Genomic DNA, 288,358 nt, shown 5'->3' with positions numbered 1-288,358 from the left:
TTTTATATTTCTTTGACTACAGAGGTTAACTGTTTCTCAAGGGGATGTGCCTAATGGAGTTCCTGTGCTATAGGTATGCAAATTTTCATTCTCAGTAGATATTTTGGGTTGTTCTCCAAAATAGTGCCAGCTTCACTTCTGTCATCTCAGAATATTATTGGACTTCTTAATATTTATCATTCAGGTGGTTGTAAATATTATACCACTGTAATTTTTGTCTTTCCACATTTGCAGGGACTGTTTACTTTTTTGTAAAGTTCATGCTCATAACCTTTGTTCATGTTTTTCTATGTGAGATTTTTATTTTTCTTATAGATTTATAAGCCTCAAAAATATATATTATAAATACTAATTTTTTACCAAATATTTTCCTAATATTATCTCTAAGTAGATGACAACATTTTACTTACCTTTTGTCATAGTGATATCACATTTATTAATCCTGTCCTTTGTGTTTGCATCTTTGCATTCTTGATTAAGAAATGTTTTCCTACATCAGTGTTATAAAAAATCTCCTTTTTCTTCTAAATGTTTTAAGCTTTTATTTTTCATATTTAAACCTTTATTATACCTATAATTAACTTTTGTGAAAGGGGAATATAATTTTCTTTTATATAATTTTTATTTCTTTTACTTATCAACTGCAAGTTAATTGCTGTGATATTCTAAATTGTCACATTATACATATATGGCTTCTTTATTTGGTTCCATTGACCTATTTGTGTGCCTAGTGGCAATGTCACTCCTCAACATTACTTCTTATCTATAATTATTTTGTATATTCTTGATTTTACTCTAGTATATGATTTAAAATAAATTCTTTTTAAGCTTTTTATAAACTTGGGGATAATTGATATTATTATGATATCCTATCTTTTCATGGTATATCTATTGATTTTAGTCTTCTTTGGTAACTTCAATAAAATTTATGCATCAAATATGTTTTGAACCTCTCGTATGCCAGGTATTGTTCTAGGAGGTTTGTCATCACTGACAAAATAAAGTTTAGATTCTAACTAGATCAAATAATATATATAATATATAAATAATTTACATACAGTGATAAAAGATAGCAAGTACTAAAGGAGAATGAGAAATACTAAGGCAGATTAATGAAGATCAGCATTGCAGGAGTCACAGAACAAAGGCAGTAGATTTTCATTTAAATAGGGTAAGCAGTCAGAATAGACCTAATTGAGAAAATACTTGCAGGACTTGATGGAAGAGTATTCCAGACAGCGTGAACAGCCAGGCAAACACCCTGTGGTGGGATCCTTCCTGAAGTATTCCAGAATGGCAAGGAAGTTTTGAGAGGAATGGATGAGTTGGAAAGTAAGTCAGAGAAGTAATGGTGGCCACATCACATAGGGTCTTCTGAGATCCCAAGGAACTTTGCTTTTATCTTGGGAGATGAAGAGCTTTGTAAGTTTTGTAATAGAGGAATATAATAATATTTGGCTGATGTATTGAGAAAGGACTAAAGAAAGTAAAAGTAGGAGCAGCAAGGCTTGTTTTGAGTCTATTTTAGGAATCCAGGTATAGCTCAAACCAGGAAGAGGGCAGAAGGGATGAGTGGATTCTATGTATAATTTGAAGGCAGAAGCATGAGGATTGCCTGTGGGTTATAAATGAAAGAAAAAAGCCAAGAGAACACCAAGGCTTTTTGCCTAAAAGAAGAAGTCACTACTTACTGAGATGTGGCAGGCTGCAGGTAAGATGATCAGAAGCTGCTTTTGGACTTACTGACTTCTAAATAAATATTAGAGACCTTTGTGGATATATTTACTAGGAAGGTAGATATACAAATATAGAATATAAAGTAGAGGCTTGGTCTAGGGATACAAACTGTGAGGCTATTGGCATATATATGATATGTAAGCCATGAGACTGGGTATAGTAAATAAGAGACTGAAAATATATGTAAGAAAAGAAGAAGAAAAAGCCTAAGGACTAGGGAGAAGAGAAATAGCTAGCAAAAGGTATCAGGAAGGAAGAACCAGTGGGGAGGAAAAACAAGATGATGAATAAAAATATTAAGAAAGAGAGTGATCATTTGTGTCAGATGCTTCTACTAGGTTAATTAAGATGAAAATTGAAACCTGGTCTTTAGATCTAGTTGGGAGATTCGTCACTTTGAAAAGAGAAGTTTTGGTAGACTGGTGATGGTAAAGGTATGTTAGGGATGTGTTTAAGAGAGAAACACATTGCCCTGCCCCTAGGTCAGCACAGCACCACATAGAGAGGTTTCTACTCACCCTCTAGTTCCTCCAGTGGGGAAAGAGAAACCAAAGGATACAACCAGCACTGCCCCACCCCCAGCGTTGTGGGTTGCTTTGTGGTAGCCCCTACCCTGATCTCACCCCATAGGTATTTCAAGGAAATCTGTGGGACTCAATTAATGAGAATCTGACTGTGAAGAAGGTGGGGAGGGACTTGTAACAACCAGCACACAATCTGGGCAGACCAAGTTTATACCTGTAGTGCCCAAGTAGTATTCCAAACCAGCAGCTTAGCTTATCTGCAGAAACAAATCAGGGGTGCACTCTGACCAGGGAACTCGGTGGGCAGATCTTTCTGGTTCAGATCCTCAAACAAGGAGTTTTGCCAGCACTACAGCCTGGTATGCCCATGCCTCACTATGGAGTCAAGTCATAGTCCCACCCACTGTGGAGAATCTCTCTCAGCCACATTTAACCAGAAGGGCTGGTGAACTCCTGGAAGCTGTGCGGCCTGGCAATGCTAAAGCCAAGAAATGAGTTGGCAGTGCTGATAGCCCCCAGAGTAAAACTAGCAGGAGAGTTCTCCTGCTACACATATGCAGGGCAATTGGTTCAAAATCAAGGCTGAGGGTACCGCCAGGTCCTTTCCAACTAGACAACCTGTTTGGGAAATTGAGAGTTGCCAGGAGTGGCCCCTCCCCTTCCTGTACAGGCAAGGGAATTTAGCTATAGCCCTACCTGCTGTGGCTTCCAGCCCCATCTGATGGGATGGCAAGAGCACCTGGAAGCTCTGCAGCCCAGTGGTGCTTAAGCTGAAGGAAGGGCAGACAGAGCCAGTAGTTTGTAAAGCAAAGCCAGTGGACCTGTTTAACCAGGGAACTGGGGGCATAGGTCAGCTTGAGTTAAGACAACAACCAAAGAGCATTACCTGCTTTAGAACTGCTTTTCCCACTGGTCCTGGGAAGGAAAACTAATTCATAGTACTCCTCAATGCTGAATACAGCCATTAGCCTGCTTGAGAAGGGAACCTAACCAGAACACAGAAAAGCTATGTAGCCCATCCCACATCCCTACTTATAGTGGCACTTAAACAGAGAGCATGGTCCATGGCTTTCCCCATCTGCAGAGCAAAACCAGTAGCCTCATCTGAACAGGGAAATCAGTGTGCACTCTTATCTGATATGAGTCCCCCAAGGGCTGTATAGGCCCTTGGTCCCATCCCAATTCCCTGCCAGACCAAGGAAGCTAATTAATAGCCCCATCTATTACTGAATATAGTACCCAGCCCCAACCATCTAATAAGCCTGACCAGAGAATCAAGGTAAATGTAGAGGCCATCCCAAAGCCTCACTTGGGTAGGAAACCAAGTCAACAGTCTTGTTCAACTGTTTTCAGCCAGTGGCACAATCCTGCATCCTTAACTTCAGAGTTGCCTTACCTCAAAATAGACCATAATAGCAGACCCCACCTGCCCAAGACATTCTAAGCAGACATGCTCAGAGACCAAAACTGAGCAGACTGGTGAAGATCTATCTCTGCCAAAGCAAATCTGTAAGTCTGGAAAAGAAGCCTGATTACTCAAATGTGCAGATACCAATATAAGGAATTAAGGATAATAAAAAAACAGATAAATGTGACACCATCAAAGAAAATTAATAAAGCTCTAATAATTGATCTTAAAGAATTGGAGTTCTGGGGGCACCTTGGTGTCTCAGTTGGTTGAGCATCCAACTTTGGTTCAGGTCATGATCTCAGAGGTTGTGACTTTGAACACTACATTGGGCTGAGCTCCATGTTGGCGGTCCCCTCCACCTCTCTGCCCCTTCCCCATGTGTGCTCTCTTTCTCTCTCAAAATAAATAAATAAATAAAACTTAAGAAAAATAAAAAGAAATGGATATGTATGAACTGACAAAAAAATTCAGAATCATCTTCTTGAAGAAATTTAGTGAACTATAAGAATATACAGACAACTAATCACAATTAGATAAACAATGCACTAACAAACAAAAAGTTTAATAAAGCAAAAAAAAAAAGAATTAAGAAAAAAAAACCCAGAAATACTAGAATTGAAAAGTACAATAACTGAATTGAGGAATTTAATAGAGTTTCAAAAGCAGACTCAACCCTGCAAAAGAAAGAACCAGTGACCCACAGGATAGAACATTAGCAATTATCCAGTCAGAGGAGCAAAAAGAAAAAAAAAGAATGAAAAGGAGCAAAGAAAGGCTATGAGACTTATAGGACACAATAAAATTAAGCAATTTTTACATTCTGCAAATTCCAGGAGGAGAAGAGAAAGGGAAAATAATAGAGAAATATATTTAAAACAATAATGGATAAAAACTTCCTGAAGCTCAAGAGAAAAATGGATATCCAGATCCATGAGGCCCAAAGGACCCCAAATTAGTTGAACTTGCATAAGGCTGTACCAACATACAGTATAATTAAATTTTGAAACATCAAAGACAAAGGAAGAATTTTAAAAGCAACAAGAGAGAAAAGTTACATACAAGGGAAACCCCCCCTCCCTATAAGACTATCAGTGGATTTACAGGGCACCTGGGTGGCGCAGTCGGTTAAGCGTCCGACTTCAGCCAGGTCACGATCTCGCGGTCTGGGAGTTCAAGCCCTGCGTCAGGCTCTGGGCTGATGGCTCAGAGCCTGGAGCCTGTTTCTGATTCTGTGTCTCCCTCTCTCTCTGCCCCTCCCCCGTTCATGCTTTGTCTCTCTCTGTCCCAAAAATAAATAAACGTTGAAAAAAAAATTAAAAAAAAAAGACTATCAGTGGATTTATCAATACAAATCAATCAATATCAAATTCAGGCCAGAAGAGAATGAGATAACATATTCAAAATATTGAAAGAAGAACAACTATCAACCAAGAATACTATACCTAATGAAGCTGTCCTTCAGAAATGAAAGGAGGGGTAAAGACTTTCCCAAACAAACAAAAGCTGGAGGGAATTCATTACCACTAGACTTGCCTTACAAGAAACGATAAAAGGAGTTCCTTGAGTGAAAATAAAAAGATAATCATTAACATCGTAAGACATATAAAAGGTAGCATAAAACTTACTGGTAATACTAAATATATAGTCAAAGTTAGATTCTGTAGTTTTGTAATGGTGGTGCATAATTCACTAATGGCTCTAACTTAAAAGTTTAAAAAATGAACTAAATAAAAATCAACATAGTAAAAAAGCAATAACTGCAATAATCTGTTATTAGTTACACAAGATAAAAAATATGTAAACTGGAACAACAATAACCTAAAATGTGAAGAGTAGAAGTAAAAGTGTAAAGTTTAGGAATTCTATTAATATGAAGTTATTATAAACTTATAAACTAGGGTTATAATTTTAAGCTATTTTATGTAAGTCTCATGGTAACCACAAAGGAAAACCTATAGCAATTATGCAAAAGAACATGATAAAGAAGCCATAGCATACTAATATCAAAAAACATAAAAACATAAAAAAAGACAGCAAGATAAGGAACAAGGAACAGTAGAGCTACAAAACAACCAGAAACCAATTAACAAAATGGCAATAGTAAGTTGTTACCTATCAATATTTTTTTAATGTAAATAGATTAACTTTTCCACGCAAAAGACACAGATTGGCTCAATAGATAAAAAAGAAACAAACAAAAAACCAAACAACAACAACAATAACAACAAAAAACCAAGATCTAACAATATGCTGCTACAAGAGATTCAATTTAGCCTTCAAGGCACACACAGGCTGAGAGCCAAGGGAAAGAAAAAGTCATTCAAGCAAATGGTGATAATAACAAAAAGAGCAGAGTAGCTATACTTACATCAGACAAAATAGATTTAAACTAAAAATGGTAAAAAGAGACAAAGACAAAGGTGGTCATTATATAATGATAAAGGGTCAATCCATCAAGAAGATACAACAATTATAAGTATTTATGCACCTAACATTAAGCACTTAAATATATAAAGCATAATCTAACAGAGTTAAAAGGAGAAATAAATCATCCAGACAGAGAATCAATAAGGAAGCAGTGAGAATGAACAATGCTTTAGACCAAATGGACCTAACAGACGTTTACTGAACATTCTATCTAACAACAGCAGAACATATATTCTTCTCAAACATACATGGAAAATTTTCTGGATAGACTATATGTTAGGCCACACACACACACACAAAAGTTCTAGCAAATTCAAGAAGATTGAAATCATACCAAGTATCTTCTCTAAACACAATGGTTAGAAATCAATAACAAGAAGAAAACTGGAAAATTCACAAACACATGGAAATCAAATAACACTCCCCTGAACAACCAATGGATAAAATAAGAAATTGAAGGGGAAATTAAAAATTTATTGAGAGGAATGATATTGGAAATATATCAACGTTTGGGATGCAGCAAAAGCAGTTCTTAGAGGGAATTTCATAGCAATAAACCCATTAAGAAGCAAGAGAGTTAATCCTGAGTTCTCATCACAGAGAATTTTTTTTCTTTCTCTATTATTTCTTTTCTTCTTATTGTATCTATATGAGATAATGAATGTTTGCCGAACTTCTTGTGGTAATCATTTCACAATATATGTAGATCGAACCATCATGCTGTATGACTTAAACTTATATGGTGATGTCAATTACTTGATATCAGTGTCAATTACCTACTATTACCATTATTTATATATTTTGGTAAGTGGGTAGATACATTGGTAGGAGTCTGCTGTGCCAAAGGTAATATTTTTGCTAAAGCAGATTAATCTGACCTCAGGTACATAGTAGGCTTTCATTCACTGGGTAAATGTGTTCTTTTCTATCTTAATTAGCAAAAAAGGATCCGAAACAATTCACTCCCATATGGAATAGACAACAATATACATTCACAGTGTTTTTTCTGTTCTCTGTCCTGGTATAGTCTAAATAGATCTAGACAATCTAGATGTCTCACAGAATATCTCCTTGATTCACTAAATCAATGACATCATGCTGATCCAGCAAGAGGAGTAAGAGGTGACTGGGTAAGATACAACAAGCTTAAAAGTGGAAAATAAACCCTATGAAAATCCTGGGGTTTGCCATAACAGTAAGTTTTTTTAGGGCTTCAGTGTTTGGAGTGTGTTGGAATGTCCCTCCAAAGTAAAAGGCAAATTGTTAAATCTTGCATTCCATATCGCAGAAAAAGAAATATAATGTCTGGTAGGCCTCTTTTTGGTATATGAGACAACATGTTCTGTACATAGGAATATTGATCTGGTCCTAGTGACTTGAGGAATGGGGATTTAAGTGGTGCCTGGGAGCTTAGTCGGTTGAAGTACTGACCAAGGCTCAGGTCATGATCTCACGGTCCATGAGTTCAAGTCCCATGTTGGCCTCTGTGCTGACAGCTTGGAGCCTGGAGCCTGCTTCAGATTCTGTCTTTGACTCTCTCTGCCCCTCCTTGACTTGTGCTCTCTCTCCCTCTCTCAAAAATAAATAAACATTAAAATAATAATAATAAAAAAAAGACTGAGGATTTGGCCCACACCGCCAAGGAAACCACTAAGAACAATAGAGGGTATAGCTGAGGCAGGGGGAAATTAGAGTGGATAATGGCAGAGAGGAAGATAAATGATACCAATTGTGTCCGAACTGCCCTGACTATATGTCAGTGATTCTACCTTGAAATGGTAACTCTCTTATTTATGAGCCCACTTGAAAAAATCTATAAAGTGCTACACACATGTAAGATCAGCCATTGGGTCTGTGCTAACATTTCTATTGGTAAATCAGTCGCAGATTGAAACATTTTCCTGTTAGGTAATACTATACTGGATGTTAAAACTGCATATATCTGGGGCCAAAAGTAACTGACAAAATTCCTTAGATGAAAGTTATAAAAAGAAAGCCATATAGAAATCCTCCCATAGGAAGCAGCAGTTGACGGAAATGTACAACTAAGTACTTAGCTAATTCCTCTGAGATCAAATAAGAATTCCCCAATCAACTGTTCAAATTTGAAACTGAATATGTCTCCCCTTGCAAGCAGCTCTCATCCTTTCTGTAGGAGTGTGCTTAGGGGAGTTACTGCAGTGTTCATGTTGCAAGTCATGAGAAAGTAAGGCCTCATGGTTATTACTTAACTGGGACTCTGGAGCATTACTGTAAAGTAGCTGTCCCCCACGTGCAGACCTCCATGTCTCTAGAACTACTTGGTAGAAAGGTTAGACTGGAGAATGTTTCTGAACCACAGGGAAAACCAAGTGATGGATACGGGTGCCTGAAATTCAACTACTGTTCATTCATTTTATTTAACCAACATTTATTGCTTGCCTCTTTTATACCAGCCACTCTGCTCAGCATTTTGAGAGCTTAAAAATGAACAGGACATAGACCCTGCTGTTCTTTTCTGAAACTTCAAATCTTTTAAGTTTTTTTTTTTTTTTTTAAGTCCGTAGTTCTCAAATTGTAGAGGGAGCTTAATTAGATTCAGGGCCCAAGAATCTGCTTGTTTAGCCAGTTCCCATGGTGATTCTGATGTTACTGATTATTGAATCCCACCTTGAGAAACATTTCTTTAACAGGTATGAATGGTTATTTGTAGCTGAAAACAAGACCTTGTGGAAGGAAAGAAATTACAAAGGGAAAAATAGAAGAATGTTATAAAAGCTGTGTTTATGTTATCATTTTAAATTAGGTAGTTTTTTTTTAGCACATTTAATGAAATGTGAATGAAGGCTCAAGTCTAGATTCAAAGATGAAATTTCAGACAAATAATGTGAGCTGCAGTCAGCATCAGCTTCACCAACTTGCAGAGCAAGTAGTATCTTAGGGAAAGTTCTTCCTTGAGAACTGTTGCCTCTTAGTCCTGGCTGAGCCTCAGCTAGCACTCCCCACACTTCTGTGAGTACCAAAATAGTCTGTCAGTCCCTTCCCCCTCCTATCTTTAAAAGGATCAAGGAAATGTATTCAGTTAGTATATACTCCTCCCTCCCTCCCTTCCTTCCTTCTTTCCTTCCCTCCCTCCCTCTCTCCTTCTCTCTTTCTCTCCCTCTCTCCTTCTCTTTCTTTCTCTCCCTCCCTTTCTCTCTTTCTTCCTTCCCTCCCTTCCTCCCTCTGTTCCTTCCTCCCTTCCCCCTCCTTCCTTCTTCCTTCTTTCTCTCCCTCCCTCTTTCCCTTTTTCTCTCTCTCCCTTCCTTTCTCTCTTTCTTCCTTTCTTCCTTCCCTTCCTTCCCTTCCTTCCTTCCTTTTTTTTCCTTTTCTTTCTTTCTTTCTTTCTTTCTTTCTTTCTTTCTTTCTTTCTTTCTTCCTTTCTTTGCTGAACCCCTGAGAGAATCCTGTGTAGCATTACCAAGTGGTAAGTGCTCCAAGGAAGTCATCAAAAAAAGTATTTTTGGTTTTGGTTGTGTTTTTGTTTTTGTTTTTGCTTTTGCCTTTTGGAGTGCTGGCACCTTTTTACTTGCTTACCTTGAATCCCCTCCCATCTTTTTCAATGCACTAGAATTCTGCCATCTGCTTTCTGGAGGCCATTTGCCATTCTCTCAGGCTGGAAGCCTATAGGCACACTGCTTATCTCAGCCTCTGAACAGTTAACCCTGTCTCTCTTCATTATAAAAAACAACCATCCAAAATGAGAAAGACAAAAATATTTTTATCCTTTTAAACCTTTTTATCCTTTTATACTTTTAAAATAAAAATGATTGCTTATCTATGTATTTCTTGGAGCTTTTTAAAAATGAGCCTGCTATTATTAGAGCTGCATGTTTAACACAACCCACATAGTTTAAAAAATTTTATGGCAAGTTAATAACGTCTCTGTTTGTTTCTAGTATCAGTCCTATGGTCAAAACACTTGTCACAGTAATAAACAATGGCATAATTAGAACCTACTTCAATGAATTTGGGTCAATGTATCACCCTCTCAGAGCACATTTTAAATTTATCACAGTGATAGCCTGGGGAAAATTTGGCTTTTTGGCATTCGCTAGTTTAAGTCATTATTTTGAGAGCAAATTGTACTCAACCCGGAGTTCAAGTGTAAAAGACAATAAAACACAATGACTAAATAAATGGGTTTTGATTGCCTTGGAAAGGTTTAGTCTTCATTCCTCCCATTCCAAATAGTAATGATTTCAGGCTTTCTTGTGATTATACACAATATTACTTTTTTTCTTCTAAAGTTGCCTGTTGAACCATATTACAATTATAAGTTATATTTATTTAGTGCTCACTCTGTGCCAGGAACTGTGCAGAGCACATTATGTGCATTATGCCACCAAGTAGCTGCTTCATTTTATCAGTGAGAGAATTGAGTCTTCGAGATTTTAAGGAACTTTCTCAAGGTCATATATTTAATAAGTGACAGAACTCGAAATAAAACCCAGCAGCTCTGGCAGCATAATTCGTATCATGGTAACTTACTTCTGATATCAATAGCCATCAAGTTCCCTCAAAACTCATAGAAATAATTCTGAAGGATGGACGTATACGAGAACATCCATTGCTTCAGCAAGGCCAAAGGATGATGAAAACTGAAAAAAGGACATTAAATATGATGAAAATGCAAGCACTAGTGACATTAGAGAGAGCAATGCCTAAGAACAGTGTGCTCAGAAGATAGCCAAAAAAAAAAAAAAAAAAGATCATGGTAGCCCACAAATTCTGATTGGTCTCTTTGTCTGATTGTTTTTAGTTCCTGGAAGAGCATAGGATCTAAGGAAGCAACACATTTGGCACTGTTATAGGAATGGAAGACCATTGTGGCTATGACGAATGAGCAAGAGGGAGAAGAGTAAGGAATGAAGTTGAAGAGGTAAGTTTAGAGGCATTTCATGTAGAGTCTTGCAGGCGATAGTGGAGGGGCTGGATTATCCCAAGAGCAGTGGGTAGACATTGAGGGGTTTTAAGCAAAGGGAGAAAAGGAGGTAATTATATAGTACATATTTTTATGTAATCACTCTGAATGCTGTATAATGAATAAGTTGTAGAGAGGCAAGAGAGGAAGCAGAGAGACCAGGAAGGAGGCTACTACTGTTGTCTATGATGATGGGTTTAACTAAAGTGGTAGCCGTAGAGATGGGTGAACTCAAGATATATTCTGGAGTAGAGCCAATAAGAATTGGTGAAGAATTGGATGTAAGGCCTGAGAGAAGATAAAAAATCAAGGGTGACTTCTTGAAATGACAGCAGAGGGCTGGTAGTTTGTTGAGATGAGAAAGATTAGGATCAGAAGCAACTCAGAGGAAGAAAATCAAAAACTCTGTTTTGGATATTTTGAGGTGATTTTTAAAACATCCAAGGAAGATTTAAGATAAATATTACCTGTTCAAAACATGGAAGCTGGAATTCTGAGTCTTCCTGAAAGAAGTCACAGAAACAGTGGGTGGGGTATGAATTTCAGTCAGCAGAAATGAAAGGCAGGGAAGGTGAGAATGTCCATGAAGATTGGGCATAGAATTCAGAATGGAGGATAGACCTCTTTGACAGCAGTTTTTCTGGGAAAAGCGAATCTCTAGCGTCTGGTTCAATACATAGTTGAACGAAATTTTTTCAGCTGCATGTAGCAATCAGCTATTTCGGTTTAGATACAGCTATTGCTCTTATTGGAAACAAGAAGCAGTGGGGCGCCTGGATGGCTCACTCGGTTAAGCGTCTGATTTCGGTTCAGGTCATGATCTCATGGTTTCCTGTGTGAATTCAAGGCCTGCATTGAGCTCTGTGCTGACAGCTCAGAGGCTGGAGCCTGCTTCAGATTCTGTGTCTCCCCCTCTTTCTCTCTGCCCCTCCCCCACTTGTGCTCTGTCTCTCTCTGCCTCTCAAAAATAAATAAATGTAAAAAAAATTTGAAAAAAAGAAACAAGAAGCAGTGATACAGATGAGTCTGTTAACAGGTACCTCCTAAATTCAGGCCACCCCTTTAAATTCACTAGTAACCTCCAGATTCTCGGGTGTTGTTTTTGTTTTTCTGGACAGAGCTTCTAGTACTGTATTTACTTTATTACCAAAGCCCCTTCAGTCGCCTCCCGGTGGCCTTTCCTCCCAAGGAAAACTTCCCTAGGTGATTCTAAGGTGATGTCCTTTCCTTTTATTGTGTCATGCTGCTGCAACATCTCTTGACTATTACAATTTGTTTCTGTCAGGGTCCTCCCTCTGGTAGAGCATCCACCACAACAGGAACTGAATAAATGATTCTAACAATGTTGTCTTTAAAATGAGCCTGTAACTTTAGTTACATGAATTATTCTAGTAGCAATGGAATCATCCTGTTTCTGTGAAGACTTTTCTTTCTTTCTTTTTTTTCTTTCCATTTTACACATAAGGGGTAGCATCAGCTGTTTGTGAATCCAGAACATTCTATTTGGACCATTCTCAAAGAAACACGTCACTCAAAGCTGTGTCAATAGAGAATTAAAACTTCCACATGACTAGGTATTCAAAATGTAAATACAGCCAGCTATGGCATTTTAGAAACCCCAAAGTAAAAACTTTACCACCAAAGGAAAAAAATAGCTTGAAAAGAGGACAGCAGGACAAATGAGGACAGCTAGTCTTTTTTCAGCTTATTTTTGTTGGATTCATTTTGAGTTTTGTAAACCAAGCTCCAGTTAGATCTTGAGGAAAAAAATCTAACTGACATAATTCACTGAGTCAACCTTTTCACAAAAAGGTTTTGAACATCAAGGCAGCATTAGCAGTTTTCTAGCCTCGTGTCTTGATTGATCAGTTTAAACAGGGCTAAATATATAACCTTATAAATAGATCAAGTAAGAGTAGAGAAAATAACATTTTAAGTGTTCTTTACTGCTAAAATGAAAACAACAATAAAAATCTATCCAAGTAACATCTAAAAAAAAAACCAAAACATAAAATTTTATTCACTTTATTTTTCCTCTACCAAATGTATATTATGTCTGTCTACAGAGGGGTATTTTTTTTAATGCTAGATTATACAATAAATATGCTATATAATAACATAAAGCAGATGATGCTAGAAAGAAACTCTGCTTCCTGGGTAAAAATATATAAAATATCATTTTTCTTTAGTAAAAGGCGAAAGATTTATGCGATCTGAAGAGAAACCAGAGTATTAAAATATCATTTTTCTTAATGTCACAGTCGTTACTCATCTTTGATCCTACTTTTCTAACCTCAACTGTATATTATATGCTCAAGAAAAAGACATGGAATTCTTTTTTTTTTTTTTTTAAGACAGATGGAATTCTTTTGGGGACTGAAATTATTCCTTCTGAGTAAGAATGCCTAAGTTTTGGACTAATATTATACATTTGCCAGCTGGACTTCCCAAGTCTGACTATTTGCGGGCATCTATGCCATAAAAGAGCATCCTGCCCTTTATCCATTCGCTCGAAGATGTTGCTTTATGGTTAACAACTTTGTGCCAGTATGTAACTAATGAGAAGTTGAAGGACTAATTGTGAGTGTTCACATTTATCCTTATATTATTTAAACAATCTCCACCACATCATTAAGTCCTCAATGTTAAACTCACAAATAATTCTGAAATATAATAAGAGAGCAACTCAATTGGTAATAAGAGGCTCCCAAAAATCGTATGTGATTTCATTATAAAGTATTATTTTGTATGATTTTCAAAAAGGAACACATCACTCTTCTAAAAGAAGAAAGTGGCCAATTAAAATCAGTATCTTCAAATAAATAGATTGTTTTGGCTGAATATATTTCTATAAATTCATCAAGCTGTAATACAAATTTCAAAGGTGGCAAATAAATTTAAAGTAGTGGGGTGCTGCTCCATGCATTAAGTGAATAAATATAATCACTAGGATATTTTTGACTTATAGTTTCACATAGAATGACCTTGATGAATGGGACAAAGAAAACTTTTTAGACAAAAGAGCAAAAGTAAAGCCACCAGTAGATTTTATACTCCAAAAGAAATTTGGGAGTTTGCTCTTTCTTCCTTTTTTTTTTTTCCTTGAAAATATTACCCTCAGTTTCTTTTATTTCTAAATAAATACTAGGCCTGGATTTTAAGTAAAGAGGCAATTATAAGCACATTAACATTTCTACCAGACAGCAAAGATAGTGCTGGCCAGCCAACCCCAAACAGAATGCAGCTTGGCACTGAGCCCCGGGCCACTGCAATGAGGCGCTCTCCTCCCCATCACCCAGTGCAGAGAATAAGCTCCCCATTCTGCCGTGAACTTTCATTTAGGACAACACTGTCGTGCTGCAAACCCAGAGGTGTGCTTTTATTTTGGGGTTTTCTCAGGCCCAAATTTCAAAGCCAAAGCCAAAGCAAAGGCGTGGTCTACACCCGGACTTTAAATAAAGTCAAATAGAATAAAATTCCCTTACTAGCGTTTATTCTAAACTGACTTGTCCAGATGGCTTCTTACAGGGAAAGGGAAAAAGGGGATACTCACGCTCTGCTTCCTTTCATGCTGGCGGGCTGTGATTATTGTTAATGACCCACAGCTGTACTAGTTCCCCCACCACCTCTACCCTCTGCCCACCCCCACCTTCCAGCTTCCTTCTTAGTTAAGCTTTTCTCCAGTAAGCTTTTCTCGGAGGGAGGGAGGTGGGAGTAAATTTTGTAATGGATCAACCTTCAGGACTCACCCCAAATCTGGCTGGTTTCTCATAAAACCTGAACACAGCAGTGGGATCCACTCCAAAGCGTATAGCTCTGCAAAACCAGCCAAACCCTACAGTTCCTAATTTTTCTAAATGTCCCAACAACATTTGTGAATTGATTTAAGGAAAGCAGTGTAAACATTAATCTTTTGGATATATCATTAGCTGCATACATGGCTAAAAAATGAGTTGTAAATTTATTGTTGTAAGTAGCACTCATCCATTCTATCATTCAGCATGTGTAGAAAGAGGGACAAGCAAACAGAGAACTTTGGCTATTTATTCATAAGAATAAATCCCTGTGCCTGCTGCCCCTGCTACCTTCACCACTTCACTGGGTTTATACAAGTTGAATTGGGAAAGGCTTCCATTTAGTGAGCCTTTAGATAAGTAAAGGACTCAAAATGTTTTTGAGATGCTGTCTGTTCTAGACTGGTTCTTGTATTATAAGATATATCTGTCTTGCCAGATGCCCCTGCCTCCCATATCACGTGCCCATTCTACATGCTCTAGCTGTATATCCTCAGAAGACAAGATATGACTATTACCAGGCAAAGCTTTAAGTTTGTTACTATTAGTATTAATGTTACTGACACTTATGTTGCCATTATTAATACAAATGCTATCAATTTTAATATTAAAATAGTATTAATATTTACTATTACTATCAATGTTAATGCCTACAGCTTCTATTGCTGTGATTTTTGAAGTCTCTGATAGAACTTTTCTCAATTTGAGGAGCTTATGGTGTTTTGATGGTATTGTTGCTCATGTTTTCCACTGCTTTCCAAAGGTGTGAAAGAGGAGAATAAAACAAATGTGACAGTATTTGCACTATTTACACATTGGCCAGTGGCCTATTTGTTCTTATTTAGTGTAGTCCTTTTTTTTAATGTGCAAGTGGCTCCCACTAAAATACCCTTTTGTGGAAATGTAAAATATGAAAATACGTGTTCTCAGAATTCTTCAGTTTTCTGCCTCTATAGCCTTTCTATATCCTGTGTTCTTTGAATGTTTCAAATACATATTTGTGAGTATATATGTTTAAACCACCTATTCAAATGATAAATATAAATATAAACCAGGACCTGTGTGTGTATATATACATGTACGTGTGTGTGTGTGTGTGTGTGTGTGTGTATGGAAAGGCAAATGTTTTATTATACTTTACAAGACAATTTTGTCAACCATTCATTTCATACATATATTCCATGTATTGATAGTGTCTTCTATTTAAAAACTGAACAAAACTCTCTGTCTACCATGTTCCTTCAGCTGTCACTCTATTCCTCCTCTTTCAAACTAGAACTTTTGAAAGAATTGTCTATAATGCCTAACTCTCCTTCTTCCCTTTTTTTCATTCACTTACTGCAGTTGGTTTTATACTGCTATTTCCAAGATCAACAAAAAACCTTCTTTTCTCTAAATATAGGCAGCAATTTCCATTGCTTATCTTTCTTGACTTCTTAGCCACATTCAATACCATGGACTCATTTCCTTTTGGAAACACCTTTCCCTTGGGTTCCATGATTGTGTATTATGTGTGCATACACGTGTGTGTGTGTGTGTGTGTGTGTGTGTGTGTGTGTATGCTCCCACCTCTCTAGCCCTCTAGCCACTTATCTTCAGTTTCTTTTGCAGGCTTCTTTTCCACACCACTTCCTCTTTTACCAGTCTTTTAAATATTTGTTTCCTTGGGAAGTTGTCTTAATAATAATGGAAGACAACAACATTTAATAAATGCTTTTTTTAAATTTAAATTTTAGTTAACATACAGTGCAATATTGGTTTCAGAAGTAGAATTCAGTACATACAACACCCAGTGCTCATCACAACAAGTGATTATTTTGTGTCAAGAACTACCCTAAACACTTTTATGTGTATGAAATCATTCAGTTGTAACAACAACCCTGTGAATAGGTACAATAGTAACTGTGAACTGTCTAATGTCTAAAAGAGGCTATTGAAGGAAAGAAAATGTAGGAACAGAATGAGTAAATGATAGATCTGGGACATAGAGCAGGTACTCTAAATCCAGAAACCACATGTGTACCACTGTGCTTCCCTACCCTCCCTCTTCTTTTCTCATATCCCTATGTGATCTTACCCCCTTGCATAGCAAGAGACCGAATTCAGATTGAATTAAAAAATTTGTTCAGCTCACACACAGTGCCAGATACTGTGCTAAATGTTGAAAAAATAAACATGAACAAAGCATGGGTTTTCCCCTAATACTATAGAGTCATAATTGTCCTGTCCCTATGGAGATGTATTCTTGGCATTAAGAATTGTCAGTCATTTTTATAAGTCTCTCAATATTCTGAAGTCTAAACATATGTCTACCCATCATTTTTCTGACTACCATTCACATAATTATTTTGTATCCTTTCAGAATGGAGTTATATTTATAATACTCTGCATAATATCAAAGACTCTCACTGCTCCTTAGATGCTGCTGTTACTTACTCTATATTTCTTTGACTGTATCTTTGAGGAAAACACAACTTGTGTAAAAATCTCATTTTAATATACAACATGACCCTTTTCCTTTGTTTCTTTTTGGCAGGACCAGCATTATTATCTGTACAGCTTTTTTAAACCATAGTGAATCAAAACTCTCCATAAGAACAGAAAACAATCGGCATAAAGAGAGGTCTCAGTGTAACAAAACATGCCAGGTACAGAACACACTTAGCCGTTGTGGGACAGAGTACTGCATTTACCCTGGGGTCCAGTAATGTTCACTGGCTCAGAATATACTAAAAAGTCTACTCTGAATTCTTCTTGGCATATATTCATTGCTCCTTAATAGGTGTATTAATTAAAAAAACACATAGTGTCATTATACTATATAGAGGTGGCATGAAACAGACTAGTATGTGCACGAAACAAACTAGAATATGTTAATTAATAAAGTTTTGAGAAATGTGAAGAAAATCTGGGGGAGATCTTCCCAGAGGAATCAATATGTGAGCAAAGACACATAATTAGGAGATAGGTTGGGAAAAAAGGGGAAGGTCACCAGTGAATAAAGTATAGATGAAAGTTCAGAAAGGAGACTGATACAAGTGATTATTGGGTATGTTGGCAGGGGGAGGAGTGACAACAAAATAGGGAGTTAAACTGGGCAAGTTTTGATGGTATTAGAATGTCATTCTATCCTGAGAGCAAGGAAGAGACATTAAAACAAGTTTTAAACAAGGGTGGAATATGATAAGGTTTATCTTCAGAAAAATAACTTGTGAGAATCAGGAGGTATTATTAAAAAGGTCCGTGTGAGGGTATCTGGGTGGTTCTGTCAGTTGTGTCTAACTCTTGATTTCAGTTCAGGTCATGATTCCACAGTTGTGTGATCAAGCCCTACGTGGAACCTGCTTGGGATTCTCTCTCTCTCTCTCTCTCTCTCTCTCTCTCTCTGCCCCTCCCCTGCTCACATATACACTCTTGCTGTCTCTCAAAAAAACAAAATAAAATGTTTTTTAAAAAGGACTGTGTGGAGCTGGAGAACTACTTATGAAGCTATTTCAAGAATCAAGTCACAAAGTGTGGGTAATATTCATAGTTGCTAACAGCCCAAACTCCCTGTGTTCAAACCCAACTGTTCTGTTTTTCAATTATTCAGCCTCAGTAGATTACTTCACCTTTGTTAATCTTAATTTTCCCATCTCTAAAGTAAGGATGAAACCATTTATTTCATTGGTTTGTTATGAGAATTAAATGAGGTTTTAATTGTAGTGTTTACAACTCTACAAGCATTCAGTAAAGGTAAACCACTTTTTTTTCTTATCTCTGAAGAAAGTAGGAAAGGAAATTAGGATATGACTTTGAAAGTTAAAATTGAGATTTAAGTAGTGTGCAAAAACAGGTACTGACAGGAAAAAATAAAGAAAAGGGAGAGGTTAAAAATGAACCCACACTGGGGGACTTCCTGTTTTATATCATGAAATGAGATACAGGACATTTCATGTATGGTAAATATGAATTGTTTGATGGAAGGAACAGAGGAAAGATTGTTCTTTTGGGGACATTTTAAGATGAAGTAGTTAATGATAAAACTGAAATTTGCACGAATTAGTTCGAAACTGAGAGTTGTAAGACAGAAGAAAGAATTGAAGAGCAGATAAAAAATTATTCATTTAAAAGTTATATGTGATAATGTAGCCATTTAGTGAAGAAGGATATAGGAAGAAGTAAAGGTGACTGAAGGAGGAACCATAATAAAACCAAATTTTAGAGATAAGCATAGGAAGAGGAGTTTACAAAGGGTATTTAGAGATGTAAGAAGAGAAATAAGAACAAACAGAGTCTCAGAACCAAGAGGTAAATGGGTTTAACCAATAAGAAATAAATCAATAGCATCAAATCATGCAAGTAAGTCCACTTGATTATAGACTGAAGCAAAGCCATTGGCTCAGCAATTATGACAAAATGTAGATTTTGATGAGGTAGGACTTTTAGAATATTTTACCTATCAGATAAATGCCATAGTAGAAGATGCCTGAGTAGATAATGAAGTATAGGAAAAAAATGTCAGAATCATGAATGAATGAGAAGAATAGATGGCAGGGTTAATTTTGGAAGAAATTCACAGTACTTCCTGTAATGGTGATCTAGGAGTTTAGAACAAACTTCCTGCCAAAAACAACTGGGCAAGCTGCGTGAGTGATAACATGATGCTCTTTGTATTCATACTATTAGGGGTCATAGCACTTTCTACATCTGTGGCTTGATATCTGTCATCAGTTTTGGAAAACCACAACTTCATCATACAGTTGTTGAAATCTAAAGAAAAAGAAAAAGAGGTAAAAGCTGACAGAGAAGCAATGGCATATGATCTTCGAAATAGTTGACTTCTCAACAGATTCAATGGAAACCAGTGAATAATGGAATTATTTTTAAAGGGCTGAAAAGGACGTAACTATCAACATAGAATTCTTAATTCTATGTAAAGATATATCTCAAAAATGAACATAAAAGAGGAGTGCCTGGGTGGCTCAATTTGTTCATGTCCAACTCTTGAGTTCGGCTCAGGTCATGATCTCATGGTTTGTGAGTTTGAACCCTGTGTTAGGCTCTGTGCTCATAGCACCAAGCCTGCTTGGGATTCTCTGTTGTTCTCTCTGTGCCTCCACTGCTCATGCTCTCTCCCTCCCCCCCTCAAAAATAAATATAAATTTTTTTAAAAGAACATAAAAGAAAAGCATTTTCAGACAATAAATAAAAAGAAAAAAAAATTGTTGCCACCAGACATGCAATGTAGAAATACTGAAAAGTATATAAAGGCAGAAGAAAACAATCTCACATGAAGATACAGAGATATAGGAAGGCTTAAAGACACTGAAAGAAGTGTGAGTACATCTACTCAACAAGTGAGTACATCTAAATCAATATAAAAATGTCTGAAGAGTTTTAAGAAAACAACAGTATGAAAGTTGGAAGAGAGTTAAATGATTATTCTCAGATCTTTGCATTGTCTGAGAAGTGGAAATGTACTAACTTATAGTGGACTTTAGTGAGTAAAGAATGCATAATTAAATCTCCATGATAATAAAAAAATATTTTAAAAATGTGTAATAAGAGAAGAAAATTAGAATAATAAATATATACTCCTAAAGAAGGCAAGAAAGAGGAAAGACATAAAAACAGATGGGACAAACAAAAAGTAAGTGGCAGATTTAAGCCTAAATGTTCTAAAAATTCTGTGAATACTTCAGTTGAAGGCAGAGCTTGAGACTGTCAAAAATTTAAAACTCAACTATAGTACTGAGAAAGCACATACATTAGTGTGAGTGTGTGTGTGTGTGTGTGTGTGTGTGTGTGCGCGCGCGCATCAATTTACCAGGAAGATACCATAATTCTAAATTTGGAAGAAGTTCATGTGTTCCTCACACTGAAGAGAAGCAGGTTGAACAGTGTGAAGATACAGGTCAATTCTGTATAACCTTTTTTGGATCACAGACTCCTTTGGAGAATCTAATAAATATTATTGTCCTTTTCTCAAAGAAAAAAGCTGCTCATGAACCCAAATTTCTGCTTAAAATTAAGTTGAAGAAGTCCCTGAGGCAGGGATTAAGAATTCTTGATGTCCTCTCTTTTGAAATTTAGAGAAAGAAAGGTTTATAGACTTTTTAATTTAATTATGTTCTTTTCCTTTCCTTTCTTTCTCTTTCTTTCTTTCTTTCTTTCTTTCTTTCTTTCTTTCTTTCTTTCTTTCTTTCTTTCTTTCTTTCTTTCTCTTTCTCTTTCTTTCTTTCTTTCTTCCTTTCTTTCTTTCTTTCTTTCGCAACCCAAGTTCTTCAAAGGGTACAAAATTTGGGGCAGAATTGGAGGTCTCAAATACTTGTATGGAATCTGGGCAGCTTGAGTGAAGTGTGAGAAAAGGAAGTAAGTTAAAAAATGCTGAAAATGTGGGCACCTGGGTGGCTCAGTTGGTTAAGTGTCTGACTTTGACTCAGGTCACGATCTCATGGTTTGTGTATTCAAGCCCCACACTAGGCTCTCTGCTGTCAGTGCAGAGCCCACTTCAGATCCTCTGTCTCCCTCTCTCTCTTCCCCTCCCCTGCTTGCTTGCTGTCTCTCAAAAGTAAATAAACATTTTTTTTTAAATAGTGAAAATGTTGTGTACATTTAAGGCTCTAATTGCAGTTTGAAATAATGTTTTTATAATATAGCCTTTGAGAACTAGAACTTAATTTTCTTTAACATTTCTCAAGCTGAGAGCAAAAGCAGAGAAAACAAATGAGTTGCTCTAGGACTTGAAAGTAGGATTTGAAAGGAATATTGGGGCTTCCAAAAAGGAGAAAGAAATCAGAAAATATTATAGACTGTATTGATAACCTGATTTTACATGGGTATGGATAAGGATGAAAGTAAAGAAGACAGAGAGCATATTTTGTGGTGATTAAGAACATGAGCTTTGTAGTTAGGTGGACTATTGCATAGGGAGAACATCACTGATCAATTTTGCCTCTCTAAGCAGTAGTCTTTCATTTGCCAAATGGGGGAAATTAAAATACCTATGCTCGAATATTAAATGAGAAAGTATATATAAAATTCATCCTAAAAATCATCATTCTACAAGCAAGGTCAAACAGTAAGAGATAATGATAAGATTAAACAACAATTTTTATGTGAGAGAGACATGGGAAAAGTGGACAGGAAGGAGTTGAAATCATAAGGGGGATTTCAGGAGTCAGGTTATTTTGAATAAAATTCTCAGAATGTGGCCCTAGGGGTAAAATTCTAAATTGGAATGAAAGCCATTAAAATCATCCAGTCCAAAATGAACAGTCGCACAGTGAGTATGCCTCAATACACCCAACTACCCCAGGGGGTGGAGAAGCATATCAGCTATTTTGAGAATTCCTGGCCTCTTTTAGTTAGGTTATATAAACTCATGTTTTCCCTAAAATTTTAACATTGTTTTAAGTTCTTAACCTTTAGTATCTTATTGTTGTTATTTATAGTGATCAATCCTATTTTGTATCAATTAATTGCTTATAGACACTAAAAATGAGGAAAATGATGGAGGTCAAAAGGCAAGAAACATGAAGTATTGCGTTGAACTGTGCTAGTCTGACACATGACTGCTTAATATAGAATGATGACAGTGAACTATTTCTGATAGTCATTATGATTAAAAACAGCATCTTTTTTCAAGGTTCCAAGAAGAGGTGTACTGAATTTCTATGAACCCCAAAAGGTTCAGTTCAGTTCAGGAAAAGGTTAAGTTTAATGTTATTCTCTAAATTAGCTTTCCAAGCCCTAATTACAGTAATAGACATTATTTTGAAATTTGGAAAAGATTCATTTACATGACAGATCCAAGAAATCAGATGATCTTATTATCTTTCTTTTCATTTTGTCTTTCAAATACTGACTTCAAAAAAGAAATAAGAAGTAATTATGAAGAAAAATTTAAGGAGGGGAAACATTATATCCCTTTACTAAGTAATATTATTAATTGCATGACTCTGTATTGATTAAGGCAAAGCAAATTACTTTCCAAAACTCAACTCTTGACAAAGTAGAGAATATAATCTTATCTAAGAATATAATTTACCTTACCAAAAACATTCTGATTACATGACAATACAAAACTCACTCAGTTAATGGATGAATAACCTGTTCCTAGAAGGAAATATCCTACATTTTAATTTGGAGACTTTTTTTGTTTTTGTTTTTGTTTTACATTTGTTTACTAAATGTGAGAACCATTGTCATCATTGTTCTTCACTGTTACACAAATGTGGCAGGGAGGCTGAAGATGTGCAGAAAAGCTTTGACACAACTCTTTCTCACCTATCTTTGCTAACTCCTGTCCATGATTCATTCCAGAAAGGAAAGAAATCAATTCTGCAACTTCTCTGCTTGACCTTTTTTCTTCTTTGTTAGAGCTTAATATATAGCAAAAGGATTTCCCTTATATTATGCGTGAAATCACAGAACATATCATGTTTACTTTCATAATTTTATTCACTCTAAAATAGAGATTAATTTATAAAGAAGGAGAGGTGGAAAATGTGTGCAAACATGTTGGTTTTAATATGTGGTTATGCTCTGACAACCTTCATTAATCTTTATGTGACCTCATGTAATAGGTCTTGTGGAGTTGTCATGCTGTTATTTAAAGACCAATCTGAACATTCCCATTCATCCCAAACCACATCATATCAAACTGAAACCACAAATCTGATGTTAAGCCCTTGAAAAGTGACATTGATCTTTACAATAGGTTTCTTGGAGTGATGATAAGGGTGTTTACCTGACAAATCATAAAGATTTCAAAATTTCTCTGTAAATACCTGTCTCTTTCCTTTAAAGTTATAGTTTTCAGCACTCCCTTATCAACATGCCTTTTTTTGCTTTATTTTGAACTTGACTGTTGAAATCCTGGTTCTATCCTGTACAAGAGGTCTAACCTTGGCAAGTTCATTAATTTCCTCAGTTTCCATATCTGTAAGACAGAGATATTAAGAATACAAACTTCATAGTTTTATGGTGAGAATTAGGTGAGGTAAATGAATGTGAATTTAGAATACTGCCTGTCATATAGTAAGAACTTAATAAACATTAGCTGCCGTGATGATGATGGTGATGATGATGATGGAAGGATTTTCAAGCATATAAAGTCAAATCACTTATTTAAAAGAGGGACTGCAAGCTGCTTGAGACATCCCAGCTTAAAGAGTTCTGGAGAAAGGTTTGAAATGTTGAAAGAGTACTTTTGCTTATTTTAATCTGCTTTTAGCTTAATGCAGTTTTAATCTTACATTTTTGCATTTTAAAAGGGTTTTTCCATAAAATTACCTTGTCTTCATATCTTTTAGTTTGTCTCTTAATTTTTTCTTAGCTTCTTTCATTTTTGCTTTCATGTTATTATTTATTTTTTATATATTTTTAAAACCTATTTTCTTTCTCTAGCTTTATTTGCTTATTTGTTTATCTGCCTTTTTATTATATTTCAGTTTTTCTTCACATCTTGTGGTATTTTTAAAAACATACTGAAACTACCAAATAGTGGCAGTGCATGTGAACATTTACTGATTGTTTTCTATCTGCAAAACACTAGTCTAAGGGCTTCATGTAGATTATGTCAATCCTTACAACAGCCTTTTGAAGTAGGTATTATTATTATTATTATTATTTTCATGATACAGATGAGGAAACTGAGATAAAGAGACAATTTTCCCAAGTTTACACAGCTAGTAAGAGGAGGAAGCAGGATTTATAGTATTTTGACTATTCATTTAATTTAATCTATCATCTTATTTTCTTGTATTATTTTTGTCTTGGCTATTATTTTCTGGCTAACAGTAAGTAACAAGTGGTATTGTGGTAGCAATGTTGTGCTATGGACTCTATGGAGTATATAAGGTTTTCACAAAATGTTATATCATATATCCTGATGAAATCATGAAATATGTATACTTAATTTATCTGATTGGTTAACATTATGCATCATTTAGCCTTTTTAAAAAGTTTTCACTTATTTATTTTGAGAGAGAGCTTGTGAGGGAGAGAGTGAATGGAGGAGGGGCAGAGATAGATGGAGAGAGGGAGAATCCCAAGCAGGCTCCATGCTCCACTCTGACCATCGTGGGGCTCAATCTCATGACCGTGAGATCATGACCTGAGACGAAATCAAGAGTTGGCGCTTAACTCACTGAACCACCCAACCGCCCAGATTTTTAAAGAGATCTCTTTCAATGTACAAAGTTTATTAAGTCAATCAGAAAATAAATGTATTCAACAATTTAAAAAATTAAATTTCTTCATATTCAGAAGAATTTGGCATGATAGTTTCAACAATAGCCAAATTATGGAAAGAGCCTAAGTGTCCATCAACTCATGAATGGATAAAGAAATTGTGGTTTATATCACAATGGAATACTACGTGGCAATGAGAAAGAATGAAATATGGCCTTTTGTAGCAACATGGATGGAATTGGAGAGTGTTACACTAAGTGAAATAAGTCATACAGAGAAAGACAGATACCATATGTTTTCACTTTTATGTGGCTCCTGAGAAACTTAACAGAAGATGGGGGAGGGGAAGGAAAAAAAAAAAGAGAGGGAGGGAGCCAGAACATAAGAGACTCTTAAAAACTGAGGGTTGATGGGGGGTGGGAGGGAGGTGGGGGTGGGTGATGGGTATTGAGGAGGGCACCTGTTGGGATGAGCACTGGGTGTTGTATGGAAACTAATTTGACAATAAATTTCATATTAAAAAAATAATAAAATGAAATCCTGGAGCCAGGCAGATGGGCAGATGGCTGCAAAGAAAAAAAAAAAAAGAAAGTCTGCCAAATTGAATTTATGTTTTTAATGTTTATTTATTCTGAGAAAGAGAGTGGGAGAGGGGGAGAGAGAGAGGGACAGAGACAGGGAGAGAGACAGAGAATCCCAAGCAGTCTCCACGCAGTGTGGAGCCTGATGCAGGGTCCCACAACCCTGCGATCATGACCTGAGCTGAAATCGAGAGTCCGATGCTTAATCGACTGAGTCACCTAGGCATGCTGCATCATTGAGGCTTTAAAGCCAGACTGATTAGATTCAAATCTTGATTCTATCACTTATAAGCCATGTGGACTTATATGAACTTCTAATTTTTTTTTAACAGTTTTCTCATCTGTAATGCAGGAAAAAGTCATTACTCAGCCTTATAAAATTATAAAATTAAATAAAGTGACTGACATAGAGTAAGAAGGTAAAATACGTACAGTAGGAAGGAAGCTTTTGGAAAATGGTAATAACTCAATAAATAGTAATAGGAAAGACTACTATTTTACTCAAAAAAAAAATCAGACGCGTATACTCTAATAAGTACAATACATAGTCATTCTTGTGTTATTTTTATATAGTGTTCCAGACCTTAAGCTTTTATACCTGAATATGATTTTGATGCCTAAGAACAGTAATGGAAGTGTTAGATTTTACAGTTAATATTATTCCATGTACTATATAATGAGAAATATTCTTCCATTGCACAAATTTCCTTTGGTAGTCAGTAAGACTATTTGGAAGTATAGCCATGAAACTCAGGTTGTTTGCCAAAATTCTTCACTCACTTTCAAGTAACACCTTCCATAATTAAGATTGGGCTTAATAAGGTTAACTGGGAAACTATGTAGTCCTGTGAGTTAAACATTTTCAAATGAAAAAGATGAGATATAAACCTTAGCAGACATTGAAAGATGTTAAGCATTACTGCTTAGATATATGGAATTATTTTTAAGATAATTAAACTTTCTAGAAATCCCAGCAGCTTTGGAGAAACACATGAAGGGTGAAAAACTATATATATATATGGTGTTTTGTTTTTTGTTTTTGTTTTTTTTTTTTTTTGGCTTGGATGATGCAACAAGCACACTGGAGTCAGGCCAAATCTTGTCCCTTTTCTACTCTAGGAGCCAAAGATGAATGGGTGTTGAAAAAACTGGATTTTCTCCTTTATAGTAGGATGATTTTTCTTTCCATGATTTTTCTTTTTTTTTTTCTTCTTTATGTTTGACAACATTAGGAGAGATCTCTTTTGTGGGCCATATGAACCCCAGAGTTGGAGATAAGACTAGGGTTCATGTCATTTCAAAACTGCAGCAGTGTATAATCAATTATTTTCCTTTCAAATCATGCTTATCATTGGTTTCCAAAAAGTCAGTGTGAGAATAATATGAGAATTATGTAGGTTAAGCAACTTGAAAAATGTCTGACATGTGGTTAATATTCAAATGTTAGCTATTTATGTCATAAATGTATTTGCATATACATAGATAATTTTATATGTATACAAAGATATGCATTGGTAAAGATTTTTAATCATTAAAAACAAAAATTTGGATTCTCAGGAAACATTCCCTGTCTTATTTTTATGTACATTTTGGAATCTATATAGCCCACATTTGAAAACTTCAAGGATAAGATCCCATCTACTTTTGTTTTGGCACATTGTGAAAAGTTTGTCTCAGCCGCCATTATGTGGTAATAACAAAGGGGAACTCTGTCAACAGTGAGGAATGTGGGGTCCAAAATCAAATTTTGCCAGTAACTATGGACAATTCTCTTAATAATTCTGTGCCTAAGCTTTTGCAACTACAGATGGATATGTTGGGTTTACTTTCAGCAACCTGCAAGATGAAGTTTATGCATAAGGAATTCTCTACTTCCAAATATACAGATATGGTGGAATATCTAGGTAGTTAGCTATATGTATACGTATACCTCTGTATCTATTACAAACAGAAAAATTCCTAGTTGAATTAAAAGTAACTAAAAAAAAAAGTAACTGAAAGCCAGAATTTTGGTAAACAGAAGCTGATATCACAGTAGCCCATGAATATTTAGTGGGAGATTTAGACCTTCTGGGCTGAGAGCTGGGTTTGGGAAACCTGACTTTGAGTTTAGGCTTGTGGGAATCTGTAACTTATGCCCCTCTTTAAAGTTGGAATCAAGTGCTGCCCAAATTCTCAAAAAAGGGTGAGGGAAGTTTTATCTTCTGCCTGGGGAAGGAGTATAGGAGAATATGTTTAGTTTATAGAAATTGGGGCATTGGAACAACAAAAAACATCACCTGTGAAAAAAATAGCCTTAGAACTGCATGAATGTGGGTTCTAAATGCACACTCCCTTTGTGGCATCCTGTTACTAAAGTATAGGAATTTTAAGTGGAACCTGAAAATAAAAACTCATTTAGGGCTTTCGAAACCCCTTGGTAAGAGCAAAGACATAGGAGAAATGTATGACACAAGACACTCCAGCAGAAAAAGCAAAAGAAGATGAAACAAAAAACAAACTAAAGATGTGTTGAATATGAGTGCACATGAAACAATTTACAAGCCTTCTATGTAGAAATAAGCAACCTATAAGGAAAAGTCAGCATATTTATTAGGGTCCCAAGAATTTTAAATAATGGAGCAAACTTAGATTATAAAATGCAATTATAATGCTTAAAGTAATTAAAGAGATCAAATAAAGCTCTGAAAATATAACTACAAAATTGAATAGAATGAAAATAAGAAAAATAGTTTATAGAAAAGAAAAATATAGTTACTAACATGAAAACATGCTGGTTCTATTTAAGAACATAAAGATTAACCATACCTTAAATATTACTGAATTAGAGAGTAAGTCTGCAAAAGAATCTCCCAGATTTAAGTACAGTGAGATGAAGGTCAGAAAAAACTGAATGAAACACTAACAGAGATAACAGAGTAAATAATGTATTTTTAAAAGGTATTTCAGAAGAAGATAATGAAAATATTTTTGAGGAGGTAATATTTGAAGGAAAAATGGCTGAGAGTTGTTCAGACTTGAAGAAAGATAATGGGTCTTCAGATTGAAGTACAATGCATTCTGAGAGGTTAGAAAAAAAATCTTTGGGGCGCCTGGGTGGCTCAGTCAGTTAAGCATCCGACGTCGGCTCAGGTCATGATCTCACGGTCCGTGAGTTCGAGCCCCGCGTTGGGCTCTGTGCTGACAGCTCAGAGCCTGGAGCCTGCTTCAGATTCTGTGTCTCCCTCTCTCTCTGACCCTCTCCCATTCATGCTCTGTCTCTCTCTGTCTCAAAAATAAATAAACATTAAAAAAAAATTAAAAAAAATCTTTACCTAGATTCATTATAGTGAACACTCCTTGAGATAAAAGAATTATTATGGATTTTGTATTGTTATCAAAAACATGCAACATAAAATTTACCATCCTAACCATTTTTAAATATACTGTACTGAAATGTTAGCTATATGCACACTGTTATGCAACAGACTTCTAGAACTTTTTCATCTTACAAAATTGAAACTTTATATTCATTGAACACCTCCCCCTTTTCCCCAACCACCATTTTAAGTTTGAATAATATTGTATTATATTGTAAATAGAACATTTTCTTTATTCATTCATCTGTTGATGAACATTTAGACTGCTCCACTTCTTGGCTATTGAGAGTAGTGCAATAAACATGGGTGTGCAAATATGGGAAGCTGCCTGTGGAGGGGTACTGTTAAATTTGCTGGGAGGGAAGTCAACTGGGGTAATAGCTATCTTTTAAGGAAAGGTGCCAAGAAGCTGCCAACAGTGGGGGTAGTGGGTGCTATTAAGCTCAGTGGGAAGCTATCACTATAAAACTTATCTAGGTACCCACAGAACTCTCTAGAAACTGTTGTCTATGCCAGTTGCTGCTGGGAACCCCCATGTGGTGGTGAGACAGGACTCACCAGAGTTGGGGAGTAAGCTTCACCAAGTATCCTGCACACCAGCCCCATGCCACAGGAGCAAAAAGAAGCAAAGCACAGGGGACCAAGAAAAAAAAATCTTCTCTGATATTCCTCCAGTGCCCTCTACTAATAAAGCTCCACATCATGTCACCTGGCAAGGGAGAAAATTCTAGAATCACAAGTAAACAGTGAAGGGTAGGTTTGGAGTTGAGCGTCAATAAATTGATAGCCAGCACAGCACCTAACCAGAAAGCTTCAAAAATTTAAAAGAAATGTTGACAGACAAGAAGATATTTGTACATTAATAAATCATGAAGAATTATTTTATGCAGCTTTTTCAGAAATTGATAGAGCAGACAAAAATCAATTACAATATAGAATATTGACTGATAAAGTTAACAAGTTTAAAGTAACAAGTGTTTAGAAACATGAACATGAGAGGCATCTGGGTGTCCCTCAGTACAGTCAGTTAAGTGTCCGACTCTTGGTTTCAGCTCAGGTCATGATCTTGCAGTTTCGTGAGTTTGAGCCCCACGTTGGGCTCTGTGCTGGTAGTATGAAGCCTGCTTAGGATTCTCTCTTTCCCTCTCTCTCTGCCCCAACCCCACTTGCACTGTCTCTGTCTCTCTTAAAATAAAACTTTAAAAAATTAAAAAAAAAGAAACATCAACATGAATTCTTTCCAGCTTGTGGAATATTTTAGAAAATTGGACATAGACCACAAAAAAGTTCCAACAATTATAAAACTAATCAATATAGATAAACTATTTTATGTGACAAAAGCAATAAAATTGGAAGCCGGTGATGAAAATATAGCCCAAAATGAATATTTGAAAAATAAAGAATGGAAAACTAAATAATGTAAGTATTATGAATATATGTTAAATTTAAAAGCTAAAGAAATACACATTCAAATTTGTAGAATGTAGCTAAAGTGATATTGAAAAGGAAACATTAACTTAAATGTGTGTATCAGATACAAGAAAAGTGTGTTTGACCAGGTAACCTACTGCAATTTAAAGTTTTTATGCTCATTTTACCTCATGTCCCAGAGATTTTAGTTGTTAATGTTATCATCATCCTGTAGTCTATTCAAGACTTGACAGAGGGAAATGTCCCTCCCTACCCAGGAGAATCCATCAGAATGTATTGAGGGGCATGTGTGGTTTGGAAATTAAGCAGTTTCTTGTGTTTTCTATACAGCTTGTTTTCTATAAGGGTATTTATTTTCTGTATAATTATGTATACTGGTCAAATTGTGCAATGTGTTAATAAACAATATTTTTCTGCTGAAATATAGAAATCTAATGGGATTTAGAAGAGAAGTGTTAACAGGCGGATAAGTACTATTGGGAGAAATAAGCAATAAGGAAGATCTAAAAACTTAGTTAGAATCACTATATTAGATGAGTTGGCCAGGGAAATATTCATTGAGAAGGTGACTTTGAAACAAAATCTGAGGAAATGAGTAGTTAGCCATTTGGATCTGTGAAGGAAGAACATACTTGGCAACTCCAAGAGGCCAAGTGTAGTTATTACTGTCAAGGGATAAAGCAGTGGACAAAGTCAGAGAGGTAGTGAAAGTCCAGATTCTATAGAGCCATATCATTTTTGTCTGGACTAGTCCAAATTTAAACTCATTGTCCTGGTATAATTAATAGTAGTGAGTCTTTAACATTCAGTAGGTCTCTGGTTTGGGTAATAAAATATATACTCACTCTACTTTTTGTAAAGACTTGAGCTTTTGCTTGGATAAATGGAAAGCCATCAGAGGGCTTTCAACATTGTGGTAATGATCTGATTTAATTTTAACGAAATCACTTAGACTACTGTGTTGAGAAGAGACTGTATGGGGCAGAAATAAAAGCAAAATCTATCCAGACTGATCAATCCTTCTCACCATTACTATCAACCTGATCTAAGCCACTACCATTTCTTACCTAGATGGCTTCAATAGCTTTCAAACAAGTCTTCCTTACTATATTTTGATATACATACAAGCAAGATTGAAAGAAAAACACATTGAAAAAAACACATTGTCTTCCTATGCTTCAAATATTCATAACTTTCCATGACTCAACAGTTATAAAGAGAAAAATCATTAATACTTTTTCTATTCAATGCAGTATCAAAAAATTTCCTTTTATTCAAGATTCATCTTTGGATTCATTTGGAATGAAAGCCCCTGTGTGGTTTCCTTTATAGAAATAATGATGAATTGTATCTCAGTTCTCTTTTTTTCTCAAGTAGAAAGACAAGATCCAGAAACAGAGCAGAGAAATCGTATCTCAGCTCTGCTCTATAAATGACAGTTCTAATTCTTATAGAAGCAACACTAAGATATTCTGGTCATGTAACTCTATCAGGACTAGTAAATATCTGTAATTTCTGCTTCTTGATCATAAGTCTCCCTGGCAGTGAATGTTTTTGAGATAAAAACTGGAAAATAGCTTTTTGTCATTACCTTTTAAACATTTGTCATTACTTTTTAAATTTCCCTTGCTAGGTCCTGTGGGAGCTAGAAGTTTGTAGTCAGTGGTTCCCTTGTGTACCAGCAACATCTCTAATAGAAAGCTTAAGTTATATGAATCATTACATTCAGAAACCTGACCTGAAGATGTCTATATATTTCTCTAGGAAAAACTCCTTATGGTGAATGTTGAAGCAGAAAACTAAAAAGATATTTGGGTAGATATGCAAAATAATTTTATCTCATATCATTAGGCTATAAGAAACATGTATTGATATGTGAGAAAAAATATCCAGCACAATGTCTGAGTGGCCTAGCATAACCTAACCTTCATGCAACCTTCCCTAATTCTTCTCCCCGAGCAGCCCTCAATTCACCCTTCTTCTATCTTCTATAATAAGTCTCTACCATAAACTTTTGTGCTTTAACATATTACCTTCTGATTTTTTGTAAATGTTACTTTAAATATTTGACTGAACTGTTATCTTATGTTTGACTGAAGGTACTCTATGTTGTGAGCTTTCTATATGATGCTAATAACTGAGCCATTAACTTTTCTAAGCTGTCACTAAGCTGTTGCTGCTGCAACAAACATCTGGATAGTTCTCTTGTCATTTGCACTGACAGAGGATCCTTTGGATATCTTCCTGTGTAGTAAAGTACAGGGTTAGTGCTTGCCACTGAAAAATTGATTATAATCTTCATGATGGTTTCCAACAACTTTCTATAGGTACTGTGACCACAGATATACTTTATCAGCCTTAAAATCAATGAGTTTTGCCATTTTGAATCTTTAAAATGTAGTGTTTGAAGTGCAGCTTTTCCAAACTTAAAACCTAAACTCTTTTAATAATGAACAATTTGGAATTATACCATATTAATCTAATCTCATATATTCAGTGAAAGGGAAGTATGGTGTTTTAGTTTCAGGATGAAAGTATTAAAATTATTTAAAAGTTTTATTTGCCTTTAATTATCTTACAAACATACCAAGAACCTCTATCATGTCTTGAATTAATTTAAACTCTGGAAAGAGCAACAGTATTTACCTTTTATAACCAAAATCTTAAAATGGTGATTAATTTAATTCATATGTATTTCTCTTTCTATCCACTTGGATGTTATATCAATAAATGAAAGCAGTCATTGATCAGAAACAATTAGCCTCTAGGTGAAAAAAATTAACCCATAACTAAATATTAGAAATAATATCAGAGAGAGAACTTCATTACATCATAAATTTTAGTTCTAAAAAACTTTGAATGAATGTTGGATATGGAAACCAGGGTAGAAAAGATAGAGAAAGTCCAAACCCAGGAGCCTGCAAAAACACCCACCCTGTCATATGGCTCCTGTGGACCTGCTCCCATGTCACTGTATAACTAAGGCTTGATTACCCAGCGTGGTAGAATACTCATTACATTTCTACTTGGGAGGAGAAAGCTAAAGCAGTCAGCCTGTGATCCACATACTCCTTTTCCCAGAGTATACCCTCAGGGAAAATGAAAGAACCATTTCTCCTTTTCCCCTGGAGTCTGGGTGAGTGGACTAATAATATTTGCTAGGAGAAAGACTCTGTCTCTGAAAATGACCTTGGCTAAGAATTACAGAGAATAAGTAAAATCCAGACATGGCTTCTGGAGAAAGTCATGTCGTCTCTACAGCTCTATGAAGATAGAGTGGAGATGCTTTATAGTTGATGTGCTCCCATTGTGTAAGCAACCCTCTGGACCTTACTTGAAGCCTTCATTTGTTCAAGGCCATAGAGACATGTCTGGTGTGGGAAAGGATCTTCGGAGGTATGCTTCATGCCCAGGCCTTTCTCTGCTCTAAGTTTTTGAATGCCTGTGTCTTTGTAATAATTCAGTAAAACTGAAACTAGGCAAAATCTTTGCCTCATATAAGTTTGATTTGATAATCCAATCTTTGTGTTAAGCCCCGTTATCAGTTACTACTATTATCTAAATCAGTAGTTCTTAACACCATGCATAAGCATTAACTGGGAAGCTTATAAAATACAGATTTCTGGACACCTCTCATAGAGATTTTGATTCAGTTGATTTGGAGACGGGATCCATACATAAGATAATGGTCTTAAATGTGTAAGTAACAAAATGATTTGGAAATATCTCTAAATAAGTCTTATGTTGGCTTAATACGTCTTTCTGTTGCATTAAAAATATCTTCCATGTTGTATGATTTATTCCTTGAGTTTGTTGTTTTTGCTTATTTTAGTGCTTTTGCCTAACACACAGAAGGTTGTTTAGTGATGGGAGTAGAAAGAGAGAAATGATCCCATTGTCTATCATGTAGAAATAGTGCCTCTCTCTTCATAAAAGTGTTAATTGAAAGTTAAGTTATTGAAGTTTTTTACTTTCTCCAAACTATTTCTGTTTTTATGGTATGTCTAAAAGTTTAAAATTTACATTTAGAGTTAATGTTGTACAATTCATTCCATTCAAAAAATCAAGCATCTTTTAAAGATGCATGTATGATTTTTATTGTTTCTTTCATACAATTATATTTAGTACTTCTTGATGAAGCCTGTTGTTTATTCTTGGTGATGATGATGGGGCTATGTTCAAAGAAAAGAAAGGGTGCTGCAAAGCTAGAAGGTTGTCAGAGGGTAGGAATTGGGGGAGAAGGACAAGGGGCTTCTAGCAAGGCTCCTAAATATACAGTATTATCCCAAACAGAGAAATACTTGGCAATTACAACCCCACCTTCTAAAAGAGGTATGTAATTCCTGTATTACTAAGTATAACCTAGTGCAAGTCAGATTACAGAAGCAAAGTATTCTGCAAACATACAATTTTCTGGCCACATCCTTGTTCTTATGTTCCAGTTTTTAAAGTCTCTCTCTTAGTAAAGTAGTAAAATGCTTTTTTTTTTTTGCTCTCTTGCTTCTTCTACCATAAAACATTTTACATCAAAAAAGTAGACTCCAAATTAATGATTAGTAAAGAAGGAACATTACATTTAACCAACTATAGAAAAACTTAAGGGGTTTTAAATTCTATTTAGCACAACCAAAGCCCTACTTCCTGGTTCAAGTTAAAAAAACATGCATACGGCTCCTTGGTTGTCAACTGGCTTTTACAAAACACCATCTTGATGAATTAAGAGTAAATGAATGAGAACCATATGGATAAATTTCCTTTGAAATACACCCAGGATTAAAAAGTTTAAGAAAAATAGCTCTTGGCAAATATAGTTTTGTAGTTTTTGCTGGAATGGGAATGTTTGAAAAATAGTCTGAAGTGTTTTGTTGAACCCAAATCTCAAAGTTACAAATTTTCCAATCTATAGGGCTAAGGTGATAATGTTGAACTTTTAGGAAGGTGAAGGTAATGGTCTCATTCTAGGATGGAGTCCAAGAGAGTATCTGTTTGATCATTTGGGAGGAGTCATTCAAATAAGCATTCATCTCAAAATTTCAGACTTGCCATGTGATCTGTTACTGTACAGAGATTAACAGTCAAGCACTAGTAGTCCATTGTTTCTCAACCTACTTCTCATTATTTCTCTCCTAAGGAGACTTTTTAGACTTTTTTTCTCCTCATCTGCTTATGTATTACACAAAAGTGTGTATATATATATGTGTGTATATGTATATATATATATATATATATATATACATATACACACATATATGTGTATATGTATATATATATATATATATATATGTTTCATAATTAGAGTAGGGTTTTTTTGCACCCCCAGAGCCAAATTTTGCCCTCTTGAGGGCGATATTGCCCCCTTTTGAGAATGTATACTCCAGAGCAGTGATTCTCAACTGGGGCATTTTTATCCCCCAGGGGAAATTTTGCAAAGTCTGAAAACATTTTTAATTGTCATAACTACAGGGAGGGGTGCAAAGAGGAACACTATGGGCAGTGAGTGTGTAGAGACCAGGAATGCTGCTCAACACCTTACATTGTACGGGATAGATCCCTGACATAAAAAAATATCTGGTTCAAAGTGTTAACAGTGCTGAGGGTGAGAAACCCACTCATGAGGCAGACTTTATTTTATTTTATTTTTTGAGTATAGTTGACACACAATGTTCCATTAGTTTCAGGTGTACAATATTGTGATTCATCAACTCTATGCATTATGCATTGCTCACCACAATTGTAGCTACCATCTGAAGAGACAGCTTGAATTTGAATGTTAGGTGTGCCACTTACTGGGTAATCTACAGGTTGTGTCTATGAAATGGGGATGACAATAGTACTGATTAAATAGGATAAATATGAAGATTAAATGAATTAATACATATAAAACACTTAGAACAGTACCTGGCACGTGGTGAATGCTCGGTAAAAGTTAGCTGTGGTTATTATTTTAAAGTAGATTATCCTGGAGAGGGTCTTGCATTAAATTACAAAAACATATAAACACCACAAAGTCTTTCTTGAAACTTACACACACATCTATCCATCCTTCTGAAACGTGAATAGCCGACTTATCCCTATTCCAACTTAAAGTCAGAATACATTTTTGTAGTGACTAGCAAACTATTAAACTTGGCAGATTAGTGATTATATGAACAAATATAATGGGAAAGAATCAAGGCTGCTACTGCAGACTAATGTATTTTCATTATACTGTGAAAAAATAATGTAAAAGCATAATAAATACTTTTCTTGGGCCTCAGTAGACAATCAGGAAGTGCCACTTTGACAGTCAATATATCCTGGTGACACTTTAGGAAATGCTATTTGTAATGAGAATTTTCAGGTTCATAGCATAGTGAAATATGAATTAGTGACTCCGATGTACTTGTATTACAAATATCTTTGCAAAATAATGGCTATAGTCTGAGAGTTCCTTACTATTTTTTTTTTCTATGAGGATTGCAATTCGTACAACACAGAGGGTGTGAGTTATTGGCCTTGCTGGATGTACAACATCCAGCATTTCTGTTTGTTACAGAAAAGTAGATATCATCCCCTTTCCTTTTATTTCCTTTTATAAAATTAAAAAAAATTAAATGAAAGGGGTGGGAGAGAATCCCATTTGCTTTCATCTCCACACCTTCAACAAGTCCCACTGATTTGACATTTCCTAATCTGAGCTGGTTTTTAGGTCATCAGTCTGATTCCTCAGTGCTTTCTTGGCCTTTAGTGAAAATAGCAGAAATAGACTGAAATCGTCCATGGGAGATTGCTATTGGTAGGTCTTCTATTTTTTCCTCATCTCCTTCTGTCTCCTACTATCTCAACAAAATCTTCAGAGAGAGAAAGTGGTACTATAAAAGTCTAACTGATGAAAAAAAATGGTCAAGGTTAGAGAGCATTGTCTCTGGAGAAAACACTGCCTGAATTGGAATTGGAAAGTGACCGGGGCCACTTTCTAGTTCTTTTCTTGTTGCCTGGTGGGGATAAATGCACTAACACCTGAGAAGGATTTGCCTAGAGCTGTGCCTGGTACCTACATGTGCTTATGATGCAATGTTAGCTATTGATCACTTGCTTACCGTGGCCACAACTGAATCTCCATTGCAGAGAACCCAGTGGTTCAAGGGTTTAACAGGCTGAAGACAGAATTCACAAATACTTTCTTTAAAATATTACCTTCCAGTTGTTATGCTGATTTGGCAAGTCCTGTTTCCTGTTACAGAAGGATGTCTTAAGAGTGTTTTTTTTTTAATGGTGAGCTTCTAAATTTCACCAGCAGTGAAAATCAATTCCAACTAGAAACAGAAGCCAGCAACCTAATTCTTGGATGCTACTAAAAAGCATCCACATAAACCTTCCATTGGTTGACTTAGGTTTATAAAGTCCCTGAAGGCTAACTTCCCTTCAAATGTCCTCCCCCTCTTATGAATAAAAAGTTTCTTTATTTGCACTGTTGGCTCCCAGCAACCTTCTGTGCTGCTCCTGTATGTTGGCATGAGAAAGGGGAGGAGGGGGAGGATGTTCTTCTCTGTCTGGAGGCTAGATCTGTAACAGGACTTTTCTAATCTCTTGAACATATAAATTCTGCCCTTTCTTTATTTATATTTTCTGTTCTAGAATCATAACTTTGTTGCATAAAACTTGTAGAAGTGTCTAGATGCAAACATAGCATTTTATAGAATTCTTATGAAGTTTGTTTTTCTCCCCACTTCTGGGAATTTCAAGGTAGAAAGGCTAGAGAATCACATCTGCCCTTCATGTATATACCACGCCTCTTGTCAATAGTAAACTTGGAGGAGGCACAGTGATGGAAGCAAGGGCTTTCTTTAGAGGGGGCAGTATTTGCTTTTTAGTCAGTCTGAATTGATAGCAATGTCTTGAGAAAGACTTGAGTCATGGAAAGCACATGGATCACCATTCATGAGCTGGCATCCTGCCTCAGCTACAAATAATGCTACGATTCTAGAAAAACCATCTAACTTCTCTGTTACCACAATTTTCCTTGGATGCTTTAAAAAAAACTGGGAGTAGGGGGTAGGTGGGAAAATATGGATATAGCCAAAGCTTACTTGACAAGGTCTTTATGAGGATCAAAATGATATAAATAAAAGTACTCTGTAGATCACATAGTTTATGCAAATATTACATGAGATTCATATTAAGAGAGTTTTGGTCCACACCAGCTTGCTTTTTCTTTCTTTTTTACCCAACGTATTGCTTAATCTCATTTAATTTGTGCCCATGTTGGACCAATAGCTCTTTGAAAGCCCACATTTTACATTGTGTCAAAAATATGAAAGAACTGTACAGAAACTTAGTAAACATTGACTATAAATCTAATTTTCTGCAAAGTTAAAAAAAAGCCCCACGATGATCTCCTCCAGAATTCACCTAATAGAAGTAGGAAAAAACAGATTTAAGATTATGATTGCTGCCATTTCATATGTGAGGAGGTGGGAGAAGATACTGATCAACCAAGGCCTATGTTAGGAACTAAGAATTTCTATTTTGGCAATTTTACCATAAATCATGCTTTCTGCAAAAGATCTTAAATTTGCCTTTTGCTCTCATTAATAAAAAGATAGCCTGTTTGCCTTGCTTCTAATGTGTTGCTATTTTATTCTTAGGTTAAATGTGTGGGAGACAACATTTCATTCAAGGAAAACTTGAGCTGAAAGGCAAAGAGGGGAATTTCACAGCTAGGAATTTTAGGTTAACAGACCTTTTCTTGTACTAGAGAAAGTAGGATATGTACTGAAATTTTAGAAATGTCAGATCATTTGCTTATTTAGCTACCCCAAAATAAGAGTTGACAGCTGAATCTTAAAGCATAGTGTCTGTTGTTCAGACACTTATTTAGAATACTTCAGTTAATTTTAGTGTGGGTGGAGAGAGAATTCTATTTATTTGAAAATGTAATGTAGTTGGAATGTAAACAATGCAAAGGCTGTTTTCTAAAGCTTGTATATTTCCACTAATGTATTTTGAATACATATTATGTGCCAGCAGAGAGGATTTTTTACATTTAATAAATGATTACTGTCTCTAGCTGGAGAGATTAAGCAAAAATATTTACTTTTAAAAGAAGAAAGGAAATATATGACATAGTGCCAGATGAAAGGGAAATAATAAATGCTAAAGGAATCAGAGGATGGCAAAATCATGAAGGGACTGGTGTGGTCAGGGAAACATTTGATAAAAAGATGGAACCTGAGCAAAGTTTTAAAAGATTAAGTGGTGTTTGAATAAATGAGACAAATGGGTAAGGCTGCCAAGGAATGCTAACGGCAGGCTGGGATAACCCAGCTGAAGCAGGGGTTCACGTAGCATAAAAGCAGGAGGCAGGGTTATGAAGATGGGTTCAGATGTGGCTGCAGCAGCTTTGACTATGGGACACATGACAGAACCCCCTCATTTTCCTAGGATGTCTCATGATTTAAAATATTAATATAATCATTCATAAGATCAATGAGAGGGGAGAGAACCAGGGAAATAATACAATAATCTTTTATTTGAAATTGGGCGGTGGCAGGGAAAATTGCTAAGAAGTGTAATACACAAATTATCTTTTAAAATTCATATATAACTATCAGCAATGCCATCATGTTGCAACTGTTGCTCTTGAAGACCATGCCGCTAGTCTTTTCCAACCTACCAAATAAAAGGGGAAAACCACCGCTTCAAGACTTTAGCTACCACTTGAAGAACTTTCACCTTTTATGACTCCTACTCAGACTCAAATTTATCTCTCAAATGAACCAACTTATTTCTCATTGCCTTTACAAGATGCACCGTTGCTCTTTCCAGTAGCACAGAGCTATTTCAAACCTATGTGGGTGGAAAGACTAATGCATTTTTGTGTTTCTAATAGTAATAGATACATTAGTCATTGCTAATGTCTTTACATATGTTATCTCATTAAACCCTCTCAACACTCATGTGAAGTAGCTGTATACATTATTATACCCATTTTATGGGTGAGATCATTGAGGCACAGAGAAAAACTTGCCTTAGGCTATCTAGTCAAGGAGTAGATGAATCAGGGTTATGACACAGGTCTGTCCGACCCCTGCACGCACGCTCAATCACTATACCACTCTCTTTTTCATGTACCCCCTATCATAACTGCCTTTTGTCTCCTATGATTTATGAAACACTATCACATTATGCTATCTCACTTGATTTCCTCCATTACCTGGATGAAATACTCATTTTTTTTTCAGATATAAAAGGAGGCTTAAACACATAAAGGGATACTTAATGTTGTCTCAAGAACTTGAGTTCAGGATGTCTATAGAGTTGTTTCACTCTGTGTTGCTTCCCTTATTGAGTCTGTATATATCTAGTCTTTGTATACATACATCAGTTAGTTAAGAAGAAAAGATAGTAGGGGAACAGTGTGCTATAATTTTATACATTGATAGAAAATCAAATAGTCATAATGCTTTCCATTTAAGATAAAAGATTTAGATCTTTTTTTTTATGTTTAATTCTTGTCACCTTTTTCTAATACATGCTAAGAATGCTCTGAAAAAAATAATTAAATATAAAATGAGTATTTTTACCTGTAACCACATTAGTTGTGTCTCCTATTTACAATTAAATGGGGAAAGCATGTTTTACTGATTTCTTAGGTAACATTAATAAAGATACTAATATCACCATCTATGGATCAAAGAAAAACGTGCATGGGGGTAGTAAATGATTAAATATTTCCTCCCCAAGATGTTGGAAGATCCCTTTGGTTTTTCATTGGTTGGAGGTGCAGTTTCCTTGACAACAGGTTTTCTGAACAGACTGCCTATACCTCAACATTCTACAGCTCGCTGTAAAAGTCAAAGTGTGATATCCTTACAAGATGCACATAAATTTACTAAGGAGTGACTTTACAATTTGTATATAATTTCTACTAGACAGTACAGAGAAGATGTTCACTAAGAAAAAGGAGGTTGTAAATCCTTAGTGTTCAGGACCATAAATGGCTCTTAAATTTATAGTTGTTACTTAAATAAAAATCGTCATCTATTTGTGACTATCTATGTATGCCTGCTTGTTCATTAACCCAGAAACAGGTCACTCTGGGTTTATAATAACATTTATCTAAAGATAGAAAGATTAGGAAAATAACAACAAGTTATAACAATTCTTGAGTCAGTCACAGGAAAGATAAAAAGATTAGGAAAATAACAACAAGTTATAACAATTCTTGAGTCAGTCACCAGGAGCAATGCCAAATTGTGCAAGTGGACCATGAGCAGCCATGCGAAGTCTTTCTACTAAGCTTGTGTTTCCAGAGGACTCTTACTACCTCAGGGAACTTTTGTAAAGAAGGAGAAGAAGTAAATGGGATTGGGTTTGGCAGAGCTTTTCAAATAACTTGTTCAGTTTCTAGGAATGGGAAACCTGTCTAGCCTTTAGGCACTTGTCCAGAAGCATCACATTCAGGTTTATTTTTCTTTAGGGGAGTAAGACTGTGTATTTTTCACCACCTTTTACCCTTGGGTTGAAAAAAACCCTCAGTTTTATCTCTGCATCCTTGAATATGCCCTTTAAAACACTACTGTGTTTCCTATATGTTTTGGCCCAAGCTTTGTCTTTAAAAGGTATACCTTATGGCTGTGTCCTAGATATGGCATTCCCAACTTCCAGTTATGAGTCAATATGCAAAATTTTATGTAGAGATGATTATACATTTTTATTCTGAAAGGGATTTCATTTTTTTATCAGACTCCAAGGTGTCCACAATTCATACAAACGTTAATAGCTGCTACCTGCTACAGTTGGCTACCTGACTTCCCAGCCTTCCTGCTTTCTCCCTGACCATGCAGGTGTCTTTCAATTCTGCTCAACATTTTTCTTTCCTGGGAAAACTTCCCTAATTCTAGTCTATTCCAGTTGCTCCTTTACTAGATCAGATTTTTTTTTTGGTGTATAGGTTAACTAACTTATTTAATCAACTAAACCCATAACTTAGTTAATATACCAAGATAATGTACATTAGTTCGTCACATAATAAGCCAAAGCCAAATATCAAAGAAATTACACAAATCCTAGACTTGAAGAATACATTTTAGAGCTTTCCTTTGAGGTCAATAGACACCTATAAATGTTTAGCTAAGGTAGCTCTAATGAGTTCTTGAATAATGTGAAGTCAGTTAAATGCAGAGTTTCCTTCTTTTATTGAAGATGACATTCACATGACACAGCTCATAAGATAATGAGTGCAGTCATTTCTAGAGAACTGAAGGACCCACGTGCTGAGCAAAGCAGGACATCTTTCAGTTTTGTCTAGCCTCCATGAGGCTCTAAACAGCTGAGAGTAGGAGACAGTGTGACTCCCCGAGTTTAATGGAGGCCTTGAGCACACTGAGAGGGGAGACAATCGTGTGACACGTTTTAGGAACTAAATTATTCCTTAACATGTGACTATTGTTAAGACTGATTTTTCTGTATGAAGAGCTTTCTTGACTGGTTCATGTGGAAGAATTAGATACAGAAGATGTGCCCAGAGGCATACTCACTCACAAAGGAAATATTAAATGGTTTCTTCAATGTGTGTGTTATTTTCATTGTGTCTTACGATCATTTTTTTTTGGTAAAAATATGTCACCGCCATTTTTATTTCATGCAAAAATTAATTGAAATACATCTTGTTTCCATTGTTTCATACATACATATCCTCTCTAAGACCTTTCTCTTCCAGCCCCACCAAAACTTCTCCACCAAAACAGCAGAGATTACTTTCCCTTTGCTGGAGAGAAACCTAAGAACGTCTTGTAGAAGCTTCTGATAGGGCTTCCTCTCTGCACTTTATTATCCATTTGTCTATCCTTTCTCCAAACTGTAGGAAGATAAGCATCTCTTCTCTCTGAGCAATGCTTGTAATAGTATACTGTATGACATTACCTTGAGATCTTCTAGGATCCTCTAGGATCAGATTCTGATTCCTTCTCTTCACCTTAACCTCTTTGAGGTCAAATTTCCTTCAGATTTTCTTAGGATTTCCTTATATAGGGAGATCCACTTGTTCTTTCCTTTCTTTCAAGAATGTTCTGCTCTTCTCTCTGATGCTTTGGTTAAGCTTGGGAAAAGGAAATGGTGATGTGTGCCTTTCTTTTTTCTGAGTTTTCTATTATCTGCCTGCCTACAGAATGGGTATGCTTGAGTTCTTATCTAATAGGTTCCAAATGGGAAGCAAGCAAGAGTCAGGGCAAAGCATACCTTATAAAGTCAGGTTGAGAGGCCAATCTCTTTCAGTATCCTCCATTAGAGCTTAACAGATATAGGGCAATGGATGGTTTCTGTCAGCATTTAGACATGAGTACAGTGTTAATAGAGGATTAAGTATGGTCAAAACACATTTTATAATCCAGCTTTAACCAATGATAAAGTGGACAGTTTAAACTTTATCACTCTGATTGCTTGTCTATTCTAAACTTACTTTGTGTCCATTTTAAATTCAGAAGAGCATGGCCAATAGAAAACCCTATCTTAAAACTCTAAGACTTTATATTTAATGCAAACAAGTATGGTATGTTCATCCTAGCTTTTTTTCTTTAAGAAAAGTTTTAGAGCAGTTTTAGTTTTACAGCAAAATTGAGAGAGAGAGAGGTACAGAGATTTCCCATATACCCCTGCCCCACACATGCGTAGCCTTCCCCATTATCTACATCACTCACTAGAATGCTACAGTTTTTTGTTGTTGTTGTTGTTTTGTTTTTTACCAATCATGAATCTATGTTCACACATCATAATCACCCAAAGCTCATAGTTTACTTTAAGGTTCACTCTTGGTGCTGTACATTTTATGGGTTTGGAAAAAATATATCTATCAATCATTGTAAAATCAAATCAAATAAAATCAAAGTGGGGCACCTGGGTGGCTTAGTCTGTTAAACATCTGACTTGATTTTGGCTCAGGTCGTGATCTCATGGTCATGGGATTGAGGTCCACATTGGGCTCGATCCTGCTTAAGGTCCTGTGGAGGTTGCTTAAGATTCTCTCTCTCCTTCTGCCAGTCCCCTGCTCACATGCACATACATGTGTGTGTGTGCATAGGCACATTTGTGTGTGTATGCACATGTTCTCTTTGTCGAAAAAATACAATAATATCAAACAGTATTTTCAGTGCTCTAAAAAATCCTCTGTGATCTGTCTGTTCATCCCTGCCTCTTCCATCCTAGCAGCTAATCTTTTTACTGTCTCCATAGTTTTGCATTTTTTCAGAAAGTCATATAGTTGGAATCATATAGGATGTAGCCTTTTCAGACTGGCTTCTTTCACTTAGTAGTACACATTTAAGATTCCTCCTTGTCTTTTAATGGCTTGCTAGCTCATTTCTTTTTAGTGCTGAATAATATTCCCTGGTCTGGATGCACCACAGTTTATCCATTTACTAACTGAAGAGCATCTTGGCTGTATCTATGTTTTGGCAATTATGCATAAACATGCTGTAAAGTTCAGGTGTTTGTGTGGATATAAGCTTTCAACTTGTTTGAGTAAATACTGAGAAACATAACTGCTGGATTGTACAATAAAACCACCACACTGTCTTGCAAAGTGGCTGTACCATTTTGCATTCTCAGCAGCAGTGTATGTTCCACATCCTTGCCAGCGTTTGGTGTTTCCTGTGTTCTGAATTTTGGCCATAGGTGTGTAGTAGTAACTCATTTTTGCTTTCATTTGCATTCCCTGATGACAAATGATGTGGAACATCTTTTCATATGCTTTTTTGCCATCTATGTACTTTCTTTGAGAGGTTTCTGTTAAGATCCTTTGTCCATTTTTTTAACAAGGTTGTTTATTTTCTATTATTGAGTTTTAAGAGTTCTTCATGTCTTTTAAATAATGATCCTTTATCAGATGTATCTTATGCAAGTATTTTCTCTTAGTTGGTGACTTGTCTTCTAATTTTCTTGATATTGTACTTCAAAGAGCAGAAAATTTTACTTTTAATGAAGTTCAGATAATCTATTATTTATTTATAGACTGTGTCTTTGTTACTGTATCTAAAAAGGCATCATGCCTGGGTGCCTGGGTGGCTCAGTGGGTTAAGTGTCCAGCTCTTGATTTAAGCTTGTGTCATGATCTCAGCTTCATGAGATCAAGCCTTGCATCAGGCTCTGTGCTGACAGTGCAGAGCCTCCTTGGGATTCTCTCTCTCTCCCTCTCTCTCTCTGCCTCTCCCCTGCTTGTGCTCTCTCTCTCTCTTTCCCAATCTCTCTTTCAAAATAAATAAAAAACTTTAAAAATATAAATTAAAAGGCATCATCATCCAAATTTTCTCCTATGTTATCTTCTAAGAGTTTTATAGTTTTGTGTTTTATGTTTATGTCTATGATCCATTTTGAGTTAATTTTTGTGAAGGGTATAGGTTCTGTCCAGATTCATTTTTTTTTTCTTCTTTCTTTCTTTCTTTCTTTCTTTCTTTCTTTCTTTCTTTCTTTCTTTTTTTCTTATCTTTCCTTTCTTTCTTTGCATCTGGATGGCCAGTTGCTCCAGCATTATATGTTGAAGAGAATATATTTGCTCCTTTTTCAAAGACCAGTTGACTATTTTTATAGAAGTCTATTTCTGGGCTCTCTATTTTGTTCTATTGATCTGTTCTTTCACCAACATCACACTGTCTTGATGACTGTAGCTCTATAGTAAGTCTTGAAGTTGGGTAATGTGAGTCCTCCAACTTTGTTCTTCTTCAGTAGTGTGTTGAATATTCTGGGTCCACCAAACTTCTTTATATTGTTGTCATCCAATCTTTCCCCTCATCTCTATAAAACTTCTTAAAACATGTAGTCTATACTTGCTGCTTCCATTGATCATTTATTAATTTAATATCAATACAAATATAGACTGTGTCATTATATGTGCATATATAATCATTTATTTTCCTAAATGAATACATACTCATGAATTTTTAAAACCATCTAACATTAAAAGATTCATAAATCTATAAAGTTTTATACCTCTATTTATAAAGACTTTACCTCTATTCCCCCTGCCATCTTTATATATTCCCACTTGACAGAGACAATTTTTTTTTATGTTTTATTTATTTTTGAGAGAAAGAGAGACAGAGCACAAGTGCAGGAGGGGCAGAGAGAGAGAAGGAGACACAGAATCTGAAGCAGGCTCCAGGCTCTGAGCTGTCAGCACAGAGCCTGACACGGAGCTCGAACTCACAAAGCATGAGATCATGACCTGAGCCGAAGTCGGATGTTTAAATGACTGAGCCACCTAGGTGCCCCACAAATATTTTAATTTTTTTCCAGCTGTTTCTTCTGGGAATTATTTCCATTATTAAAAAATACTTGTACTCCCCTTATTTGATTTATCAACTATTAGTCATTATCTATGTCTGCTATGATAGAGAATTACTTCATTTATATCATAGCCCATATCCTTTCCTCTAGGCTCCGACTGAGTCATATAATTTTAAAAATCTAAATTAATAAACTCTATTCATATCTTTCTTAACTCTCTCTTGTACTGGACAACCAACTCATAACCAGTCTTTTCTTCCTCACAATATATCTTGATCCCAGCTTCTTCTTGCTAATTACACCTGCTACCATCCAAGTTCAGAACATTTTATCTCTTGTATAGATTGCTATAATAGATTCCTAACTACTTTTCTTGTTTCTTCTCATGGCTATCTGCAGTCTATTCTGCACATAACAGCAAGAGTGATGTAATTAATATCAGTTTTCTTGAACCCTTATCTCCAAAGATATCTTATCTTCTTGGCAAGTTTAAAGTCTTCCCCACATCTCCTAAAGACTTACATGGTATGGATTTGGGCCAGCATCTTCATGGCATCCTCCCCACTGATTGCTGAATTCTCATTCCACTGACTTCTTGATATTTCCCAAACACAGCATGAATGTCCTCCACTCAGAGATGTTACCCTTGCTGTTCCTTCAGCCTGGAATGGTCTTGCTCCATGTATTTGAGTGCTTCATTTAGGTCTCTCTCACTTTATTTAGGTCTCATTTGAAAGGTCTTTCCTTTCGGGCACCTGGGTTGCTCAGTCATTTAAGTGCCCAACTCTTAATTTCAGCTCAGGTCATGATTCCATGGTTTGTGGGATCTAGCCCCATGTTGGGCTCATGCTAACAGTGGATCCTGCTTGGGATGATCTCTCTCCCTCTCTCTCTCTGCCCCTCCCTTGCTCATTCTCTGTTTCTGTCTCTCTCTTCCTCCCAAAAATAAATAAATAAACTTAAAAAAATAAAAGTCTTTCATTTGAAAGTCATCTCATTACAAAGACCATCCTTGACAGCCTTCTCTACAAAAGCTATCTCCTCCTTCTCAAAAATCTGCACCCTTTCTTTATACTCTTTCCTAGAACACAAACTACATGAGGTCAGGGGTTAGTGTAGGGTTTTATCACTGCCAATCTCTAGCACTGAAAACAGTGCCTGGCTCTAAAGGGCTCTCAATAAATATCTGGTCTAAATAATGGTCTATTTATGGTCTATACATAATTCTACAGAGGGAGCTTAGGTGTCTCAGTAATGTTCTAGATACAGTATTTTTGAAGTCTTGAACCACAGAGGGACTTCATTTCATAGAAATATGAAAACAAGAAAATGGTTGCCCTTGGTAAGCATCCTTAATCCTTAAGAATTATAAACCTCTTAAAGTTTGTTCCTTCCAAGGGATCATGAATAGTTTCCACCTAGTTAGAAACTCAGTTAGGATTAGTGTGACTTACTTTAATCAGGGACTTCTTTTTCATTTTAGATATTGCAGAAACCTCTCCTTTGTCTATGATCTTCAATTTTGGGATGCACTGTGTAGAAATGTTTCTTTTCTTACTGTGAAATAGTCCACCATGTTGATATATTGTAATCTTACCCACAATCATCCATGTTTAGCCCTCAATTTATCTCATTTTATATTCTCTCCTATCCAAAGCCATGGTGTTAACTATCACTGACTCCCAAATCTTTAGTATGCTTCACATTTACCTAGCTCATTAGTAATCTCTATCTGGATATGGCACAGAAATATTAAATGGAACAGAAGATGTGTAATTCTTTTCCCAAAGCTATTCTTGTTTCTATATTTCTCATCTAAGAAGATGAAGAGTAATACCATATCTCCTCTTCTCATGTAATCCACAGAAGCAATTAGTCACCAGGTTTTATAGATTATAGCTCAGGAGATCTATCTGGTCTAGTCTTCTCTGTTCCCTGTAACACCTCTGTTCTTCATTACTACTCTGTTGCTCATAGATATAACCACCCTGACTTCAGCTAAAATTCCTCTAAGCCATCCTTTGTATCCTAGGAAAATTCCTATCTGGGCATGCCTCATGTCCTTCCTTGAATCCCAGAGTCTCCAGGAGAAAGGTCAGTTAAATAGTATCATATCACGTCCTTCACTGTCAGACACTGTGTATGTATACCTCCCACCCAGTCTCCTTCCACCGTCCTATGTGCATTCTTTGCATCTGCTGTTCTGAATACTGTTTGCCAAATACACCATGGTGTTTCTTTCACATATTGTTCCCTCTGCTTTGAATGTCCTGGCTACAGTCTCTGTTCAGTTAATGTCCGCTTGTCCTGTGAGACTCAGCATAAGCATTTTTTTTTTTTCTGCTAGGAATCCTTTTATGAACTTCCTGTGTGATTTAGGTGCCTCTCCTTAGTGCTCCTATGATGCTGTGTGCAGATCTCTTTCCTAGTTTCATCATGCTGTACTATCTTGCTGCACTATCATTCTTATTAGTTATCTCTGTATACTGTTTTATTTGTGTATATTGCCAATTAAATTCTAAAGGTCAATGATGGTGTTTGATCATCTTTATATCCTTACTGTCTAGCTTGGCAATGTTCATGAAGTATGAGTGGAAAGAAGAAAGAATGAATAAATGAAAGAAAGAAAGAAAGAAAGAAAGAAAGAAAGAAAGAAAGAAAGAATAAATGAATGAAAACTTTTCTACTTGGGCCTAGAAGAAATTTGCAGAAACAAATGAAACTAAGCTGCACCATCAGTGTGCTGTGGGTAAACATTACATGCTATTACATGTAGTGTAGACTTGCCTATGCAGAAGTGTGGGGATTAAAACTTTCTATTTTCATTTTTAAACAAAAGTAAACATTATTTAGGCTGTATAATGAAGTCTTGCTGTGTGTATGTGTGTGTATGTGTGTTGGGGTGAGGGATGGGGACATTGCATAGCAAATATGACCTCTGGGGACTTGTTACAACTCTATTGTCTCATTAATTCCTTTTCCGCCGGCATTTGAGTAGTTTGTCGTGGCTGTTGTTAATTCGTATGTATATATACATATATGTGTATATGTGTATATTATATGTGTGTATATGTATATATATATATATACATATATATATACGTATATATATATATAATTCAATAAATACGGAGATAGATAGATCTTAGTGTCAAGACACTTAGCAAATTACCAAGACCTAAAAATTGTATTGTATTCAAAATCGAAGGATGAAAAGTCAATACACTTGTAATTCCTCTAATGGTACTTAAAATTAATGAATTAGTATATTTTCTTCCTAATAACTGAGATTTGAAGAGCATAGATTTGACTTGAGGTGTGCATTGACTGTTCCTTTTATTTCCTGACATTTCACGCCACATACTTTTTTGTGAACATCGTTTGTGTAGATGTGGTTCTAATTAGGGACTGAAAATTGTTGTTCAATTGGACATACTAATCTAACATAAGGAATAAGAAAAAACTATTTAGCAGATTAGAATTTACTATAGCAAGGCAACAATTGTTGAATAACCCCAGTGTCCTTTACCTCAAAGACCTTTTGCGGAAGGCCATTCCAAACATTTATTACTTGCAGAATGAAAAACTGCTTCCTTATGCCTGTGCTGAATTTATTTTCCTTTAACTTTCATTAAAGTCTCTTTGTGCTATATAAGTTGAAAGAAAGAAATAACCTACATTATCTACACTTAGGATTCTGTGCACTTTAATTATATCCTATGTGTCATTTCCATAGCAGGAAGCGTCTGTTCCACCAATCCTTGCAATTCATTCCTTTCTAGCCATTGTTTTATCCAGCTTTCAGCTTCTTTCCTTTCTTTTCTTTTCTTTTAAATTTCATTTCATTTTGAGAAAAAATGACTCTTGGGATGTAGATATGCACCCTCAAAATCATTTACTACCGATTTTGTAGCATTTAACTAGAATTACCCTTGTAGGTTGGATGCATCTTGACAAAAGAAAACAAAAGCAACAGTCCTGACGGGTGATGATAAAAATGTTTCCTCTCTGGCCAGCATGTGATTAAGCACAATAGCATATAACAGCTTTTTAAGATTTTTGACATTAGGGACCACCTCTTTTATGTACTCTGAATTGTTACTGGCACCCCATAGGTGTTTAATAAATATTAATACTGCTAAGTTTAATAATAAATGAAAAAGGAAAAACTGATTTTGAGAAAATCTTGTGGTTGGATACATGTTGGAAGATATGATTCATTGTTTCCAAAGATAATCTTCTTTTATTTCATATATAATCTTAAAGATTTAAAATTTTATCTGTTTCATTTCAAAATAATATGAAGACTCCTCGTAGCCCACTTCTTTATTTAGTGCAGAGTAAAATTTCATTTTCAGATCAAACAGAAACAGAGGGACATAAACCGAAATTGTAGACCGATTCATGATGTACAATTGTTTATGCAGAATGAAGGCCAGATGGAGCTATAAAACTAGCCCTTAAATCTCAACATATAATTCCATATGTTCCAGGAGAATACAATGGAATACCGATCAGGAAACAGGTAGGCATTGAAATTGTTCTGCAGTTTCTCACCACTCTTTCTCCCCATCCTGTCAACCACACGTACCTGCCTGGAAATTGACCATCCTGGATTGAGGACTGGAAAGTGAATGTGACTGGAATGTACCAGAGGCAGTGGAGGCGGGGGGGGGGGGGGGGGGGGGGGGGGGTGGGGGGGGGGTGGTAGGGTGGGGATGGAAGTTGTTCAGAGGCCGTTTTTACTCACTCAGGTGTTGAATTATGGAAATTAGAAGCAGTTTCCCCCCGGGGCGCCTGGTTGGCTCCGTAGGTTAAGCATCCGACTTCGGCTCAGGTCATGATCCCACGGTCCGTGGGTTCGAGCCCCGCATCAGGCTTTGTGCTGATCCAGCTCAGAGCCTGGAGCCTGTTTCGGATTCTGTGTCTCCCTTTCTCTGTGACCCTCCCCCGTTCATGCTCTGTCTCTCTCTGTCTCAAAAATGAATAAACGTTAAAAAAAAAAAAGAAGCAGTTTCCCCCAAATAGAGTCCAGTTCCTTCTTGTTGAATTTAGTGGATTCAAGAAATATTCGTTAAATCTTAGAATTACTTATTCATAAAGGTGGAAAGGACGTTAGGCCATAAGATTTATCTTCTTGCATTTGGGGTGGAGTTGGGCTTTAGTACAATAAATAGTTGGCTTATTTAGGCTGCTTTTAGGTTGTGTGAGTCAAGTGGACTTTTTTCATAAAAAATAGGGGGTATAGGGGCAATTGGGTGGCTCAGTCATTTAAGCAACTGACTTCAGCTCAGGTCATGATCTCACAGTTCATGAGTTCGAGCTCCTTATCGGGCTGACAACTCAGAGCCTGGAGCCTGCTTCAGATTCTGTGTCTCCCTCTCTCTCTGCCCCTCCCCTACTCTCTCTCTCTCAAAAATATACAAATATTAAAAAATATATTTAAAAATACAGGGGATATATAAATCAGTCAAATAACAGATCTGACTGTTTTACTCATACTCTATCCCACATACCCCCACCCCTCACCTAAAATTGTCTTACGGAAAGAAAAGCTTTATTTTTCGATTGTTTTATCAAGTCAATTATTTTATCAAGTTTCTCATCACCTGTATAAGGGGTGTTCTTAGAATCAGTAACCGTTTCATTGAGAAAACACATATCCTCACAGAGACTAATAACTCATATTTTTAAAATAAGAGCAGAGCAGAATAAGGTTTCCATGAATCTCTTCACCCTCAGATTTATTAAAAAAATGGGGTAAATGAATATAAGAAAAATATATAGAAAAGAAATAAAAAGGAGAATATGTATTTATTTATATCCCACTTTATTATAAGCAAGAATGTGGGATAATTTACTAAGTGGATACAATGGAATAAACAACCCAAAATCTTTTTTTAAAAATCAGCTCCTCCCCACAAAATTTGGGTTTGAAAATATTTCAGCTGTAGATTTTCTTCATAGTACTGATTGTAGCATATATAGGACCGAAGTATGGGTCAAGTAGACTCAAGATTATAATTGAACTTTTCAATTTCTAAGGTATTCTTGGATGCTTCATTTTTGACTTGAGAGAGGTCAGATTACCTAGTGGAAAATCCCAAATAGTGTCAAAGTGTATTATGGCAACTGATGTTAACATTAAGCAGGCTTGAAAGTTCTTGCCAGAAATGACACTACAGTTCAGACCACACTGACTGGCTAGAACTAGGCATCATTCTGGAAAGCATTGCTTGTCAAAGATGAAATATTTTGACATGCTTGCATGCCTCAAGTGTAACTTCCATGTGGATCACAAATTGAGAGACTATCCATGGCTGCTAAAAAATGCTCAGCTTGCTCCCTTCTCAACTGATTTTGAGACTAAAGTGACAATTCAGGTTATGTGCTTATAGTCCAGAGAAAGCCCGTGTGATTGGCTCTCAGCAAAAGAGAAGAGTCTGACCTTGGTACAGGTGCCAGGGTACTGTCCTTGAAGTATAGCCTGAAGATCAAGCTTTCTCTTTAATTAATAAGCCCCAAAGTTCTCAAATTCTACATTTTTAAAGTCAAAACTTTGTCTTAAAATTTAGAGTTTTTTCTTTTAAGTAAATATACCACTAGGAAACATGATAAATTATGGGTTTAGTATTACCAGAATGCAGACCTTTAGTAAGAGCAGGGAAAAATATCTCTTGCATAGCATCAAGGAAAGGGGGGTTATGAATGGGAAAAAGAAGGAAAGAGGGTAAAGAAGCTTACCCTGATTCACAGTTTTGCCAAGGGCCATCCTGGATGTTAGGCACAGATAGCCTGAGGCATCCAAACCAAAGAACACAGAAGGAAAGAAATAAGAAGAAAAACTTGAATGTGAAGCTTTAGTATGGGCATTTTATTCTTCTTTGTCATTATGTAATAGCATTATATAATGATTTTCTAAAAGTATTGAAACAAAATCCTATAACAATATGAAAAAGGAAGTTTAGGAAATAGACAATGGGAATCACTTCTATTCTTCCAAAAATTTTCTTTTTGCATTTTTATGTATATTGATTTGTGCAAGCATAAGATGTTCAAATTACTTGCAATATGATCCCAGTAATTTTAAATGTTTTCAAATAAAGTGATACAAGTATTATACATGTTTTCGCTTCATCTTCAAACTTCCTAATGGTTGCAAAATATTCTGTCATCTGGTTAAACCAATCATTCATTTATTCAACAATATTTATTTAATACTCACTACATTCCAGGCACTACTCTAGAAACTGGACATACAGCAGGGAATGCAAGTTCCAAAATTCTGTTCTCATACAGCTTACATTTTTATACTGGACCAAGACAATAAATAAATACATATGTAATAAAAGGATAGATAGTGATGAGTGTTTTGTAGAGAAAAAAATATGAATCAGGAAAAGGGACAGAAAATTATAAAGTGTTTTTTTCTATAATTGCAATATATTATTCCAATTAGTATTTTTTAAAATCTAGCCCAGGGGTGGGGGGCACCTGGATGGCTCAGTCAATTGAGCATCCAGCTTCAGCTGAGGTCATGATCTTATGGTTTAGTGAGTTCCAGCCGGACATTGGGATCACTGCTGTCAGCGTGGAGCCTGCTTTGGATCCTCTGTCCTCTTCTCTCTGCCCCTCCCCTGCTTGTGCTCTCTCAAAAATAAACATTAAAAAAAAAAAGGCTTGGGGCGCCTGGGTGGCGCAGTCGGTTAAGTGTCTGACTTCAGCCAGGTCACGATCTTGCGGTCCGTGAGTTCGAGCCCCGTGTCGGGCTCTGGGCTGATGGCTCGGAGCCTGGAGCCTGTTTCCGGTTCTGTGTCTCCCTCTCTCTCTGACCCTTCCCCGTTCATGCTCTGTCTCTCTCTGTCCCAAAAATAAATAAAAAACGTTGAAAAAAAAAAAGTCTAGCTCAGGGAATTCACTTATTACATGTTTGTGGTATGTTTTTTAGTACCATCATAATTTTCTTACCTTGTTACCTCATTTTCCAGATTTGATATGTCTATAAAAGTTGTTGATTATAGTTTCTGTGTATTAGGGTGGGGTGGGGTGAGATCAATAGATCAGCAAAACTACTTGAAATCAAAAGACTTACTTAAGGGGCGCCTGGGTGGCTCATTCGGTTGTTTCACTTCAGCTCAGGTCATGATCTCCCAGTTAGTGAGTTTGCGCTCTGTGTTGGGCTCTGTACTGGCAGTTTAGAGCCTGTTTCAGATTTTGTGCCTCCCTCTCTCTTTGCCCCTATCCCGCTCTCTCTCTCAAAAATAAACATTAAAAATAATTTTTAAAAAAGACTTACTTAAAACTTTTAAGCCACTGTATTTGACCCAGAGCTAAAAAGCAGTTTTTATAATAATATCATTATTAAATGTGTTCGGTTTTAATCACTAAGAGAATTGAAAGGGATTACAAGATATAGTTACTGACTTTGAAGAAGCTACAATTTGCTTTAATGACTTGTGAATGTAATTTGTCATATTAATAGGATTTGACAGAAGCATAGTGTCCGATAGGAATAAGAACATGGACATTGGAGATAGTTTTAATATGTACTAGATGTGTGTCTCTATCTCTGATTCTTAGTTTTATTGTCTATAAAATGGAGACGATTTTATTGTAAGGATATTGTAAGAGTTAAGTATACATTCACTATCGATCAATATCCACTCCATCTGTCAACATTCTAACTTATACCACAAAGAATTTTAGGCCACTGAATAATGTTGATAATATAATTATAACAGAGCCTGACACATAGTAAACAAATAGAATCACCGTTGCTGTTTGTATTTCCTCACACATGTTATGCTGAATCAGATATCTGGGTTTTTACACTTGTTCCTGGTGACTAGATTTCCCTTCACCTTCTCCACTTCCATCTCCCTCAAACCTCCCATTTTTCATGATTCAGTTCAGTTATCTTCTCTATGAAACCCTCCTGAATTCACCAAGGTGAGATCCATGCAAGGATCTCATTACATCCCTGTTCTGCTGCTGCCCCAGCACCTGACACACACTTGACTTAATGATGAGTATCAATCGTAGCTCCATTGATTCTACAGTTAGAAGAATACTTATAAATATGCACAAAGGATTTGGAAACCACATCATAAGAGCCAGCTTGCAGGAGAATAGATACCAGTGAACATTAACTGGCCATCTAACTGATGTTCTACAAAATACTGTTTGGACCTGCCATGGAAAACACTCAATGCTTCTTAAGTAGTTTTCTGAATATAATCTTAATGTCATGTTCAACAGCCAATGACAAGACAGGACCACCCACAACAAAGCTGTGGAATGCAACCAGTCCACCAACCTTGCTGTAATACTGTCAACAATTCAATGTTGCTGGAACGCACATGTAAATATGGCTTAAAAAGCAAACAGGTGTGTCTCAAAATGGGAAAAACAAAGACCAAATCAAGGCTAAAAAGACACACCAAAGACCTCTGAGCAGTATTATTTTGAATAGCAAGGAAACAGTAATTACTGTCTAAGCAAAGAAACATCTATTTGTAAACCAGAGATAAGCGGGATTTTTTTCAGGTGGGGGTTGGTCACCTGCAAGCAAAAAGACAAAACCACCCGATCCCCAGAGGGGAAGAATACCATAATTTTCATAGAAGAAAGACAACCCTCTATGCTAGTAATAACTTGGGTGGTCTATCTGTGTACCAAGGATTTGTGTACTGCACATGTCCTGACAAGCTTGGATAATTCTAGTGGCAATTGTGCACCTGCCCCAGGATGTCCAGTAAAAATGGTTTCTTGGATTTTCTAGAGAGGAACCTCCCGGACAATGTCATGATTATATGTCTACAAAAAAAAAGTCTGCATCTACTGAGGTACGGAATCTGGCTAGGCAGAGACTTAAAAATGTGAATCACCAGATAACACTGGTAGTAGGCAAACAAAATACTGTACTGAAGTTACTGGAAAGATTAATAGGGGAACAATCCATATGGTGGTAAGCTTGAAAAATAAGATTCCAGGGCACAAGTGAGGAAAATTAAGAAGACCATGTGAGATACTAAGGTAACAAAGTACTCAGAAATTAAGAAATTTGTAGATAGAATAGGTTTTAGATTTGACCTGAGGAGGAAAACAAAATGAATAACTAGAAAGAAAGGGCAAGAAAAGGTTGTGATAAACAGAAAAAAAATGGATTCAGCTTTGTGCCAATGGGAGGAAAAGGGCAGGTATGCAATCTAGAGCAAATATACAGTTTGGGGTTTTCCATTAGTGACATAAACCAGTAAGATCTCTGATTAGAAAGGATCATAGGATATATCCTTAGAATGAATCTAATAAGTGAAATTGTAAAAATAGTTTCATGATTGCCAGCTGGCTGGATATAGAAGAGTATGTACGTACTATCTACCCAAATCCCAGGAATAGGAACTGGACCTCAATAGCTGGTTTTGTTTGCTAAATGTCTGTTATACTTTTAAACATTATTGTCTACATCCACAACCTAGAAATAGCTGCAAGTATGATGTCCCTTACCATTGTCTGGGAGGTTGGAAAATTATCCAAAGTTGTTTCCCATAATTTCCAGCCTAACATAGAATTTGTTTCACCCTAAGCTTCTTTGGGTCAAGTTAACCAAATAGAAGGAACTAAGATTGAAAAGGGAAAGAAGGAGCAGTGATATTCCTAGCCAGAGAGCAATAATAGGAAGAAGCAAGAATATAAGAATAAAATGAGTTCAACAGAGGGTATATCAGTTGTTATTGGTAGCCTTTTGAATGAGGAGGAGTTTGGGCTACCTAATGTCACTGTCACCTTCACATATTCCTAAAGTATTAACATTAGTGGCAGGGAAAGCACAGGAGTTAATACTGAACCTAGTTCTATTCCACTTAGATGGTAAACATCTCCAGCTGATTCCAGCCATACCTGTCTCTGGTTATATCAAGAGTTATCTAAAAGAGGTGCACAAAATGCAACTTTTAAAAGGGTATCTGTGGAGGCCAAGCCCATCAGAAAAGCATTAGAGCACAAACAAAAGCTCAGATTAATGTATCTACTAAATAATTTAGTTGAAGAATGGAAGGGAAAATTTAATAGGTGATTAAAATAAGAATATTTATGCACACAACCAAAAAAAAGGATTATCTTGGTAAAAGGAACACCTTTTTGAATGTTAAGGATATTCTGTGTAGATGCTTTCACATTATAGGCAAATTGTTTAAATTTGACAGAAATGGAAGGTACTCTTGGAGGTGTAGAAGGAAGGGTTCGTGGTTCTGATTAATCCACCTGTCCCTAGGCACTGCTATTGATCCTGGCTTGGCTGAGCTCATGATATTTTTATGACAGAGATTTATTTCTGCTAAAAAGTTCCAAAGCACTTATGTCTTTCAGATATTTCAGGGAGAAATCTCATGTCCTAGCAGGAAGAGTGCACACTCAGGATTGGGGGTTGTTTAGTGGAAAGCACAGAATTTCTTTCCAAACTTGAGGAATAAAAGGCACTTGTGGTGGTGCTGCTTTCTTTAAAACAAACCAAGACTTTTGAAAACTGTTGGATTAAGGAAAATCTGTAATATCCTGACACCTCTGCAGTCTTTAGCCCTTTTTTTTCCCTGGAGTTCAGAATAAACCACCAACCTGGGGATATGCTTTACTTATATTCTGGATCTCTAATACACCAAGAACTAATTCTTCATAAATGTTCTAAATTGACACATCACTTTACTAATATATATCACGTAACTCGAGTTCTTAATACCAATTTCTTCCTCAATTTGTGGCAAAAAAACCTTTCAAAATATATTTTAAGAAGTACTTTTTAAAATCAAATTCAGTAAGTTCATCTGAAGTGATATTTGAATAATATTAATAACTGGTTTCAAACACAGCAAGGATAATGATCACGAGACCCGGGCACAGGTATTACAACGCATGAGGAGGGCAAGGTTACTTTGCCTTCACAGCTGTCCATTCTTTACAGGCTTCTAATAGGATTAAAGTCAAGAGAAGGTACCTTTATATTGCATCAATAAAACATTTAAAGTACAAATGAAAACTTCTGCATCTATGATTCATTATTTTTCGTACAAAGCTTTCCAATTATTTGATTACAGAAGTAGGAGTTTGTTATACATAAGACCAGTGCACATTTGCAAGCTACCTGCCACCTGAAATTGTGGAATTCTGAGAGCCTTTAGTTCCAGAGACTCCTGATGGCTCTCTGCTGAGTTACAGCAGCAGAGCCACATTTCCCATCCCTTAGATATAATTTAGCTCCCACTCCCATGAACGCAGTATCCAGAGGAGTGTTTCTGAGAGTTCCACTGCCTCATTTAACTAATTTCCTGTGCCATTCCTAGAACCAGCACTTGGAGATGAAGTGCCCTTAGACATCTCACCAACCCCAATGCCAAAGGTTGTTGGACTGGTTCAGAGTTAAGGTCTGAAAGCATTTTACATAAGCACGAACCTACTGATTTTCTCCTGCTCCAAGGTAGCTGCAGTGCTAACTGTAAGTGAAGTGCATATGTTTCCCCTTTGGACCACTGCTGGACAGATTCCCAAGGCCTGTTTGATAATTACACAAAACCAACCAGCAGACTCAGCCAAGAGGGGGTTTGCCTTTTACCTTCAAGGGACCTAGGTTAAGCCTTAAACCCCTGGAGATTTGTAGGCAATGATCTCATCCAAGTTCCTTGAAATCATTAGTGATTGGCGAAATTCACAGCTTTGATTTGATGTGGTTAGTCAACAAAATGCTTGAATGCTTATCAAAACCTTATCTAAGCCTACATATCTGGAGTTATAAATTTAGTATCCATAGGGTCCCTTGCATTCTTTCCTGTGGGATTGGAGACTGACAAAACAGGCTTTTATAGCATGTCAGGGCTTTTAGTGCTGACAGATAGGAGAAAAACCACTGGAAAGCAAAAAAAAAAAAAAAAAAAAAAAAAAAAAAGTCAAATATTTTCACACTTAATGTATTTCTTTAAGAAATTGGTTTAGATATTTGGAGTCCATGATTACTTTTTATGTCTAATTTGCCCATCTTTAACAGACATTTGTCTATAACCACAATTATTATTCCTTTTAGTGGTCTTAGATCAAAGATAACCAAATACAGAATTCTGTTTTTATATCAAAATCTGCTCCTCATTAGGCATTCAGGATTCAGTTCTAATCTCATTTTCAGCACCCATCAGCAAAGAGCCCAAGCAGGAAAAAAAATTTCCATTTAGCTTACATATGCATTGCTCAACCACGAAATTTAAAATAAAAGTCCTCTCCTCTTGAAGCAGAACATATAAAACAATATCTCACTGGATTAGAGAAAAAAGTATGAAAATAGTATGTCCTTTAGAATTTTAGAAAGGAGAGCAACTCATTCTTTTTTTTTTAAGAATAGCATAATAATTCCAACTTAATTATTATTCAGCCTTAATAATTAATTCATAACTAGTCTCATTTTATGTATTACCATCTCTTAACCTCCCCCAATTTTTTTTCTTGTTATCTTTTTACCCTTCATCCTTTTCTTGCATACCCTCCCTGACGACCAATCTGCTCTCTGTATCTATAGCCTTGCTTTGTTTTTTGTGTTTTTTTTTTTTGATTCCACATGTAAGAAATATCATATGGTATTTGTCTTTCCCTGTCTGACTTATTTCACTTAGCACAAGGCCTTGGCAGTCTATCCATCCATGTTGTTGCAAATTGCAAGATTTCATTCTTTTTTATGGTTGAAGAATATTCCATTGTACATATATACTGCAATGTCTTATCCATTCACCCATTGAGGGACACTTAGGTTGTTTCCATGTCTTGGCCATTATAAATAATTCTCAATGAACATGGGTTTACAGACATCTATAAGAGCAAGTGTTTTTGTTTTCTTTGGATAAAAAACACAAAAGTGGAATAATAGCAAGACCATATGGTAGTTCTATTTTTAATGTTCTGAGGAGTCTCCATACTGTTTTCCATAGTGGTTGCACCAATGTATATCCCCACCAACAGTGCACAGGAGTTCCCTTTCCTCCACATCCTCACCAACACTAGTTATTTCTAGTCTTTTGATAATAGTAATTCCAACAAGTAGGAGTGTTATCTCCAAATTTTGATTTGCATTTCCCTGATAAGTAATGAAATTGAGCATCTTTTCATGTACTTGTTGGCCATCATTTGACTTTTGAAAGAATTTCTTTGTAAAAATCAGTGAATATCATTAGAAAACTTCCTGCTTATTTTGTTAATGGTGGATAGTTTATGCTAAAGGAATGATATTATTTAATAAGTATTTGTCTCCTGATAGTATAAAGGTGTGATATCTTAGTTTGTGCTGCTATAACAAAGTACTATAGACTGGGTGGCTTATAAACAAGAGAAATTTTGTTTCTAATAGTTCTAGAAGTCTGAGATCAGAGTGCCAGCCTGTCAGGTTCTGATGAGAGCACACTTCCACCTTAAAGATTGCCCATTTCTTATTCCATCTTCCCATGGTGGAGAGCAGCAATGGGAACCAAGCTTTCTTGTAACTTACATAATGGCATTAAACCTATTCATGAGGGCCCTGCTCTCCTGACTTCATCTAATTGTATTAATTGCCCCAAAGTCCCACTTCCTAGCACTATTACAATGGGGGGGAGGTAGGTTTCAACATGTAAGTTCTGAGGACCACAAAAATTCAGTCCATTCCATGGCAAATTGAATTAAACAGTAAGATATCTAGAACAGCTCAAATATCAGGAAGTACAAATATCTACATTTGGTACATGAAAGACTATCTTGTTCCTCAACAAAGTAGGTTTAGAGGGAACATTCCTCAATATAATAAAGGCCATCTTAAAAAACCCACAGCTAATATCATCCTCAATGGGGAAAAACTGAGAACTTTTACTCTATGGTCCAGAACAAGACAGAGATGTCCACTCTCACCACTGTTACTTAACATAGTACTAGAAGTCCTAGCCGCAGCAATCAGACAACAAAAAGAAATAAAAAGCATCCAAATCAGTAAGGAAGAAGTAAAACTTTCACCATGATATAATATCCTATATAGAAAACCCAGAATACTCCACCCAAAAACTGCTAGAAGTGTTAAATAAATTCAGTAAAGTCTCAGGTGCAAAATCAACATACAGGTATCTGTTGCATTTCTACACACCAATAAAGAAGCAGCAGAAAGAGAAATTAAGGGATCAGTCTCATTTACAACTGCACCCAAAGCAAAAAGATAACTAGGAATAAACCTAAACAACTGGTTTAAAGATTTCTACTCTGAAAACTATAAAACACTGATGAAAGAAATTGAAGACCACACAAAGAACTGGAAAGACATTTCATGCTCCTCGATAAGAACAAATATTGTTACAATGTCTATACTACCCACAATCCCTTTCAAAATAACACCAGAATTCTTCACAGAGCTAGAACAAACAATCCTAAAATTTGTATAGAACCAAAAAAGACCCCAATAGCCAAAACAATCTTGAAAAAGAAAACCAAAGCTGGAGGCATCACAGTCTTGGATTTCAAGATGTATTATAAAGCTGTAATCATCAAGACAGCATGGTACTGGCACAAAAACAGACACTCAGATCAATAGAACAGAATAGAGAACTCAGAAATGAACCCACAAGAGTATGGTCAACTAATTTTTGACAAAGCAGGAAAGAATAGCCAATGGAATAAAGACAGTCTCTTCAGCAAATGGTACTGGAAAATTGGACAGCAACATGCAGAAAAATGAACCTGGACCACTTTCTTACACCATACACAAAAATAAACTCAAAATCGATGAAAGACCTAAATGTAAGATAGGAAACTGTCAAAATCCTGGAGGAGAAAGCAGACAAAAATCTTTTTGACTTGGCCGCAGCAACTTCTTTCTTACTCAACATATGTCTGGAGGTAAGGGAAGCTAAAGCAAAAATGAACTATTGGGACCTCATCAAAATAAAAATCTTCTGCACAGTGAAGGAAACTATCAGCAAAACTAAAAGGCAGCTGACAGAATGGGAGAAGATATTTGCAAGTGACATATCAGATAAAGGGTTAGTATCCAAAATGTGTAAAGAACTTATCAAACTCAACACCCAAAAAACAAATAGTCCAGTGAAATGGGCAAAAGACATGAAATGGACACTTCTCCAAAGAAGACATCCAGATGGCCAACCGACACATGAAAAAAATGCTCAGCATCACTCATCATCAGGGAAATACAAATCAAAACCACAATGAGATGACCACCTCACACCTGTCAGAATGGCTAACATTAACAACTCAGGTGACAACAGATATTGGCAAAGATGTGGAGAAAGAGGATCTCTTTTGCACTGCTGGTGGGAATGCAAACTGGTGTAGCCACTCTGGAAAACAGTATGGAGGTTCCTCAGAAAGTTAAAAATAGAACTACCCTATGACCCAGCAATGTCACTACTAGGTTTTTCTCCAAGGGATACGGGTGTGCTGTTCGAAGGGGCACGTACACCCCAATGTTCATAGCAGCGCTATCAAAAATAGCCAAAGTATCGAAAGAGCCCAAACGTCCATCGACGAATGAATGGAATGGATAAAGAAGATGTCATATATATACAATGGATTATTAGTCGGCAATCAAAACGAATGAAATCTTGCCATTTGCAACTATGTGGATGGAACTAGAGGGTATTGTGCTAAGTGAAATGAGTTGGTAAGAGAAAGACAAATATCATATGATTTCACTTATATGAGGAATTGAAGATGCAAAATAGATGAACATAGGGAAGGGAAGCAAAAATAATACAAAAACAGGGAGGGGGACAAAACATAAGACTCTTAAAGATAGAGAACAAACAGGGTTGCTGGAGGGGTTGTGGGAGGGGGGATAGTCTAAATGTGTATGGGGCATTAAGGAATCTACTCCTGAAATCATTGTTGCACTATATGCTAACTAATTTGGATATAAATTAAAAAATTAATTAATATGAAAAAAAACTTTGTTGGAAAAAAAGTCTATATTACCCAAAGCAATCTACACATTCAATGCAATCTCTATCAAAATACCAACAACATTTTCACAGAGCTAGAGCAAACAATCCTAAAATTTGTATGGAACCGCAAAAGACCCCAAATGGCCAAAGAAACCTTTGAAAAAGGAAAGCAAACCTGGAGACATCATAATTCTGGACTTCAAGTTATATTACAAAGCTGTAGTGATGAAAACAGTATGGTACTGACACAAAAATAGACACATAAATCTATAGAACAGAATAGAAAGCCCAGAAATAAATCCATAACTATATGGTCAATTAACCTTCCACAAAGCAGGAAAGAATATGCAGTGGGAAAAAGAATGTCTCTTCAATAAATGGTGTTAGGAAAATTGGACAGCAACATACCGAAGAATGAAATAGACCACTTTCTTTTTTTTTTTTTTTTTTAATTTTTTTTTTCAACGTTTATTTTTATTTTTGGGACAGAGAGAGACAGAGCATGAATGGGGGAGGGGCAGAGAGAGAGGGAGACACAGAATCGGAAACAGGCTCCAGGCTCCGAGCCATCAGCCCAGAGCCTGACGCGGGGCTCGAACTCACGGACCGCGAGATCGTGACCTGGCTGAAGTCGGACGCTTAACCGACTGCGCCACCCAGGCGCCCCTAGACCACTTTCTTAAACCATACACAAAAGTAAATTCGAAATGGGTTAAAGACCTAAATGTGAGGCCTGAAACCATAAAAATCTGAGAGAAGAACCCAGGCAGTAACCTCTTTGACATCAGCCATAGCAACTTCTTACTAGATATGTCTCCTGAGGCAAGGGAAACAAAAGCAAAAATAAACTATTGAGACTTCATCAAAATTAAAAGCCTCTGCATAGCAAAGGAAATAAATACTCAACAAATCTAAAAGGCAACCTTCGGGATGGGAGAAGACATTTACAAATGACATATCCAGTTAAGGGTTAATATGCAAAATATACAAAGTGCTTATAAAACTTAGCACTCAAAAACAATCCAATTAAAAGATGGGCAGAAGACATTAATAGACATTTTTTCCAAAGAAGACATAGATATGACCAATAGACACATGAAAAAATGTTCAACATGACTCCTCATCAGGGAAATATAAATTAAAACTACAATGAGAGGGACCGGGTGGCTCAGTCGGTTAAGTGTCTGACTTCGGCTCAGGTCATGATCTCACAGTTTGTGAGTTCAAGCCCTGCGTCGGGCTTTGTGCTGACAGCTCAGAGCCTGGAGCCTGTTTCGGATTCCGTGTCTCCTTCTCTCTCTTCCCCTCCCCCACTTGTGCTCTGTCTCTATCAAAAATAAATAAATGTAAAAAAAATTATAAAAAAAACTACAATGATATATCACCTTATATCTGTCAGAGTGGGTAAAATAAAAAACACAAGAAATAACAGGTGTTGGTGAGGATGTGGAGAAAAGAAACCCTTTTGCACAGTTGGTGGGAATGCAAAGTGGTACAGCCACTGTGGAAAACAGTATGGAGGTTTCTCAAAAAGTTAAAAATAGAAGTACACTATGATCCAGCAATTGTGCCACTAGGTATTTACCCAAAGAATACAAAAATACTAATTCAAAGGGATACGTGCACCCCAGTGTTTATAGCAGCATTTTCTGTAATAGCCAAATTATGGAAACAGCCCAAGTGTCCATTGACTGATGAATGGATAAAGAAGAGACACACGGGCACACACACACACACACACACACACACACACACATTGGAATATTGGCCATAAAAAAGAATGAAATCTTGCCATTTGCAATGACATGGATGGAGCTAGAGAGTGTTATGCTAAGTGAAATAAGTCAGTCAGAAAAAGACAAATACCATATGTAGAATTTTAGAAAGAAAACAAGTGAAGGAGAAAAAAAATTAGGGATAGAGGCAAACGAAGAAACTGACTCTTAACTATAGAGAACAAGCTGATGATTTCCAGAGGGGAGATAGGTGAGGGAATGGGTAAAATAGGTAATGGAGATTAAGGAATACACCTCTTGTGATGAGTACTGGGTGTTGTATCACTATATTGTACACCTGAAAATAATATTACACTGTATGTTAACTAATTGGAATTTAAATAAGAACTTAAAACAAAAAAAGCAATTTTTTAGTTATAATAGGCAAAATTACGGATTTCTCAAAATAAAATAAACACATATGCGCACATAAACTGTCACGTGAACATATGCACACATACAAACCAAACTTCAATGTTTGTCTTCCAGTTGCAAAAGGAATTCAAGTTATTTTTTTACTTTATAACATAAGCATGACAGTAATAACTAATGTTTATAGAGCGCTTCTGTTTGCTAGTGGTGCTTTAAGAATCATAGGTAATATTATCATCTCCATTTTTCAGATGAGAAAGCTGAGGCACAGAGCTGGTAAAGATTGTAGAACAAAGAGACCAACTCAGGGATTATGGGTCCAGCTCTTCACTACAATGCATATACCTCTGTTGAGTTTCAGGACTGTAGTTTATAATCAGTGTTCCTAAACGTGACCAGCTGGCACTGTGAAGTCACAAAGGGCATCCTGAATCAGAGGATAAGTTATGTTTAATATGCTTTCAACATCATAGTTGATGTGCTTTAGGTTTTAAGTTATCTACCAGTGAACCAGATTGTTAGTCACGTTTTATTAGGGTTATAATAGAAAATGTCCACATTCAGCATCTGTTCTGATGCTTCACATGTTCATTATCAAGTACAAAAGTACATGTGCCCTTGGACACTTAAAGAATAGAAACTGAATTAAAAATGTATCTCAATACTTCACATATAGATTAGGTGATCAATATATGTTCCTATTGCTCATCTCAGCTATCAATTTTACCTTAGGAAAATACATTTAATCTGACAATCTAGTAGAGATGTTAATGTGACACTAGTTTTATCTTGGCAGGTTCAATCTGGTTGCAGTTCAGCATATATTGGTATCCAACTTCCATTGAGGACAGAGATATGTGTTTTTCTATCAAGAAATAAAGATATGTCTTGGTTAGGGAGGCAAATAGTTAGCCCTTCCTTTTTCTATGTTGATAGGTGCCTTTTCCTCAGACATTCTACATAACCTCAAAGTTCTTGTAAATAAAATTTTATAAGCATCTTTTGCTATCTAGTACATTTGGCAAAAAAAATGTACTTGCCATACTTTCTTTAAATCATTTACTTCTGGATTAATGTTAATCATGAGAACCAGTAGACAAAGCAAATAGGGTAGGGTTTGTGCAGGACTCAAGAGAAGTGTGCTAAATAATTAAAGATGATCTCTGAGAAAAATGTATAATGATTAGAACACAGGATCAGGATCAGGCTACTTAGGTTTATGACCAAGTTCTGCCACCTTGGTAAATTGCTTATCTACTCTAAAATTCAGTTTCTATATCTAAGATGTGAGAACAATATTACCTATTCCAAAATCAAGTACTACTGTAAGGACCTTGTAAAGGTTCCATGAAAAACACTTTGCAAAGTGTAAAACACGTATTAGGTATTTTAAGAGTTAGATACTATCATTATTATCATTATTGCTATTTTCTTGCAAACTTAAAATGTGACAGGTAGTGCATGAGGTATTAGATTATCAAGATAAATAAAATATATCTTCTTCCATTCTAGAGCTCAAAATCTAGTAAATTTTGAAATAAATTTGGGTTCTTCTAATAAGTTTTCACATTATTAGGAACATTACGTAAGAAGTGAATGAAGAATAAACCTGGCATGAGCAGTAGAAAATTAATTTCAGGAATTTAGACAGGTCAAGGAGATGGGAGATGAGGACACAAAATTGTGTCTTTCTGAGCAATAGTATCTTGGAAGGAGGAGGACATGCCCCTGATGTAGGAAGTGATGTGTTATAGAAGAGCCTTAAACTGGGCAGGTATTTTAATATATTATGAGAGAGAGAGAGAGACAGAGAGAGAAATGGAGAGCCAGGGAAAAAACTACTTTAAGGCTTTATATTTAAGAATACTAGAAAGAAAAGAAAGCACAGAAGAAAAATCAAAATACTATTTTTCACAATGTTGAGGTTGAGTTAAAATGATTAAATATTTCCGGAGCGCCTGGGTGGCTCAGTTGGTTAAGCGTCCGACTTCAGCTCAGGTCATGATCTCACAGCTCATGGTTTCGAGCTCCGCATCGGGCTCTGTACTGACAGTGCAGAGCCTGGAGCCTGTTTCGGATTCTGTGTCTCCCTCTCTCTCTGCCCCACCCCTGTTCACACTCTGTCTCTGTCTCAAGAATAAATAAACATTAAAAAAAATTTTTTTAAATGATTAAATATTTCCACCTGTCAGTCATCTTAAGTTAAATTTCTAAGTTGTGCCATTTATGAAATAAAAGGGTTTAAATTATAAATAGTAGTAATACTTGTAGTGATAACAAATATACAGCAAATATTACTACTGCTATAGATCATGTACTGGAAACTGATAACATGCTAGGTGTTTCATAACATGTACCAATATCGGTGGACATTTTTGTTAGGAAAAAGAAAGTTTTTGAAAGGCTGTTAAGCGTACAAATAGATATTATTCACTACTGCCCTAGGAAATTAGATTTTAGATGGTCTTTTTACAACAGAGCATAAAGCATTACATTTGTTTCACAGCTGCATTATACATAAGTACTGTGTTTCCCTCCCACAAGAATATAGTATTTTCTTGCAGAAAAAAATGAACTCCAAAGCAATGTGAATTGTTAGGAAGTGAAATAAGTAAGTAAATACAATCTTAGACAGAGGAATTAGGTAAGAATGATCAAGAAAATTATTTCAACACAACAATTAGCTGCAACAGTTGGAAGATGTTAAAGGTCTGTGAAGGATTGTTTTTTAACATATGGGAGTTATTAATAAATCAATATCACATTTAACAGCCATTCACATAGTCCAAGAGCAGCTTCAAAGTCAGAATTTTTAGAAATCTGTATTTATTTTAGTATATCAAAATACAAAGGGGAAATGTGGTATTTGTACATAGAAATGTGTACATATATTGATATGAGAGCAATTAGTAACCTATGGGATAAAGCTAAACCAATTGTTTTTGTCTAATGGTTTCCATTTTGTACATTTATAAAGGCAGGTGAAAAAAAGCAGTCCATATTAGTATATAATGTAAGTCCATTAAATTATCCTCATGAGGTAACCAAGTGTATAGTCTTCAATTCATATGTTAGCACTGATAGAGATGGAGGTTTAGCTACATAATATTTCTCCTAACTAAATTGCATATAGTAGATAAAAATAATCTTCCCAAAGGTAATCTTTGAAACTCTAACTCAGCACTCTTACTGTATTTAAATTGGTTATTTGTTGTACCTTGTGCTTATAGGAAAGAGGCATTAAAAAAGTGGTATGTTTCATTTTAGTCTCTTAACAAATCAAACTATATTAGATTCATATCTGAGGTAATATACCAAATCAACATGGCATTACATAATGAAATGCAGTGGAGAGCCTCATCTCGAAGCTTTACTTTAAACAGAAAAATATTTAATAATGCTTATACTGTACAGTTTTACATCATCACTGATTCATGCACAAATTTGGTTATTATTCTATAATAAATTTGGTTGATTTTTTGGACAACCTCATTGGGAAAAAGGGTTTTTGTAAAGTTTCCACTTTCTAATATCTTCTTAGAAGTTAAAATTTTCCTCTTCTCTAGTAATTTCCAGCTTTTTCCATTTGGTTGCTATTACCATTTATTTTTCTTATGTTTCAACTGGAAGAGCCGCCAAGCAAAGATGTCTTTTCAGGACATGGAGGTGGAGTGCCAGTGCATGGTTCCAACATCGCCACTTGGTGTTTCCCTGCCAGTTGTCAAAAAGGGGAGTTCATTCTCTTTTCTTGGCACTTACCACCAGTTGTATGACTCATCTTTTCTAAGATGCTTAGCAGTGTTGTGAAGAGTTCATTTTAACTTATAGGTTTTAAAATCAGAGTATGTGGCTGAGCAATATGGATGTAAGGAGACTTTTAGAGGAAGTAGTGGCACTAAGAAACCAAACAAATTTTCTTCAAAGTATAATAAGCTTGATATATGATGTATATCAGTAGCATTGAAAGAATGATTTGACTATTTGAGACATACACCAATACCTTGGTTTTGTTGTCGTTGTTGATGTTTTTGTTTTTGTTTTTACCTACCTTTCCTTTTTAAATTTTAGAAACAGCATACATTAATGAGTAGAAGAGATCTTTTAAGGAAGTTTCCTTCATGAAAAGCATGATACAAGACCAACACAGTGAAAAAGGTCATAAGGCATTTAAGGAAGCATCAGGGAGGGGGGTGGTGTAGCCTTCTGTGTATGTGATTTTATGTAACTTTGAATGTGTTCTTAACCTTCCATGCCTCATTTTTTCCCATTCATAAAAATGACAATAATTACACTTGCCACCTGTGTACCTCAAAGGAGAGAGGGAGGGCTAATGAAATGTCTGTCAAGGGCTTTGAACTTTCCAGAATAAAGCTTTTATGGCTCCATAAAGTACAAAGTAGTATCCTGCACTTGTATTTTTCCTGGCATTTACCTCCATCTCTCAAGTTCTTTGCACGCCATTGGCTCCCGTTGCATATAACACCCTCTCTCTTCTGGTCATGGTCAGAGTTATTCTAGACAAGTATCAGGCTGCTGCTGTTTTTACCCAAGTTTAGTGTGGTTTTTTCATTTTGGTCATGGTATCTGAAACTTCTTTTGCTGTTTTCTCTTTCCCTGTGCACATTAGATTATTTCGTAGGCATGGAAGCATGGGTAAATGACATGAGAACCAATGTGAGAAACATCAACTCAGACATTCCCAAATGACATATTAATATTGAGAATATATTGTTACAGAGTCAACTTGGAATACTACAAAACATCTCATGCTGTTGTAAAAGAAAAGTTCTGCCAAAATGCAATGTTATAGCTTATAAATATATTTTAAAATGTTTATATTCTAACACTCTCTTTCTTTTTAACTTCTTGGTTTTCCTTGAAAATGGAGCCAGAAATAATTTTTTGGTTATTGACATCAAAACCTGAATTTTTAAAGTAGTCAATCCTATTTGTGTTTGATTGAGGGGACTTTAAATGTACTTGATCCTGTGCACTGCAAATCGGCAGGCACTGCTTTTGAGGATCCTGAGATGAGCCAATACTGAGGGTCATGGTCAAATCACAGCAGTGGGGTACTCCAATCTATAGTGCTGAAAAACTGAGAAGAAACCTTGAAATTTCATGTGATTCAATCTTTAGATTTTAAGTCTTTCCTCAGTAAGAGAAAAAAAATGGAGCTCATAATTTGGGGAAACAACTTTGCAGCATTAGCATATAACCTTTTTGTTTACCAGTGCTGTTGCAGTAGGCAGGAATAATTAATAAATTAGCTCATTCAATAATTTTATTAGATGTTTATGTGCCAAGCAATAATGGAGAATTCAAGGGAATCCGGAGACTTCGTCTAGGTCCTCAAAGAGATTCAATTATAGTTTATCAAAAGAGAAGCCTCACATATCCATAATTACACATAGGTAAAATTTTAAATTTACTTAAATCATTGTAGACTGAGAATGGTGTGTGTGGGCTTGCACACTCACACACACACACACACACACACACACATACACACATTTCCTTCTTGATTCTTTAATGCTTAAAATGCTACCCTTTAGTCCTGGATTCCTCAGTTTAGCTTAGGACTTTGAGCACTATTGAAATGTGAACTCCTTCAGGAGAGGAGTAAACAGTTTACACTGGCATCATTCCATTACTTGCCCCTGGAATGAATTTCTGATCTCCAGAAATAGCTTCTGGTGTAGATGGACTTTACTACAGTTGAACAAGTCCCCCAAACCTGTCTATGAATCAGGTTTGGGAAAATAAGATGGGTCAGCAAGGTTCTTATAATTTCACTTGTGAATAATCATCATTCTATCCTATTACTGTTTATCTAATTTGATTTTTCTCCTTAGCCACCAAATCATTTTAGTGAATACCTGTAGCAAAAAGTATATTGGTTATGGCTTAAATATGGTAAAAGGTGAACAATTTGATTGTTGAAATCCCAAATATTTTTTCATATTATTTGATTAGATTGTTATTTTTTTCTGGAACATAAGACTCCTGTACTAATCACAAACACCTAAAATTATATGAAGTATGTGATGTGTAAAGTCAGGCTTCAGATGCCTTCAGTTCTTTTCAGAATGTGCATAATAAAAGGAAATGAGATTTACTTTTTAATTTTCATTTTGTTTATTTTTGAGAGAAAAAGAAAGATATAGAGAGTGGGGGAGGGGCAGAGAGAGAGGGAGGCAGAGAATCCAAAGCAGGTTCCTTGCTGTCAGCACGAGATCGTGACCTAAGCCAAAGTCAGACATTTAATCTTAACTGAGCCACCCAGGTCCCCCAGAAATGAGATTTAATTTTAAACATAGCATTTAAACTATGAACCCCTCCATTTTTTTTTCTAATAAAAAGGTAGTTGGCCTGGGGGAAGGCTGAGAAAATTGGAGTGGAAGTTTATTTCATGAATTTATGCCATAACTATGCCCTATACTACACACCTTCCAAATCCCTTTTATCCCAAAGGTATGTTGGGGCTAGTAGGAGTCAAGTACATTCATGGGGTATCTCAAGATTACAGTAAATCATTAACAGACATTTACTCATCATCTCCATTCATGGGAAACAATATTCTCATAGGGCTAGAGAAATTGAAGACAACGTGTCTCCTTAAGGAGTTTACAGTATAGTGTGAAGACAAGCAAGTGGCTGGTCATCACCATTCAGAATGATAAGTATAATGATATTTGTATCCACGGTGTTTTTAGATCACTTTGGAGGACAGATACACACGTCCATGCTAAGGATAGTGTGTCAAGGAAGGCGTCCTCTAGTCCCGATGTCTTGAACCTCCAATAGAAGGCAATATCTGATGAAGAAAATTCTAGGAAAAGAAAACAACTTTTTCAAAAACATATGTATGAGAGAATGAGACGTTCAAAAAAACTACAGAAGGTGCTTGTTAGTGTCAGGCGTTGTGCGGGGTAAAGATAGGAGTTTGAGTCAAAAAGAATTTTTGCAGTTTAAGGCTTTATTGGGAACTAAGGTTCCAGGCGAGGTTCCGTGACTCAAGGAGAGAGTCAGGGAAGTCGCGCCCGGGGATGGTGGGGTAGGGTTTTTAAGCTGTAGCAGTTCCGGGTTTAGGCTCTGGTGGGACTTTCTCTCGTGCCGTGTTGGGCTGTTGCTCGGGAACTGGTTGACCTTCAGTTCGTTCTGGAGAGCCGCTTGGGGCTTTCCGTTGGATGGTGCTGGCGCTGGGTGATTGGTTGACCTTCAGTTTGTTCCGGGGTGCTGGCAATGTTTCTTCGGTGCGCCGGCGAGAGGGTCATCCCCTTCCAGGGACATCCTAACAGTGTTTATATTGATTGAGTACTAGGGTATAAAATGGAGAATGTCAAACACATTTCTATTAGGCTGATTGTGTCACAACAGGGATGGATCTAACATGGAGAAAAGACTAGATTCAGGCAGTACAATTACAAATTAGCAACCCAGGTGAAGACAAAGGAGTCAGCGGAGGTAAGGCCAAAACTGAGGTCCAAGTGGCGTAGCCACTTGCCCAAGTCACATTCACAAAGAGCCTACATTTTTAGACTTTAAGTGTTATTTTTAATTTTTTAAATGTTTATTTATTTCTGAGTGAGAGAAAGAGACAGAATGTGAGCAGGAACAGGCAGAGAGACAGAATCTGAAACAGGCTCCAGGCTCTGAGCTATCAGCACAGAGCCTGATGTGGGGCTGGAACCCACGAGCTATGAGATCATGACCTGAGCCAAAGTCAGACGCTTAACCAACTGAGCCATCTAGAGCCCCTTAATGTTATTTTTAAATGATGTCATACAAAGAGTCAGTACATTGTTTTAGGTGTGTTAGGTTTATTTATTTAAGTATAAACATTAAACTTTTAAAATGTTTATAACTCTTTGGATGTGTCTTCACTTTTTTATGTGGGAAGCTTCAAAAACAGAAGAGGACTATACTTCTCTCTGCCTGTTGTCAGGGACAATGAAGGAAAGTGGTTAGATCTGAGAGATCTTTAACCCTATACAGATGAAATATCTTGCCCAAGTGTGTACAGTTGGCTCATGGCAAGACAGCAACATAAGTCGACTCCTAGTCCAGTGCTCATCTCAAGCCCCAACCCGTTTCTATATCCCTTATGTCAGAACAGCAAATAAGCTACTGTAAGCTTTAGATACACAACTAAACACTAGCATTATTATTTGATGCTTACAACTCTGAAAGACTAGAAAGAGGCAATGTTAGATTTTCTCGAGGCAGGAAGGGTAAGTGTTAGATAGGAATGCAGCAAAACATTTTCGGTTAGTTTTGATTGGATAAAGAGATTGAATACCCTGTGAAATAGATTAATATTTCCATCCAGGAACTATAAGCAAATGGAACCATCCAGGCCTGGGGCAGGAGTAAACAAGGTACTTTTCCCTTGTTCTCCAAATTTGGCCTTGCCCTTATCTTCTGAGGGACTCTTAGAATACCCATATTTCTTATACACATTTAAAACAGCTTGATCTAAATAAGCACCCTATTATGGATCTTTAGTTTGCAGGTTAACTTGCAATTGCAGTTATTTAAATGAGTAGAGCAGACAGTGGAACAAATCTAAATTTAGCCACTCTGAGTGGGTAGTAAAGGATTAAAAAAAAAACCTGGCAAATCTCATTGATAGATGCAAATCTTAAGAGTTTATGCAATGGTGACACAGATTTTCAAATAGCTAATATTTGGGCACCTGCAGATTAACATTCAGTAAACTTACAACTTTAAAAGATCTGCCCAGGTTGGACAAATTATTTTCCCATCAACAGTATTAACCACTGCCACAGCTGAAAAGACAAACAAACCACAAACATCTGAGAAAGAGATGAATTAAGAACACAAGGAGAACTTCTGCAGACAGCAACCAACACAACTTTCCCTTTCTTTCTACTGGATTATCTCCAATCCACCCTAAATTGCTGAACTGACATGTGGTAAACTTGGACGACCCAGAAGAGGCGAAACATATCCAGCTGTGCGTATCTGGCAGTCTGCTATTTCACCTGGTATTTTTGGATAGCAGGACCCTTGCCACACTTTTGGATCAATCAGTTGTAGTAAGTTAAACGTTTTCCCAGTTTCCTGGCACAGGCAATGAAAAAATATCTCAAGAAAGATAGAGTTCATAGAGCAGACTTGCAAGAAACTACTCACCCACTAGCTTCAGATGAATTTAAGTTGCAGAAATGTAGAATTTCTTTGACTTCTTTGATTACTTTTTGCTCCTCCTTCCAGGAGGAGCTAGCTGATAGCTTCAGGATTCTTTTATAAAGTTCTTATGTTTCCATAGTGCAGCTTTTAATTTCCCTAGAAGGTTTAAAACATGGCACAGAGCTTTCCTTGTACCCTTATTGAGTCTGCCAACCATGTGAGTGGTTGAGACATTTGTTCTCCTCCCTGGTGCTCATAGTCTCTGTGCTGTTCATTTCATATTAGCTATAGACCAATATATTTTTTTTTATTCTCTGGTGTTTAATCATTAGCCATTGGTGCAATTTCATTGAAACTCAGTGACAGCATGACAAATCTCTTCCTGTTTGCATTTTTAAGGATTTATAATCATAGAGAAGTTAGAAATATATTCATATTGCAGGATTTCACAAATGCTGTTGGAAAAATGATTGAGAATACAAAGAAGATAAGGTTTATTTCTAGTTGGGGGATCTAGAATGAACTATGAACTATGAGGAAAAGAGCATGTTAACACACAGGATGGACAGGAAGCAACAAATGGAGTAAACTGTGTGAGCAAACACACAGAACTAGAGATCTCAAGCTACGTGTGTAGAAAGCTAAGTAACACAGCATCTGGAGAGAACGTGGGAATGCACAGTTGGGGATTTACTTTCAATGTAAATCAGTAGACATCAATTGAGCAACTATATAAGCACTGTTGGAAAAGTTGGTCAAGACTAAGTCTTGTAGGACACTCAAAGCCAAAGGTAGGAGCTTGTGTCTGGTGTGGCTAGTCATAAAAGTCCAGATACCTTAGACAGGCATGAAGGACCCTGAACCATCCATTCCAAACTTTCCAGGTGTACTTTCCATGCCTCTTCTTCATGAACCACAGCCAAATGAATGGCTTTTTATTTTCTCCATGTGACACAAGTTTCCTCTCTTTTTGATGTTGCTCATGTCTTTCCTGAACTGTTTTCTTATCGCTACTTCCGCCTGTACAGATCGGAAGTCTCACTTCAGATACTACCTCCTCTGCCAAGCCTTTCTTCATTTCATTCTGAGCCTCGACCTTTGGAGCTCATCTAAATTCATACAGAACCTTACTGATACCAGTTACTATCTAATTTGTATTATGATTAGGTATGAACACATCTTTCCTGCCAAGTTACAAGAACATTGACCAAGATCATCAACTTTTTTTTCTGTGGATACTTCCAAAAATTAGTAGAGTTGTGTATATAATGGAAACTGGGCAAATAATAGTTGGATGAATAAATGAAAAAGTGGATAGAAAGACTGGAGCATAGGAACTACATGATATTTTCGGAAGGTTAACTTTAAGACAAAATTCTACAGCTCAGAGTTCACTATATTATGAAAGCGAATGTCTTTGGTGTATAACTCTAATAAAATCACACTGATTTAGAAGATTGACAGTGGACTATGCAGATAAGGATGGATAAGGGAATATATTTAATGAAATGTATTTTATAATTTCCAAGAATATTATTTAGCTTAAACTACAAAATATGTACTAACAAATTTAAATCAGTTATTGAACATCTGTTTCATAGATATACATTATATAAGATATTATTTTCTTCAAATTTTCAAGAAGCAACACAAATCACAGGAACAACATTTAGGAAATAATTACTATATTGAATCTTTGATTGCAAACATCACATTCAACTATAGGCTGTGGTTTTTACAATTGAGTTTTGAAAAAATATTTCAAAATTTTATTTGGTAAGATATATGTACTTAGTTTTAATGAACAAAATTCTGAGTTAATGATGCCTTTTGTAATATATGAAAAAAACCAAGATACAGTAATTGCATCTTACTTTTGATAATTAATTAGACCATGAGTAGATAGATATAGAGAGATGGAATAGAGCTATATATAGTTTTATAACTCAACTTGGGAGATAACACATTTCCCGTTTCCCCTTATTCTTCTGTAAGCATTTTAATTTATATGTGATACTAGTAATCAATCAAAAATAGTGTAGTCTAAATTAGTTTGAAATCAAAACATGCCAGTAAATAAATAAAGAAATAACTGGTTTAATTCCTAATTGGAATGCAAAGCCTCTAATTTTGCAAATTGAGAAGTTAAGCTCACTGTTTCTGAAAGGGGATTAAGTAATTAAAAAATGTTATCAGGCAGCATATGGTGGATGTATCCTAAATGGAAGTGATGTCTTCTACTTTTTCAAATGGTCTGAGACATATGATCAACTTCCCCCCTCACCCACACCCCCCGCCAATGCGCCTTCCAACAAGGCAGGATTAGGGAGTACCAGACTAAATATTGAATTTAAAAGAATACACAATTATTTAGAGTCTGCCTAAGAAGAAATATGAAACCTGGTAACTAGAAAATAATGAATTGCAACCCATTCATACTTCTGATTCCAGTGTAATGTGATCACAGTTCTTCAGAGTCTAGCAGAAGTACTACTAAATTATGACAAAGTGGAGACTTGAACACATATTTAAATATATAAAGACACAAGTGTGACTTACACGAAGTAGAATCTAGTATGTCCAACCATCAGAGTGCTGGCCTGTGGATTAAAAATATTTGGTTAAAAAAATAAAAATCTCTCATAATAGTAGCTTTTGCATTATGGGAAAACAAGAGCTTTTGCTAATTGTCAATACTGTGATATTTGTTGCCAGTTACTCTTTTTGGTTCCTATTGTGGAGGGGCCACCAAACCCTGGATCCCTCTTTCTAGAGACTTACTGTCTGATAACAATCCAAAAATTATGGGCAGGACATAGCCAGGCAGGTTTGGGGGTTCGGGATGGAGGAAGTAGAGGTCCTTAGCCTTCCCTTTAAGTCACTGAAGTTTGTTGTGAACGCTCCACGGGTAAACTGGTGTAACTCTTGGGGAAAAGCATGGAGTTTACCCCAAAATGCAGAATTCTCCAGAGGCAGCTCTGTTTATTGGTTGGGTTTCTTGGCCAGGTAATAGAAGACTACAATTATGGGTGAGAAAAATATGGACAAAATGTATAAAAGAAGAGGAACAGAGCTAAGAAGAGAAATGGCAATATGTGTAATTGATCTGGATGTGAATGCCTGGCAGAAAGGAGGCAAGAATTTATCCCTTCCTTTACACTTATATGCTTGTATCCCATGTGATGGATGGTGGTTATAAATGTTAAATAGTTGGGGCGCCTGAGTGGCTCAGTCGTTTGAGTGTCCGACTTTGGCTCAGGTCGTGATCTCATGGTTCGGTTGGTGGGTTTGAGCCCCGCGTGGGCTCCGTGCTGACAGCTCAGAGCCTGGAGGCTGCTTCGGATTCTGTGTCTCCTTCCCTCTCTCTATGCCCCTCCGCTGCTCATGCTCTGTCTCACTCTATCTCTCAAAAATAAATAAACGTAAAGTAAAATAAAGTGTTAAATAGTAATTTTGCTGATCCGGGCTGCAGAGGGGGATGTCAACAGTGCTACAGAGGAAGTGCCCTGTCACCCACCTTTCCATGTGCAACAGGGGATACTTTTCCAACTCACACTCATCAGCAAGTAGTGTATCTCCACACACAAAAAAATGAATTTTGATTTATTCTAGGATTGTCAGATGTTTGACATTTTGAAAGATTAGAAAAGAAATTAAAAGAAAATATATGTGCACGTTAATTATTAAAAACATCTCTTGTGTGCTTAATAGGATACTCTGTATTTGCATCTTGGCAATATTTGATGGTGAGAATCACAGCCAAAACAGCAACTTTAAAACCTCTAAAAATCAGCTTTTTTCGATAGTGATTTGTTTTAAGGAAGATTTTTTCAAGGAGAGATCTTTATGTTGAATCATCACTTGAATCTATGTAGTCATTATTCTTTGGAGAATTGTTCTTTACACAAATAGACTCATACATCAAAACAATTCAGATTGAGATGTTGAATAACCTTATGGATTATTTCTACACAGTACTATTTTTATCCCTCCTCACTTTCCTTTCCATGTCTCACTGCTTCCAGCCTCACCCCAGGATAAAGTGTTTTTCTGTTCCTTCACTTATCTGGCCTACCTAACCTCCCCATCCTCACCCCATTACCAGCTTTGTGAAACAAAGTGGTTCCTCAAAACCAGTCCTCACCCCATAGCTGAGCTTCTTGATAAATGGGTTAAAAAAAAGACAAAGCATCCCTAGACACATCTAAACTTTACTGAGTGAGATTCAAAAGGCCACTAGCAACATTTATTAGATTTTATGACTATTAACAGCTTTAGGAAATTGATGAGAATCTTGGAGAAGGGGGCAAACTTTTGCATTTTGCTTGAAAGCCATGAAATCCAGAAAACAACGGAGTAAACAATTTTCCTAAATGTAAAGTGCTCCTATAAGGCCTGCCTTGCCTACATTATTTTTTGCATCTGACAAAAAGTAGGCAGTCCTGCAGATATATCTTGAATTAGTCATGAGGGTGAGAAGGCCTGCTATAAAATTTAATTTCCACTTATTGGCAAATTATAAAATACCTATTGCCCAACTCAGAAATAAAGTCCTGAGTGGATATAAAGGGCTCAAGTAACTAAAGTAATGACTTTATACAGCCCTATCATAGATTCACAAAGTATATATTGTATGTTTCAGAATATATTACTGGCAATTACCATATGACAATGAAATGAGAGTAGATGGTTGGCACATGGAACTGTAGAATTTGGCTGTGGTCTTAAGGATCTTTTCATTCAGTGGCTTTCAGAAATGTCTTAAGTAATTTAAGTCATCTTTTTCAAGTGAAGTCTTACATAAGATCATGATATAAAATATTAATAAAAGTAGGGTTGTTCTGATTGAAGCTGGAAAGGGAGACAAAATCTAGTCAAACTGTGATTTTGCAGAAGACGTGATTTACACCCAGAGAAGTTTTTAGTTTACCAAAGGTAATTAATAAAATGATAAGTAAAAGCACATGCTATTTGATTCCCACTCTAGACATTTCATTAGTAAACTGTGTTAGATCTAGAGCAGGAATCTGAAAATAGGAAAATTAAGTCAATTAAATTCAATAACTATATTTGTGGGCTAGGGCTGCCATAACAAAGCACCACAGACTGCGTAGCTTAAACAACAGAATTTTTTTTTCCCTCACAGTTCTGTAGGCTGGAAGTTCAAGATCAAAGTGTCAGCCCGGTTGCTCTCCTCTGAGGCCTCTCTTCTTGACTTGTCGACGGTCATCTTCTCCCTGTGTCTTCACATAGCTTTCCCTCTGTGTCTGTGTTCTAACCTTCTCTTCTCATAAGAACACTTCATTCAGTCATCCTGAACTAGGGGCCCCCTCCGCATATGACCTATTTATCTTAATTACATCTTTAATAAAGGCCCTAGATACAGCCGCATTCTGAGGTACTGGGGCATTAGGATTTTAACATTCATTTTTGGGAGAGGTGCAATGTAGCCTAAAACAATTACCAACCCCAAACTGATTAATTCTGGATTACTTTACACTTTCTGAGATAGAGAAGTTATCCACATTGGATTTGGTGCTGGTCTTTAAAATTGTTGGCGCAGTGATTTAAAATGATGGGGCATAATATGCTGTTGAGTCACAATCACTTGCGAAGGGTATATTTCTATATTTTCCTAATTTGCTACTTCTTAATACAGTATTAAAATGACTAGCATAATATAAAAATATGTCGTATCGACTTGAAAAAATATAACAGAGTGAGTTTGAAGTTGATCCTATAACCTACCCACATGTGGTGAGTATTTTCTTCTTAAAAGAATGATGTCACAGTAGTGTTGTCAAGGAGCTCCCCACAGCCTGCAGTCAGCTTCTCTCTGCTCTGCCACAGCACAGACTTATCAATGCCAGTGTACCAATAACTGTTGTAGAGTCATTACATTTTACCTCTAATATAAAAGTGTTTGCTCAGTTTATTTTTAAGTCCAGTATGCCCACAGGCCAGTGATGTGCATGTGAGCCTCATCCATTAGGTATGTGGTTGCAGAGGAAAGGTTAAGAACCAGCAAGTAGTAGCCCTATAGCTAAAACATTATTAATGTCAGGAGACTGGTCCTTCTTTGTGCTACACCATACCAGTAAACACAGAGACCCGAATGTATTTGCATTATACCCTATGCCCCATACCCTATTTAGGTTAAAAAAAAAATCCCTGTGCCATACGTGTAGAATTCTCTGAGTCAAGGTAAGACTGTTTTGAAAATTTTTTATGCAATAAAATGCACCCCAGACACAGAGAAAGGTCAACATAGTTCCTTAGATACTGAACTCAAATGCCAACTATTATGGACCTGAAAGCAGCTCAGCTGAGAACACCTGACAGGTGGTAGCAGGTGGCAGGTGGCAGAGGGCACTGTGGAGGGGCCTGGAGAGAATGCGGACCTGGGCTTTGGCTCTACTCCAGCAGTGCCAGGCCAAGTCGTAGGAGACCTTTTCAGTCCAGTGACACTGCTGTCGCCTGTTTCCCAATGCTTAGAGTCTGGAGTATGTTTAAACCCTTGCTTTTAAATGTATTTGGAAGTCACAATGCTGCAGATATGAAAAAAAAAAAAAAAACCTTCCCTCTAATCTCCAGGTTTTGATTTGTATCTATTTTCTAATTCCTGCTTGACGCTCTGCTGGGATGGGGTACCTACAACTCGAGTTCAAAGCCTCTACAACTCAAATTCTCAGGTTCCAATATGACTGAGCTCCCCACTCCCCATTCCAATTACCATTTACAACTCAAATTACCCCGGGCTAGACATTAAGCTAGATATTAAGAGAAAGCTCATTGAAATAATTTTTACCTTGGTGTGAGTAACTAATGAGGAGACTATCTTGACTCTCTAGGGACACTTGCATTTCAATAATGGAAATTTGGTAACTCAAGTGAATTTCCAATTAGTGGACAGTATTGCAGTAAGAAGGTTAAAGAAGGTTTCCAGACAGTAAGGGATATGTTTCTGGAAATAAAAACTTCCTTTACACCTCCTAATATAATTTCTCTTTATTCTTTCTTAGAAATTTTAATTGTATGTTTCTGGAAAAATTAATATAGCAAAATGACAGTTTTCTTCTTAAATAAAAAAGTGTTTATTTTGTCTCATTTGTTGGGTGATATATAAGTTAAATGAATTACATTTTCATCACTTCCAGATATTTTCCTATTGAAAAATTTGAGGCCATCTTATATGTAAATAATATAGTGCATTCAAGATTTTTGGTTTTTCACAATTTGTTAATAATGGCTTAAGTGTTTTTGTTTTGTTTTGCTATTGTTGGAGTTGTAATAATATAAAATAGCAGTTAGCATCAAGAGATCTGGATTGGACCTCATTGCCTTAAATCCAAACTTTACTGTTTACTACTTATGGATTTGGAATAAGTTGCCTTCTTCTCTCTGTGCCTCAGTTTCTTCTTTTGCAATAATAGTACCTACTTTGTAGAGCCACTCTAAGGATTCAATCAATTAATGCATAAAAAGTGCTTATCATAGACTTTGGCACCTTGAAATGCTCAGTGCGTGCTAGCTATATTGTTGTTGTTGGTATCTCCTTTAAATCTCCTGTATACTTCCCAAAGTGTACTTAATTTAATGTTCAAAGTCCTAAAAATTGACTATATATCATATTATTCATGCAGAGGGAGAAAAATGTGTCCTAAGAATGTGCCATATACCCACAGATACTTTCAACTTACAGCACCTAAACATTACTTCATTTTCCATTTCTTGTTACCATACTAACAGTTTATAAATAAATACACAGTAACCTCAGAGGGAGGCCTGGCATGTCCGGTTTAGGTAGTAGCCAGCTGGGTTGAGGGCTGCTGGCTTTGTGTCAAGAGCAAGCTCCTCCATGCTGATCATTAGCTGCCAGGAAATGCCTTCCTTATTAGTCATTATTGCCTGGGGATTTTCTAGTGATAGAGTGTTAATACTATATGAAACACTATAATTGCAAGGCTGGATTAGGAGATTTGTACTGTACTTCATTATTCTACTTTGAAGTCAATCAACCACTGAAGTGATCACTCTGTCAAAAAAAGAATGTTATATATTTCAAAGAATTTCCAATGTGACTATGGATTTAGTTCTACAATTAAGAGTAGAAACAAGTGAGTGAACGTTAGAGATTCATTCTATCAATAGATGCATTTTTGAGGGCCTACTAAGTGCCTATCATTGCTCAAATAAGAATAAGACATTTGGCATTTGCAGTCTTGTTAGAAAAAAATTATGTGGGACAAAACAGTGAAAGAAATATCACATCCACGATTTTGTGTTGACAATTTCGTACTTTAAAAATTACTTACCAAAGTCTTTTGAACTTAGAGCAGATATTTCAATACGATCAAGTAATCAGCAATGATATTTGAGAACATCTAACCCTGATATCAGTGTTCCACTCGAGAGCTAGGATGGCAGGTGTTTCTTCGCAAAACAATAAAATGCTAAAACAGAAACTATTGGTGATGTGAAACTTTTCTGCTAAGAAAACTTAGGATATGGCACAGAAACTACCATACAATGACACCTGGAGGGACAGCTGAGGGCACCAATTTCAGATATTCTTTGTGGAAAATGTTTTACTAGATGTCACCAGGAATAAAATTTGCCCAATAAATGTTAGATGAATGAAGAAAGGGAGAAGGAATTGGGGAAAGAGTGTGCTAACAATTACCAACCACCCAGACCTGCCCTTTATCAGGTTCTAGACAGGAAGTTAACCATGTAAACAGCAGAAAGGAAGTCCGCCCTGAAAGGCTATTCTGCTATCATCTTGATGCTTTATGCTTTATCTTCCAAAAGCAAAGAACAGTTCTAAAATAGGCCTTACCTTGGGCTTTTAAACAAATGTTAAAAGTTAAGCTAACTCCTTCTTCTTTTTTTTGTAATCTTTATTTATTTTTGAGAGAGAGAAAGAGAGAGAGAGAGAGAAGGAGATCAAGTGGGGAAGCAACAGAGAGAGAGGGACACAGAATCCAAAGCAGGCTCCAGGCTCTCAGCTGTCAGCACAGAGCCTGATGCAGGGCTTGAACCCACTATCGGTGAGTTCATGACCTGAGCCAAAGTTGGCCGCTCAACCTACTGAGCCACCCAGGCACTCCAAAAGTTAAGCTAACTCCTAAATTATCATTGATGTTCAAGAACTGAAATTCAATTTCTTGGTTTCTAATGGGCATTTTATTTTGGGTAGTACCTTTGAGAAACATAATTGGACTCCAAACATATTTGATTCTTTATAGTCATTAGTTGTGCTTTAACAGTATATCTATTTCTACCCAGATAATTTTTATGATAAACATAGGAAACTGAATCCTTAGCCAATAAAGCTGCTTTCTCTTCTTTATGGAGGATATATATGCAATGTCCTAATGATACCTTGAACGGTGTGACTCACAACCTGTACTGATTATGATGTCTTTTAGTCAACTTCTTGAAACTGAATGTAGTTGACTCTGCTGCCTGTGGTGATGGGACATACGGACAACACAGAGAGCTATGATACTTCAGACAATAAACATATTTTTCTTGTAGTTTTAACTTTATCCCTAGAGATTTCAAGGAAGAAAAAGGGGATTCCAATTTCAATTCCCTTCTTTATGCCTTCTGCTAGAGACTGAATGTTTGTGTTTCTCCAAATTTCATATGTTGCAATCCTAACCCCAATATGATGATATTAGGAGGTAGAACTTTTGGGAGGTGATTAGATGACTAGGATAGAGACCTTATGAAAGGAATGAGTGCCCTTCTAAAAGAGACCCCAGAGACCTCCTCCTTCCTGCCATGTCAGGACATAGCAAGAAGACAGCTGTGAACCAGGAAGCAGTTTCTCATTACAACCCAACCATGCTGGCATCCTGATCTTGGACTTACAGCATCCAGAATTGTGAGAAATACACTTCTTTTGTTTATGAGTTACTCAGTCTATGGTAAACTGTTACAGTACCTTGAATGGACTGAGATAACTTTTTTACTTATGCAAAGTACTTGCTCCCTAGTAACAGGGTACCAACAATGACGGTAAAAGAATGAAGGAGAAGTGTGCCATGACAGACCCAGAGGGGTCCCTACCCTTGAGTGTTGAGAGGACCTGTGACTTGCTTCTAATCAAGAGAATCAGAAAGTGGTGATGCGTTATGATTCCTGTGATCACATTATGTTATAGAAGATTCTGTCTTAGCTGACCAGAGCAAGAGATTCCTCTTAGGTTGATGAAGTAAGCAGCTATGTTGAGGAAGCTCATGTGGCATGGGACTGCAAATAGTCCCTGCAGTAGCAAATGTCTTCAAACCTGATGGTGGCCTGCAGCTGACAGTCTGTCTCTCTGTCATATGGCAGCAAGGAGGTAGATTCTACTAACAACCTGAATGAGTTTGGAAGTGGATTCTTTTCCAGTGGAGCCTTCAGATAAAATAAAGCCCAGCTGACACATTGATTGCAACCTGTGAGACTGAGCAGGGGACCCAGTTAAGTGGTTGGTTCATGGACACTGTGAAATAATAAATGTGTGGGTGTTTTAAGCTGCTCTATTTGTTGTAATTTGTCACACAGCGATAGAAAACAAATACAGATTTGGACTTCTGGAAGTGGAGTGTTATTATGACAAATACCTATATATAGGTAGAATCCTGAGGAGCATGATAGAGAACTCTAATTCACCTTGAAGAGATTGTTTACAGAAACTTAGACTTTAGAATGCTGACAGTGTGGGGCTCAGAAGGCAGTGGGGAACATGTTATTGCAAGAATGGAGATCCTTGTTATATAGTAGAAAACTTAGTGAAATTGTCTCCTGCTGTTGCAGGGATGGCAGACCTTGAAAATACTAAAATTAGATTTACAAGCAAAGGGATGAGGGATGGTCTCTCTTTGCTGCTTATAGTAAAATGCAAGAGGAGAAAAAGAAATTGAGGGAAGAACTGTTAAACAAAAAGGAACCAAGATTTGATGACTTGAAAATTCCTACAACCAGGGATCTTATTCCGCCTGCACGTGATTTAGAAGATAAGATTTAGGGCTTTATGCTGATGCATAAGAGACTCTTGGATCTTAGGAGTAGTGTATGTATTTTGCCTGTGGGAAGGATATAAATAGTTGCTGCCATAGAGCCTATGGCAGATTACCCCTAGGGCGGCCCCCATGTTCATACCCTGTATAACCCCTTACCGTTGAGTGTAGGCAGGACTTGTGACTTTCTTCTAACTAACAGAATATGGCAAAGGTGATGAGATGCTATTCCTGTGATTATATTCTGTTATATAAGACTCTGTTTTAGCAGACTGGGATAAAAGACTCTCCTTGCTGGCATGTTGAAAGTAGCAGCCATACTGAGGAATAAAAGGCTGTCCAAAGGAACTGAGGGCAGTCTCCAGCTGACAGCCAACTCAAAGCTAGGATCTTCAGTCATACAATCTCTAGGAAATGAATTCTGGCAACAGCCAGATGATCTTGGAAGCGGGTTTTCTCTCATCAACCTTCTGGATGAGAATGCAGCATAGCAAACTGCCATAAATGTAGCAACTTAAACAACACTGGTTTATTTTCCTATGGTTTCTGCAAATCAGAGGTTGGACACCCCATGGCTGGATTCTCTACTCAAGGTCTCTCAAGACAGTAATCCAAGTCTGGGTGGGACTGGTCTCTTACCTGTAGGGTATAGGGAAGATCCTACTTTCAACCTTCTTCAATCATTGGCCAAATGGAGTTCCTTGCCATCTACTACTGAGCTCCATGTGCCCTTACTTGTTGTTAGCCTGGGTCCAATTTGAGCTCCTAAAGACTGCTCATATTTCTTGTCATGTGGCCTCTTCCATCTTCGAACCTCTTATATGCTCTGACTTCTTTTGCCATCAGTGGGAGAAGGCTCTCTGCTTTCAAGGGTTCATGTGATTATATCAAGCCCACCCAGTTTTCTCCATGTTTAAGGTCACTGTACCATTATTGCATAGCATCATCATGGGAGAGCTGTCTCATCATATTCACAGATTCCTGGAGTTAAGATGGTGCATCTTTAGGAGTTCATTTTAGAAATTCTGCCTACCTCTGCATCTTTGGGAAACAGGAAAAAATGTTTTCTTTACAGAAAAAAAGAGTTGGGGTGCCTTTGGCAATGCTGTTTCACAGGGGAATTAACATAAGCAATGCATATCTTATGCATCATTTTAATTTTAGCATTTCTATTAAGAAAACAGTATAATTCAGAAAGACTTTCTTTTCTGAGTTCAAAATAGTTACAGTTTGCAACACTAGCAATATTTCTGGTTCATTAGGTCCATCAACAATAGAAGAATTGCTCTTACCCTTATTTTCTTTACTCTAACCTTCTGTTCAAATTAAAAGATAACACCTTCTAAGGGGATTCAATTAGATGAGAGAATTGTATACAATAACTGCTTTCTCCTTCTAAATTTTAAGACAAAGTGTTCCAAATAGCAAAGAGTCTTTTTTCAGTCTGGTCTCCAGAGAAATGCACGTTCAGGGTCTCCTCTCCAAATATTCCTCCTTACACAGAAGCTTCAGCTCTCTGGAGCCTGTCTGCTTCATCACTACCCCTCATGATCGGGATCCCCCACTAGACTGTATGGAGAGGGATGCCCATTTCTTGGCACAAAGGTGCCATCCTCTGGCTAACCTATACTCTGGAGACTAAACCTGCTTAACAGTGGAAACTTCTTCTTTTTTTCCAAGTCATCTACCCAGAGGGATATCTCTGTTAATATTGGTAAAAACCAATATTTAAGTGTTTTACTTTATGTCAGGCACTAGATTATGTGTACTACTTAACAAACATGAGTTAAGTTAGGTCTGTATCCACATTCTACAGTTGATAGAAACAAGGCTTAGGCAGTTTAAGTAATTGTACCAAGGTCACACACTTGTTCTTGGCAAAGGTAGGATTTGAACTTCCTGCATTTGATTCCAAAAACACATGCTCTTAAATACTCTGCTCTACTGACTCTGTGATCATTTGCCCATTATGGACATACTCAAAATTAATAAAAAAAATTATGGTTTGGAAAGACCTTATATTCAGTAGATGAGGAAACCAAGGTCCAGAAATTTAAAATAACTGGTCACATTTGCATAACTATTTAGTAGAAAAGCCACAAAGGAAACCAAGATTTCTTTACACTAACTTGAGCAGGGATGGTAAAAGGGGAAGGAGGTAAAAAGAAAGAAAGGGAAACCTAATGAGTGTTAGGAAACCAGAATCAAGACTACTTAAGTAATTTTGTGCACTTCACTGCCGTAACCGTTCACAAGATAATAAAATGCACGTAAACAAAAGTCAGAAGTTTGAAGTATACACAACTTTCTGCTTATTATGTAGAACAACTATTGATGGAATTACCTCCTGAAGTATTTTGCTTTTTACTTGATATTAAAGACAAGTTATTTATCATGCATCTTTGGCTAAACAGTTGTCTCCCTAGTAACAACACTGGACTAGGATAAAAGAAGAAGGTGAAAGAGGGTAAACATTTAAATTCTAGGCTCCGCAAAATAATCCACAAAAAAGCAAAATCCTTTACCTGCAGCTCAGAATTGTTAGAAAGCCTCCTTGTGCACCTGACAGGCCTCCGAACAATGCAAGGAACTGAATGATCATTGCATGGATGAAGCATTTACACAGATTACTACATAGCAGAAAAGGACAGAATGCTTCCTTTACAAGTTTTACATTGAAATCTTTCTATTAAGACCTAAATTCACGTAGCTCTGAGGTCAACTGAGTGACTCACCATGTGAGGTCAGGACGAAATGCAGTTAGTAATTCTCCAGAATCATATATATATATATATATATATATATATATATATGCATATATGTATATATATGTATATGTATATATATGTATGTACATATATATACATATATATTTACTTTTTTAGATTATATATAATTAATATATATAATCTAAAAATGTATATATTTATATTTTATAATATAATATAAATTATATAATTATTTTATATTTATATTTCATATAATATAATATTTTAATTATAAATATACTTAAACATATAAGTATAATATATAATAAATATATTAATATAATATAATTCTATATATATATACACATATACATGTGTATATATATACATATATATGTGTGTATATATATATATATATATATATATATAAATCAAAAAAAGTAAAGTGAAAGAAGAATCCCTGGCATATTTAAAGTATTTTGAAAATTCTGGATTTTTAAGAAATGATTAGATATTTTGAGATTGACCCATTAAGTCACAGCAGTCAATTCACAATTTATGACTTGTGTTTTCATCATGGCTAGACACAGAGGCCACTGATGTACATATAATATAAATGATGTGCAGAGGCTAAGGAAGTGGCTCACCAGTCTTCAGCCAGTAAGTAGCAGAACCAGGACTGCAAGACAGGAACACCTACTAATAAAGATAAGGTCAAAGTAATTTTCAGTATACCACACTGCAATTCTTCTGTAGTGGGAATGCTTCCTAACTATGCATTTTATCCACTGCCATTTTCTTCCTTTAATTTTTCTCTTCTGTTGGGAATTGGTAGGTTTCTTTTTTTTTTTTTAATTTTTTTTTTTTCAACGTTTATTTATTTTTGGGACAGAGAGAGACAGAGCATGAACGGGGGAGGGGCAGAGAGAGAGGGAGTCACAGAATCGGAAACAGGCTCCAGGCTCTGAGCCATCAGCCCAGAGCCCGACGCGGGGCTCGAACTCACGGACCGCGAGATCGTGACCTGGCTGAAGTCGGACGCTTAACCGACTGCGCCACCCAGGCGCCCCGGGAATTGGTAGGTTTCAATAACTTTGTATTCATGGTGAAGAGGGAGTACAGAGGGGAAGCTAGTGGGAGTTAGGAAAAATGATGAGTTCAGTTATTATGTGAGTTTGAGGTTTTTTTTTTTTAATTAACTTATTTATTTAGAGAGAGAGAGAGAGAGAAAGTGAGTGAGAGCGAGCAGGTAGGGGCAGAGACAGAGAGGGAGAGAGAGAATCCCAAGCAAGCGCCGCACTGTCAGCACAGAGCCTGACGTGGGACTTGATCTCATGAATCGTGAGTTCATGACCTGACCCGAGATCAAGAGTCAGACACTTAACCAACTGAGCCACCAGGCACCCCGAGTTTGAGGGTTTTTTTTATAGGATGCTATCTGCAGAGAAATTTGAAAATACAACTCTAAATTTCTTGCCATTGTTTTTTGTAAAGTCTCACATAATCTGGTCCTTCTCCGATCTCATTTTATTCTATGCACTCCATGTACTGCTTAAGGTACAGCTGGCTTCTATAACAAGCAAATCTTAACACTTCAGTGACTTGCTAAAACATAAGCTAATTTCCTACTTACTTAGTCTAAGGTAGGATAATAGGGTGGGTGGGTGGGAGAGGACTATGTTCTACCCATTTAGGCACCCAGCCAGACAAACCTTTTCCATCTTTAACAAGAAGCTTCCAAGGTTGCCCTGGGGACAACTACCCAGCTGACAAATGGAACTAGTCACATGACCCCATCAAGCTGCAAGAAGAAAGTGAGGTGACTGGCTGGACAGTGACTTCCTAACGACCCTGCACCATAGAAGGGAAAGTGCAAATCGTTATTTGTCACTACCACACCCTCTCCCTCACTTACTTCCAGCCATAATGGAAGAACACTTTGCTCCTTGAATACGCTGAACACTTTACTATTTTAGGGCCTACATACTTGCTGTTCTCTGCCTGGCTTTATCCTTTTTTTCTCCCTGTGTGGCTGGTTCTTGTTCTTTCTTCTGGTGTTAGCTCAAATGTTATATTCTCAGAGAATCTTTTCTTGACTGCTCAATACAAAAAGTCCCAATCCCCTGTGACTCCATCATATCATCCTCTTTAATTACACAATCCAAAACAATCTTAAAGTATGAGCACATTGTTTACTGCCTGCCTCCCATTACTACAGTACAAATTTCTGAACAGAAAGGACCAGATCTCATTTATTAATCATTGTATCCTCACTACTTGAAATAAAAGACACTCAGGAAATATTTATTGAATACTGAATCAACATGCCTTTATTTCTCTTTTCAAACACATTCAATGGCCCCTATTACCGATAAATAAAACCTGCACTCCCTAGGCTGTCGTACATCATACACTCTACCTGCTATCTGCTTCTCAACATAATTTCCTGCTCTCCTTCCCCTTTCACTGAACTTTCTGTGTTGCAAAGACTTTGGATTATTTGCTACTGCTTTACACTGTATTATTTAAATTCTGCCTTTGCTTATACACTGTCTTCCACCTACAATGCATTCTATCCTCTTCTAAATCTGCCCCTGTCCATTTCCTAATTATTCTTCAAGGCCTTTCTGAAACCTCTTTCAGAAGTTCTTACTTAACTGCCTGTAATTACTAAATTGTATTTGTCCTCTGTGTAGCCTTAGCTTTCATCCATCATAATGCCAACAAACACTTCTATAACACATTTTAATGTGCCAGGATTGTACTTCGTGTTTTACATAAATTCACTTGTTTGTATCTCTATTCACTTAAATAGCTCTTTGATTTGGTGCTCTTATCATCTCCTATTTTATAAGTGAGGGAACCAAAGTATAGAGAAGTTAAATAAGCTCCCGAAGATCACACAGTCAGTAGCAAAAGGGCTGAGATTCAAGCCCAGTGAGTGTGGTCCCAGAGTTCAAGCTTTCAACCACTGTACTGTCCTGCCACTCATTTTCCTACAAACATACGTCTATTAGTCTACATCTGTGATAGTACTTGACTTTTGGTTTGTAACTATATGTGCAAAAAATAGTTACAAACAAATGTGTTAAGTGCAAAGTGCAAAGTGTAAAGGCTGGGCTGGTGATTAATTGATGACAGTTACTAATTGATTTTGGATCCCTAAAGTGCAGCACAGTGCTGACACGATGAGAGTTTAGCAAATGTTGAATAAATAAGTTGACTGATATATTTCAGTGTTTCCTATGTTCCAGGCAGTGTGCTAATCATTATATACCATACTATCCTCACATTGCAGATGTTAAGCGACTTGAGTTAGCTCATGCAAGTAGTATATTGGCACATACATGACTCTAATCCCAGGCCTTGAAGTCCTGCCTCCTCAACCAACACACACAGCCAGCTGAGTGGCCTCTTTTTCTTTTTTTAAGATTTTATTTTATTCTTTTAAGTTTACTTATTTATTTTAAGGGAGACAGGGAGAACAAGTGGAGGAAGAGCAAAGAGAGAGAGGTAGAGAGGGAATCCCGAGCCCCAGCATGGGGCTCGATCCCAAGAACCATGAGATCATGACCTAAGCGAAATCAAGGGTCAGACACTTAACTGACTGAGCTACCCAGGCGCCCTTAATGAGTGAGTGGCCTCTTTAATGCAGAGGGTCAGCTGGGGATAAGACAGTGGGATTGTCACTATTGGGCTTTATGCTTATGCCCCAGACCCTCAGTGCATGAGAAGATCAGAGAGAGAGAGAGCCAGGATATGCACTGAACTGAATAAACACACCCATTTTGCTTTTTAAAAATCTGTTACTATAGTCTGGTAGTTAGACTGTGGCCTCCAGTGATTTAATTTTTTTTTTTAACATTTATTTTCAGAGACAGAGCATGAATGGGGGAGGAGCAGAGAGAGAGAGACACACAGAATTTGAAACAGGCTCCAGACTCTGAGCTGTAAGTACAGAGCCCGATGTGGGGCTTGGGGCTTGAACCCATGAACTGTGAGATCATGACCTGAGCTGAAGTCTGGTGCTTAACCGACTGAGCCACCCAGGCACCCCTTCCTCAGTGATTTTAAAGGAGAAACTCAGATTTGGGTAGAAATCCCTTCTGTACTAAATGTAATTAAAGATCACAGGATTTCTTCTCTCTGAAACCATCTTTAATTATGTAATCATTTATTTATATTGCTTTATATGGTTTTGAATGAAACCTGCAAAGCAATCTATATTCTGTGGAGTAAAAAGAAAAACAAACAAACAAACAAACAAACAAAAACAGAATCAATGGAATTAAAAGTAGAGAACGGGGGCGCCTGGGTGGCTCAGTTAGTTGATCGACTGACTTTGGCTCAGGTCATGATCTCGTGGTTTGTGAGTTCAAGCCCCGCGTCGGGCTCTGTGCTGACAGCTCAGAGCCTGGAGTCTGCTTCTGATTCTGTGTCTTCCTCTCTCCTTCCCCTCCCCCACTCATGCTCTGTCTCTCTCTGTCTCAGAAAGAAATAAACATTAGAAAAAAATTTTTTTCAGTAGAGAACAAAAAACAATGAAGCTTTAAACACCAAAACTATAACCAATAGATTTTTTTTCTGCAAGGCTTTCCAGAATACTTTTATTTAAAAGAGAATTTCTTCAGTAGTATCTAGATAATCTGGATAATATAAATATGTTTATATAAATATGTATTTAATATAATCCATTGCTTGTCTAACAGTTTTAATAGGACCAGGCATTTTGAAAAATCATAGCTAAATGCATTGGCTCCTATAACATCAAATATGTTGTGCATGGTAGACTTTTACCAATACAATTCCAATTTTTGTATTACTATATATATATATATATGTATATAATATATAATATATATATTATTTTTGCCACAGTGACTTCTACAAATAATGCTATCAAAGAGTCTTAGGACAAGTTTTCTGTGTTTGTTGACATTACAGTATTTTCAAATCTCAGTATAAGAGATTGAGGAACATCTGGTCTCTGAAGGAAAAAAATGTAAGAATTCAAAGCAAGAGTAAATAAAGTTGGGTGGGGCTGGACAGTCTTCAAAAAACCAACTCGAGGCAAATTAAATCTGAATGTACCAGGCCTAGTGTTTTAAGAGAGAAAGCCATTTGTAATGCTATCTTAGTTTCCTAGGGCTGTTGTAACAGAAGACCACAATAATGAATTAAATAACAGAAATTTATGGTCTCACAATTCTAAAGGCTGGAAGTGCCCAATCAAGGTGGTAGCAAGGTTGGTGCCTTCTGAAGGCTGTGAGGGAGAATCTGTTCCATGTCTGTCTTCTAGCTTCTGGTAGTTTTCTGGCAGTCTTTGGCATCCCTTGTCTTATAAATGCATTATCCCAGTCTCTGCTTTCATGTTCACATGGTGTTGTTCTCTCTGTGTGCACGTCTATCTCTCATCCCCAAATTCTACTTTTTACAAGGACACCAGTCATATTGCCCTTGATCATTGGCAAACACTTTGTTTCCAAGTAAGGTCATGTTTATAGGCTGGGTCCTAAGCCACCAACCCTCTTTTTGGGAGACACAATTCAACCCATAACAAGTGCACAGAGAACGGAACTCCTAAAATGTAAGACATGAATTGGATTGAGGTGGGCAGGGTCGCTCTCCCTCAGGTTCAGGGAGATAAGGGCTACAGCCTGAGGCTGTACAAGGACACACAGAGGTGAGATAAGACAGCCTTCTGAGAAATGATATGGCACCATTTCTTTAAGGAGAAGAAGAAAATATTCTATGATAATGACATTCCCCTCCTGAGGTGATAGACTCCTAAGCAACAGCTGTGATATATCCCCAGCCCATAAGACTTAGGTTAATACTTACATAACAGTACAAATAAATTATTTGTGTCCGTGTGAAGCAGTCTCTGCAGTCTCCTGTACATTGTCCTAGGCCACATGACTAAGCATGCAGCTGAATTTTGAGTATTGTATCTTGACTCTCTTGTGTTAAGGCTGAGAAGGAGATTGAACCTCAGTATATGGTTTGTGCCAGCCCTAATCCATAGGAAAGAGAAGGATTGTTTTATGAATTTGGTGACTAGAGGAGACTTATTTTCCACTGGTATCATCAGCAAAACAGTAAACATCCAGCACGATGCAGATTTGAGGGGCACTCACAAGAAAGAGTGAGGTGATGGTGCAGGATCAGGAATGCTCTGGAGCTGCATCCTGCCAGAACCCTCCTCTTGAGAAATGTGGTCTCTGTTGTCTTGGGAACCACAGCTCAACCAGTATAACAGAGCTGTCATATCTGTGATGAGAGTAAGTTGCAAGAAAGACTCTGAGCCCAAGAGAAGTAGGAGGAGATAGAGATCAAGGGCAGCTACTGAAAATTATTGAGCACTGACATGGCTCAGCTCTGATTAGATTCTGTCATTAGTATTTCATCTAGTCATTTAATAAATAGTTGTTAAGCACCAGGTACTGTTTTATGAGCTGTTCACATGTACGTTTGTTTTCATGGAGTTTGTAATCTAGTAAAAAGCTAATGAGTAAACAATTAAAAATACAATATGCCATGTATAGGCAAATGATCCGGATGAGAGAAGTTAAGGCATGGAAATAGTGCCAGGGAAGGTTACTATTTTATTTAAGGTTTTTAGGAAGACTCCCTTACTGACAATCTAAGCAGAGACTTGGAGGGCATGAAGGACTGTGCCATGAAGCTGAGAAAGAGCACTCTTGGCAAAGAGAACCAGGAGAACCAAGTCCCTGAGGTGGAAACCACTTGGTGTGATTGAATGGCAGAATGGCAAACACTGGAATGGAGAGATAAGTGATGAAAGGCATTCTGTAGAACTTTAGGGGGAGGCTAGATTAAGAACCATTGTATGGGTTTTAGATTTTACAGTAAGATGAGAAGGTCTTAAGTAGGAGAATAACAGTGCTCTGAATTAGAATATAAATAGGATCTCTGTGACTACAATATTGAGAATAGATGAGAGTGGGTTAAAGGGAGAGGAAAGGAAAGTAATTATAAGGCAACAACAATAATCCTGGCATAACAGGTTGAACCAAGGTAATAGCTTTGATAGGGGTGATAGGTTTAATTCCACATAAAATTGGAAAATAGAGCTATCAGAATTTTATGATGTACCACATGTAGGTTTTGAGAGAAAACGAGGAGTCATTGATGACTCCATAGTTTTTGTCATGAGGAATTCATAGGATAGGGAGTCTTTAGGAGAACTAGGTTTGGTGGCAATCAGAAGTTTGGTTTCGAACATGTTAAATTTGAGATTCTTATTTAGATAGTCAATAGAAGATGTCAGGTAGGTAGTAAGAACTGTAAGTCCAGAGTTTAAAGGAGAAATTTAAGTGTGAGATATAAATAGATGATATTGAAGTCCACAGGACTTGATGAGATCACTGGGGAGTGAGTGTAGCTAGAGAAGGTATCAGAGGACTGAAACTTAGGACTCTCCAAGGTTTAAAAGTCAAGGGGATTAGGGGCACTGGGTAGCTCAGTCGGTTAAGCATCTGACTCTTGATTTCCACACAGGTCATGATCTCATGGTTCATGGGTTCAAGTCCTGTGTTGTCGGTGTGGAGCCTGCTTGGGATTCTCTTTCTTCTCTCTCTCTCCCCCTTCCCCTGCTTGCAGTCTCTCCCTCTCTCTCTCAAAATAAATGAATAAACATCTTTTAAAAAGTCAGGGGGATGAGAAAAAAATAGCAAAGAAGGCTGAGAAGGAGTGCCAGTGAACTAAGAAAAGAGGTAAGCAAGTAGTGTCCTGAAAGCCAGGGATAGAAAGTATTTTACAAAGTAAAGAGAGATTAACTGTCAAATGCTGCTCGCCAATCAAATTAGATGAGGATTGAGGATTGCTCACCAGATTTACAGTGTAGGGCAGGCATTATTGTGTGCAGATGGAAACCAGCTTAGATTTGTATCAAGGAAAATTAGGACAAGAGAACTTGGAGACAGGAAATATAGGATTTTTGCTGTAATGAGGAGTTGAAAAAATGGGGCAGTAGAAGGAAGGAGACATGGAACCAGGAGAGGTTTTTGGTTTGGATTTTAGTTTTTTAAGATGTGAGAAATAATGGCATGTTTGATGCCAAAGGGCATAACAGAAGAGGGAGAAAAACTTCAAGAGAGAGAAAGAAGAATTGGAAAATATCATGTGGAGCTCCTCAATAATTTTGAAATGAGGAAAGTAGGACTGAATCCTGAGATAAAATTTAGAGTCAAGTATATGGCTTAGAGCAGGAAAAAAAGTGCAATAATTTTAGAAAGGCATAATGACTCCCAGATGTGCAACACTAGATTATAAACCAAATGAATAAGCTATTATATCTAAGAAATGCATTGATCTGGAATTATTTTGGCCAGACATTGGATATGTAGAAGAAAGAGAACCACAAAAGCTAAGCTTGGAAGTCCCAATTATGAAGTATCCAGGGGAGACAGTGCCAAATCTCATTTATCCGTATTGAATATTTATATTTTCTCTTGAATCATTTTTCAGTCATAGGTCTTTTGCTTTGTATCTTGTTTGGTTTCATCACTGTATATGGCTTACTATGTTTTCAGCTAGATTTATACCTCGTTGTGTTGCTTTCAACAATGGTGTTCAATTCTGCAATATATTGATTTTTTCTATTTCACATTTCTTTCTTGAGCCCCACCAGATCCTTCTGCTGTATCTACTTTGAATCTTGTATCTCTTTCTTGTTTTCCAAAAGTGGCAATTCCTTCAACAAAGTGTTTTTCTATTTATTTATTTGCTATCATTTCTATATTGTATCATGGCATCTTCCTTCCTTTATTTTTTAGTCACTGTGCATAGATCTTCATAGATTAATAGTTATTTTGAAAGCGGTTTACCTTGCAACAGCAAGTTCTCTTAGGCTTTCTGGTCTCGGCCAACAGAGACTGGAGCTACTCGCACTGCGGATTCCCTCATTTTCATCCTGCTTGCTTCCTGATTGCTTCTACACATAGGACTTCTATGTATTATTCTTACTTACCCCTCCCTATCAGCTTCCTTGTCATTTCAACTAGATCCAGACACTGCATGCATTCTCTTCCTTTAAAAAAGAAAGTATTGGACCTCAGTATGTGCCACTTGAGAGATCTGTGTCTTACCAGCTGTGTCAGAGATATGTAACATCTGCATCCTCTAAGAATCTTCCTACACTTCTGTTTGCCTATTACTAAGTTTGGCAGCCTATTTTTTCCCATCTAGGAACATGTTTTTATATATTTCATATACTGTGATTTGAGATTAAGGTATCTGCTAATTTGATCAAAGATGGAGGGCTTTTAAATTTTTTAAAAATTTTTAACAAAATTTAAAAATTAAAGTTTTTTTACCCCAAATTGATTTCAGGCGTTTTCTACAAGAAGAAGAGGAAAAGTCAATATGTGATCCACTGTCTTTAAACCAGATGTTTTCTGATAAATTCTTAAAGCTTCCTACCACAATTTTTGTGTCCATTCTGTGGTCTATACTAAAAAAACATTATCCGTACCTTTGATTCTACCTGGCAGGATAGGGAAGTGGGGGGTGGGGAGGTATAGTTCACTTCCTTAAACTACAGAGTAACTACAGTTACTCTGTATTTTTGTCTGTAAACAAATGATTTTCACCATATTCTCATGTTCAGTTTTATGAATATTTACTTACATAAACAAAATTCTTTTCTCTATAATGAAACCTGTTTTTACTTTTAAACACTGCATATTTCCTTATTGATGAATTCCAGTTCTGAATCTATTTTAATCAAATCTAAATTGCACCTCTCCGGTGGCATCTAATGAGATTCATTTCCTTTCCTCTTCTGTTTACTCAGTTATCTGACCTGGCTATATTTGTCTATAGACCTGCAATAACATTTTTCTTTTTCCCAAATTTCATCCGTTTAATTCTCATCAGAATTCCTGAATCTCTCCTTCGCCAAATGACCTTTTCAATAACTATTCTTATTGTTCCTATTTGAATTTTTATCTGGGTATTGCAAAGCTCCACACCTAAATTCACTTTAGCTCTCCATCAAGCCAGCACATGAGAGAATTTGTCAAATCCATTTTTTGCAGGCTTCCTGAGATGCACTAATGCACCTTTTGCCAGTGGTCTATGCTAACAGTGGTCTATGCTAACTATGCTAACAGTATTTTTATGGTTTGTGTAAAACATTACATCCAGCTCTGCCCCACTATGTATGTAGGCAGCCTTTCACTTCAATTCTCTAACAAAAATGTAAAATTTTTAAGATACATATTTAGATTTGTACTTTAGTAGTAGATCTACTATTCATTCCCTATGTGGAATGGCAGAAGTGGATAGTAATTTGTTAGATGCATGTAGGCAGGCCAGCCACCACATTTTAGACATCCTCCTCAAGAATAATGCCTACGTAATTGTGATTGCTTTCATATTTGACACTAAATTATCCTGACTTTTCTTCATTTTCAGGAAATAGCAAGATTCTTCCCTCTTATAAGTAGGTTTTGTGAATCTGGTATATTATTATAAACGATTGGAATTCAACCAGAATGTCATAATGCTCCAGTGTGTTTAGTAAAGCTATGAAAAAAGGAGTCTTGGAGGTAGATAGCCAGGTGATAACTGTGTATCACATGTTGTCTTTGCTCAAGATTTGAGAGTGATTTTATATAATGTGCAGGAACAGGTTAGAAGCTGACTGACTGCCTTAGAGGGCAAGATGAAAGTCCTTCAGAAAGCCCCAAATGACAGTTCATAGGTAAATTTCCAGATCTATTTTATTATCCCAGTATCTGCCTATTATTCTCTGCCACATCATGTTCTTTCATGTGTTCTTCAGTCATTGATAATGTTTGCTTTCTGAGCTTCCTCTTAGATTTTTTTTTTCATTTGGTCTCAGTGTATTACTTTATCCTCCTTAATGAACCAGAACAAAGGGATATCAATCAGAGCTTTTCCGTTCTAAATACACTCTTGCATTTGTAGTGGATATAATTAGTGATTAATTCAGTTAGAGACATAAACAAAGCACATCTCTTACAGCGTGCTATGAACTTAAAATTGGCATTTCTTGGATACATAAGCTGGTACACTTTGCACAACACTTCCTCCTACGCTTTAGCTCCGCAAAATGCCTAAAGGTACAATTGAAATAGATTTTTTTAATATGGTAATTTGATGTTCTACTCACAAAAAGTACATTTAAATAAATATTTTAATCTATTTCCAACTCTGCTCACCTCTGGTCTGTAAGTTATGAGACTTAAATGAGCACCAGGAGATCAGTGTCCTGACATAGGCAAAATCTTACTGAACCAAGAAATACCTGGGATTAAAAAAAAAAAAATAGAGCACTGGAAAGGAATATCATTTAAGGTAGAATAGATAAAATCAGGATGGATATTATTGGATTTGAGGGTACAAATACATTACAGAAAATAGCAATGTTAAAAGTAAAATATTAAAAGTCATAGAAAATAACATGCTTTATCAAAGCTTACTTGTTGAAAATCTTTTAAGATAATTTTATAAAAGTCTAATTTTTGTGTAAATTTTCATATCACTTAACAAGGAATCATCATTTTCTTATTAAATATTGATTAGAGTGGAAAACCTAAATGAAATTCTTACACTAATGCCCTCCCATCCCAATTTCCATGGAAAATTAAATTCATTTTCCTTTCAAATTATTTTACCATCTATGTCTGCCCTCTTAGATAATGAAACACTGACTTCTAGATTGGCTGAAATTTCAAATAAAAACAGGCTTCAAATAAAAACAGAATTGACCAAAATTCTCCTAGAAATAATAAAAAAAAAAAAAGAGTAAATTTGAGTGCATTTTCCCCCGCATTCTTCTCCAGGTGGAGTAATTGAATTGATGTGCTGGGTAGCTTCAAGGCAGTGGAGTCCCAGGATGTCAGATGTTGCTATGGTGCTAAGAGTCACATTCACATCCTTTTCAACATAGCTTCATCTCTGATCTTAGTTATACCACACTCATTACTAATTCACTCGTGGCTATACACAAACATCTGCATATTCTCATATTTTTCTCTCCCCCTCCCTTTCAGAATGCCCATCATTCTTCCTCTTCAGTTATTAATGTAGCTCATTATAGGCTTCTCCAGCTGTCCTTAAAATGTATGTTGAATAAGACATGAGGAGGAAAGCTTTAAAACAAACAACAACAACAACAAAGAATAGCTTTTCCAGTCTACACAAGTCTTTAGATGAATTTAAGTCAGACAGCAGAAGAAAATTTTCCATACCGTATAGTTGGCTTTGTTATTTAGTCATCTGCACTATGAAGTGGATAAAAGGATACTTCTATATCCCCTGTTATTATTAATGATCACATACATGTAGTTTCAGAAAATGTTTCTACATTCAGAATTTTTTTTCTTACTGATGGAATTAAGTAAAGGAGATTTTCCCCCCTTGAATTCTAATGACTTCTAATAATGACTTTCAACTGTTGCAAAATGTCTAGTTCCCTTATTAAATTCAACCATTTGCTTCCTATTGTATTTATGTATGATACATAGATGGTATATGTACATAAATACAACAGCATCAATGATACTGCCATCTAATTTCAGGTGATGATTTGTTTTACAGTATCATGCAGAAAGTTACCTTACACACCAAAAAAAAAAAAAAAAAATGAAACAGCCAAAACCATGGGACTACTCATTGCATACCTTATTATAAAGTAGTATATTATTCTTATGCATGACTTAACCATCAACACTATCAGTGGTCATGCATATGGTATAATTTCACTAGATATTTGAGGACATCAATATCGACCCCCATGACTTGCTTCACTCAATGGTTAATGCCAGCAAGCTCAATGTTAGACTCTCCCTTTATTTTCCCCCTTACTTTGTCTTTCTTTCTATTCATTTTCTTTGTTTCTTTTTCCTCTATGCCTGTCTTCCAGTCATTTATTTTTCACTTATACTTTTATTCCTCCATTTGCTCATTCAATGAAAACCAGGAACTTTGCTGGGAATACAAATATATTCACCTACAAATTCTAATGGAAAGATGTCCATTAATTTGAGCTGATGCCAGTAACTGATCCTGGATGCCAAAGCACATACGAATAGGATTTTACAGGGGGTTATAAAAAATATGAAGATTTAGCATGGTTGAGTTGAGGAAGTAATAAATAGAGAAGTTCCAGGCACTTAAAGCAAATCTCATCAATTCACTATTTGTCCAGAATGGGACCAGTTAGAAACTCTAGATTATATCACTGTAACTATTTTCTAGTTAACTTTAAAAAGGTACATGTATATACATATATATGTATAACTATATGTAAGGGAAGGCCAGGCTGTCACTTCCTCTCCTTTCTGCTGCTGCATTGTCCTCCACTTTCTGAAGCAATCTCCAGAGCCTTCTCCCAGTTCCGGTACCCGGCTCCTGTTTGCAGCGGTGTCATTTCTGGGGACCTTGGGGCTGGGAGCAGAAGACCCTGCTCCCAGCCAGTGGGCTGTGCTGTCTCCAGTACTGCCCCTCTGGGCCCCACACAGCCCTTGGGCAACCCCAGGGAGAACGGGCTTCCTGGGCGAGCATGAGGAAAGCCTCCCCGACCCCGCAGATGGTGGCTGCTCAGCTGCTCCTACTGGGTGGCCTACTTTACTGCCCGCCTCCCCATGGAGTTCCGCCCAGTGCCCGCGGGTATGACCCCCCCCCCCCGCCCCTTTCCTGGCCCTAGCCAGATGTGGCAGCCACGACCTTCCTCGAGAAGGAGCTGGAGCGGGTGGAAGACTGCTTCCAGGGTGTCCCATTCCTTCCACTACCCCTTCCCCCACTATCACCGCCACCTGCAATCCCCTTCTGCCTCTTCACTTTTAACCGAGCCCGGCCCCCTGCAGGCCTTGGAGACCCTCGACTAGCTGAGGCAGCGATGCCAGGCAGGAGCAGGGGATACAAGGTTGATGCCCCTGTTCCCACCCTTGTCTCCACCTCTGCCCTCTCATCTCGCCCCTTACCCTAATCCTGCCACAGCCCGGAGGGTTCCACAAGCAAAAGAAGAGAGACCAGGACAGAGGAAGCAGGCAGAGAGTGCCAGTGCCGTGGACTGGAGTCAGGAGCTGAGGGACAGGGCTGAGTTGGTGAAGTGGAACGTACAGTAAGTCAAGGATCGAGTGTGCAAGGCTTGACTCCAGAGGACATGTAACAGCTTAGAGGGGCAGGGCTTTGGGTTGTAGGAGGAGCTGACTTCAGATCTGGCTCACTTGTTTTGGAGACGAGGTGGGAGGGATCCCTCCATCAGGCCCCTGCCACTAGCTTTGTTTCAAATTCTCTTTCTCTGTCCTCTCTCTCTGGTTTATCCTTGCCCCTTCTCCTGGACATTTCTGAATTTGGTTCTGCTTCCCTTTTTCAGAATCTAAAATTGTTTGGCCTTAGTCAACATCTACACCCCTCAAGTAATAGCTGAGGAATGAGCCACAGAGAATTCAGGGAGCAGGGCTGGGCTTGGAAAGCTGGTCTCTTGAATTTCAAAGCAGTGGTTTCTTGCAAGTTGTTATTGGTAGGTTCTAGAGTGGCCATGGGATAGAGCCAGGAAGTAGGCACAGGAAGCTAGGCAGAATTGCTGTGAAATTAGGACAGGTATTCTGGCTGCATATGTAAGTCAGGAAGGGTCCTACAGATGGGACCCATAGAAAATAAATAACTAAAAAAAAGTAAGCCAAATGACCTTGGGGAACTGCCTTTTGCCAAAGGTGGTGAAGTTCACAGAAGAGATGGATATACAGGCAGATGGAGAGGAAGGGTCAAGGCTGAGGATGTACATAGTTGGGAACAAGGTGTTCATTTCAGTTCTAGGAGGAAATCGATGTTTTGTGCTTGTATTGGGGGAAGGGACTGTATCTTAATAAGAGTATGTGAGGACTGATCTTTTGAGGGTTTATAAACAGAAATAAAATGAAGTTTCTTTTGGAGAAAAGAAGTGCAAATTAGAGCAGAGGGGATGTATATTGGGGACTTGGGAGTGATGAACTCCAGAGGTTAAGAGGTTATGTTCAGCTATTAATTTCAAAGCCAGGTTGTGAGTCCATTCTTAGTATAAAAAAAGTCACAACTACTTTGGAAAATCATCATCACTATCATTGTTTTTAGTGACTTTCTACTTTTTAGACTTTGATTTTCAAATTCATATTTAATATTCATAATAGGTATTATCATTGTCAATATTAAATTATTAGTACGTCCCCTTTAATGATCAGGAAAATTAAGTTTTAGGGCTGATAAGCTATTTTTCTAAAGTTACAATCTACTAAGTGGTAGAACTTGGTTTTGGGAAATGAGATTTTGTATCTGAATGACATTTTGTTGTTTTTAGATTTTCTTTAAAAATTAAGAAGCTACATATATTGTATGTGCTAAGATCTACGTGTCTTAGTAGCTTGCTGGTTGACATTGATTTTGTGAAAGTATTTGAAAAAATAAGTTGGTACTTGATAATATATCATTATCGTTAAATAAGAATGCAAACATCTGAAAGTAATCTACATTCATTTTTTTTTAGATATTAGACTCTTAACTCTTGATATATTGTAACTTTTCATTTAAATCATTAGTTCTATCAAATTCAATTCTGAGTTGAATGCCACAGTGTTATGTTTTCCATACCAAGGTTCTTGGTTGCAAATGGCAAAAACCAATGCTGCTTATGGGAAGTCGTAAAAGAAAATACATTGATATGATTTATATTAGCTCACAGAACCAATGGAAAGGCAAGAAAACACATTATAGAAATTTGTATTAGAAATAATTGAGGCTAGGCAGCCAAGAAATCAGCAGATGTCACCACTGGACTATTACTGCCTTATTTCTTCCAATTCACCATTGTCCCACAAATACAATTTGGGTGTCTCTTCATCTACAGCCTTCCCTTAAGATTCAGAGGTATGTCTGATCAAGATCCTAAGCCACATACCTGTCCTTTAATTGACAGAGAATAGAGAGAATCATCTGATTCCATTTTGTTTCCAGTGTGGAAACCTGCCTGAACACAATTTGGAAGTTCCTATCAAAGTAGGAAGTGCTTGAATGTTGGTTAACCATTTCATAACAACTTGGGGATGTAGTTGTATGTTGAAGCAAATATCTTTCTAAGAATAACTGAGTCATTTAGCAATTTCAATGAATAGCTTGGAGCAACACAACTTAGTAGCACAGCAAAGCCCAACAACTAGGTCTCTGGACCTCTCTTCCTTTTTCTCATGTTACCAAGTTTATCCACATCTACATGAAATATAGTAAATATAATTAATACCTATTACAGTGTCTGGAGTTGTACGTGTACTTTAAATGCTGCTCAATTTTTCTTCCTTTTTTGTTCTGAGTGCTGACTTAAGAACTGGGAGTTTTCTCAGTTTATTTATTTTGAGAGAGAGAGAGAGAGAGTGAGAGCAAGCATGAGCTGGGGAGGTGAAGAGAGAAAGAGAGATAGAGAATCCCAAGTGGGCTCTGCACTGTCAGCACAGAGCCCAACTTGGGGCTTGAACTCATGAACTGTGAGATCATAACCTGAGCCAAGATCAAAAGTTGGACACTTAACTGACTGAACCAACCGGGGGCCCAAAGAACTGAGAGTTTTCTAATACAGCTACATTGAATATTATTTTTTATTATACATTCAACATAAATATTTTTAAATGGTGTATGTGAAATAGTCACCTTGCATTCATTATCAGCATAAGCTTATGTGTCAGTGAATAAAACAGGATCCCAAGGAGAAGTTGGACTAAATTAGCTGTTTTAGGTATTAGAGTAGACAACTTATTTTCTGTTTCACTTGTGAACAAAAAGGCTAAATTTCTCAATTTGAAAAATATGGTACACCCAATAATTCAAGAAAGTTGAGATTTAGGTAAATTCTACCATTTTTTCCTATTCTGTTCAACTCAAAATAATAATTTTATCATAGTTTTCCTCTGTATTGCACAAAAAGGAACTTTAAAAATCTTCACGTTGGAATAATTAAAATTGAGTATGCATAACAGACAGCCACACCATTATTATCAATAACAGGAAACATTTATATACCTTTATTCTTTGTAGGCATTATGCTTATGGGGTGTACAAACATGAGACAGGGTGATTTCCCTCAAGTAGTTTATGTATACAAAAAGACACTCAAAGTATAAAAGCAGTGCAAAGAGGGAAAAAAGAGAAAAGAGAAAGAGAGAGAGAGAGTGAGCGAGGAAGGTGCGGAGAGGGAAGGAGACACAGAATCTGAAGCAGGCTCCAGGCTCCGAACTGTCAGCACAGAACCTGATGAGGGGCTCGAACTCATGAACTGAACCCCAGGGTCATGACCTGAACCAGAAGTTGGATGCTTAACCAACTGAGCCACCCAGGTGCCCCATCCTGTATTTTATAATACAACTAAGAAAAGAAGAAAGGACCGTGGAATACAATACCTCCACAACATAACAGCTCTTTCAAAGCTTTCTAAATGCTGTTTTTGTATATCTTTCATTGACCTATATAAATGACAAAAAGTTAAAATGTTTCTTTAAAAACTAATTTGCAGATTAGAGCAAGATGGCAAGAGCAGTGTTTATGTATCCTTTGAAATATCCCCATTAAAATAAACAGAGCTACTAAAATAGGATAGCAAAACAAAAGCACTTGGAAAACGTACCACAAATCTGAAACAAAAATACGGTATCCTACAAACCTTAAAATACAAATGTAGGGGATAAACCATTGACAGCAAAAAGACCCACATATTAACAACCGGGTGCAGAGTGAAGCAGCGATAAGGCAAAGAGGGACTTCAGATGGCCTTGATTGTTAGAGAGCACCAAATGAGTCAATGAGTACTTATTGGAATTCTAAAGGAGCCACTAAGAGAAGAGCAGTTAAAATTGGGACGGAGTTTTGCAGGCTCAAATTAGCAGGTGACTGCAAGGGATTGTGGTTAAGTTTGGATGGTGCTGGAAGGGGCTGGGTTATATGAGCTCTTGAAATTAATTTGGTAAGATCTGTCGCTTCAAGGTGAAAGCCCTGTGTGGAGGTGAAACTACTAGAACCAGGAGACACATCTATCAGGATAAGGACAATATAGGCAAAGGAGAGTTGGCCCTGATATAAGGGAAGAGGGGAAGAGAGCCAGCAGACTGCAGAAAGTATGCAATTATATTTTTAACATCTCTGAGAAATATAAGCATTAGAAGGAAGGTTCAGTAGCACCATGCAGTTGTTTGAGCTGAAATTGTCAACTCTCCCTTCCTACAAATACAGGAAAGCTCATCCCAGTTATCTATGAATAGTGGAAAATTTCTGTGGTCAAATCTTCTATATAATTATATATATTATATATAATATATATAAATATAATATATATAAAATAATTATATATAATAGAGAGAAATATATAGATAAACGTATATAGAGAAAAAGATGGCCATAATGTTTAAAAAGTTTAACTAATATTATGAAATGTACTAAAAATTAAGAAACTGATAGAAATATAAAATAATAGCATCAATGGAAATTATAAAACTCATAGATGATTGGAGAAAAAGGAGATTTAAAAAGAAAGCTAACGGGATGTTGGAAATAATTGGAAATAAAGAAAAAGATCATTTTGGTAATGGATACTAAATAAAAAGGAGCATCAGAGAAAGTAAACACCATTGAGTATGCCTGAAAATAAAAAAGAGATGTGTTAGAGCATAACTTGTTTTAATTACTAAAAACTGGAAGGAAGTGGTAGATTTAAAAATGGGCAAAAAAGACTCACCAAATATATGGTAAGAGTCACAAGGAACACAAGGCACCTGCATGGCTCATTCAGTTAAGCGTCCGACTCTTGATTTGGGTGCAGGTCATGATTTCACTGTTTGTGAATTTGAACCCCATGTCAGGCTGTGTGCTGACAGTGTGGGACCTGCTTGGGATTTCTCTCTCTGTCTCTCTCTGACCCTTACCCCTCTTGCACTCTCTCTAAAAATAAATAAATAAATATTTAAAAAGAAAAGAGTCACAAAGAACAATACCCACAATTCCCACACAATGGAATAGCATCAGTACTAAAATTATAACTCAGTATTTTGTTGAAAATAAAGAAGAATCAAAACTACCAATAAATGTAACCAAATGTAATATATATGGCAAAAGACTTGCACACAGAAAAATAAAAAACATTGCAGAATGAAATTAAAGAAGACATAAATAAATGGAAAGGCATCTCATGTTCATGGACTGAGACTTAATGTTGTTAAGATAACAGTGCTACCCAAAGTGATCAGTAGATTCTGTGCAATCTGTATCAAAGTCCCAATGACAGGTTGGTTTCTTTTTTTTTTTTTTTTTTTTTTTTAGAAATAGAAAAACCTAGCCTAAAATTCATATGGAACCTTAATGGACCCAAATCACCAAAACAATTTTGAAGAATAAATTTGGGGAACTTATCTTCCTTATATCAAAACTCATTACAAAGCTGCAGGAATCAAAACAGTGTGGTACTGACATAAAGACAGACATATTGATCAATGCAATAGAATTCAGAACCCAGAATTAAACCCTTTCATATATGGTCAGTTGATTTTCAGCAAGGATCCTAGGTCTATTCCATGGGGAAAGGACAGTCTTTTCAACAAATGGTGCTGAGAAACTGGGTATCTACATGCAAAGAATTAAGTTAGATCCTTATTTTGCACCATATGCAAAATTTAACTCAGAATGGACAAAAGATCTACACATAAGACCTAACATTACAAAACTCTTAGAACAAAACATAGTGGAAAATCTTTATGATATTGGATTCAGTGTTGAATTCTTGATGATACCAAAAGCACAGATAATGATATAAAAAATAGATAAGTTGGAATTCATCAAAATAAAATACTTTTGTACATCAAGGGACATGATCAACTGAACAGACAACTGACAGAATGGGCAGAAAATATTTTCAAGTCACATATCAGATGAGGATTATCCAGAATATATAAAGAATGTCTGTAACTCAATAACAAGAAAAAATAAACAACACAATTTAAAAATGTACTCAGGCTCTCAACAATAGCCAAATTATGGAAAGAGCCTAAATGTCCATCAACTGATGAATGGATAAAGAAATTATGGTTTATATACACAATGGAGTACTACGTGGCAATGAGAAAGAATGAAATATGGCCTTTTGTAGCAACATGGATGGAACTGGAGAGTGTTATGCTAAGTGAAATAAGCCATACAGAAAAGGACAGATACCATATGGTTTCACTCTTATGTGGATCCTGAGAAACTTAACAGAAACCCATGGGGGAGAGGAAGGAAAAAAAGAAAAAGAGGTTAGAGTGGAAGAGAGCCAAAGCATAAGAGACTCTTAAAAACTGAGAACAAACTGAGGGTTGATGGGGGGTGGGAGGGAGGAGAGGGTGGGTGATGGGTATTGAGGAGGGCACCTTTTGGGATGAGCACTAGGTGTTGTATGGAAACCAATTTGACAATAAACTTCATATATTGAAAATAAATAAATAAAATACATCAGTGTATATCCAGAATAAAAAAAATGTGCTCAGGGATTGAGTAGAAGATATATTGATATATATATAAATTGTTATATCAATATATATATTGATATATAGATAGATAGATTGAGAGAAGATATGTGAATGGCTAATAAGCACATGAAAATATGCTTATTTTCATAGTAAGCGTATTTTCATTTTTCAATATGCATGAAAAATGAGTAGTCATTAGAAAAATTCAAATTAAAACCATGATGAGATACCACTTCACAATGATTAGGATGGCTATTTTTTAGAAAATGGAAAATAACATGTATTGATGAGAATGTGGAGAAATTAGAACCCTTGTACATTATTGATGGGAATGTAAAATGGTGCAGTTGCTATGGAAAATGGTTTGGCTAATTCCTCAAAAAGGTTAAGCATAGAATTACTATATGATCCAGCAATTCTGCTTTTGAATACATACTCCTGAGAATTAAAACCAGGGACTTATACAGATGTTTATACACTAATATTCACAACAGCATTATTCACAATAGACAAAAAATGGAAGCGACCCAACTGTTTAACAGATGAATGGTTAAAAATTGATTCAAATTGTGGTATAGGCATATATTAGAATATTATTCAGCCTTAAGAAAGAATGGATATCTGATACATGATATGACATGGATAAACTTTGAAGACACTTTTTTAAGTGAAAAAAGCTGAACAAGTATTGTAAAATTTCACTTAGATGAGGCAACTGAACTTGGCAAATTCATAGAGGCAGAAGGTAGATTAAAGCAGAACAGAGGCTGGGGAGTAGAGAAGGAATGGGGAGTTATTGGGTTAAGAGTTTCTGTTTGCAATGATGAAAAAGTCCTGGAGATGAAGAGTGATGATAGTTGTACAAAAATGTGAATGTACTTGGTGCTACTCAATTATATAGTTAGAAATGATTAAAATGGAAGACTGTATGTTATGTATTTTTACTACATTAAAATAAACAATATATATGACATATATATGTGTGTGGATATATATGATATATTGGATATAAATATATATATGATTTATATATATAAACATATACATAAGATTTATATATGTAAATATATAAATATATTTTTGTATATATATAAAAGATTTTATTTCCATCTTAACTGAACTTAAAGTATAAAGGCTCCTGGAAAACTATTTTGAGCATGCAAGAACTCAGAGAATATTGCTTCCATAAAAACCCTTTCTGGGATATAAATTTTAAACAACTAAATGGTTAGAGCAACTTAGGCATGAGGACTGGTGGATGGCAGCAGCAAGATTGATTTAATCTCCAGTAAAATACAAGAGAAGTGAGCTCCTCATGACAGCAGAGAATTAAGATTAGCCCCTAAAAAGTACTTGCTGACATTAAAGTCTGTGAGTGCCAGAGTTAATTATAGGATTTACCAGACTGGAGAGATTTATAATTTATTTTTATACTTATTTTAGATATAGTCCTTTTAGAAACCATTGAATTAGGCTACATGACATCTAAAGGTTCATCCTACATTCCAAGAATTCCATGATACTTAAAAAAAAAAGTCCATTTGTTTATTTTGAGGGGGGTGAGCAGAGAGAGAGGGAGAGAGAGAATTCCAATGCAGATCCTGTGTAGAATCCCAGTGCAGAGCCTGACATGAGGCTGCATCTCACAACTGGGAGATCACGACTGGAGCCAATATCAAGTCGAAAGCTTAACTAACTGAGCCTCTCCAATGATACTTTAATTATAGTCAATATTCCAACAAGGGAAAGAAATTATATCTCTTAGGGACATGGTATTTTCATATGTTAATAATAATGAAACTTCAGATTAACATAAGTCTTCTCATTCCTCTTTATCTTACTTTTCTCTAGAAACTCAAGCACTACCATATAATTCGATGAATTCATTCACATCCCCATATTACCCTGAGTCTCTCTGAAATTGATCCAAACTTTTACCCTTCCCTGCCCTCCCAGCACTTTGTGTTCTCTTGAGTGCATTACCTTCCTCTTTTAATTATCCCTTTGTTGACCTTGCTCTTATCTTTTTGTCATAATCACCTGATAAAACCCCAAACCTACTTAAATCTACCTTCTCTGCCTATCCTGTTTCTGCACCAGAGCAGTTGAACATTGAAATGGAAAACATGTAAACAGGCCAGTTAGTCTCACTAACTCACTAACTCTCATATTTTCCCACCTTCTAATCACCTACCAACTAATCTGCTTATACACCTACACTGTCTTCTCTTTTCTCCTGTTACTGAGCAGCAAGGGTCTTGCTTTAGTTACAAGTCAGCACGCCTAATTGTGTTCCATATCCAGTTCCTTCATGTATTCCCAAGACTTTCTTCCTGAAATTTTCCCTCTCTAGGAAATTTCAGTCACAAATAGAGTTACTGATTTAACTTCTCTACTTTCACATCTAAAATCTAACATATTCAAAGAAAAGTATTTATTTCTCTCAACTTCACATTGTAAATGTGCTTCTGCCCAACTTCCCCTATCCTGGTAAATGACACCACCATCTACTCAAGTTTTTCAGTGAAAAACCTAGGATTTTTTCCAGTTAAAAATCTTGATTCCTTCTTTTCCCTCAACTCTCTCTCTGTATTCAATCCTTTAGATCTCAATCCACTAGTTCTGTTGATGTACCATCAAAATATTTTCTGAATTGTTTCATTTTCTATCACCTCTTGTCCTACTATACATCATTTCTTGTTTATCGTTTGTTGTATTTTTGTTAACAGTTTCTTCCCTAGTCTTCTTACTTTCACTCATATTTTTATGATCTATTCTCTAATAGGTTGAATAAGATTTTCAAAATATAAACACATTCATGTCGTAAAACCCTTCAATAGCTTCTATCCCATTCAGAAACATTCCTGACTTCCGCTACCCAGCCCTAGATGAACTTGTCCTTCATCTCTTGTATTGTACGACATAGTAGCATTGTTTTCATTTCTTAAACACCTCAATATAATCTTTATATTTGGCACGTCTAGCCCACTCTCACCTTGAGCCTTTTGTATTGATGCATTCTGTCTGCTTGAAATGTTTTTTTTTTTTCCTCCTCCTAATTTTGGCATGACTGACTTTTTCTTGTCATTCAGGGATCGGCTTTAAGGTCACCTTCCCAGAGGTACCTCTCTACCCACCTAATCTAAAGTAGCCCCGATGATCTATTACATCATCATGTTTTAATTTTCTGCATATTTCTTATTGTCATCTGACTTTTTTAAAAGCATTGTTTACTTTTGTCTCCTTGCTCAGAGTGTGGGATTCATGAAAATAGGAACTCATCATCTTAATATGCTGATGTATCCCTACGTTATAGAACTGTGTGGGCACATAGTAGTAAATAATTATTGAATGGAAATATCCAAGCTCAGGAGATTTTACGTATGAAGCAGAACAATTTTCTGCTTTAAAATAAGAACTAATATGATTAAAGAAAACAGAATATTTGAAATGACGTGGTTAATGTTTTCATTCCCATTAATCATGTTAACTTGGGAGTCAGGTTAGAATCAGAATTCTAGTTTTATAAATCTGAAATGAGAAGTCATCACAGTGAATGGACTTTCATGGTATATCTCCTCTAATGACATTCTCTACTATTGGATCTGAGAAACTAAAAACCAGAAACCTGTTTCGTGAGCTTGGAATTAGGATAAAGAAAATTAGAAGAATCTAATGCATCATACCATCAAAATAAGATATAATAGTAACATTTTTACAATAGATATAATGGTAATATTCTCACAATAATTTTACAATACCACACTTTCAAGTTCTTCCCAAATTTCTGATCAGCAACTGTGAGACAAAATAAAATGAATGTGGTTGTTTTATGCCACTATGTTATAGAGTGATTTGTTATGCAGCAGTAGATAACCAGAATAAAGTTTACTAAGATGCTTTCTTTGTCCTATACTTTTTTATGGTAATTTCCATTTTCTGCTTTGAAATAGCTTTTCTTCTTAATAGAGGGACAATATGTTGTCCTCCATGAAGTCTTGACTTCTTAATTTCCCTCTACCTACATCATTCTTAGACTTCCTCACATACACTAAAATGGATCAATCTCTGGAACTTGCAAGATAACTGACTAATCTAGTAAACTAATTTACCCTAAAGACTTCATGGTTATTGGAAATGTAAATTATTTTATTTTTATTAAAAAATTTTTTTTAATCTTTATTTTTGAGAGAGAGATCGAGTGTGAATGTGGGAGGGGCAGAGAGAGGGAGACACAGAATCTGAAGCAGGCTCCAGGCTCTGAGCTGTCAGCTCAGAACCCAACACGGGGGGAGGGGGGGGGGGGCTCAGGAGCTGCGAGATCATGACCGGAGCCGAAGTCTGACGTTTAACCGACTGAGCCACCCAGTCGCCCCAAAAATGTAAAGCTTCTAAAAGGAAAAAGTAAGCAGTTCAGCCAGCAAAATCAAGTTTATTTGGGAACAGCAGAGGAATTGCATGAAGGACAAGCAAAGGATGGTGAATGATAGGCAAGTCCAGAACAAAAGAGGGAGAGTATGGTTTTGTAGAGGAAGATAGGAATTGGGAGGGGCTGTTTAAACAAAAGTTCATTGGAGGAAAATGAGAGCTGGAAGTGTTGGTGGCTCCTCATTGGCTGTAGATGATTGGAGGGTAGTGATCTCTCATTGGCTGCAGGCGAGGGTAGCTTGTTGTTGCCCGGTTCCCGAAGTTTGCTGTTGCCAGGCAGAGGAAATCTTCCTTCTTGCTGGACTATACAAGCTGTGATGGTATGTGCGTAAGAGCCCTCCCTGCATGACTTCCCAACTCCAATTTGAATTAGATTTCCTTAACACATTTTCACAATATCTTAATATGTTTCTCTTTCTAGACAGGCATTTTAATATCTTTTAAACTGCTCTAAATTGATATTCAAAATAGGTTGACTAAATTGTTTGGATTGTGGGTAAAGTGACGATCCTTTGAAGAAAATATTTTTGAGAGCTGAAGAAAGAGATGTAGAATGTTGCAAAATGTTCAGTGCTTGAAAAAAATCACACTATGTTGTCTCTTCCCATGGCCCATTCTTTCTTTTATCCCTGAGTGGCTAAAATAAGTAGCATGATGGCATTTCATTTTGTTGTTGTTTCTTCATTGGAAAATGTAATTGATGGAGTAAATGTTTGCAAAGAATTACAAATTTCTTTTATTAAAATCAACCTAATTATTTCAAGATATTATTGTCATTGTATAGGCTTCCATGTGATGAAGTTTAAATCAACTCTCTAGGCTTAGTTATATTAGGAAAGCTAATGTATATAAGCTAATGCTAATGTTAATCTGATTGTCAAAACTAATTGAGCTGAAATTCTAAATTGTGAACTTCCACTAAACCACTGAACCAATGGTAGCTAAATTGGAAGTGGTTTTTGTTTCTTTTTTCTTGACACAGCATATAATAGACTCATGAATTATTCATGTTACTTATAGTCATCTCTGCACCAGAGCTAGGTATTCCAACCTGACTGCAAACTGTGTTGACAAAATGTTAATAAAATTTCTTCTTTATACCTAAGCAAAATGCAATATATATGTGACCTCCCAAAGCAAGGATACACAGGCCAAGTAATTTGTATCACACAAATATTTTATAGGGTATGGCAAGATAATATTCCAGTAGGTCCATGGACCATCCAAGCAGTTTTTCATAGTGAGGATTTTCAAACAGATGCCAGACATTTTCCTGCCTGTTCTTGGAAACTTTTGCCCAACAGTTGAAAGGGAAATGCTGAACTAGGAATCAAAACATCACCTGAGACTGTGATTTGACTATTGTTGTCTGTAAAGAATCCAAGAAAATGTTCTCTGGATTTTTGGTTGGCCTCACTCAGTCTTTATTTGTGTCCACTGCCTTATTTTCTTGGTTTTCAGCTGTATCTCTAACTCTCCATCTTAAAAGGAAATGAAATATAAATACACACACATACATAACACTTTGCTTATATTGTTATAGCGCAGGCCTCACTTGTAGTTCATTCTTTTGGTTTAATATCAACCATCTATCTATGAAATTTTTTGATTAAATATTGACTTCTTCATTTATTTCTCACAGGTGTTCACTTCATATCAAAGACCTGTATTTCTGCCTTCCAAATGTTCCTTTAGCCTATCTTTTTCCTCTTTATAATCACTTACTGTTTTTATCTATGCCCAGCATATAAATATAAGAACAGGTATGCATTTTACAGAAAGGGGAGCATTACTACATTGGCTAATTTTTATGTTGTGTCAACTGTATTTACAAATAACTCTGTCACGTGTGGAAAAAAAAATGAGAGTCTGTGTTAGCTCATTGAGTTGTGAGCTCTTTCTGTGTTGTTAACTGAACCACATGATGAGGAAATGATATCTTGGCCCTTCACACCAACACATTTGTTGAAGACTATCACATAGTGAGTGAGGTTTAACTTTTGGTAGGTTTAACTAAAATTGTAGTTCAGCTCAGACAAATGAAGAAATAAAAGAACCAATTTCTTTTAATAAGTATTCAGAGCTTGAATATGAAAAGAAATAATGAAACCAGAGAAATAAACCTTTAAATTTTTTTTGTCCATTTCTTGAAAATATTTGCAGTGGCATTATGTATAAAGATGCATATGGGTAGTAGGATATGTTATTTCTTCAACAGTTTTATTTTGAGTATTTTCTAAAAAAAGTCTATTTCCTCTATTATTTTACTCAGTGATAATATGATAATGAAGATAATACTGTCTTCATTTACTAAAAAATAATTAGCATAATAGGAATTTCACAATAAAGGGACAAAACATTTCTTGAATTCACATGTATTAAATATGCCTCAAAGGCATGAGAAAGATTCTGTGGCATGAAATTCTCAAATTTCAAAATGGGAGTGCATACATCTTATGTTAGAATATTTACTATATATCAATTATGCACAATTTTTATTTATAATGTACACAAGAGCTTCTTTTTTGCGAATAATGTGGCTTGCAACCAAACTCTCTAAATGTACACAAGTCAAATTCCTGCAAACACAGGGGGATTTTGTTTGGTCAGAGACTGGTCTGTCAGGTTTGCCATAAAGTCTGTTCAAGACACACAGCTAACAAAGGAATTTTTCTCTTGTAAATAATGGGCCAAATACAACCCCCCATGAGCCTCTTCCATTATGTTTCTTCTTGAGGCTGTTCATTCTGTTTTCTTTTTTCCATGGTTGGATTTGTTGGCATATAAAATAGCAGAGTTTCAAGCATTCTTTGTGATGGGTAATTCTATTAGCTTGGAAAAATGATTTTCCTGATATTTGGAAAACAGGGTAATTTGCTTCATGCCACTTTTCACATTTGCCATTATTTGATCACAATGTACTTTTTAATTGCCATAAAATAAGAAAGGCTTTATGTCCTTTTTTTTTTAACGTGTCCTTTTATTCTAACTTGGAAGCCTAATTAGTCCAGATTGTATTAAAATGCTTTGTTTTTGCTGCCTTTGTCAGAGAAGAGTTAGAACATGATGCCTCTCTTGGTAGGTCACAGACTGAAGAGGCCTGACCCAGGGAATCAAATGTCTGACCTGGCCTGACCCTAACCTCTACTTAAAATCAAGTCTTTACTTTTATTTTAAAACAGAAGTATACTTTCCATGTATCTTTTTTTCCCCTTGTCCCAGCTGCTAAGAAGCACCCATGACCATTCATTTGAGAGCTCAGGGTGGGAAAGGACATTTTCCAATCTTCTCAGTTTGGGGAATGGGGTCTGGGTTTGATTTACTCTTGTTTACTTAGACAAAACTCCACTATGTCGTCTACAAATTCCATATAAAAGGAAAACAACCAAAAAAAATTACAGAATTTGATGAATTGTGGTGGGCTTTTCCTCTACTGTGCATGAAATTTAAACACGTATTTATTTTAAATAAATCCTTATATTGAATTAAGTCTTATTTCTGGTTATGCTTTAGCAATGAGATGAGCCAAAACATTTGGAAGATATATTAAAAATTGTTGTTGGTAGAACATTTAAACCAATGTTAATTTTCTGCTGGGAATATAGGAGACTGAGTGAGCTCCTCTAATAATAATACTATTAATCACTTTATGGTTTTGTGCTCTCACTTCTGAGGCACATGATCAATACTCTTAATTTTAGTCTTGCTTTTATTCTTTGGCTCTGTGATTCTTTTCTCTCTGTTTGTATGGTTGTTACAGTAAATTTAATTTATGACTGTGTAGGGCGATGTATCGTACAGGTCATATCCTGTAATCTTTCATGTGGAGAATTCCCATGGAGTTATTCTGTGAGATTTGATGGCAGACTCTTTTGCTTTTACTTGAAACATCTTTACTTTTTAGGGGGTGGAGGGAGTGAGAGGTTGGCTAATTTAGTGCATTCCAAATTACAATGTACAGAGCTTTTATTCACTCATTTAGGCATGGGGTATAACCCTGCAGACTTGATAAGTAACCTCAGGGGCTCCTTTTTACCCTAAATTCAACAATTTTTACTTTTAAAAATAAAAGCTTGTCTAGTGCCACACATTTTGAATTTTCCTATTCTCCATCTCTAGTTATCATAGCTAGTTCAATTTAAGAACAAGGCTCAGCTTTTTTGTTCCTGTCAAATCTTGCCAGTTGTGATATTTAGTGCAACAGCCAAATGTTAGCCTTAATGGTAACATGGCTTTAATTTTTTTGAACAAGTCACATTGTTATATTAACATTTTCGTATTCAAGTGTAGCAAACATAGTCAAGGTTAAGTTGTTTGGGGAGCAAACATACCTCTTCAAACTGTGATACTTTTGCTATGTTGATTCAATCACAAACAGAAAAGAGAAACACAACTAAAAACATCCTTCAGAATCAAAATGAATTACTAAAAATGTCTCGGAATGAAGATTGTCTTTATTTTTCAGTTGGCCTATGTGAAGTAGCTCTAAGTCAAAATTCAAATACAAAATTAAATCGAGATACACATGCTTTGATTTAAAATTATTGAAATGCTTCAAAATTGAGAGGGTTCTCCAGTTTGTGAAGTATATAAGCTCTGAGTCATGTACAGGGCAATTTGAAATTATTCAACCTCTTCAAATTTTCCAGAGTACTTCAATTTGGAAGTTATTAGGGTTCCAGAATGTATAATGCATAGAAATTTGAAGCTGCTGAAAATGCTCTTTAAAAAAAAAAAAGAGCCTTTTACTTGTGTTCAGACATCTGGGCATGTGCAGACACTGAGAAATAGATTGATGTAAAATTGTTTGAGTGCTTCAATTTGTAAGTGATTCCAAGAGCCACCTAGATCATTCAGCACATGTTCAAATGGTTAGAACTGCCTCATTCAAAAAGTGGGAAAGATGAAACCAAATCTTCACTGAGGGAAAAAGGGTAATGGTCCAAGAATTCAAATATTCCTCAAAAATATGTTAGGAGATTTTAGGAGAGATGACTTATAATAAGGGAAAGACATTATCAAAGAATAAAAGTTCAATTAAGCCTTTTGTCAAAGCCTCCCTCCTGTTAAGTCCATACTATGCTAATTGTGGTCTATCCTCAGGAACCCTGGTTGACATTCTCCCATTGAATGGCCCATGTATTCCCAAGCTGATGTCTTTTTGGCCCATTTTCTCTCATGGGTAGCCCAGTGATGAAAATAGATTTCATCTTACATGCCAAGTCACTTCACTTATTACTGGATACCTGGAGTGCTGTCTGTGCTAAAGAGGGCACAAAAACCATATGAGATCTCAACAGAAAAAGAGGGTCGAAATTAATGCTGTCACCATGGATGGAGGGGGGATATTTGGCACCATGCAGATATTTTTTCTTCTTCTTCTACACATGTCCTATACTTCTTTAAGATCCTGTTCAAGTAACACTCTTAGTTTTCTAAATGCATTTAATTAATTTTCTTCAGTATTACAGCTTTTCATCTTTGTCAACACTCAGCGTATTTACCACTTTAAACTTTCAAATAATAAAATGATTAGAAAACTTTAACATACACTTATGTTCTACATAATACAAGGCAATCTGGTGGTCATTCATTGTCTCTGTTTCAGGAAAGTTTCATATTGACATGGTCTTAGGTCAGCTCTTAGCTGTGCGACCTTACGAAATTTACTTCACCTCACCAGATCCCATTGGCTTCATTTGTTTAGAGAAGGGTTAAATAAGTGGCTGTTAGGTGCTTTCACACTCTAGGCTGTGAGCTTCCAGCAATTGAAAATGCGATTGGTGAGGCTCCTTTCATCTGGTACCAAAATGTCACATTAAAACAATATGAGAAATGGTAACAGATCTCTGTGTCTTGCGAAGATTCCCCAGTCAAGTATTAGAATTTCTGAGCTGCTGCCCCCAACAGTGGCAGATGAATAGCCAATTATTTGCTGTGATTTTAGAGGCTGCAGGGAAACTTTCAGTTCCTTTTCTAAGTGGTCCCTGTTCACCAACTGGTGCTAGTAATTACTTCAGGCTGGAACAAAGTTTTATTTCCTAAATTAAAAGAACAGTGTACTGAATAGTGGAAAGAGCAGAAGTTTGAGGGGCAGACAGACTTGAATCTCAGCTCCAACTACTCATTATTTTTAAAACTTTCACATATTCTGGAAAGTCTCTGAGCCCCAGATTCCTCATCTGCTAGCAAAATGGTAGTAATAGCCATATCATGGATTTCTGGTGAGGAATAAATGTTTCAATGTGTATAAACTGGTCTAGCACCTAGTAGACATTCAACAAATATTATTTTCTTTTCCACTCTTCTTTCAATGAACATACACACACACACACACACACACACATATGAGAGAGAGACAGAGACAGAGACAGAGAGACAGAAAGAAGTTTTAGTTGGAGGTGGAGGTTCAGAAACGTGTGTAGACTGGGGAGGGCTTTAAATGATAGGCAATGGAGATTAAATGTCATCTGGGCAGCAATGGAGAGTCCTTAAAGTCTCTGAAGAGGAGGGACACACGTTTACAGATATCTAAAAGAAAGTTGGAGGAAGGATATACAGACTACATAGACATGGCTGGTGGCAAATAGGAGAGAGACAGTACACAGTGTGAGGCCCCGAGGGTGAAGGTGCCAGTGTGAGTATTGACGGTGGAGTAGAGTAAGATAGGTAAGCAAGGGGGAACATTTGAGAAGATCGGTTACCAGGGCTTTATACGTGATTGGATGGAAGAAAGAAAACAATCACGATAACCAGGCTTTTAATTTTCCAGTAATTAGACTTCAAACCCCAGACAAATTGTTTAAATCTCTTTGAATCTCAGGTAAAATGTACAGCTACTGGCATCAACAGCTCAGAGACTGTAAAATGGGGTAATTTAATATCATCTCCTATTTTACTTTTAATTTGCTGATCCTGCATATATTACATTCTCCTTATAATAAATCTCATTGGTCATTTTTCTAATTTAGATGTTTACTATATAGAGTATAAACACAGTCCCTGACTACAAGAATTGGAAATAAACCTACAGGAAGTAAATTAGAAGGACAAAAGATGTGCTTATATTCTGAAAACCCAGGAGAGCCAAAAGGTGTAATCACATTTGTGGACAGGACTTAGTGTGTCAGTGCTCAGGAATAGTAAATATCTACTGCGTCAGCTGGATACAACAGATAAGTTCCCAGAGTTTATGTAAGCCTTGGGGCCTGACCTTGATGTATAAATCAGTACTTCCCAGACTAAGAGTTCATGCTCCACACAATTATAAAAAAACAACAGAAAATGCCATTCAACAGAAAGTATCAACTTTTATTTTGTCAAGTACAAGTATTTATAAATAAAGAAAACAATGGAAAAAAATGCTACTATCTCTTGTCACCATTATTTAATAAATGAAATAAATTTAATGTTCCAAAAGAGAAACAATGGACCTAATAATCTCGAAATAAAGGACAATCTTTTAAATTTAATGTATTTAGCCTTATGAAAATCTCATTACTTTTCACTATGACCCATTGAAAGTTTGTTACAAATGACCCACATCCAAAGATGGTGAATCGAGATCCACTGATGTTACTAATGTCTACTCAGGCCAACACTTAACAAGGACTGCATTTTGATATCTTATTTTTGTGTGACTTATGTTACAAAATGTTTTGTGACACATTTATCTTTGTGTCCTGAAATAGCATATTGTCTGACACATATAGTAGGTGCTCAGTAAATACTTGTCATGAGTGAATGAATGCGCAAATCTATGAATGAACCAATCAATCATTGGAAACTTGGACAACAGCAACAGTAGAGGTTCTGTAGTTTTTGGCAGAAGCTCTTCTTGGACAAGGAGCAAAATAGCCTGTTCAAATCAGTAGGTTTAGGGAGCCAGGCTTCAAATCGATACTATGAAAATTAGCCTCCAGTCAGCCATAGCTTACAGTGGGAAGGAAGATTTTTATACTTTGAATGCCTAGGACTGAAAGATGGTCTTAGAACTAGAAAAATATTATGAAAATGGGAAAGCTCACAAGTCTTATTAGTACTTAAGTCACCATTCATAGTAATCCAGAAAATAAAACAGTAATTCAGAAAAGGAAAACAGTTTAAGTGAATAAAAGAGCAATACTATTTATACTAATAATCAAATTGATTTTTTTTCCAATTTGGGATTTCCCTCTCCTTATATAATTAAACCATCCACACCCACTTTGGTGATGATTGATATCTACCTTTTTTTTTTTTTTGTAACATGATTTTCTTATGCTTTTATCACACATTTCAAGTCTAGTATACAGCCACACATTCTCTCTTTTCCCATTTGCCATTTCCCAGTTCTTATTTCATCTTTTCTCTTTCTTTCAGAGCCCATGAGGGTTTGGGTAGGAAGAATATTAACTAATGACATTTCGATATTATCTCCAAGTGATATACACACATTCCAGAGACATATTGTCAGGTTTGAAAGAAGAATTTTTTCATTGTACAACTTTAACAGTGGGTCTCATTGTCTCATTATTAGGGGACATAATTAGTGGGTCTCATTATTATTAAGTCATACTATTTGAGATAGACTATTAATTAATATTTTCATAAATCTAATTTTCCTGTGAACAATATTGTATTATTTTAGCAAAAAGCAGCAATTTGTTAAATTATTAAATTAAAAGACAAATATTTTTTAGTAGTCATGTCTTGGCATTTGTTATTTCATTTCATTTCATTTCATTTCATTTCATTTCATTTCATTAATATAGCAGAGGTTTCAGAAAAATGGAAGGGACCTGGGACTTTCCTGACCTATGAGAAACACAACCTCTACTAACCGAGATCTTTCTTAATTTCTTTCTTGTACTTTATCTAGGAAATTTTTGTGGGAGGGTGGAAAGAGAAGATACAAGGGCAAACGAGAGATCTATGAGTGGGACTGACTTTGGAGAAATAAATAAACCTTTGGTCCAGTGCATCATTTTGTCTCACGTTGCACCAAAAACCTGTGTAATGCCATCAATATGCTTATTCTTTCCTTAGCTATCAAGGCTCTTGGGTAATGTTTAAGGTGGAATTGCTAAAGGCATTTGATTTGGTGTTAAAAATAGAGGATGGATCAGTTCCTACAGAACAAACATAGCTGAGATTTCCTCTTCTTTATGCCTTTTCCCTACATAATGTCATTGAGATGTTTTAGTATGAGAAGTGACCATCATAAGATGACCAGAAAAGTCATTCTTTCTTTATGTCACTCAGTAATTCCTTATTTAAAAAGCACTCTCCTTCTATTAGAATTTATTATGAAATGTTTACCTATTAAGCAAGATAATTTTATGCTTCTATTGAAGTATGAACTTCTTAAGAAGGAAAAGTACACAGCAAATAGAGTCAGTTCAAAGGACAGCAATGTAAACCATCTCACTCTAAGTCAGGGTTTCTCTACCTCAACACTCTTGACATTCTGGGCCAGAAAATAATTTGATGTTGGGCAGGTGGGGGCGGCGGGGACTGTACTGTGCATTATAGGATGTTTAGCAGCATCTCTGGCCTCTACCCACTAGATGCCAGTAGTGGACTCTGAGATGTGACAAACCCAAATTTTTCCAGATATTGCCAGTTGTCCTTGCTTGAGAACCACTAAGGCAATAGTACTTTGCATTTCAGAAGGTTAACATTTAGAGAAGTAATTTTATCTGTAGGTCTCACAAACCTGTACCCTTGCCCCAGAACTCACTTTGGAGAGGCCCCATCATTTCTTATACCCAGTCTAGTATTTCCACTCTAACTTAAATTTCCTGTTTCTTCCATTTTGACAATCCTTCACACTGTTACCAAAATAAACTTCCTACTCTATTACTTTGATAATTTTAGTCCGACTTAGATTCATTTAATATCTCCTAGTTTATAGAGGGTGAAGTCAAAAGTTCTCCTCATATTGAAAAGACTCTTTATTCTGGCCTCATTCCACCTTTCTTGTCCTCTTTGCCTATCAAAATTTTATCCACACCTTCAAATTTTTCTTAAAATTTTGAGACCAGTTTATTCCAATGATTTCTCTCTCTTTCACTCTATACTCATTCCTTTCCTTTGAACTGTCTCTGCTCGCCACTCGTGTCCATCCCACCCATATCTGAACACTAGTTTCTTTATTCTTATTTTGATTGCTATTTATTTAGCAAAATGTTAATTTGTTTATGTCTTATCTGTACAATGAGATTTTAATATTTTAGGTTTGAAAAATAAAATCAATAGAGGTAATTCCTACACTGTCCACACACGAAGCTATGTCACATTCCTGGGATCAAGCTATAGATGACTCTAACAATTAGCTTGCAAGTTAATGCAATACTTTTCATTTAAAGAAATAGTCATGGAGGAGTACTATTTTTATAAGACCTATTTTCCCAAGTTGACTTATTATTTCAAAAATATTTTATCTTTTCTATGGCAGGAAAAGCCATATATGGCTATGAACTGAGTACTCAGGATATCCAAGAACATAAGTTTCTTTAACAACTCTACTTTGGATGATGTGTTCCCTAAGGCAAAATATCATATCAAATTCAGTTAATCATCTCCAAGATGTGAGTGAGGATCCCAATGTACTATATATGCACATATAAATATACATTAAATGTACTATTACTTATATATATAAGTATATATATATATATACACACACACACACACACACACACACACATATATATATAATCTGGTGCAACTTTTAGCATATAGTGAAAGTTCAAAAATAGTAGTACAAAAATTAGTAGTACTAATATTTTTAGTTTACTTAGGATATATGAATAAATAGAACTAAGGTCAAACATACCTTTCTTCCTAGAACGAACCGATGCAATTAAACTATCAAGTATAGAGACCACATTTACAGGGAGCTGGATGTTCCAAAGAGATAGACTGGTAAGTGGCCAAGACAATCAATTCAGTTACTGTTATGTTTGTCCAAGTCATTGTCAAGCACTTTGGCCATGGCAATTTATGGTAGTAGTCAAGATGGTTGAAAATACGACATAATGCTCTTCAGTATATTTGTTTGGATATATTCATAGTAAATTAAGAGGGTTGATTTAATAATGCATTTAACTGCTGTATTGTACACATTGAATAAGTCTTTGTGTATGTTTAAGTATATTTGTTCTATTACAGCAAATAACTTGATATGAAGATAAATTATGGCTTTGATTTAAACTGCGTATTGTAAGGAATTTTTTGAAGATAATGTCGAATAGAGTGAATTTGATTATATTTCAATTTAAGGTATTTTAGTTTAGTAGTGTTTTAGACTCTGGAAGGAATTAGTTCCGGTAACAATGGATTAAGAGTCAAAACACAAAAACTTCTGGTAATAATTTAGATAGTTATTAGTTTTGAGACCTTGGGTAAATTTGCATGATTTTTATTTCTGGCATCTATAAATAAAGAGGTTGATCTCCAGGTTTTTCCGATGCACTCTTGAAATAGGCAAAAAGAAGAGTGAATAAATGAATTATTTAAAAAATAAATAAATAAGGGAGTTATTGCATAAATGAATAAGAAACAAATAGGAAGACTGCTTCCCTTAGACATACTTAAGAGTCAAGAGAACTCTAGGTTAAGGTTGACAGCCCATTGTGCTCCTGCAGCAAAATTATTGGATATATGTAGAAGCTGCAAGCTTTAAGGATGTGCAGGAGAGATCATGGTCCTTCGGATCCTGCCATTGAATGAGTTACTTATACTATTTAACTGGCTGTGCAGAAGAGTTCTTCATTAGGGAATGATCACTGGATCCACTTGTGGAGACAAGCTTGGAGACACATTCTTTATTTGAAATTATTTGCATGTAAGTCTAGATTTAGACCCAGTTTCTCTTAGATGTTGTGGAAGACACAGAAATGTACCATTCAGATTTCCCTTCAAGGAAGGACTGTGCTGCCTAGCTGCTGCCAGCACACAGCCTCCATTTTTTTTTTTAGCTTTTTTCCTCCCCAGGGCTGTCAGAATCTAGCGACTGGGTAAGAGGGCCATGAATATAAAGGCATAGCCATTCCAGTCCAACATGGAAATTCTAACACACAATTCTTACAACAGAGGGTGGGTGCACTGGGTAGGTTTGGAAGAGGCTTTGTTGAGCCCACATTATAGTTAGAATAGTTTGATTTCTCTCCCTGCTGGATCCTGGTTTTCTACCTTCTTGTCACAGATGTTTGTAATAAACACTGTGCATCCCAAACTCAGCATCTGCTTCCAGAGAACCCAACCTGAGACAGCTGTACCACAGTAAGAACTGATCACACAAGAGTGATGAACATGTGACACTCTTCCCATCCATTCTTCCTCTGGCACATCTTCAATCCAAAATCTAGGCACTTCTGTCACAGCTGCTTTTGTTTACTTAGAGGCCGGCCTTAGAAAAATTGCAGGCCTGCAGTGTTGTCTACCTCTGCAGTGCAGAGGTAAGTGGCACATGTATAGGTCTCCAAAGGCCATTTACCTTTCCATCCATCTGTAATAGAATGTTTAAGCAACTTGCAAGGTGCTAACGTTTACATATGCACGCGCACGTGCACACACACACACATGCAACCCAGACTCACTCCTTCCATTACTAGCCAGCCAATTATGGATTCCCCTACATTCCTTTCACTAACTGTTATGGAATCTTTTATTTTGACTGGAACAAGTCTTTAATTATACTTTCTAAAGGAAGTGTGATAGTTTCCTAGCAAATACAAAGGCAGATAGATCAAAGCATTTATTTATCGCTGTCAAGTAGTTGAGAAGTGGGGGTAATTGGTTAGGCAGACATCCTTGAGGTTGGAGAAGACTAGTGGGGAAGATACTTGTAAAGAAGGCAAATTAGACCCTCTAGGGGGGTTAAAGAGAAGAGTTTGGAAAGATAGGGAGAGATTCCTTTACAAGAAAAAAAGTGAAAGCTTTGGATTGATCTCAAGATATAATTCTAAATAACTGAACAGCTTATGTAATTAGTAGATTGAAGAAATCACTGTCAGATGTGGGGAAAATAAACTTCATTATCTTTCTGTGGAATTAGATTTTCACATATTTTCAAAAATAAAAAATATGTTCGATCTAATGTAAGTGATCCAGTGGTTGATCATAATAGGCTGCTGCAGAGATTCACAGAGGAGTCAGAATTGTTAGTTTTATTGACATTATTTTCTATGTTGATAGAGAACAGTTCAGTATAAAGATGAAACAGCTTGGACATGTGTGGAAAGATAACTGAGATGGGAAATAAAGGATCCTTACTGTCTCTTCCAGCTCTAAAATTACGAATCTAAATCTACAAGTTGTTAAAGTCTCCTTTAACACAGTTTCTGTTGTGAGGTAGCAAGGTTCAGAGCCAATACTAGAGGGATTTATCTGAGGCAAAATTATACCGTATGAACTCCTAATCTCCTGTGTATTTTTATACATGAGTAATCAGTTAAAGCAAGCATCGGAAATAGTTTTGAATGAAAGTGTCAGAAAGGGTCATCTTTTGTGGAATATTTGGATGGCTGGGAGACTGGGTATAAGCTATATTTATTTTAGTGATCATGCTCGGATATATGAGTTTACTATATATACAGGCTAACTTTAAGCCATTGTAAGTGAAGTGAACTCATTTTATTTCCCCCCGTTAAGTCATCACCTGAGTCTTTGCTAATTTGCATGGAATTTAGCATTAATATTTTTCTCATTCCAGAGTTGAATTTATTCAAAGCAAACAGAAAATTGAAGAATTTTATGGGAGAACAGTAACAAAAAGTTGGATAGGGATACTTAGGTCTAGAGGAGGAAGAGAAGAGGAAGCATATTTTACTGAGCTAAAAGGGTAGGATGTAAGTTTCCTCAGAGAAGAGATTGGATCAGTTTGGTTCATTGTTGTATCTCGAGTGCCTTCAGTAGTGCCAGGCACAGGATAGGCCCTCAGTAAATAGTTATTGAATAAATCAATGAACCCAAATCCAATAATTTTTGCTAAGTAACTATGGATGAAATATGTTGGTTTCACATGTCCTCCCCTCACATTCACCAAATATAATAAAGTTATATTATTTTGTTGCAACATTTATTCCCCACGGATACCATTTGCCAGGAAATGCAGAGAACAAAGGCCATGACAGCAGGTCAACAACTTAGAAGTTTAGCCTCCAGGTGGGGAATTGAAATATCCCAAGGTCAGGTATTCTTGTCAACAAGCTGCCTTTGTGTGAAATAGTCATACTTGGCTTAATCTTTCTAGTTAGAAATATACATTTAAGAAGTAATAAAATATTACATTTCTATAAACAACAACAAAAAGAAATACGCATTTAATTTGTAGTAGAGTGAGAAATACAAAACGGTTCAATAAGATGGTTTGGTTTTCCTTATTTAAAAGGCATTTTAATTACAGGGTTAATGGCTAGCTTAAAAGTCTAAGAAAAACCAACAGTGAGACAAGAAGTAATGTAAAACTGGGCCTGGAGAAACACTAAGCACAGCATAGCTCTAAGTGACCCTTGGTTGGCAATTGGTTAAGAGGATTTTTCCACCAAAAGAAGTCTGTCTATAGCAAGGTGACGGCTCCTACAAATAGCCCAGATTATAGGGCTTCAAAAATCTGTTTCATGTGATTTTTATATGAAGGTTTTAATTAAATATATTCAGGGAACTTAGAGAGATCGTGAGCCAGAAACCAAAAGTCAGAAAATATGTCTATTTTTTCCAGTGACTTTGAAAGAATTAGTTATGGTAGACAGTTTAGGGTAAGGAGACTTTTTTTTCCCCCCCAAGGAAATGGTTTGCTCTATATAAGAACTACCGCTAAACCAAAATGAAAGGCTTATTCATTATGGCCAAAAATACTGACTATATCTCAGACGAAATGACACAGACTAGGTCTTTTTACCCATACCAAAGCAAGCTGTTATTTTTTTTATAATGGCTTCACTCAATAATCATATGTCTTCACTGCGAGTTGTACTTCAACAGAGTAGAGTGCTTCTAAACTATTCCCAAACAGCATTAAGGTGATTATTACCTGCTTCAAACATAGGGAAATAAGGATGTAGACAGGTTATATGATTTGCCATATATCCCATTTCCCAGAAAAGGCAGAAATAGTAATTTTCTAAGTGAATAGGTTAACCACTGAGCCATTTTATTTCCATAGAGAAATCTGAACTCTATGATAAAGTAGATGGCTTATATGTAAAAATAATTGTTCATTTATTTAACAAACATGATTGGAGTATCTGCCATGTGCTAAGAAGACTACAAAATATGTTCTATAGGAAAAAATATCTTCTACATAGGATTCCATAACCACATAACTGTGATATTCAGTATATTATGCTACCAAGTACACTAGGGATAGACTAATTTAAGTTAGCATGTTAGGGATTCTAAAAAGTCCTGTAGTAAATAAACCTGCTTAACATTGTTTAATAGAATGTTTTCAAACATATTTTGTGTTATTTTTATATGCAATTTAATGATACCTTTCAGAGCACTTTGATAAATACTTGGCCACATTTGAAGGATTCGAAGATGATTAATATAATATCCTTGCCCTCTACAGAAAAGGCTAGAAAAAATATAAATATAGAAAAGGGTAACGAGTGCTATATTAAATACTACACAAAAAAACTAAATGATTAATATTACTTAAATTTCAAGGAAACTTTCATCAAGTGGTAAAATTTGATCTTGGCTTGTAAGAGTGTAGAGTAGGTGGCAGAGATGTCTGGGTGGGAACAACATTTCAGGAAGAGGCCAGCGAATGGGAAAAAAATCTCACAGGTGTGTGAACTGACATACTGCGTCCCACCACATCCAAAAGTTGAGAAGTGGGGAGGGGGTCTAAAGAGAGGAGTGATGAGGAATAAGTATGTACAGTTAGCTTGACATGACAATTCTGAAGTGCTTTGAATACCATGCCAAGGAGCTGGAGCTTCCTAACATAGGCAATGCAGGGTCTTGACAGATCCTTTGAATTAATGAATAAACTTTCCTGGGTGTTGATAAGACTCAAGGAGTTAACGTATTTGCTTTATGGTTTCCTTCATGTCTAACTTCCTTTTACCTTGCCAAACAGTTTTTTTTGTTTGTTTTTGTTTTGTTTTGTTTTGTTTCGTTTTGTTTTTGCCAATATCCTCACTCCTCTGAGGAGCTCCTTGTGGGGGGAAGCAACTGGGGGTAACAGCAGCCTACTTAGGGCAGTTGACTGTGTCACACAACTTTACCAGGATTGAATGGATTCTTTGATATGTCACATTATTTAGATTTAGCCACAGGTTGGCCCTTGGTCCAATTCTATACACACACACACACACACACACACACACATACACACACATATATATAAATGGATGGGATATTATTAACTTGGAATCTAGGAACTTTCTAGAAGTAAATAATGTGTAAGTGCTCCTAAAAATGTTTAATGTTCTTATATAAAACCATTCATGGGTCAGAGAAGCAGTAAAGAGGCATTTATACTTTCAGGGAATTTTAACTTCTCAGCCTTTAAAGTTTCCCCTCTTTAATTAAACATACCATGAAGTGCAGACCCGGTCTATAACAAAGTCTGCACATGTTCAAATTTTGCATTACATTAGTGCCTAAATCTCCTTTATTTTAAATTTCCTCCCCTTTTTCTGAATACAAAGTGATGTCTTTTGCTGCCTAAAACTTGGCATTTTTGAAACTCATTCAGTGTATGAATACATATCTGCTCCAGGAATATGTACCCATGTTTGGCTGTTTCTAGAAATGTGCTCACAACTGAGCAATCTGCTCAGGCTATTACTCTGCTGTGGAAGATTCTCTTTGAATGAGAAGCAGAAAGGCATCTCACATCATGGAAAAGGTTATCAGCATTTGTGTCTATAGTTCCTGGAAGTTTTACAGGGTGCATATGTGTTAATATATTTGAAGCTAATTTAAATAACATCATTATCATAATTAAAAATCAAAACTTCTGTTTGAGGTTAAATCAAAGAGTTTTCTTTCCTGGCTTAGTTGAAAATACTAAGCCACAAATGCTTCTACACAAACCTCATCTACTCCTTCTGTCAGTAACTCTTAGTTACTAATGCACATTGTTAGTCCTCCCTGACCCCCTTCAAAAACATTAAGTACTTTTCATGTAGGCAATTCTGAAGAGACCCAAAAGGATCTAATTATACTGAAAATTTAAATTAACCGTATTTTCAGTGTGTTCTATGTTCTTGGCAGAGTGTTAGCTACCATTGCTAATATAAATCAAATCTAAAATATCTTTTTTCACTTTATTCTAATATTTGTAATAAAATGAAATGTAGATGTGTCTGGGGAATTGCAAATGTGACCTTTTAAACAATAATATGTTGCACTCGATTCTTTAGTGACATTTTGAAATTTGTGATTATTGATTTGCTATTTTAAAAAATACTTTTTAAAATTTCAATATCCCTAAATGTCCTGCACTTACCACTCAGTAAGCACCGGCCAAAGGAATCAGATAGAGATAACTGTCCTAGTGCACACCTTCCCTAAGTAATAGAAGTACATATAATATGTTTTCTATATTTCTATAGGTAAGTGATGAGGGAGAATTTTACCCTAATTTCTATTCTATGTTTACAAATGTTTTTATTAGGTAAGTGATCAGGGAGAATTTTACCCTAATTTCTATTCTATGTTTACAAATGTTTTTATTAGAGGCAGAATTCTAGTATTAAAGAAAATCATCTCAAACTCAAGTAAGTGATGAGGGAGAATTTTACCCTAATTTCTATTCTATGTTTACAAATGTTTTTATAGGTAAGTGATCAGGGAGAATTTTACCCTAATTTCTATTCTATGTTTACAAATGTTTTTATTAGAGGCAGAATTCTAGTATTAAAGAAAATCATCTCAAACTCAAGATGATTAGAGACTCTGAATTCAGAGGATTTTGCAAATCCAGGAATAATCACACATAGCTTTATGCATACTGTGCACCAAAAGTCTTAAGACTCATTTACCTCCTGTGGGTTTAGGGCTTGAGATATAAGAAATGAAAATAAGCAGAAAATGGTTTATTACTGAGGTTCACATAGGTATGAAAGAAAACCAAATTAGTGATCCAGTAACGGGCCGATCTTTAAGAGAATTTTAAAAAAGATTATCTATTAATTGTGATAATTTCCAAGAATTTTGTGGATAGACTGATTGACTATGGATAGTTATCAAGTAAAATAAAAAATAATATTGAATTGATATTTATGGTAACTAATAGTTTTGTTAAAATTACATACAAAATGGAGACCAGATTTGAGAACTCCTGAGCAGACAAGACCACTTAAGCCACATAAGCAAAACTAAATCTAGCTTATTTCATGAACATAAGCAAAATTTAACTTCGATTAGTTCTCACAAATGCCTCTGATAATCATAAAAAAAAACTTAAGTCATTTCCCAAAATGATATAAGATAATCACTTTTAAGCAATCCCCTGCCGTCTGAAAAGCCCATTGTAATAACCAGTTATTGTAAAGGCTAAATAACCTCCTCGTTTTCGCTTCATAAGCCATCCTGTAGCCTCTGAGCTTCGTATCAGTTCTGGGTTTGAAAGTTCCCAGTTTGTGACCTGTTCTTATATGCACAATAAACTCTTAGTAAATTCTATTTATTGATCTGGTTCTATTTCTTACTGTTTCTAGACTTACGGTAGAACATTTTTCCAGATTCTTAAAAAAATTCATTCTTACTATATTTGCTACTTTTTAATCAATGACAATAAGAATAACAGTAAATGACATTTTTGAATATGTAATGTGTCAGACATGACATTTTTTTAAAATGTTTATTTATTTTTGACACAGAGAGAGACACAGAGCATGAGCGGGGGGGGGGGGGGGGGGAGCAGAGAGAGAGGGAGACACAGAATCTGAAGCAGGCTCCAGGTTCTGAGCTGTCAGCACAGAGCCCGACGCGGGGCTGGAAACCATGAGCTGTGAGATCATGACCTGAGCCGAAGTCAGCCGCTCAACTGACTGAGCCACCCAGGCGCCCCCAGACATGACATTTTCTTGTATTAGTATTAATAAAACTATAAAAGTACTCCCAGGATTATAAGTAAATGGTCAGACAAAAAAATAAAACAATTTTTGAGTTTCACTTCTTGAATGTTGGGATATACATCATGATCTTTAGCAAAATATAAATTCTTAACCCATTTTGCCTTCTGTCCTTAACTGTACGTTTCTTAGTGCTTATGTTGCAGCAGTACCAGTACCTATTGTCCCCTAAGTTTTTGAAGCTAAAGAAAAGAACAAAATTTTCTGAAGTGAAGTCTGCTTCACATACATACCCTCCCCAAGTGATTATTATGTTCTGCAACACAACGCCATGAAAAGGAAAGAGGTTTTCAGCAGGTCTGGATTTTCATACCTTTCTTCCACTTACAAGGTGTATGTGTGAGCCTGAATAATTTCCCTAACTTTTCTAAAACTCAATTTTCTCACCTGTAAAGTGAGGGTTAATCCATTTATGTAGTGTTTTATGAGAATTAACCAATATAAGGCATATTTGTGCTTGGGTTGGTGTTAGTGCTTAACAAATGGTAGCTGATGTCATTAGAGGTGATCTTGTCAAAGGGGTCCTCTCACCAGTGGTAGGCTCAGGTCAAAATTAGAAAGTTGATATCTGTCTCCTTAATTTATATTTCTTGATCTAGTTTTAGCTATGATCTTTATGTGTTTTTTTTCCCCACAAACAACAAAGTAATGCATTTACATAAAGCATTTAAGGAGTATTAAATTTGGTTAAAATCTTGGAAATCATCCATTATTTCACCCTAGCTGTGCCACCCTGTGTCACTGCACAAACAAACTTTATAGTTTGGGGTACATTTTTACAGAATATTTTTCTATTAATTTAAATATGTGTTTTACACATTTTGTAATTTAACATTTAATTATAAATGAAATGAAATCTTATTACATGGATTTTCTTTACAGACTTTATGTTAGGTCATATAATCCTACATATTTAAGTACATTAACTTTTTTGCCTTTTTAAAAATTCAGTTTTTTTTAATGTTTATTTTATTTTTGAGACAGAGAGAGACAGCATGAGCAGGGGAAGAGCAGAGAGAGAAAGATACAGAACAGGCTTCAGGCTCTGAGCTGTCAGCACAGAGCCTGATGTAGGTCTCAAACTCGTCAACTGCCTGACCTGAGCCAAAGTCGGATGCTCAAACTGACTGAGCCCCCCAGGCACCCCTAAAAATTCAGTTTATTTAGACAATGCAAAACAAAATAGCTTTCCCATTTTTTCCCATTTCCCCATCCCCCACCTCTGGCAATCACCATTCAGTTCATTGTATATTTGAGCTTGGCTTTAAAAATTGTTATTTATTTATTTATTTATTTATTTATTTATTTATATTTTAAAGAGAGAGAACATGAGCAGGTGAAAGTGGTAAAGAGGGAGAGAGAATCTTAAGCAGGCTCCACCCTGAGCGTGGAGCCCAACATGGGACTTGATCCCACAACCCTGGGATCATGACTTGAGGCGAAATCAAGAGTTGGACGTTCAACTAAGCCACCCAGGCTCCCCTGAGATTAGTTTTTAAAATCTATTTATTTATTTAGATTCCACAAATGAGATAGATCATATGGTATTTGTCTTTCTCCATCTGACTTATTTTACTTAACATTATGTCCCCTAAGTATATTCATCATGTTGTCACAAATGGCAAGATTTTATTCTTTTCAATGGCTGAATAATATTCCATTGTGTATGTCTTTATAACCACACTTTATCCACTCATCCATTGGTGGACACTTCGGTTGTGTCCATTGCTTGACTATTGTAAATAACGCTGCAATGAACGTGGGGTTGCATATATCTTTTTAAGTTAGTGTTTGAATTTTCTTTGGACACATACCCAGTAGAATTGCTGGAGCATATGGTAGTTCTGTTTTTAATTTTTTTAGAAACCTTCATAGTGCTTTGTATAGTGGCTGTACCAATTTACATTTCTAGCAGTAGTGCTGAAGAGTTCTCTTTTCTCCATTCCCTTGCCAGTACTTATTTAGAAATTTCTAGTCTTTTTCGTAATAGTCATTCTAACAAATGTGAGGTGATAATCTCATTGTGGTTTAGATTTGCATTTTCCTTATGGTTAATGATGTAGAGCATCTTTTCATGTACCCATTGGATATCTGTATTTTTTCTTTAGAAAAATGTCTATTCAGATCCTCTATTTTTTAATGGATTTTTTGTTATTGCATTGTATGTGCTCTTTATATATTTTGGATAGTAGCCTCTTATCAAATATAGGATTTCCAGATATCTTCTCCCATTCAGTACACTGCCTTTTCATTTTGTTGATAGTTTCCTTTATTGTGTAGAAGCTTTTATTGATATAATCCTACATGTTTATTTTTGCTTCTGTTGCATTTGCTTTTGCTATCAGATTCAAAATATTGTCAAGACCTATGTCAAGAAACTTACCACTTATGTTTTCTTCTAGGAGTTTATGGTTTTAAGTCTTACATTTAAATTATTAATCCTTTTTGAGTTAATTTTTGTGTATGGTGTAGGATAGGGGTCCAGTTTCATTCTTTTGCATGTGGCTGTGTAACTTTCCCAGCATCATTCATTAAAAAGATTGTCTTTCCCCTTTATATACTGGCTCCTGTGTCATAAATTAATTGACCACATATTTGTAGGCTTATTTTTGGGCTTTCTATTCTGTTTCATTGATATGTATTTCTGTTTTCATTCCAATATCATATTGTTTTAATTGCTATAGTTTTGTAATACAGTTTGAAAGCAGGAAGCATAATGCCTCTAGCTCTGTTTTTCTTTGTCAAGATTGCTTTGGCTATTTGGATATTTTGTGGTTCCATAAAAATGTTAGGATTGTTTGTTTTATTTCCATGAAGATTGGCATTAGGAGTTTGATAGAGATTGCATGAAATTCAATATTGCTTTGGTTGGTAGTATGGACATTTTACCAATGTTAAATCTTCCAGTCCATGAGCATGGGATATTTTTTCATCTATCTGTGTCTTCTTCAATTTATTTCATTAATGTCTTATAGTTTTCAATATACAGGTCTTTCACCTCCTTGGTTAAATTTATTCTTAAATATTTTTTTGATACAATTGTAAATGGGATTGTTTTCTTGAATTTTTTTCCTAATAATTCATTATTAGGCTATAGAAATGCAATAGATCTTTGTGTATTGATTTTTTGTATGGTAACTTTGCTGTTTGTTTATTCTAAAAGTTTTTGATGGAGTATTTAGGGTTTTCATATATCATATCATGTCATCAGCAAATAGTGACAATGTTACGTCTTCCTTTTCAATTTGGATGCCTTTTATTTAGTTTCCTTGTCTAATTGCTCCGGCTAGGACTTCAAATATTATGTCGAATAAAAGTGATGAGAATGGGCATCCTTGTCTTTTTCCTGATCTCAGAGGAAAAGCTTTTAGCTTTTCAATGCTGAGTTGACATTAGCTGAGGGCTTGTTGGTTAATCTTGGGGAATATACAGGTTTCATTGAAGTTACTTATTCCCTCCTAATTTTCAAAGCTATTAATAATAAAGTTTATACATGGTATTATCTTATTTAAAATATTTTACATAACGATCATTATGGAACCTTTCTCACTTTCAATGTTGTTTGGTGTGTACATGTGTGTACACATGTGTGTATCTTATTTTCTTGATTTCATTGACATTTAGGTCTGATTTGTATCAAAGTACGAGTTTCTCTACCTATATTTGTTTTCTCTGGTTGCTGTAACAAACTAGCACAAACTTTGTGCATTAAAACAACAGAAAATTGTTCTCTCATAGTTTGGAGGCTAGAACTCTGAAATCAAAGTATCAACAAAGCTGAACTCCCTCTGAAAGTTCCACTGGAGAATCCATGTCTTGCTTTCTAGTGGCTCTGAGTGTCCCTTAGCTGTGGTGCATCAGTCCTATCTTTGTCTCCATGGTCAGATTCTCCTTTATTCTGTCTCTTAACTTTCTTTGTCTCCCTCTTATAAGGATACATGTGATGGCATGTAGGGCCCATTCACATAATCTAGGATATTCTTCCCCTCTCAGAATCCTTAATGTAATCACATCTTTTTCTATATAAGGTAATGTTCAGAGGTTCCAGGAAATATGACATGGACATATCATTTTAGAGGCCACCATTCAGCCCACTACACCTCCCTACATTTCACTTCCCATTTTCAGGCAGCTATATTTTTTTCCACATTTTTAAGGAAGTTAAAACTTTCATTCTGTCTGATACTACACTTGAGTTTACCATCTCTTGGCTGTGTGCTGACTCTAGAAGTTAAATGCTGAAAATAAAAATAGTGTTTACATTTTTATGACTAGATATATATTGCCTAGACATAATATTATGTCTAGATAAATACTGTTCACTGCAAAGTCAGGTAGCGTGCCAGGAACACAACACCTTCTCTGTCTAATGCCACCACCCCTGTGCCAACTGAAAGATTCTTTATAGTGTTCAGTGCAAAGGAATTCTCTTCTTCTCGCAGTTAATTCCATATTTTAGCTCTTTTATAAGACTTTAAATTTTCTTTCCTTTCTAGTTTTTTTTTAACTTTTTTCCTGTTGGTTGATATAAGACATTATACTTTTTTCACTGTGCTTCTAACATTATTTAGAACCTTGATTATTTTCTTTTTTTCCTAAAATTTACTCAGTTCTTCTTCCTTAAAATCTTACGACTCACTAACTTATTGCCCAAGTACTTTCTCCTATTTTTATATCTCAAATATTTTTCTTTCCACATTTAAAATTTTTTTTTTCAACGTTTTATTTTTATTTTTGGGACAGAGAGAGACAGCATGAACGGGGGAGGGGCAGAGAGAGAGGGAGACACAGAATCGGAAACAGGCTCCAGGCTCTGAGCCATCAGCCCAGAGCCTGACGCGGGGCTCGAACTCACGGACCGTGAGATCGTGACCTGGCTGAAGTCGGACGCTTAACCGACTGCGCCACCCAGGCGCCCCTCTTTCCACATTTTATAATTTTCCTGAATATATTTGTAAGTAATTTCTTAAAACATAATGTGTGGGATGTAACTTTACAGAGCCCTTGATTGTTTTAAAATGTCTTCTTATGGCCCTCAGAAATTGATTCATACATTGCCAAGGAATAGAATTCTGTGCCCATGATCATTTACCTTTTGCAACTTGAAGACTATTTTGTTGCTGTTGGTAGTCGTGTTTTTTGCATTCTCATGGTGGTTCTCATAGTGCTGATGAAAAGGCTAATGTCAGTCTGATTCTTGTCCCTTTAAAGGTGACCTTTCTCTGTTCTTGCTTCCTCTGGAGGCTTTAGGACCTTCTCTTTTTTATTCCCATTATAAAATTTTATAATGACATTCCACTTAGCACCCAGAGAGCTATTTCCATTGAAAAATTTGTGTCTTTATCTCTGTGTTGATCTGATATTTTCAAGTGACTTCAGTTTCCTATTATTGTTATCAAGAAATGAATTCATTTCTTGGGTAGATACTACAGTCTTCATTTCTACAATTGTCAAAAGGCTATAGCTCATCTTTATACTTCCTTTCTTCACTGGCTTCATGATCCATTTGCCTTCAAAATAACTCTCAAGTTGTAAGTATTCTTTTTTTTTAATGTTTATTTATTTTTGAGAGAGAGACAGACAGACAGAGAACAAGCAGAGAAGGGGCAGAGAGAGATACACAGAATTTGAACCAGGCTCCAAGCTCCAAGCTGACAGCACAGAGCCTGACTTGGAGCTAGAACTCACAAACTGCAAGATCATGACCTGAGCCAAAGTCAGACGCTTAACCGACTGAGCCACCCAGGTGCCCCACAAGTTGTAGGTATTCTTTATCTGGAGAGATGATCCAATTCTTCCTCTCCTTCTTCTCCTTCTTTTCCTTCTTCTTCTCCTCCCCCCCCCCCCGCCTCCTCCTTTTTTTCTTCTTTTGTTTTGAGAGAGAGAGAACAGGCACACACACACACACACACACACACACACACACACACACACAAATGAATGGGGGAGGAGTAGAGGGAGACAGAGAATCCCAAGTAGGCTCCATGCTGGATGCCTGACATGGGGCTCAATCTCATGACCGTGAGATCACGAGCTGAGCTGAAATTAAGAGTCCTACATTCAACCCACTGAGCCACACAGGCACCCTCAATCCTTCATTTTTTAAAATATCTGAGCCCTTAATGCTCCCACTTGTGTGGGTTTGCCATACTTTTTTCACTAACTGTTACCACTGTTCAACAAATTTAGTAGACTCTTTTATGCAGAGGGGCCATTTTGATTGTTTTACAGAGTGTTTTAGAGTTCAGATAAAATTGCTGAAATAATAATTCTTAAATATTGCTTTCAGCTTCTCTCCAGGCTTTCAGTTAACCAAACAACAGACTTCAATCCTTCCATCTTTTTATCAGTATAAAAAAAAATTACTCAAGCACATGTGTTCTTTATATATCTTAATTTACTCAAACCATCTACATAGTGATGGTATTCTAGGTTTTCATCCTGTAGTTTTGATCATATTCTTTTCTCTTCCTGGCTTTTGTTCTTTTTCTTTCCTTCAATTATCTTTCATTTTCTTTAAGCTCTGGAGTGTGGGGTTAGGACATGGCAGGACTCCCTTTAGAAAATCATGCATTATTATCTACCAGACACTCTTTCTTTTCATGGCATATACCTCAGCATTTGATTTACAGTATTTATTATCTTCCTTCACCATATTATTTATGCTGTTTGTTATGAGTATCAACTCTTGGACTATGAAGCTTCTTGAGAACAAGCACCATATTCCATTGCTACAGGATCTCCTTATAGGACCATGTTCTGACCACACACAGGAAAAGTTAGGTAAATATTATTCACACATTTAATGACATTCATACAAAAAAAAACAAAAAACAAAACAAATAAACAGAAAACCAAAGCCACTTATAGAATTCCTCCTATAGGCCAGACATAGCTTTAAGAATTGGGGATACAGAATTGGATAAGGCACAGAAGTCCATCCTCAAGGGGCTTGTATTAAATACTTGATTATGTGACATTCTATTATATCTAAATTTGGGCTAAATTTATTTAATGTCATCAGACCAAAACTTACTGCGCATCTATTCTATGCACATTGATATATTAGACTCTCTGTGAGGAGAAAATGATTAAAACATGAAGACATAGGCCCAGGGCATAGAGGCATTGACAGTTTAATGAAGTATGCTATATAGAGATAGAAGCATATTGAAGGATTGTAAGGAAAATAGTGAAGTTTCCATGAGTGAAGTAACATCTAAGTTAGCCTTGACATAGAAAGAATTTGAGTGTGTAGAGTTGAGGCACTGAATCAAGAATGAGCAAAGCTCTGGTACTGTACCCAGCTCATGCGGTCGTCTTCATCTCAGAGCAACCATGGAATCCCTTTGTTTTCATTACTTGGAACAGGATGTTGACCTCAAGGAATGGTCAGTGCTAATGACTCCTGTCAAGAACTAACTGGGTCTGTCCCAATTCTGGTTCTCCAGATCTATATGCAACTCTTGTATAGTTCTGGTCATACAGAGTCTTGGGGAATTTATTTTTAATTCACTGACTGGAAAAAGCATTTTTTAAATTTCAGGATAGTTTATTTATGTCAAATTTAAATTCTCTTTCCATACTCTTGCTGAATTCTCTCTTTCAAAGTATGCTACCTGTCTTTCTAGGGGTATTTTCAAAACCATGTATCCTTCTTGCCTTAGCTTTTGTTTTAAAATAATTCACAAATCTATTAGAGTCATAACCTAGAAAGGAATTTTTCTTTCTTTATAAAAGTCTGCCTGAGCCCCTTACAAGCCTAATGAGCAAATAAAGTCCTAGATCTGAGTTGTTTTAAGAGAGCTTAAAGGCATTTTTTTGGCTAATGTTCAAGGTTCTTTTTAAATATTTCACCATAAAGTGTCCTGACTGCTTCTTTTTGTGGAGCTGAAATGGCATGTTGGGAAAATATGTATTTTCATTTAAAATAAAAAATGGTCACAGAGTGCAAACTTTTTGTCCCAAGAAGCTTGAGTTACAAGCTCCCAGATCAAGCTTCTTTTGAAGTTTTAATTCCTTTTCTTATAAAGAACACAGCACTAAGCTATATAAATATCCATAATACAGAAATATGGCTGATTCAAGCATCAATCGCTTTTACTTGAGCACTTGAGAAAACAATAAGTAATTATCTAAGTATATCCTATTCTTTATACTGAGATTAGGTCTTTATAATTTTTAAACCTTTTGTAATGTAAACACAAAATAAAATGCAATAAAATAAAACAATAAATAAAGATGATACGTTCTAAATTATTCAGGGGCTAATTGTTCGGTTTCAGAAATATTTGAGCACTAGTATTTTACCCCTTCACTTGATTCTTACATTGCCTCTTAGCATCCTTGCATAAAAAGAGAATGAAAGGAAACAAACCTCAATTTAATCTCAGTTTTTACTTGTGTACAAGTCTGATAAGGGGCTTGGTGGGAAGGAGATTGAAAATAATTCAGCAACTTAATATTACCTACAGATGTGAAATAATTCATGCTCTTCTCCTCATTACCTTAGAAAACAGGAAAACTGCATAAATTGATCTGAGAAGGAAAACATCAGCCTATTAGTTATATGGAATCTAACATATTTTCTATAACCTCAAGAAAAGCATAAGTCAGGATATATAGGGAAAAATGTCTGTGCATTCCAAATGAATTTCATTTCAAACAAAAATAGTCATTTAGGTGGAATTAAAGGAAAGATCTTTGGAGAAATAAAACAAGTATAACCCAGTATTTACCTGGAGTCTTTTCTCATATTTCTCTTTAAAGAGTCACTCTCTATTTTGTCAATTGCTATTCCTTCAGTTTAATACTTGTGACTTAAATTTCGGGGCAGTGAGTGTACATTGAGTGTGAGATAATGGCATGTGTAGTAGGTCACTTGAAATTTTCGATACATCATCTCATTTGATTATCTCAATAACTCTAGTTTGTATAAAATGCTTCTATTTTACAAAGGCAAAAACTAAGAAAAAGAGAAGATCATAGATTTGTGTATGGTGCCCAGCTAGTAAGAGAAGTGACTATAATGTATTCAGTAAAGAAAACCCATCACTTCTCTTCTGTTTTCCATAATAATAAAAACAACACTTACTAATTACTTGTTATATGCCAGGCACTATACTCAGCTTATGATGGTAATTATCTTATTCAATCCTTCCAAGAGTCTACAGTAGGATTACTAGTATCTTCATTTAGTGGATAAGGACACTGCACACTAAGAAGTTAAGTAACTTGTCCAAGTTATTAAATTGGTTGATCTAGAACTCACATTGGTAGGATACAAAGTCAGCCTTCATATCCTCTTCGTTATAATTCCTCTGGGATTTTATTTTGAGTAATGGGAAATCCCTTAAACACTGAGGTAAATGTGTGTTGTTCTCTTTAGAAAGTGTATTCTCTTTCAGTAAATTTTTATAACTGTTTTTGTCCCAGTATGCTCCCAATACAGTAAACACCTCTCGTTTTTCATTTTTAAGTGCATATTTTGGAAAGGGGAAAGGGTGCTGACAAATGACTTACAGGAGAGTTTTCGAAGCACATTAGTTTAACATAAACTAATTCTTATTGTATCTTACTTTACCAGGCTTTCCTTGTTTTGAGGCTTTACCCTTTCTTTTTTTCATTCTCTACAGACAGCTATAATGTGACAAAGATGAATTAATTCATATTTTTCTGGGTTGTTACTATTCTGTGCAAAAGTTGTATTATTTTAAAAAAATGTCACACAAAGAAAAATAATTTCTTGGTTTCAGTGGAAGCCTGTTGCTGTTGAGTTATTTGCATGTGGCTGAGGCAGTTTATTCCTGCTAAAAAATTCTTTGGTTCTGGCCTACCCCCCCACAACTGTTCCATGCTCTTTCTTTATTAAATATCTCATGCTTACCCCCATTAAAAATATATCTCAGCACTCAGGGGTTGCTGTGATTTAACTTACAGTTGACTCTTACAAAAAAAAAAAAAATTTCCAAGTCTGATTCTAATCCCATTATAAGGTCCAGGTGGAGCAGATGCAGTAGTGATAAATTAGAATCATTTAACATTTTTGGAATGTTTAACACTCTAACATAATCTATTAGTGGAAAGTTATACAGACTCATTCCCAGCCTAAGCCAATATACTGATCAGAATTTTATTATGTGTGTGGAACTGCTAAATTTTTTTTAAATTTTTGAGCGTTTAAGAAGAACATTCCCTTTCCATCAGCTTACATATTGTCTTCCTGGTTCAAAAGGACCTACTCTGAGGTCTTAGATAGAAAGGATCTTTTATATATATGTGTGTATATATGTATGTGTACACACACACATAGGGATGTAGATACACTCATACTTATACATACTTATACCTACATGTAAATACACACACACATACATATACACATATATACACACTAAAGAGAGATACTTCATTTTAGAAATCCAGGATTAGGAAGAAAGATACATAATGAATCAAAATAGAAAAAATGAAAATATTACATTTATGGTGATAATTATTTCATTTAATCTATTTGTGGCTTCCTACATATATTCTTTTCTGTGGATTCTCTCTCATAGAAACAGAGAATAAAGTAGATATTAATCATTCATTTAAATCACCAAACCAAAAACAAAACTTGAAATTAAAAAATATCTGTGTCATTTTCATTATAGACCAATTTAAAGCCAGTTTGTGCTGTTAAGTTTTTTTTAAGTAAATAATTCCATAAGGAATTCCATGTTTTTTACTTGGTCATATGACTGTAAACTTACATTATGTTTGTCAGATGCATATTTTGCTTATAACAGTGAAATATAGCTTTTAAGCTATTCAAAATATGAATAAAATAATAAATCAACTTTATACTTTAATGCACAGTTAAGGGAAGATAGTTGGTCACTGAATAATTTTTATCTAGTTAGGGAAAACATATATTTAATATTAATTACTTTATTTATTCACTCTCACTCCAAAGGCGTTTCATGAGAACATACTGGTGTCAGGAACTATGGCAGGTGCTATGGTAGCAGTGAATGAACAGAATCGTTCTCAAGATAATACAGAAGAGATTTAATTCGTTTTAAAATACAAATGGGCATGTTCAGTCAGATCACATTGCAATTCATAATGTAATTTCCCAAATTCAACTGAGGCTTCATGTTTTGTTTTGTTTTTGCTTAAGACAATATTTTGCTTTTAATTTATGTACTTAATTTGAAACTAGATCATACTGACAATGTAGGTAATGATAATGCAGAAATATCCTAAAGGTTTATTCCAGATGCGGGCTCGGAACCCTGAAGCATGATTATACTCATGAAACTCTGAATCTATTCTGAAACTCTGACCTCATTTCCACCAAAATAGATTGACATTCTACAAAATCCGTGATTCAGTGACATCTGTTTAATCTACCATGTCATTTGAATATGAATACGTGCACTTTCTTATACAGGTCAACAATGCCCTTTTCTTGTTTTCCTTGCAGGTTCAGGTCGCCTGTGTTGGTGAGTTATGCCAGATCACTAAGAATGCTTTATCTTGAAAGCTGCTAAATGGCTGACATTTTAGGTCTCTAAGCAAAATTTTACTCAAAAAGAGTCCTTGATCAGGAGTTAATTCAGTTAATTCCTTCAAAAAGCTTTCCCGACTTAAGTATCCGTAGCATTAAAAAAGAAAAAAAAATTCTTCATACTTTATATTGACTTCTTCTAAATAGTTCTTCAACCAGTGATGGATTTTAGACAGGACAAAGAAATTTGCTTTCTGGTTTACCTATTCTTATCCATCTCATTGTAAATTTAACTTGCAAAGTTCACAGCATAAAGTCACTTGGTAACTTTTTCTTTGGACTTAACCTCTTATAACTTACTGTTTCCTCTTTTCATTGCAGGCACTTCACTTATAGTCATTGAAATTTACTTTTTTGACTTACCTTCAAAGCTTCTTCTTTACATTTTAGGTAGAGAATAAGGTCCCCCAGGTTGAATATCATTTCATAGCAAACCATAAAAAACTAGTTGTGCTAAAAGTGTCAGTTAAATCCATACCCTAGATTTAGTGGTTTAAACAATATTTTGAGTATTTGGAGCTTTAACATCAAGTGTATTATTTATTTGGTAAAGCATAATATTGCTTTTCTTTTTTATGTTGAATTCAATTCATTCACTTGAAGGACCTGAGTTTATTATGCTTTGTTATATGATAGTTTGCCCAATAGAGTACTTTTATATGACATCATATGTGTTGTAGAACAGTACATTTCAAATCTGATTGCACAGTATATACTTACTTGCATAAAATTACTTGCATTCAAAGTACATATGCTAATATTCTTTGAATTATGTTTGTGAAAATATTATTAAGATTTATTAGGTTTATCCCTTGTTTAGTAGAAAAATAAGAAATGAAAGCTTAATGTGATTTGATATAATAGCCATGATCTTTAAGAGTGACACACATACCCAGAAATATTAATAACTGGCTCTAGAAAATGAACAGGATTTATAGAATTAAATATGCTATAAATGTTATTATTTTTAATAAAGTTCAAACACCTTTAAAACTTCACTTCGTTGAGGTCATAGGCTCCACTCCAATATGGCGGCATAGGAGGCTCCCAAATATACCTCCTCCCTTGGACACACCACACCCACAACTACACATGGAACAATTATCTCTGAAATAAATCAGAAGCTAAGTGTCTCCTACACATTGGGTGGATGAGAAAATGTCCACATTGAAATGGATGGGAAAGACTGAGATATACTCTCACCATGAACCCCACCCCTGGCACAGTGACATACAATAAGGAATGAACGTCCAACTCCTGGCTTCTCTCTGAGGAGCAAAATGTTTGGACCCGAAATCTAACCCCCAATTTTTAAGACTTTCACCTGATGGGAAGGCCTCCAAAACATTTAGCTTTGAAAGCCAATGGGGTTTGCATCCATGACACCCACAAAACTATAACAAAGAAATAGTTCTTAAGGAGCTCACAGAAACTTGCTGTGGTTATCCCCCAGGGCTCAAAATGGAACAGACAGAAACACCCAGCTCCCAGTCTTTTCCTAAAAGAGATCTATTTGCATATTTTAAAAGCTGCTGCCTGAGGGTTTGGCTATTAATCAGTCTGCATCTAGGTGCTGACTGAGATTCTCTTCTCTGGGACACTGACAGGTCTTGGCACACCCTCAACTACTGGAAACCACTGAGAACAAAGAAGGCAGCTTGGATAATCACACAGTTCTGAAACACAACCAAGAACTTAGGCTAGGCTGACTAATATTTATATTCTACAGGGGACCATTCTGTGAAAAATGGGAGAGGTGACTGTTTTACCTAATGCATAGAAACCAACAGAGAGTCAAGGAAAATAATAATAATAAAAAAAAAAACAGAGGAATATGTTCCAAACAAAAGAACAAGATAAAAATTCAGAAGTGGAACACAATGAAATAGAGATAAGTGATACAGCTGATAAAGAAATCAAAATAACAGTGAAAAAAGATGCTTGCTGAAGTCAGGAGAACAATGCATGAACAAAGTAAGAATTTCAACAAAGTACTTTATAAGAAAGTAGCAAACAAAAAGCACAGATCAGAAAAATATAATAACTGAGCTGGAAAATGCAGAAAGAAGCTCAGCAGATGACTGGATCAAGCAGAAGACAGGTAGTGGAATTCAACCAATCAGAGCAATAACAAGAAAGATAAATAAATGAAAAAGAGTGATGATAACTTAGGGTCTTATACCATCAAGCAGACCAATGTACACATGATAGGATTTGCAGAAGGGAAAGAGGGAGAGAAAGGAGCAGAATGCTTATGCAAAGAAATAATGGCTGAAAAATTTCATTACCTGAAGAAAGAAACAGATCCAAGAAGCCCAGAGAGTTCCAATTAAATAAATCCAAAAGGCCCACATTAAGGCACATTATAACTGAATTGTCAAAAGTTAAAGGAAAGATTCTTAAAGGCAGAAAGGGGAAAACAACTTATTACTTAAAGGGAACCCACATAACTATCAGCTAATTTTTCAGCAGAAACTTTGCAAGCCAGAAGCTAGTGGCGTATTATATTCAACGTGCTGAAAGAAAAAAAAAAATCTGCCAAGCAAGAATATTCCACCTAGCAAAGTTGTTGTTCAGAACTGAAGGAGAAATGAAGGATTTTGCACAAGCAAAAGCTAAAGGAGTTCATCATCACTAGATTGACCTTATAGGAAATGTTAAAGAGGAGACATAATAGATACCATACAAACACAAAGGATCATAAGAGACTACTATGAACAATTGTACAACAACAAATTGGACAACCATGAAGAAATGGATAAATTACTAGAAACATTCAATCTTCTAAGACTGAACAATGAAGAAATAGAAGATTTGAACAAACCTTTACTAGTAAGGAGATTAAATCAGTAATCAAAAGCCTCACACACACACACACAAAGAATATAGGACCAGATGACTTCACTTGTGAATTACACCAAACATTGTATGAAGAATTAATATTCCAAGAAATAGAAGAGGAGGGAACCCTTTCAGATTCATTTTACAAGGTCAGTGTGACCTGCTACCAAACCAGACAAGGGTACTGCAAGAGAAGAAAATTATGGACGAATATCTCTGATGAACATGGATAAAAAGATTAGCAAACTAATTCAACAATACATTAGAAGGATCATACACCATAATCAAGTGGGATTTATTCCAGGGATGCAAGGGTGATTCAAAATAAAAAAAATCAATCAATGTGATACATAATGTTAACAAGATGAAGAATAAAAATGTGATCATCTCTATAGATTCAGAATAAGCATTTGACAAAACTGAACATTCATTTGTGATAAAAAGTGTAAACAAAATGGGTAAAAATGGAATATAACTCAACATAATAAAAACCATATGTGACAGCCCACAGCTTACATCATACTTAATTGTAAGAAGTAGAAAGCTTTTCTCTAAGATGAGGAAGAGACAAGAATGCCCACTCTGGTTTCATAGAAAAAAATCCTAAAATTTGTAGAAAACCATAAGAAACCTCAAGTAGCCAAAGCAATCTTGAGAAAGAAGAACAAGGATGGAGGCATCACACTTTCTGATTTCAAACTATAACACAAAGTTATACTAATTAAAACCATATGGTATTGACATAACAGACACCAAGATCAATGGAACAGAATAGAGAGCATACAAATAACTCTAGCACATATAGCCAATTAATGTATTGCAAGGAATCCATGAATATACAGTGTGGAAAGATCATCTCTTTAATAAATGATATTGCAAATAGTGGACAGCCACATGTAAAACAATGAAACTGGATCTCTTTTTTATATGATATGTAAATATCAACTCACAATTGATTAAAGACTTGAACATATGAGTTGAAATCATAAAACTCCTAGAAGAAATGTGGGGGGGGGGGAGGCTAAGCTCTTTGATATTAGTCTTGACAATTATGTATTTATCTTTTTACTTTTTATTTTGTGTTTTGGGGTTTTTTTGGCACCAAATGCAAAGATAACAAAAGAAAAAGTGAGTAAGTGGGACTGTATCAAACTAAAAGGCTTCTGTACAGGAAAGGAAACCATCAATACAATAAAAGGGCAACCTACAGAACAGGAGAAAATATTTGCAAATCACTTATCTCATGTGGGGTTAATATTCATAATACACAAATAACTTCTACAACTCAATACCAAACAAAACAAAACAACAATAGTGGCAGCAACAACAGCAACAACAACAACAACAAAAACAATCAATCCAATTTAAAAACATGAGCAGGGGAACTGAAAAACACTTTTCCAATGCAAAAAGCCAATAGGTACATGGAAAGATGCTCAACATCGCTGATCTTCAGGGAAATGAGAATTTAAGCCACAATGATATACCACCTCACATCTCTTAGGATCGTTATTTAAAAAAAAAAAAAAAGAGATAAGTTTTGGTGAGGATGTGGAAAAACGGTAATCCATGTGCATTCTTAGTGGGAATGGAAATTAATGAAACTACTATGAGAAATAATATGGACATTCTTCAAAAATTTAAATATAGAACTATCATAGAATTCAGCAATCCTGCTTCTGGGTATATATGCAAAGGAAATAAAAACACTATAGTTTGTACATATATATATGTGTGTGTGTGTATATATATACACACATATATATAGTTATATATATGTTATATATATGTACAACTGTATCTATAGTTTAAATATATATATAGTTTAAATAAATATATATATTTTTATCTGTATATATATAAATATATATGTATATACACACACAACTGTATCTATAGTTTAAATATATATATGTAAAAATACCAAAATCTGAATACAAAATACAAAAATACCAAATACAAAATACCAAAAATACAATGGCAGTCATGAGAGAAAAGGAAATCCTGACATCTGCAACAACATGAATGGATCTTGAAGGCATTATACTTAGCAAAATAAGCTAGACAGAAAAAGACAGATACTGTATGGTATCACTTATATGTGGAATCTAAAAGGAAAAAAAAATAGTTACCAGAAGAAAGAGTAGAAAAGTGTTTTCCAGGGGCTAAGGAGTAGAGAAAATAGAGAGGTTGGTAAAAGGGTACAAACTTTCAAGTATAAGATGAACAACTTCTGAAGATCTAATGTGAACACAGTGACTCTAGCTGATAACACCGTATCATATAATTGAAATTGCCAAGAGAGTAGAACTTAAAAGTCTTCACAAAAAAAAACCCAAAAAAGGATAAATATGTGAGGTAACAGTTATTAATTAACTCAGTGGGAGGAATTATTTTACAGTGTACACATATATGAAATCAACATGATACACACTTTAAATAGCTTGCAATTTTATATGTCAGTTCTGTCTGTTTTAAAGCTGAAATTAAAGGGGCGCCTGGGTGGCGCAGTCGGTTAAGTGTCCGACTTCAGCCAGGTCACGATCTCGCGGTCCGTGAGTTCGAGCCCCGCGTCGGGCTCTGGGCTGATGGCTCGGAGCCTGAAGCCAGTTTCCGATTCTGTGTCTCCCTCTCTCTCTGCCCCTCCCCCGTTCATGCTCTGTCTCTCTCTGTCCCAAAAATAAATAAAAACGTGGAAAAAAATTTAAAAAGAAAAATAAAGCTGAAATTAAAAAAAAAGACTTTGGGAACTTAAGGAAATATCTTAGGTCATGATTGGATCTTGACTTGAATAGCCATCCATAAAATTCATATTTGATATAACTGGCATATTTCAATATGGATTATACATACAAAATCATTTTCAGAATTACTATTTTGTCAAATTTGAAAATGATATTGTCATTATGGAAGAAAAAGTCCTTATTTTGGGGGGATATGTGCATAAAATTCTAAACTCAGGCTTGTCATGTTTCCCTGTCATCTGAAACATGTAAAATTAGAATAAAACAAATGTGCAGATGTTTGTACTGAGAAAAAGTCAAATAATTAAACACAGAGAGATGTGATGACATACATATGGTAAAAGTGAAGGAAATAAAACTCTTTAGTTCTGATTCTGATGTTCATTTCACCTATCTGTGACTTACCCAGAAATATTTGGTGTTTGGTGGGGTAGGGGAGATAGTGTCAAAATTTCATGTAATTTGCTTTAAGTAGTTAATTAAATATACACACACATAAGAAAATTATCTTTCAAATTGTTATCAAATGTTGAATCTAGGTGGTGAACATATGGGTGTTTATTTTACTTTACTTTCTACTTTACTATATGTTTGAAAATTTTCATAATAAAAAGTTTCAAAAAAGTAAAGAACCCTACCTATCCACAGCTGATGGTCATTGGAAATACGTTTTGCACAGAAATAAAATGAGGTGTTTTTTTCATTCATTTATTCATTGCATTTACTTATCAAATATTTATTGACTATTTACTATGTTTCAAGAGTTATGGATGGTTTAGGCATGGATTAAGTAATAAACTACATTCTTACCATTCAGAAGTACCTGTCCAGTGATGCATGAACTTTTTTCCATATCATGCCATATAGAAAATAGTAATTTTTCTGTGGCATACCGGGAGTAAATTGTAGTAGATTGGAAGTATATGAAGCTTGGGGAAAGTATTATATTTTATTTAAATAACAATTTTTAAAAATGAACCTAATATTCAAATATTTATACATTAAATATTGAATTTGTATAGCAAATCTAAATGAAACCCTTCAAAAAATTTATATGAGAAACTTATACTTACTGCACTATTAACTGAGCATCCTCCATTCTGTTCCTTTGTTTTATTTGTCCCATATCACAGTGTTGACTGTTTCCTAGCAGGCTTGTAAAATAACCATTCTGCAATTGAGTGAGGCATTTTGACTTCAGATACTAACTGAGTGAACTGTATCTAATTTCTTGAGTTCATTCCAAAAGCGTTATAAATAACTAAGCTCAGAAAATAACTTTGTTTCATATTTTGCATTTTCCAGCTTTCAAAAAATCTTGTCATCATTTTCTATGTAATGTGGATATAACTTTTGGTCCCATTAACTAAGAAAATAAGATATTTTGTCTAAGGAAGATAACATTTACCAGGCACATAAATCCAAACTTTATCAAATCTATTAGGTTGTTGATTTAGTGAGTTTAACTTTTTCCATTTAGATTACCATGCCTGTCTTGTGAATCTGATGACTCTCCACCTTTAATCAAAAATTTGTTATTATTGTTGGAAAATAAATATCTTTCTGAGATATATAGATTTAAATGTAAACTACTTTTTCTTCATGCATGGTCAAACATTTAAAGAGTCTGTAATCTGAGAATGTAAAGGACTATAGTTCTCTTTAACGACTTCATGAGATCACATGTATTTATATTTTTAGAAGTAACCTATTTTGTCATTATAAAATATTTGTAACCTTAACATTTGACTGACACACTGGCGTGCTGCCACGCACTGGTTCGTTCATAGCCTAGCGAGGGAGATAAACTAAAAGGAGAGCAATGCAGTGTGTTAAGGACTAAAATACACCCAACAAATGATTGATGCAGAAGCACTGACTAGCAAGGGTTTAAATGTGCCGTAGGTGAAATGAACACTCAAGAGTCCGGACGAAAGATTCTGTGTTCTTTACTTTTACCGTGTGTCATCTCTTTCTATCTCTTTTTAATTTTATTATTATTATTATTATTATTATTATTTAGTTTTGTTAGTACAAACATCTGTGAATTTGTTTTATTCTAATTTTACATGTTTCAAGTAATAAGGAAGTATGGCAAACCTGAGACTGAGCTTCAGGACTGGTTTCACAGGCCAGATTCATAAACAAAGGTGTAAAGATTTCAGGGGTCAAGAGTCTTTGTGTCTGACACACACCTCAGAGAACTCTGCTTCATCTTGTTCTTTCCATTCTCGAGAATAGTTCTTAGGAATATGTTGAGGCTATATTCTTTGAAATATGTGTTTTTACCCGACCTCACATCTAAGAAATACGTTCAGTATTGTCAATAAAAAGCTTCTAAATACTTTTTGCTTTTTCACCGTTGTTTTACATGAGAAGACTCTCACCTAGGAGCAATCGTTTTAAAATAATTCTGTGATTTTGTTATAATCATCCGTTGCTGAGGAGGTAATTAAACCCAAGGTACAGGAGGAGCATATCAACAATATAGAATGCCCTTTGACCTTTCTGGTTTTTGTTCTTTTTGTAAGCACTTTTATAATACATTTTGCATAGTAAAATCTTAACGTCTAAAGAATTGTGGTGCCAGTTCTTCAAGGTGTAAGGTGAACAGGATTTGTTGTTAACAAGCTAGTATCCTAAAAGAGGCCTTAGCCCAGGGTGCCTGGATGGCTCAGTTGGTTAAGCATCCGACTTCGGCTCTGGTCGTGATCTCACAGTTCATGAGTTTGAGCCCCACATTGGGCTCTGTGCTAACAGATCAGAGCCTGGGGCCTGCTTCAGATTCTGTGTCTCCCTCTCTCTCTGCCTCTCCCCCACTCATGCTCTGTCTCTCAAAAATGAATAAATGTTAAAAAAAATTATTTTTAAAAAGCCTTCCCCCAAGAAAGCTATGTCTTAATTTGAACTGGTGTATTCAGATGCCCACAGATCCACTATCATTTTCTTACAACATTTTCTTTTTTTTTTTAACATTTATTTATTTTTGAGACAGAGAGAGATAGAGCATGAATGGGGGAGGGGCAGAGAGAGAGGGAGACACAGAATCGGAAGCAGGCTCCAGGCTCTGAGCCATCAGCCCAGAGCCCGACGCGGGGCTCGAACTCAAGGACGGCGAGATCGTGACCTGAGCTGAAGTCGGACGCTCAACCGACTGAGCCACCCAGGCGCCCCTTCTTACAACATTTTCAATGCCACCAATTGCAATGTTTTCAAAGAGTCAGCAGGTGTAACCAACCCTGCATCATTAGATTTTAAACGTTGTGAACAAAGTTTCAGTCTTTCTAAAAAAAATCATAATTTAAATTTTAAAAATTCAGAGAATGATGCTTTTCCCTGATTCCTGTTTAGATGAACAAAAGGAGTTTTAGGTGTACTGATGAAAGCCTAGGGGTGAAAGGAGTCTTAAGTGACAGGTTTTACCTGTGAAGGGGATTTTGTGTGCAAGTTCCCCAGTGACTGTGGCAGCTGCACAGACAGCATTAGCCTGCTCCTCACCTCTACTCAGCTACTCAACCCTGGAGCAGCTAGTGGTGGCCCAGTGAGTGGGGAGGAGCAGAAACACTAGGAAGGACTGAGAGGAGGGTGACCATGCCACCTGTCCCATTGCAGGCAGCCCGACTGAAAAACAACCAAGGTGGAGGAAAGGGAGAGGCTTTTTCTTCAAATGAGCTTGGAAACTTTCACTATTGTATGGGGTAGGGCATTATATTACTGGACAGAGAGTGATGTGAAAGGCCACAGAACTTGCTCTAAATTTTTTCCAAGAAACAAGACATGTTCTAGCTCCACAGAAGAAGCTTGATGGGAGAGGAGGAGATAAAAACGAGGTGCTTTTATGATTGCACTCCAAATGTCCTTTATGGGTGACATAACAGTTGCATAACATCTGTGGTCACACAGCTATCAGTGGTGATAGTCTATCTAGTTAGAGCCCAGGACTCTCTGACCTCTGAGCCTTGCCTGATCCAGTGCAACCAACTGGAGGAAGTATGAATTAACATGGGACTAAAAGAAGTTAGAAAAGGGGATTTTCTGGTAGTTAAAGTCCAGTCACTATATCTTGTGATGGATATAAAGATGCTATTAAAAAGACCACTTCTGTTCCTAATTAAGCCTTTTAGTTTACCGTCCATAATGCATAGTTCAGATATTCACTGCTTTCAGATGCAATATCATTTTAAATTAAGGAATAGTATTTTAGAAAACATAGAAGTTTGGGTGAGAAGATGTCATTTTTCAATTAGGACTCAATTCAGTTATGATTGTGACTCTTATTCCTGTCATTAACTAGCTCTGTCATCTAGCTTCTCAGAGCTCTGATTTTTTTCAGCTGTAAAAAACAATATAGCTTATTCTATTTGCTCTACTTATTTCAAATGATTGAGTTGTAATAAAAATATTAAATATGTTTATAAATCAATGCAACTGTACATAATTTTATGAATATATGTGTATGTGTATGTCTTAGTCTGCTCAGGCTACCATAACAAAATAGCATTGGTTAGGTGACTTAAACAACAGAAATGTACTTAAATGGTTCTGGAGGCTGGGAATCCTAAGAAGATTAAGGTGCAAGCTTATTTGGTTCCTGGGGAAAGTTCTCTTCATGGCTTGCAGACATTGGACTTCTTGGTCTGTCCTTACTTGGCCTTTTCCTCTCTGTCCTCCTCTGTCTTCTGAAGCCACTAATTACATCATAAGGCCCCTACTCTCATGACCTCATCTAACCCCAGTTACTTCCCAAAGGCCCCCATCTCCAAAGAGCATCACACTGGGGGCTAAGGCTTTGGTATATGAATTCTTAATATCAAATATAAGAATTCCATATAGCAAATAAATATTCTCCATCTCCAAATATTGCATTGGCGGTTAGGGCTTCAACATACGAAAGCATCTTATCTAATATGGGTGTTAAAGCAGAGACTTCCAGGATCTGAGAACACCATGAATAAATACACAAAAACATACAAGTGCAATATAGGCTCAAAGTGGATTGAATTTTCTGGTATGAATCATTCTGGTTAAATAGTACAATGAAAACAAAGAGTGAAAGCATTGTGTTTCAAATTAAACAATTTATTTGAATTACTATTTTTTTTTAATTTTTTTTTTCAACGTTTATTTATTTTTGGGACAGAGAGAGACAGAGCATGAACAGGGGAGGTGCAGAGAGAGAGAGGGAGACACAGAATCGGAAACAGGCTCCAGGCTCCGAGCCATCAGCCCAGAGCCCGACGCGGGGCTCGAACTCACGGATCGAGAGATCGTGACCTGGCTGAAGTCGGACGCTTAACCGACTGCGCCACCCAGGGGCCCTTGAATTACTATTTTTAAAGCAGAACCCTCTGACTTATATTTGCGAAGAAGACAAATGCCAGTTTTGATTGGGAAGAGAGATTGGAAATAGTCTGAAGAAAACATAATTTATGGCAGTGGGAATGTGTAGATGGATATGCATATAAAACATGCACAGAAGTACAATATGTAGAACTTGCTGAATGATTGGGTGAGACTGAAAGAAGCATTGATGATTCAAAGTTTCTAGAGTTGCCGCTTTAGAGAAAAAATGCAGCATTCACTGAGGTAAAGACTAGACTAGATAGATTGGGGATTAGGAATGAGAAGTATATAAAATCTAGCAAGTTGGGATCTTTTGAATTTCAGATGCCAGTGTAATTTGGACAGTACTCAACAGGACTTAGATGTGTCTGTTGATTATAATATATTACACAATTCTTTAGCCTTCTGTGTTTTTTAATCAGTTGCCTTTCCAAATTTGCACATAGTGATTATAGAATGACCCTGTCCCAAATAATTAACAGGAGATTTCATAGGAATTAATAAGAATGTGATTTTTTCCAAACAAAAGCAGAGTTTATGATTATTAATTCCTAGATACTTCTTTTCAACCAAGTCAGATCACCATTCATTTATTAGTAGACCTCATGTAGGCTCTAACTTATTTAAACAGCTGTTAATCTCTTTCTCTTTTCTAGAATATTTAGAGATATATTACATAAAATAATGTGTAAATCAAATATGGAATCTTCATATGTGTACAAAAAATAAACACTTCCTGAGATCATCAGCCTTCAGAATGAAAAAGTTATAATAAGGAACAAACACACAGCATAAATATGAAAATGCTTCTGTCTAAACTGGAGCTAAACAAGATTACTACTTTGGTTCTAGTTAAGAAGAAAAGTAATACAGGTTGTAATTGTCCCCCACCCTGTGCCCTGTCTCCCCCATAATCAAACAAAACAAAACAAAACAAAACAAAACAAAACAAAACAATACCAACATTTGTAATATGAGCATCTTACTGCCTTTCAACTTACTATTTTAAAGAGGCATTTTCTATACCTTTAAAAGAGAGTTTTAAATGTTTTAGGTTGTTTCCCATATGTTTTGACACTGCTTCATACTGACTTCAAAGAGATTCTCTTGCTGGAAAATTTAGGCACTTAAGCCTCAAAGGGAAAATTCCACAATAGCACTTCAGAAGAATTGAGGAGGAAATGTTTCACATATTCTTAGGGAAAGGAAAATAATTTGTTTGTATGTTTTTTATGGAATTTGAGAGCTCATAATACTCAGTACCATTAACCTCTTTCTTTATCTCTATTAAAGAATACTTTGTTTTTTTTTCCTTTTCTCTTTTCACTACATGTGAATGAATACTTGCAGCCCCCATTCACCATGGGACAGTAATTCTAGCATGTGGTATATATGGTCTTCAGCCACAAGTGCATGACGAATGTTACTCTCTGTGATTGTCGTTAAATTGTGTGTACATTTAAAATCATACAAGACAGTGAGACTGCCCTTGATTTTTAAAAGAATAATTCCTTTCAATTCATACTTACTGTTACCAAGAAAATTCATGAATCCTTAGCCAGAGTGTTCTTCAAGTTGGAGGGGCATATTAAAACAAAACTCAAGGATGCAAAAATGCTTAAATTAAGGTGACTTGAGCAAACGAATACCCTGAAATAAAGTTACATTGCATCACATTTTTTTTAATGTGGGGATACTATGAAAGACTCTTTAGTCTCCAGATTCCCATGTCAAGCATAAAACCACAGAAGCCCCTATAAAAGTGTGGCATCACTCTGAATGAAATATTAACTCATTACCACAGGACTGCTCTTATTTAAGCATTGCTAAACAAGAGAAAGCAAATAATTTTTTCTCTGTTCTACACTTACTACCTCAGAGCAAAAGTAAAGTAAGAAAGACAAGAGAAGGAAAGCTGGGATGAACTTTCACACATAGGTGTGTATGAATCTGAGAAGGCTGGTGTGCAGAAATCTGCTGATGTACGAACTGGTCGTTGGGTTAAGCCAAAGAGATAAGTGCAAAGAAACATTTGATCTTGAAATTTAAATTGAACAAAGATAATTTTTATAAAAAATATTTTCACTTCAAAACACTTATTTTCACCCCATTAAATGTATTGGTTAAAATTACTTATTTTCATTTTTAATTCCAAAGAGTGCTTAATATGAGCCCCTCTAGATAATTTATTTTTGATAGTATATTAAAATATCATGAGCTGCACAAAACTTTTATTTATTTATTTATTTATTTATTTGAAGTTTATTTATTTACTTTGACGCAGGGAGGGGCAGAGAGAGGAGAGAGAAAATCCCAAGTAAGCTCAGTGCCCCAAGATGGGGCTTCATCTCAGAAACCATGAGATCATGACCTGAGCTGAAACAAAGAGTTGAATGCTTAATCAACCGCCCTTAGCACAAAACTTTTAATTCAAATGTTATTCACCATGTATTTTGCTCTGTAGTGTTTAAATTGTAAGTAATACAGAACTTCAACTATAATCTTTTGATTTTTTTAAACAATTTAGTGGTTTTTAGTATATTGATAGAATTGGACCATTCTCACGATCCAATTTTTATTTTTTTTATTTATTTTTATTTTTATTATTATTTTTTTTTTACGATCCAATTTTTAGAATACTTTCATTATCTCCACAAGAAATCCTGTGCCTGCTAATGGTTACTCCCCATTCTCCCAAACCCTACCGTTTGTAGCCTTTAGACAGTACCATTCGACTAGATCTTTCTACGGATTTGCCTGTTTTGGACATTTCATATGAATGGAATCATACAATAAATACGTAGTGTTTTGCAGTTGGCTTCTTTCACTTAGTATATTTTCAAGGTTCACTTGTGCTGTAGCATACATTAGTACTTCATTCCTGTTCCTGTCTATGTTCTCTAAAATTCCAATTGTATGAATTTACCACATCACATATATCCATTTATCAGTGGATATACATTCAGTGGTTTCCACTTTTTGAGTGTCATAATAAGTAACATTGATAGGAATAGTCATGTGTATATTTTGTGTGGACATATTTTTCACTTCTCATAGATATATACCCATAAGAGGAATTGTTAAGTCATATGGCCACTGTATCGTTAATATTTTGAGGACTGCCAAATTGTTTTCCAAAATGGCTGCACTACTTTAAATTCCCACCAGCAATGTATGAGAGTTCCGATTTCTTCACATCCTTGTCAACAGGATGTTGTTGTCTGTCTTTTTGATTAGAGTCATCCTATTCTGTGCTAAGTGGTATCTCAGTGAGATTTCAGTTCGCATTTTTCTTAATGTCTATCTAATGACGTTCAGCAACTTTTTATGTGCTTTATTGTCCATTTACATATATTCTTTGGAGAAATATGTATTTAGATCCTTTGCCCATTTTTAGTTGAGTTATTGTTTGATTATTGAGTTGTAAGAATACTTTATATGTTCTAGATGCAAGTTCCTTAACAAATAGATGATTTGCAAATATTTTCTCCCATTCTATGTATTGTTTTCTCACATTCTTGATGGTATAGTTTGGAGACAAAATTTTTTAACTTTAATGAAGCTCAACTTATTCTTTTCTTTGTCAGTTATGTTTTTTGGGTCATAGCTAAGAAAACATTGCCTAACCCAAGGTCACAATAATTTATTCCTGTGTGTTCTTCTAAGATTTGTAATCTCTTGATTTTACTTTAAAATCAAAGATGAAGTAAAAAAGGGTCTTTGAAAGGAAAGGATGAGAAATCCTAAAAGTAAAGACAAGACATAGGAAAAGGAAGGAAAGAAAGACATTATAGGCCTTTTGAATGAAAGAAAAAAATTTTTTTTCACATGACTATTTTGAAACTATTTAACTGATGGGACTTTCCATAGAACAACAACTAATTTGCTTTAAAAGGCTCAGGGAACTTTTAGAGAAGGGCTGTGCCTGGAGCTTTTTTCCTTATTGTTCTTCCTGCCAACCTTCTGAATCTGGGAGGGAGGCTGCTGGAACTACATCTAGTTCTGGCCCCTGGGGCTGGAGCTGAGGCTGGGGTAAGACTGGAGCTAGAGGGGATTCTGACACGGACTGAATCTGAGGCTAGGCTGGAGCTGGTGCAGGGCGGGGCTGAATTCAGGGCTGGGGTGAAGCCAAGGGGCTAAACTTCCCCAAGCATATGTCTCTTCCTCTAATTAATACAATTAGTTTCTTAAGGGTGCCATTACAAAGTACCACCAATTTGGTAGCTTATAATTACAGAAATTTATTCTTTCATAGTTCTGGAGTCTAGAAGTCTGAAATCAATGTATCATCCGGATTGCTTCCTTCTGGAGCTTTGCAGGAGAATCTCCCATGCCTCTCTCAGCTTCTGGCAGTAGCTGACATTCTTTGGCATTTCTTAGCTTGTAGATAACTCCAATCTCTACCTCTGTCTTCACATGGTACCTTCCCTCTGAGTCCGTGCATATCTGTTTCCAAGTTTCCTACTTCTTATAAGCATTCATATCTTTAGGGCCCATCCTACTCCAGCATGACCTAATCTTAACTTCACTACATCTGCAAGGGTTATGTTTCCAAATAAGGCCAAATGTATAGGTTCCAACTGGTGGTGAATATTGGAGGAATACTATTTGACCCAATATCTCTCTTTCACATGACTTTTGAGGCTCAGACTCTAAGTTCCAGCCCTCAGAAATATGACAGGTGCAGGAAAACAGCTAACCACAATAAGAAAATGCTAAGACAGCTTACAAACCCAATATATATCCTAAGCTGTATAGAAATCCCATTGAAATTTATTATCATATTATACCCTACGAAAGGAACTGGATTGTATCTTACTTTGTTAGAGAAATACTTGAACACATTTTATGTTTCTGTTCCCAGTGCTGGCTTTCACTTTGAATGCTTTAAAAGTGTCTGACTTCACACCCTCTCTGAACAGAGCTACTGTGAGTTTTTAGATGCTACAGAGTGACCTACTTTAGATTATCAAAACTTGAGGTGTGAGAAAAAATTAAAATCAATTTTGGTAACTAAAAAGAGGAAGTAGAGGTAGAGAAGATCACAGAAAGCTGTTACTTGAACTATCATGCTGACAGTCTGTAGAAAGATCCAAAGAACCATCTGTTTATAAAGTCTCTAAACATGTTTTAACAGTCATATAGGCAGCCATAGATAATCACCATGGAAAAAGATTCTATCACACTAAAGATTCTATCTAAAGTAGTATACCAAATTATTTTTTAAAAGTTTCTTACGAACATAATATTTGAATACAACTTTGATGCATTATTATGCTCTATCATTTCCATCTCCTTTCGTGATTTGCTTTTGTGTGGTTCAATTCATTCTGTCTTCCATTAGAGCTTTTATTGGTCATGACAGGTGAAGCTATACTGTAGTAACAAACAACCTCAAGAATCTTAATAGCATAAAATAAACTTTTTTTTCTTATTCATGCAAAGTTGTATGCTGGTGGTTGTCTTCTTCATTTTAGGCTGCTATAACAAAATACTACAAGTTAGGTGGCTTATAAACCACTGAAATTTATTTCTTCCAGTTCCAAAGGCTGGGAAGTCTAAGATGGCTCTGGCATATTTTGTGTCTGGTGAGAGCCCTTTCTCACTGATGGTCCATTGTCTTTTCTCTGTAATTTTACATAGGTCAAAAGAGGTGAGGGAGCTCTCTCGGGCATATTCTTGCCAGAGCAATAACCCCATTCGTGAGGACTCCATCCTAGTGTCTAAATCACCTCCCAAAGACCCCACTTAATACCACCTAATACCTTAGAGGTTAGGATTTCAACATCTGAATTTTGGGAGGACACAAATATTTAGACCATAGAATTGGGTATTTTCTTTCATCTGGTGTAGTAGGTAGCTTTAAAGATAGTCTCCAGTAATTTCTGCCTCCTTATATTTACCCCCTCTGTATCTCCTTGAGTTGTCTCCTATTCTTCAGTATGGATCGAAATTATTGACTCATTTCAATGAGTAAAACACTGCAGATGTATAGAGTATCACTTCCAAAATTAGGTTATAAATATACCATGTTTCTAATCTTGGGTGTTGTGTCTTTCTCTTGGAACACTTATCCCTGAGGAAAGCCAAATGCCATGTTATAAGTGAACCCTACATAGAGGCCCACATGGCAAAGGCTGTCAGGAAACATGAATGCACTTGGAAATAGGTCCTTCTCTACCACAGTTGAGCCTTGAGAGTAAACTACAAACCCAGAGAACAGCCTAACAGCAGTCTCATGTGAGAACTTAAGCAAGAGGTACCCAGCCACGCTGTGCCTATGGGATCTAACCCATAGGAACTGTGACATAAAAATGTTTGTCTGAGGGTAATTTGTTATGCAGAAATAGATAAATAATATATCCAGCGCTTGAGGATCCATTGAATTTCCATCTTGTGATACCACCATATCAATATGAGACTTCAAAATTACCCTGGCTTTGGAAAAGAGATCATAGAGAATCCACTCCTGAATTGACACACATCATTTCTCCTCAGAGTCTATTGTCTAGAACAAGTCATGTGAACTAAGTCTAACCTCAGGGGAGGCTTAGAGAAATAGGGAAGTGCATGTAATTCTCTGTGGACATGAACGTCTCTATCATGGTTACTCACATCATCCGTTCAGTAAGACATTCATTCAACAAACATTAAAAAACCTTTATGATGGTTTAAAAAAAAGAGAGAAAGAAAGAAGGAAGGGGACCTTTTCTCAACCCTATCACCTCATTAAGTTAAAATCCCCAGGTCTTTCCTTTATTGTAGTATTGCACCTCATAAAAGGAAAGTCCAGACATTCTGCCTCCATTTCCTCTATCCCCATTCACTACTTAATTCTATCTTATTCTGACTTATACCCCCAAATCTAGAGAATATAAATTTTGAGGATTTCCAATGATTTGTAAATTTAAAAAAAGGAAATCATTTGAAGTGCTTACATTTATCTTTGTGACTCTCGATGCAATATTTATACCAATCTTATTGATATTTGTATTCTCTTTCAATTTCTTTGATATTTTATCATGTTACTCAGAGATTGGGATGTAGTGAGGGTGACAATTCTAAATGTAGCATCACCTCCTGTTCTCCATTAATATGATTTTACTTATTTGACATAAATAAACAAGAAAGAGTAAAGTTACTTAACATGTCTTTAAATCATATGAGTCATTTTACATTCCTGTCCACTCCTCTGCCAGATCCTAGGATAACTTTGAGAGATGGGAGAACTATTATTTCACCACACAGTACCACAAGCTATAAATAATAAATTAGGCTCCTCCATTTTTCCTACTTTATCATATTTTCCAGTAATGCTGATAATGAAATGAGCTAACTTCATATTCCTAGAAAAAATGGAAAGAAATAACACATTGACTTAAGACAACTATTGAAAAAAAGTCCCTGTTATTTGTCATAAAGATGTGTATTAAATTTACATAAATACATTTTATTGTTTAACAAGAACAGGCCATTTCATTGGTATGTATTTTGTGTTTAACGTGTCTATTAAAAATCGGTTTGCAGAATGCAGTACAGCTTGTATTAGTCTGAGGAAAAGGTCTCTGAAGGAGCATTCAAGCATATCTTCCATAAAAATTGCTCTATCTCTATGCTGCTTTTTTTTTTAACTTGTTATTATTCCTTCTGTTCCCCTTCATATAGGAGCTACCAAACGTTCTGACTTTGGCCGTATCTTTCAACTCTCTCTTCCCTTAGTGATCACATCTGCTCCCACAGCTTCAAATGACACTGCTCTAGGTGTAACTGCCAAATGTGGATTGCTAGTTCTGACCTCACTCTCGAGCTCAGAGCCTGATTTCCAATGCCTGCTGGCTACCCTTCTGATACCTCCTACTCTGCACTTCAAAACAGAACTTAAATCTGCTTGTCCTCCTGGTTTTATGTTTCTGCTAATGGCATGATCCTTCTCCCAATTACTAGGTAAGAAACTCCGAGTCATCTGATTCTTTTTTTCCCCCTACATCTAATAGCTACCCAGGTCCCACTAGTTTTGCCTCAGATGAAGCCTTCCCAGCCATGCCCTTGTTTCTTTGCCAGTGCCTTAGTTTATCTGTCTCCTATTATATTACTTCTCATGGAGAAGACATTTAAAAAATACTTATTCTGAATCTTTTTTCGTCTCTATCTCCAATTCATAGTACATACATATGTACATAGTACATACTGGACAATTTCAATCTTTGTACTCTCTTGTTCATGCCTATTCTTCTAGAAAAGATACTTTTACCTGGTTGGAGTGGTATAAAAGACTGTTCTACACCAGTGAGATGATAGAGATAGAGATAAATAGAGCTAGAGAGACAAAGAGGGAGAGAGAGATTGATTGATTTTGCCCATCTCCCAGTGGTCCAATGACGTGTGAAGAAGATCTTGATGTGCTAATTGTCCCAGTGAGGCATATGAATGGGAACTGAAATAAGGAGAAAAATGATGCTGTTGCACAGAGCTACAGAGTGGACAATACCACTCGGTCACTGAATGGGAGTCACACCATTTCTTAGGAATTCCTATAATCTTCAAGAGCCAAGAGGTCTTCCACTAATGAGGCTTCCTCCATTTGTTTTTAGATTGTTAGCTAAATAGGCAGAGGCCACTAAGGTCTTCCTGAAGTGATTAATGTGCACTTCCCATGTTGAGAGAGAAGGTAGTGAGTTACTTCAGCAGCTACTTCAGCAGAGTTCCTCACCAATCCAGAAGTGAGCAAAGTAAGACACCTCAATGGAGTCTAGCAAGGCCTAGAGGACAGTGTAAATCCAGAAGCCTTGATTTTATTATAAGTCTCTCTTAATTCTGAATTCCATCTGGTATTAAGGTGTATCCTTACGGTTTGAACGAAGCAAGACTTGTGGGAAGTAAAAAGGAACAGTTCTATATTCCCTCCACACACACTTTCCAGTGACTAGTGATTCAGGGGTTCTTTGCCCCTAAATGAAAACCCTGACAAGCTTATTACTTCTGTGATCATATCTAGGTAATAAGTGTTATGGTCAGTTTAAATAAAAGCTCATTATTGGGGCGCCTGGGTGGCGCAGTCGGTTAAGCGTCCGACTTCAGCCAGGTCACGATCTCGCGGTCCGTGAGTTCGAGCCCCGCGTCAGGCTCTGGGCTGATGGCTCAGAGCTTGGAGCCTGTTTCCGATTCTGTGTCTCCCTCTCTCTTTGCCCCTCCCCCGTTCATGCTCTGTCTCTCTCTGTCCCAAAAATAAATAAACGTTGAAAAAAAAAATTTAAAAGCTCATTATTAATTGTGTACAGTACCATTAATTGTGTCCAGATAACCCTGGTTATCTGGCTATCCATAGATTCTGAGTCCTATTGGGATCAACCCAAGATTTGGGGGTAGGGAAGTAGGGAGGCAGGTAAATACGGTTCTGTCATAGGATGAACAGACTTCATCTGTTCCTGCAGGTACTTAAAGCTGATATTTTCTCTCCTGGGTGTCTTTATAAAGATTTTTAAAAAGATCTTTCTTTCACTTAGAACTGTCAGGTACCTCCCATGACACAGGTGATGCATTTTTCTCAATTAACCCTTGATTGTTTCCAGTGATCCCTTCTAACAGACTTTCTTCTTTATAATCTTGTTACTCTTCCGTTCAGTCTAACAAGAAGAAAGAAAAATGGCTTTAGGGTCAACTCTCTTTCTGGAATAGCCTACATTTTGTCCTTGGGAAACACTCATGTATACTTTGCCTAGACAGTCTCTTGGAGTTCCGGCCAAAACCACAAAAGTAGTGATTTCTTTTTACTCTTCTGTTGAAGCAACTGGCTGGCCCATCCCTGCTGGTTAATTTAGTTTTCCCAGGCTGGAATGAGATTGAGGTCTCAATTTCTCTCTAACTGCAGGATCATCTCTCTGAGTAGTTCCATTGTAGTTGGAGAATTGAATAAATATCTTGGATCGGGAAGGTTAGAGCATGGGAGTTCATGGATTAGTTCAGTTATAGAGAGAACGAAACTTATGTGTGCATGCCTACATTGCAAATAGATGAAAAATAAGATAAAAACAGAGAGAGAGAGACAAACCATAGAGGATATTAAATACAGAGAACAAACTGAGGGTTGCTAGATGGGTGTTGGGTGGAGGGATGGGCCAAATGGGTGATGGGCATTAAGGAGGGCACTTGTTGGGATGAGCACTGGGTGTTAAATGTAAGTGATGAATCACTAAATTCTATTCCTGAAATCATTATTACACTATATGTTAACTAACTTGGATTTTAATTTAAAAAACCTAAAAACTTAATTAAAAAGTAAATAAAGTGGGGCGCCTGGGTGGCGCAGTCGGTTAAGCGTCCGACTTCAGCCAGGTCATGATCTTGCGGTCCGTGAGTTCGAGCCCCGCGTCAGGCTCTGGGCTGATGGCTCAGAGCCTGGAGCCTGTTTCCGATTCTGTGTCTCTCTCTCTCTCTGCCCCTCCCCCGTTCATGCTCTGTCTCTCTCTGTCCCAAAAATAAATAAACGTTGAAAAAAAAAAATTTAAAAAAAAAAAAAAAAAAAGTAAATAAAGTAAATTTTTAAAAACAAAAGAAAAATTCTTTTTTTATATATAGTTTCAAGTTTTTATTTAAATTCCAGTTAGTTAACATATAGTGTAATATTAGTTTCAGGAATATAGGAATTCTTTATTATATGTGGAGATGATTCTAAGGCCTAAGATGTTATCATATGACAAATGAATGCACCATTAGGAATTTGTAAACCTTAGCCTTTTAAAAAGTCACAAAGATCACATTTCTCTGGCATATGCCCAATAATATAAAAATGAATGAATAATGTGGAAGAAAATAATTTTTGATGTGTATTCAAAACTGTCCTGCTTGTTGTAGAGGATGTAAAACAATGATACAATCTAGTTTTCAACAACAAAAAAAGAAATTTTAAATTCCTTGCAATATGTTTTAAGGATCTTTGTTTCCTTTACTTATGTATCCCAAGGACCTATAAGAATGTCTGCTGAAGAGTGAATGTTTGATAAGTATTTGCTGAATAAATGAATTGGTCAAGGTAAAGTCTATCCACTGAACTTTATTTTCTGGGAATGGAGCCTTAGTAAAGTCATTTGAAAAAGACTTTTTTGAGCCAGTAATCTTTTCAGAAGAGCCAGCTCTCTTTCTCTTTGTCTCTGTCTTTGCTCTCTGGATTCTTATGTTCCTGAAAAACCAAAAGGCCAGGTTTTATGCTTCCTTTTTAGAACTTCCTTGGTCTGAGAAAGCCTGAGACAGATTGCCATAAGCACTGGTTCACACTTTCCCTCTGATGGTTATACTCTCATAATTCTTTACTCCACAGGTGTGTTCTGTATATTCATTTCTGTCTGTCATTGAAAGTCCTGAGCATGATTTTACTGGGGAAAGGCTAAGAATCAATCATTCTGCATACTTTGGCCCTGGGGTCCAGGCTGATTTTTGCCTAGGGGAAGGATTTCTCAACCTAGGTCAAGTTCGTTCACTAAGACATTGCATTACTGTTTGCAGTCACAGCTTTATAGAAATAAGGGTGCGTTTTGGTTGGTCATTACCTCTGTGCATACATGTTTTCTGTTCCTTGTGAGAATCAGAAGTTGGTTAGCAAAGGACAGAATTCTGTGGTCCGTAGTTACCTGATTAAAAGCCATCTTAATCTCACCTCTTTCACATCCGGTAAATAAGTTTATGTTTTCTTCCTATATGGCTCTTATTCTTCCTTCCTGGTATATCCTTGCCTGCTTGCTCTCAAAACATGTTTTCCATTGCAACTAATTTTTAGCCAAATGCCCTTGGAAATTTCTTTCTTTTACTTCAATTAAAAGTGGATGCCTGTCCCAATTGAGACATTCTGACTTGTGTGATACTTGCTGCTGTTCATTTTTTTTTTTCCTCCTCAGATACCTAGTTAGCTAATTATCTTTGTATTCCCCGCAGTGCATTAAAAGAGCTTAGCACATAAGGGATGCCTGGGTGGCTCACTTGGTTAAGCATCCAACTCTTGGTTTTGGCTCAGGTCATGATCTAGCTCTGTTTGAGCCCTACATCGGTCTCTGTGCTTACAGCACGAAGCCTGCTTGGGATTCTCTCTCTTTCTCTCTCTCTCTTCCTGCCTCTCTCCTGCTTGCTCATGTTCTCTGTCTCTAAATTTAAAAAATATATATATATAAATATAATATAATAATATTAATGTTATATATAATATAAAATTTTATATAAAAATATAATATAAAAATAGTATAAATACATTTATATTTTATTATATTTTATATTTTATTTATATATAATATTGTTATATATTATATATTATAATATATATTATATTTCATATAAATATAAATATATTTAATATAAATATAAAATATAAAAATAATATATATAAAGAAATATATTTAAAGAAAAAATTTTTTAAATGCTTAGCATATAATAGATCTTTAAAAAATGTTTATGAATGAATGAATTCAGATGGAAAATGTTAGAATTTATAATTCGTTTCTGCTGGAAGCTCTGTAGAATTAGATGGCATAAATTTTACTTGTTTCTGGAAAGCTATTCCATCCCAGATTCTTGTCTTTATATTCTATTTATGGACAGCTCCTTTAGGGATTATACTTAATTGTATACACTTTAGTACAGTTCTGAAGCCTTTCATGTTCTTAATGTTTTCTTCTTTCACCATAAGCTCAGAAGGGCGGGGGCCTTTTAAAGTTTTTGTATAGTCCTTATGGCTCTGGCACAGTACTGGGCTCATTCAAGTTGCTATTGAATTCATATAGGTTAGTTGAATGAATATTTTATGTAAGATTCTCAGCAAGTTGATGTTGTTATCGTATTGATATTATAATACATACTATAAATATTGAATATATAAGATCATAAAATTTTGAACATATTTTTTAATTGGACTATGTAGAGATTTAATGCTCTGCAAATGATATGGTAAAGTTTATTAAAACTGAAGTATTCACTTTAAGTTTGGACTCCTTGTAACTGAGACATCTGAGTAAAAATTGAAGTGTTTACTTATTCAAATTAAGATAATATTTAAAACATACTAAGTGGTTACTTCAATTGTACTTTCACTACTCAGCATAGGTATTTAAGAACATGACTTATTCATTTCAAAATTTCTGAGTAGCTGGCTTTTATTTAAATAGCACAAAATTAGAAACTTTAAAATCAGTACAGAGAAGCATTTTTATATTCAGAATTTTAATGCCAACTATACTAATGTATTAACCAAAGCCAATGGCATCTTTTGTTTATACTATAAATAATTTGTTCATTTTTCAACAAGGAAAAATGTATCCGATGATGTAAACTATCTAATCACATTGTATTTTTAATGAAAAATGTTATACTTATTATTTTCCTTGTTTCATAAATTATAGAAATAATAATTTAGGAAAGTTTCTATAAAACCATTTGTAGATTATACAGCAGTCCATTATGCATATGAATTCACTTTTAGCTTGAAAGAAATCGAGTCACTTACCTAATACACATGTATATAGGGAAAGTGATGCAGAGAGAGAAATAGATGTCTAGAAGTAGCATGTAATAAAATTTACAAATAAAATGTAGCATATTGTTACCTGAAATTTAGCCTCATTCAGCTAGAAACTATTTTGTAGGAAGACCTTGGTGTTAACGTGTGAATGACTAAAAATCTGTCACCTATACTCATGTGTAGAAACAGAAGGAAAAGTTGGAAGAACAAAAGAACTGTTAACATCAGTTTTCTCATCTGTTAATGACAATTAAGGTTGTCCTGAGGAATAATAGTGTAGTAGATGTAAAGTGCTTAATACTTGGCATATAGTGAGAATTCAGTAAGTTTTAACCATTTTTTCTATGTCCCATTTCTTTGTCCCATTCTGATTCTATCAGTCACAAGTGTTACAAATCAACGTAGATTTGCTTTTCATTACGTGTAAAGTGTATACAACAGAAATTTTTCATACATTGTCACACTAGCATCCCATGAAAAACCAATGAGATATTTAGGGAATTGTAATTTATACACCTGTTTTATTTTTTGTTTTTAAGTGAATATTTAGTTATTTTCTTAGGTCATGAAGTAATAAGTGGCAGACCTATGACTAAAATCTTGATTTTTCTGATTTGTCATTTAATATTATTTCCACTATGTTGTATGTTATATATTACTTTTTATGACTGAAACATTAAGTCATTAAGGTTAAATTCTTATATTTATACTGGAGAATTTATTTTAAGGTAATGTTATAACTAATCATCTTTATTTAAATTGATGAAAACACAGGTATATTGCTTCTGAATTTACTCATCATAGAATAATAATGCCAAATGAATGCTGAGTCACATAAAAAAAGAAGAAAATAAAGAACATTCTAGCTGTCACATTACTGACTTGCATTTTGATTTGAAGCAAATCATTTTAGCTTTCACCTGACTTAGATAAAAATTGAAAACAGTGTTATGTTATCTACTATTACCTCACTGGCTTAGAGTAATATTCAACAAATTTGTATTTTAGATTTTCACATAGACTTTTGGGGGAACAAGTGTTTTATGAAGCTCTTTCTATATAAGTAGTAACTAATTATTTTACAATAATTTACACCCATTTTTTGAAAACTATTTTGACAGGAATCATCAAACTAAAAGTTAAAATTGGTCGTGTTTGCCAGAATCAGATAAAGGTTTTTATTCTTTTGGATTCCATCTATTCTTCTTCCAAAATATCACTAATATTTCAGTCTTTTGATCTCTGTTATTCAGGCTGTGAAACTTGGGTTGGGAGGTGGGATAAGAAGTGAGAGGGAGGATAAAGGAAAAGGATGAACAATTTTAACCTCTAGGCATCCAACACAGTGTTTATATGTGAGCTGGGTTTGCAGACTTATGGATACTAGGCAGCTAGTATATAGCACTAGAATCAGTCTCACTATGAAATGCTGAAAATAGGGATTGTACAAAACAAATATACCCAAAGGGCAGAAAATATTTCACATTTGTTCCAGAGGACTATAGCTCCACTGGGGATTTATTAAAGACTTTAAACACAAATATTTCTATTTAAACTTCCTGGAACCACAAATATAGGTTGTCAGAAGATTTTGACTCCATTTTGGGAAACATGAAGCTTTAAAAAATGAGAATTGCTTTTGTTCTTTTAACATCTTTTTAAAAATATTACCAAAAAGATGTATTTTAAAGTAGATGCTCATGGATTGTTAATAAAGGGGAAAAGTATAAGAGATAGTTAATTTGGTTTACTAGACTTCACCTAAAGAAGCCAATTAAGGAGTCCTAAAGATTTTAATTTTGTGGTTAACTCTAAGATATTACAGAATATTTTAAATAGTCATCAATCTTCTGTTGTTTCACATTGACTCATCTGACTTAGAAATGGGTAGGTGGGAAGAAGCTCTATTTGCTACACTTTTGATCTTAGAACATAGAGGAGAGAAAAGACCTAAGTCAGGCGAGAGACAAACCTCTCTGTGTAGGAGGGACTCAGTCCCCTGAAAAGAGACTAAACATTTACTCAGACTGAAGAACTTGTGAAACTAAGCTTACTTCCATTTTCACAGGCATGCAGGTGATTCCCAAATGTAGCTGGAAGGATGTCTTGCCTTGAGCATCATACCCACTCTTTTGACATGCTTGAATTTTCTCTAATATATAAACTTAATTTTACAAACTCATATGAAGCTATAAGGTTAATTTCTCTAGGAGAGGGAATATAATGATTTGATAAATAACTGGGACCAAGTTATGTTATTAATCAACCAGCATATATTTATTGACACCTACTTTATGCCATGTTCTTGGTGACATGTGAAATTGAAGCTCAAGAGTGACATGGATATTCTCTGCTGTGTTACTGGAATTCTCCAAGCTGAGCTGATTATTTCCTTCTTTGGGCAATAGGTATGATATCACACACTTCTATAATCTGCAAGGACACTGCTTTTATTATCATCTGTTTCCCCCAGTGGATTATATGCTCTACACAAAGAGCTGAAACTATTTAGGTTTTACTCATATTGGTAATGCCAGAATAACTCGGAATCTTGGCACGTCATTGACATTTAATTTATGTTTGTTGAATAAATTAATAAGACTGAGTAAGATACTAATGCTACTTTTATGGCATTTGACAGCTAAGAAGAGAAATAAGACATGGGCACAGAACAGATTTACCAGGTGATTAGTTGCTTTAAATTTATAGTGTCAGAGAGAAGACACAAAAAATGAAATTGAGAAACTCCCCAGACTTTGAGTTTTCTGTCCTGATTTAACTGTGAAATTTCTGTGCTCAGGTTTGAAAACAGCTAGCTATCCATTACATTGCCATCACATGTCCAGTAGCCGTTACCATCTATTACTTACTTATTTACTATACGTTGACCTGAGTTTAACTGATTGATTTGGAGAACTTCAAAGCAGCAGTGTGTAACAGAAATCTTTACCTATTTTTTATTTTTCTGTAGGTTTATCCTACATCTAGTTTTAAAATTAGAAAAAGTCAGGGGTGCTTGGGTGGCTCAGTCGGTTAAGCGTCCGACTTCAGCTCAGGTCACGATCTCGTGGTCCGTGAGTTCGAGCCCCGTGTCGGGCTCTGGGCTGATGGCTCAGAGCCTGGAGCCTGCTTCCGATTCTGTGTCTCCCTCTCTCTCTGCCCCTCCCCCGTTCATGCTCTGCCTCTCTCTGTCTCAAAAATAAATAAACGTTAAAAAAAAATTAAAAAAAATAAAATTAGAAAAAGTCAGTTCCATTGGAAATTCCTAGTTTCTCTGGAAGACGTGGTTGTTGACTTAAATTTCTAAAGTTAGCATGAATCAAAGATTAACAAGTCTGTTCAATCCTGGCTCTGCAATTTAATAGGTGTGAGATCTTAAGCTACACATTTAATCTCTTTGAACCTCAGTTACTCATGTATAAAGTGGTGATAATAATGCCTACCCCGTTTATCTCTTGGAGCTATTATACGTAAGGAAATTCTTTGCACACCATGAGATACTATATAAATGCAAGGGACTCTTGCTATTATTATGATCATGATTTGATCGCACAACTATAGATCTGAAGGGCATATCCACATTAAAGTGTCTTGCCTCAGGAACAGCTCTACATGTTCCCATCTGTGAGGCAGCATCTGATAAGTCCTTAAACTGATCAGACAAAGTATATACATTGATGGTCCCTGAAGAATTACTGGAACATTAATTTGCTTGTCTGGAAACATCTGGATTCTCTAAAATTAGATTCCTGATGAAAGATTTCTGAAGTGTTGCCAGATTTCTGTGTAGATAATTTTATTTAGTTTGACAAACATGAATTGAATGCCTATTATAGGCCAGGCATTGTTCCAGGCAATGGAGACTCGCTAGGTGAGCCTGGTTCCTGTCTTCAGAGAGCTCACAGTTTATGGTCAGAGACATGTACATAATTAGACGTTCGTAGAATATGAAATGGATTTATGTGCATAAATTATAGTCGTACTCCAGGAGGTGGGCTATGTGAGATCAGAGACTTTCCTGATGGAAGGAATGCTTGAATTGAATGTTAAAAGCTAAGTAGGAGTAGACAAAATGAGTGCATGAGTTGGGGGGGGGGTTATTCCAAGCAAAGAGGGGAGCATATACAAAAAAACTGAAGCTAGGAAAAATATGCGGTCATTCAATGTTGCTGGAGAAGAAACCCCAATGAAAGATGGAGAGGAAGGTAAAACTAGAGAAGACGGGAGAATAGAATCCATGGAGGGCTCTTGGGTCATGTTCTTGATTCTGTGGCAAATAGAAATCACGGAAGGGGTGAAATAGGGGAGTAACATTGTGAGATACGGATTTTAAATAAAATATTCCAGGTATTATATTGATTGAAGTACATTAAGACTGGATACAGGAACATTGACCAAGGAGTTTGTGTAGAAAATCACAGAGATAAACCAAGGAAACAGTAAATAAGATAGGCAACAATAACTGTGAGAAATACTTACATACACAGAACTCGACAACGCTTTAATGTGATGTTAAGAGGTAGAAAGATGTCAAGACAGATTAACCAGGCATAGTACTGGTATAATAGATATGAATCTCAGTCTGTGAAATCACAAGCACTGATTTATAACTTTATTTTTATAAATTAATTTCTGACTTCAGTCCCCAGTTCCATTAGATTGTTGGAGGAACAAAATGCCTCAGCTCCATAATCCCATTCCTTCTTCAGATCCATCTATTTAGGATTGTGCTATAGTTTGAGATCTTATTTAGTATCAAGGAGTTGGGGATAACCCATTTGGTTGTTGGTCATCAGGCCACACAGGTAGCTGCTGCATCCCACATCATTTTGGCCTATATGCCTGGTTCATCAGCAGAATTTTGGAGAGAGGGCTTATTCTCCACTTAGAAGCAACGTGAAGCCATTTTTTTCTTTTTTGATGTACTATTCTAGGTAATAGGAGATGAGATGCCTTCTGCCATCAAGACCAGCTCTCTTGGGGGTGGGAAAATGGGAAAAATGGGTGAAGGCGAGTATGAGATATAGGTTTCCAGTTCTGGAATGAATAAGTCATGGGAATAAAAGGCCCAGCATAAGGAAGATAGTAAATGATATTGTAATCATACCATACAATCATACAATAGTATGGTGACAGATGGTTGCTACACTTGTGATGAGCTAATGTGTATAGTTGTCAAATCACTGTTGTACACCTGAAAGTAGTGTAACATTGCATGTTAACTATACTCAAATAAAAAAGCTTTTTAAATAAAATTAAATCTAAAAATGAAATAAAATAAACTGTGGTACATTCAAAAAAGAAAAGATCAACTCTTTCATCAATTTCCTTTTTCTCTTAATCTGAAGAAAGAGCATTCTCTAAGGAAAAGCTTTTTCTTTTCTGGTTTTTCTGTCTTCATGTTTGTGTCCCAACTTTCCTTTCCTGGGGTTTAGTGTAAGGAAAATTGATCAAGGCAATCCCTTATTCAGTATTCATATTTTATCATATATCTATTTGCTTTTATTTTTACTGTCTGGCTCTCCCTCCCCATGAAAGAGGATTTTTTTCTCCTTGCTGTTTTATCTTTAGCATCCAGCATCAGCAATGCTCTGGCAAATAACAGGAACATACCCACACACAAATTTCTTGATTGAATACATGAATATAAGGGTATATTAGGAGCTGACAGGACTTTCCTAACGTATTTTAGGGGGGAAAGATGCTGCCGTTTTAGAATTCTCTCAGGAGTTCCGTATATTGAAGGAATAAATGAGTGAATTAAAATTTTAAAAAAAGAACAAAGCTATGGCAGCTATTTTTGTTTTCTGTTTTCTACCACATCCCTCCGCTGAGTCATTGAGCACAGAGCTGACTACATACTGAATGGGAATAAAAGAAAGGGAAGAAAAAAGTGAAGGAAGCATGAAATAATTAAAATATTAAATAACCCAGCCATACTAGTTCTTTCAAATTATCATCCACTACCAGTCAAAATACTACTCAGTAGATACCTACATAAAATATTTCTATTAAAATATATGGTTGGTTCAAAAAACATATAAAAGACGGAATGGTGGGGGGAGATGGAATTGGGGAGGGTGGGAAGAGAGATTCTCTTAGAGACGTGCAAATTTATCCATACTTAACCAGACTGTATGGAGGAATGTAATTTCTTTATTTTTTCTATGGCCAATTAGAACTTACTCTTCATTCCCCTGAGACCCCCAGTCCCTTACATCTTGCTAGAATACACACCAGGTCTAGGATTCTGTAGCTACATTTTAATAACAGTAATCCATAGCTTTCTCAAGTAGCCTCAGGCCTTGGAAAGATGGTATAGGCTTGAATCTGAAGCCACCCTCTGAGTTAAGCAACTGGCCTCACAGCCCAGGGCACTGAGCCAGGAGCCCTGAGCCAAGCATGCAACATTCCATCTGCTGTACTAACCAAAGGTAAATGACCCTCAAACCCCAAGGGAGTCATTCAGATTTAAGAAGGAGATCTCACCTTTTACAGGAAAGACAGGGTGGAGAGATGCTTTACTTAAGTGACTAAAGAATGAATAAAAAAAAACCCTGAGATCTAGTTAACTAAATGTATTGAGGTCATTTCCACCATACATTGATGGAGCTCAGAAACAGAAAGTGTCAGGAGGGCTATAATTAGGAGATTGAGTTAAAAATTTAGCAGCACTCCAGATTTCAACTACACCTATCATCATTTTCCCAGCAATAAAGTTCTTCCTTCTTCTTGCAGTTTCTGAGGCCTACAGTCATCCTTCTCCTTCTCAGTATTTGAGAGAAATATGTGAAGAAAAATAATAAAGGAAAGAAAGGTGACGTTTTAAAGATATTTGGGATGATCCAGAGAGTTCCTGGGAGAGAGTGTTAGTTCTGTCTCTGTCTTTTTTTCACTATGATTTATTATTGACCTTTCTGACTGAAGAGTATGAGGCCATCTAGCCATTATGTGCGTGGGCCTCCGTGTGTGAACTGAGAGTTGCCACCTGCTCCTTCTGAGCTCCTGTAAATGGAAAGCAGACTTAGTACAACTTCTGTGCAGTCAGGGTACTTTACCATGATGCGCAATAGTTATCCCTGAAGATTTCATGCTTAAATTATTACCCCCTCTCCATCTTTTTTTTTCAGATAGACCTTATTTTTTAGAGAAGTTGTAGGTTCACAGCAATACTGAGCAGAAAGTACGGAGTTCCCTTATGCTCCCTGACCTCGCATATACAGCTTTTCCCATTATCAACACCCCACACTAGAGTGGTACATTTATTATAATCAATGAACCTGCACTGACACATTATAATCACCCAAAGTTCACAGTTCATTCTGGGTTAGGTTTCACTCTGGGTATTGTACCTCCTATGGCTTGGAAAGTGTATAATGATATATAGCCACTATTATTGTATTGTGCCGAGTAGTTTTACTGTCCTAAAAACCCTGTGTGCTCCACCTGTTCATCTCGACTCTCCTCAACCCCAAGAACCACTGATCTTTTTACTATCTCTATTGTTTGCCTTTTACAGAATATCATATAGTTGGAATAATATAGTATGCAGGCTTTTTAGGTTGGCTTTTTTCATTTAGTAATATGCATTTTAGGTTTTTTTCATAGTTTGTTTCTCTGTAGCACTAAATAATATTCCATTGTTTGGATATTTATTTATTCACCTATTAGAGGATATCTTGGTTGCTTCCGAGTTTGTATAATTATAAATAAAGCTGCTATTTGTGTATATGTAAGTTTTCAACTCCTTTGAGTAAATGCCAAGGAGCCCGAATGCTGGATTGTATGGTAAGAGTATGTTTAATTTTCTAAGAAACTGCCAAGCTGTTTTCCAAGGTGGCTATACCGTTTTGCATTTCTACCAGCAATGAATGACAGTTCCAGTTACTCTACCTATTCGTTAGTATTTGGTGTTGTTAGTGTTCCAGATTTGGGTTATTTTAATAGGTGTGAAGTGTTATCTCATTGTCTTAGTTTGCAATTTCCTAATGACATATAATCTAGACATACAATATACTTATGTGCCATCCATGTATTTTCTTTGGTGAAGTGTCTCTTCCTGTCTCATTTTGCTCACTTTTAAATGAGGTTGTTGATTTTTTTTAATGTTGAGTTTTAAGAGTTCTTTATATATTTTGGATAACCCTTCTGTATCAGATGTGGTTTTGCAAATATTTTTTCTTAGCCTGTGGCTTGTCTTATTCTCTTGATCCCCCTACTTTTAATGTCTAAGGCAAACTGAAAAAGAGACCAGCATTTCTGTGTCTATCTTTATGTGTAAGACAATTATCCGAAAGCAACATGTATTAAAATAGTTGAGTTACTATGATGTTAATTTTATGAATTTTAGCAAAAAGTTCTCAGAAGAGTGTATGTCTCATACTTAGTGGTATATATAAGAGCTAGTGACTATTATTAGTGCAAAAAGAGTTAAGGTACTTTCCAGTAACATTTCCCCAATTGCCTTATTTTGGTGTTAATACAAATTTTATCCTTGGTTTAAAGCCTTTGGAAAAGGCTTGGATTAAGTTAGCAGTTCTCAACCAGGAGTGATTTGCCAATCGTTAGAGACATTAAAACTGGGGGAAAGGGGACAGTGCTCGTGACACATGTGGGTAGAAGTCAAGGATGCTCTAAACATGTAGTGCACAGGTAGCCATCCCCCAAACATCTGCCAACAATGAACAGTCAAGCCCTAAATGCCAATAGTGTCAAGGTTGAGAAATCCAGAATAAAACAATATAAAACATATTTTGTTACTGTATTACCACTCAGGCATTAATATGCTGTTGGTTTAGTGAAAGATCGAGAGCAGGCTAGCGTGAGCAATATTTTCCAAATATACGTGTTTGACAACACTGGAGTTCTAAGATGTACATTCTATATACACTCTTCTAGAAGCACCAGATTTGCTGAGTTTATCCATAAATTATAATCTCAAACACTTTCTAATTCTTGGAAATTGAGGCTAATATATATTTTAATTTTTCCTAAGGTTAATGATTTGCAAATAATCCAAACTCGTTTCCACAGGGAAAAGAGACTGCAAAAAGAGCAGCATTTGCTTAGTAAAGATAGAATGTCTAAAAACAGCCTTGCTAAAAACAGGTTAATGCTTTAAATGACACAATTGAACAAGACATAATTAGAGATAACTATTTCCTTCCTCTCGTGTTAGAAACACCATGAGCCACTGGCACGGGGGTGAAAGCGGCTGATTTCATGACTTTTCTGTGGAATTTTTTTCAATGTCGCCATGAAGGAAGCTGTCCTTATGTAAAATGGTATCAAATCAACCAAATTTCCTTACAGTCTATAAACCAGTTTGCAAAGAAGTTGTTTCATGACCAAAAAAGTTGGCAATAGTTAAATTACTATTTCTGATAGAATGGCGAAAAATCATTAATTTTAAAATGGATCTTTGGGCAAGACGCAAGAGTGGTAAATTTTCCCATGCTCAAATGAATAGTTGATAACAATACCTTTTTAATTCAAATCTACTGTTATACATTTATGAGCACTGCATTACACTATGCTAGGTACTGAAAGGGACAGAGAAGACTAATACATAGTCCTTTGAGAAGCTAACAAATTAATGGAGGAGATATGCACACTTAGCACAGTATTAGCATAAAGGGCTAAGTATGATCAGGTGAGTGATTCATTTGGAATGTGGAGACTAGAAAAAGATCACACAGAAGATACCATGTGAATTGGCCCTTCATTGTGAGTGGAGGTTAGATGGGACCTGTGAGGAATGGGAGGATGAGGAAACAACATGAGCAAAGGCCTCTGGAAGCAACCCGCATCACCCCCGCCCTCCCGCCCCGGAATGCCTGTTCACCTGGAATGCAAAGAACATGGCTAGTGCCTCATACTGAAAAGACAGGGCAAGATCACACCCTGAAGGGTATGCAGTGTTACACTGAAGAACACCTTCCACATCAGGATTTGGGCTGTTTTGTACGAATAATTCCTTTATCAGTTTCTTATGTTTGGACAGTTGTCATGATCCCAGTTGCCAGTCATGGAGGGAGATGGTGACCTAGCAAGAAGCTGAGTGTCCATTCATATATATGGTTAATTAAAAAAAAAGAATAGAACTTGATTCCCAAACCGCTGGTTTCATTGTCTCTACCTATTTGTGCTGATTCATCAAAAATTTATTGAGAATTGAGTTCAACATTTAAACTCCACTTTTTCACTTGGTTTTGGCTTTTTTGGTAACTGATTTTGAATTATACACACATATAATATACTCTTGTTATGATTAATAGTAAGAAATACAAAGCTGATAGCTTTTACTGTAGGGACAATGTTTCTATTCCCTTATAAACTTGTTGAATGGCTTTAGATAACAATCCATGTAATCTTTGAAACATAGATTCTTTGGGCATAATAAGCAGCTTTGTCATTATATTTCCATAATAGGGAACATAGTGCAATAGCTAATATATAGAAATGGATTGTATAAGCAAATGGAGAGAAACTACAACTTGAAAATAGCATATCAAAAAAGAATCTTATTTTTCGTTTGATGATTAGTAACAGAGAATATCATTAGGAAATTGAGAAAAAGAGGGCTCTCTGTTTTGGCTGATAGCAAAGTTACTGCAAACTCACCTATTTCTATCACATTTACATCCCGCTTAGCCTTAGATTAAGCAACAGTCTGAACATTAGAGAATCTTGAACCTTCCACTCAAATGCATATTGTTCTTTCTGGTTACTGTGGCTTTTGTTCCCCCCCCCCAAGTTTTACTGAGATATAATTGATATACAACACCGTATAAGTTTAAGGTGTACACCATAATGACCTGACTTACGTATAATGTTAAGTGACTACCGCAACTTTAGTTAACATCTATCATCTAACATGGATACAAAAAAAAGAAAAAAAATGGTTTTTTTTCTTGTGATGAGAACTTTTACTATTTACTCTCTTAACAACTTTTATATACACCGTGCATCAGTGTTAACTATAGTTATCATGTTGTACCTTACATCCTTAATACTTATTTATCTTGTAACTGGAGGTCTGTACCTTTTGACTGCCTTCGTTTAATTTCTTCACCCTTCTACCCCTACCTCTAGTAACCACAAATATGATCTCTTTTTCTGTTGCTTTTAGATTCCACTTGTAAGTGTGATCACACAGTATTTGTTTATGTCTGACTTATTTCACTTAGCATAATGCCCTCAAAGCCCATGCATGTTGTCACAAATGGCAGGATTTATTCCCATTTTTATGGCCAAATAATGTTCCAGTATATATATTTATCTCACATCTGTTTTATCCATTCATCCATTGATAGGCACTTAGGTTATTTTCATGTCTTGTCTATTATAAATAATGTGGCAACAAACATGGGGAGTGTAGAAATCTCTCCAACACAGTGTTTTTGTTTCCTTTGGAAATATACCCAGAAATGGAATTGCTGAATCATATGGAAGTTGGTTTTTTTTTTCTTTTCTTTTCTTAATTTTTTTGAGGAACCACCATTCTGTTTTCCATAGTGGCTGTACCATTTAAAATCCCACCGATGGTACACAAGGGTTTCCTTTTCTCCACATCCTTACCAGCTTTTTTTTTTTTTAATCTCATGTCTTTTTGATAATGGACATTCTAACAGGCATGAGGTGACATCTCATTGTGGTTTTGATTTGCATTTCCTTGATGATTAGTGACGTTGAGTACCTTTTTTATGTACCTGTTGGCTATCTGTATATCTTCTTTGGAAAAATGTCTATTCAGGACTTTTGCTCATTTTTAAAAGTAGATTAATTTTTTTTTTTTTTTGCTATGCAGCTGTATGAGTTCCTTACATATTTTTGGATGTTAAGCCCTTATCAGATACATGATTTACAACTTTTTTTTCTATCCCATGTGTTGTCTTTTCACTTAGTTGATTGTTTCTTTTGCTGTGCAGAAGCTTTGCATTTGAACTGGTTCCACTTTTTTTATTTTTCTTTTGTTACTTTTGCTTTAGATGTCTTATCCAAAGAATCTTTGCCAAGACGCATGTCAAAGAGCTTTTTTTCCTGTTGTGTCCTTCTAGGAATTTTTTGATTTCTCGTCTTACATGTATGTCTTTAATCCATTTTACATTAATTTTTGTAAGTGGTGTAAGATAGAGGTCTAGGTTCATTCTTCTGCATATGAATATCCAATTTTCCCAGCACCATTTATTGAAGAGACTGTCTTTTCTCCTTTTCTCCATTGGAGAAATATTAGCTCTCTTGTCAAATATTGGTTGACTATGTATACATGGAATTATTTCTGGGATCTCAGTTCTATTCCAAAGGTCTATATGTCTATTGTTATGCCAGTAACATGCTGTTTTGAGTACTGTAGATTTATTATACAGCTTGAAATCAAGAATTGTGATTTCTCCCACTTTGTTCTTCTTTCTCAGGATTTCTTTGGCTATTTGGGGTCTTCTGTGGTTTCATATAAATTTTATGATTGTTTTTTTTTTCTGCTTCTGTAAAAAATACCATTGGAATCATGATAGGACTTGCCTTGATTTATAGATGGCTTTGGGTAGCAGGGACATTTAAACAGTATTAAGTCTTTCAGTTCATGAACACAAGATTCTTTCCATTTATCTGTGTGTTTTTTGATTATTTTCACCAGTGTTTTGTGTTTTTTAGTGTAGAGATCTTTCACCATCTTAGTCAAATTAATTCCTAAGTTTTTATTGTTTTTGATGTTATTGTAAATGGTATCATTTTTCTTATTTCTTTTACAGATAACTTGTTAGTGTATAGAAATTTTATTGATGTTTTATGTTAATTTTCTATCCTGCAACTTGACTGAATACATTGATTAGATCTAAAAATTTTTGGTGGAGTTGTTAGGATTTATTATATGTAATACCATGTCATCTGCAAAGAGTGACAATTTTACTTCTTCCTTTCTAATCCAGATATCTTTTATTTCTTTTTCCTGCCTGACTGCTCTGGCTGAGACTCCCAGCACTATGTTAAATAGGAGCGGTGAAAGTGGGCATTCTTGTCTTGTTCCTGATCTTAGAGGAAAAGCTTTCACCATTAAGCATGATGTTAGGTATGAGCTCGTCGTGTGTGGTCTTTATTAAGTTGAGGTTCATTTCTTCTATATCCAATTTTTTAAGACTTTTTTTAAAATCATAAGTGGATGTTGTTTTGTCAAATGGCTTCTTTTGCATACATTGAAATAATCATATTATTTTTTTTCTGCCTTAATATGATTATCAGATTGATCATTTTGCATATGTTGAAGAATCCTTGTATCCCAAGGATAAATCTCACTTGATCATGGTGACTAATCCTTTTAATGTGCTGCAGTGTGTGTGTGTGTTTTTTTTTTTCTTTATAAAACATTTTTACAAATCTCTGCTTTCTTTCTTTGGTTCATTTTAATTTAGCAAAAATTAAGGTAGAGAAGGAGGTACATACTATCAGTACATAATGAATTCTTGTAATCTAATAAACCACAGGTACTTTATTGTTTTAGAAATATGAGTCCCTTAGGCAATGCATAATATATAATTTACAAATCAGTTTGAAAATAATTCCAACTTAATAATTAAAAAACATTTTTTTAGTGTTTATATCTCAGGGAGAGAGAGACAGAGTGTGATTGGGGGGGAGGCGCAGAGAGAGAGAGGGAGACACAGAATCCGAAGCAGACTCCAGTCTCTGAGCTGTCAGCACAGACCCCGACGCAAGCCTCGAACCCACAAACTCTGAGATCATGACCTGAGCCGAAGTCAGATGCTCAGCCGACTGAGCCACCCAGGTACCCCGACCCAACTTAACAATTTAAAGAGTATATTTATCAATAGATATGAATACTTATGTTGATATTAGGTTGATTTGGAAAACTTTAATGTTCTTTCTTCTAGAAAAGGTAAGCATTGTTGGAATATAGGTTGTGTGACATGAATCATTGGACATCAGGTTAGTAACTGGTTTGGAGTTCATAAATGATATGTAAATGTCTCATAACAGATACCTTACTATATGCACTAAAGGTAACCACTCTAAGGATAAGAGATTGCTTGGGACCAAAAGGGACACTTCAGTCTTGTACAGATTACACTTTTTTTTTTCTGAGAAATGAAAGAAGATGAAAAGTTTCTAAAACCATCAGTTAAGTGCTCATGACAAATCATTCACTTTATAATATCTGAAAAATGGTTCATCCTAGTTTGAAGTTTTGTTTTAACTTTAAAAAATGGATATTCACAAGGAACTATATGTGGACTTAGAATACAGAAATACTGAAGAAATTCTAAAAGCACAAAAGATTAGTTAACAGATAAAGTAAATGTGAACAAGTGATAACTTCCTTTTCTTTAACAAGTTTGAAATTACAAAAGTGCATAATTTGAAAATTTCCTTTTTACCCACTCTGGCTTATCCTTTCACATCACTGACTTCTGCTCATTTTAATACTTGTTTTGATGTATTATTTCTATGTTTTAACATCACCAGAAATTACCAAAATTTTAACATTTTGCATAGAAAAAAAGTACCAATTTTACTTTTCTTGGAAACATTTTCAGAAAATTTATTGGAAATTTGAGAATTACTTGTTGCAAATTAAATGGCTTTGACAAGAGAAAAATCATTCTGCAAGAAAAAATATGTTTTAAAGAGTACACTTTTATTTTAGTTAATATTATATTTCTAATAAATTGTCAATGAAAATAATCCTCAGTCTTTAAAAAGGTGATTGTAAAAAGTCTTACAACCACATTAACTTTATAACACTTTCATTTAAAATGGTTCATAATAAATCTGAACTAGCTTCTTTAAATTTTGTTTTGTTGTTGCCTGAACTTATGGCTAAAAAGCTAAAATTACATTTGATATACTATTTAAGCACAATGTGAACTTCTAAGGTTAAGAAAACAGTCTATGGAAAAGGAGTTTCACCTTCTTTGACCTGCTCCAGTGAGAGCACTGAGCATGAACAGACTTTGGGAAAGGCAGGAAAACTATTACTTTTTTTTTTCCTTTTCAGCTCTTCCAGAGCCAAAGAAAGGAGAAGGTAAAATACAGAAGGTCACGCATGACAAGCAACTGCAAACCTCTGTGAAAGGGAGTCTTTGGTATCTGAGATGATGGAATTAGATAAAGACAAAAGGATGCAGGGGGCACAGGGAGAGGTTCTTTCAGTAAGACGTTCCTCCTATTCACATCTGAGTCAATGTTCTTGGGAGAGTGAAGAGCAAATCAATATTTTTATGTTCAATATTCAGCTCGGGGTCGGGAAAAAAAGACTCTTATTTCTAGAGTATTAGTCACAGATTTTAGCAGAATTATTTTTTTAACCAAAGTTTTATAGAAGAATTTTGTGCATGTGGGTTTATAATTTTGTAGCTAGAAAATTTTACTAATAGGAGTTGTAGGATTTGTACAACCAGTTTACTCTCCATTTTTACTCAGTTTCAACAATCTGTTGTCATTTTCTGGTAAAGCAGTAAGCTGACCACAAAATATCGGTTATGTAATACAACGCAAGCCTTGAGAATCTCATACAATTTGAATGAACCTGTAAGTACAACTTTAGGAAAGTGAAAATGATAACATGGTAATTAATAACTTTGTGATGTGAACAAAAGCAATTCAACTGATCTACAGCCTTCACTTAAGAAAATGAATCTATTTAGTATACTTACTGAAGAAAAGGTCTGGAATGTCTCTCTTAGGAGCGAGTGACCAGCAGAAAGATGTGGCTAGACAACTAAGCACGTGGCTAGGAAATTTTGAAAATTTCAACCTAAATCTTACCATTTTCAGGATTTCAAGGATTCATAAAATAAAGGGAATGTAGCCAAGTGGAAGAAGGACAGATACATAATTCATGAAGCAGCCCTTTCTGACATACCCTGCTGCTTTTGGCTCCTAAAAATAGATCAGTTAAGAGCACCATGTAATAATTTCCTTCAGAAAAGTGGTAAAGATTATTTTATTTGAAAGTGTTCTAAAGTTTTGCAGTATAAGCAATAGAGGAATCTTCAGCCTATTTTAGAGACAGACATGGGGTATTATGCAGAATATATTTGAAATAACTTTTTTTTTTTCCCTGTGGCCTTATTAGCATCTAGCTGGAAGGCATTGCATGCTTTTTTGCTTCACTGTGTTCTATGCAAATTACCAGGGTGGAAAGTGCCTTTATTAATAGATTTAAAATACACTTTAGAGTGACGCATTTTCTTGCAGACAGCATATTTGACATGGGATCTTCAATTGGGGGCAAAGACATTTACCATCAATTTGAAATCCAGAGAATGTAATGACACATCAAGTAACATAAGAAGCCATTTCCGAATAATACAAAATTTAAAACTTGACCTGCATAAGTAAATCCATTATTACTCTTCTCTAAAGTTCTAGCCTTCAAATACATTTTTAAATATGCTAAACTTGTAAAGTGTAATTACACAGGAGTATTAAAACTATATAGACCTATTGTTCTAAAAACAAAACATTGTGTTTACACTTCCTTAGATTACCCTTGTCTTCTTGCGTGAACTTCAGAATATGCCATAGTATTTGAAATTTTGTGATCATTTTGAGTTTATGTGTTATAAAATATCTCATCCAAAGTATACTTGCATTAAGGTAACTGACTTGGAAAGTTACTGATTTTGAGAAGTACAAACTGAATCCATAATTAGAATGATTAAATTTTACTTAACTTTGTAACAGTGCCCAGTAAAATTCTTCAATGGTATTAGTCTTATAAAACATTTTAATTTATGCTGTAAATTAGCATAATCTTATTAATTTTCATCTATTTCCCAAGAAATGCCATCTTTATAAAAACACTCAAACCAAAAATCTATAGCCTATAGACTTCTGGTAGTCGACTTGTCAGTTCTGATTATTTTCAGTAATCCAGTTATTTCACTGACCTACTTTTTCAATGACTACTAACCTTTCTAGGCAAAAATGAAAGGTATATTTTTTCTTGATGGTAGATGTTTTTCTTGCCTGAGAATTATTAATAGTTTAGTTAACAAGTTCATAAAGCTAACTTTTACTTCTGGAATATTTTTATATATTCATAACAAAAATGAATTGTCCACATTTCTCTTATTGAGACACACTATCTATATCTAATATATATTTCACAAGTTATTTCCATCAATTCTAGGCCTCTGAGAAGAATTTTAAAAAATGACTCTATGAGTCAAAATATCTTTACAGTATAAACAATTCTGAGCTAATTTAGGATATTATTGACACTTTCTAAGGAAAGATAATTAAAATTGGTTCCTATCACTATAACTTTAAACTTTGAGAATTACGGGGTTTGGTTCTAATCATTATTCGTATCATCTGATGACTTCACTGAGCTTAATTGTGTAAAGAGCATTTAATCCATTTTGACAAATACGCACACACACACACACACACACAATTATTTGCACTTGCCTTATTTGAAGTGGCAAAGATGTGACACTGTAGATTGACATGGTTTCCTTACCACTCACATTGCTGAAATGGAACCTGCCGGTAGGAAATGACTCCTGTAACATTGCTCTGAAATATTTGTGATACCTCTGGAATCCTTTTCAGTTAACCGCTGAGAAGAAAAGTAAAAGCATTCTTCATTTCACAGCATCACCCTAGTATACATAGAATATTAATAGTTTTATTAATGCCTACTGAAATGCTAACTAGTCCATCAAATCTACCATAATACTGCTGAAACAGTTACGGATTAATTCAGATCTTCAATCTTATATTTGTGTTCTGAATGCTTACCTATTAGTAAATTTTATAAGAAATAGAGTCACCTTCCCCTCATACTAGTATGGATTCTACTTGTGTAAGAGTTATCTACTGTTCTTTATGTGTACCCATAATATATAATGTTAAAATGAGATAGCTGTAATTGGTAAATAGGTCAGTAAGACCACAGTTCAGGGGACAGCGGTATCTTGCTGTCATTTGTTCTCATCCCTCCCATTATGATGATGTTTTGCATTGCAGGTTAAAAGTTGCTTCTGTGAAAGGAAACATTTGAATCGTATACAAAGCCATTGGACCAGGATGACAAGGTTCTTAACAAGAAAGGATAGAACAAGCACGAGCCAACCCCAATGTGTCTATTATAATAAAATTCAAAGAAAAGAGCTAATCTGAGCAATGGATACGAAGTAGAAAAAATATATATATCCGAGAGGAAAGTATGTGAGGAGTGATCACAGAATTATTTACAGCCTCAAAACCAGTGTGGTATTTATGATATAGGGAAATTAACTTTAGGCTTCACAGTAGAAATATAGAAATTAACTCCTAATTTATGCTTTTTTTGCCCCCCCCCGCCCCATTTATAAAACCCCCAGTGAAAGCCTTCTGTAAATAAATGATATATCCAGCAACAGAAAAATGTTTTCTATACTATTTTAAATTTTTTTTTCAACGTTTATTTATTTTTGGGACAGAGAGAGACAGAGCATGAACGGGGGAGGGGCAGAGAGAGAGGGAGACACAGAATCGGAAACAGGCTCCAGGCTCTGAGCCATCAGCCCAGAGCCTGACGCGGGGCTCGAACTCACGGACCGCGAGATCGTGACCTGGCTGAAGTCGGAGGCTTAACCGACTGCACCACCCAGGCGCCCCTTCTATACTATTTTTAGAGAAAGAATAGTAAAAGAGTGATTGCTAGATATTACAAAACTAATTTACCATTATACAGTAAGTCCTTAGGTAATATTTAATTAGAGTTAGCTAGATGTATTAGATACAGCTAGGCTCAGTTCATCTGATTTGGACTTAAAGCAAAATCTTGCAACTTAATTTGCATAGGAAAAAATAAAATTCAGTATAAACCAACATTACAGCTAACCATAATAATGTTCCTCAATCTAAGGGCATAAAAGGCTAGTACTTCTTACTCTTCTCAATCAGAAATTTGTTATGTTGAAGTAGCAGGAAGGAATCTTCTTTGGTGAGGAATCCACTGAAGTAAAACAAACAAACAAACAAACAAACAAAAATAGACTGAATTTATTTGTTTCACAAAGTAAGCTTTGTTCCTACTGCCGATGAATATTCTGAGGCAGAGCCTTTTTGCCAGGAAAGGAGAAGAATCCAGGCATTATCCTTTACCCTGTAGCAGTGTTACATGCTATCAGAAAATATTAATAGTTTTCTCTATAATCTTTCTTATTTCCCATAAACCTTTCCTATATGGACATGAACCAATATAATTTAATAGAATTAGGAGTTTTTGTCAGCTGAAGTCTGCCAAATAAGATGCACACACTCACCTTTAGCTAGGATGTACAATTTTGCTGTGTTTTCATTGTTCTCTAGATGCTTATAATAAAATAATTCAATTTATATCAGAATTTTCTTTAATACAAAATTTTTGTTAACTAGTCATTCATGGATCCTAATTTTTAAAAAATGTATAAAGCAGAACATTCTCTAGATTATTGTGTTTTGTATGTATTAAGTTTAACCTGACCAAATCCAAAGTATATCTAGCCAGAAAGGTTACCTCCTCTCCGTAGTAAAACCCTGGTTAAATGTTTGATTTGTAAAAATGCATATTTATTTTTTTTAAGTTAACGAAACCTATCTCAAAATAATTGATTGCCCTTAAGTGAAATATATAAACTATTGTTTGTTAAACATTAATTCTTAAATTAGTTAAAGATTGCCTTGTTCTAACTTGTGAAAGAATTGTGCTTCTAAGACCAACTATGCTGTCTTTCACTGTGATTACAAATATTGTCTCCAAATTATGAAAGATTTTTAAAAAGTTGTATAATAGAATGATGAATGAGATAAATTTATCAGACCTGATTTTTTAAACTTCTTCATTGTATGACAGCCTATTGAATTATGAGAAGTGTTTTAATGTTTATAACTATGTTCTATTTAAATTCACATAATCTTCCAAAACTTTTTGGTTTAATCAAAGTAATATGTACATTTAATTTAAAACAGTCAAATTATGCTCAAAAGCTGATAATGAAAATAGTTGCCCCTATTCTTCTGAGCCCAGTCATTTCAATCCCCAGACATGAGTATTTTCTTTAGGATCTTTATTCTGTTATCATCTTTGTATTTACAGAAAAGATTGATTTCTGTTACTTTCTTTTAATACTTTATTTTTTAAGAGCAGTTTAAAATTTATGGCAACATGGACAGGAAGGTACAGAGATTTCCCATATAGCCTCTGCTACATTTGTTCACATTTGTTACAAAAGGTGAACCTACATTGACACATCATAATCGCCCAAAATCCATAGTTTACATTAGGGTTCACACTTAGCAATGTACATTCTATGGATCTGGAAAAATGTGTAATGACTTCTACTCATCATTAGAGTGTCACACAGAGTATTTTCACTGCCCCAAAAATCCTTTGTATTTCGCTTTTTCATCCCACCCTGCCCCTACTGCCAGCCCCTATCAGTCATTGATCTTTTTCGTGTCCCCATGTTTTTCGCCTTTTCCAGAATTTTACATAGTTGGAGTCATACAATATGTAGCCCTTTCACATTGGCTTCTTTCACCTAGTAATATGCATTTTAGGTTCCTCCTTGTCCTTGTATGGCTTCATAGCTCATTTTTTCTTTAGTGCTAAATAATATTCCGTTGTCTTGATGTACCGCAATATATTTTCCATTCACCTACTGAAGATCATCTTGGTATATAGCAAGTTTTGACAATTCTGAATAAAGTTGCTATAGACATCTGTGTGCAGGTTTTTATGTGGACATAAGTTTTTAACCCCTTTGAGTAAAATGCCAAGGAGCCCAGTTCATGGATCATATAGTAAGAATATGTTCAATCTTGTAAGAAACTACCAATTACATTCCAAAATAGCTGTAGCATTTTGAATTCCCACCAGCATTGAAGGAGAGTTCCAGTTGCTCCACCTCCTCACCAACATTTGGTGTTGTCAGTGTTTCAGATTTTGACCATTTTAATAGGTGTATAGTAGTACCTTTTATATACTTATATTTGCCCCGGTATCCACAAAATTACTTTCTAAGATTTGGATTTGAATTGCATTCACTCTATAGATTAATTTGGGAAGAACTGGCATCTTGACAATATTGAGTCGTTCTATACGTGAAAATGGACTATCTCTCTACTTATTTAGCCCTTTTTAATTTTTTTTATCAGAGTTTTGAAGTTTTTCCCATATAGATTTTGTACATATTAAGTTAAATATATACCTAATTATTTCAGGGTTTTTGGATGTTAATGTAAATGATACTGTTTTTTACTTTCAAAGTTTACCTTTCATTTCTGGTATATAGGAAATGAATTGGCTTTTTTATTAACCTTGTACCATGCAAACTTGCATACTATAGTATAATAATATAATATAATATAATATAATATAATGTAAAATATATAATATATAATATATAAAAACTTATGTGAGTTTTGACAGATTGTATTTTTGAAAGGATTTTTCCATTTCTTCTAGTTACCAATTTTGTGGACATAGAGTTGTTCATAATATTCCTTTATTATCCTTTTAATGTTCATGGAACACATTGTGATGACCCTTTAATTTATTCTATTAATAATTTGTTTCTTCTCTCTCTCTGTCTCTCTTTTTTTCCTGTTAGCGTGGCTAAAGGCTTATCAATTTGATCTTAAAGAACCAACTTTCAATTTTATTGACTTTCCACATTGATTTCCTATTTTCAATTTAATTGATTTGTGCTAATTTCTATTATTGCTTTTTTTCTGCCTACTGTGGACTTACTTTGTTCTTCTCCTCCTAGTTTTCTAAGGTAGAAGCTTAGATTACAATTGATTTTAATATTTCAACTTTTCTAATATATGCATTTAATGCTATGAATTTCCTTCTAAGCACTGTTTCACTGAATCCCACAAATTATAAGTTGCAATTTCATTTCCATTAGATTGAAATATTTTTAAAATTTTCTTAAGATTTCTTCTTTGACTATGTGTTATTTAGAAGCATATTGTTTCATCTCTACATTTTGAAATTTTCCAGTTGTCTTTTTTTATTGATTTTAGTTTAATCCCACTATGGTCTGAGAGCAGACATTGGGTGATATATATTCTTTTAAATTTGTTAATGTGTATTTTATGGCTCAGATTGTGGTTTATTTTGGTAAGTGTCCCATAAGAGCTTGAGACAAATGTGCTTTATTTTGTTGTTGTATGAAGTAGTCTATAGATATCAATAATGTCCAGTTGATTGGTGGTGTTGTTGAATCCAATTATGTCCTACTGATTTTCTGCCTTTTGAATCTGTCCGTTTCTGATGGATGGGTGTTGAAGTCTCCACCTCTCTTTGAAATTTTATTAGTTTTTAGCTCACATAGTTTGGCACTCTGTTTTTAGGCACATGCATGTTAAAGACTGTTATGTTTTCTTGGAGAATTAACCTCTTTATTGTTATCTAATGCCTTTTTTTATTCCTGATAACTTTCCTTGCTTTGAGGTCTTCTCAGTCTGAAATTAATACAGCTTCTCTTGCTTTTTTTTTTATTACTGTTACCATGGTATATTTTCCTGTGTCCATTTACTTTTAATCTATATGTGTCTTTATATTTAAAGCAGGTTTTTGTAGACAACACATAGTTGAGTTTTGTTTTTGATCCACTATGACAATTTGTCTTTTAATTGGTACATTTGGGCCATTGACATTCAAAGTGATTATTGATATATGTGAATTAATATTTACCACATTTGAAACTGTTTTCTATTCATTGCCTTGTTTTTTGTTCTTATTTTTATTTTCCACTGTTCTTCCTTTTGTGGTCTTTATTGGGCACTTTATATGATTCCATTTTCTTTCTTTCTTAGTGAAGTGATTATACTTCAAAAAAAATTTTGGTTGCTTTAATGTTTGAAGTATACATTTACAGATAATTCAAACTTACTTTTAAATAACAGTATAGCATTTCTATGTAGTCTGAATACCGTATAATAATGAAACAATTTTAATTACTCCTTCCCATCCCTTGTATCATTGATGTCATTCATTTCACTTATATATAAGCTTGTATAAACACATAAGCATAAAACATGATACATACACAAATATATGTGATAGAATACATTTTTCCTATTGTTACATTGAACAAACTGATACCTGTTAGACCAATTAATATTAAGAAAAATAAAAGTTTTTAATTTTGTCTTCACTTATTCCTTTTTTTATGCTTTTCTTTTCTTTAGATAGATCTGAGTGACTACCCTATAATATTTTTCCTTTTCTATAAAGAACTTCTTTAAACATTTCTTACAAAGGAAGGCAACTGGCAACAAATTCTCTCAATTTTTGTTTATCTGAGAAATTATTCTTTTATCACTTTTGAAGGATAATTTTGCAGGGTACAGAATCCTACATTGGTGGGTTTCTTTTCCCTCAACACTAAATATTTCTCTCCACTCTCTTCTTGCCTGCAAAGTTTCTGAGGATAAGTTGCTTGTAATTCTTATCTTTGTTCTGCTATAGGTAAGATGTTTTTCCTCTGATTTCTTCTAGAGTTTTTTCCTTATCTTTGACTTTCTGTAGTTTGAAGATGATATTTCATGGTGCATTTCTTTTTGACATTTATACTGCTTTATGTTCTCTGAACTTCCTACATCTGTGGTTTGGTATCTGACATAATTTGGGAAAATTCTCAGTCATTATTGTTTCAAATATTTCTTCTGTTTCTTTCTCTCTTTCTTCTCCTTTTGATAATTCCATTATATATATATTACACCTTTTGAAATTTTCCCACAGTCCTTGAATATTCTGGGATTTTGTTTTTCCTTTTTTTAGTCTTTGTTCTTTTAGCTTTTCAGTTTTCAAGGATTCTATTGTTATATTCTCCAGATCAGAGATGCTTTCCTCAGCTCTGTCTAGTCTACTAATGAGCCCAGCAAAAGTATTCTTTCTGTTACAGACTTCTTTAGCACTTCTTTTTGGTTATTTCTTAAGAGTTCCGTGTCTCTGCTTACATCGATCATTTGTGCATGCCTCTGCTGTATACAGTAGTACCCTTAGCATATGAATTGTAGTTGTTTTAAATTGCCAGTCTGATAATTCCAATATCCCCTCCATGTCTGGTACTGAAACTTGCTTTGTCTTTTTAAATTGTGGTTTCTTTCTTTCTTTCTTTTCTTCTCTCTCTCTCTCTCTTTCTCTCTCTCTCTCTTTCTGTTTTTGTGTGCCTTGTAATTTTTTCTTGATAGCTAAACATGATGTACTGGGCAAAAGTAACTGCTATTAATAGTCCTTTGGTAATGTGATGGTGAAGTGTTGGGGGAAAAGGTTGTATTCTATAGTCCTATGATAAGATCTCTGTCTTCTCCTGAGCCTATGCCTTGAACTGTGAACTTAGTAAGATTTTCTGTTTTTTGTTTGTTTGTTTGTTTGTTTTTCCCTCACAGTTTAGTTGGAACAAGATGGCTAGAAAGGGCTGGAGTTGGGTAGGCTCTTTTCTCAAGTGGAAGGCTAGAGCTGGTTCCAGTTAGTGTTTCCCTCTACCAGGTTAAGCCCTGATAATATGCCAGCAGGTTAGGCTCTGGTTTCCCTTGTGGGCAGGCCTGGTTAAGAACAGAGTATTCTGGTGTATTTCAAAATGGTTCCCTTTATCTTCCTCCTGCTGGAAGCATGGAGGGGGGGGGCGGTTCTCTGATATTTACTGTAGGAACTTGTTTGAGCTCCTGGAGGTAAATCTCACAATATTGTGAGGGCCCGCATTTGCCTGGGTCTTTCTGGAGTTATTAACCCTGAGTTGGCTGCCCTGAGCCTCCAGAAATTCTTTAATTACTGTTTTCCTACTCCCACCCTGGTTCTCACAGAGGTTTCTACTCTTAAGTCTCTGCTCTGGGAGCACCTGGGTGGCTCAGTTGGTTAAGCATCAGAATGTAGATTTTGGCTCAGGTCATGATATCCTGGTTTGTGAGACTGAATTCCAGGTCGGGCTCTGAGCTGGCAGTGGGACCCTAATTAGGAGTCTCTCTTTCTGCCCCTCCCCCGCTCATGCATGCTCTCTCTCTCTCTCTCTCTCTCAAAATAAATACATATTTAATAACAAGTCTCTGATCTGGCAAGCTGTTGCTCCCTGTCTTTTTGCCTGTGATGTCTTTTCAATCTTAGGGGTGGTATTTTCTCCTATGCCCTCTTCTGTCTTAAAGATCCAAGGAGAGTTGTTGATTTTTCAGTCTGGTCAGCTTTTTCTTTGTTCTGACAGAGTAGCCACTTCCAAACTCCTAACATGTGTAACCAGAAAAGTTTCTGTTACTTTTTGATACATTAATTTTGGGCATTGTGTATGGAGTTCCTGTAATAGTAAGATTAAATTTTTATGCCCATAAATGCTACTTATTGTTTTACTCTGCAGTTTTATTAAGGGATCATATTCTCCCATTTTGTCCATCTTCTGTCTTCCTACCTTATAGCTTTAAGGCTAGTAGTATTTCCCAGTTTAATTAAATATGATATTTTTTACTTCCATTATAGCCATTTGGGGCTACAACCACTGTAAATATAACATTTCACTTTTAGCTCTAAATTATGACATATTGGGTGCTCTCTCTCTCTCTCTCTATATATATATATATATATATATATATTTGTGTATATGTATGTATGTATACATATGCTCTTTAAATATATATATATATTTGTATGTATGTATGTATGTATATTATATATATATATATATATATATATCTATATATATATATATATGGCTGTTTATTTTTGAGAGAGACAGAGAGCATGAGCAGGGGAGGGTCAGAGATAAAGGGAGACACAGAATCCAAAGCAGGGTTCAGGTTCTCAGCTGTCAGCACAGAGCCTGATGTGGAGCTCAAACACAGGAACCCTGAGGTCATGACCTCAGCCAAAGTCAGACACTTAACCCACTGAGCCACCCAGGTACCCCTATTGGTTGCTCTTATAACTAGGTTGCTCTTATAGGCCTTCCAGTGTTTTGAAAACATATTCAGATAAATAGGTTAATTATTATTTAAAATCATATTAAAACCCATGGAAACAAGTATTGGTGATGTAATGAATTCTAATGAACACTGTCCCCAGAATCCAGCTCAGAAAAATTCTGGCTAAATTTTTCTCCACACGATCGAAATTTAACATTTATTTTTCAGCCAATTGTTGATTGCTATTTAGGCTGTAACCATGATTGTTTGCTTTTTATATTGTTCATAAATAGTGTTTTATAAAATTATTGGTTCTAATTACTAGCCTAAATACAGCTACACAGTGTCAATATATCCTGAGTCAAAGAACTGCTACAGGAAATAAAACTGTGTGAAAAAATAAGATCTATTGCTTGTTAGAGTTTCTGTAATGAATTAAGACATGGATAATCCTGTTGAATCAATGTTGATCAAGCATGTTCCTGAATTATTTACCAGCAGTGATTACCTTCACATCTTACTCTGAAGGTGTACATCCAAGGAATGTCAGAATCCCAAAGATTTCCTAGAATACCTGAGCTCACACTTGTCTTTTTCTCTGATTCCTTTATGAAAATCATGAAGTAAATCACATAATTGGGTACATTATTATACACCGTCTTGCACCTTAGCTGCAATTGTCCTGTTTGTCCAAATAAAGTTTAAAGTCTTTAAATCAAGCTTTATCATTTTCCCTGGGAACAAGTGAAACACAATTTCAAAAAATATGAATTCTCTTGTTGCTTACTCTCTAATTCTGGTTTACATAGGATGAAATGGAAACTTTATACACCAAAACCTAACCTGAATTTGGAAGCTGAAGAAAGTAGAATATATTAGCTCTGAAATGTTATACCTTGAAACGATCTGAAGAGACCAAGATATATGCAGTTTCATTTAATACCGAGAGAAGAAAATGGACTGCGGGGGAGAAATATTTGATCCATTTAAACTACAATGAATTTAGTATATTTTTTCATATATATATTTACATTTTTACTTACAGAGAATTCTAATTTGTCCAGACTGAGCAGAATAAATATTCTTCCACAAGTGATCTGCTTAATTACCTAAATAGAGTGGGAATTAAGGGAAAAGACTGCTCCAGTTTAACCCCTGGTTTTGTCAACTTCAAAGCCTGCATCCTCTAAGAACAGCGTTTGTAAGATATAAATAGAGTCAGGTCATTCCAGTGTTCACATTCTTTCAAAGGTTCCCCCTCACCTGCATCTACAGTCCTTGGCGGGGAATAAATGTAGGGGCCTCCAAGTATATCTCTGTTTCCCTCTAAGCCAGTGCTTTTTAATCCTTAGTGAGTATGACATCAATAAAATCGGCCACAATATCACTTTAAAAAATGTGGGTTAGAAGAGAAGAGAAATTTCAGTGTGCATCACTCACCGTAAAGCTGATGACACTTGAGCACATACTGGTTTTTAGAGGAAGTATGCATTCTGGTTTGCCTAGGATAAGCCTCATTTATGTCTGTGCCCCAGCCCCATTTCTCTAGTGGTCTCATTCACATTCAACAATGTCCCAGGTTAGATGAGAAATTATATGTTGGTCCTCATAATGGATGGCAAAATAAAACGCATTCTTTAGTGTGGGTCACAGTAAAAGATCTTAAAATTGATTAGCCCAAGACTCTCTTGGACCTTTATTCCTTAACATTTTATTAAAAATGAAATTCACTGAACACACCTTTTTCTTTCTTTTCTTTCTTTGTTTAAGCAGATTCTTACACATCAATATATTCTTAAATATTTCTTTCTTGTGTGTATATGTGTGTGTGCGCGCGCGTGTAAGCAGATTCTTCTGTCTAGAATGGCTTTGACTTCTCTCCTCCTTCTGTGCCTTTGTAAGTAAATTCTTACTTATTTGTAAAGACATTTGCTTATTCTGGAAATAATACAATGCAATATCTAATAAATATTAAAGCTTTGTATACAGTTAAGTGGTGAGAAACAGATACGACTAGATAAAATGAAGACATTGAAATAGAAATATTAAGAAGCAAAACAAATTTAGATTTGAGGGAGGAAAGTAAAGAAAAAAGTTCGAATTTAACTAACTCTTTGTATCAGGGTAAAATGGCCAATGAAATTGCACAGGTAAATGGGACCTGAATATAGATGATCTTCAATACCAGGATAACAAATGTAATTTTTTCATGACATGTGTGTAGACACACATAAACACAGGCAAACATATATTTGTATTGTTAGTGTTTGGTGAGCAGGAGACATAAAGGAAATGGTCTCTGTGATATAAGACAAAAATAGAAGTATAGAGAACAGCTTGGTTCAGAGTCTCTAAAATAAGAAAAAAAATTGCTATTTTCTTTTTTTTTAGCTAAATGACTTAGCCTGGGTCTACCAAACAAGTAGAACATGAACCAAGAGCTTGCATGAAGGTAATGTATTTGGGGAGGTGATAAGAGGAATAAGACTGAAGTGCTATGAAAGGGGGAAGGGTAAGAATCAGTATAAGGTGGTATTGTTCAAAGTTGTTGTCTGAGTTGTTCTCTACCATGGACAACTGGAGTCCAGTCACACTGGAGACCTTTCCAGGAGCCAAGCAGAAGATGCCCATGAGTTGCCACTCCAAAAGGATAGGAGTGTCACCAGGTCCTGTGTCTGGCACATTGCTGACCTTGGGATATTTGCTCTCTCTCTTTTCCAGGTCTACTCAATGGTCAGAACAGCTGAGGTGCTGAGCATCTGTTGGAAAAAGCTGTGCCAAGAGACTGTGAGTGTGGACAATATCTGATATACCAAGTTTACCGATAGGCTAAATTGAGAACAAATATTTTAAAGCATTTTCTATTGAACATGATTGTTTTGTACTCGTAAAAACTTGGTTTATATGTCTTTTGCCAAGCTTTAGTTGTTCGTTTGCCTGGTAACTAATTTCTGAACACAAATTCCATTGGGTAAAGGAAGAGGTTAAGTTCAGGGTAATATATTTATATGTAAACCACAAGAGAAGTCACATTTAAAGAAGGTATGACTTGTCTGCTTGGGGAAGGTAAAAAGAATGACTATCTTTTTACGAGTATAGACACAGTCTTCTTTTATAAGCAAAGACCACATTTTCTTTATTTTAGTGTTCTCTTAGCATAGTACCACAAAGTGTGTGTGTGTACGTGTATACATACATTTAGGTATAAATAATATACATTTATTGGCATATATTGATATGTATCAATATATACCATAAAATAATTAATTAGAAATAAGGTATGAAACAAATAATAAAGTACAAAAACAGAAGGATTAATGCCTCAATAGTTTTTACCTATATAAATGTAGGTTTTCTACAAAAGAAAAATACCTTATATCAACCTATTGGTCTTTCACAGAAATTAATAATAATATTATAATCTCTGTTTTATTAATTCACTGTTTAGTTTTATTGCAAATAATTATCAACTAAAGGGAGAAATGTTTTATTTTAAATGTTTTTCAAATTCAAAAATGTCTCATTTATGAACTAACATATTAACTTAAAAGCAAAAATATAATACAATTTGAAATCTGTTTCACTGTTATAAATTTTTATCACAAAAGTTCAAAATTTCATAAGAAAAGACAGAATTGAATTAGCTCAGGTTATTTCTTGATCTTACAGTCACTTTGCTATCATTTTTTTTCAAGGCTGTTTAGACACAGGCATATGTACTATCAAAGGGAACAGGGGCATGATCTGAGCCCCAATGCAAGTTTGAGCAATTCCAAAAGAGAACAAAATTACTCCAGACATGAACAGTGCAGCTGATTTGGGGCAGTTGAGAGCACACTGGATAACTGGGAATTGCTGTTGAGAGCACACTGGATAATGGGGAATTGCCTGAATTAACTTGCATGTAGAATATAAGGTTTGCTAAAAGATACATAATTAATAGCTAATATGAAGTTTATATATGCATTATTAAAATTCAAAGTAATCATAGTGATTATTTATTTATTTTTTATATTTTTTAATGCTTTTATTTATTTTTGAGAGAGAGAGAGAGAGAGAGAGAGACAGAGCATGAGCAGGGGAGGGGCAGAGACAGAGGGAGACAGAATCTGAAGTAGGCTCCAGGCTCTGAGCTGTCATCACAGAGCCCAATGTGGGGCTCAAACCCATAAACTATGAGATCATGACCTGAGCCGAAGTAGGATGTTTAACTGACTGAGCTACCCAGGCACCCTCATAGTGGTTATTTAGAACTTAAACCATAGAAAAGGATCCCCTCCCCACCCAAGAGGAATATTTTATCACAGATATTTATTTGAATTGTGGATACATAGTGATAATTAAAAGCAGACTAAATTTATCCAGTTTTTTTTTTTATTTTAAAATTTCTACACATAATACAACTTCTAACTTCAGGGGCATCCACTGCTACCAGTCTAACTTTGATACACCACAGAGGGTTAGTGCTTTTTTTTCTTAATCTAAGAAATCTTTGTCTACCACCAGATCAAAGATTTTCTTTTGTTTTCTTTCATAAGCCTTATAGCTTTCACTTTTAAAAGTAGTAAATGACCCATTTCAAATTAATTTTTCATATGTTGTAAGGTAGTAGTCAAAATTTATATTTTTCCAGATGAATATTCAGGTTTTCCAACATTATTTACTGAAAAAGACAAGATATTTAGCACTGAAATTCTGGTACTTCTGTCAAAAATCAATTGACTTTCTGTATGTGGGTCCGTTAATGGACTGTACTGATCAACATTACTTCTCTCATTGATCTATATGATTTACCCCCTTTATTCTGATACTTTGGTGCATTTTACTGACTTTCAAATGAACCAACCTAGTATTCCTGGATAAATTCTACCTGTTTATTATGTATTATCCTTTTTTATGTTACTGGACTCCGGCTAATAGTAACTGGATGTATGTATGTTACTGGACTCCGGCTGAAGATCTTGGCAAAATCCATGTTCTTGATGGATATTAGTTTGCAGTTTTCTTTTGTTATAGTACCTTTCTCATGTTTTATCATCAGGATTGTGCTCTTTACTAAATTAGTTTCCTCCTTCTCCAGCTTCTGAAAGAATTTATATGTCTGGTATTATTGCCTTTCTAATGTTGATAGAATTCACCAATTAAATCACCTGGAACTGGAGTTATTTTTGTGGGAAGGTTTGGTAATGAGTTTTATTTCTCTGTAGACAGATAGCTATTCAGATTTTTGTCTTTCTTTTTGAATTAATGTTAGTAAGTCATGGTTTTCAAGAAACTTCTGGATAGCTCCCTCATTTCCTACGCTTTGTTCCACAGATTGCATCCACATCAGCAGCTCCATTCTCTGATTTCGGCCTCTGCTCTCTTAGCTGTATTACTTTATTCTTCTTGGATTCCCCTTGCTATGCCATAGTTGATGAAATATTTTCATGCAGAGAGCCATGGCACTCCTGGAGCACAAGTTTCTATTCTTGCAGGAACCACCATCTTGTTCTGTCTGTTGTCTGATGCCTGAATTAGTTGATTCCCATGTTTCTTCCCCAAGTTTTGTAGTTGCTGATGGTGGGAGGCTTAGTTTCATACAGATTACTCCACACAGCCAAAAGAAGAAGTGTCCTGTGTTTTTATTTTCATTGTCACCATCTTAGTTTAGACACTTCTTGCCAATATGACAAGTATTTCAATATTTTTCTCACTGATATTCTAGATATCAGTTATCCCATGCCTCACCTTTTCCAAAATGTTGCCTTCACCATTTCAGTCCTATCTAAAAATGTGTTTTTATTACAGATAAATTACAAATATTCTATTGTATTAAAGCATCTCTGAAGTCTGCTCTTAATATACCTTTATCTCCATACTCCTCTTTAATGTCTTGCACACACTATACGCTCTAGCCAGCCTTGTCGGTTTATGGTGGTCTGAACCACATATCCCTTCTTGTTAGTTGCCTTCCTCAGTATCATATCCTCAAATACTCTTCCTTACCTTCTTTCTTACTATAAAATAACTACCACTTTTTCAAAATGCAGTTAATATTTCATCTTCCAAAGAACTTGTTAATCATACAATGTTATTTATCCACAACTTATACTAGGCTCCTTCTTATACATTAACACCCTTAGTTGTTAGTTAACTTGTCAGATGGTCATGCTTATCTTCCCAGAATATATGAAAAGCTCAGTGAGGTTAGAAGTTATGTATTTGGCTTTACTAACCCAAGAACATTTACTTTATTATTTAAGGGTATGGGAACTGATATAAAAGATATACCCCAAATCTCAGAAACTTCCCATAATATAAGCTTATATTTCATTTTCAAATCTCTGAAAAAGGGATTTGAATACTTAGGCAACACTCTTCCTGGTGACAGTATAGCATCCCAGTAACCTTCCATCTTCAGCAGCCTTCTAAAATCAATGTGTCAGACAAAATCAAGCTGGGAGGATCTTTATTACAAATGACAGCTCACATTCTGTTGACTAGACCAAGTCACATGGGCACATCTTACTTCAAAGGAGGCTGGGAAATGGAATCTTGCTGTGCATCCTGTAGAAGGCAAATCATAACAGCTTGCCATTTCTGTCATATCTGCCATGATATGATTGCTCCTTTGTCTTAAGTGTCACATCTTTCTCTAACTTACCTTGATGATTCGATTTTTTAAGCTGAGGAAAGAACTCAGACCTCTTTGAGTGCCTAAGAATTATTGCAATCTCTGAATTCAGTCTAGATCAATAGTAGAATAGAGGAATGCAACTGATAGGTAAAGGGATCTCACCTTCTAATCACATAATTACAGCAAAAAGTTGGAAAGAGTAATGTCCTGCTCTACCTGTGTTTGGTTCCGTCCATAAGAAACATGAACTAAGAGAAGTTAGTTTTTAAGGAGAATAACAAGAAAAAGGCAAAGACTCTGATCCTTCCCCTGCTTGCTTGTAGGACAGCTCTGCAAACTACAGTCATGGTTCTGACTTTGGAAGCAATCCTAACAATAGGGGCCCAATTCTCACAGCAGATAAGATTTAAAGTTTAACATCGTCTTGTGTCTGGCTTCCCTACATATGTGCCCAATAACTCATTTCTTTTCCAATTTCGCAAACATTTATTGAAACCTAGAACGAGGCACTGGGGATGCGAATATGAGACTGGCAATGTTTATGGAATTCAAGTTCAGTAAACTACACACACACACACACACACACACACACACACACACACACCTAGTCTAAACCTCTCCCCATTTTATCCAGTATTTGTGTCCAAGAGTCTCTCCTAGCTCTCATTTAGACATGATCCTTGCAGAGACATCAGCAATTTCTGTGAATCCAGCCTGCTCTTTGGTATCCCAATCCTGCCAGGACATATGCAGGTAGATGGACTTATTCTTGTTCAGCCTAGAAAAAGGAACCTAACCCATGCATAGTGTCTAACCGTGTCTACTCTAGAGAATGAACTTAATAAGCATTAACTACTTTTCCTCCTATACTCCCTACTGAAACTACTCTCTGCATTAGAAGTCTAATTTGAGGGTCTAGCGTGGCTATAAGTGACATAATTCAGAATTAAAAAATTAACAGAAAATAATGCAATAGAAATAAAAGCAGGGGTCTATGTACAAGAACTGAGACTCAAGGGTCAGGGAATCAGTCTCAAAAACTCAAAACTCAGGAGTGAAGCAGTTCGGAGAGATAGAGGCTCACACTCCAGGGTCTAAGTCCCTCCTTCCGTGTGGCAGGCTTGATTTGTGAACATGTATAAGTGTGACCTCACTGATGAAGAGAAAAATAGGGTAAGTTCTGGGGAATGAGAGATAGTGAGATTGGTAAGAGAGACACTGCATAATACCACTAGAATTTCTGATCACGTCTCTTAAGACTTCTCAAAGGGCAAACAACGTGCAGCCAAACTGTGATGTCATTGTTCCACATAATGGCCATGATTTTCCATGCTGTGTCCTGTAATTCTGCACTCTCTCTCTTACATGTTCTTTTTAATTTTTTCCCTATTATACCTATATGTCTTGGTTTTCTGATTGTTTCCAAATTCTTTGACATTTCTGCCACAAGATGTGGAATCTAATTCTCTTTTCTATAACTATGGGCCCAACACAGTGACTCACTTCTAATAAGTGGAACGCAGCGGAAGTCATGCTTTGTGACTCCTTAGTCTAGTTTGGGAAAAGTGACACAGCTTTTGCCTGCCTCTCTTTCAAAACGTGCTGTGGGAGTCTGCAGCTGACACATAAGCAGAGAGGCTTCCCTGAAGCCACCACGCTGAAGTGCTCACAAGGAGAGGGTAAATGGAGATAAAGAGGGGTGCCTGAGCAGCCCAACTTTGCTAGCTTTCAGCTGTTTGAGTCTTCCCAGCATCTCTTGACAGATATGTGAGTGAGCCTTCAGATGATGTCACGTCTAGTCTTTGAGCAGCCCTAGCTAAAGCTGAGTGAAGCAGAGGAGCCTTTTCCTATGTGTCCTTCTGAAATCCTGACCCAGAAAAATCTGGACCATAATATAGGGTTGCTTTAGATCCTATATTCTCCCTTATGCTAAGCTTTGTGTCAATTTGTTATGCAGTAATAATGTCTAGATTTTTATATTAGGAGTGAGGTCCTAAGATAGCACAGCCGAAAACATGTAGCTTCATGATCAGGAGGCGGGTGCAAAAAAAGCTGGAGGGACCTTGAAGAAAGTGTGAGAAAAAATGTAAAAGGGTCATGAAGAGACTGTTAGTAAAAGTCTGATGGCTCTCAAGGAAGCTGCTAGTGAGGACTGAAAAAAAAAAGTGAAGAAAATACTATTGGGAGCTGAAGGAAAGAGAATCTTTTGTTGCATAGTAGCAAAAATTCAGCAATACTATGCCCTGTGGCTATAAGGAAAGTGAAAATAAACCTAATGGATGGGATGGTCTAGCGAAGATTTTCAGGCAGAGTATTGAAGTTGCCCCCTGGCTTCTTCTTGCTGCTTATAGTAAAATATGGAAGAATAAAGGTAGGCCAAAGGAAGAAATTTAAATATAAAAGATCCAGGGCTTGCTGGGTTATAAACAAAAGAGTCTCATTATTAGTCTCTCAGAGATTTTCAAATTGAGAAAAGGCTTCAGAGCAAAGACGAAATCCATGGTGGGGCTAGAAGATCTTTTGCTGAGACCTCAGAAATATTTAAGGTTGTATCTCTGTATAACATTGACTTGCAGGACATATACAATATGTATCTTTGTTTTAAAAGTCTCTGCAGTGCCCAATGCAGTGTCTCTGACATGATAGATGCTAAAAAAGTTGTTTCTTTTCAAACCGCATTATTCAGTGTACCGTTTGTCAATCAAAGCATGTTGATCATTAGTATCCACATTTAAAGTACTAAGGATAAGGGGCAGGAATAGGAAATAAATCAACTAACCATCAGTAAACCATGCTACTTTTTTCATTTTCACTTATCAAGTCCACACTAATACGAAGCCACTGGGCAAGTAGCCAGATGTCCACTTAATAGCCTCTTTCACTGGTTTCTGAGAATCAATTCAATATTTAAGAAAACAACCCTAAGATGATGTAGTGATGAAATATGTAAATAACTTCATAAATAATTATAATAATCATGATTTTATTTGGAAAATACAGATATTAACATCAGATGATTTAATAGAAAAACATCCAATGGACATCTTGTTTTTCTGTCATGTTTATATTGATTAAAGTGGCCCAATAAACATGAATAGTTAATAAAGACAAATGACATTTAGCTTTACTAGTACTTAAGTAAGTCACAGATTATTTGGGATGAGAAGTTAAAAGTAATTTAGTTAGAATAAATTATTAAATTATAAAGAATTCAGAAAAAGTTTAGTTTCTTACATAAGTCAGGCATGATGTTAACATTTAGTCTAAAAAGAAAAATCATATGTAAACCTTGCTATCAGTGACACATGGAAAAGCAGGAGCAGAGATGCATTTGGGGAACAAGTTCATGTTTACTGACTACCTTATTTTTTGCTTGATTTTATTGCCTATGAGACTGGATACTAGTTTTCAGGGTGTAGAGTAAATATTATAACTTTTTATATTTCAAGTATCTTAAAAAGTAGATTATGTGTAATCTGTAACTGTGGATAATGAGTGAATGAATGAATGAATACAGAAGTGAATGACTTAGACTGAAAAATAACCCATGGAAAATATCAATACTTAAAGGATAAACAGAGTACTATAATTAATTAAAAGAAATGTATAAGGAATAGTTCAAAATATTATAGAGATTCTAGGAACGAATAATCAGGGGAAAGAAATTTGAGATGGAGAAAGAGGGTAATAAGCCAATGTACCACCTATGTAATTCTTATTTTTTAAAAATTTTTATTAATGTTTATTTATTTTTGAGAGAGCATGAATGGGAGAGGGGCAGAGAGAGAGAGGGAGACACAGAATCTGAAGCAGCCTCCAATCTCTGCGTTGTCAGCAGAGAGCCCTACACGGGGCTTGAACCCACAAACCATGAGATCATGACCTGGGCTGAAGTCGGAAGTGTAACTGACTGAGCCACCTAGGTGCCCCTCACTTATGTAATTCTCAAGTTAATTTTCTCCTACTTATTGCTACTGCCTTGGTTCAATTCCTCACCACACTATTTGCTTAAACCATTGTGACAACCCCCAACTCACTTTCATACCATTATTTTTTGGCCCCACAAAGTAAATCCTTCCTGATTTGAAGAAATTCTTCTTTCCCTTTTGCGTCTCTCCCCTGTTGCTCTGCTTCTCTCGTGTCTCTCTCACATGCTGCCATGAATGCAGAACACTGAATCTGATACCCCAACTACTCACCTGGGCAGCTGGGGTGTGTGCATATGACTGTGCATGTGTGTCTGTGCATGTGTGTGCAAGGGCAGGGTCTTCTTCAAAAAGCACAATACAAAGGCAACCATAAAGTTGGTGTGAATTAGGAAACAGAAACCCTTATAGCACTTGAAATCTAGAGACTTCACATCACTGACCCAAGTTCCTATAATCCATGAGACCCAACACAAAAGTAGAGTTCCAGTTGGAAGCCAATATAGTCAGGCAGCAGGGATATTTAAAATTGTATGAACCAACTAACAAACATTCTTGGTTCACAAGCTAATAAAATAAATGTCCAATGACATAAAGCTTATTGAAAGAAATACTGAATTACATACTACCAACTATTTTTTATGTATAGTAATAATATGTTTTTAATGTTGAACATGAAGCATGTCTAAAGATGAAGTATTCATTTCCTTAATTTCTCTAATTCTTTAATAGAAGGGAAAATGCTTTTACTCATGTTTCCCCAAACTGTCCTAATGTGTGTGACAAACTCTACATGATAAAATAATTGGAAAATCTTTTTTTTTTAAAGTCAGAGAATATCAAATTATTACTGGATAATTTACCTGTTTTCAATATGTATTGCATTCAGAATGTCTTATGGTTTAAGGTATATTGATGTTTATAGAAGATTTATAATTTGCTATGTAGTTACCATTATTACTTTCCAACCACAACTATATTACAGAAGATAAATCATTGGAATACAACACTCACAGAGATCTTGTGTATATTTATACTACTGTATGCCTAAGGAAAGTTAAACAGAGATTATAAATAGCAGAAACTGAGAAACTTGTGATGCATAACAGCTAAAAGGATTTAATTTGAGAATACCAATCACAGCCATTCCTTCCAAGGTGAGGGAGGGGCAGAGAGGAAGTAACACCTCCGGTGAGTGCTTAATAAGTACTATAGCTTGAATCTAAATCCTAAAACCTTACATCAGTGTTGTAGAGAATTGAATAAAAACATAGCTTCTGTTGAAAAGAAACAAATCTAAATTAATATGTAGCTTAATCAGTATTATGTGCTTCCAAATCAGTTACCTATTAGGTAAGTCTAATGCACATTTACCATGAGGTATCGCAATATTTTTGGAACTTAGTGTTGACTGAAATAACCTATTGCTCTGTATTGACTGAGGCAGTGCTGCATTTTATATAAAAAGGTAAATATTTGAAGGCCTGGGCGGCTCAGTCTATGAAGCATCCGACTCTTGATTTCGGCTCAGGTCATGATCTCACTGTTTGTGGATTTGAGCCCTGCATCGGCTCCACTGACAGCATGCAGCCTGCTTGGTATCCTCTGTCTCTTCCTTCCGTCTACCCCTCCCCGACTAGTGCACGCTTTCTCTCTGTCTCTCTCTCTCTCTCAATCTCCAACATAAATATATAAACTTAAAAAAAGGTAAATATTTTATATAGGTTTTAGCATGAATCTTTTCTCCTGCACAAAATATTAACACAGATTAAAAATATAATAAGTAAATTAAACTCTAATGGTGCAACTTTCTACCTCATTTGACTGAGGAGGTTTCATTGTTTTTTATTCTTATGCATAGTTTTTCAATGGTCTTGAATATCCTTTTTAATTTAGTCACATATACCTTTGCAAGCCACATATTTCAAACTTCTCATCACAGCTAGGAAAGACTTATTTATAAGCATATCATTTTTTTTTTCCTTTTTGAAATCTGCCTTTTTTTTTTTTACTTTTTCTTACCAGTAGCTTTTTGAAGTTTAGTCAAGTAACCAGCCCATTCAGACCACTCAGTGGTTTGTTTGCTGAAATCATAAAAACTCGAGATTTCTAGCTAGCATAGTTTTACTGGTAAAAATGAATTTCTCACCATCTATCACTGTTAATCAGACTGAGGCAGGTTTTCTGTAGGTTGGCCAGAAGTGGATGGAAGTTAAGCATCAGACAGTGTGATGGAATTGGCTGAAAAATGAATTTAATTCTTCCTTTACAGTATGAGTAGATGTGGAATAGGCATTTGACAATTCAGAATCATAGAATTTTTGTGCCCTGATTCATTGAAAAATATTCTAAAAAAATTTTTTAATGTTTATTTCCGAAGGAGAGAGAGAGTGTGAGTGGAAGAGGGGCAGAGAGAGAGAGAGAGAGAGAGAGAGAGAGTGGGGGACGGGCAGAGAGAGAGACACATACACAGAATCTGAAGCAGGCTCCAGGCTCTGAGCTGTCAGCACAGAGCCCGACGCGGGGCTCGAACTCACAAACCGCGAGATCATGACCGGAGCCGAAGTCGGATGTTCAACTGACTGAGCCACCCAGGCACCCTGAAAAATATTTTTTTAAATGATGACTTTATGCCGAGTGCTGGGGATAAAATGGCAATCAAGATAGGCAAGATTTGGGCCACGAGGGAGCAAAAGTGACCAGAGACAGTGCTTGACTCTCTCTTATAGTATCCTGAACAAGTATATCTGTATTGAGATGGCTATTTCTTGTGTTTAATAGTCCTTCTAATTATTTAAAAAAATCCTTCTTTATGTTGACCTGAAATCTTTAATGTGTCCACTCCTTGTTTGCAGTTCAGACTCTATAGCCCAGTAGAACAAATCTATCTCTTTTATATGGGGCAGATTTTCAAATTTAAAAAGATAGCTATCATACATCTACTAACTTCTCTTTCTCAGGTTAAACATCCCCTTTGTCTTTATCCATTCCTCATGTGACATGGCATCACATTTCCTCATCTTTTGGAGTAACCTCGGGCAGTATACAGTGCAATTTGTTAATGTGATTATTCGACTGTGTGGTGTTCAGAATCTTCTGCCCATCTCCAGGAGCAGTCTGACTAGCACAAAATGAAAGGGAGGGAAAACTACACCTTCCCTTATTTTGTTAAATGTATAAATAAAGCCTAAGATTCTGTTGGATTTTATTATTTTTTTAACTTATGAGAGTTATTGAGAAGAGGATGTTATTGAGAAGAGGAATCTGCTCTTCCATGTGGCTTTAGGCTAAGCCTCTTCTTCCTACCGCCCATTTGTAGTCTGTTTTTTGGCCCTCTTTGAAGTATATACAATTTATTTCTCCTACATTTAGTTCTCTTACATTTTCTAATGCTTGATTTGTTTGATTGTTCTCTCTTTTCAAGACCATTTTGATTTTGTAATCAACTGTCATCCAACACGTTGATTTTCGCTCTTAGTTTGGTGCCAGCAGTTGGTTTGATCAGCATGTTGTTTGTATCTTCATCCAATAAATGACCATACTGTCTCCACTAGCAAATTCTTGATCTTTATCATTAAAAATGAAAAAGTGACCAAATACTATGAAAAAAAATCCCAGGAACATCTAATTGTCTACTGATAGATGCATTTACATTAGGGCTTAAGGAAGGGTATGTGCCATGACTCAAAAGAAGGCTCATGTGTCAAAGATATGTAAGCATCAATTGGGTGATTATTTCAACTGGAATTTTCTGGACTACATCCAGGGACTGAATCAGTTAGTTTAGGCTGATTAATTGGAAATTTTAAATTCACATGTTTTCCTAGAATTTGTGATGCAAATACCGGGGTATCCCCCATTTTGAGAAACACTGATATATTGAAAATGTCCCCAGCTTCAAAGACGAATGAACTGGTTCCATATTCCAGTCCCACCATTTGTAAACAAGACTTAAGACAAGCTAATTAGCCTCCCTGAGCATCAGTTTCCTCATCTGAAAAATTAGGATTTCAATACCTACTTTATAGTTTCAAATTAAGATTTAATCAAGATAATGAATATAAAATACTGGGTACATTAAAGGCACTAATTAAAGTTTTGTTTTCTTCTCTTCTCTTACCACTCACAAACCCAAGATTCAGGACTGTAGTTAGATTGATAGTTCAGCCACTGGTAGAAAATAGTGGAATTGTTGGTCACAAACTATGTGGTTGTATCAAGAAGCCTGAGGAGGTATAAAGGTGGCTAAAAATGTGATCTCAACTCAGACTGAAATGATATTTATTATTTTAATTATTTATCTCATGAAATTTTGAGTCTTGGAGGTAATAAATTTGAAAATTAGACTAGAAGGATTTGCCATTATGATGGTGTTAGAGACTTACACCCGATAAGATCAGTACGTAAGATACAGTAGTTACTAGGTTCTATTTGTTTCCTGTATATTAAATACAAGTAACAAGTTATTGAAAAAATATTGATTGCTACTCTTATTTAATAATAGAGTTGGCAGTTTTCTCTTACATGTTATAAAAAATACTCATGTCTCAGTAATTCTCATCTTCTCAAAAGTAATTGGCAATATTTTAAAGTGAATTATCTGGCCTTAATACTGCAACCCTCTGAGAAAGCTATAAATAGAGGAAGGGAGTAAAAACATATCAAATTATACCCTCTGAATTATTTAACTGAGTGGATGTGGTGTGCCTAGAATTTAATGAAGTCTCACAAACCTTCTCAATTTGTTTTTTATAACTAAAATTTCTACAAATGACCAAAAAGAAAAAGGGAAAAATGTATTAAAAGAGAGATAATATCACTGAAGAAACAGAACATAATAAGGTAAAGTAGCAGTTATAATTCTCAACTCGATGTTTGGGGAGTGAAAAAACACTGAATACTTCAGTTCTACCTCAAGTTCACCTTTATTCCATTGTACTGCTCTGCCTATGTCTTGACAAATTAAAAAAGATTGATAATATCTACCCTATCAGTACCACAGGGAAATTGCAAAGAAAAACATCAAGCAATTTTGAGAAAAGAGAATGCAAGTTATTGTTATGAAAATGTGAATTTTCTTTCAAATGTGTCATTTATCCAATATTTGCTTGTACTTTAATAGTTCCCTTTTCTGATTTCATATCAATACATGTTCATTGCAAAAAAAAAATTCAGAGAATACAAAACAAAGAGACAATACATAAAGAACACCCATAACCTTTCCCCCTCCTAAAAGTAAACTTTCAAACTTTAGGGGCACCTGGGTGGCTCAGTCGGTTAAACCTCTGACTTCAGCTTTGGTCATTGTCTCCTGGTGGTGAGTTTGAGCCCTTCATTGGGCTCTGTGCTGACAGTTTGGAGCCTGGAGACTGCTTCGGATTCTGTCTCCCTCCCTCTCTCTCTGCCCCTCTCCTGCTCTCACTCCGTCTCTCAAAAATAAACACTAAAAAAATAAAAAAAACATAAACTTTAAAAAATATTTTCATGTGTATCTATCCAGAACTTTCCTTTTTCCCATTATAGCAGAAAAAAATTTAAATACTGGCTAGAGTTTTATTTGGCTACCTTAGAAGAATGTTCTTAAAGGAAAATGTCTTCTAAAAAGAAGACATTAAGATATAAAGAAGATATTAAGAAAAACATTTAGGCATATTTAAAAAAATCTTTATTTATTTATTTTGAGAGAGAGAGAGAGCACGAGTGAGGAAGAGGGGCAGAGAGAGGGAGAAAATCCAAGCAGACTTCATGCTCAGCGGAGTCCGACATGGGGCTCCGTCTCACCACAGCAGAGATCATGACCCAAACCGCTATCAAGAGTTGGACTCTTAACAGACTGAGCCACTAGATGCTGCAACTTTTAGATTTTTTTTTTTAATTTTTTTTTTCAACGTTTATTTATTTTTGGGACAGAGAGAGACAGAGCATGAACGGGGGAGGGGCAGAGAGAGAGGGAGACACAGAATCGGAAACAGGCTCCAGGCTCTGAGCCATCAGCCCAGAGCCCAACGCGGGGCTCGAACTCACAGACCGCGAGATCGTGACCTGGCTGAAGTCGGACGCTTAACCGACTGCGCCACCCAGGCGCCCCAAGATTTTTATTGCCTTTATTCTTTTTATAATTTCCCATTTCCCCAAAATATAATTTGATATGTAATAAAGAAAAATTTAAGTTAATTAGTTAAATGGAAAAATACATTTTCTTCTTTATTTTTTGATCAATTACAGTCAAATGCACTTAATTTAATTTAATTTAGCATTTAATTTAAAAAATGGTGAATAAATGATCTATAATTAAACATTAAACTTCTGCTGCAAACCTAGATAGAGATGGACATGCATTTTTTTAGTTTTGGAGGTAATTTTGAGTTACTATGCCAAACCAGAACAATATGAACTTGTGTCCCTGGAGTTTCCATTCAAATTCTTTTGTAAGCATTTAAAGGGAAAAAGTCTTACAATTGTACTTTCAACCTTAACAGTCAAAGTAAAGAACTAAAACTTTTATTTTTTTTTTATTCATGTGACCCAAATCTACATCAGTACATTATGGAATCAGAGGCATAGTTGACTAAAAGTACATTTGAATTATATTCTAAAGAACATGAGACTAGGCTTATGTGATTTCCTGGATATGTCATTTACAGATCAATAATTAAAATAATTGACTACCTTATAAATGGTCAAATTGAATTGGCCAAATAGACATTTTAGTCATTAAGACAAAACTATCAGATGAACTATTCAACCTTATATTGATGACTAAATACTTAGTGGTGATATTGTACAAAATGACTGCTTTAGCTACAAATTGATCATATCCATGCAGCAAATCAATGAAGACCAGTCTAGTTATGGTAGCTTTCTGCTTGAAAATCATCACAAGAAAAAATACAAATATTTGCTTAATAAATACTTTCTGAAAATAAATGAAAGAATACCTCTCAATTTAATTAATAGGTTTTATTGTTTCTGCTTCATGTTTGCTATCAAAATTTATGATTGTGTCCCCATTCCTGGAGTAATACAATTTTTGGAAAGCTAATGGTTTAATCAATAGTGATGTAACTAGCAATGAATTAGGTGATATAAATAGTCAAAAATAGTAAGTAAATAAATTTATTTATAATAAAGAATAAATGAATTCAAGCACATTACTCATAATTTAGCTGTTTACAGAGGAAAGCAAAAATCCAACAGTTTTTGCTGTAACTCTTCTCCATTTGGCATGTTAGGTCATCCACCTGTATCAATTCAAGAGGAACATAATTTTTTGCTACTTAATACAGAAAAATGTTTTATTATTTGCAAAATCAGCACACTCTAGTTACCACGGATTCCAGTCTAGAAGCCAGATAGGTGCTTACTGGCTTATGATGAATAATGATGCAGATTACTTGGTCCCCACCTAGCATCGGGTAAGCAGTCTGGTACATAGCAATATAGGGTAGGACGATGTGGCATTAGTAAAGGTGGCCGTACATAGAATTCAACAGAACCTGACAGGAAGAACCTATCCCTAGGGGTAGGATTGAATCCAGTGTTTTATATGAGTGCATTGTGACTCATCATGGTTTCCTAGGCATAGATTTTGCTAGCAAGATAATCCAAAGAAGGGTTTTTATTTTGTCTCATGTCCAGGTGAGATGTTAAAATTCTCCAGGATAACAAATAGAAATTAGGACCCATTATTAGCACACAAGTACATTTTATTGTTTTTGTCATTAAATTATAAACAAGCAGTTCAAAAATGGAGCATATATTGTGCATATATGTTTTGTTTTGTTAAAACGTAAATATTGGATTCTCATGGTGTCCCGGTTGTCCAGTTGCAAATTATCAAAACCGAATGGGTAAAAATATAGTGAGAAATAATTGTGATTTTCTGTCTTCCTAAATGATGTGATTCTTGGAGACAGTGCCAACTCAGTGAAAAGAGGAGAAAGAGAGAGAGAGATTGTAAAAGAGCTGCCCACCCCACCACCAAGTGGATGAGAATTCTGGTATTTTTCAGAGGTTATGAAAAGATTTATTGTGTAAGAACCTATACAAGAAAGAAAGTGGAAATAGTAATCTTTGGGATTTATCCTCAGTCTTCTTTTACTTCTCACATACTTTGGGGGAGTGTATAATCCCTTTAGCATTAATGATTCCCAAACCTTATCTTCAACATAAATCTTTCCTGAGTCCCAGGGTCATCCATCCATCTTTGTATTGAACATCTTCACCTGCATGATTCATAGGTATTTCAAACTTATATCATAAATGTCAGCTTATAGATGATTTCCCAGACTCTTTATCTTTTTTGTGTTATCCACCCATGGTTTGGCTTATAAACACAGGGATCGTCCTAAGTTAACCAGAATTTAGTCTTCTGTTTGTTTTTTTTTTTTTAATTTTGTCAGTTCTTTCTCTGAAATCTCCCTCTTTCAGTCTAATTGCCTGTCCCTCCCTCTGTCCCCTCATCCTAAAGTCCAGCTGAACCATCCTACTTTCTTATCCCTGGACTAAACATACAGGCCTATACATTTATGTGTTTGAACATATCCATCTATCATCTCTCTCTATCATCTATCATTTATCATCTATCTTTATTTTCTCTATCATCTATCACTGAACATTTACTTCATTAGATCAGGTTTTTTGTTTTGTTTTTTTTCCCAATATATGAAGTTTATTGTCAAATTGGTTTCCATACAACACCCAGTGCTCATCCCAAAAAGTGCCCTCCTCAATACCCATCACCCACCCTCCCCTCCCTCCCACCCCCGCCAACCCTCAGTTTGTTCTCAGTTTTTAAGAGTCTCTTATGCTTTGGCTCTCTTCCACTCTAACCTCTTTTTTTTTTCCTTCCCCTCCCCCATGGGTTTCTGTTAAGTTTCTCAGGATCCACATAAGAGTGAAACCATATGGTATCTGTCTTTCCCTGTATGGCTTATTTCACTTAGCATAACACTCTCCAGTTCCATCCACGTTGCTACAAAGGGCCATATTTCATTCTTTCTCATTGCCACGTAGTACTCCATTGTGTATATAAACCATAATTTCTTTATCCATTCTAGATCAGGTTTCTTGTTGAACCCATTCATACTCTCCATCAAAAAATGGCAAGAAAATAATATGCTGTATCTTAGGTGTTTACTTAATTTATTTTTTACTACTTATAATACTGTAAGCAGAAATACCCTATTTTGAATTACACAAATAATCATTTGAATTCCTCTTCAAATATTTTGAAAATAAATGAAAGTAATGACCTCATCACATAATTTAAATGGGAAAAATTAAATAGAAAACAAAAATGTGCTCAGAGTTTTCATATGGCTGAAGTATGGTATATCAGGCCCCCTGATGCTTAGCAAGTTAATGTGGGGTGCTCAAATAGCCACTATTTTGGAATACTGTTTATCTCAATGGAATCAATAAATCAAGTGAAAATTGAGCATCAGCTTGATAGCAACTGTCCAGCCTCTGAATCTCACCTAAGTGGGAACACTTTTCCTTGAAAATTTGGCGATCAATAATAGGTTGTATGATTTTGTTGAGAGAGTGCTATAGAGAAACTAAAGCATCAGCTAGAGGGGTAGATCATATAAAGACTAGAATCTCTCCAACTTCATTCAATAACATGCAATTATATTATGTTTCTTTTTTTCAATCTTTTAAAAATGGTTGTGTGTATATATAAAATCATTATGGAAACTAGTACTACTAAATGGTACTTTTTGTTTGTTTGTTTGTTTCGCCTAACAGTATCTTTCCATGACAGAACACAAAGTTGTAATTACAGTACTCTGGTTATCCGTCCATTGTACAGATGGATGTACCACACTTTAGTAAATCTCCTATTTATAGACATTGATTATTTAAATATTCTGAATATTTTATTTGTAGTATCTCATTTAATTAACATTCAATCTTATTTGGTAGGTATTGTTATTATACCTAGGTATATAAACTGAGTTTTAAAAAAGGTTAGTACATTTCCAAGTGTTATGAAGCTTGGAAGAGTTAGAATTGAGAGTTTAATAGAAGTCTATAGAATCTGAAAGTCCAGTACTTCTAGTCTCTTTATTTGGTTTTCCCCAGTTTTTGCTATGATAAATAATACTGCAATAAGCATTGTAAGGCATACTCAAATCATTTTGAATATTGTGGATTGCAAAAAGATAGATCCCTAGAAGTAGAATTGCTGGGTAGAAATATATGCACATTTTTAATTTCTGGTAAGTACTAGTAAGTTGCTCCTCACAAAATTGTTCACATTGTCATCACCAGCATATGTGTGTCCATTTTCTAACATGTATACACTATACATTCTATTGATCTTTTAATATTTGCCAATCTCATGGATAAATTGATATGTGACTTTACTTTTAGGGTGTTTATAAATTTGACCATATTTTTAAAAAAATGTTTATTTATTTTGAGAGAGAGAGAGACAGAGAGACAGAGAGACAGAGAGAGCACAAGTGGGAGAGGAGGAGAGAGAGAGGGAGAGAGAATCCCAAGCAGGCTCTATGCTGTCAATGCAGAGTCCAGCTTGGGGGCTCGATCTCACAAACCTTGAGATCATGACCTGAGCTGAAATGAAGAGTTGGATGCTTAACCAACTGAGCCACCCAGGTGCCACTCTGAGCATATTATTATACATTCATTTTTATTTCTTTTTTAAATAAATTATTTGTAAATCATATTGACATTATTCAATATGTGATTTTTGCTTTTTTGCCAACATAGAATCTTACTGTATTATTTATAAATTATCTAAATGCAATTTTTCATGAATATGTTTTTACTCATTTCATACTTGGATAATAAAATTGTGGAGATAATATGATTATTATAATTACCTAGTTATTATTTTATAGATTAATGTAGTTCTCCAAATCCAAGAAACATGTGAGAAAATAAATAAAGCAAGTCACAGTAATTTTAACGTTGCTTTGCATGCATCCAAAGAGGGAGGTTTTTTTTTTTTTTTCTAGAAAGAATGGAATGAAAATGAACATATGAGGGACAAGATGAACCTCTGGAGCTCTTTATCTTCATGAATCTTCTTCTACTCTGTCACGTGCCTTAATTTACAGGATTTAAAATTTCCCCAATTCATGTCATAACTGTAATGAAATAAGTTTACCAAGAAACATTTTTTTTTAACGTTTATTTTTGAGACAGAGAGAGACAGAGCATGAACAGGGAAGGGTCAGAGAGAGGGAGACACGGAATCTGAAACAGGCTCCAGGCTCTGAGCTGTCAGCACAGAGCCCAACGCGGGGCTCAAACCCATGGACCACGAGATCATGACCTGAGCCGAAGTCGGACGCTTAACCGACCGAGCCACCCAGGCGCCCCACCAAGAAACATTTTAAAGCTATATACATAATTTGGAGTCTTCTTTGCTATAACATTTAAGTTAAATTTTATGGTAAGAATAAGCTTGCTACTTTTAAGTGTCAAGTATTTTAGAAATGTTCCGGTTATGAGAATACATTAAAAATTATTTCTGTGACATTAATTTTGTGACAATTCCTCTGAAATTGGAGTTGCATGCAGTAGAGATGTTTCTCAACACTAAATCCACTTTGAAATAAACAATTAAGAAGATACTGAAGCTTAGCAGGGTTTTGTGGTTTATTTTAATCCTTAACTTTGATTTATTATATTGGTCATAGCATCCAATATATTCTAAAACTAATGGTTCTGGGTGCTATGAACTAATCCCAAATTCTTAATGCCACTCAAGTGACAATTGAATAGGTAAATTATAATGCATGATATTTATTGCACTTACATCTTACTTACCAAAGACAGAAACCAGAAAAGTTGTTTCACATTATAATGTTTCACATCATAACCTAATGTATTGCAATGAAGATTTGATGTGCATATGACGGTTTAGGTGGGCAAAAGTTATTTGAACATTTCTAGGTTATGAAAGATAAAAATTTTTAAATAAGTAAAGCAAAGGAGTTAATACTTTTGGAAGTATTTTAAGTTTTGAAATTGAGTGACATACATATATTTCAAGTAAAGAAATAGAATATCTGATTTATTTGAGAGTAGTTATGTTGAGCCACTTCTGGGTTGAAAGCCACACTGGGGGATGCATTCTCCAATGAAGCATTGGGCGGTTTAGAACATTTTAACTCTTATGTAGACACTAAGGTGATACTTATTATTTTTTAATTATTTTTTAAAGTTTACTTATTTTTGAGAGAGAGAGAGAGAGAGAGAGAGAGAGCAAGCTAGCAAGGGAGAGAGACGAGACACAGAATCCAAAGCAGGTTCTGGGCTTTGATGAAATGAAAGTAATGACTTTCGGAACTGTCAGCCCAGAACCTGATGTGGGCCTTGAATGCATGAGCCATGAGATCATGACCTGAGCCGAAGTCAGACGTTTAACCGATTGAGCCACCCAGGTGCCCCTAGACCAAGGTGATATTTAAAAGCAATTTTTTTTTCAAAAAACTTTGTGATATATAGTTTTTAAAATTTATAGAAAAATCAAATAAAACCCCCAAATTACAAGGAATTGATATACCATATTTTATATAAAGTAAACCAAGTATTACAAATAGGTATTTCTAAAAGAGATATTTTGAGTATTTTCAACTTTCAAAAGTATTACAAAATATGCAGTGTTTCTTTAAATGGAAACTTTCCCTCAATAATTTCACATAAGGCTTGATTGGCTACACATAATTGCATACGGGTCATAAACTCTGTGTATTCAATATTTCAGAGTGCATACACAGCTCTGTAATTTGCAGATTTCCCTTAAGGATTCTAAAGGTATGTTTTTTTTTTACTGTTGTCACCAGGCACACTTGTAAGCAATGATGTCTTTAGAGTAATGTTTCCTCAATCCCACATTCGACTGTTTTAGGGGGAAAAGTCTCTGTGTACCTGTCAATGAAATGTACCCAGGATATGTGAGCTGTGTTTAACTGGATAGTCTCTTAAAATTCAATTGAATAGAACTAAACAAATGATATACTCCACTCCTCTTCAATAATTAATATCCATGCATTTTAAAAAATGTTTATTTATACTTGAGGGAGAGAGACAAGAGTGTGAGTGGGGGAAGGGCAAAGAGAGAGAGGGAGACACAGAATCTGAAGAAAGCTCCAGGCTCTAAGCCGTCAGCAAAGAGCCTGACACAAGTCCCGAACCCACAAGCCTTGGGATCATGACCTGAGCTGAAGTCGGACGCTTAACCGACTGAGCCATCCAGGCGCCCGAATATCCATGCCTTTTAACAGTTTTTTAAAAAGACACTTTATATACATTCCAATACATTTACTACAGATTTTTTTTCTTTTATTAACGGTTCTGACACTATTTTAAAACTCATTTTGCAAAAAAATTTAAAAAATCATAAAATCTCATGGTTTGAAGAGAGACCTTAATATCAAGTAGTCAAAACTCCCATGATTTGTTTCTACAAAAATAATCACTAAATGTTTTAGTGATTTTTAAATTGGCTGCTGCTGGCTCACTGCTAAGCCTCTCTCCAGAAATTACTCAGAGCTAAAGGGACCCATCTTGTTCAAACTTATTTTTCTTCCCAGGGGATGTCCTCACCCAATGATTGTTCAACTGAGGGCAGGAGATGCTATAAACCACCAGCCCTTTGCCTCCTTCTGGACATCTCAGAAAGCCCATCTCATTTCTAAGATCCCTGTGGAATCTTATTTTGCAACCTCTTCACAATTCAACTTCTCCTTTTGTTCATTCCTGCTCTCCTTACTCCTTATGTTTTCCCCTTATTACTCCTCACTGAATCTCCTGCATGCAAATCTACATCTCAGAGTCTGTTTTTAGGGAATCTTACTTAAGCAAACCCACTGCCATTCTCCTACATGTACATATTGGGATCTTGTTTGATAGGTCCGATCATTTAAGCATATAATCCCCCCTCATTTGTCAGTGGACATTATTCCAGGATGGATACCCAGCCTCCTCGATATTCTCTAAATATTTAGGGCATTTCTAAGGTTGTTTCTTCATTTTCTACACATAACTTGGTATTTGAAGTTCATTTAAGCAGTTAACCCATTTGATAAACTAACTCTGGGAATATATAAGCAGATTTAGGAGCGCTTTGGTAGATTATAAAAATGGCCATTGATTCATCCTGTCTTTATATGTGTGCTCTGCATGATACTTTGCAATGCACCGCTGCAGCTTTTCTCATCAAGAGGTGGATTTGGTCATGTCACTTACTTTAGCAATTGGGATATTAACAAAGATGATAAAGATGATGAAAGCAGAAGTTTGAAAAATGCTTGCACTTTGATGTTTGCCCTCACTTATTGATCTTTTGAAATATGAAACTGCCTATTAAGAAGCCGTGGCTTGCTTATTTGGGCAAAAGAGACCACATGAAGCAAAAATAAGCCATTGCAAATCAGCCAATCCGCCAAATACCAGACAGACAAGAGGATGAAACCATTCTAGATGTCCAGTGCTCACTTACTTGACCCAATCCAGAAGAACTCCCTACCCGACCTATAAAATCATAACAAATAATAAATATTTGTAATTCTACACCACTAAATTTTGATCAAATTTTGCAAAAGCTAATGCAAACTCCTTATAAATTATGCAGACATTCAAATTCGTGGTTCTGTTTCCACAGGGTATCTTCATAATCATATAGGCACATCTTAGAAGTGTTTAATGAGATATATTGTTAAAAATATTGCTGGCTGAGTGTTATTTTTTAATACTGAGCAATATAAGGCAGGTTATGTGAGTCAGAGTAAGTTGATGATGTAGAAAACCTGAAACAAGAGATTATTTGCATGGCTTGTATTAAGTTAGTTCTAAATGTCAGAAGTTGGGTCTTCAGTGGCAATACCAAAAAATGTTCTGCAGAATAGTTCAAAGAGATGTTAGTTTTACTTGAATAACTTGTTTCACACCAAATAAATTTGGGAAATGATGAGTTGAAATCAGTTCTTTATTGTAGAACTTCTAGGAGGTTTTAAGATGCTCGGCTACATTGATAATTTCTGAGATAGAGATATATTATGAAATCTTTTAAAATATCTTTAAAATAAGCTTAACTGCATGTCTTGGACATTTGTTGACACCTCTCAACCAATTTTAGTAAACATACCCTGATTTATGTCTGGGAAAACTCCCACTCCCACTCTTTATTCATATGGTTTTGGTGATGATCATTCCACCAAGAACCCAAAGTGGAGAGTGAGATAAAGGATTAAAGGCTATCAAAACATTAAATTTTCTTAGCCACATGATTGATTTGGAGATAGAGATGTGAACCAATCAAAGAGAATATGGCACAATTATATGTTTATTGGGACTTAGGGAAGAATCTATCACTCTGATGTGAGTGGGGTTGAGGATGATGGGAGGACCAGTATTCCTGCCACCATCTTTATATTATCTGGAACTACCAAAGGTAAAGACAGGGCAATTAAGCCATAGTGATATAATCTGAATTAAGGTTCCTGAAACCAGAGTCACAGTCCACCCCACACATTTGGCTTCTTGAGATAATTTCCTTTTTGTTTAAGTAGGTTTGAATTAATATTTTTGTCACTGAAAACTGAGACAGTCATACCTAATAGATGATAAATCCTATTTTTTTTCCACAATAATTTTGGAGAAGTAGTGTTTCACAGAATATTTGGGGGAAATCTAAAGAAAGTATAATGGAGTAGTTAATTCACAGACTTAACTGCCTAAGTCCAAATCCCATTTTTACCACAAACTTACTGTGACTTCAGACATGATACTTAATCTTTATATACATAAGATTATTTTATAATGGGTATAAAAATATAACTTGCCTGATAAGGATTTTGTGAGGAAGTTATGACCTGATGCATATAAAACATTTAGAAAAGTAGATGCTCATAATAAGTACTCAAAAAGCTTATGGAGAGAGTAAATTGAATAGGAAATTTTAGAATTATGTATTTCTAGTAGTTTTCAGAAATAAAAAGACCGTGATGGCTTTCTAATGCAGAATTCCACATATCACAGTTGGAGAAACTGAGAACCATGAAAATGAGTGATTTGCTTATGGTCAAGTAAGCTAGTGAGTAGATTAGAAAATGATTCTTATTGTTATCATCCATAGTATTTTAACAGAGTTCTAAGAGTTTCAAAGCAAAGGATGATTATTAATGAGAATACTTGAGGGTTCCATTTTGCTAGTAGTTTAGTTTTCAGTTTTTATCTGAATAAGAACATTTACCTTGGAGAACGTAGCCACCTCTATTTGGGAATGGGAATCTGCAGGGGTCAAATAACCAGGAATTGTGTCCACAGTGTTTGTAATCCCAATAGCTCAGGTATTTTAGCCAGTCTTTATATGAATGTTGTAACAGGTTCTTAAGAGTTTGGGATGTCGCCCAGGAATTCTTTATGTTGGAAAAAAAACAGGTTTTTATTTTTCTAACCCATGTTTTTGTTTTTTGTTGTTGTTTATTTGTTTTTAGTGATTTGTGTGATTAGTTTTTAGTCTATATATATATATAAATATAAATATATATATATAGTTATAGAAATTTTTCTGCTTTTTCCAATTAATTAAAAAAAATAGAATGTACTTGTTTCAACACACCTGAAAGACAATCTCAAATTACTAACCCAATAACCACAGTGATTTTCATCCATTAAAAATATTGATTAGTGAGAAATCTGCCAATGGACTGAAAGAGAGGTAAACAAGTGTCTGTCATCCAAGCGGAGAAAAAGGAGTAAATAGTTTTTTATATATCATGTAAAATGTGAAAAATTATCTTTCTCATTTTTCTTGATTTTCAGACACTGGATTTGTTTACGATTTTCTATGGCCAGAGTCAAATCTACCTGCTGTCAAAGATTGCTTGCAAGGTGCCCATAGACAGCAAAGACTCCTATGGCCATTTGGGATTTTAGTATTTAAAGGAGTTGGCTCATTTTCAGATAGATTATTTCATGTGTTCTCTAAAAGCCACTTTAGGCATAACACAAATAATAAATCTAATTTTGAACAGAAAAAGTGAAAGCAACTTGCAATGCAGTCTGGGGCACCTGCCGGCTCTGTAGGTAGAGCATTTTACTTTTGATCTTGGAGTTGTGAGCTCAAAGCCCACATTGGCATGGAGTTTACTTAATAAAAAAACATATTACAAAAATAGCAAGGTGTGCACCAAGAAAAGTTATTTATTAAATTTACTTCTTAAAAATGTGATAAGTCTCTGGTTCCAAATTAGCATGTTAATGCATAAAGTAATGTTCTTATGAAAGATTTTACGTACTATAAAAACAAATAAATATTGATGTAAACTAATCAGAAAGTTATGCTCCAATTAGTCTGGTATTTAGTTGAAACTTTGTTTTATTTTGTTTTGTTTTAACACTTACTTAGAGTTGTTTGGATTTAGGAGTAGGTGTCCTTTTGCGAGATTGAGGAGTGTGATTAAGAGAGAAGGTGCAGGCTCACATGGAGATGAGCTGGCTCTTTCATGGAGATGCTTTGAATTAGTAATCTACCATGATTAATCTGATTAATGGAATTTCAAAATATAAAGTCCATGTGGAAGTATAAAAATAATTTTTGTTAATTCCAAAATGAGAACTACCAACACAACTAATTTCTCCATCAAGGTCTATTTTTAGCTGCTAATGTACAACTTTCCTTAGATTTCACGTAAGAATCCAGATTTTGGATAATTATAAAAAAGCAATCACTTGACAGACTAAAATTGTAGCAGTTTGGGCAATTATATGGAATGCTGCAGAACAATAGTACCCTTCAACTACAGTTTTACCAGAGTTATTGCTTTCTGATTACCTTTTTATAGGCATATTTCAGAGATATTGAAGATTTGGTTCCAGACAATTGCAATAAAGCAGATATTGCAATAAAGTGAATCAGATTAATTTTTTGGTTTCCCAGTGCATATAAAAGTTATGTTTACACTATATTATAGTCCACTAAGTATGCAATAATAGCGTTATGTCCCCAAAACAATGTACATACCTTAATTAAATACTTTATTGCCAAAAAAATGTTAAGCATCATCTGAGCTTTCAGTGAGTCATAATCTTTTTGCTAGTAGAGGGTTTTGGCCTCTGTTGATGGCTGCTGAATGGTCAGGGTGGCTGTGGCAATTTCTTTAAATAAGACAACAGTGAAGTTTACCACATTGATTGATTCTTCCTTTCATAATTTCTTTGTAGCATGTGATGCTGTTTGATAGCGTATTACCCCCAATACAACTTCTTTCAAAATTGGAGTCTGTCTTCTCAAGCTCTGCCACTGCTTTTCACTAAGTTTATATAATATCGTAAATCCTTTATTGTCATTTCAGTGATCTTTATAGCATCTTTACCGGGGTAGATTTCATCTCAAGAAACTGCTTTCTTTGCTCATCTATAAGAAACAGCTCCTCATCTGTTGATGTTTCATAATGAGATCGCAGCAATTCAGCCCCATCTTCAGGCTCCACTTTTAATTCTAGTTCTCTTGTCATTTTTATACCACATCTACAGTTACTTCTCCCACTGTAGTCTTGAAATTCTCAAAGTCATCCATGAGGGTTGGAATTAACTTCTTCCAAACTCTTATTAATGTTGATATTTTGACCTCTTTCCATTAACGACAATGTTCTTAATGGCATGTAGAATAATGAATCCTTTTCAGAAGGTTTTCCATTTACTTTGTCTGGATCCATCAGAGGAATCACTATCTGTGGCTGCCATACCTTTACAAAACGTATTTCTTAAATAATAAGACTTGAAAGTTGAAATGGCTCTTTGATCCATGAGCCACAGAATGGATATTGTGTTAGCAGGTTTGAAAACAATGTAACTCTTTTTATACATCTCTATCAGAGTTCTTGGGTGATTAGGTGCATTCATTGTCAACAAACAGCAATATTTTGAAAGGAATAATTTTTCTGAGCAGTAGGTCTCAACAGTGGCTTAAAATGTTCAGTAAACCATGTTGTAAACAGATACATTGTCATCCAGGCTTTGTTGTCCTATCTATAGAAAAATAGATTTAGCATAATTCTTAAGGGCACAGGATTTTTTGAATGGCAAATGAGCACAGGTCTCAACTTGCAGTCACCAACTGCACTAGCCCCTAACAAGAGAGGCTTGAGGCTTTGGAACCAGGCCTTGATTTTTCCTCTCTAGCTATGAAAGTTCTAGATGACCTTGTCTTCCAATATAAGGTTACTTTGTCTACCCTGAAAATCTATTGTTTAATGCAGCTATCTTCATTCATTTTTTTAGCTAGACCTCTTGGATTGCTTACTACAGCTTCTACATCAATTTTTGCTCTTTTTACCTTAGGCTTTTATGTTATGGAGACAGTTTATTTCCTTAAACCTCATGAACTACCTTTAAGCTTTTCTTCTGCAGCTTCCTTAGCTCTCAGCCTTCATAGAATTGAGGAGAATTAGGGCCTTGCTTTGGATTAGCCTTTGGATTAAAGAAATGTTATGGCTGGTCTATCCAGACCACTAGAACTTTCTCCATATCAGCAATAAAGCTTTTTTTGCTTTGTTATCATGCATGTGTTCACTGGAGTAGCACTTCTGATTTCCCTCAAGAAGTTTTCCTTTGCACTCACAACTTGGCTAACTGTTTGGCACAAGAAGCCTAGCTTTCAGCTTTTGACATGCCCTCCTCTCCAAGCTTAATCATTTTTAGTTTTCGATTTAATGTGAAGGATAGGCAACTCTTCATTTCACTTGAATACTTAGAGACCATTGTAGGATTATTGATTAGCCTAATTTCAGTATTGTTGTGTCTCAAGGAACAGACAGGCTGAGGAGAGGGAGAGAGACAGAAACAGCCAGGCAGTGGAGAAGTTTATAGAGTTCTTGGGAATATTGGGAATAGAGTTCCCAAACAATTACAATAACATCAAAGATCACTGATCACACATCACCATAATAGATATAATACTAATTAAAATGTTGGAAATATTGCAAGAATTACCAAAATGTGACACAGAGACACAACGTGAGCACATGCTGCTGGAAAATGATGCTGATAGACTTGCTTAAAGCCGGGTTGCCGCAAACTTTCAATTTGAATAAAATGCAATATCTGCAAAGTACAATAAAGTGAAGTACAATAAAACATAGTATTCCTGTACACTTGAACTTATGTAAAGCTTGAAGTTTAACATTTGTATATTACTAATGTTGACTAAAATACTTGTTTTTGTTCTAATGTACTACTGAGTAGGTACAGGCCAAAAAAAAAAAAAAAAGAAAAGAAAAGAAAAAAAAAAGCTAGTATAGGTATCCCACTAGGATGTTCTTAGCTTTTATTAGCTTCTGTTTTGAGAAGCAGAGCAGGCAATTTAGAAAAGGAAATAACATAGTTTCAATCCAGTATCTTAACTTTGGAACCCTTTGGCAGAATTTTAGCAGTATTACCATTAAAAACGTAGGTCCACAGAATCTAGGTACCAATTAGTCTAAAAAACCATACCACCATCTTTAATCTCATCCACTTAACCCATGATTTAATCTCTTTCCATGTCAGTATTATCAACATAATGCTTTTGATCCTCTACCATAGTAAAAATAGACGGTTTATTTAAACAAAGCAAAAACCCATATATTTTGTCTTGTACATGAATAATCTATGTAAAAATCCCATAGCTACTGTTTATACAGAACCATGAGATTTTTAGGAATGAGAGGAGTCCATTTCTACTTTTTAAATAAGTATGTGTATAATCTTATTTAGACTGGAAAGAATGGTTTCAATGAACATCAGCTTGAATTGGTAACAAACAGTAAAGTAGAGCCATTAGGATCCAGGATAAAGACTAGGATCCCATAGGGTAGGTTGTAAGTCCCTGCTTTAATGATTTTTTAAAGAATAAAGAAATATGACTTTTATTTTACCCCTGATATATTCATGATGCTTTCAAATACCTTTTTCAAGGATGCAACATAATAAAAAAGTATTTGTTTTTAGAGCCAGACACTTGGGTTGGAATTCTGCTTTAGTCCCTAAACTATCTTGGTTTGATTACTTCATCTTCTTCTATCTCTATACACCCATGTGAAGTTTTGACAAATGTAGTTAATGGGTTGATCAAATGAAACTCAATTGACATCTTAAAGGAGAGAAAGGAAAATAATGAAAATTATCATCCAACTGGTAATTTTTGAAGTTCACTAGTATTTATTTACTGTAGTAGTTAGACAGTATGCACACTTTAATGACATTCAGTCTTGGTTTCCTGTCATATTATGTTATGATCGTGAAACAGTCATCCTTGTGAAATTGATATGTGTGCTTAATAGAAATAAAGGGCTGTATTACTAAAGTACAACTAAACACTCCATACCCAGAGAAGGTTTTATTTACCTGGGCTTTGGAAGCGATTATCCTGGTATAACTCGGGTCATCCCTTGGTCTGCCATAGACATTAACTACTACAATTGTATGACATAAACAGCATAGTACAGGCATTACCAAAACTCTTAAATTGTCCAACGATAGGTCTCTGTGATACCAACTTTATCTGTTTCATTTATGATCATAGGAATACCTCTACATCCTGCTGTGGTGCCACCACTATCTTTGAAAAGTTTTGCTACATGTTGTTCAGTTAATTCACTAAATCACAACAAAACTCTAGCAGGTGCAACAGCTGTGAAGATAATAGAGATTAACTCTATAGCCACAGCTGCAGGACACCCCAAGTTGAGAAGGCGACTTTGGAACAATGGAGTCTGTTCTACAGAGAAATAACATAAATCTGGTGTTTGCTTTGGTCTTTTGGTCCTTGGATGTTGTTTCTGGTGTCTTTTATCACCGGTAGCATTATTCCTTACTTTGCAATTAAAGAAAAATAATTATGAGTGAAGTTTATGTTTAAGAACAAGAGGCTTACAAGAGGCACCTGGGTGGTTCAGTCAGTTAAGTGCTGACTCTTGATTTCAGCTCAGGTCATGATGTCACAGTCCTGGGATCAAGCCCTGCATTGGGCTCTGCTATGAGCACGGAGCCTGCTTGGTCTCTCTCCCTCTTTCTCTGTCCCTTCCCCTCTCAGTCTTTCTCTCTTGAAATAAGTAAATAAATAAGCATTAGTAAGAAAAGGACAGGAGTCTTGAGATGCCATCCATTTTAAAAGTTTTTAGTTATTCAAGAATGCTGAAACACCGCTGAAAATTTCAAAACCTTTGCTGAAATATAAGTTCATGTGTCTGTTTCATAAGGACACAAAGAGGTGTATTAGGAAGTTAAGTGATTCCCCTACAGGTATTTACTTAGTAATTTTGCAGAAAAAAATCCAGGAGCAGAAATGGAAAGTCCTAATGTGGAGAGTTTCACTCTGATTGCTAAGCAGTGTTTTCTTTAAGGTAACACATCGCTGTTGGAACTGAAGCAAAATAAAGCTAAAATATTGTGTGAGCCAGAGGTTCAATTTATGCAAATGACTTTGCACAGTACTTTGCACACAGTAAATAATAAAATAACTATTGAAACTACACTAGTGGTTCTCAGTCTGGCTGCACATTCAGACCACCTGGGGAGCTTGTTAAAAATAGCCCATGCCTGTGTCCACCCCACCAATAAGAAATGTGTCCTCTGGAGGGAGAAAATGCTCCTGCTCAGAATGCCCAGTCTATACTCTTGACTTCTCCCTGAACTTCTCATTTCCCACAGCTTCATCCCTTCTCTCATTGTATTCCCAACTTTTTCTTCTCTACTGAAAATTTTACTCCACAGTTATAAACACCCGATTCTCACCCAGGAAAGAAAAAAATGCCCAGCATCTTACTTTTACTCTGGCCATCTCTATCCAATACATCTCCAAAAAGTTTACTGACAGAAGAGTCTAGTTCTATCAGACTTTTTCCTCTATACTTATGACAATTACCCCAGTTAACACCTTTGTCATAACCTTCCACGTTTTTCCTGGAATAGCTACTTGATCAGGAGGCCAAGAGAGTAGGGGAAACTGTGGGCAAGAGCCTTCAGTGTGGTTTCTCTGGGAAGAAATAGGTGAGGCAGGGTAGGCAGGTTTAGGGTTGGCTATTTTGAATAATTGCAGTGAGCTGTGGCACATAGGAGCTGTGCCAAGTTGTTTGGTACCTAGCCCTGGGGTGATGAAGTGAGGTTAATAATGGCTTAGAGTGTGATAACCCACTAAAGGAGGTGGTGTGGGGGAATGGGTTTTGAACTGGTTTGTTTGCCTTTGAAGGCATAATCCTGTGGAGATAGAGGCTTTCCAGGGTCAGTAACACCCCAGATGTCAAAGCATCAGAATATAGAAAATAAGAAAGAGTATTGCAGTTGGCCCTGTGAGGAACCCTTGAAATGATGATAAAAAAGACCTTTGGAGAGTGGCACATATATTGCTGTAAGCATAATATAAAACATTTTAATATGAGAATAGAAAGGAAGAACATAAGTAGAAGTCTAGAGAGTCCTTGTAGGCTGACCCATAACTTTTTCCCATTGATATAGCATTAGCCAAAAAAAAATAGATATGAAATTTCTGAGATCTCTAATGATATCATAATGGAATTGTATAATGTGTATATAGATAGACAGACACATATACACACAATATCTTGGTGATTTTTTTTTAATTTTTTAATGTTTATCTCTATTTTTGAGACAAAGAGAAACAGAGCATGAGCAGGGAGAGGCAGAGAGAGAGGGAGACACTGAATCGGAAGCAGGCTCCAGGCTCTGAGCTGTCAGCAGAGCCCGACATGGGGCTCGAACTCGTCAACTGCGAGATCATGACCTGAGCTGAAGTTGGATGCTCAACTGACTGAGCCACCCAGGTGCCCCAATATCTTGGTGATTTTTAATGGAAGTAACATTGGAGGTCCAGCAGTTATGTGGTTAGAGGGAAGTGGTTGGTCGTTTAGTTAAGTATACATAAAGATTAGTGCTTTTTGGGTATGACCAAGGGAAAGGGGTGGTTGTAGTGGTCATGTTCATAGACAATGAGCTGGAGGCTGTAGTGGAAAGCTAGAAGGAAGAGTAGAATTTACTGAAGTGACCTGTCCTCTTCTCAATAAGCCTAGAGGTTGACTATCAAGAGTCAATTGCCTCCTGGGAAAAATAAAAAATATCCATTAATTTTTAGAATGGCATGAATGATTTTAAGCTCTACCAGATTCCCTTCAAGTTAGAATAGTGTAAGGGTATATGTTTTTCAAGGTACAAGGAAGATATCAGGATCATGAGCTAGGCAGTGAGCTCAGGAAATAGAATCCTTGATATCACAGGAAGAAAAAAACAACAAATGTCTGAGTCCAGTTTATTGCTGCCTTAGGAGAGGGGGTCTATGGGTGTCACTGGGGCAGAGGTTTTAGAATGATGTCATCTCTGGAGCAGAGAGCAAAGTCATCTCCAACAGGAAGGTCTTGGGCTGGGGTAATGTCGTGTGGAATGTGGAACTGGGAAAGCTTTTCAAGTAAATATCTACTGGGTTAATGTGGGTCTTGTTTTAGAAGCTCTATGGTAGTATAGCAAGGCTGGCCCACTGGTGTAATTTTAAGGTAACAGTGGGCCGGGGAGCTTGACTTGTAAATATCTTTTATATTATTATTGTATTTTTAAAAGTGTTTATTTATTTTGAGGGGGAAGGGGCAGAGAGAGAGAGAGAGAGAGAGCATGAGAGAGAGAAAATCCCAAACAGGGTCTGCGCTGTCAGCGTGGAGCCTGACACAAGGCTTGATCTCATGAGGCATGAGATTGTGACCTGAGTTGAAATCAACAGTCGGATGCTTAACTGACTGAGCCATTCAGGCACCCCATTGACTTGTAAATATCTTTTAAATAAGGGATACATGCCTGCACAGCTAGTGATGATGATGTTGGCATCCATGATTGTTAAGACTGTTAGAACCGACTGGCACCATTAGAGCCCCCATTAAGGATGGACAATCTAAAAATTCCCAGCAGTACAAGGTTTTATTTAGATGGATGATGAGAGGGTTTTTGTTACAAGGTTCAAATTATATGGCCTGATTCGGGTGTATGTTAATAGAGTGTCAGGTGGTTTGTCAATTAAAATATCTGTGCTTGAGTTTGGAGGTCCCGCATTAGTCTGTAGCCAATGACTATAGGCCTTTTTCCTCAGTTGTTAATTTGGTTGGTGATGGGCAAGCTGATGAGGTCTTTGGGTTATACGGCTTATATAAGCCAAGCCCAATTACATGCAGGCCTCAGTATTTGCCGTGTCTTTTTGAAGCAATGGCTTACCTGGAGGATTTGGTCTCCAGCAATACAATGGAAATACTCAGACCAATCATAATGAGACCAATAGTCAACCACTGACTGCATTTCCCAGGTTTTCTTTTTCTTTTTCTTATTTTTTTAAGTTTTAAAAGTTTCCTATCTCTGTTTTTACCTGTTGGGTCGTTATCAGATAACCTCTTCATGGCCATAAGAGTCTCTGTCCATAAATGGCAACCTTTTTGTCTAGGGTATACCAATTGACATATGTGGGGTCTGGATCCACTTCCAGGCCTCATATGTATTTTTGAGGCTCTAAGTTTTGAGCATAAGACCCCTGGCATATTGGTAAGCATCAAGGGTTAATAAGACCCTCATGCATTATCCGGATGTTTTATATTGCACGACCTCTTCACTCCCCCTTTCCTTTTTCATTAGCATTGTGCCACTAATCTCCCTTATATGATCCCTTGTACCCCACTTGGTCAGGGGACAAATTTGGAAAGCAACACAGCAAGCAACACAATAAGAGTTTGCGTTCAGAACAACACCTTTTGTGAGATGCTATGCCTTGTTCCCTGAGGTGAATGCTCTCACACTGACTCCATGTATGGCTTACAACACATGAGTACCTCCAAAGAGTATTCTTCTTCTACACAAAGGTGTAGGCTGAAATGTATGGAAAAATAGCAACTCAGTTCACTTGTTAGTGTTGCCCGGTCAACTGATGAAGACTGTCCCATGGCATTTGGAGGGAAGTCACATCTCAATCCCTTTGGAGGATCCTATCATAAGCTAAACCAATTACTAATTAACATTGAATGGGTGCCTCCCAAGAGTATCATCTAGAATATAGGCAGTCAATTCAGCCCACAATAGAACTCAGGGAGCTTTTAAGTTCTGAATTTAGGGTGGGAATTCATAACAACACCTGGCAAGTGCATCTAGTTAAGCCATTGCAGCCATAGCCCAAGTGTATACCAGCAGACAGCAGGAGCTTCCCTGGTTGGTGCTGATGTCTGGTGGAACCAGTAAGCCAAATGCAGTATTGTGGCATATTTTTCCAGTCTGAGGTCAAACCTCAGAGAATTGCAAGTTTAATAGTATCCAAAAAATTGCCCTCAGGAATAACAACTCCCTAACAAAACTGATAGAATTCTTTAAAAGCTATTACACTCAGTCATGTTTATTTCAGGGAAAAGGATACAAATTAGAACAAGCCAAAGGAAGAGACACAGAGGGTGGAGTCTAAGAAGGTTCCCAGTGTGAAGCTTTCATTGTTCAAAAGAAAAGGTACCCTCCTGGTATGGATGTGTGACAGTACACACAGAATATTAGCAGGGAAGCTCATTTGAGTTTCAGTGTTAAACGTTTTTATTGGGGCTTCCTCATGTAGATATGACTGATTGATTTTTTTCAGTTTTACTAAGATAAATTTGACATACATTATATAAGTTTAAGGTGTACAGCATAATGACTTACATTTATTGATGTGATTACAATACATTTAGTTAACATGATCTTATATAGATATGAAAAGAAAAGAACATTTTTTCCCTTGTGAGCAAGACTCTTAGTATTTATTCTCGTAACAACTTTCAAATATAGCACACAACAGTGTTAACTGCAGTTGTCATTTGTACATCACAGGTTGTGCAGCTCTTATTTATATTCTAACTGAAAGTTTGTGCATTTTGACCACCTTTGTCCAATCCCTTCACCTCCGCCACCATCCCCACCTCTCAGAGCCATAAATCTGATAATCTGATCTCTTTTTCTGTGAGTTTCATTTTTGTTGTTGCCTTTGTTTATAGATTCCACACGATAAGATCATACAGTATTTCTCTTTCTCTGTTATGTCACTTAGCATCATGCCTTCTAGGTCTATTTATATGGCTACAAATAGCAGTGTTTCCTTCTTTTTTATAACTAAATATAATATCCTGTGTGTGTGTGTGTGTGTGTGTGTGTGTGTAACTTCTTTGTCCATTCATTCATCAATAGACACTTAGGTTGTTTTCATGTCTTGGTTATTTTAGGTAATGTTGCTGTGAACGTGGAGGGTGTAGATATTTCTTTGACATAGTGTTTGAGGCTTTTTTCTTTTGGATATTACCAAAAGTGGTATTCCTAGATCATATGATAGTTCTATTTTTAACTTTTTTGAGGAACCACCATATTGTTTTCCATGGTGGCTGCACCAATTTACATTCCCACCAACAGTGTACAAGGGTTCTCTTTTCTGCACAAGGGTTCTCTTTTCTCCACATCCTCACCAGCATTTGTTATTTCTTATCTTTTTGATGATAGCCATTCTAACCAATGTGAGGTGGTTTCTCAATGTAGTTTTGATTTGCATTTCTCTTAACTGATTGCCAATTTCCCACATGGTTGAACTTCATCTTAATCTCTAGTTGCCCCCTCTCCACTTTGAGTCACCTCATTGGAATAAATTATTAATTTTGGTGCAAAGGATAACAAAGCCTCTCTTATCACTTGGGAAATCCCAAGGGTTTAGAGGTTACCTCTTAGCAATCAGCAGAAAAGGGCTCTCTTTAAGTGAGGCTAAATTCTTTATTACATACATACGAATTTATGTTCTTTCTCTTTAAGCTTGGGTTCCTTTCTGTGGAAAGTGAGGATGATAATAATGTCTACCTGTAGGGTTGCTGTGGTGATGGAATGAAGTAACAAATATTCCTCACACATTGCACAATAAGTGGTGACCTGTTACTATTATTCCCTTTCTTTCTCCCCTTCCAGAATTATCATTAACCTACTTACTGTGATTTTGGTTAATTATGAGAAAAGAGTCAATTTAATCACTTCATTTATACTAGTATTGGGAATAAACAAAAGGCCAAGGAATGAGGAAAACTAATTTCAATAAAAATATAACTAGTTTTGAGTGTCTAGATAATTTGAGGATCTCTTCAAGCTCTTAGTCTGTGGTTCTCTGGACTTTGTGGCCTTTCTTGGTTTAGAGATAGAATGGCCTCTTAAGAGAAAGACTAGAGTTCAAATTCCAGCATCTCTATTTGATAATTGTATGAATTTAGACAAGGTGTCTATTATCTCTTTTCCTCAGGTTGCTCATGTGTAAATGGGGAAAAATAACAACTACTTCAAAATATTGTTAAATATAAAAAGATGACATACTGAAAAGTACTAAGCACTGTGAATTGTGTATAACAGATGCCTAATAATAATACATTTAAAAATTCCTCCAAAAATTAACCTTTTACTTAGTACCAGGCACTAGAAGTTGGGAATTGTACAAAGATAAATAAGGTTTGATCCCTGTTCTCAAAAATGTCCATTGCTCGGGTCACCAGGATAGCTCAGTAGGTTGGGCGTCCTACTTTAGCTCAGGTCATGATCTAGTGATTCATGGGTTCGAGCCCCATGTTGGGTTCTGTGCTGACAGCTCAGAGCCTGGAGCCTGCTTCGGATTCTGTGTCTGCCTCTCTCTCTACCCCTCCACTTCTCATTCTCTCTCTCTCTCTCTCTCTGTCTCTCTCTCTCTCTCAAAAAAATAAATAAGCATTAAAAATAATGTGAAAAATGTCCATTGGTTAGCTTTAGAGATATAGGTGTAACAACAATGACCATATAGTTGATGGATCCAATTTTATCACTTCATTCTTTCAAACATAAATGACAGATAACCCCTGAACATCTAGCTATTTCTCCTCTAATCATTTCTCGCCTCTTAATAGCTATTTAGAGTGCTTGATCACTTAATTCAAATAAATAATCCTATAATAACAAAATTTCAGGAAGTATGGCTTGTAGAAAGGTACTTCTTTGACAAGGAGTCTTTGATGGTTCCTTACTTGTCAATAAATAGACTCAAACAACAATAAATAATTTGTTGTCAATCTTCTTGTTCATTATATGGGACCGCTAGACAAATTGGGAGTTAAAAAGTACTAGTTTAATTGAATGTTAACATTTGTCTTTATGACTGTCATTTTGAATAAATCATTGACAAATGAACACAACATGAATTAGAAGAGATGATAGCCCTAGAACTGCTTCCAATTTCCAGTCTGATCTTGGTGGATCTCAGCCATATTTTTTCTCAATTTTCTTTCCTACAAAATGAGACTGAATTTGATGATATCTAATGTCACTACCAGTGCCAATTTTCGTGTTATTCTGAATATTAATATAATGGAACATTAACAAAACATGCATAAGTTATGGGTTAGAGGAATGTAACCCATATATCATATGTTACATATATAAATTTTACTAGGATTTGTAACACTGATTGGATTTCTTAGCTATAGAAGATTTTCAACAGGTTTATTTTTTCATATATTGATCATCTGTTAGAAATATTATTGATTTTTTAATGTGGTCAAAAATATTACCCACTCAACAGGGACCTGAAAGTAAAAATTTAAAGGTTTTCTCTTCATTCCTTTGTCTTCATTCTCTTCATTTCTTACCTGAAAACTCCAAAATATGCCAAAATTTACAACATTAATATACTTGTGCCTATTTAAAATAGCTCTTCATATTTTTCCTGGACTTTATTTACTTAAACCTTATGCATTTTTTAAAAGAATATGAGACAGATGATGGAAAAAAAAAAAGAATGCAGTAAGATAAAGTGAAGTTAGAGTGGGAAACGACAGCCTTGTTGATGCTATTGTAAAAGCTCTCCCTGTCTTATATGACCATTCATTTGTCATTGCCAAATCTGGCAGAAACAAGACAAATAATATCAAACATCAACTGGGCATGTATATGCACATGTATGCCAGGCACTTGGTTAAGCATTTGACACACATTACTTTATTTACTACTTATTGTAAAAGTGGTAGTTAGATAATATTATTACCCTCATGTTTCTGATGAGAAAATTGAGTTAGAGAGACTATGTATGTCGCCTAACATGCAGAAGTGATACGAGGCATAATTTAAAATCAGATTTATCTAATGCCAAAGCTTGTGTCCTTACTCTCTGTATATAATGTTTCTCCTCAAATGTTATTTCTTATAGACAATGACAAATTTATTGCATACCTCTATGTGCCTAGCACTGCATTCAGCATATAGCAGGAAGAGAGAAGCCTAACACAAGGTACATCGCCTCAAAGATTTAATGATCTAGTTAGAAAGAGAGAACTGGCATGTATGACATATTGGATGAAAATTTATGCTAATATGTATAATAATTTCTATTTAAAAAGTAGTGCAAATGCAGAGAAAGGAAGTCAACATTAACTGAGCTACCCATCAGCAGAATTTAGTATTTAGCAAGGCAGCTTGTAATTACCTCAGGCATGATCATATCCCCGGCAGAATTCACATTTCGTTGATGCATCAAGGGCATTTCTTTTCCTTTATCTTGTCGCATTTACATTCTTCTTCTCATGTCTTATGACATAGAAAAATGGCATTCTGCAGAAAGAGACGGAATCTCCAGTCTCACAGCTATGTCATCACTGAAAAAAATACTATGTTCTGTACATTATTTGGCAATTATTCACAGTTGTAGAAAAATACACAGTATTCATACTCGGTTTGGAAGATTAAAACTAAAACATGGAATGCTTGCAAAATCATCCAGTTAAGAAATGGGAGAAGCAAAATCATCCACTGTGTCTTCTGATGCCATGTCTGGAATTATTACTCCACACTAACATATCTTTGGGCAAATTTATTGCGATACTGCTTGATCATAAAAATGGATGAATCTATCTCTAGTATTGCTATAAGGCTTTGCTTCATTTGAAGTAGACAGTGTTGCGGCAAATCTTTTTTCTCTAAACTTCCATCTGCTCCCTATACAAGCAGCAAGCACTGTGTCCACATGGAAGACGGCTTGTGCCTTTCATATGGAATAGTTTCTCCAAGGTCTTCACTGCCAAGTGCTTCAATCCTTAACTGCTGTGGGCTTCCAAAAAGGCTGGAACCCAGCTCTTTGAGCACGTTACAGCCGGCACAGCAAGGACCCAGGGGCTTGCAGATTGTGTACAGAATCCTCGTCCTCTGCATTGACGCATTGACCTGGATCTGAGAGGGAGGGTATTTATCCAGAATTGACCATCCAATTCCCACCACTTTTTTGTTGCTGAAACATTCATGCTTTTACTTTGGTAAATTGTGGATGTGTACTGCATCAGTAATAAAAACCTCTGTAGCAGTAACACAGCCATCCGTGAAAAGACTTTAAATAAACTTCCCTTAAAGAAAGAAATTTGTTGTCTTCCTTTTAAAATGGAAGCAGATGAAAATTGGCTTTGCCTGTATTTGACAGTCACGAAGCACATTCTTCTCCACAGCAGTCTTTCACAAGTCTTCATCTTTTCCTTTTCTGAATTGAATCAAGCTCACCCATTGACAAAGGATGTCCATGCTCTGCCGAAAGTCCAAATTTGGTTATTTTCTATGCATTTCAAAGCAGAATGCACATATTCTTTGTAATTAGATAGATGCAGGATAAATCCTTGCTCTGGTACATTCAGAAATTGCTTAATTTCTTTAAGGCAGTTTCTTCATCTAAGACTGGAGATAAACTACAGAACTTGTGAGGTTATATGATGATTAAATGAGATAATGTACACTATTCACTTAGCACTCTGCTTGACAAAGAACGGAATAGCTTTAAAGAAGCATATGTCTTTTAGTATTTCTCCTTTCTGTGTGGCCCTGAGGGAGTTACTTAACATTGCCAACTTTCTAAACTGTATGGTACAGATTAAATGAGGTACACCGGAAGTAATTTTTTTTCATGGTAGGTTAAACTGAGCACATGTAATAAACAAACATCATTCTTTCTGTATTGCTTCTTTACACAAACACTGTCAGGGTTTTTGTTTGTTTGTTTGTTTGTTTTGTTTTGTTTTTTGTTTTTTTCCCCTCCTGGGATTAAATCCTGGACAAATTGCATAGACTTTCAGGTGTTAAGAAAGATCATCCTAAAGGTTCAATCTCTCAACCAGTTTACAGCCTTTCCTGCCATGCTAATTCCTGCCAGCCTCAGGCTAGAGAACTGTACAGGTGTGAACCGAGATGGTGATAGATGTGTTCGCCTTCCCCTGGGCTAGTCTGCTACTCTACCTTTTCCTCTACTTGCAGTCAGGGTGAGAAGAGAGATCCCTGGAAGGTGTAGCTGTCATGTGGCTTTTGTGTCGTTTTGGTTGTTACTGTTGCATTCCCCTTGCTCTTTCTTCACAACTGCCTCACATGAGGGGTGTCTGAGGGAAATCAAGAAAGAAAGCAATTTGTATTTGGGGGTGAGGATTAAGGTTCAACAGGTCCCGAGAAGTAGATGGGGTTCTTTAATACCTCCATAATCTACAAAAGTTCTCACCAAGCCACTTCCTCTCCCTTAATCCTGTAACCCAAGTGGAAATGGTGTATCTGCTGTGGAACACAGCTTAAGGAGAATCTCTAGGGCCCCATTCCAGTCAGATTGTTGTGATCAGCTTCTACAGTATAGACATTCTGTATCTATTGCTGGGATCAAACTAACTTTATTGAAGATTTGTATTATTTCCTATGGTGACTGTAAACAAATTACCACAAACCTGGTGACAAAACAACACACATTTGTTCTCTTACAGTTCTGGAAGCCAGAAGTTCAAAATATTTTTGATCAGCTAAAGCCAATGTGTTGTGGTGTCATGCTTTCTCTGGAAGTTCTAAGGGAGAATCCACTCCTTACCTCTTCCAATTTCTGGAGGCTGCTGACATTCTTGGACTTGTGGCTGCATTACTCAGAGCTCTACCCTTGGTGATCACGTTGCCTTCTCTTCTATGTGAAATCTCTCTCTGCTTCCCTCTTGTAAAGATACTTGTGATCACATTTCACGTCTACCCAGATCATCCAGGATAACTTCCCCATCTCAAGATCTGTAACTCATATCTGCAAAGACACTTTTTCCATATAGGGTAACATTAACAAGTTCCAGGGATTAGGGCTAGATATCTTTGGGGATCATTTTAATTAAATGTTACCTGTATTTCAGGGTCCAATTCAGAATCAGTTAGTTGGGAAAATATCCTTGGTCATCCTGGTCCACACTGATCATGCCCTCCTACATGATTTGGACCTCGGTTAAAATTCCAAACATTTACTCTCTTTTCATGTTTAGGCAACTTGAATTTCCTAACCCGTAAAATAGAACAGTGTTGTTCTCCACAGTGGACTATTTTAAGGATGAAAGGTGAAAGTGTAGATGGAACCAAGAATTAAACCTAGAACATAATACTCAATATATTTTAATCTTTTCCTTTCTATTGATAGTGCCTCCCATTGTCATAGTTTTATGAGAATCGGTCTTTTGCTGGAGAGAAATTATTTATTCATGTTACTCTTAATATGTACTTTTTAATATGTACTTCTTTATTTTTGCACTATAATAGCATAGTGTTGTTATTAAAAATATTAATGAGAACCAACTGATAGATATCAAAGTGTTACCTTTCCCCAAAGGAGCAATTCATAGTTTGTAAATAATGACCTAAACGGATAATGCCACTTCAACTGAAATATTTTCTTACCTGTTTTGTTCTTAGCATGGACTTGTTAAGAAAAAAATATTCCAAGTTTTACAATTTCAAATTACATGGGATATTACATAAGTTTAATCAGGTACATCTCTGTGCATCTGATTGATTTATTTCATTTAAAAATATTACTTTAAAATCATGAAAATACAATAATTCTCATTGCAGTTTCTTTGATATTTTATCAAATCCAATATCCGTCATCAGTCTGTGCAATATTTGATTTTTTTATCATGATTTAGCATTTCGTTTTTTAAGGACACAGTTATTCTATCATCACATCACATTGTCAGAAGTGTCATAAGAAATATTATTGAGAACTGACTGACCAAGTATTTCCTCTAAGATATTTAGTTATTCCAAGGCAAGTTCTATGTTTCACATAAAATAAAGTTAATAGCGGTTTTAAGGCAATGTGTTATTAAAGTATAGCATATTTTATTTTTTCAATTGTTTTTAGTATTTATTTATTTTTGAGACAGAGAGAACGTGAGTGGGTGAGGGTCAGAGAAGAGGGAGACATAGAATCTGAAGCAGGCTCCAAGCTCTGCACAGAACCCAACACGGGCTCAAACTCATGAACTGTGAGATCATGACCTGAACTGAAGTTGGACACTCAACTGACTGAGTCACCCAGGCACCCCACATATAGCATATTTAAATAAACATGCATGCATCTTATATGTATTGTTCATAATTTTAGAAAGCTGAATGCACTTATGTAGCCATCACCTAAACCAAAAAAGAGGGCATTAGCCAGAATCTCAGAAACCTCCCCCTTAAGCCACTTCTGGTTACTCTTCCCCTCCCCAAGGATGACACCTAGCAAATTCTAAAACCATAGCATAGTTTTGCCCATCTTCAAACTTCATCAAAATGAATTTGCGTTTGTGTGTTTGATGCTTGGGATATTTATAACTGTTTTTGGCTATAGTTTTAATTAGTTCATTTTTATTGATGCATAGAGTTTCACTAGAATTTTGAACATTCTAGAACAGGACTTTTGGGAAGCATGTGAATGCATTTCTGTTGGATACATCCCTAAACGAATTGCTGAGTCCTAAAGTATGCGTATATTCAGTTTTAGGGAACACTGACAAATACCTTTCCTAAGAGGTAGGACAAATTTATATCGCAAGCCAGCAATGTATACAACTTCAAGTTGCTACAGATTCTCACCAACACTTGCTATTATTGTAAGACTGTCTTTTCATCTTAACAATTCTGGTGAAGTAGTAGAGATAGTACACTGTGGTTTTAATTTGCATTTTGTCAGTAAATAACAAGTATGAGTACCTTTTGCTGCACTTTTTAGTTACTTGGATATACTTGTACATGAATTGCTTATTGATGTGTTTTGCTTATTTGACCTTAAGTTTTCTGTCTTCCTTAGTGATGTGTGGATGTTCTTTACATAAGTCTAGGTATTTGTGTGTGTGTGTGTGTGTGTGTGTGTGTGGAACAAGGGTTTTATGAATATTTTTCTTTTCCATGAGTATATCCGTATATCATTTTATCCATCAGTATTTCAGTATACTTCCTAAAAGATAAGGTTTCTTTTTACAACATACTATCATATGATTATATTATTATCACACCTAAAGAACAATTCCCTTATATTTATCAAATGTCCATTTAGTGTTCAGTTTCTCTGATGGTCTTATAAATGTTTAAGGGAGCTTTTGTTCAAATTGGAATTTAAAGAAAATTTATATATTGTAGTTGGTTGATCTGTCTCCTCAGTTGCTTCTCAACAATGGGTTTTGCCTCCCTCTCCTTTAAATGTATTTGCCTTGGGGCGCCTGGGTGGCGCAGTCGGTTAAGCGTCCGACTTCAGCCAGGTCACGATCTCGCGGTCCGGGAGTTCGAGCCCCGCGTCGGGCTCTGGGCTGATGGCTCAGAGCCTGGAGCCTGTTTCCGATTCTGTGTCTCCCTCTCTCTCTGCCCCTCCCCCGTTCATGCTCTGTCTCTCTCTGTCCCAAAAATAAATAAAAGTTGAAAAAAAAAATTTAAAAAAAAAAAATAAAAAAAAATAAATGTATTTGCCTTATGAGGTATTTGTGGGAAGAAAATGTTTCATTTGTTCTGTGGAGTTTCAATTTTGTTACTGTAAGCAATGGTTACTTCCTGTTGAGAATAAGACTTTTAAAAAATTTACTGATTTCTAGGCAGTGAAACAAAGCAAGCTACCTCCCTATCACCCTAACAAAGGATATTAGTTGAAATGTGTGCAAATAATACCTAATGCTTCTGTTCTTAAGGTATCTAGTTTTATAAACAATTTGTCTAAATAAATATCTTTAGTGGATTATTATCTACCCATATTTCTCCACCATGGCACTACTGACATTTTAGCAGTGCCAGCAATGTGCGAACCTTCTAGCTGTTAGGCTGGACATTTTATTGTGGGGGCCGTTCTGTACTGTGTAGGATGATTAGCTGTATCTCTGGCCTTCTTATACTAGATGCCAGGAGCAGCCCCCCTAGTTGTGAACATACAAAACATTTATGGCCTGCCTTGTTTATAAGGTCATTATGAGGACCAAATGAAGTAATCCTAAAAAAAAAAATCCTTTTGATGACTTTGTGAAGTCCTGGTAGAAATGTTAGATATTTTTAGGTCTTATGTTTATTGGTACTACCACAACATATCCAGCCAGTGTCTTGTTCAGTGCATTGCTTTTGACTCTTTCATTTCAAACCTAACATTTTTGTGTAGCCTTCAATATTTTCCCATGAATTCCTCCTTTCCTGCTCATGCAAAATAACCTACTTTTCCTCTTGACTTAATTCCCACAGTTTCAAGTTACAGCCTTCTCTCAGCTTCACACACATTGCTCTTTTCTGTATTTCCCACATTCAACCTCCCTATTTCAACTCCATTTACCTCCACTCCTACCCCCTCCCTAAACACACTCCCACTTTACCCTTTTAATTTGTATCTGCCCCTTTCTTGCTATTCTAATAAAATGTTATCTGATCATCTCTGAACATCTCTTGATATTTTCCTCTCTGCATCTTTTAAGCTTCTATAATCATTTTCCACCATATTATTTTTGAGACAAGTACTGCCTAATCACAACAAATAATTGTTAAGAAGATAAATAGGGTATAGGTCCTGCGCCGGAGAAGCCCAGAGGAGAGACAGTTAACAAAATAATTTCTGTGCAAAAATATCAGGTTGTAATGGTGCCTCCACATAAGACTCACACAGGAAGCAAAAGTCTTTGCTTTGGTTCTGGTAAATGGTGCTTCCATTTTGTCTTAGACAAGACTTCTTACCTGGAGAAGAAGTATGGAAGAAGATTCTAGGCCCAGAAAAAAATCGTAATTCTTTCCTGGTATGGGGAGTATTACTTTAGATGGATGCATAGAATCTATGGAGTTGAGCGCCTAGAATTGTCTCCCTCTGTGTATACTACTTGGTGCGTATTAGTTTTAAGAAATCATGAATCTTATACATTCTTCTGATTGGGCAGAGATTTATAAGAGTGGTTGGACTATATTGGCTTCTGATGTCAGACTACTCCATCACTAATATTCTGACTGAGAATAGCCCTGGTGACATATCCACAATTCTGAAAGCCATCCATGGTAGCACACACCTTTCTGGCGTTTCTAGAAAGAGCAAAGCCCAGGTCACTTTCCCTGCCAAAAAAATCATCAGATTGCTGTCTTGAACAATTTAATTGAATTCTTTTTTTTAAAGGAAAAATACTGTGTGGAATTCTCTTTCGTACTGGGACATTTTCAATGGAAAGACATCAATTCAGTGAGATTTGAGGTAATTTAATTGCCTTTTCCTTTTTGGTTGTTGTCAGAAGAGAAAATGCTCCAGCTTTATTTCTTGCTATTCTTTTTCCCTTCTCTTGTCACTCCTATTGTTCTTCCACTCTATTTATCCTTTCCCTTCCTTCCTTCCTTTTCCTTTTTAATCAGATATCATCTAGATGACCACTGAGATCATCCTGGTCAGGTTTTTTTTTGTGCTGCCCACCATGGTGTGGGAGGCAGTGCTGAGAAAACATACTTGAGCCTGTTTGAAGGATCCAAAAATGCCCTGAAGTCTTCGAATTTTTTCCAGTCATTTTATAATAAACAGTAGACAGCCTTTTATCTGTAGGTTTATGAGCAGTGCAGTCACTTCAAAGGGAGGTGCAGCTTATTTTCATCCATTTGCTCTCCTCTGTGCAGTCAGTAGTGCTGAGGTGCCTATAACCACTGCTGAGACATCTGATCCAGAGGGCTGGAGCCGCCTGACTGGTTCTCAGGAGTTCCAGGGCTCTCCTGTTCTTAACATGAACAAGTTTATGTTAGTTCATCTGAGAAATACGCATCATACTTAAGGGCACAATCAAACTTTCTCTCTAGTCAAGTTGCAAAAAGAGCAAATTAATACTAGCTGTCCTCCTCTTTAGGGAGCCAGTGCAAAATGCATGTTCTTTTTTCTTTCCATCCGCTGTGAGAAGTGTATCTATTCAGTGAAATGTCACCAGGGAGATCCTTCCCACATTGTGCGTATTTTTTTCTTGTCTTCTCTGCTTTCTTCCATTCCCTTTTATTCCCACTTCTCACCTTCATCTTGACGTTAAAGTTTTCTAACCAATCTCTCTCTGACTTAGTGATGAGATCAGTTGCTAACAGAGGGTCCCTATCACGGATTTGTTACTTATCATTATAACTTGGGGGGGGGAAACACTGATAAACCTACTCACAGATTTGTAATTCTCTACCAGAGATACTCAAAATAAAATGGTAACAAATATTTCATAAAATGCTGAAAGATCATTTTATATGATTTCACCAGCTCATTGAGAGACAAAAGTTATCAAAGAAGGAAATTCTCAGTCTTGCTAAAGATTTCTCTGTAGTAAACAAATCTTTCTTTAATCGGAATAAAGCACTCTGTCCTTAATGGCACATTCTAAGTTGAAATTCCATATTCATTTTGTACGTAGTTTGACCTTCCTTGTTAATGACATGACAGGTATCTATTGCATGAAAGGGATAGCTTGAGAAGTTCCTGATCAACATTAGGCAAACAAAAGTAAGAACAGGCTTTTTTTGTAAGGGCTTGAGGGAGAGACCGTCACTGTCTAGCCCTTCCCTTCTGTCCCCAGCGTGTCTAATCACATAGTCTAAATACATGACCACACAGTCTAAATACACGACCTGGTAGGAGCATATCCGCGTAGAGTCTGTGGTCACGGGGACAGATGGTGGTTGCATCGGCTGCCTCCCCCGCTTCCAAGGAAAAGCCCCAACTTTCTTGTAAAACAATGTGCTATCCTCCTGCCCTGCCCGACAGAAGCTTCAGGAATGCTAGAAATCACTTTTCCTAGTTGTCACAGGATCCTGAGGATAGCAAAGGTAAACTGTTCACCCTTCTGTGAATATAATTAGCTTTCCACAAGAATGAAAGTTTGAAAATTTGGCAGAGCCTGAAAATGTCTTAAGTTGCTTTTCAACCGTACTTATTTATTCCTTTTTTATTTTTTTAATGCTTATTTATTTTTGAGAGTGAGACAGAGCATAAGCAGGGGAAGGGCAGAGAGAGAGGGAGAGACAGAATCTGAAGCAGGTTCCAGGCTCTAGGCCATCAGCACAGAGCCTGTTGCAGGGCTCAAACTCACAGAACCGTGAGATAATGACCTGAGCCGAAGTTGGACACCTAACTGACTGAGCCACCCAGGCGCCCCAATACTTCTTTTTTCTATGTCCAAAGCAAAAGAAAAGTAGCTAGAAATAAAATATTGCATTGATTTATAGCACAAAATGCATAAGCCTTAGTAAATGCGTATAATCTACTCATACAGATATTATTTCTTGAATGAAATGAGTGTTAGGTAAGATATATGCTGAGTAGTCTTCAAAATATTTGTACTTGCATTGTTTTCACATAGCTAGTAAACCAAAAGAATTTAAAGTGAATTTATTCAGTCCAATCTAAGATGATGTCTTCAGAGATAGTGCTTGAAACGATTCAAGGTTAGAAGGCATAGTCCAAACGCATGCCATCACTTCCAAAACCCAAGCCAAAATTATCTTGAAAATTACAAATTTGGTGGGTTATTTTTAGTGTCAGCCAAGAGGAAAACCCAGAGTTTGTACCATAACAGCAGTGCTCAGTTTTCATGAGTCTGGAATGTAGTCATCAACCCAGCTGAAAATAGGCAACAGCATCACTGTGTACTAGAACAGAGACTGCATTGCAGTCAGTATGTGTGGACAAAAGACTAATTCTTCGTATTGTTGGAAAGAGTGACTGCCACATCACAAACTGCTACTGTTCAAACTTCTCAGAAGCTTCATGCAAAATAAAATAAATAAAACAACCATCCAGCAAAAACTTTACACAATACCACTTCATTTGCAGCGGCATCCCATCCTTCAACCAGTGTAAATAGGTTCATGCTTCTCAAGCATTCATATTTTTAGATTCAATCTATGAAACCAAATATTCTTGAGCTAATGGGATGAGATGGTACCTCTTTAGAGAAAAAAAATATTTGAGCTTTTATTCTTTCTTACTCGAAAGAGAGCTTTGGAAACGTTGAGGTTAAACGCATGCACACAGCACATTGGTTTGCTTCTTTCTTAATCTTTCTCATGAAAGTAAAAGCGAGGGCAACTGCACAGCAGTGTGGCTCATGTAAGTTTTGATCTATTGCAGAACGAAGATGTGGTCACGTTTTCTCCCCGAGCAGCTGAAATCAGTGGCTTAGTAGCTAGGAACTATTGCTGAGACAGGAGGAGGTGATCTTGAGGTAGCGATTTAGCAATAATCAGACTTATGAAGGACTAATAGGTCAGGCATGATCAGCGGAGACTGAAATTTGCTTGGACCATGCTACCACATCTATACCAGATGCTCCCTCACTGCCTCCCTTCCCACTGGGAAGTGGAAAGGTCGGCAACACCCAGCTCTACCAAAGGCCTTTTGAAACAGATGGAGCCAGGGCTGTGGCCACTGACCAGCCCTGGCTATGACCAAGTCTATTTTAAATATAGTGGTTTTCTGGAATTTCTAGTTGTTAGAGGTAAAATAAATAAGCTACAGGCATATAAAGAAATATAAGAAACATAAAATAGGAACCCTGAGTCCAAACCTAGTTGATTTGATTCCATTAAATTTTTTTTTTAACATTTATCTATTTTTGAGAGACAGAGACAGAGAGCATGAGCAGGGGAGAAGAGAGAGGGAGACACAGAATCCGAAGAAGGCTCCAGGCTCTGAGCTGTCAGCACAGAGCCCAACACGAGGCTTGAAACTCACTAACTGTGAGATCATGACCTGAGCTGAAGTTGTATGCTTAACTGACTGAGCCACCCAGGCACCCCAATTTGATTCCATTTTGCACCAATGAGCAATGTAAATTTAAATTATCTTGCAAAAAAGAATAACATAATTAATAAATAAAAGAAAGTAGGAAGAGGATACTAAGAAAATGTTGCTTGGCTTGAAAGAGACATTCCTAGTTTTTTGCTTAGTGCTTTTTAGTTTATTATGTCATTTAACTTTAAAATCTTTATCAAATCTTGTTATATATATATGTATATACATATATATATATGTTATTTTTCATAATGGAAAAAAAACTCAGAAAAGTTTAATAACTTGCCGAAAGCCACAGATATATAGATCAACATAAGAAATATAAAAAGGAACTTGGAGTGTAAGAAATGAAAAGGGACATTTGAGTTCAATTGTAGAAGAAGGAGTAATATCAGAATTATTATGAAGAGTGTCAAAAATATCCCCAAACGAAGAGTGAGGGAAAAGCAATGATGGGAATTTACAAGAGTTTGAATTTGAAATTGGAAAGAGTTGGCAGAATGTTGAGGGGGAAAAAGAATTCAAGGTATGGCATCCTAAACCAGGACCCTTCAGAAAATTTAACTGCTCGTGTAATCCTCAGGAAAACCCCACTGCTCCCCCTGGGACATAGATGTTGCATATGTGCCCTTTAAAGTGTGAGGTAGGGGCGCCTGGGTGGCTCAGTCGGTTAAGTGTCCGACTTCGGCTCAGGTCATGATCTCACAGTCCGTGAGTTCGAGCCCCGCGTCGGGCTCTGGGCTGATGGCTCAGAGCCTGGAGCCTGTTTCCGATTCTGTGTCTCCCTCTCTCTGGCCCTCCCCCGTTCATGCTCTGTCTCTCTCTGTCTCAAAAATAAAATAAAAACATTAAACTGTGAGGTAAACTCTAAAACTGGTAGTTGTCTTACAGTAAAAGCCTCCAGGGCTTTTACTGGAGACTTTGTCTAAAATCTTATACATTTAGCAAAATTGCTGTTATTATCTGTTAATACTTGTTTGTAAATGGAAATTGGAACATTTAGTCTTGAGTTGTGTTGAGTAAAATGTGGTGAAACTGGGACCCTAATTACTTGTAAACATTTTAAAAATAGTTTGGGAATGGATTTGAAATTGTTAGGTATGACTTGCTGAGTCCTTTCTGGTTATTCCTCCTACTAATTTGATGCTTCTAATTGGCATGGGCTTCTATTATAGAAATGTGGCCGGTGAAAAGGGTCATGAATTTTGTCCACATTTTGCCTCTGAGAGGGTAGGCATTGTGAATCTCAGTAGATTTTAAAGAGCAGTTATAGTCATGTGGCTGTTCCTTAGCCATAATAAACTTATTTCTCATGACTTGCATACAAAATATGGATAGATTTTGTTTTTGAAGAGGAAAATGCTCAAGTCCTGAAAAAAAGTATGGTAAGAATTTGGCAGCCAGAATCTGGTCTGTACACATTTTACTATTATCAAATTTTCCCTTAGTTCCTGCTTGTTTTCTTTTATTTGTACATATCTTATTTTCTAACTAGTCTGGCACCATTTAAAATTTCTTGTAGGCTGTATAGTGCTTTGCATAGAAGCAGTTTCTTGAATTTTTACTAGTAATAGTGACAGATTGAGAATAATTTATTCCCTTATCTATTTAAAAGAGAATATTTTGATCTATTTCAGTGCGATGATGCACAAAATTATAAACTAGAATTGGAGCTTATTTCAAAAGTCAGATTATAAACCTTGAAGACTATAAAAGGAAGTTTTATGAAGTTTGAATCTAGACGTGTCTAAAATGACGAAAAAATAATGTATTCCAGGAGATGTCCTAGGAGACTGTCTTCTGAGAATAGGTCAAAGCAACTCTATGAAAAAAAGAAGAAAAAAAAGCAATACAATGTAATAGTTGAAGAAAAACAACCACCGCCATTGCTTTTAGAAGTGCTGCTTTCATTTCCTTTTCATGTATCTGTTTTAATGCCAGTCTGACAGCAAGAAAGAAGAGAACCATGTGCAAAAACTCACTTTCCTATGCAAAAGGCAAAATCTCATTGACTTCAGAGACCACTCGGTACTGAGAGATGGGGATGAATAAGGAGTAGGAGGGAACATTGGGTGGCTACCAAAATGAACGGGCCACAGAGGCTCTCCAGGGAAACAGTTCTAATTCTGAGAAGCAAGATGTCACCGAAACTAGTTACACTGGTAAGGTCACAATCAGCTAACATTAAGTATCCATACATAGAATTGCTAGAGGAAGAGCCCCAAGACAACAATTCTAGAGAAAAGAGAGAATGGATATCATGGAGAGATATGTGTCTTCTGCCACTGCATAAAGAGTAGCTGAATCAACTGCAGAAATTCTCTTTAATTAAACAGCTATTTTCTGTATGGAGGATTTCAGTTTTGTTTAAACCTTCATGAAAGAATGTCGGATGTTAATGCTAGAAAGCTGTGTATGTGGAACTTCTCCTTTGCAGTAAAGTGATAGTAAGGTGAGAGTCAGTTACTATAAATTTTTAAAATATTAATAAAAGGATCAAGTGCAAGATAAGGGCTTAACCATAAACTGAATATTCAAATCAAGGAGGCAGTTGATCTGAAAATTCAGCACCATGTGATGGTAGTTTTTTGTCATATTTCTGCGATGTAATAGAGAAAAGTTATAGATGTTAAAGACAGAATAATGAGGTCTTTGAATGCACAAATGATTGAATCAAGTCAATGAGTCTTGTGTCGAAAAACGAATAGAAACTTGACAGCTAAACACTAATGAAAATCTTGTTTACATGGAGGCAATGTGTTTGAGTGTTGCTGGTTTGGTAAGTGAGAAAGGTTAAGTGGGGAAACATTTTATTTTAGAATTTCTAAGCCAGATAATGATAGTTTTAAAAAGTCACAGTTGTCAGCATTCCATATACAAAATGCAGCCCTAGATCACTGGGAATATATATTAAAAAATAGAGTGAGTCTAACGCAGTATCGCCACCAAAAAGTTAACAAATACAGCTAGAATTCAGTTTTTAGATTTAGAGTGGACAATAAATTATGAGTGGAGAGTGGGATGAAAGTGAATAAGATATAATTTTAAAATACCCTCAAATTGGATGAATTGGGAAATATTTCAAAGATGGGGAGACCTAAAGCTGAAATTTATAGGAGGGAAGTAGGCTATTACTTCATGCAATTAAATATATTACATATATATAAACATATATATAATCTTAAATTTTAAAAATCTAAATTTTAAATTTAAAAATATATTTAAAAAGCCACAATATTTATAAAGGTATTGGAAATTAGAACTCTAAAAATTAAGTCATGGGGTCTGTATGACACCTCATTCAATATTGGTAATAATGTTAGCATATGACACTTTTGACAGCTGTCATATGACATTTGGACACTTCTAATAGCTCCTCGTTCAAAAAATCTAGAAAAAACAATTATCTGAATACTGCTTCATTTCAATATTTTGCATTTTTAATTTCAGTAAAAAATTTAGACTAGTGTAATAATGCTGAGATGGTCACAGGTACTGACCCAGTCTGTAACGGTGAATTGTGAACTTTCTGAATATATTAAATGATTTTTAGGGGCACCTGGTGGCTGAATCGGTTAAGGGTCCAACTCCAGCTCAGATCATGAACTCACGGTTCGTGGATTCGAGTCCCGTCTCGGGCTCTGTGCTGACAGCTCAGAGCCTGGAGCCTTCTTCGGATTCTGTGTCTCCCCTACTCTCTGCCCCTCCCCAGCTCATGCTTTTTCTCTCTCAAAAATAAATAACATAAAAAAATTTTTTTAATGATTTTTAAAAGTCAACTTTATTGAGGTGTAATTTATGTATAATAAAATTCACCTTTCAAAAATATACAATTCTGTGAACTTAGACAAATGTTCACTACCATTAAAACATAGAACATTTCTATTACCCCTTTCAATCCTTACAACTAATACTCTGTTCCCTTACCTCCAGCTCCTTGATCTGTTTTCTGTTTGTAGAGTTTTCTACTAGACTTTTCGAGAATGTCATATAAATGGAACCATACTGTATGTAGCCTTTTATGTTTGGCTTCTGTAAGTTAGTATAATGCTTTTGAAACCCATTCATGTTGTTGCATGTAGAAGTAGTTTGTATCTTATTGCTGAGTAGTATTCCACTGTATGGATGTACCACAATTTGTTTATCTACTCACCAATTGATGGGTATTTGTGTGTTTTCAGTTTGGGGTTATTATGAATGAAGTTGCTGTAAAAATTTACTTGTAAATTTTTGTGTGGATATATATTTTTATTCTCTTTGGAAATATCTAAAAATATAATTTCTCAGTTAAAAGTTAAGTGAATGTTTTAATTTACTTGAAAAAATTAAAATGTTTCCAAAATGGAAATTTTATTTTGCATTTCTATTAACTGTTTGAGAGTTCCAGTTGCTCTGTGTTCTTCCTGGTAGTTTTTTTTTTTTCATTTCTGTCATTTTACCCCACTTCACCTGTAAGAATTTTATAATAATTTGTTTCCATTCTTTTCTTCTTGTCCTTTGTACTATTTTTGTCATAAATTTTACTATTATATGCATTATAAACTCCTCAACACATTGTTACTAGTTTTGCTTTAAACAATTATTAATTAATGTTATTAAAAATAATGAAAAGAAACCTCTTTTATACTTAATCTACATTTTCATAATTTCCAGGTCTCTTAATTCCTTTGTGGGAATCTACATTTTCAATTGATATCATATTCTTTCTGTCTGAAAAATAGCTCTCAACATTTATCATGGGTTTTGCTAGCAATGAATTGTCTTTTTTTTGTTGTTACGTTTTGGGTTTTTTTTTTGTATATGAAATGTTTTTATTTGATCCTCACTATTGAAAGATCGTTTGCAGGAGACCCCACAGATACCCTTTCTTTCCCCCTGTACTTCCTGTGTACCATGCCTCCATCTTCAATGATGCATACCCTTGTTTTAATGAAGTATATCTGATAGCAGGTTCTTCAGAAAGAGTACAAGATAGATTATCCTGGAGACATTGAATATCTCTACCGTCACCCTTGATTTATGGTTTGGCTGGGTATCAAGCCTGAGGTTTGAAATAATTTCCCCCGAGAATCTTGTAGACATTGTTCCATTGTCTAGCTTCCAGAGTTGTGCTTAAGCAGCTTGAAGCCTGATCTTTTTCATGTGACCCATTTACTTACTTTTTTTTTTTTTAACCCCCCTGGAAGCGTGGAGAATCTTATCTTTGCCTCCAGTGTTCTGAAATGTCATGTTAATGTACCTTGATATGGGTAAGCTTTTATGTATTATGCTAATAAGCACACATGGGCCATTTGCATTCTGGTTACCCATGTCCTTCAGTTATGAGAAACATTCATGAATTATTTAATTAATGGGTTTCTCCCTTCAGTTTTTATATGGTCTTTTTCTGGCATTTCTGTTATTTAGATGTTGTACCTCCTTGACTGTTCCTCTCATTTTCTTATCTTCTTTTCATGTTTATTTAGTAATTTTGAGAGAGAGAGAGAAAGAGAGTGCACACAAGTGGGGGATGGGGCAGAGAGAGAGGGAGAGAGAGAATCCCAAGCAGGCTCCATGCTGTCAGCACAGAGCCTGATGTGGAGCTCAATCTCATGGACTGCAAGATCATGACTTGAGCCAAAATCAAGAGTTGGATGTTTAACCAAGGTGCCACCCCGGTGCCCCTTATCTTTTTTGTCTTAATTTTGCATCTCTTTTTATAGTCCTTGTTCATTTTTTCTGCTTTGTGGGAGATCTCCTCAACTGTATCTTTAAAAATTGCTGTAGAAATTTTCAATTTTGCTAAGTCTTTTCATAGTACCTTTTGTTCTTTTCTCATGAGAAATATCTTATTTAAAAAATTTAAAAAATAATAAATTTTAAAAAATTAAAAAAATCTTACTTCTTTGACACCAATAAAATATTTCTATTTTTTCTGTGCAGTCTTTATTTTTTTTAATTTTATTTTTATTTTTTTTTAAATTAACATCCAAATTAGCATATCATGCAACAATGATTTCAGGAGTAGATTCCTTAGTGCCCCTTACCCATCTAGCCCATTCCCCCCTCCCACAACCCCTCCAGTAGCCCTCAGTTTGTTCTCCATATTTATGAGTCTCTTCTGTTTTGTCCCCCTCCCTGTTTTTATATTATTTTTGTTTTCCTTCCCTTATGTTCATATGTTTTGTCTCTTAAAGTCCTCATGAGTGAAGTCATATGATTTTTGTCTTTCTCTGACTGACTAATTTCACTTAGCATAATACCTTCCAGTTCTATCCACATAGTTGCAAATGGCAAGATTTCATTCTTTTTGATTGCTGAGTAATACTCCATTGTATATATATACCACATCTTCTTTATCCATTCATCCATGGATGGACATTTGGGCTCTTTCCATACTTTGGCTATTGTTGATAGTGCTGCTATAAACATGGGGGTGCATTTGTCCCTTCGAAACAGCACACCTGTATCCTGTGGATAAATGCCTAGTAGTGCAATTGCTGGGTCGTAGCATAGTTCTATTTTTAGTTTTTTGAGGAACCTCCACACTGTTTTCCAGAGTGGCTGCACCAGCTTGCATTCCCACCAGGAATGAAAAAGAGTTCCTCTCTTTCCACATCCTCACCAACATCTGTTGTTGCCTGAGTCGTTTATGTTAGCCATTCTGACAGGTGTAAGGTGATATCTCATTGTGGTTTTGATTTGTATTTCCTTGATGATGAGTGATGTTGAGCATTTCTTCATGTGTCGGTTGGCCATCTGGATGTCTTCCTTGGTGAAGTGTGTATTCATGTCTTTTGCCCATTACTTCACTAGATTATTTGTTTTTTGGGTGTTGAGTTTGATAAGTTCTTTATAGATTTTGGATACCAACCCTTTATCTCATATGTCATTTGCAAATATCTTCTCCCATTCTGTCCATTGCCTTTTAGTTTTGCTGATTGTTTCCTTTGCTGTGCAGAAGCTTTTTATTTTAATGAGGTCCCATTAGTTCATTTTTGCTTTTGTTTCCCTTGCCTCTGGAGACATGTTGAGTAAGAAGTTGCTGCGGCCAAGATCAAAGAGGCTTTTGCCTGCTTTCTTCTCAAGGATTTTGATGGCTTCCTGTCTTACATTGAGGTCTTTCATCCATTTTGAGTTTATTTTTGTGTATGGTGTGAGAAAGTGGTCCAGATTCATTCTTCTGCGTGTCGCTGTCCAGTTTTCCCAGCACCACTTGCTGAAGAGATTGTCCTTATTCCATTGGATATCCTTTCTTGCTTTGTCAAAGATTAGTTGGCCATACGTTTGTGGGTCCATTTCTGGTTCTCTATCCTGTTCCATTGATCTGAGTGTCTGTTCTTGTGCCAGTACCGTACTGTCTTGATGATTACAGCTTTGTAGTATAGCTTGAAGTCTGGGATTGTGATGCGTCCTGCTTTGGTTTTATTTTTAAAAATTTATCTCTTTTCTTTCTCTGTTTATTTTGAGGTCTGTCTTTTAAGTTGGAGGCTTTTTACAGATGGCTAAGGATTTTTGAAATTTTTTTTTTTCAACGTTTATTTATTTTTGGGACAGAGAGAGACAGAGCATGAACGGGGGAGGGGCAGAGAGAGAGGGAGGCACAGAATCGGAAACAGGCTCCAGGCTCTGAGCCATCAGCCCAGAGCCCGACGCGGGGCTCGAACTCACGGACCGCAAGATTGTGACCTGGCCGAAGTCGGACGCTTAACCGACTGCGCCACCCAGGCGCCCCAAGAATTTTTGAATGTCTGCTAGTATTTAAAAGTGAGACATTTATTATTATTTTTTGAAGTAAAATATTGATGCATTTTATTCACATTAATATCCATGGACCTTGCATTATATTAATATAGCTATAGTATTTAAATATTTCCTAGGATTATTTAGCTTATTTTTTTTGCAATTTTATTTTTATGTATGTATGTATGTATGTATTTTAATATGAAATTTATTGTCAAATTGGTTTCCATAAAACACCCAGTGCTCATCCCAACAGGTGCCCTCCTCAATGCCCATCACCCACTTTCCCCTCCAAAGCTGATTGGAAACATTGAATTCCTAAATGAGGCTTGTTACAGTGGTCTTCATTATAAGTTATGCCATTTCCTTCTTGGGGGGGAGAAGAATGTAAGTATATTCATTTATTGTTCCTCTTGGTTCAGGAACAACAGTATATTGTTAATCCATTATGTTGTTTCTCTTGGCTGAGCAGATTCCCCTTCTATAGATCTTCTAATACCTTGTCTAAAAGGTGTGGTCCTAGTTTCTGTCATTCTGGAAGCTAAAATAGGAAAAAGGTATGGGATTAGTATTCAGTATTGTAAATGTTCATTTAATCATCCTATTTTCAAAAAATACCCCACTCCTAAATATGACTGGCATCCCCCAGTCCAGAAACCTTCAGTCTTCTGCTGACAAAAAAGGAAATAAGTCCTCTGGCAACATGTAATAACTGATAGCTGAGATTCTAATTGTTTCTTTGTTATTTTTTAAATAACTTTTTACTTATTGATTTTATTGAGGAATAACGGGTACATGCATGCAATCCAATGAGTTTTGTCAGTTGCATTCACCCATGATTAACACCACCACAGTCACAATACATGATACATCAGTCATTTATGGAAGATTCCTCATGGCACTTTGCAGGCAGTCCCTCGTTAGTCCTTACCTTACCCCAGACAACTACTCTAGATGATTTTGCAGTTTATAAAATGAGATGAGATGTGGTTTGTAGTCTTTTGTCTCACGCTTGTTTTTATCAGAATAATGATTTTGAGATTCATCAATATTTTTGCATTTACAGTAGTTTTTTTTTCTTTTTAGTGCTGAATAGAATTCCATTATATAAATGTACTTCCTTTAGTTTGTCCATTCTCCTACTGATGGACACTGGGGCTATTTCTGAATTAGGGGCATTATGAATAAAGCTCTGTACAGTCTTTGTATGGACATATGCTTTCATTTCTCATGGATGAATATCTACCTGTATGCTTGCCTTTCTAAGAAACTGTCAAACAGTTTTCCAAAGTGGTTATGCCATTTTATATGTGCCCTACATCCTTGCCGACATTTAGTGTTATCTGTATTTATATTTTCACTATTCTAACGGCTGGTTTTAACTCTTTCTGAACGTTTTCAACTAATCATCCTCCTTTCAGTCAACCTTGTCCTTACCTCTACAGAAGACTAGTACCACAAAGTCATAATTTTTCAGGTATATTCTGTAATATAGATTGTTTCTTGGCTTTTCCACCACAGATCTAGGATTCAGTTTTCCTAGATTATTATGCCCATTGTTAACTGTCCATATGTCTTCCAAAATATAATTATGGTTATATTTTGATTACATCTCTAGTCCCATTACCTTTGTTCTTATATATTCACACATTAAGATGCCTTTTATTTTTTAAAGATTTTTGAAGGGAAAATAAAACAGATTGTTTTTAATTCATTCTCATTACCCCTTGGCTAGATATTTCATATATATATTTAACGCCCAAAATCAGTGTCAGAAGATAGACATAGTAGAAGGTAAAACAATTAATTACTTTGCTTTATTTTTTATATAAAATCAAAAATAAAATAAATAAAATAAAACAACTAGGTGTTAAGATAAATACAATTAATTAGGAGTTAAGATAAATATTATGCAAACCATGAGATAGAAACAATGGTATAAGTTTGAAAATATAGATTCAGAAAAATCACATTTAAAAAAGAGAATCCCTCTCTTTTTTGCTTTATTACACTGGAATAATAGCTTGAAGGAGCCTTGAGGAACAATAGGGTGTTAACACATCTTATTTTTCAGGGAACTAAGGGAAGTACTAGGAAGATACATTCTTATGGAGAAGTATAGAAAATATACAGAAACTACCTCACTAAAAACTGGAGAAGGACCACATACACTGTGTAAGCATTTTGATTTTGTTTTAAACATTGAGTGCATTGTTTTAATAACAGCATCTCAGGATGCCTCATTTGGTAGGAAACATGCATTCAGACATTTATTGGAGTCTCACTCAATTTTTGATGGGTAGAAAAATAAACTTTAAATAATTTGGGTGATCTTGTTCACCATTCTACACTTTGATTATAATCCTTTGAGTAAGTGACATGGGAGAGATACATATGCTATGACATCAAATAATGTGTCTTGCCACACTAGGATTCAAGTGTCTTAGGAGCATTGTTTTTTAATACAATAGGGACATTAATGAAAAATTCAAATACTTTAACAAGGTGTTCAATTAAATGAAGAGCTATATTCCACAACTAGAGGAAAATGCTAAATGTTATATTCATCTACAATATAGTCTTCTCTAAAGGACTTTGAGATATAATTTGAACTATCATGTATCTAGAGAAGGATGACAAGAATGAAGCTATCCTAGGAAAAAATGTCATAGAGGAAAGAAAACTTAAAGAATCAGGATTGTTCAAAAGAAAAAAAAATTGATTAGAAAAAAAAGAATCAGGATTTTTCAACCTTAAATATTTGGGATGGGTATAATAACTACTATTGATTATTCCCAAAGTTCTTACGTGAAAGCTGAGATAAATGTATTCAGTGTATGTACAAAGAAAATAGATAATCTTCCTTACAAGGCAGGACATTCTGAATTAGGAGATAAGCTGTCTCTTGGAGTTCTTTCTAACTCTCCAAGAAACTGTTGGTTAAGCTCTTCACATTATAGTCATATTTGGAACAAATGACCAAGTCTACAAGTTTAATAATCCAGCATGAGTGATTGCTTTTGGAAAGTCAGTTTAATTTATATACATATGAGAATGTCAATTCAAAGTGATGTATTAACAATTCAAAAAAGAATTAAAAAGTGTTTCGATTTGCCTATAGTTAATATTGCTAATCATAAATATGCTTATTATTCCATATATTTTTACTTATCTATGATTAAAAATTAAACTAGACAAGCTTAACTTACTCATTACATTTTACATTTGATATATGGGCAGGATTGACAAAGTTTTAATGAAAACTACATGGAAAAGGTGAAATTTTTAAACTATTTCTATAAAATGTTAATTCTCACCAGGTATTACTGATGTGAAGATAGGATAATATAATGGCTTAATCTCACATGTAGTGACCCAGCATCACAAATGACCAAGAATAAGGTGCACTGGGGAGCCACTTCTGGTAATGGCTGCCAAGGGAAGTACACTACAGATCAACCAAACCTAGACTAGAAATAGGCACATTTGATAAATATTGGTGTTCACTTTATGTACGTCATCAAATTTGCTGTTAAAAAAAAAAGATTGGTTTGTGATTTTAATAAATGTCCAAATACAATTGAAAAAAATGGCTGGAAAGTTCTAAAGTTTATTTTTTAATTTATAAAAAGATTAGAGTGGTAAGATGTAGTCTATATATCAACCTAAGTATTGTTATGTACCATTAAATACTGTAGTTATTGTGTGTATATTTTGAGTGCATTTAAATGTGTGTTTCCAGTATCTAATAAGTAAATGCATAATTAAAAATGATAATGATATTTATGTTTAAGATCTAGATAACAGAAATAATCAGGACTTGTGAAAATATGATAAATCAAGCCATCTAATTGATATATGTGGAAAGTTGGGTAGGGCAATGGAAAATAACCTTTGAGTAAAACTGGAAATGAGGCACTTAAGAAGCGTGGTCTTACATAAAAGACAGGCCAAATAAACTGACTACAATCTTTCCTGTTTGTTAAAAGAAAAAAAAAAAGATGTACATCAGCAGTAGTAGACCAGCATTAGAGTTTCCTGTTCTTTTTTTTCTTTCGAACTTTTACTGTTCAAAATGCATCTGTAATGTAGCTTATTATTACTCCCTTCGCACTTTGTCCATTGAACTTAATACATTAAAATTTCCCAGTCATGAATAAAGCTGAAAACTTCTCACATTTTATTTCAAAAAGTGATTTAGGGCTTGATACATAGATTTCATTGCTGATTCTGCCCTTGGTCCATGTAGCTATCAGATTTATGTTGCTTCCATAATGGAGACCACTCTGTATCCCAGAGATGATTTGCTTAATAAAATTCACATAGCTACTCACCGAATACCAAAGCTATATAAGCATGCACTGAGCCACGCAGCAACCAGATGAATTCAATTTATGTTACACTGTTATTAAAGATTAAATCACAGCTTTGTTAGTGGTCTATGAAATTCTACATTTAAGAGTAATCTGACATACTCTAGCAAGACTTGAAATATTCATATACGAAAGCATTTATTTCATAGAACAAAACGATTTACATGTTACATGGAAATAAAAAGGTAGCAATGGGAATTTATAATACAGACAGTGCCTAGAGATTTATTCTTTTTCAAACTAAATTAAACTGTGAACACCCATATGAGAATTTTTTTTTCTTGATTCACAGTAAGACCAAAAATATGTTTGATTTAATTCAAGGCTATTTTTTCATAGCCAGCAGCAAATCCATTAAAGTGTTATTCTGAGTTTCATCTAGATTTGTCATCAATGTCCTGCAACATAGCAACTCAGCATAAACATATTTTCTAAGTGTAACACAAGTGTACAAAGATCATTCATATGATCACAGCTGGAGTAGGATCATTATGTAATGATTCTGCTTCAGAACTAGCCAAGGGCATATCTAAGAACACAACTAGCCTACTCCTCCAATAAAATTTTAGAAGGAAAAGAATGTTGGAGCTATTAATTGCAATGAAAATGTCAAGCTTTTGTGTGTTTGTGTGTGTGTGTGTGTGTGTTTGAAATAATGATAATTTTACTTTCTAAATAGTTTATGTTTCTACAATAAAATGACTTTCATTTTGTTTAAAATGTTTTTGTTTCACTTAGCAGATTTTCAGGGGTTTTTTTTTCCAGATGATAAAACACTCTTTTTAGAAATTAATTTTGAGCAATTCCCTTTCTATTAACCAGTTTTATGATCTTGAAGAAATAATTTCACCTGTCAGAACCTTAGTTTTCTCATCCATCAAGTGAGAAGATTGAGCAGGTGATTTATGTCTTTCCAAGTACTACATAGACCTGGATTCACAAAGTGCCTTCTATATTTTGCAAAAACAGTAGAGATCGCTAGGGAAAATTGCAAACTGAATGATGATGAAATTTCATTTTTATGGATAGGGGGGAAAAATCACCACTTTTTCAAACATGGAAAATCAAAAAAATAATCCCTGAAGGCCAAACTTGAAAATCTAAACATAAACTGCAAACACTAGCATAAGGAGCAAGGGGTGCTATGCTTCTGTCCCAGAGCTTGATTATTTACAGAAAAGAAATCAATGCACTGTTTACAATAAATTTATAAATAATTGAGCATTCTAAATAGAATGGATTATATTCTCCAGAGTGTTCATAAATACAGCTATTACTCATTATAAGCAAACTTAAATTCATAATATTGAAATTTAAAAATTGCTGAGTACAGGAAGTCATTTATTTTAAATTATGTGAGATCTTGAAATTAAGGACTTTAAATTATGTGCCAAAGTATATAGTAACCCTTAGAGACAGACAGACAGACAGACAGAGAACTTAAGATCAAAGAATGTCTAATGATGGATGACATCTCTGTGATCCCAGAGGTGAGAGAAGAGATATGTGAAATGTCAATATTAGAAGAAAGAATACACATTTTAAGAAATGTTTTTAAGGGTGGCAGTTCAGCAAAAAGTAAAATTGAATTATTATTATAGGAACTATACATAATAGGATATTACTATTATTTAAAAATTTAACTCTTTTTTATTACAGTTTTTCAAATTAGCCATTGAAATTATTCCCCTCTGTGTGGGTGTATAATCTTCTCCACAAAAGTAATTAGACCTTTCACAGGTTCACTGGACTAACACAAACACAGTCTAAGTCAAATTTCTTTTAGAAATAAATTGGTCAGGGGCACCTGGGTGGCTCAGTTGGTTAAGCATTGGACTCTTGATTTTGGCTCAGGTCATGATCTCATGGTTCCTGAGATGGAGCCCCTCATCCTTGGGCTCTGTGCTGACAGCATGGAGCCTACTTGGGATTCTCTCTCCCTCCCTCTTTTCTTCTCCCCAGGCTTGCTCATGTGTGCAGGTGTGCTCTCTATCTCTCTTTCAAAATAAATAAATAAACATTACAAAAAGAAATAAATCAGCCATCTCCATGTGGAGAATTACTGGGGAGTGTGTGGCAAATAGCAAACTGATTCTATGATTTTAATTGAAAGATCTTTAGTGTGATTCATATTAGAGGTCTTCTCATAAGAATGCAATATTCACAATTTCATTAGAACCACGAATCCACCTCCATTTTCACCACCACTTGCCTTGACCCCCAGCCAGCAATAAATATGATGAGGCCAAGATAAGTGACACAAACAATTTGAAATTGGGCACAAGTGTTTCAGTGTGACCTAACTAAAGTTTTTCTATTGATAAGCTACTTTGTATTAGGGGTAAGTGACTTGTGATGTATATGTTCCAATAATTAGCATTAGGGGAAACCCTTCTGTTCATACAAATCTACCTATTTAATTACTTCTATATTTCCCTACTATTAGCTTTTGAATTGTTGTCTCCAAAATATTAAAAAATCATTTGGAGAATTTCCCTCCTCCAGTCAATTTTTAGTTTAGCCTTCATTTTCCAGGCCGGCCTGGCTTCACATATTAAAATGTCTTCAAGCATACGTATGTCTTAAAAAGCCATTCTTCCTGAAGTTGCTTTATGATGATCAACAGAAATGTTTTGCCAGGTAAAACGGTTTTTATAATTTTATTTTGAGTTATTCCGTTAAAGAGAAAATTGCATTGGGCAAAAATTCTACTGGAATTGTGTATTTTATGTTGTTGTAACAAGAACTTAAAAGGTGTTGCACAAAATGTTAGTGAAGTACTTCAAAACACAAGAAATGTCACCAGCTATTTTTTCTCACTTCCAGTGTCAATAGATGATTTTCTATGTAGTTTTAATATTTAAGCTATAATGTTTACATAGATGGCCAAACAAATATTCATCAAGTATCTACTCTGTTCTTTGGGGGAAAAAGATGAGGGAGACTTTATTTTCTTTCTTTTAAATGGTAAGGATAAATACATTCTCAACAGCAAGTCTGGGAATATCTAAAGTAGCTTTCGGATGTACATCCTTTCCAAGAACATCAGTCATTTACAAATGATCTATTTATTCATCCAAAAATTAATTCTGAGTACCTTTTTTTGTGCCAAGAATATTTTTTTCTGATTTCAATGTCAAGTTTTCCATTTTAATATTTATGCCTATTTTGCCAGAATTCAAAATTATGTTATCTTGAAAATTTTAGTGACCATGTGCAACAAGCATATTCTCCTGTATAAGCTAAATTTGTGATCAAAAGAATCAGAAGACTCAGCTGCTAAAATGTAATCATTTTTTACCTGGTTCTAACATATCTTATCCTGAAAGATTTTACCCTTGTTCTAAAATCCTCACTAGGAGGGGTGCCTGAGTAGCTCAGTTGGTTGAACATCCAACCTCAGCTCAGGTCATGATCTCATAGTTTGTGAGTTTGAGCCCCATGTCGAGCTCTGTGCTGACAGCTCAGAGCCTGGAGCCTGCTTCGGATCCTGTGTCTCCCTCTCTCTCTGACCCTCCCCCACTCACACTCTGTTTCTCTCTCTCAAAAATAAACATTAAAAAAATTTAAAATCCTCACTAGATACAAGTTTTATTTTCATTGCAAGAAATTTTTTTTCTCTGCTTCTGCTTCCAATTAACTATTCAAATGACTCTAACCTGGATTTCCTTTGAAACTGCTCTTAAAGGCAATAACCACGATCCTGCCAAATCCTAAGAACACTTCTCCATCTTCGAATTCACAGCAACCTTTTTTTTTTCAGTTTCTTTATTTTTGACAGAGAGAGAGAGAGAGAGAGAGAGAGACAGAGCATGAGTGGGGGAGGGGCAGAGAGCGGGAGACACAGAATCCCAAGCAGGCTGCAGGCTTTGAGCTGTCAGCACAGAGCCCGATGTGGGGTTTGAACTCGTGGACCGCGAGATCATGACCTGAGCCGAAGCAGATGCTCAACCGACTGAGCCACCCAGATGCCCCAAATTCACAGCAACCTTTAACAGAGCGAACCCGCTTTCCGTTTTGAGACACTCCTTTTTCTTGGCTTCCATGGCACTGATATCTCCTGTTTTTTCCCTGCCTCATTGGCTACTCCTCCCCATCATTTTTACTGCTCCTCTTCTACCTAAATCTATGTGTTAGCATATCTTAGAGCAGTGTCCTGGGCCCTCCTCTTTCTGGCTGTGCCATTCCTGGATGGTCTTCTCTAGTAGTATGACTAACATAACATTTATATCAGTGGATCTCATTCCTATTGAACCTATTGCTTTCTATTTGATGAAATCTTATATAACACTGCCTTCTCTACTATGCCCACATAAAACTTATAGATAATATAAATGACCCACAGATATTATTAGAAAAAAAATGATAAACCAACTAACTCAAAGACAAAGGAAAAGTAGAAGGAAATTGATTTAAAATAAAATAATTCACCTTAATGTGGAAATGTCGAGAATGTCTTTATTGGAAGACATAACCTAGGTAACGCTTGTGCCTATGTGTAATAAACATATTTGGATTTAGCAGGATTGATGAAATCAGAACCCATTCCATATAAGAAGCAGAAGAAAATAAAAGTACAGAGAGGTAGAAATGAGCATGAGAGTAAAAACTAGTTCAGAATAAGTTATAATAAATACAATTCATTTGTAAATTATAAGAAGTAAATGAGTCCAGTGGAAGTAAGAAAGCCAGCCAAGATAAATTTCAGACGTTGAGGTGAAAGCAACAAAATAGTTAGATATTCTATGAAGGAGCTGTGCCTTTTTTCTAAGTATAGCATCAAAATAATTCCTATGTTATTGCATGAAATGAGGTAATGATAAAGCATCTCAAGATCTCAAATATATTTTCTATCTTGAAATTCTATCACAAATGGAGGCATACATTTCATCTCTAGTACTAAAAAAAAAAAAACCCTGAGCTCCACTTCAATAGGCAACAGGGACTAGAGGAAAGATTGGAAAAAGAAGCAGTAATATAAGAGGCGATAGAGAACTTGTGTGTTAGACCTCTGGGGACAGAATCGCAGCAAAGCTGGAAAACAACCCAAAACAAATATAACACTTCCACATATAATTTTTGCTATAGGAGGTCATCTAGTCAGTGATATGAATTGTCTTTAAAATTTTTTTATTAACTTAATTCCTTAATACAATTTCACTCAAATAATATTCAATCATCTGTTACATAGATGAAATTGGTCTGTCTCATTGATTTTATTATTTTTTTTTTTAGTTTATTTATTTTGAGGGAGAGAGAGAGAGAGCAAGCACGAGTTGGGGAGGGGCAGAGAGAGACAGAGACAGAAACAGAATCCCAAGAAGGCTCTGCATGGCTCAGTGCAGAACCCGACATGGGTCTCAAACCCGTGAACCATGAGATCATGACCTGAGCCAAAACCAAAAGTGAGGTGCTTAACCAACTGAGCCACCCAGGCACCACAGCCTCATTGATTTTAAACAGCTGCGCTGCAGCACTGAAACCCTTTACCATCAGATGTATGCTTGGAAATACAATAACACATTGAGTAGACAGAAAAACAGAGTAAGCATATTCTCTGATTCTCAGATACAATGTATTTATTTAAATTTCCCTCACCCTAACAACCTTCTCACAAATTCCTGGGCCTTTCATGTAACTTCTTGTAAAAAAAAAAAAAAAAGGATTATCCTGTGCTTAATTACTACCAATTTATCTTTTTAGAGTTTTTGGTTGAGGGGAACATTGAAAAGTTGTGCAGGATATGGGACAATAATTTGTTTTGCCAAACTGTCATACCGCCTGCAGACCATCTAGCATTCCCAGACGTTGCCAAGCACATATCAGTAGCATCTCCCAAATATTGCGGCATCCAAGACATGCTCCCATAAAATTTCCAAGCACTCTAGGATGGCAATATAACCACGGATCTATATGTTGACATTCTTGTGCCTGAACCAGACTTATATCCAACTGCCTACTTAACAAATACCAAACCATTACCTTTGATATTTCCCCTGCCAGTACCCTTTACATGTAATCTGCAAAAAGTCCTGTTCACTCGACTTCCAACAGATTTTTAAAATATATTCAATTCTCGATTTCCACTGTCACAACTTTAATATCCAACCCTTGGTTAGTTCTCCTTTTGACCAACATAGTAGCTTCTTAATTGTTTTCTAGTATCATGTCTTTGTCCTAATTTTACACATGGCAGCCAGCTTGAGTTGTTTGTTTGTTTAAGGCTTTATTTTTCAGAGAAGTTTTAGTCTGACAGCAAAACTGACTGAAGGGTATATAGATTTCCCATAGTCCCCCTATCCCCATACATGCATAGCATCCTCTGTAATCAATATCCCCCACCAGAGTAGTATACTGGTTACAATTTGTGAAACTACACTGACACATTACAATCGCCCGAAGTGCATGCTTTACATTGGGGTTTACTCTTGTATATTCTAAGGATTTGGACAAATGCGTAATGACATATAATTATCATTACAGGATCATGCAAAGCATTTTCACTGCTCTAAAAGTCCTCTGTGCTCAACCCATCCATCGTCCCCACACCACCCTCCCTACCTCTAGCATTTATTCATCTTTTACCATATCCATAGTGTGCCTTTCCAGAAAATCATATATTTGGGATCATAGTGTATGTAGACTTTTCACGTTGGCCTCTTTCACTTAGTAATGTGCATTTAAGGTTCTTCCGTGTCTTTTCATGGTTTCATAAATCATTTCTTTTTAGTGCTGAATAATATCCCATTGCCTGAGTACCACAGTTTATTCATCCATTCACCTACTGAAGGACATCATGGTTGCCTCCAAATTTGGGCAGTTATAAATAAAACTTCTATAAATGTTCTCGAGGAGGTTTTTGTGTGGACCCAAGTTTTTGGCTCCTTTGAGTAAACATGAAGGAACATAATTGTCGTATTGTATGGTAAAAGTATGTTTGATTTTGTAAAAAAACACTCAAACTGTCTCCCAAAGTGGCTCTACCATTTTGCATTCTCATCACGAATAAACAAGAGTCCCTGTTGCTTCACATCCATACCAGCATTTGTTGTTATCAGAAATCCAGATTTTGGTGATTCTGAGAGGTGTGTGATGATATCTTGTTATTTTAATATATAATGCTTTATTAACATATGACATAGAGTATCTTTTAATATTTCTATTTGCCATCTGTATATCTCTTTTTATCTTTTTCATGAGATGTATGCTCAGGCCTTTTCCCCATTTTTCAAATTAGGTTGTTCATTTTCTTATTGTTGAGGTTTAATAAGTATTATTTGTATTTATTGGATAGCAGCACTTTATCAGGGAAAAAGTCAGTGTTGCCTTTGGATGTTTCTTTTGCAAATATTTTCTCACTGTCTGTGGCTTGTCTTCTTATTCTCTTGACAATGTCTTTCCCAAAACAGAGGTTTTAAATTTTAATGAAATCCAGTTTACCTATTATGTCTTTCATGGATCTTGCTTTTAGTATTGTATCTAAAAAGTTATTATTATACCCAAGGTCAACTAGGTTTTCTCCTATGTTAGCTTCTAGGAGTTTTATGTTTCTAGATTTTACATTTAGATATATGATTCATTTTGAGTTAATTTTTGGGTTCTAGATTCTATATTTAGATATATGATTCATTTTGAGTTAATTTTGGGGAAGGTTTTAAGCTCCATATCTACATTCAATTTTTTTTTTTTTTGCATATGCATGTCTAGTTGTTCCAATACCATTTGTTACAAAGACTATTTTTTAAGGGCACCTGGGTGGCTCAGTCGGTTGAGCATACAACTTTGGCTCAGGATTATGATCTCATGGCTCATGACTTTGAGCCCCACATCAGGCTTTGTGTTGACAGCTTAGAGCCTGGAGCCTGCTTCTGATTCTGTGTCTCTCTGTCTCTCTGTCCCTCCCCTGCTCACAGTCTGTCTGTCTGTCTGTCTGTCTCTCTCTCTCTCAGAAATAAATAAATAACATTAAATTTTTTCTTTAAAAAAGACTATTTTTGCTCCATTATATTACTGTGTTCCTTTGTTGAAGATCAGTTGACTATGTTTACGTGGATCTATGTCCTTGTATTCTGTCCCATTGGTTTACTTGTCTATTATTTCACCAGTACCTCCCCATCTTGATGACTAGGGCTTTAAAATAAGTCTTGGGGGGGCACCTGGGTGGCTCAGTTGGTTAAGCATCCAACTTTGGCTCAGGTCATGATCTCATGGTTTGTTGGTTCAGATGCCTGGATCCTGCTTCTGATTCTGTGTATCCTGCCCCCCCCCCCCCTCTACCCCTCTCCCACTCGTTCTCTGTCTCTCTCTCTCAAAAATAAATAAACATTGGGGCGCCTGGGTGGCGCAGTCGGTTAAGCGTCCGACTTCAGCCAGGTCACGATCTCGCTGTCCGTGAGTTCGAGCCCCGCGTCAGGCTCTGGGCTGATGGCTCAGAGCCTGGAGCCTGCTTCCGATTCTGTGTCTCCCTCTCTCTCTGCCCCTCCCCCGTTCATGCTCTGTCTCTCTCTGTCCCAAAAATAAATAAACGTTGAAAAAAAAATTAACAAATAAACATTAAAAAATTTTTAAAATAAGGCTTGGAGCACCTGGGTGGCTCAGTCAGCTAAGTGTCCAACCCAATCTGCTAAGTGTCCAACTCTTGATTTTGGCTCAGGTCATGATCTCACAAACTGCTGACAGCATGGAACCTGCTTGGGATTCTCTCTCTCTCTCTCTCTCTCTCTCTTTCTCTCTTTCTCTGTGTCTCTCTGCCCCTGCCCTGCTCACACTATCTCTCAAAATAAATAAACATTAAAAAAAGATTGTTTATAAAAGATAAATAAATAAATAAATAAGTCTTAATAAGTGTTAGTTTTCCAACTTTGCCTCCAACACCTTAAATGTTGTGCTAACTATTGTGGATTTTTTGTTTTTTCATATAAATTTTAAAAAGTGATACTTTTTTTTTACCACAGCATTGAATGTGGAGACATTGGATCTATGTATGTGAACATATACTTACATATGTATATAATAAATAACTTCACAATCTCACTATGAAGTAAGTTTTATTAAATAGGATACGTTTTAAGCATCAAGGTGAAGGACTTCAGAGAGTAAGCTCTGAATAATTATTTTCCTGTCATCATCACCAGCAGCAGCAGCAGCAGCAACAAAAACCATTGTCACAGAGGTGGAAACTGGCTGAAGGACTTGCTCAGTGGTGTGGCTGGTAAGTGTAGGAGAGCTCAGATTCAGGCCACATGATTTCAAGTTTAGTGTTGTTGCAACTAATGGTGTATGGATATTGAAGCAGTAAATGAACTGTAAAAATACTTTTTTCATCTTTTTTTTCATCTAGTGAAACTTTGATACCATGTAGAATATAGTAGAAGGTAAAGTTTGCAATTAATTTAAACCCAGCTCCTAGGGATGATAGTATTTAGCCCTACCCTTTCTCAAATCTATGAAATTTCTTATTGTGTAGGCAAGTAAAGGAAGAAAGTATGACCTAAATAATATTGTCTAGCTAGAATACTACCTATATGAAATATTCTAGAAACTTTCATGTTTCAATAGAAAGTCTGCATGGTGTACTAGAGAAAAATATCAAAGATTTGGGTACCAGAAATTTTTTTAAGAAAATTCACTTTCTTCTGAGACTCAAATAAGATACTATATGTGAAAATTCTCTGAATGATATAAAATACAGTTATACTACGTGGTAGTTATCAACATGTCATTTTCTAAATTATTGCTGTATAATACTTGGAACATAATAGGCTATCAATATTATATGTCACAAATAAATAAATGTGATAAATTTATAATAGATCTTTTAGTAATTATATTTAATATTATATAAAAAGATATGTCATTCAAACTATAAAAATAAAAGGTGAGAAAGTGGTTTTTATAGGGAATTTAACAACCAGCTTATAATTATTCTGTATTAAATAAACTATAAATTTATTTTTCACTAGATCATATACTAGGAGGCTATTTTCATTTCATTGACTATATTTGCAAATGTTGTTTTAAGTATTTATGATATACCTAAAGTACTTCTTTTGCATTAAATTTTACAGTAAGATAATTTCAGATCAGCAGGATAATACTGAAAAGCTTTGATCTAAGACAGATGTTTGGGTTTTTACTACAGTATCTAATATTAATAGCTTTTCTTGACTTCAAGTATATGAAAACATACCTGATGAATAAACACTTTTTGGCATATTTATTTTATTTCACATGAAATTTTATTAAAGTTAAACATTTAAATTTGGTATAATGGAAAGAAGAAAAAGAGAGCAAACACCCTGCAAGCTAATTAAAAATGTTATCTGAATAATTTTGATATTAAATATCTTATTGTTTACAAGTTAAATTATAATAAATAAAATATCCAGAAATCTATAAGGGGAAAAATAAAATTAACAAAAATTATAAAGTGAAATTTCTGTAAAACCATACAATGTGTAAGAAAACCTTTATAAAGAGAGATATATATCATGCAAATGTTGAGTTGATTTATTTGCAGATGACATTCTACTTAATTCTGTCCTAGCTGTGCAGATGCCTAGGAAACTTTTAATATAACCTGCATTTCTTAAACTCTTACTATCACCATAGCCTGCCCAAAGCAAGGATGAGATCACTGAACCATAAGCAACAGAACCTCCCTATTGACTTTGCTTGCCTTTGAGATTTCAAGGTCCTATAGAAGGCAATGTGAGAAATTCTGGCTGTTACTCTAACCCTGTGAAATGCCTCCAGGGGACACATTTTTCCCTTCCGTTGTAAAAAGGAAAAATAATTCAAAGAGAAATGTTAGACTTTGGGGGAGAGCTTACACCACAATGGAAGGGAATAAAGAATGTTTTTGTGCTCTCACTCTAACTGCTGATTTCTAATCTAGAAAATACCCCTTATACCTTTATTTCTTAAGCAAGACAAGAAGTATACAACTCCTGGGAGGAAGTATATGGATGTGTGTGGATTCATATAGAGATTGCCATATAAATACAGATACAGATTCACAACATATACCCATATATATGACTGATTAAAAATATTTGCCTATTACAAATTACTTTAGGTCATTTTCCCATAGCTATGGGAAGTTCACCTATGGAAAACTTCCTGGCAGCACTCTAATTTCTATCCTTTCCCAAACACTTAAGACCAATGTCTATTTTGTTTGGGAAGAGAAAAACAGAGCTATCATTTGCTAATAGACAGTTTGTACATTTTTTTCTTATTTTTTCCTATCGTTTTTTTTTAATGCTTAGTAGTGACAAATATCATTAAAATAAACTCCTAAACACCATGAAGGTTTAGTAGTGGAGAATATTAGTGCTCACCAGTGGCCATGTTCTTCCTCATCTTCCCGGGCACACTGCTAGACATTTGTCAAGAGCCTTTGCAAGTGTGTGGGGCCTGCTGGCCAATAGAAGAGTGAAACTGATGTACCCATTTCCAGATCTGACTCCTAAACACTTTCATGCCATGTCCCATGTTTGTTATCTTTGCTTATTACTCAGCTAGGTGGAGAAGATGCCAGTAAGAACTTCAGAAGCTTTAGAGGAGAAATACAGAGAAATCTGGGTCCTGGATAGCAGTATGCAGAGAGCCTCCCACCCCAGTGACATGCATTGGACTGTGAGAGGATCAAGAAATAAATGTTGGTTGATATTCCTAACTAGTACCGAAATTCAGAAAGAAAAAATGCTTGTTATGGTCCTTGCAGCATGGTCTCTGTCGCAACTTAGAAAAAGAAAATTCTTTTAAATGAGAGGCAGAGACATATACAAAGCCCAGCCTCTCTCTCCATGCCATCCAGAGGTGGGTTGAGAGGCACATGCAGCTGTGCACAAGTTCTCTTGAAGTCCAAAGTCATTTGTTACCAGCGGATGAGCAGCAATCATTTTCCAACTCTGAAACCCAGGACACATAATTAGATAACTCAGAATTCAGAAAGCATGTCTGTTCATTCTGTCTAATTTCTTATTTCATCTCTTATTTGTGTATACTTTTTTCAAAAAACATTATTTTTGAGTTCTATGTACTCCTAAGTACTAGGGGATACAATGTGGGGTATAGGCTCTGGCATCAAGGATAGTTTTGTGTAGACAGTAGACACTCAACAAATAATTTAGTGATATGAAACAGACAAATTTACAGGAAATTAATTTAGTATGATGTGGGAAACAGAGGATGGTGTTCCCCAGTCCCCTTGACATAGAAGGGGCACCCAGGCATAAGAAATGCGGAGAAGGCTTCCTGTGAACAATTTCTGGGTGGATTTAATGATTCTATTTACTATGTAGATGCTTTCCTATATGAGATATTTTCTGTGATTGAGTGATGTCAGAGACAAACGACCAGCCAATATATTAACTGACCTGGTCTTCCCATCTCTGATTAGCTACTTAAGTGACACACACACACGCACACGCACACACACACACACATACACACACACTTGACTCTAAATCAATAATCAGTTAATCTAAACTGTTAATCTAAGGGATGCCTGGGTGGCAGTCAGTTAGGCGGCCGACTTTGGCTCAGGTCATGATCTCAAGGTTCGTGGGTTCGAGCCCCACATTGAGCTATGTGCTGACAGCTTGGAGCCTGGAGTTGGCTTCGGATTCTGTGTCTCCCTTTCTCTCTGTCCCTCCCCCACTTGTGCTTGCTCGCTCGTGCTCTCTCTCTCTCTCTCTCTCTCAAAAATAAATAAACATTAAGGAAAAAAATAAACTGTTAATCTAAGCTCTTTATCATCCTGATATCAACAATACAGTGAACTTGTCCGTCCTACAAATTGTGGCTTTGAAAGAAATATTGAAAAAAGTCTAAAAATTATGAATTTACTAGATTCCAATTTTTAATTTTATTATTACAAAGTATGTTTTTTAGCAATTATAGGGGACTAAAATTCTCCCTCATTGTTTCTATTTTTAGATGATGAAACATCGAAACAATGTTTCATTGTATTTAAATGACTAAGAGGCAACAATTACCAAGCTCTTTACAAAGGGGGAAAATGCATTCTGAGAAACTCAGCAATAAGAAAGTGTTACGGCATTATTTTAACAGGATAAAATCAATTACTAATTTTCATCATCTTAAAAAAGGAAATGATTCTTTGCATAAACATTTTACACAATATAAGTTCAGAATATTTATAAAGTCTTTGGAGGAAACTATAGCTAAGAGATAGATATTTAGACATTTTTCCATTAACATATGTATGCACATATATTTATTGATAATTGATGTAAACATCACAGAAAAGCCAGAATATGAAATTTGAATGTGGAGTAATACTTTAGATTTTATAATGTATTTATGTGTATTTCTTCAGTATTCCCAAATATTTGAAACACATCCTATGGGATAACAAATATACTATATACATGTAATAAATTTTTATGCACAGGTAAGTATAATGAAAAATATTAATTTAAGCATATGTACACGAAGGCTATCCTAACTTTCTCACATTATCTCATCCCTCCCCAAATACACAAATGCTCAACGGTATTTATAGTTACTGCCATGAAGCATTTTTGTATATTTAAGAGTGCCTTTAGGTCTTTAACTATAGGAAGTCTTTGACTGCCAAAAGTAGTGTCATCAACAGTGGAAATGAAAAGTAACCTTCAAGAACCTTTTAGACCTGAGTAGGCTTTCTGGGGGCAGCTCTGTAGGAAAATTAACTGAAAAAGATGGACTACTCACCAGATACTGAACTGAATAATTTAAGTGTGGGGAGTTCAATCTCCTTTTATACTGCTTTCCTCATTGCACATTGATTAAAGTGTCATTAAAAATAATGAATGGCTAAATATATGAGTGTTATCCAAATTATTTCCATCTTTATTATCCTAAAAGATCAAATGATTTTCATAGTGGATGCCATTGTGAGAGACTCAGTTTCTTTTGTTGCCTGTTCATGCTGTTCTTGTTGTGATAACTCAAGGCGCACTCATCAGCCCCCATGTGAACTGGCTGGAGTGACAGTTGGTGACTCAGCAGTTGGCCAAATGATGAACTAGAGCATAGTCTGTCATTCACATGTTTCTCAAGTGAATCCTGCTATTATCCCAGAAGTGATGTAAACTTTTCTAATGTTATTATCAAGTGTTGAATTGAGCATTCAGGAAATGCCCCATGTGTTATAATTTGGCATTCTGAAAATGAGGTTCCAATCTTTCTGTAATTTATCTGTAAATCTTTGGCAATGAACAGAATATATTTTTTGAATTCTCTCTCTCTCTCTCTCCCTTTCCAGAAAACCATTCATCACACTATCCAAACCAGAAATCCTGGAATGATTTGGCTCACCTATGCTGTTTCAATGCTTCTCTCTACAGTGGCATAGTCAAATGATCTCAACAGATTCACAGGACTTTCCATTAGTGTCCACCTCAGCCATGTGGATGATCCATCAATTCTATTTTCTAATGATGTACATGCAATGACATTCATTTCTATGGTAAGTGTCTCTAAGTGTAGAATTTCTTCTGTCTAGTTCAGTACCCTCATCTCATGTTACCAAAAATTTTAAATTTGAAGTGTTTTGACTGACAAATGAAAATTGAGTTCAGTACAGCCTTCTCTTTAAAGAAAATTAGTCATATATTTCTTCTTGGCCAGGTAATTTAAAAACCTGGAATCATCATCATCATCAAAAACAGTAACAATGGTATAACCAAAATGTATACAAAATTACATAATTACATTCAGTCATCTTTTATATCGGACCTCAAGGCAATTAGAATCATATCTATTAATTTCTTGATAAAGATCTGCTTAATCAGTGTATTCGTTTGTGCATTCTGGGATATAATAGACTCAAAATCAGTTACTATAATCTCAAACCACATCGTGTACTTCCTCTCAAAGACACAGTCACATTTCCTATCTCTACCAGTAGATGAAAATTCATTCATATCTCAATGTAAATGAACTGGTTATTCATGTTAATTAGAAGCATGAACAAATAGGAGTCCACCTTTTCAAATAAAAAAATCTTTTTGAAAATGATAATTTTCAACTATTAAAATAGTTTTTTTCTTGCAGATATTAAAAGTTTATGGGGCGCCTGGGTGGCTCAGTCAGTTGAGTCTGACTTCGGCTTAGGTCATGATCTCACAGTTTGTGGGTTTGAGCCTCATGTCAGGCTCTGTGCTGACAGCTCAGAGCCTGGAGCCTGCTTCGGATTCTGTGTCTTTCTCTCTCTCTGCTCCTCTCCTGCTCATGCATGGTCTCTCAAAAATAAATAAACATTAAAAAAACAAAACAAAAAAACCCCCAAATATTAAAAGTAATTGATATAGTAAAATCATATGAACACTTGGCAGTATTTGAAATGTAACACCATCCCTTAAGTAGCATGCAAACCCAAGCTAAATGTAAAAGGGAGACAGATTCAGGATTTTAAGAACATGGCATTTTAAAATAATACAGTTTTTGGGCGCCTGGGTGGCGCAGTCAGTTAAGCGTCCGACTTCAGCCAGGTCACGATCTCGCGGTCTGTGAGTTCGAGCCCCATGTCAGGCTCTGGGCTGATGGCTCAGAGCCTGGAGCCTGTTTCCGATTCTGTGTCTCCCTCTCTGCCCCTCCCCCGTTCATGCTCTATCTCTCTCTGTCCCCAAAATAAATAAACGTTGAAAAAATAAATAAATAAAATAATACAGTTTTTAATAAGTTTTAGTAATATGAAGACAAGTGAGAACAGAAAAATAGAGATTTTTACTTAGAGTATCTATTATTTATCTTTTATGAGTGCTAGATGAATTACATACATAATTTTATTTAGTCAGCCAAAATATTGCAAAGTTGATATTATAACTTCCCTTTCAAAACTTTTAAACAGGCGCTCAGTGTTGTTCGTAAGTAAACTTTCTCAAATTGTGGGAGATAGTAAGGGACTGTGGATATCAGCTACAGTCTTCTGATGAGTAACTAACCACAATATCTACCATATAAATAAAATTGCCCAGCTCAAATAATCATTTAATGTAGTGGTTTTTTTTTTAACTGAAATACCTCAAAAATAACCATAGAGGAAAAAAAGCACAGATCAAAAAAAATTGTTTTTGAATGTGAGCAAGTCCTGTTGAGCCATTTACACTTAGGTCCATCTGTAAGTTAATTTCTGAAATTAGATCATATTAAATAAAAACCAAAAATTAAAACCTCAGTATAACAAGTTTCATTATTTTAGACCAGTGGATGAGTTTAGAGACTATTTAGTAAGTTTATTATTTTAGAAATGAGGTCCACTATGAGTGGAAGTGTTTTAGAAAATCTTCTCTTCTCTCCACCTCCTTCCTTTCTTTTCTCCATCATCGTCATCATCACCATCACCATTCAGATCATGAAAAAGAGCCAGCTGGCCAAAGAAATGGAAACTAAAAATTAATTTAGATAATTTAAACATTTAAAATATTAAAGTAAATGCTAAAAATTCTTTTTCATTTACAAAGAAGAAGGTCTGTGAGGTAAAGCTGGGATAAAAAAAAACCCAATTGATGTGTTTTTTTGATAAATATTCTAGATATTTTGATAGGTGTTCTAGGCATTTTCTTGAAAGTGACCTTTATTTAATCCTAACAAACATTACAAAGGAATAAAACATTCCACACTTTTAAAGGTGTCTGAAGGGTTAACATGATTGGAATTAATGAATGACATTATGCAATAAGGTGACTGAACAATAATGTGATATAAACATCTTATAAAAATGAGAGTGAAGAAAAGATGTAGAATTCAGTGCAAATTACTTCGAATGATACAATAATACCATACTTAGTTTATAGGAAGTTATTTGTGTTTAGTATGAACGAAAGTAAAAGAAATAGCAATGGCAATGATGATTATTTCTCATTTGTGCAATATTTCTGACTTGTGGTTTGTTTTCTCTTCCAATATAGATATTGGTGTATAGAGATAATTTGCCTATCTTAAAGCAGTCTGTTTAACTTATCTTTTTTTCCAATATTTTTACATTTTGCCTAACAGACTTACACTTATTTATATATGCATTTTCTTCTTTCTCTTATTTAGTCTTCTCTCAGTCTACTTCTCTTACATTTTTAACACATTTCAAATTCTTTCTTAAATTATACAATCTTATTTAAAAATTTCAATAAAATTCTTTCTCTTTGCCCTGTGCCAATCTGCCCTACTATTCTCAAGAGCTGACTGATCAAACTCATTTCCATCACATTTTAGCTTTTATACTCCAATGTCGCTGGTCTCAGCAATGGTACCTAGAAGACCAGGGAACAATAGTAAATTCAGCATAGCTTGTCAGAATTCATATAGACCCAAGAATGTATGCCTGAGAAGGCATAGTACAAAGGTTGTTATTTGTGCAAATGAATAAAAATACAATCAAATACAATCATGATTGCGACTGTAAGTTTGTGTGTGTGTGTGTGTGTGTGTGTGTATTTGAGTGTGCCCCATTTTAATTTAACAAGGACTTAATTAAAATTACTGGGAGAAGACTAGATATTTATTCAGACTGGATCAAGATAAATAATATATACAGTGAAAACCAAAACATCTACCTGTGATATGGTAATGCAGAGAAAGAACATGAAAATATAAATATCAAAATGCACTATCTTTACAAACACAGCCCAGCTCCCCCTGCTTGTGATTTTTGAGTTTCATCCTGGCCTTAATGAAAGACACAAAAACAACTGCAGGGCAAGAGCCAGACAGTAGACAGTATTGAAGATTCAAAGACTATGAATTATCATTACCTTTTGAACAAAGTAAAGATATTTGATTGAAGGAATTTAACCTACAGAGAAGATTAAAGATGCTTAAAGAATCTGAAATATACGACTAAAGGCTCTTTGCCAGCTCTTCTTCAAGACCAAAGAACTGCATTTAAAGTGTAGCAGGAGCAATGTTTCTGATGAAAGAAACTCAAATGCTGTTACTGAAGTCAAGTAGAAGTCTTCAAAGTCATTAGTCATAGAATTTATATTTACTCATTCACAGCTATTTATGCTCAGACCTAGTGACTTAGGTTATTTCCATTTTAGTGATTTCACGTGGTTCACTCTAAAAGAAATTGCCTTAAGGATCCAATTGGATCTTAAGAGTATCATCACTAAATGCTATTCAAGACTCGTGCCTTCAAAATCTGAAAGTGTGTAAATCAGTGGCCACGAGGGCATCCAAATATATATCTCGGGCCTGACTGAATATACTAATGTCATCACATTTTCCCTCTAAAATGGGAATGTTTGGGCATTTAAAAGGCATCCAGATTATTTTGAATATTTATGTTTAACCTGGCCAGAACCCTTGGCTGCATGCCTTATTAGCTGCAACTAACTGATAGTAATTATACTAAATTAAATACACAGCATTGGGAATCAGAGCATAACTGGATCCTTGATCCAATCTTCAATGAACACAAAAGACTGAATTTCACCTTCCTCAACTGTGAAATGAGAAGATTGTACTACATTACCCTAAACGGTCTCCTCATGTAAATACTTTAATTTCAAGAATCTATTTCAAAATCCAAAAGAGCTGTATTAAAAAAATGAACAAGAATACAACTCTGGACCCTGTAAAGAGTTTTCCTATTACACATGTACAATTATAGCCATTTTCCAGCATAAAAAAGTTGTGTCTCAGAGGGTGATTTATAGTCAATCACTCTTTGGCCTGTCTTGGTTCTCAGGATAGCCCCAAACAAGCCTAGCTAAGCATCATCAGTGAATTGTAAACACTTGTAAAACACACAGGTATGGGTTACTAGAAACTAGGCATTAAGCAAAATAAAAAAATTAGTGAAATCATATGGTAATTATATTTTAGGCTGATGTAAGTTCAATTAGAGTATGATACAGAAATATATAGTGATATTAGGAAGAGAAAGTCCTGAAGAAGTCTTCTACATACTTTAAAAAGGAGAGAGATTGATTTTTTACATGTTCAAGGAGTAATTGGAAGAGTGATGAACATTGGAGTGGCACTTAGAAATGGGATGAACTAGGCTTTATGTAAGTGAAGCATGGAATTGTGGATAAAGAAAAACAATTGTACAGATCCAATCTCACCTCCCTGAAGCACTTAGATCAGGGAAAAGAAGAAAGAGGATAGTATACAACATTTTTGTTTAGATTTTGGATGCCAGGTCAACAGGCAACCTGAGGTAGCTTTCTTGCTAGACTAGATCACCTATGAAAAGGGGATGCATGAAATAGGTAGGTAAGAAGATGGAAAGAATATGCAGAGCAGCTATTTGTAATGTGAAGATGGTCTCAAATTAGAGATTACTGTATCAGGGTGTTTGTCGTTGAGATTTCCCCCCAATAATGATACCCAAGTTGCTTAAACAAATTACCAACGTATTTGAGCTATTATAAATTCACTGGATGAGTAGAACGTTATGAAAGACCACTGAATCAAGCTGTTAAAGAGTTTAATTTCCAGGTCATTTTCTGCTTTATGCTTCTTTTCTCCACATATATTTCATAGCAAATGCACATAATTATTTACATGTGAGTGAGAATTTGAGTTACAGCCACAATATTATTGCTAAAGCATGTTTAATCTCAAAGTGTTTAAATGAAATAACTCTGATAAATATGTCAAAATATTGGGGAAGAATAATAATTGAAAAACAGCACCCATAAAGACACCTTTCCAAAAAAATCATTTCCAAAGTTTTATCTAAGGATAAACTATGTGGATATATATGGAGATATATAGAAGAGAAAAGAATTACTTGAAAATAGAAGAGAGAACTAAAAAAAAAAGTGGAAAGTAATTATTTCAATTATGGTTCAAAAGAGTACGGTGGCAGCAGCCCAGCGTGCTTGAGAAGCACAAGCTTTGAAGTTCAACACACCAGTGTTCAAACTCTGCGTCCTATGTTCTTGGTCAAGAGCCTCATCGACTCTGTATCTCCATTCGCTCACCTGTATGCGAAGAGTAGTTCCAAGCTCACACACTTTTCAAAACAATTAAGTGAACTCACGAAAGCAAAGCAGCTCCTAAGAAGTGAGCAAAAAAAAAAAAAAAATGACAAACTTTGTCGTTATTATCATTTTAAATACTTACTGGAAATATACGTATTTATTATATGTTAAACATCTATAAACAGAAAATGTAAATATTCCAATTCCAAGGGCTTCAAGAATAGTTATATTAATATAGCATGATTCTGTGAGTTTTGTTTTAAAAGTTGTTTGTTTGCTCCAACCTCTGTTGAAACTCATGTCATTTTTTCCAACCTGAAGACCTATAGGTCTTTAGTTTGAACATCTTCTTCTGGGAAGACATGTAGCTACGTGATATGTAAAATGTGCAGTGAATAGGTTTTGCAACTTAAAAATTTTTTTGTTCCACTCTCCCCCTGCGGAACTTCACCTCCTCCTCTCTTGGTCACCAGTTGAGTACATACAAGCTCTCTGGCTTTAAAATTTTATCTATGTAAATTCTTCTGCCACAGCTGGACAAGATGCTTTCAAGAGTTTTTCTGTTTCCTGTGTGGTGAAGCAGCTTTCCCCTAACGACTATTTCCCATCAGTACCCACAAAGACCTACCTTCTTAACCACTGTTTCAACGGTTTCTTACCACTTCCACCTTTCTATAGAACATTTCATTTGGAAGGAGGTTCACAAATATTTGTTCACTGGGCTGTTCAGACTGATAACATCTCTTGGGACTTGAACTTTGATGCACAACTCTCATCTGGAAAAAAAAAATGCAACTGTCACACATCAGTAGATAATACCAAAAATGAAAACAAATTCTTTTCTGTCTCGAAGTCACGATGTGATACTTATTTGTTTTGCTGTGTTGAAAAATATAACTTTTTACATTTTTCTAAAACTCAAAATGAAGACATTTCATTGCTTATCTATTTGTTACCTTCTGTAAAATGGTAATATAATTAGATTCTCAATCATTCATTGTCTCAGCAGCAACTGTAGACCGAGAATAGAAAATAAAATTAAAATCACAAACATGAAGATATAGATTTATAGGTTTTATAAGAAAAGAGAGAATTCTGATATCTTTATTCTAGCAAAACAAGTCATTGCAAAGCGTCTTTTACATGCCCCCAAATTTTTATCTCCAAATAAAATGACCCCATATTAGTTAACTGAAAAAACAAATAACTATCATCATGACTATGTTCTTTATAAGGAGTGTTTTAATACAGTGCTTAGGATCCATAATTATTTTACCTGTTCTTGCTCACTTTTAAAATGCTAAATTTATTTGAATTACTTTTCATAACTCTAGTCATTATAAAAGCTTTGCTCTTTATAGTTTTTTCTTGTTTTATAGTCTTTGCTTTTAGGACTTTCACTTGGAGTTTCCAAGATATTTGCAAGTAGATCGTTTTCATCTGAATGAAGCAATAGTAGAAAATCTTCTATTTAAAATATTAGATGATTCAAAAATCAGTATGGCTCAAAATTACCTCCTCTCCCTGATACGCACACAGTGATAAGCAATGATATATGTAAAATAAAAATGATAAGCAAATATGGCTTGTCACAACAAAAGTCAGAACTGTGAGATACTATCCATTACTGACAGAAGAATTAGAAAGTGTGTACTACGGTATACTTAATTGTTTTGGAATATCAATAGAGGCTTCACACACCATTGCTAAAATTAAGTGGAGCTTCTCCTAGGCTTTAATTTGTTAATACCGTGAACATTCCAGAGCAGAATATAGTTCAGATCCCTTGAAACTCCTTCTAAAACTATGAAACACACACTGTGTTCTATTGATATGTAAAGCAAACAACTTCAAGTTGTGAATTAAGGATCTGCTTATATTTATATTTGTACGCATCTAAACAACTGCAAATTGCATTTTTCTTTTACAATTTGCTGCCTCCTTTCCTTTCTTAATATTACCACCCTAGTTTGGACTTTCATCTTTCTCTGCACACCTCTAGCTTTTCTTCTTGTTGCGTCCTATGAATTTCATCATATTAATCTTTCCATTGCGCCTCTAAGAAAGTCACTTTTTTTTTTTAATATTTGCCATGGGCTTCCTTTACCAACAATAATTTTTTTAAACTGTAACCTAATATGCAATCAACTAATCAACCTTAGTTGATTAACTTCCTAATCAAGTTTTCAACAATTTTTCAAATGGCTATTTTTCAGCCAATCTGTTTGAGGAATTGAGCCAATCACCAAACAGGCCAGAGATTTCTTTTCTCTGATCTTGTCCTTACATTTCCCCTCTGGGGTATACTCAACTAGGCTGTTTCTTCTCAAATCCAGTATATTCCCTGTTTCTTTCTTCTTCTTTTTTTTTTAATGTTTATTTATTTTTGAGAGAGAGACAGAGAGACAGAGAGACAGAGCACGAGCAGGGAAGGGGCAGAGAGAGAGGGAAACACAGAATCTAAAGCAGGCTCCAGGCTCCAGGCTCTGAGCTGACAGCATAGAGCCTGATGCAGGACTCTAACTCAGGAACCATGAGATCATGACTTAAGCTGAAGTCAGGCACTTAACCTACTGAGTTGCCCAGGTGCCCCTCCCTGTTTCTAATTTAAATAAAATCTCTAGCATGAAACTTTCAGACCCATCCATCAATATATAACCATCCCCTCACCTTAACAGCCATAACAGTTCCTTGCAAACCTTTTGAGGCATGTGTCACATTTGTGTGGGGTTGCCTCAACTGCTTAACTAACTGTAAAATATTTTAGGATGAGGACTGTAGCATTGAGAGGTTTCTTCTAGGGAGCTCATAGATTGGCTTTAGGCAGTTGTCAATTACATGTGAAATGGGTTCAGGGGCATTTATCTGGTGAGAGAGTTCATCACTATGATGAAATCCTCAGTGACCACAATACCAAAAATTCAGAATCACTGCCTTAGGGGAAGAATCATAACATGCTCACACATGCACATATTTTCTTCAGCAGAGCAGCTTGTATCATTTTAGTCTCTTATGTTTTGTTGCAATAAGCCAAATTTTAGAGTGTGTATTTTCAAATATTTTATATATCTTTATATTTCTTCTTTTTTCAATTTTTAAATGGAAAATAGGAAAAAATCCTATGCCCTAAAGGATCACATATTCCCTTTTTTTCTTTAATTAGTGCTAAATAATCCTAGCCCCAGATATGTACCTTATTTTTTTTTTAATTTGAGAGAGAGAGAGAGAGAGAGAGAGAGTGAAAGAGAAAGAGCGAGCATGAGTGGGGAGAGGGGCACAGGCAAAGAGAGAATCTTAAGCAGGCTCCATGCCCAATGTGGTCAATCCCACAACCCTAGGATCAGGATCTGAGCTGAAATCAAGTCAGACATTCAACCAGTTGAACCACTTAGACGCCTCATGTACCTTAACCTTAAAGACAACTTCTGGGAGAGCATTTGAGTGTTTTACATCTAGAAATCTCTATTTATGACCATTAGCTCTTACTGTGATTTAAAATTTTCTCCATGACACTGTTAACTCCAGCAAACTATGGGACCCTACTAGAACTGGAAGACTAGCTTGCCTCTAAGATCATTTGTCATTAGAGTGTGTGGGGGGGAGGGGGGGAGTGGGTAATCCACAAACACAATCAAGATTTCCAACACATTATACTTTATGCTGTGGGCCAAATCTTCAAAACAATCCATACTCCATGCAAAAGGTAAGTAGAGACATAGACCTGCTAGGAACATCCCCAAGTTATTCTTGAGAAACATTCAGAAAATGCATTACACAAGGTTCCCAACAGTTAAAATCCTCTCTTGGAACGAATAATTGAAAGAAAGCAAAAACTCACTTTTTAATATACCTTTCAGACCTTACCTTAAGTTAATAACAGACATGATTTTAATGGAATTAATGTGTTCATGTCCAAGGTTTTTCTCCTTTCCTTAGTTCAAAGCAATTTTGATAAAAGTAAAGGTGAGTTAACTATATGGATTTTGGCTCATATTAGAAGATTGGCTTCAGAGCTATAGATTACAGCTATTAAGATGTTATTACTCCTGATCCTGTTATACTCTTCTGATATAATTGGCAGGTGGTAGGTTAATGTATATACAGCATACATATATATTTGATGTACCTCCTGCTAATGTGAATGCAGATTATTTAGGCATCTGGAATCAATTTAACAACCTTCTGAACTTTACATAAATAGCCATTATCTGACTTAATGATTTTAGTGGTTTCGGATGCCAGGATTGTCAATGTTCCTGGCATAGGAAATTTGGATTGAGAAGATTACTTCCCTATGGGCTATTTCTCCAGGGAGAACAGTTTGAATCAAAGAGAAAAATACCTGGTCAAGCTCATTATCAAAACTGGATAATGGTAAATGGCATCCTATGGGAAATCTAAGGAGCATTTACTTTGTTTCTCTAATGAAGGGGCCAGTGTTATTGTTTAAAATCTGTCCTCTCTTACTTATGCCTTGTCTTGAGGCAAATGTTTTAGAATGGGTTATAAGTGATTGTTTCTTTTTAAACATACTCTGTCTTTCACTATTACTGCCCTGAGTGATTTGGACGTTATAACAATTAAAAGACAAAATCTGGAATGAGATGGTTAAGGCAGACTCTAATTTAATAAAAAGTTAAAACATTTATAGCACTGTGTCCAAAGATTGCAAAGAGAACTTTTGCCTCTCTATTACAACCTTAACAGATTACAGAAGGGTGACAAGCAAGCCTGACTATTTCATCTTTGGATAACTAAATGTCATTTAATTTCTATGTTTTATAAGAAGTCAGAAAGAAAAATAATAGTGATAAAATAAATGAGTTAAAAATATCAAATGGAATTTTGATTAAAAAATGGATAATCATTAATTTTATTAAAAAACTTTTAAGCATTCATTTTAAAATTTAGAAAATGCAAATGACTCGGGGGTCAAAGAAATAGTGGCTCTCAAAAATGGTGTTTCTTTCAGCTGTCAGAGGTAACTATAACTGCAAAATTTGTAAATACCATTAGGCTTCTGTAAGAATAATTATGGGAGCATAAATCTATTGATTACTGAACAGCTTATTTGAGTTGGGTCCTGTGAAAAATCCACAGTATGGAATATACGGTATTTTTTGTTTTTGTTTGGTGGGGGTGATCCTGTTATAGCAACCTACTATAACACAGCTAATCATTTAAAAATAAATGTAATACTGATGAAAGACCTCTAGCTGCCAAAATTACTTAGATGTTATCATTGAATGACTTCTCTTTTTATGCCAAGTTATTTACTAAATTAAAATTTTAGATAATCTCCTACAATAAACTCTTAATATTATCTATTCAATCTTCCAAAACAGAAATCCAAATTATAGCCTTCTTTTGCTGTCCCTCAAATACTGTGTTTTAGCTTTCAAAAGAAATTTCTGCCCAGGACTCTTAATTTACCATCTTATAAAATAAATGGATAAGTTTTTTGTAGAAATAAACTACTGAGGGGCACCTGGGTGGCTCAGTTGGTTAAGCGACCGACTCTTGATTTCGGCTCAGGTCATGATCTCATGGACTGAGATAGAGCCCCTGTGGGGCTCCATGCTGAGCCTACTGAAGATTCTCTCCTTCCTTCTCCCTCTGTCCCTCTCCCACTCGTGTGCATGTGAATTCTAGAGAGAAAGAAAGAAAGAAAGAAAGAAGAAACTATTGCAATCTAACTAAGAAAAGGAATAAATGATGAATGAATATGTATTTTCAAAGTCTTTATAAATCTCTCACTAATATATAATTCCATAGTTAGGATCTGCCTTTGGTTTAAGCTACTCTTTTAATTTTAGGTTCCAGATTATTAGTATTGCTTCAAGTCATATGTCACAACGTACTGCCCAAATCAGAGTGAATAAGAACAATTCAGAATGAACGTACTTCAATTTAAATAATATAAAATAATATATTACCCTGGGACTTACATTTTTTTTACTTCTAATTTATTTGCTATGCCAATTACATTAGATGAGATGAACTAAAAGGATATGAATTTGCCTATTTATTAACACAGTTCTTTTTCGGTTTCTAGAAAGTGATCTTAAGAAAATGATACATTTCTTACATAATCAATATTTTAAAACAGGGAGGAATTCTTTGCTGTTTAAAAATTGACATGCACTTCGTAGCTAGTATACGTAATATACAGAGCTTGGTTCAAAATCAGCCTTTCTACATACCAGATAATAATAACAACTGGTAGGTATTACTGAATAGCACCTATGTGGCAGTCAACATTGAATATATTATATGTATATATATATATATATACATACATATATATAATAACATATGTATTCATTGCTTTAAATACTTGGGAATTTCATATGCTGTATACATTGCTTTAAATCTTTGGTAATTAACATTTAGAGAAACAGGATCAAAGAAGTTAGATAACTTGAGTAAAGATTGGACTTTTTACATTAGACCCAGCCCACCTGCTCTACCTGCTCTGTGGAGTTGCATGACATGTTGGACAAAAGAAGGAGGCTATTCTTAGATGGAGGTGATAGTCAAAAGGCCCCTGCCACCTGCAGCACTAAGGGGATCAGTGTTTGGCAGTCATGGACCCATTCAATGTGAACCAGTGTGCCAGGGAACATGGCTCAGAGTTCCATTAATCTCCATTCTTCCAACACAGCACTCACATTTTAGATATTTGTCAGAGTTCAACCATAGAGTGACTCACGCATTGTATCTAACATTTCAAAGATGCAGTCTAAAAATGAACCTATTCCTCATTTTTAAATTATGAAAGCTTTAGTTCTGTTTTAAGATAGAGTTGTAAATCATTTGATTTATTTCCAGCCCCACTATGAACCACAGTGCTGAACCGGAGAATACTTTCAATCTACATATGGCATGCACATTCCTCCAGACATCCAACTAGTATTTATTGAGCACCTGCTATGTGTCAGGCGCTGCTCCAGAACTTTACAAGTAAAGAAAACAAAATCCCTGCCCTTAAGGAGCTACATTTTTGTGAGAGACATCAGTCTTTCTCTCCACATGGGCACCTGTTTTTCTTTAATAAATCAGTAAGCACTACAATGAACATAGCAAACAATATTATGAAGTATAATGCAACCTCTCGATCCTCCCCCTTTACATACACATATTATTTGAGTGTGGTGATGCCTCTCCCCTCTTTCCTGTTTTAGGGGTTTGACATTCCTATTCTCCCAGAGAGAGGTATTATAACAGGACCAGAAAATGAGAGTGGTAGCAAACTAGGCTTCGTCAAAGTTTAGGAGAGAAAGATCTGGAAAAATACTAAGGCATTTCTTTTGCTCCAAATGGAGAAGAAATTAAAGTAAAATGTCTAAATCTTTGAAGGCTTGGGAAAATAAAGAATGAGAGGAGGAAAGACGAGAGTCAGACTCTGGTGAGGATCTCTTCAATGAGCTCCAACACCGGGCCCAGGGATTAAATGGTAGAATGCCACAAGAGAGCTAGAGAATTCAAAGAGAAGACTTTGCCATTTTCTGGGTGGGTCCAGGGATGTGGGGAAAGTTCTAGATAGAAACACAGCAACAGTAGATCTGAAATGTCAGCATGCTGAACCTAGTTAGATAAGATCTGATCCAGCTCCCTGGACTTCATTTTGCAGAGTGCCGAGGGAGAGCACCCCCAAATTTCCTCTGCTTCTGAGAAGAATGAGAAAGAGCAAGGAAAAAGAAATCAGACTGAGGAGGAGAGAGAAAGTGTGGAGTAACAACAACTTTGCTAACTCAGTGGATGCAGGAAAGGAAGGGATGCTGAGGAGCCCCAGAGAGCCCACCAGTCCCATGGACACCAGCGGATATTTGGTGACGCAGGCAGGACCGAATTTCTCCTACTCATCTCTCAACAACACCCTCAAGGTCTTAGGACTCCAATTTCCCTAAATTAGTTACATCCAAGAGAGAAAGAGGGTTTAAGGAAAACCTGAAATGACTGGGTTTAAAGTTTACTAAATTTACTCAAAATCAACAATTATTACACTTCCTTTAAAAAAATTTTTTTAAATGTTTATTTATTTTTAAGAGAGAGAGACAGAGTGCGGGCAGGGGAGGGGCAGAGAAAGAGAGGCAGACACAGAATCCGAAGCAGACTCCAGGCTCTGAACTGTCAGCACAGAGCCTAACGCGGGGCTTGAACTCACGAACTGTGAGATCATAACCTGAGCTGAAGTCGGACGCTTAACCAACTGAGCCACCCAGGCACCCCAATTATTACCCTTTCTGATGTAAGTTAAATAGGGTCTTAAAACAGAAATTTGGTTGAAGTGTATAACAATGATGAAATTTACTTTTTTTATGCCTAAACGCTTCATTGGGTATATTGCCCATGTTGCAAATATAAAGCACTGGGCACAGTTCCCATACAGAGTATTGTTATTAAAGTTTAGATAACAGAGTCAAAAGCCATTCATCAGTGTTTATGCTGTGGCTTTTTAAAAAATTAACTCTTTTAATTAACCAACAAAAATCAGTGTAAGTTATTTTATTTTTTCAGTATTAGTTGTATCAGAGAAATTTATTTCATAAAAATATTTTAAGTTTCCCACTTACGGAAAGACTGATTAAAGCTTTCTTTATATCAAATCATAGTCTTTGAAAATATTTCAACTCATATTTTTTAAAGACCTAAAATGTGAAAGAAAGGACATTTCAAGCGAATAAAGATAAAACAAATGTACACTTTATTTTCAATGTCTTTTGAGCTACCTTCTAACACCACATAGAAATAAGATATTACTTATCAATTAAATAAATTATGCTTTGAAATAAAATACTTTCACAGCTATAAAACAAGCCTGTGACTACAATAGGGCAACTCATAAATCTATAGACATTCAGGCTGGGTTAACTGAGAAATATTCAAATAAAATTTCTACTGCAGATTGCTTAGACAGCCTAACAGCCAAAGGAATAAAAGTGCTTCTGGGGTTTATATCTTTTGGCTCAGTGGGTAACTTATTCAGGTACTAAACAAAGAAATCTAACTCTTTGTGGTTTCTAAAAAAAAAAAAAAAAAAAAAAAAAGAGAGAGAAGAAGAAGGAAAAAAAAGGCATGGGATCGTTTTAGATTAATAAAAGCAAAGAGGATTAATGGTTTTTTTAATCAGAAAATTCAGCCTTAGCAGAGTCTCTTTCCTATAGAAAATTTGGGTCATTTTAGACAGAACTGAACACGATTAAAAGAAATCGCTCATTCATTTTATGGCTATTTCTTAATGCCTTCTTGTACCAAGCAAACAAACAAACACATACATAACTAAAATGCCTGTTTCCCCTAGGTGAAATATCTCATTGTCAGTTTTAACAAATACTCAGTTTCTGTCATGATTTTCAGATTCTCTCCCCACAGATGGTCCTGTGGTGACTGTTCTCTATTTGGTTAAGGTGCAGCCCCAAACTGGCTCGTGTGTTACAGTAGAGGTCTGATCCTTGCAGGACAGAGTGCAAGAAAAAGCCACTCTCAGTCTGAATGCTTTGTGTCTACTGATGCAGTCTAGGACTGAATTAACTTTTTATGAAGTCAAATCACATTTTATAGACTTACTGTGGCAAAAAAAAATCATGTCTTTTTCACATCTGTTTAGTCTCTCCTGTGCTAACAATGTAAGCAATTTTTGTTTGTTTTGGACAAAATATAGGACTCCACACTGATAAGAACAGTTTCTGATATCTATTTGGAATTCAGCAAATTAAAAATCAATTTTTGAGGATAATTTTGAGGATGGCTAAGGACATTATTGAGAAAAATTAAACATAGTGTAGATAGAACTTGGAAAACAATTCAGAGTTCAAGCCTGACTCTTGTACAAGCAAGCTGAGTGACTTTGGGTAAATCACTTCCTCTCTCTGGGCAGTAGTTTCTTTCTCCATAAAATCCGTGGTTTGAACTACATGGTCTTTTAGCTGAATTATAATTCTAACATAGTGTACTTCTCTTAGTCATTTGTACCATGATTTAAATCTATTTTTAGATCTGAGTATTTTTCATCTGCCTCTGCTTTAATAAGTGTACCTTTATTTTTATCCAAGACATTGATTAAAATGTTGAATAAGACAGTACTCAGTGCATGTCACAAGAAACCTAACTCTAGGCTGGCAGTGATTCAGAGCTCAACAAACTTTGGGAATAGTTACTGAAAACCACTATGGTAAGTTTATTATCATTCATCCAACATTC

Source organism: Prionailurus bengalensis, chromosome E4 (genome assembly GCF_016509475.1).
Source record: "Prionailurus bengalensis isolate Pbe53 chromosome E4, Fcat_Pben_1.1_paternal_pri, whole genome shotgun sequence".
Classification (NCBI taxonomy): Eukaryota; Metazoa; Chordata; class Mammalia; order Carnivora; family Felidae; genus Prionailurus; species Prionailurus bengalensis.
The sequence above is the reverse complement of the archived record's forward strand: the minus strand, read 5'-3'. Positions refer to the sequence as shown.